Raw genomic sequence first — 288,358 nt, forward strand, 5'->3', positions numbered from 1 at the left:
CCATGGATGCCAGCCTAGACTAATATACCCAGCAAAACTTTCAATCATCATAGATGGAGTAAACAAGACATTCTAAGACAAAAACAGATTTAAACAATACTTATCCACAAATCCAGCCCTACAGAATGCACTAGAAAGAAAATTCCAACCTAAAGAAGTCAGATACACCCTTGAAAACACAGGCAAACAGATAACCTCACAGCCGTAAACCCCAAAGAAGATAAGTACACACACACTGCCACCAAAAGATAACAGGAATGAACAATCACTGGTCATTAATATCCCTTAATATCAATGGATTTAATTCACCAATAAAAAAACACAGGCTTACAGAATGGGTATGAAAGCAGGGCCCATCTTTCTTTTGCATACAAAAAACACACCTCAAATTCAAAGATAGACACTACCTAAGAATAAAAGGCTGGGAAAGTCTTTCCAATCAAATGGTCTTAAGAAGCAAGCTGGTGTAGCCATCCTATCCAGCAAAATAGACTTAAAACTACAATCAATCAAAAGAGATCAAGAAGGACATTATATACTCACCACAGGAAAGATCCACTAAGATGAAGTTTCAATTCTGAACTTTTATGCCCCAAACACAAGGGCACCCACATATGTAAAAGAAACATTACTAAAGCTTAAATCACACATAAAACCCAACACATTAACAGTGGGAGCCTTCAACACCCCACTTTCACCACTGGACAGATCTCCCAAATAAAAATTAACAGAGAAATAAAGGACTTAACTGATGTTATGACTCAAATGGACTTAATATCTACAGAACATTCCATCCTAACAAAAAAGAATATACCTTCTTCTCAGCAACCCATGGAACCTTCTCTAAAATCAACTGCATACTTGGCCTCAAAGTAAATCGCAATAGATACAAAAAAATTGGAATAACTTCCTGTGTTCTATCAGACCACCATGGTTTAAAGTTAGCCTTCAATAACAACAAAAATTACAGAAAACCTACAATCTCATGGAAACTGAATAATGCTCAACTGAAACACCAATGGGTCAAGGAAAAAATAAGAAATTAAAGACTTCCTAGAGATCAATGAAAATGAAGACACCACATACCCAAACTTATGGGACACTATGAAAGCAGTGTTAAGAGGGAAATTCATAGCACTAAATGCCCACATAAAGAAGTTGGAAAAATCCCACACTAGTGCCTTAACAGCACACCTGAATGATCTAGAACAAAAAGAAACAAAGTCACCCAGGAGGAATAGATGCCAGGAAATAATAAAATTGAGAACTGAAATCAATAAAATAGAAACAAAGAGAACAACGCAAAGAATCAATGAAACAAAGAGTTGGTTCTTTGAGAAAATAACCAAGATAGACAAGCCCTTAGCCAAACTAACCAAAAGACAGAGAGAGAGGGAGAGAGAGAGAGAGAGAGAGAGAGAGAGAGAGAGAGAGAGAGAGAGAGAGAGAGAGAGAGAATCCAAATTAGAAAAATCAGAAATGAAAAGGGAGACATAAAAATTAACATTGAGGAAATCCAGAGAATCATCAGGTCATACTTTGAAAACCTGTATTCCACAAAACTGGAAAATCTAAAAGAAATGGATAATTTTATGGATAGGTAACAAATACCTAAGTTAAATCAAGACCAGATAAACTATTTAAATAGACCAATAACCCCTAAGGAAATAGAAGCAGTCATTAAAAGTCTCCCAACCAAAAAAAGACCAGGACCAAATGGATCCAACACAGAATTCTACCAGATCTTCAAAGAAGAGATAATACCAATACTCTTTAAATTGTTCCACACAACAGAAACAGAAGGAATGTTACCAAACTCTTTTTATGAGGCTACAATTACCCTGATTCCCAAGACAAACAAAGATGCAACAAAGAAAGAGAACTACAGACCAATCTCCCTCATGAACACTGATGCAAAAATACTCAAATACTGGAAAACAGATTCCAAGAACATATCAAAACAATTGTCCACCATGATCAAGTAGGCTTCATCCCAGGGATGCAAGGGTGGTTCATCATACAAAAGTCTGTCAATGAAATACACCATATAACAAACTGAAAGAAAAAAAAAACATATGATCATCTCACTAGATGCTGAAAAGGCATTTGACAAAATCCAACACCCCTTCATGATAAAGGTCTTGGAGAGATCAGGAATACAGGGAACATACCTAAACATAATAAAGGCAATTTACAGAAAGCCAACAGCTAACGTCAAAATAAATGGAGAGAAACTCAAAGCAATTCCACTAAAATCAGGAACAAGACAAGGCTGTCCACTCTCCCCATACTTATTCAATATAGTACTTGAAGTTCTAGCCAGAGCAATAAGACAACATAAGGAGACCAAGGGGATACAAATTGGAAGGGAAGAAGTCAAGCTTTCACTATTTGCAGATGACATGATAGTATACTTGAGTGACCAAAAAAACTCGACCAAGGAACTCATACAGCTTATAAACACCTTCAGCAATGTAGCAGGATATAAGATTAACTAAAAAAAAATCAGTAGCCCTCTTGTATACAAATGACAAACAGGCTGAGAAGGAAATCAGAGATACATCACCCTTAACAATAGCTACCAACGATATAAAATACCTTGTGGTAACTCTAACTAAGCAAGCGAAGGACCTGTATGACAAGAACTTTAAGTCCCTGAAAAAAGAAATTGAAGATGTCAGAAAATGGAAAGATCTCCCATGCTCATGGATAGGTAGGATTAACATAGTAAAAATGGCAGTCTTACCAAAAGCAATCTACAAATTCAATGCAATCTCCATCAAAATCCCAAAACAATTCTTCACAGACCTGGAAAGAACAATTCTCAACTTCATATGGAAAAACAAAAAACCCAGATTAGCCAAAAGAATCCTGTACAATAAAACAACCTCTTTGGATTTTCTCTATTTTATTTTCATGTTGGTAAGCACTTACCACTGGTTCTACTCTCTTAATAGATTTTAAACGCACAGTATATCTTTTGTTTATTTAATTATTTATTTTTGTTTTTTTTTTTTTGTCATTTGAGATATGGTCTTAGATTGCACCTCAGGCTGGCCTTCAACTCACAACAATCTGCCTGTCTTAGCTTCCCAAACACTGGAATTAACAGGTATGAACAATTTTGTTGGGCTTATAATATGATGTTGATATCTATAGATAGAAGGCTGTATAGTAGATAGCTAGTCGTTATATATCATGAGTAATTCAGTGTTATGGTTTGGATAAGTGTCCCCCAAAGGCCCTTAGAAGGGAGGTCTGTCTTTGGCCACATGCCTTTGAAAGTGATATTGGGTCTCTAGACTTTTCATCTTTCTCTTTTGCATGCCTCTTACTCTAAAGTCAATGGCTTTTGCTCTCTTTCTCTGTAGTGCTTCTTCTGTGATATGCTCTCCACAGGACTAAAGCCACAGGGCCAACTGAGGACAGGTTGAAACCTCTCCAACTAGCTGCTCAAATAACTATTTTCTCTTCATACATAGATTATTTCAGGTACTTATTAATAAGAATGGAAAGCTAAAGAACATTAAGTTTGACTGTTTTAGATAATTAATCCAAGCAGATTCACACAGAGTTTCTCTATTTGTCACTGGCTCATGTAACTTAATATGATCCCCTTCAGAGGTCATCTATACTGTTACAGATTGCAGGATTTTGTTTTCTTCTAAGTCTGAATAGTATTTTATTATACATATGTGTAGCTGGAATTTTCTCTCCGGGTCCTGCCAAACCCCAGCAGTCCCTTAGCCCACTTATAAAATAAACATACAGACGCTTATATTATTTAAACTGTTTGGCCATTAGCTCAGGCCTATCATTGTCTAGCTCTTACTCTTATATTTAGCCCATTTTTATTAATCTATACTTTGCCACGTGGCTCGTGGCTTATTGGTACCTTACATCTTCCTTGATCTGGCAGAGGCTGCAGTTTCCCCTCTGCCTTCCTGTTCCCTCAGTTCTCCTCTCTGTTAGTCCCGCCTATACTTCCTGTCTGGCTACTGGCCAGTGTCTATTTATACAAAGCGATATCCACAGCACTTCCCCTTTTCTTCTTTTTCAAAAAGGAAGGTTTTAACTTTAACATAGTAAAATTACATATAACAAAACAATTATTGAGCAAGAATTACAGTTACAATATTAAAGAAGATGTCCTATCTATCTTATATTTGTGAGTTTAAGGTTTTAGATCTAACTTATCTTTTATAACCAAGGAAAATTGTAACATCTAGCTTCAACTACATCAAAGACCTCAGAAGGATATAATATTACCTGAGAAATTACTGTCCAGGCTGCCAGCTGTCTCTGTCTACTCTTGCAAGATTCCCAAAAGTTGTTTGCATCCACCTTCCATTTCTCAGGTACCAATATATTCCTTCTCAGGTCTTTGATGGGATTGAAGACTAACAGTTATAGTTACAACTTAGTGTATATATATATATATATATATGTGTGTGTGTGTGTGTGTGTGTGTGTGTGTGTGTGTATTATCTTAGATAGAACATATTAAGTATTAGATTCTGGATTTTAATATGTGTTTCTTGCTTGATATTGTTTGCATTAGTTGTACTTCCATCTTATCTAGGTCATTAACCCTCTTTACTCCTGGACAATATTTGATAACCTTTCCGTGTATATAGTCTTGTATTAGGTTAGGACCTTCTTATTTAGACAAAAGGAGGAGAGTTAGTGGGTAGCCATTCCAACCTTGATCTGGAAGTTCCAACACCCATCGAGTCTTCACTAACTGTCATGCCTACAAGGAAGGGACAAGAGAGGACCCTGAAGACCCGAGATCCAGATGCACCAGCTCTCTTGGTTCCGGGACCCTGGACGCTGGAGGTAGACTGAGCAGAGTTCTCCAGAGAACAATGCCGGACTGTCCTATGTCTTTCCCAGACCCTGCAGCCTACCTATCCCTTCATTTGTAAGTTATGCCACTAAATAAACCTCCCTTTTAACAACGTGGAGTGGCCTTAATAATTTCACCAATACATATGCACCACACTTTTTGAAATAGGATCTCCTTCCATAATCCAGTTTGGCCTTGAATTAAAGACCATGCCCTGCCTTAGTCTCCACAGGGCTAGGATTCCAAACATGTGCCACCATGCCTGGTCATGGACAACATTATCTTTATCCGTTTATCTGTTTGGTAGAAACAACCAAACATTATTTAGGTTGTTTCTACTCTTAAGCGTCATAAATAGCAATGTAACAAACATGGGAGTATTACTACCATATGAGTTCAGGTGTGTGTGTGTGTGTGTGTGTGTGTGTGTGTGTGTGTGTATGTATACACCAGAGCTTGACATCAGGTGTCTTCCTCTACTGCTCACCATCTTATTTTGAGACAAGGCTTCTCACTAAGCCTAAAGCTCACTGGTTGGGCAAAAGTTGCTGACCAATGAGCTCTGGAGATCCTCCAGTTTCCATCTGCCCAGCCTGAGATCACACACACACACACACACACACACACACACACACACAGCCATTCTTAGTTTTATATGTATGTTTGTTTGTTTGTTTGTTTGTTTGTTTTGAGATCAGGTCTCTCTACATAGCCCTGGAGGTCCTAGACCTCACCAAGTAGACCACTCTCTGCTCTTCAGCTCTCAGAGATCTGCCTGTTTCTGCCAGGATTAAAGGTATGCACCACCCCACTGTGCTTGGCCTTGAAGATTCCTGTTTTATTTTAATTTTTTTATTTTTATTATTTTTTTTAATGTGGATGTTGGGGTTTCAAATGAGCCATCCACTCAGCTCCTGTGGTTTGATCTCAGTTTTAATGCTCTGGGATTAATCACAAAAGTTGGATTGCTGAATGAGATGACTGATATTCCTGAATGACTCTTTAAAATGTTTGGCTGCAGAGAAGTAAATTATGTAAAGCATGTCATATCTAGAAGATGGATGATTAACAGAGGGAGGGACATGTATGAAGAATTCCTGAGCATGTTTTAATGTGCATGAGAAGTTTCTGGTTGAGTATTCCAGAGGGAAGAAAAGAATATTTAATGACACATAGTCCTAAGAGGATGAGCCAAGGCACAGGAAGAAGCACAAGCAGAGAAGAAGCTTTGCGTTTCTATTGTGGTGAGACTCTAGCTTGCCTATCTCCTCCAGGAACAGAGTGTGATGGCACATGCTGAGAAGCCCAGCACTTGAGAGGCTGACCCAGAAAACTGTAAATCTGGCACCAACCTGAACTTTACACTGATACCCTGTCTCAAAAGAAAAAACAAATTCCTTGGAAGTAGAGAAAGGAGATTCAGAAGTGCAAGGTCATCTATGGATACACTGTGTGAGGCAAGTCAGAGCTATGTGGGGACTTAATCTCAAAAATGAAACAACAAACAAATGGCTTTTTTTCAGGCCTGGCATGATAGCGCACATCTTTATTCCCAGCACTCAGGAGGAGTAGATGGTCAGATAGATATATGTGAGTTCAAGGCCAGATTGATCTACACAGTTTCATGAGGGATCCACCAGAGAAGGCCACTGGGACACTGATTCAATCCAACAGAAAGTTTTGAATAGCTGGCTGGCCACTACCCTGGGTGTTTGAAACCCAAGTGCTGTCCTGAGCCTTTCTCAGGGTGAGCTATTAAGCACAAAAACCACATTCTGGGTTGACATACCTCAGTTAGCAAGGGCAGTCAGCCTTAGAATTGGAACTACAGAAGCTAAAAAGCAAGGTTAGTACATTTAGGGACTTTCCCAGAACTCTGGAGTTTGATGGATTATGTCTTTGCTCCCATTTTAGCAGATGTTGAGATCTACATGCTCGACTCTTAGGTCAGAACGGTGCAGTGTCTCTACATGGTGTTAGACTTGCTAACGTTTGGGAGCCTGTCACAACACCAAGTTTAGGACTAGCCAGGGCTACAGAGTGAGACCCTATTAAAATAAATCTCCATCCCTGGAGGGGTGCTGAAATACAAAATGCTTCCCCTGGTTTTGGAGAGGTGGCTCAGAGGTTAAGAACCTTTGCTGCTCTTGTAGAAGACCTGAGTTTGATTCCAAGCAGCTACATAGAGGCTCACAACTGTCAGTAACTCCAGTTCAGAGGGGATCCAATGCTCTCTTCTGGCCTTTTTACAGGCAAACCACAAACATAAACAACATAAAATAATAAATCTTTAAAAATTGTTGACGGGCGGTGGTGGCACATGCCTTTAATCCCAGCACTCGGAAGGCAGAGCCAGGTGGATCTCTGTGAGTTCAAGGTCAGCCTGGGCTTCAGAGTGAGTTCCAGGACAAGCTCCAAAGCTACACAGAGAATCCCTGTCTCAAAAAAAAATGTTACATTTTTCCTCACCCTAACCCCAGGTTTGTGATTCTTTAGGTCTGGAGATGCACAGACAGAGGGTTTGTGCTGTTATGGAGCATTAATTACAGTCTGAGAACTACTATGTACTATTTTACAATAGGAGGAAGAAAAGAAAAAGGGTGGATACACAGTTGTATTGAAAGACCCTAGCTTATTCCCCCAAGTCTCAGGAAAAGAGAAACTTCAAGCACCAGGAAATGAGAAACTAAAAATCTAGTTCCAAGGGCAACCTGACTTAGCCATTGTTCAATCTCCCCTGCAACCATATAACAATATAAAGAGATTTCTGTTAAGAGATGTGCTCAACTGTGACTGGGATAGTTGCAGGTGTTCCAGGAAGGACCACTGCAACCTTTGTGTAAACTCCACTCCCGCCCTGATAGCCCCCCTTGAGGTTTCAGGAAAAATGTACCTGTTGACATAACTGTACCCCCTCTGTGATCACTCTGTACTCAGACCATGATCTTGTGAAATGAAATTGTATGGGAATTGTAATCTTGTGGGTTTTGTGGGTTTTTCCTTTATAAGCCCTTATGGGGCTGCAGTAAGATGCGGCTCTTGCTCTTAGGAGCAGGGTTTGCCCTTCTATATAGAAGCTTCAATAATAAAATCCTCATGCTATTGCATCAACTGGACTGGAGTCTGGGTTCTTGGGGCACCCACTTGAGACCCTAAATTTTGGGGTCCAACAGTATACATATGTATGTCTGTAGTCAGAAGCTAAAGAAATTCCCATATGCCAGGCAATGGTAGCACCTACCTTTAATCTCAGCACTTAGAAGGTAGAAGCAGGCAGATCTCTGTGAGTTCAAGGCTAGCCTGGTCTACAGAGTGAGTTCCAGGACAGCCAGATGCTGTTAGACAGAGAAATCTTTTCTTTAAAAAAAGTTCCCGCCGGGCGGTGGTGGCGCACGCCTTTAATCCCAGCACTCGGGAGGCAGAGCCAGGTGGATCTCTGTGAGTTCGAGGCCAGCCTGGACTACCAAGTGAGTCCCAGGAAAGGCGCAAAGCTACACAGAGAAACCTTGTCTCGAAAAACCAAAAAAAAAAAAAAAAGTTCCCATGTAGTAATGTTTTTTTTTAACAGAGAGTAAGTATATAAAACAGGTATATAAATAGAACATTCAGTGATAATAAATTATATGGTTTATGTAATCCCAGCTGAATATTTGATATTGGAGGACATAGAGCTTCTTCGATATTTTCAGAGCTGATCAATATTTTTACTTTGCGAAAGGCAGTGCTGAGAATGCTGCTTCATATAAATAGGTAATATAAAATGGCAGAAATATGGCTAGGGTGGTTTCAGAAATTGTTGGAAATTGCTTGTTTTGGTAGTAGGCATCATAGCTGAAAAGGACGGTTGGTTGCGTCCCTCCTTTAGAAACTTGCATGGTGCCTTCTGGTGCCAGGATAGCTGGTTCTCAGGGAGGAGAGATTCAGGTCAATTCCAGCTTGTGTCCTCCAGGTTCTGTGCCCAAAGTGTCTTCAGCATGGGGACTTACTTACCTTCTGAGTCAAGGGCAACAGCAATAATGTTTTGTTTGTTTGTTTTGTTTTTTTCAAGACAGAGTTTCTCTGTGTAGCTTTGCACCTTTCCTGGAACTCACTCTGTAGACCAGGCTGGCCTTGAACTCACAGAGATCTGCCTGCCTCTGCCTCCCGAGTGCTGGGATTAAAGGCGTGCACCACCACCGCCCGGCTCAGCAATAATGTTTTGTGAGTCCTTGGACAACCCTGACCAACTCAAATGAGAGCTCCAGGAGTTGGTCCTGGAGGGAGCATTGTCAGGCCAGATGAGAAAATTTCATTTGTATGCATACACCATTTTATTCGTATTATAGGTATTTTTTTTTTTTTTTGGTTTCTCGAGACAGGATTTCTCTGTGTAGCTTTGCGCCTTTCCTGGAACTCACTTGGTAGCCCAGGCTGGCCTCGAACTCACAGAGATCCACCTGGCTCTGCCTCCCGAGTGCTGGGATTAAAGGCGTGTGCCACCACCGCCCGGCGTATTATCGGTATTTTAGGTAAATAGTTAATATTATGATTCCTTATGACCTTTTCAGACATCCTTACTGTTCTTTTACCCTCCTCCTTCCTTCTTCCAAGGTTATTTCCCCTCCCTAATTAGAGAACCTTTCTCCCCATTTCTACTATCATATCACTTGTACCCTGCTATTCCCTTCTCTGCTCTCACCCTCCCTGCTCTGTGGTGATATTTTGAACAAATAAAATTTGCACACCTTTAATCCCTCCACTCAGGAGGCAGAGGCAGGCAGATCTCTGTGAGTTCAAGGCCAGCCTGGTCTACAGAGAGAGATCCAGGACAGGAACCAAAGCTACACAGAGAAACCCTGTCTTGAAAAAACAACAACAACAACAACAACAAAAATTGCCTGAAGATCAGAGGGCAGAGCCAGCCACTAGATAGACATAGAGGTCAGGCAGTTGTGGCACACACCTTTAATCCTAGCACTCAGGAGGCAGAGATTGTCTGGATTTCTGTGAGTTCAAAGCCACACTGGGCTATATGAGATTAATCCAGTCTAAAAGAGAAACGGAGCCAGGCAGTGGTGGCATACTCATTTAATTCCAGCACTTGGGATCACACACCTTTAATCCAGTACTAGGAAAGGTGGAAACAGGAAATGACATGGCTGGGGAGAAAAAGGTATATAAGGTGGGAGGAGACAGGAACTCAGCACTCCAGGCTGAGGAGTTGGTGAGGTAAGAGGTGGTGGCTTTGGCTTATTCTGTTTCTCTGATCTTTCACCCTGATATGGCTCTGGGTTTTGTTAAGACCATTTAGGATTCATGCAACCCTGCTCCTCCGAAATCATACCATTATTACTTACTTGATTTCTGCAGCTAACCCAGGTTATGTTCTCACATCTGAAGATTTGGAGTTAGGAACCTCAGATGAGAGAGAACATGAGACATTTGTCTTACCGGGTCTGGGTTCCCTCCCTCTGATCTTTCCTAGTTTCAATCCTAGAGAAGGAAGTCAAGACAATAGATTTAAAAACATGTTGTGCTTTGTAATATAGATATTGCTGGAATGACTGACAGGTGCCCTTCATGTAAAAATGTAAAAGCTCAAGAGAGCTTCAATTTACTCACTTCACAATTATTCCTATTTAATAAGAACTCTTAGCCAGGCGGTGTTGGCACTCGCCTTTAATCCCAGCACTTGGGAGGGAGAGGTAGGCAGATCTCTGAGATTAAGGCCAGCCTGGTCTACAGAGCCGGGACAGCCAGGGCTATAGAGAGAAACACTGTGTGTGGTGGGTGGAGAATTCCCCTGCCTCAAAAGGGTTTAAAAATGTAATTTTCCCTCCACAGGGCAGATAAAAATTTAGAATCAGAACCTGGTATGGTAGCTTATGCCTGTAATCCCAGTACTTGAGAATTTGAGGCAGGAGGACTGCTGTGAGTTCCAAGACCAGCCTCAAAACATGAAACAAAGTATGAATGCTCACTTGAACTTCAAACATAACTGGTAGCATTTTTTCCTGGTTTTGTTTTGCCTTTTCTTTTTGAGACAGCATCTAACAAATCCAGGCTGTTCTGGAACTCATAGCTTCATAGCTGCCCTACTTCAACGTTCCAAGTCCTGAGATTAAAGGCGTGGGCCAGCACCCTGGCTATCATCGTGTATTTTTATTTGGCAGTCTTAACTCTGCCCTAGCCTAGTCTTACTTGTTCATGGTTGTTACAGGAATCTAATAGGTAGTCAGTAATTATTTTGTATGGATGATTTTTCTGTGCTATTCAAGTTGTTTTCACCTAACAATTGCTTGCCAGATTCTTCCCATTTATTAGTTATTGCTCAAGAAAATTTAGGGAGTTATAGGTAGCAACTAAACTTGTTTGCTATTTCTACAACATTGGCATTGTACTTCTACCATTTTCACATTGCTTTTGGAATTAAGATTTTATGCAAAAGTAAAACTTTTGCACCATGCTTGGCCTACTAGGCTGCTCAGTAAGTTTACTTTTGTATTCAATAAATCAGGGTGCAGTTTTAGCACAAAGCTAAAAGGCGCCTTGGAGGAGAATGGGTGGGGGTAGGGCAAACAGTAAAAATTGTACACCGGCAAGAACTTTAAGAGACACGAAGAGGTGGAGCGAATAGTGAATGACATAGGAGATGGCCAATGAAGAGTCTGGGAACCACTGCCCTCCCTCCCTTCGTGCTTCAAATTCTAAGCTTAATTTCCATCCGGGTTCTTCAGCCTCGTTCCCGGGTAGTATAAAGATTGCTGTCTCCTTTGTTCGCCCTCGTTGCGCAGTATTCCTAGCGTCATTTCGTTCCGTTTCAAGAATCGGCAGCTGTCACTGAAGCGGCGAAGGTCCTGTCTACGAGCTCACAGGAGCTTGACACCGTCGCAGTCCCCTCGGGTAGGAGCCTCCTTTCCTTGACCTGTTTTCCGTACAGTCTTCTCATGTTAGGGCTGGAGATCATTTGTTTCCCTGGAGAGAGTGGTGGCGGGCGCCATTTTAAGACGCCCAAAGGTGTCAACCTATTTAAAGCAGAAGGGGTGGAAGCAGCACACTAGGGGGTCCATTATCTTGCGTGCGTCTCCGGGAGGTTTGGCTGTCGCCGGAGGGCGGAGGGCGCAGCGCACAGCTTTGTAGGTGGGGCGGGAGGGACGCAGAGCGACCACAGGACTAGCACCAGGACAGCGCCGATGCTAATGATGGGCTGCTTGACTTCTCTGCGGCTTCCTCTGGTCGTTGGCGGTAAAGAAAGGAAGCCTTGGGAGTTTTCGCTGCCAGTGTCAATGCAAAAGTTAGTTAGCCCAGCGGTTGTTGGTGGTTCTGGGTTGGATCCAAGTGTCGCCATTTTGTCTTTAACACGCGGTTTTTAATGAGTCTTAATTAGGTGCCGGCACAGGGAAGGAGTGTGAACAGTGTGTGATTCTGAGTTCCGCTATTTTCTGACTTTGGCACTTTTTATCTTTTCAACCAGATAACAATCTTTGTTGGGTTAGATGCGGCGATTTTGTTCTAACTTAAAGATTTGTGCCTAAACTTACTAGGAAATCTAAGCCAGAAAAGGGCTTGGTCTTTACTTGGTGCTTCTGACTGATGACCTTGAATGAATTGGAAGTCTTTTATACCCTTCGCTGCAGGGGAGCGGCGGAGCGAGAAGGTTGATAGCAACGGAATGTTTAAAAGATAACAGGTCAATACAATAGCCGGGTGTGGTGCCCCAGTCTGTTAACGCCTGCACTCTTAAGGCTGCAACCTTGAATAAAAAAAGTAAAATACGTTTAAAAGTGGTCAATATAGTAGTCGGGTGTGGTGGCCCAGTTCGTTAGTTTCGGAACTCTTAAGGCTGCAACTTTGTATCAAAAAAGTAAAATACATTTAAAAGTAAAAGTTGCCTTTTCAAACGTCGAATAGCTGTTCTTTGACTAAAAGCAGCCAGGGCAGAGGTTTGCTAAATTAGGCAGACTCTATTAACCCGGTTAATGAAAATTGCACTGCACTGTTAACCAAAAGTATTTCAGTTGGTTTTCTACTGTTCTTGAGGGTTATCAGAGTCTTTAGTTACTAAAGAATAAAGATTTTAATAAAACAGGAGCCACAGTTAAGCTGTTCAGTAAACTTAGGGGAACTTTCTCCAGAAAGATAATATTATTTTTCAGCAGACTCCCATCGGCTGGAAGAAAAAATGGTTGAAGCAGATCGCCCAGGAAAGCTCTTTATTGGTGGGCTCAATACAGAGACAAATGAGAAAGCCCTTGAAGCAGTATTTGGCAAATATGGACGAATAGTGGAAGGTGAGTTATCTAAAATTATATGCTGTGTTACTGTAATGAAAAGACAAGCTGTGATGAATTTGAATCCACTGATCATCTGACATGATAACGTATTTTGTCCTCTAAGAAGTTCTGAGCTTGCTTTCTGTAAATGTGCTCAGGTTATTTTTGTTTGAATAAAAGTAACCGCCCCCTCCCAAACTGTTTTAGTGCTTTTGATGAAGGACCGAGAAACCAACAAGTCAAGAGGATTTGCTTTTGTCACTTTCGAAAGCCCAGCAGATGCAAAGGATGCTGCCAGAGATATGAATGGAAAGGTATGATTTTCTGCTTAATATAAAGGGGTTTTCTGGTGACAAAAATAACTAAAGTGTTATCCAAGTCTGGGTCCAGAGCAGCTCTGGAATTTTTATTTTGTGTATGTATATCCAGAGACTTTTGATCATAGCCATTGGTAGTACTATCCTGAATTTTATTTTATTATATTTTCTATTTTATTTAGTAAGAAGGGGGTCTCCATGTGGTCTTGATTATAGATCAGGCTGACAAACTCCGAGATAGATCCTCCTGCTTATGCCCCCAGAGTGCCATAATAAAAGACCACACCAAGTCTCTATTCTGAATTTTATAGTGATTCCACAACCAAATTTTGTAGCTAATGTTAAAGGTTATATGCCTGACAAGAGTTTCTATGTTTCTTTTCAGTCTTGGTAAAATTTATTTTTTTTAAAGTCCTTAGATGGAAAAGCCATCAAGGTGGAGCAAGCCACCAAACCATCATTTGAAACTAGTAGACGTGGACTACCTCCACCTCCAAGAAGCAGAGGTCCTCCCAGAGGTCTTCGAGGAGGAAGAGGAGGAAGTGGAGGAACTAGAGGACCACCCTCACGCGGAGGACACATGGGTAATTTGATTGGAACTCAGGCTTGGTGTTTAAGTTAAAAGATGCAGACCCACACCAGTATATGCATTCTTTTTGAAAGGCTAAAGCAGTGGTTCTCAACCTTCCTAATACTGCGACCCTTTAATACAGTTCCTCATGCTGTGGTGACCCCCAACCATAAAATTACTTTCATTGCTACTTTATAACTATAATTTTGCTACTGTTATGGATTGTAATGTAAATCTCTGGTATACAGACTATCTGATAGGCTACCCCCATGAAAGGGTTGTTCCACCCCTGGGATCACAACCCACAGGTTGAGAACTGCTGCCTTTGACATGGAGATTACTCACCCAATTAATGTAGTGTTCATGACTTGAGAAGAAAATATGGGAGGCCTAAATTAAATTACAATGTTAAAACTATGGGCCAAATGGCTCAGGACTAGGACTATTGTTTTCCCAGTTTATAGGACTTGTGGATTTCAGAAACAAGGTCTCTGTTGTTAATTTGGGCTGGTCCTGAACTCTTGCCATGCTTACTCTTGCTCAATGGAAAACAAACCTAGCCTCCTCAGCTAAGCAGAAAAGATAATGGTCATGACGCACATAATTAATTCTTTGTGTTGTTTTCCTTGAGGCAAATATTTCTTAGTCTTTTTCTTGAGTGTTATAATTTTTTTCTTGATTATTGGGTTGATGCATCTTCTTTCTTTTCTAACATAGATGATGGTGGCTATTCCATGAATTTTACCATGAGTTCTTCGAGGGGACCTCTTCCAGTAAAAAGAGGACCACCACCACGAAGTGGGGGTCCTCCTCCTAAAAGATCAGCACCTTCAGGACCAGTTCGTAGCAGCAGTGGAATGGCGGGAAGAGGTAACTGTTGCATGCTTTACAATCTCTGCTGCTACCATAACACTAGGTTGAAGCTAGGCATGGTGGTTGGTTCATGTCCAGTCGTAGCACAGAGGAAAATAGGATTGACATGAGTTCAAGACCTACCTAGGGAGACTCTTTTTCTTTCTTTTTATTCTTTTTAAATGCTTGGCCAGCGAGATGGCTCAGTGGGTGAAGCATTTGCTTCTCAAGTGCAAGAATTTGAATCCAATCCCCCATTCACAAACAAAAGTGGAAAGAGAACTGAGATTATAGAGTTGTCCTCTGACCTTCATGTGCATCATAGCATGCACACACCCCCACCACTACACACACACACACACACACACACACACACACACACACACACACACACGGTGGTATTATGTTCCCCAAAATATTGTGCACCCTAATAAATTTATCTGGGGTCAGAGAATGGAATAGACACTAGATACAGAGGCTAGAAAATGGTGGCACTCACACCTTTAATCCTAGCCTTCTGGAGGCATGGATCTCTGAGTTCAAGGCTACACTGGAAATAGCCAAGCATGGTGACTCACGCCTTTAATCCCAGAAAGTGAGCCTTTAATCCCAGGGAGTAATGACAGAAAGCAGAAAGGTATATAAGGCGTGAAGTCCAGAAACTAGAAGCATTTGGCTGGTTAAGCTTTCAGGCTTTGGAGCAGCAGTTCAGTTGAGAGCCATTTGGATGAGGACACAGAAGCTTCCAGTATGTGGAAACAGGATCAGCTGAGGAATTGGCAAGGTGAGGTAGCTGCGGCTTGTTCTGCTTCTCTGATTTTCCAGCATTCACCCCAATAACTGGCCTCAGGTTTGATTTTATTAATAAGACCTGCTAAGATTCATGCCACACACACACACACATTAGTAAGTTCTTTTTAATGCTTATGCTTAAAATTGATTTAAAAAGCCGGGCATTGGTGGCGCACGCCTTTAATCCCAGCATTCGGGAGGCAGAGCCAGGCTGATCTTTGTGAGTTTGAGGCCAGCCCGGGCTACCAAGTGAGCTCCAGGAAAGGCACAAAGCTACACAGAGAAACCCTGTCTCGCAAAACCAAAAAAAAAAAAAAAAAAAAAAAAAAAAAAAAAAAAAAAAGACTGATTTAGGGATTCCAATTAATCTCATATTTATAATTAATGAGCAGTGAAATTATGTGACTAGGAAGCATTCTGTTTTAGCTCCATATGATATTTGATTAAATCAGTTTTTTGTTTGTTTTTTTTTTAGCCTGAGTGTAAGTTCACACTTTAGCTTTTCGATGACTAGATTTTGACGGTTATTTTTTTCCCTTAAGCCCCCGTGTCACGTGGAAGAGATAGCTATGGAGGCCCACCACGAAGGGAACCCCTTCCCTCTCGCAGAGATGTTTATTTGTCCCCAAGAGATGATGGATATTCCACTAAAGACAGGTAACAGAAAAGTGCAGTTTCTTTCATGAAGAATTATGTTGAAAGAGAGCACATCAGAAGCATAAAGCAAATTCTCTTCCTGTAGCTATTCAAGCAGGGACTACCCCAGTTCTCGAGATACCCGAGATTATGCACCACCACCAAGAGATTATACCTACCGTGATTATGGTCATTCCAGTTCACGTGACGACTACCCATCAAGAGGCTATGGGTAAGTAGCTACTTCTGTGCTTTCCTTTTAAGTATTTGCTGTAAAACTCCATGCCTCCAGGGCTTGGCGGATGGCTCCTCTGTTAAAAGCACCTCCCAAATAAGTTTGGCAACCCAAGTTCCATCCTTGAAACCCATGTAAAGGTGAAAGGGGAGAAGAGATTCCACAAAGTTGTCTTTTGACCTCTACAGGATGATGGCATGCCCATGTCTCCTCATCCTCACAAAATTTATTTTCCATTGGACAGCTTAAAAAAAAATGAAGAGATTTAAGACTTTTATTTTTAAAGGATTTGGGAATTTTTAGAGTGTATTACATTTATATTATGAAATAAACATGTAATTTGGGGGAAAATATATATTTTAATTAAAAAGTTGCTTTTTATTTAGTGATAGAGATGGATATGGTCGGGATCGTGACTATTCAGATCATCCAAGTGGAGGTTCCTACAGAGATTCATATGAGAGTTATGGTAAGATACCGGTTAAGGATCTTAAATATCACCAGCTTGAGGTTTTAGGTTCATGAGCTGGATTAATAGGCTGCGTGGTGCTTGCTTTTCAAGGGACCTTTGCTTGCTTTCAAGGGGTAACTTTATCAGCTGGGCTTTTCCTAGTTTTGTGAAGGGCTTTTTGGTTCTTTCCTTGTTTCGTTTTTTGTGTCTTTTCTTTTGAGGCTGTTCGCTTGCTTTGGAGGGGATTTTGCTTGCTTAAATTGGCAGCCTTATGTGTTTTCCCCCAACAGTGAAAATACAATTTAAAAATTTTATTAACAAGATCAAATATTTACCATTGCAATATGAAGGAAACTCAACAGTTCAAAATTGCAACTTATCACTGGAAAGTGGCTGAGTGTCTACTATAAAATAACAAGCTGTCTGGAATGTCCTCTTGAAATACACAACGTCTTCAGTCTTTTCAAACAAACATTAAAATCAATCCATTTCCGTATTTCAGCAGATGAGCAATTCCCTTTTATGGCCAGCAATGGTAGAGTTTAAAACTTCCCAGTTGAGAAAGTAAACTTATAATACAAGAATTCTGTAAATTCAGATTTAACTGTTGTATATATACAATTTATAGTGTTGCCATATTACCTGACCATTGACCCTGCAGGTAACTCACGTAGTGCTCCACCTACACGAGGGCCCCCGCCATCTTATGGTGGAAGCAGTCGCTATGATGATTACAGCAGCTCACGTGACGGATATGGTGGAAGTCGAGACAGTTACTCAAGCAGCCGAAGTGATCTCTACTCAAGTGGTCGTGATCGCGTTGGCAGACAAGAACGAGGGCTTCCCCCTTCTATGGAAAGGGGGTACCCTCCTCCACGTGATTCCTACAGCAGTTCAAGCCGCGGAGCACCAAGAGGTGGTGGCCGTGGAGGAAGCCGATCTGATAGAGGGGGAGGCAGAAGCAGATACTAGAAACAAACAAAACTTTTGGACCAAAAAATCCCCATTCAAAGAAACAAACAAAAATGGAAACTTTCTGTCATAAACTTCCCAAGGACTACTAAAAGGAAAAATTGTGTTACCTTTTTAAAATTTCCTGTTCCTCTTAATTTTTATGTTCTTGTGAGGGAAAAAGTAAGACATGTTTAATTTTATTTGATATTATGAGTTGCTTTCAACAAGCAAATGTTAAATGTGTAAGCCTTGACTTGTACTAGTGTTGTAATTTTCCAAGTAAAAATGTCCCTGAAGGCCACTTCCTGATTTTTCCCAGTAAATGAGGAAAGCAATCCTAAGATCTTCCACAAACATTAAGCCATCTATATGTCCTGTGGTCTCCACTGAGCGATGAATCGCCCTGCCTGTGCTATGAGAGAGGGTTGGTTGGGTGTGCTGCTCTTAGGATTTCATGATTTCAGGGTGTCTTCCAAGTGAAACCTCAATGCTCACAGTATAAAAAAAAACCTGAGATCAGATTCCTAGGAATGTGCTATTTACCCAGAAACCCCAAAAAGCAAATGGATGCAGGCCATATTTTGCTTTTCTGACATTTCCTTGGGAATCTACAAGGACCTCCCTTTTCCCCTCCCTTAGTAAGACCATTTAAGTGTGTGTTAAACAACTACAGAATACTAAATAAAAAGTTTGGCCAAAACCAACCATGAAGCTGCAAAACGATGCTTGCTCTTACTGTTTCAAATTTTTGCAACTCTGTAGTGTCTCACTTTTAAAGGAACAGCTTGATTGCAAAGGAGAAAATAGATAAGCAATGAAGTTATCTCCAACTTCCTAAAGGCTTATGACTTCTAAAAAGTGAATCTATCAGCATTCCACATCAGATTTAAAGCACCAAATGCCTGTGAAACAGCAAAGATGGTAAGCAAAGCAAACTAGTTTTTCCGTCTAAGTCGAAATTGAGCACTTACCTTCCTCCTAGTACAGTGAACCATACTGTACTTCATGGCAATGGAAATGCCTTCTAGATTTAAAAAAAAACTTTTGAAAAAAACCACAAATGTTCAATAGCATATTAGAAGTCCTCCAAATTCAACACTTGGATTTTTTTTTAAAGCATGTGTGGCACTTAAAGGCACTAATGCAGCTGTTGTTTATCAATAGCAATCTGGAAATTGGGAGGGGGTGTTTTTTTTTTTTAAATTTTTGATGAAGACCTTTAAACATGCTTCATGTTTTGACTTTTTTTTTCAAATTAGTCTTTTAGTCAATATAAAAAATGGCTTAGGATTGGGGTCTCCCGTCTGGCCCCTATAAGCCATTGCAAACTTGACATTTAGTTGGATGCCTGACTTGTTTCAGTTCTATGAAACTACACTGTATGGAGAAAAAAATCTATTGCAAGTTGTCTTTAAAAAAACAAAAACCTGAGGCAGCATGACCCAGGTCCAGCCATGAAGTTGAAAAAGATGCTCTTGAATATAGTAAACTTGAAGACCTCCAACTAAAAATCCTTAGACTGCACTTATTCCTTCAAATGTTTTGTCAGTTCAACTTATGGATTTAACGTGGCAGTGCACCATTGGAAAAGAATGAGAATCCATAAGCCATGCGACTTAACCATTTAAGCCATTCCAGTCCATCCCAAGCCAGTGAACCTTCCACCAATTAAGAGAAGTAGTAGAACATGAAATAATGCATTATGCTGCAAGTCTGAACTTGCCTGTTCTCTCTGGAAAAAAAAAGGACAGTTATAGGCAAGTATTAAAGAACTTCCTTTAGAGAAATAACTAGTTTTCATTTATGTAATTTTTGCAGGTTGAACCTAACAGTCATACTGTCATGGAGTGCTGATTGATTCACAGTAGAGAAAGCTGGCAGTATGAAAAAATCAAATGCTCAGGTAAGAGTTGAAAGTAGTGTCCATCAAAGATTTAAACACTGTAGCTTTGTCATTGTGTGGCTATGGTATTGGCAAGTATTTTCTGACCCTTAATTTGTCTATAACATGGGATAATGCTAAACTCTGGACATAAGAATGAATTTGTTTTGTCATAAAAAGAAACCTAGCACATCCATTTTAAGTGAAGGTATATAGTTATATTTTGATTAAATAGAGTACCAGTAAGCTGTTTCTGAAATAGTTACTAACAGCTCTTTGCCTGCAAGAGTTCTTGTGCAAAGAGCTGTTTAGTTAACGGTTTGCGATGTGAGCAACGTTGTATGAATTGCATGCATGCTGTCAGTGCTTGCTTATTTTCAATTGACTAGTTAGTGATACAGCTCCCACTGCAACTTCCGAATTTCATGAGCACAATATGGCAGGGTATGTGATTTTACTGTTACAAAGCTGATGCTTATAGTAATTGTAATGAATATGGCCGCATTTTGAAGCTGGCACTTTATTGCTAATACTTAAACTGAAAACCCAAGTTGTGTGCACTTAAGAGAGAGGATTGAAGTGCTTTGCAGTGTAAAATTCTCTGTAATTTGATCACATGCTTTTTTTACAGAGTTGTTGAAGCAGAGGAATGCTGACACTAAGCTGCAGCAGTTACATACCCAGTGCTCATCAGAATTGGTTTGGTACAGGCAATAGAGGGTTGTTTCTTTTTTGTCTTCAAGGGAGGGAGGCATCAGTGTTGGTTAAACATTAATTAGGGAGTGGTGATTCCTTAAAATTGACCAAATGAGGAGAGGGAGACAAAGAAATTGGTAAGTCGAGGTACCTACCCAAGAAGTTCTCGTGGCTCTTTGTATAGATTCAGTAGTTCGGGTGAAATAATGAGGCAACTCTGCAGTTTAGAGCTGACGATCACTTACTATAAGAAAATTGAATTAGCTGGGACTGTAACACCACGGTGAAGTGCTTGCCTAAATACGAGCGAAGCCTAGCGCTCAGTCCCTGGCACCACACACAGAAAAGAACCCTCAATCAGAAAACTGATGCTTCCGTGATAACTTTATCCACTGATGTCTCTGATTTTCAGCAAATAAACCATTTGGGGAATTACCGGATCAGGAAAAAACATTTACTTGTCCTATAAAACTTAGAAGAGGGGAGCAATGCTACAAAATGAAAGTAAAAACTGAAACATTGTTAAGATAGTGGAAACAAAGACAGTCACCAGGTCACTGTAGTTTTAGAAAGGTACTTTACCCTCAGGTCTCAATCTTGGAAATAAATCATGATACAACTCTAGTTTATTGCTTTGGAAGCTAAGAGCCAGTAATGTAAGTGTTGATGTTCTCAAAGGAAACAAGTTGAGTTGCAGGGCGAAAGGATTTAACTCAACTTCTGAGATTTTTCTTACAAAGCCATTTAGTCCTATTACATTTAATGTTTATGATTAGGGGAAAAATGATCCAGAACTTGTAAACCCCATTGGTCACAGATGACATCAGATGACAAGGGTCCTAACCAAATTTCAGTAGTTGTACTTGAATAGCTATCTTAACTCCAGCCTTCTATATTCTAATAATTCCTTGAGTAGGTGCTTCTGTCAAGACCTTTTGACTCTCAAGCATTTATTTAGATTTCTTAAAGACAGTTTAGCGTAGGGAATACTAGCTAAATTCAAAGTAAGGAGCAGGTCAAAATTACAAAAAAAACTTTTTGACAAATAGTAAAGTTTACAGACCCAACAGGCCTAAAATACACAATTAGAAAAAAACTGTCCTTGATTCTTCTGGCTATATACTGGTTGTAAACGAATTTGAGTAATAGAGGAGTGTGGTTTATTTTGGTAGTGGATGTAGTTTAGGTATTATGGCTTACTTTTTGGAATGTTTTGTATGGAAACCCAATAAAACTTGAACATGTATCTTTGTGGTGTTGGGTTCTTTTTTTTTTTTTAACCCTTTTGAAAGTAGAAATTAATTTTAGGCTTTCCAGTGGTTTTTTTTTTTTCTTTCTTAACTCTCTCTCTCTCTCAAACTTTCAGTTCGAGGGCACTGCTGATACTTAAATTAATAAGGGGCCATCCAGAGTCCCTGAGGTGGTCTGACCACTGTCTATTGTGATGAGTTAACCTTAGATAAACATGGTCATTCAGATGATTTTGTTTAATCCTTAACCTAAAAATGAAATGAGAGAGAGCTATCACACTTAAGTAAGGCTCATTTACCAAGAATTTCCCTTGTGGCTTCTACCTGGATTTCCTGCATATCTTGGATCGATAGGGGCAAGGGTGGGGGATAGGTCAGTAAGAAATTGTTTATGGCAGTGAGTTTCAGTACTTTTGGACCAGAGTCCTCCAATGATGTTAATAAAACAGGAGGTTTCTAGTTTCTAGTTTCTTAACTTTCTGTGAAGTATACATTTAAGGGTGGCAGAATGCTGACTTCACAAAACTTAACTGGCAGACTATGGAGACCAGAGCTCCATCCCCAGAAACCAAGTAAAAAGGCCCTGAATGGAGGTCCATTTGTAATGCCAGTGCTCAGGAGCTAGAAGGATCCCTTGGGCTTGCTGGCCAGCCAATCTAGTCTGTTCTGTGGGCCTCCATCCTGTGGTTTTAGGTTTTATGTTAGGGGGATAATACTTTCTGAATCAATTTTTGTGGCATGAGACTGGAATTTATTTTTTTTTAAATACAGATAACCATTTGTTCCAGTGTCTTGCCGAAAAGACTACCCTCTTTTTTTTACATTTTCTTCGAAGTTCTTTTCCTACTGTTTTAATTTGTACCCACAGAGGCCACAGGCATCAGACCCCCTGAACTGGAGTTAAATCTAAACTCAGGTCCTCTGCAAGAGTAGTACAAGCTCTTAACCACTGAGCCACCCCTCCAGCCCCTTCTTTGCTCTCCTGAAATGAGTGGGGCTTGTGTTTGTTAGACTACGGCATTTTGGCTGGGTATGTTGGCACAAGTCTTTAATCCCAGAACTCTGGAGTCAGAGGCAGGGAGAACTGAGGTCAAGGCCAGCCAGGGTTCAACAGTAAAACTCTTGTCTCAAAGAAAGGAAAACTGAGTAGGGGGTTAACATGTATGCTCTGAAGGCTTTTTGACACTGGGAATTTGTTGGAGAACTCCTGATACCCATTTCTTAGAATTCATGGTAACTGTCACAGGAAGTAATGGGGTTCTTTGTGGAATCTTTACAATCACTTTGTTTTGTTGTTTCTCTCTTCTATCCCTGCTGCAGCCCTCTTGTTATTCCCCTTTTATTAACCCCCACTTAAGATCTATCTCCCTCATAGCTCCCTTTCTAGTTCTGAGACCACATCCTCCTTTCCCACTCATGTGTATATACATCTATATTAAACAATCTATACTCAGCCTGCCTAACAAGTACAAAGTCCTGGCTTTAGTCCCTAGCACTGAATAAACTAGGCATGGTGATGTATGCAGGAAGTTTAAGGCCAACCTGGGCTACATGAGACTTGATCTCAAAAAAAAAAAAACAAAACTGTAGAGATGGCTTAGCAGGTAAAGAAGCCTTTGCCAGCAAGCCTGACACCCTGAGTTTGGTCCTCAGGATCCACATGGTAAGAGAGCATGGACTCCTCCTGTAAGTTCTCTGACTAGCACATGTGCATGTGGGACTTGCATATCCTAGGCTTCAAATGAAAATAATACATTCTAATGAACCATAGAAATGATTTCTGAAAGTATGTCTTAACATGTTTTACAAATCTGGGGTTTGTGCCTGAGAGAATTTTTTTTTCTCTCTTGAGTTTGTCAGATTCCCTAAGAAAGGCTCCAGCAGATCCTTGCCTTGAAGGATATACCCAATGCCTGAGGGTCTAAGATTGTGTGACCCATGTAACACGCTCCATGATTCGGTACTACTGTGACTTGACAGTTCTGTTTGCTGGCTTACAGTGATGATGGAGTAGGGAATGGTCTTCCCAACACTAAGTTGGGGACAGGACACGTATGCATAATTTCTTCCCTAGCCTCCTATATCCATGGTGGTAGTCATAGTAGGATACCCCTCTCCGTGCTGGAGTCTCTGTTGCCTATCTCTAGGCATTTCTCAGTGATTTTAAATTCCAGTTTCAGCATCACCACTTGTGGAACATGGGGAAAATTAACCTCTGTAGTTGATTTCTCACCTGTAAAGAGGGTTGGTAATATGTATCCCAGAGGTGGAAATGATTGAATTCCTGTGCTTGGCTCATAGTAAATGGTACATATTTTTTGTTTTGCTTTGCTTTTTGTTTTTTGGAGACAGTTTCCCCGTGTATCCCTGGCTGTCCTGGAACAAGCTCTGTATTCCAGACTGTTCTCGAACCCAGATCTGCCTGCCTCTGACTTCCCAGTGCTGGGATTAAAGGCAGTTGCCACAGCCACCCAGCATAATTATTAAATATTATTTTCCATCAATTTTCCTCTTGTATTATCTTCAGGACTGGGCTTTGGGGAAGTGATCCAGTACCTTATGTTAGATTTCCCTTTTGTCAGGGACTGAAAGTTCTTATAAGCTGAGTGTTTTTCTTCTGGGTTAGTCATCCTCTCATTTTTTTTAACTGTGTTATAATTATTTCACATAGCGTTCTCATTCTGGTTTTGCTTTCCTCCCTCCACAAGCCCCCATTAGGAACTGTTTTAATACAATGTATGTCCTTTTGTGTAAGATCTTATTAAATTTTTTTTGAGACAGGTTATGTAGACCAGGCTGGCCTCAAAGTCACAGAGATCCACCTCTGCCTGCTGGGGTTAGAGGTGTGTGCCACCATGCCTGGCCCAGCCCTCATATTGATATTTTTGAGACAAGGTCTCACATAACAGGCTGACCTTGAACTGCTGATCCCCCCATTCTTTCCTCCCTAATGTGCTAGGATTATACTACCACACCCAGTTTATAAAGTGACTAGAACTCAGGGCTTTGTTCATACTAGGTAAACACTCTACCAAGTTACATCCCTAGTCCTATATTGATGTTTTGCATGCATGTTTTAAATTACTTCAGTTTATAGTATTGTGTGTATCTCTTGTTCCTTATGCACTGTTTGTCAGCAATGCTTGAAAGATTTACCCCGAGGGCAAATATGAATCTAGTCTATTACTAGATATGGTTATAGCATAGCGTTTATTCCACACTGACACTCCACCGTATTTTGCCTACACATTTTTCCCAGCTTGATTCACAAGCCCTTAGGTTGTGTGTCTGTGCCTGCTCAGATCATGCTGACACTTGACCCTGGCTGTGAGCCTAGTGCTAGTTGAATATGGCTGTGGTGAATGTAGAGGAAGATAGTATATTTCAAACAATCATCCAGACAAGTTGTGATTTTTAAGCAGAGGGAAGCTTATTTCTATAGACTTTAGGGCAAGCTGCTTCTGCTTCAGCTGGGAGGGGTCCAAGTAGCCTATGAGAGACATAAGATTCAGTTATCATAGAATTCTTCACAGCTGATATTCAGCAGTATCTGTCATAAGATTATAAGAAATCAACTTTTGTAGAGCTATTGGGAAGCCCTCTGGTTCTCAGAGCAACTTGTGCTGAAACTTAATGCACCTGAGCTTGCAGTTTTCTTTGTAGGCACAAGTAAAAAGGCAAGAATTCACCCAGTCCCTGTTTTGCAGGTCATCTTTATTGCTAGCACAGTGCAGCAGTCACTTGAGACTTCAAACATTTGTGTCAGTTGGTACTTTATGAATCAGAGAACGTAGCTTGATTGTGATGTTCCTGCCTGCCAAACATTGCTAGCAGCTCATTTCCCATTTGTAAAGAGCACTGTGCTCAGTCTGAAGGCGTTTGGTTCACAGTTCCCATATGCTAGTGTGGGTTTCTCTTGAGTTGCCTCTCTAGGATCTTTTTGATAGCAATTCATTATTAGGCTAGGCTTAATTATTATTATTAGCAAGAACACAGATATTTTGTACAAGGAAAATTTAGTATGAAGAATTCCTTAATGGGTAGGAGTAATGGAAATAAGGGAAACTAAGGAATATATATAAATATATGAGGACTAGATAGAATAACAAGCATAGCATTACTATAATTACTAATGCTAGGGTTGAGATTAGAGTATCCTTGGGAGACCTCCTACCTTTATAGTTCTCCAAAACTGCTGCACGACTATTCTAGAAGATCAAGGAAGAGTCTCCCGACCTACTTCTGAGAAATCAAAACTTGGAGAGGTGTAGCTGGGACTTGTTAAATGTTTAAGGAGGCACTGGTAAGACTCTAGCAGAACTTACTAGAAGTCTGCCCTCTAGCTGTTGGAGAAATTACAGAGGGAAGTGTCTTGCCAGATGTACGTAACTGTGAAAACTGCCTAAGGGTGTTTCTGGGGAAGCTGTTACAGAGTCCAGACCACATGTGCCCTGTATGAGCACAGCCCAGACAGGCTCCTCAAGCTAGAGACATGCATGCTGTGGAATCAGGAAGCAAGCCCGAGTCCTGTGGTGCCTTACTAATACTTCACCGACAAGAACTCCAAGTATGCCAGCTGGCAGAGGGCCAGGATTCATTTTCATGAAACTAGAATAAAGTGAATTTGGAGTCAGGCAGTTAGGGGGAAAAAAAGAAAAAAAAGAAATGAGTGTAAAGCCTAAAGTGAATTAGGAAATGTTTCCTCCTATGTAACTATTTTTCCTGAAGATGCCATAGCCAGGTATCTTTAATTCCCAACACTTAATTCCAGATAGATTTCTGTAAGTTTGAGGCCAGTCTGGTCTACATAGTGTGTTCCAGGTTAGCCAGGGCTACATAAGTGAGACCATATTTTAAAAATAGCACACAGCCTAGGCTGACCTTAAACTCCTGCTCATACTTCCCAAGTTCTGGTATTGCAAGCAAGCATGTATCACCACTATGACTAGTTTATGTGGTGCTAGGGATAGAACCCAGGATGTTTCACATGTAATGTTAGTACTTTACCAACTGAACCATGCCCCTGCCACATTCTTTTCCTTTACATTCACCCAATACCTTAGCTGTGGAGTTATGTGCACTTTAGACAGGCACAGTGGTCCACACGTGTAATACTAGCATTTGTAACGTAGAGGCTAGAAGATCAGGCTGTGTCCACTTCATAGTTTCTTGTTTTTTAGTTAATGGTAGCATTTTATTTAGTATAATCTAAGACTTAATCACTTCATAGGCTGAGCCTTTTACATTCTACCTACGTGTTGTTTTATGGTGGAATTTACCTATGACCTTGTGATGCATTCTACAACTGAGTTATATCTTCAGTCTGTTGCTTGGTTTGGCTTGATCAAGGTATTTTGAGACAGAGTCTCACTAAGTAGCCCAGTCTGGCCTGGAATATATTATTGTAGACCAGGATGGCTTCTGGTGATCCTTCTCTGCTTTTGCCTCCCACGTGTTAAGATTATTGGCATGAGTCACCATACCTTGTTAACATTTTTTTTTTTGAGGCAGGATCTCATAAGGCTGGCCTTGAACTTGTTTTTCTTCTGTCTCTACCTCTCAAGTACCAGAATTTCAGGCATGTACCACCATGCCCAGTTTTATTTGGTGATAGGGATTGAACCCAGAGCTTCATGCCTGCTAGGCAAGCATTCTACCACTGCTGAGCTATATCCCAGCCCTGGCTTCGAGTTTTAAAATTATTTGTATTTCATGTGTATGAGTCTTTTGACTGCATGTGTGTCTGTGAACCACTTGCTTGCCTGGTGCCTGAGGAGTCCAGAAGAGGGTGTCAGATCACCTAGGGTTGTGAGCTGCCATGTGAATGCTGGATCTTCTTGAAGAGCAGCCAGTTCTCTTAACTGCTGAGTCATCTTTCCCATCCCCTTGACCAATAAACATGAGAAGATGTTGGACCTCATTAGCAAATGCAAATCAAAACTATGTTGAGATTCCATTTCCCCTATTCAGAGCAGCACTCATTAAGAAAAGAATAATAAGGAATGCTGGCAAGGATGTGGAGAAAAAGGAACCCTTGTATATTACTTGTGGGAATGTAAACTTTGATAGCCATTATAGAAGCCAGGATGGAGGTTTCTCGGGAAAAACTAAAAGTGGATATTGGATATACCCCAGCTATGCCATCCATACCTGGGTATTTGCCCAAAGGACTTTAAGTCAGCTGTCACAGAGATGTTTGCACATCAGTGTGTAATACAACATTGTTCAACACAGCTAAGTTATGGAATCAGCCTAGTTGTCCAATGAGAGGAATAATAGAAGAATTTGTGGTGTATATACATAGGGGTTTTTTTCAGCCATTTCATTTGTAGGAAGATAGATACAACTGGAAATAATCATTAAGGGAGCTAAGCCAGTCTCAGACAAATATGTTTTCCCTCGTTTGTAGTTCCTAAATTTTGTATAGATCACAGAAGCATGTGTTCCATGACTGTAGAAATGAAGCTGATTGGAGGGACTGAGGCAAGGGGGAAGAGGCAAGAAAAGGTTTTGAGGGTGGAGGTGAGAATCTACTCAACATACAGTATATACTTAAAACATAAAATTATAACACATTTTTTTAGATTTATTTATTTATTATGTATACACTATTCTGCCTGCATATGTCCCTGCAGGCCAGAAGAGGGCACCAGATCTCATTATAGATGGCTGTGAACCACCATGTGGTTGCTGGGAATTGAACTTAGGACCTCTGGAAGAGCAGTCGGTGCTCTTAACCGCTGAGCCATCTCTCCAGCCCCACACTTACATATTTTTTAAATTTGAATTATAGCTGGGCATGGTTGTGCACACATGTATTCCCAGTACATTCTGTGACAGGAGGAACCACATGAGAGGAGCCCCATGTTCACAGCTGCCTGGGGAAGAATTTTCTGACTGCAGCACACAGAAGTAGAGTCTGAGCACAGTACATTAGTGTCACTGGACATAGGGGGCAGAGATCAGAATCAAGGTTTCAGAGAGGAAGAAAAGTATAGGGTCCCCAGATGTCACTTTGTGCTTTCCTTGCGGGTCATTAGTTAACAGCTAGCCTGTACACTCGCAGCGTGACATTTTGCCAGGCCTGGAAAGAATTCTAGCTTCTCTGGAGTTGAAAGAAGAATAGAAATACTAGAGGTCACCCAGTGTCAAAGCTCTTGGGACGCTGACCCAGCCATTTTTTATGTTTTTAACACACAGCCATTCAGTTGAAAAGCCACACTTGAGAACCTCTCCCTGAGGAAGGACTCTCAGTTTGCCTTAACAAAGCCTAAATTGTGTTTCGCCAGGATCAAGGAACAAGGAAATTCACTGCCTCTCAAAACAATGTTCTCCTTTAAAACAGGTTTTCTTTTTTGAGACAGGGTCTCATGTAGTTCAGGCTAGCATTAAACTGACTTAGCCTGAACTCTCCATCTTTCCTTCCTTTTTTTTTTTTTTTTTGGTGGTGGTGGTTTTGTTTTTGTTTTTTGAGCCATGGTCTCACCTTAAAAGCATGGCTGGCCTAGAACTCACTATGTTGAGCAGGCTGGCCTCAAATTCAAGTGCTAGGATCAAAGGCCTGTGCCATCATGCCTTGATCAATATTTTATGTGGTCCACATAATATACATACAGGTAAAACATACATATAAAGTCTTTTTTCAAAAAACAGTGTAACAAATTTGAGCATATGTAGCTGTAAGTTTTCCTGTGTCCTTGGTCCCACAGCTGCTTGGACCCAATTAAACACAGAGAGGTTTATATTACTTACAAACTGTATGGTCTATGGCAGGTATCTTGCTAGCTAGCTCTTATATCTTAAATTAACCCATTTCTATTAATCTATGTATTACCATGTGTTTCGTGGCTCTAACGGTCTTGGCATGTTGCTTCTCCTTCGTTGGCGGGTAGCATCTCTCCCCTCTGCCTTTCTTCTCTCTGGATATCTGCCTGGATTTCCCACCTGCCTCTAAGCTGCCTTACCATAGGCAAAATAGCTTTATTTATCAACCAATCAGAGCAACACATATTCACAGCATATAGAAAGACATCCTGCAGCAGGTATAAGGCAGAAGGATCGGGAGTTCAAAGTCAGTTTTAGCTACACAGAGAATTTAAGGCCAGCCTGGGATATATGACACCCTATTCCAAAAGACAGCAATATTTTTGTTTTTGTTTTTGTTTTGTTTTGTTTTGCTTTTGGTTTTTCGAGACAGGGTTTCTCTGTGTAGCTTTGGAGCCTGTCCTGGAACTCACTCTGTAGCCCAGGCTGGCCTCAGAACTCACAGAGATCCACTCACAGAGATCTGCCTGCCTCTGCCTCCTGAGTGCTGGGAATAAAGGCATGTGCCACCACTGCCCGGCTAAGACAGCAAGTTTTAAACAAAATGTAGAGTAGTTGAAACCCTCATACATTACTGATGGAAATGTAAAAGGGTACAGCCTCTTTCAGAAAGCTTGAGACCTAGTACAACCATTCAAAGAAATCAAAACAAATGTCCCCAGGAACATTTAAGGCCAGCCTGGGATAGATGGGAAAATTTATAGAGACAGAAAACAGATCCATTGAGGAATCTCCTTAGATGGAAATTTCATATTGGATTTTAAAGATGATGCACACTGCTCTTGTTATAGTTTAAAGAGGGAATGTCCCCAAAGGTTCAAGTGTTAAAAGTTTTTGTCCCCAGCCTATGACATTATTGGTAGGTGATAGGAACTTTAAAAGATCAAACCTAAGAGCAGGCCATCTGGCCATAGGATGAAAGTTGTTGAAGGAGGATATTGGGACTCCAGCCTCTTCATCTTCCTATTGTCTTCTATATGAGGCATTAGGTGAACAGTTTTGTCATGTGTTGCAGCCATAATATGCAACTCATATGCAATTGCAGACTCATATGCAATATACTAATAGTCTCAGGTATTTATAGTTTAACAGAGAGCTAAAATACAGATATTCATACTGGCTTTATGTATAATTGTCAACAACTAGGGCCAGGCATGGTGGATCATGCCTGTAATCTTAGTACTGTGAGGCTGAGGCAGGAGTATCACCATGAGTTGAAGGCTAGTCCACATTAGAGAGCGAAGCCCTGTCTGAAAGCAAAACCAAATGAAAAATAGCCAATAATCAGAAATGACCCAAATGTCTATAGACTGGTGGATGAATAAACAAACAAAAGGTCATATAATCATTCAGTGTACTGTTCAGCAATAAAAGGAACATAGGAATATATAATATAGCATAGGAACTTCAGAAACTACAAAGGAGGGGCTGGAGAGATAGCTCAGTGGTTCCTAGCACCACATAGCACCTCATAAGGGTAATTCCAGTTCCAGGGGCTTTTGCACCCTCTCCTGTCCTCTGTGGGCACTGCATGCACGTCTTGCATACACATACATGCAGGCACTCAATAATAACTACAAACGACCATGTCCTCTTATTCCATTTACAGTAAGTGTTCAGAAATGATGAAATTTATAGAGACAGGAAATAGATGTGGTTTTTTTTAGGCTTGAGGAAGTAGAGATTAGCTGTGCATGAAATTTCATCTAAGGAAATTCCTCATATCTATGTACAATTTCATCTAATCAAAAAATCATACTGGATTTTGAAGATGGTCACATAGCTCTGTAAGTTTACCAAAAGAAAATCTATTGAACAATTATAGCTAAATTTTGTGGTTTTAAATGACACCTCAATAAAGCTATTTTTAAAAACATCTGGTAAACACAAAATTGTAATTGCCATCACTAGTAGTTATGGGAATACAGTCTAAGATCATGATAATTTCATTTTCCTTGGATACATAACCAGAAACTGGATTGCTGGATTTTTCCAGTTTTGTACGTGTTCCTGTGTTTTAGTGTTTGAGGGACCTCTACACTGTTTTGCACAGTGGCTTTTATTAACTTACATTCCCATCAATTATGTATAATGGTCCCCCTTTCTTCATAGCCTCACTCAAACTCCTTATTTTTTTTTGTTTGTTTTTTTGGGGGGGTTTTTTCCTTTTATTTTATTTTATAATACCATTCAGTTCTACATATCAGCCATGGGTTCCCCTGTTCTCCCCCCTCCCACCCCCTCCCCTTACCCCCAGCCCACCCCCCATTCCCACCTCCTCCAGGGCAAATCCTCCCCCGAGGACTGCCATCAACCTGGTAGACTCAGTCCAGGCAGGTCCAGTCCGCTCCTCCCAGATTGAGCCAAGTGTCCCTGCATAAGCCCCAGGTTTCAAACAGCCAACTCATGCAATGAGCACAGGACTCGGTCCCACTGCCTAGATGCCTCCCAAACAGGTCAAGCCAATCAACTGTCTCACCTATTCAGAGGGCCTGATCCAGCTGGGGGCCCCTCAGCCTTTGGTTCATAGTTCATGTGTTTCCATTCGTTTGGCTATTTTTTTTCAATAATTGAGTAAAACTGAAATTTATTATAAGCCACAGTCGTCTTAGGGACCTCCATGCTATATATATAGCCTCCATGGTTCTATGGGTTGTGGTCTGATTGTTCTTTATTTTATATCTAGAATCCACTTATGAGTGAGTACATACCATGACTGTCTTTCTGGCAAACTCCTTATTTTTGTGTTTTTCATGACAGCTATTCCTACTGGGTCTAGGCGACATTTCAACATGGTTTGATTTCCATCTGCCTGATAGCGATGTGGAACATTTTCGCCTATATCTGTGGGTCATCTTTTCATTTTATTTTTGTTTCTGTTTTGAAACAGGGCCTCAAATTGTAATTGAGGCTGGCCTGGAACTCACTCTGTAGTGTAGGATGGTCTTAAAGTCATGGCAGTCCTCTTGCCTTGGCTTCCTGAGTGCTGGGAATACAGGTATGTACCACTTCACCTGGTTCTGATGCTTTTTTTTTTTTTTTTTTTGAGCCGAGGATTGAACCCAGGGTCTTGCTCTACCACTGAGCTAAATCCCCAACCCTGGTTCTGATGTCTCTTAAGAAGTGTCTGTTTAGAGCTAAGTGTAGTGTCATGTACCTCTGAATCTAGTTGTTCACAAGGCAGAAGCAGGAGGATTGTGAGTTAAAGGTCATCTTGGCCTACATAAGAGTAAGACCCTGTCTAAAATAAACAACAGAAACAATGACAGTGTGGAGGGGGGTGAATAACAGAATTTATTAAGATATTTGGCTTGCTTTAAAAATTGGATTACTTTCAGGTGGTTTCCCCCTCCTTTTAGCCCGGACTAGCCTTAAACTCATGGGAATCCTTCTGCTTCAGTCTCCCAAGGGCTAGGATTACAGGGGTGGGCCCACAATATCTAGACTAGTTTTTGTTAGTTAGTTTGGGGAGTTGTTTTTTTGCTTTTTAGCTTTTAACATTTTTTTTATCAATTTTAGATATTAAAAAGAAAAAATGGGGGCTGGCAAGATGGCTCATTGGGTAAAAAAGCTCTTGCTTTGAAAATCTGATGAATTGAATCCCCTGAACTCATGAGAGAAGGAGAGAACTAACTCCTGAAAGTTGTCCTCTGACCTATGCATACACACAGAGTACAATTGAAAATTCTGGATCTTACCCTCTAGTCAGATTGTTTCCTTTGCTGTAGGAAAGCACTGTGCTTCTTCTGTAATCCTGCTTGTCTATTATCTGTTTGTTTCCAGTGCTATTGGTACCTTATCAATGCTGTGATGAGGTCTCCTTATGTTTTCTTTAAGTAATCTCTTAGCTTGTGGTCTTACACTAAATGCTTTATCTGTTTGGGCTTTTTTTTTTATAACTGGTGAAAAGTAGGAATCCTGTTTCATTTTTCTGCTGTGAATATCTAGTTTTCCTAGGACCATTTTTGAAGAGACTGACATTTGCCCACTCCTTTGTTAAAAGTCAGTTGGTGCTCATTGGTGGTCTATAATTCCAGCACTCAGGAGGTAGAGGTAGGTGAATCTCTGAGTTTGAGGCCAACTTGATCTACAGAACAAGTTCCAGGATAGCCAAAGCTGTACAGGGAAACCCTGTCGCCCAAAACAAAACCAAAAGTCAGTTGACTATAAATATATGGTTTGTTTCTGTGCTTTCCATTCTGTTCCTTGATGTTTGTGTGCATTATTGTATCAGTAGCATAGTATTTGGGATACTATAGCTTGATAATGTATTCTTTTTAAAAAGGAAGCTCCATTTTATTATTTATTTTTGTGTGTATGATCCTGTGTGTGCAGGTGCATGTGGGTGCCCTTGAAAGTCAGAAGAGAACACTGGCTCCCTTGGAGCTGGAGTTGGAGGTGTTTGTGGATACTGGGAATTGAACTTGCAAAAGTGCTCTTGCCCACGAAGGCCTCTCCAGCTCTGTGCTGTATTTTGAAGTCAGAGAGTATGATGCTTCCAGCTTTGTTCTTTTCACTAAGAATTGCTGGATATTTAGGGTCTTTTGTAGTTCCTTACCAATTTTAGAATACTTTTCTATTTTTGTAAAGAATGTAATTAGAATTTTGAAAGCAGTTGTTTTGAATTTGTTGATCACTTTGGATCCAAGGGCCATTTTAACAATATCAATTCTGCCAATCCATGACATGAGCTGCCCTTTCATTGCTGTGAATCACTTTCAATTTCTTTCATACATTTTTTTGTTGTTTTTTTAGACAGGGTTTCTCTGTGTAGTTTTGGTGTCTGTCCTGGATCTCACTTTGCTGGCCTCTAACTCACAGAGATCCGCCTGGCTCTGCCTCCTGAGTGCTGGGATTAAAGGCATGCGCCACCACCACCTACATAAATGTCATTGGAGAGATTGTACCTCTGCTATGGTTTGGATGTCATTTGTACTCTGTGAGTTTATGTGTCAAAAGATTAGTCCCGAAGAAGGCTGTGTTATGGAATCTTTAAGAGCTTAGTGGGAGGTCCTTAGGTCACTAGGATGTGTCAACAGAGGTAATCAGGTGGTTGTTCTGGGACTCTGAGTTAATTCTTTGTTTTTAATTTTCTTCTTTAGTTTTGAGAATTTCAAGCATATCTACAATGAAAATCTTCCCTCCCCATTTCCCTCCTCTGACCCTTCTTAGCCCCCAGCACGTCCACCTTCCAATTTTGTCTTTTGAACAGTAATCCCGGAAGTCTAGTCAGTGGTGCCAGTGTGTGCACGGGTTTGGAGGCATCCCCTGCCTGCGTCAACAACACACATTGCTTCAAGATTTCACTCCTTCAGGACTTTCTCCAGTCCTCCCAGGCGGGGATTGAGGCTGACTTAATTCTTGCCAAGACAACATATTATGAAAGCCTTTATATGAGACCTTTACCAGGGCTAAGTTTATGATGATGCTTTGCCTTTGCATATCCAGAACTTTGAGATAAATCTCTTTTCCTTTATAGTGACCTAACCTCAGAGTTTCATTACAGTAACAGAAAATGGACTAATACAATCTCCTTGGTTAAAACTAATTCTTAGATCTTTGTACATTATTTATTTGTGTATGTCAAAGTCAGAGGACAGCTTGAGGGAACTGGTGCCACTTCTTGGGTCACAGGGATCAAACTCAGGTCATCTGACTTAGTGGCAAGTGTTTCTACCCACTGAGCCATCTTGCCTGCTCTTTTCTGGTATTTTTATCAATTGGAAAAAGGAATTATTAGCTGAGCATGGTGACATGTACTTGTAGTACCAGCCCTTGGTAGGCTGAGGCAGGAGGGTCAACATGTGTTTGAAACCAGCCTGGGCTAGATAGCAAGGCCCTTCCTCAAAAAAAAAATATGTTCTCTATCTCTTCAGATTGTTTGATATTAATATACAGAAGTGCTATTGTTTTTTATGTACCAATTTTTTTTATCCTGCAACCTGAATGAATTTATTAGCTGTAACCATTCTTTGTCTTTAAATCAGTATGCGAAAGGCACATCTGTATTCACACTCCCCTATGTCACAATTCACAATAGCCAATTATAAGAAATCAACCTAATTGTCTATTAACAGATGAATGACTAAAAGAAAATTAGTTTTGTGTGTGTGTGTGTGTGTGTGTGTGTGTGTGTGTGAGAGAGAGAGAGAGAGAGAGAGAGAGAGAGAGAGAGAGAGAGATGTGATAGTATTCATCCATAAACTGGATAAAATTCTGTCCTTTTCAACACCATGGATGAAGCTGGTGGACATTTATATTAAATGACATGTCATACAGAGAAATAAAAATATTACCTGATGTCAGTCATGCATAGAATTTTTTTAAAGCAAAAGTACTTATTTATTTAGTATACTATAAGAGTGCAGTGGACATTGCACTAATGACGGAATGTTCTGTTTAAAAATTGACTTCTTGCATATCAAGAGCAGAACAGTCATGAGACCCTGAGGAGGGCAAAGAGATGTTGGGCAATAGGTATGCTGCTGTAGTTAAACAAGAGAAAGAAAGAAGTTCTGGTATGCTGTGTCTGCACAGCAGGGTGGCTAGTTAACCAGGATCCATGGTCCATTTCAAAATAGCTAGACTATTGTGAGTGCTCTTACTGTAAAGATATAACTATCTAAGGTTATGGATATGCTAATTATCCTTATTTAACCTCTCAAGATCTCATATTGCACTCCACAAGTATTTAGAAGTATCTGTGAATTACAAACCAAATTAAGAGCTGGCCTGTTGGTGCAATTCTATAATCCCAATCCCACTTACTAGAAAGGCTCGGGCAGAAGCAAAAATTCAAGGCCAGCCAGGACAAATTAGTGAGACCCTATCCTAGAATAAAAAGTAAAAGGAATTACAATTTGGTGTTTTTTTTTCCTGTTTGGATGTAGTTTTATGTGGTTGGATATTTCTGTCTTGCCACCCAGTTCTCAAATAACCACGGAGACTTCTATTAATTATGAAACTCAGCTGATAGCTTAGGCGTGTTTCTAACTAGCTCTTATAACTTAAATTAACCCATTTCTATTAATTTACTTTCTGACTTGTGGCTTTATTACCCTACTCTGCCCATGCTGCTTTCCTGCTTCCTCTGTATCTGGCTGGCGAGTCTGCCTCTCTTCTTCTCAGCATCCTCTGTTTGCCTGAAAAGCCTGACTAGTTATTGGCCATTCAGGTTTTTATTAAACCATTAAGAATGACATATTTTCACAGTGTACAAAAAGATTATTCCATAACCGTTTTGTTTTCTTGGTTTGAGGGGTTTTGTTTTAGTGGGGTTTTGTTTCATTTTTGAGAAAGTACTTAAAGTTGGGTGGGTCGGGAAGGAGAGGAAGCTGGAGGGACTGGGGGGAGGGGAAGAATATGATCAAAATATATTTAAATTTAAATGTTTTTAAATAATGAAAAATATAATAAAAAGTTTTTTAAAAAAGACTGCAATATAGCTCAGTGGCACAACACTCAAATGCTACATGTGAGGTCCTAGGTTCAGCACCACACACACACACACACACACACACACACACACACACACACACACACAGAGCAATAGGGAAAAGTGAAATAGGCCTGGAATATAGTGCCACTGGAGAGTGCTTGTCTAGTATATACAAGACTCTGGGTTTGATCCTTAGCACTTTCCAGAATCTCTGAAATAAGAATAAAATAAACCCACAATGGTAGAGCATTATATGTCCACTGGAAAGGATAAAGAGTTTAGAAAGTAAGAATTGCTGGAAGATGTGGAGAAATAAATTGCTGATCTGAAAGTCATGGTGTGCTCACTTTGGAAAATAGATTGGCAGTTTCTTAATAAGCAAGGTATAAGTTTACCATATACCCAGAGATTCCCCTCCAGGTTGTATGCACAAGGGAGAATGGATAAGTATGAATACACAAAGACTAGTACAAGAATTTTAATAGCTGGATTACTTATGATAGCCCAAATGGAAATAATCCAAATATCCATCCACTGGTTACTGGGTAAATAAATATAGAAGGTAGAATATCATTAAGCCATAAAAGAAATGTAGTACTGATACATACTACAACCTGGATGAAACATGAACACAGGATACTAAATGAAAGAAGTCAGACATAAAAGATGAAGTGTTGTACAAGTCTATTTATATGAAATGTTCCTAATAGACAAATTCATAGAGACAATGATTGCAGGAACCTTATGACAAGAAAAGGAATTTAAAATAACTGGGATCCAAATGAATTAAAACAGATTTATTATGATAGTTATATAATTTGGTACTATTTTTAAGAACATCTCACAGACCAAGAAGCAGAAAGAATGTAAGCTGGAGGAAGGGGTGGGAGCAGTACAGAACGCTGACCTCTAGGAATGCCATGGCTCTTGCACTCTTGACCCCCAAACAGCTGTGATTCCTGGCATAGCATCTCCACAAGATTGAGCCTGTCAAAACCCCATCATGGTCACGCATGGTGCCAGTCACCTTTAGTCTCAGTACTCAACAGGCAGATGCAGGTGCTTCTCTGAGTTTCAGGCCAGCCAGGGTTACATAAAGAGACCCTATCTCAAAACAACAGCAGCAGCAACAACAAAAGAAAAATGCTATGAGAACTTATTTGCAGTTAAAGGTTGGTGAGGCAATTAAAGACATTTTCTTTCAGTGGTTTAGCTACTAACAAGGTGCCAGTGCTCTTACAAAAAACTCTAATGAAACTCATTGGGTCACACTAAAAAAAATGTACAGGGGTGCTATCCCAGAAGAGGGGATTAGCAGGAGTTGGGGGGGGGACAAGAAAGAGTAATGGGGGGGATGAATATACTTACAATACATTATGTACATATGTGAAAATGTCATAATGAAATCCACTATTGTAGGCAGAGTTTTCTTTTTCATTCATCAGTTCCCAAATAACCACAAAGAGGCTTAATATTAATTATAAATGGTCAGCCAATAGCTCAGGTTTGTTACATTTTAAATTAACCCATTTATATTAATCTGCATTCTGCCATGTGGTGTTGCCTCTCTTTCATCTTGTACTTTCCTCTCTGTGTCTGGCTGGCAATTCCTCTCACTCTACCCTTCTACTTCCCAGTGTCCTTAGTCTGGTTCTCCCACCTAACCTTATCCTGTCCAACTATTGACCACTCATCTTCTTCATTAAACCAACCACAGCGACATATATTCACACACTGTAGTGTAAAGGTACATTTCACACACTATGTATGATTAATATATACTAATAAAAACATTTTAAGCCAATAAATTGGGTCAAGTATGGAGGCATATGCTTCTCATTCAGCACTTAGAAATAGGATGATGATGAATTCAACATCACCCTCAGCTACATAGTGAGTCCAAGGCCAACCTGCGCTGTATGGGACCCTGTCTCAACAAACAAATCGGTAAATTGTGTACTTGAAATGGATAAATTATGTATGTAAAATATGCATTAAGATTTAAAAGGCTAGTAGAGAATTTCAAAACTTTGTTAGTGTTGTTTCGTCCATATATCTTTTGAGTCTTAACTATTTCTTTTTTGTAGACATTCTACCCTGTCACCCAGGCTGGTCTCAAACTTGTGATCTCCTGTCTAAGCCTCTTGAATGCTGCTGAGATTGCAGGTGTAAGCCACTTTCCCAGGTACCTCTAACAATTTCTGAGCATTCTTTTGTGTATACTTTCCTGTATAGGCCTACACTTTGGTCTCTTGGGCTAACAACTTAAAGGAGGAAGGTTTAGTTTAACTTGTGGTCACTTGGCCCCATTGCTTCTTGACCCATATGTGACAAGGCAGAACTTCATAGCAGAAGCATGTGGTAGAACGGAGTGCAGATAGGGAGATAGACAAGGACCGGGGCAAGATGTTCCCAGCAGAGGCAGGCCCCCAGTGACCTACTTCTTCTATCCCAGTCTCTCCCATCTCCCAATGGCGTTGTCATATTGTGACTACATCAGTGAATCAATCCATTTATTGAGTCAGATGCTTCATGATCCAGATGCTTTACTAAAACCACAGCTCTGAACATTGCACTGGGGACAAATCTTTCAGTACATCAGTTTTGAGAAGTAGAGCTTCAGTCTGGAGTCTTAGACCACTTAGGCATCCTGACAACCAGCATGTGAGTTTTGGAAAGACCTTGTCATATCTGCTGTGGTTTGACCATCATGAGATGGTAGGATTGCTGTATAATATGGGCACAAAAAAGTATGTCTGACATTCAGGTGACCTATTAGGAAATTTCTTGGTATTCTTTATGTACCCTCGCTAGCCTTGAACTCATTGTGGATTCTAGTTTGGCCTCAAACTCAATGATGTTCTTGCATCGGTGTGAGTGGGTGAGCTGGGATTACTGGTATGCACCACTGTGCCCTGGAGGGACAGTTATTTTACTTTGGATAAATGACTACGTTGGTGGAGCTTCTTGGAAGTGTGTTGCTCCAAGTGAATGAGTTGCTAATACTTATGGGATGAATATTATTATTCTAAATGAAAGTTCCAAACGATTTAGATAGAGTGAGACAGAAAGAGATCCAAGGGGATCATGAGTTAAAAACCTTGTCTTTCATGGAAACCTCTTCCTTTCTCTATGTCCCTACCCTGAATGCCCTAATCTTTTCTGCCTGTAATTCTCCTTTCTTCCTTCCTCACCCTTTACCTTTCTCCATCCAGGACCTTTCTCTTCATTTCCTTCTAGTGAACAAGTCTAAATTCTTGTTTGTTTCTGTTTATACAAAACTCAAGTATTTAAGCAAAGGACTTCTCATGAGTTTTGTAACTCCCTCTGGCATGAATGCTTAGAGAATTCATTCCACCAGAGGCATCTCTAGTTTTTCCACATGCTCACAGCCTCAGAAATTAAAAGTGAATGGAAACTGATACTCTGACTTTATTCCAATTCTTTGCTTCATAAGGTCTGAAGGTCTCCTTCAATGAATAATATTTTTCTGAGGCAAAGTATTCATCGACTCTGTTGTTAGCCACAGAAAGTTGCAGTCTAGGAGTCATCCTGTTTTGCAGATCAAATGGCATGCTAAAAAAAAACATAGTGCTATGCTGTGTATGTTGGAGTTTATGGAATCCCCAGTGTGTTAGTAAAAGTCAAGGGCATGGGATAGTAATGTCACTCAGTGGTAGGGGACTTGCCTGAGGCCATGGATTTCATCCTCAGCGTGCAGAAACAAAACAAAACAAGGAAGAAGCTGGCCATGGTGGCACCTGTAATCCACGTCCTTGGGAAGTAGAAACAAGAGGGTTGCCTATGAGTTCTAAGTGTCAAGTCAGTTGGGGTTCCATAGTGAGACCCTGTCTCAAATAAACAAGCTAAGAAACACCAAACCAAACTGGCTAACCAAAATCAACACTTGAGCCAGATGTGGTAACAAATACCTATAGTCTTAGCACTTGGGGGATGGAGGCAGGAGGATGAATTCTATGTTCTTATGATTGTGAAGCAGGCACTTACTAAATAAGCCATATCCTCAGCCCCAGAATTCTTTTTAAATAGGTCTTTTTTTTTGAGACAGGGTTTCTCTGTGTAGCCCTAGCAGTCCAGGCTGGCCTCAAACTCACAGAGATCTGCCTACCTCTGCCTCCCTTCTACTTAATAAGTTCTAGACACCTATTGTATAATATTGTACTATATTCATTTTACTATCTTTCCATTACATGGATTTGCATGTTCTAGACATAAATATAGTCATATGTTATATGATTCCTTTACCCTCATGTAGTATTTCCAAAGTTCAATGATGACACACTATGTATCAGTATTTCAGACTTTTAAAAAGTTATTCATTTATGCCAGGTGGTGGTGCACAACTTTAATCCCAGCACTTGGGAGGCAGAGGCAGGTGGATCTCTGTGAGTTCAAGACCAACCTGATTCACAGAGCAAGTTCCAGGATGGCCAGGGCTGTTACACAGAGAAACCATGTCTCAAAAAAAATATTATTTATTTATTTATTTATTTACTTACTTACTTACTTACTTACTTATTTTGTTCTTTTCATTCATATCTCAATATATAGCCCTGGCTGGCCTTGAACTTAATAGTAATCTTCCTGCCTCTGCCTTCCAATGTCTAGGATTATAAGCTTGAGCCACCAAGACTGTCAATATTTCATACTTTTCATGACAAAAATTCTACCATAATTTACCTTTTTAAAGTTTGGGACAGGGTCTCACTATAAAGTCCTGGGTGGCCTAGAGTTTATTATGTAGACCAGGCTGGCCTTGAACATGCAGAGATCCTTTTGCCTCTGCCTGTAGAATAATGGGATTTAAGTGGCAGGCCACTAAGATCATTGAATTTATCCACTCATAAATGATGGACATTTGACTTGTTTGTGCTATTTTTATTTTTTTTTTGTTGTTGTTGTTCTGTTTTGGTTTTTGAGACAGGGTCTCTCTATGTAGCCCTGGCTGTGCTGAAACTGGTTATGTAGACCAGGCTGGCCTCAAACTCATGAGATTCTCCTGACTCTGCCTCCTAAATGCTGAAATTAAATGTGTGCACCAGCATGCCCATTTGTTTATGATCTTTAGCTGTTAGAAATCTCCATGTTTTACAAATCATGATAGTTAAGGAGGCAGGCAGATCTCTTTTTAAGTTCAAGACCAGCCAGGACTACATAGTAAGACCCTGTCTCAAAAGAAAAGTGAAAGTGTTGTCTTTATTTTATTTTAGAGCCAGAAAATCAAGGAGAGAAGTATCCTTGCTTGTTGAAACAGATGACATATTATTAACATATTAAAGAAAAAAAATTCAAACTTTGTTTTGCTTACAACATCTTAGACTTGAAACCAATTGTGTGGCTCATACAAAGAAAAACTGATAAATTAGAGCTAATCAAAATTAAAACTTTCAATCAGGCATGGTGGCACACCCTTGAATCCCAGGACATGGGAGATGGAAACAGGAAGTCAGCCTTGGCTACATAGCAAGTTTGAGACCAGTCTTGCCTACATTAAGATTCTGAAAAGCTAAGCTTTTATTCAGCCAAGGCCTTCATGAAGAAAAGGAAAAGGCAACCTACAAACCAGGAAAAGTATTTTTAACCAGTAGAATTGGAAAAAATTAGAGGCTAGATTGGTGGCTTAGTGGTTAAGAATCCTAGCTGTTTGTCCAGAGGACCAGGGTTTGATTCTCAACACCCACATAGCTATTCACCACTGTCGATAACTCCAGTTCCAGGGGATCCAATGCCCTCTTCTGGCTTCTGTGAGCACCAGGCATGGTACACAGACATACATGCAAGCAAGACACAAATACAGAAAATAAAATAAATTTTAAATTAAAAAAATTAATGATAAAGTAGCATTAAAAACAGGAAGATGAAAACAACCTATATATGCTTCTATAAGTGAATAGTTCAATATTCCATATCAAAGAATACTACTTAGTAATAAAAGGAATGAATTGTAATCTTAAGAGATAAAGGCAGGAAGATCAGGAATTTAAGTCCAGCCCTGGCACTAGAGGTTGAGACCAACCTGGGCTGCTTGAAATTCTGTCTTAAAACGGAGAGAGAGTCAAAATTTTCTCCTTTTAAATGATTTCTTTCAGCTAATTTGTCTCAGCAAGGAAAATCATGACTAACACTCCGAAATATATTGGGCAAAAGCTTTGTAACAAAATATGTACAATAACTTCTATAACTCACTAGCAAAATCTGAAACTCACCAAAAAAAAAAAAAACCTTGAAAAAAATTGTTCAACTTTGTTAATCATCAGAGTAAAATTGCTATGAGATATTGCAAAATTACATATTTGCAATAATAGCTAAATTGGTATGGAGAGGCGACTCAGTGATTAAGAAATTTTGTTCAGAACCATGAGGACTGGAGTTTGGATGGTAGAACTCAGGTAGCAATGTCCATAAAACTCTACCTCTGAGAGCTACTGCCCTCTTCTGGCATCCATGGGTACAGCCATGAACACACGTGTGCACACAGTCAAACAAACACACAAACACAAAATAAAATGTTTAAAAGTGCTCTGAGAGGAGAGAGAGAGCACGTGACTGCACATGTATGATATGTAGGGAGCATATTCGTACATGCCACAGCATGCTTGTGGCTATCAGGACAACAGAGCTGGTTCTCTCTTTCCACCATGTGGGTCCCCGGAATCAATCTTAAGTCCTCAAGCATGGTAGCAAGCTTCTTTACTGGCTCAACCATCTCACAAGACCATAAAATAAATCTTTAAAAAGTAGCGAACTAAGCCGGGCGTTGGTGGCACACGCCTTTAATCCCAGCACTCGGGAGGCAGAGCCAGGCAGATCTCTGTGAGTTCAAGGCCAGCCTGGGCTACCAAGTGAGTCCCAGGAAAGGCGCAAAAGCTACACAGAGAAACCCTGTCTCGAAAAAACCAAAAAAAAAAGTAGCGAACTAAACAGCAAATGATGAGAAAGACGTGCAGCATCTGGACACTCTTAGATGCTACTATGTGGGTAAACGGGTATAACAACTTTGGAAAACCATGTGAGAATTCTTTTATTGTTTTTTGATTAGTTTTTTTTTTTTTTTTTATTTTTGGTTTTTTCGAGACAGGGTTTCTCTGCGTAGTTTTGCGCCTTTCCTGGAGCTCACTTGGTAGCCCAGGCTGGCCTCGAACTCACAGCGATCCGCCTGCCTCTGCCTCCCAAGTGCTGGGATTAAAGGCGTGCGCCACCACCGCCCGGCTGTTTTTTTGATTAGTTTTACCTGATTAATTCTTTGGCAATTTCATACATTTAGATGATGAAATTTAGCCATTTCAATCTTCATTTGACTCCCATCCCCCTCCCTCTATTTCCTGATAAGTTGCCCTCCTAATTTTGAGTCTTCTTTTTGTGTGGGGCCCTCTGAGTTTAGTTAGAATTCTTCCCTGGATGTGGCTAGGAGATTTCCTGGAGCAAGGAGAATTTAGTAGCGGCCACATAAAGAAAAATAACACCCTTACCCCAACAACTGTTAACTGCTAATAGTCCTTGAGGACCAAGTTGGGTCTCCTGTACCTCTCCCTCCCTATGATGAAATGCGGAGGGCCCAGTCTCCTGCAGCTCTTGTGTAGCTAGCCACAGCTGCAGTGAGCTCATGAGGATGGTTGGTGTGTCTTGTCTGGAAGATGTACTTTGGCTGCACATCTCCCTATCTTTTGTCTCTTCCATGTTTTTTCCTGCTCCCGCTTCCAGTCCCCCAGCCTCGGAGCCTAGGATACAGCTGTTCCATTTAAGGCCAACCACTCCACCATCACATGTTCCCAGCACTTTGGATAGATACGGATTTCTGCATTAACTGTCACCCGTTGCAGTAGGAAGCCTCTCCGATGACAGCTGGTGCAGCACTAATCTATGGGTATAAATATGAGTACTTAGAATGGCGGTTCGACAAAGCCATTTAGTCAAAGTTTCTTAGAAAGCAAAACATGAATATGGCCCAGCAATACTACTAATGGGAACTTACTCAAATAGAAGTAAAGCTTAGATAGTCAAAGGCATATAAGAAGATCACGGGTGCTTTATTCATAATAGTCTCAAACTAGAAACAGGCCAGCAGTCCATCTTCAGTAGAATAGATAAACTGCAGTATAATTATACTATTAAATATTACTCAGTGGTCATTACTAATGCAAGGCTTGATGGAGGTACTTACCCATAATCACAGCAGTAAGGAGTGAGAAGCACGCAGTGAGTTCCAGGCCAGCCAGTGATACATAGAAAGGCCCTGTCCCCCAAATCCAAAGGGTTGGTGGGGTGCAGTTGGGAGTAACCTATACAGCATGGGTGAATCTCAAAAACAGCCTGATGAAAGAAGCTGAGATTTTAAAAACACAGTGTAAATTTACACTTAGTAGAAGTTTGGTTTTTGTTTTTTTGAGACAGGGTTTCTCTGTAGCCCTGGCTGTCCTGGAACTCACTCTATAAACCAGGCTGGCCACCAACTCATAGAGATCCGCCTGTCTTTGCCTCCCAAGTGCTGAGATTAAAGGCGTGCGCTGCCGCCGCCGCCGCCGCCGCCACCACCACCACCACCACCACCTGGATCACTTATCGGAAGTTGTAGAAGTATAAAAGGATCTATTGTTGACAGAAAGACAGATCATGGTTCCAGGAGGAGAAAGATGAGAGAGGAAAGGAGAGACTGGAGGTAAGGAGAACAGTACATACCATATGAATATGTTCTAGATTTTCTTTGGAGATAGGGTCTTGCTATGTAGACCAATCCGAACCTTGAATTCATGGCAGTCCTCCAGACTCAGCCTCATAAGCCCTAGAGTTAAAAGTAGGAGCCACTACACCTGGCTCTAGTATTCTTATCTTTCCTAAATTTTTTGCAATTATTATTTATTTTCATATGTGGATTCATGTGTGTGTGGATGTGCGTGGGGGGGGTGCACGTGCACGTGTGTGTGTGTGAGAGTCAGGGTGCATGCAGAGAACTCAGAGGACAATCTGTGAGTTGGTTCTCTACCATATAGGTTGCTATCCTCCCTGTGGGCTGTGGGGATACACTCAGGTTGTTAGCCTGGTGTGTCAGGCTCTCTACTTTCTAAGCCAGTGGTTCTCAACCTTCCTAATGCCCCAACCCAGTTCCTCATATTGTCACCCCAACCAGAACATTGTTTCGTTGCTACTTCATAACTGTAATTTTGCTACTGTTACAATTTGAAATGTAAATATCTGATATGCAAGCTATCTGATGCAATCCATGTGAAAAGGTCATTTGACCCCCAAGGGGTCGTGATCCACAGGTTGAGAACCATTTATCCACTTTCTGTTCCCATCAACAGCTATCTATTCACTGACAGAATCCAGTTTTCCTTCAGTCTCCTTGATCTCTCTGGGTTTATTTTCTTCATTTCTGTTCTACAGCTAGAATCTAAATCCTCATGGCCTCCCAGATGGCTTGCCAAAGCAACAAGTTCATTTCTCTCTACTCAGAATATCAACTGTCTCCAAATTTTTTTGGGGGGGAGTACAAATTAAAGCTACATATCTATGAATGTCAAGGGACTTCAGTATTTTACACACACTATAACATTCATTTTCCTTGTTATAAAAGTAATTTTATGTGTACTGTTTTGAAAGCCAGCTTCTTTTTCTCTCTATGTAGCAGAGGATGACCTTGAACTTCTTCCATCTCCCTGGTGATGGGATTACAGGCATGAGGCACCACATGGAGGTTCATCTGTTTTGTTTTTTTTTCTATAATTCTGGAGCTGGGAGGTAATACAGTGGCAGAGTGCTTCCCAGCACTTAGGAAGTCCTCAGTTCATACCCTAGTACCACCACCACAAGGAAGGAGGAGCAGGGGCAGGCATGGTGGCGCACGCCTTTAATCTCAGCACTCGGGAGGCAGAGGCAGGCGGATCTCTGTGAGTTCGAGGCCAGCCTGGGCTACAGAGCGAGATCCAGGACAGCCAGAGCTACATAGTAAGACCTTTGTCAAAACAAAACTTCAAAACACTGGCTGCTCCTTCAGAGGATCTGGGTTTGATTCCCAGCACCCCCAAGGTGGCTTACAACCATCTGTACCTTCAGTTCCAGGGCATTCAACATCCTCTCTTGGCCTCTATGAGCACCAGGTGAGACACCCATCCACATAAAATACAAAATTGGGGAGGGGGGTTGTGAGTTTACTTCCCAGCACCCACATGGCTAATTCACAATCAACTGTAACTCTAACCTTAGGGGTTCTGACATCTTCTGGCCTCTAAGAACACTGCACTTGTATGTACATACCAGCATATAGACACATATGTACACATTATTAAAAATAAAATCAAAATGTTAAAAGTCCTTCCTGTGAGATTAATATATGTATTTGTAATAACTCAACATTCTGACATCTTTTCTATGCAGTTTATGCATACTCAGATACAACTACAACAGTAACATCATACTAATTTGTAATATTTTTTTTCTTATTTTCATGACAGTATAGATCTCCACCATCTTCAAATTGTATTATTCTGGTTACAAAAGTAATGTATACTTATTGTATAAAATATGTATATACTGTACCCATCATTTATAGAGGAGTCTTTCCTAATTTTCCCATGCACTCAAGAGAGCCCTCACTTTGAGAAAATCATGGAACTTTTTTCTGTTTTTGTGATTCTGAACACAATTCAGGGCCTTGCTGGACAGCTTTTTTTTTTCTTTTGTTTTGTTTTGTTTTTTAACCACTGAGCCACATCCTCAGTTGGCTACAATTTCTTTTGTTTCTGTTTTCAGGCAGTCTGGAACTCTGTAGTTCAGACTGGTCTTGACTTTATATGATCCTCCTGTCTCAGTCTCGCAAGAGCTGGAATTAGAAATTTGTGTCCTCATGCCTGACTTCTTTTTAGGTATCCACTCATTCAGCAATCATTTGTTGTGTGTCTTCTATATGCTGAACATTTTTTTTCTTATGCCAAGTATACATGTAGCAGTAAACAAAAAGTTGCTGACATTGTCGTGGTATTGTGTTCCCCAAAATATTGTGTACCCTAATAAATTTATCTGGAGTCAGAGAACAGAACAGCCACTAGATACAAAGGCTAGAAAATGGTGGCACTCACACCTTTATTCCTAGCATTCCAGGGGGAGAAATCCATCTGGGATCTCTGTGAGTTCAAGGCCACATTGGAAAGAGCCAGGCATGGTGACTCATGCCTTTAATCCCAGAAAGTGAGCCTTTAATCCCAGGGAGTGGTGGTAGAAAGCAGAAAGATATATAAGGCGTAAGGACCAGAAACTAGAAGCATTTGTCTGCTTAAGAATGTGGCTGGTTAAGGTTTTAGGTTTTGAGCAGCACAGTTCAGCTGAGAGCCATTCGGATATGAGGACACAGAGACTTCCAGTCTGAGGAAACAAGATCAGCTGAGAAGTTGGCCAGGTGAGGTTAGTTCTGGCCTGTTCTGTCTCTCTGATCTTCCAGTATTCACCCCAAATACTTGGCTCAGGTTTGTTTTATTAATAAGAACTTTTAAGATTCATGCTACATGACATCATGAAATATAGTTTGTGGTAGGAGTTACTAATAAATATGTAATACGCTGAGTAAGTGATAAATGCTTTGATAAAATAGAAATGCAAAAAGAAAGTGAAACAGGGTTTTCAATAGTCTTTTTTTTAATCTTTTACTGGAAGGTTTTTTGTTTGTTTTGAGATAGGGGCTCACATAGCCTAGGCTGGACTAGAACTTAAAATGTAATTGATAATGACCTTAAACTTCTGATCCTCGTGCTTTAGCCTCCCAGGAGCTGGAGTCACACCATGCCCGGTCTCTGCAATACTGCGAACTGAGTCCAGGGCTTTGCACCTCTAAGCAAGTACTTCACCGATTGAGCTCTAGCTCTAGCCCTTGTAGTTTAAAAGGGGCTCTATTAATTGTTTGAGAATTTCGTACAATGAATTTTGATCATATGTACCTTTTCTCCCAACTCCCCCCAGGTCCACTCATACCTCCCTGCTCACTTCTGGTCCTTTGGTTTTGTAACAATTTGTGCAGCCTAAATAATCTTGGGTATGGAGCCACTCCTTGGAATGTGGTCAAAGTACCAGGGATCACACCCTGGAAAGAAACTGGTTGTCCCTCTCCCCGTGTGAAAAACAAAAGGTCAGTTGTACTTATGAACTCACAACAGTTGCGATGTCATGCACAAGACCTGCCTGTGTAAACTCAAGTCAGACAAAATCCCAGTATGGTGCGGGGAGGTGGTCATGGAGTCCTTGTTTTATCTTTTGACATACATGTAGCCCAGTGTAGCTTCAAATTTGAGATCTTTGTGCCTCAGCCTTCTAGTTACTGGGATTATAGTTGCACACTACTCCCCTTAGTAGCTGAGATAAAGGCAAATGCAAAGGCCCTGAGGTTTAGACTGATTTGTGAAAAGAATCCATGGGAGCAGGAGCAGGCCAAGCAAGATGTTTACTAGGAAATATAGAGTAGGCAGAGGCCAAATCATGCAGGCCTAGTCGTCCATGGTAAGCCCTTTGGATTTTATCCCAAATGTGATGAAAACCCCATTGAAAGAGTGAGAACACAAGAAAAAGATTAGTTCTTTTCTTTCTGTTTATTGAGATAAGGTCTCATGTATCCTAGGCTGGCCTCAGACTTGATATGTAATTGAGGATGATCTTGAACTCCTGACCCTTCTTCTGGGGTGACAGAAATGAGTTACCACATACAGTTCATTTGTGTTTTAAAAATTGGCAGAGACCTAGAGGATTTAGGGATTGGGGATTTAGCTCAGTGGTAGAGCACTTGCCTAGCAAGTGCAAGGCCCTGGGTTCGGTCCTCAGCTCTTGAAAAAAAAAAAGGCAAAATAACAAAAATGCCAGGCAGTGGTGGCGCACACCTTTAATCCCAGCACTTGGGAGACAGAGGCAGACGGATCTCTGTGAGTTCAAGGCCAGCCTGGACTACAGAGTGAGTTCCAGGAAAGGCACAAAGCTACAGAGAAACCCTGTCTCAAAAAAACAACAAAACTAAACAAAAGTATTGTGACAGTTGGGAATGTAGTACTGTTGGTAGAGTGCCTTCTTAGCATGTATCAAACATTATTTTGCATGGCCAGAATCAAATACAATGGGGCATTGTAGTCCTTACTTGTAACTGCACTTGGGAGATGGAGGCAGAAGGAACAGGAAGGAGTTCAAGAGCTGCCTGAGATCTTGTCTAAACAAATATTCTGGAGATGTAGAGATGGTTAAGGTTAAGACCACTTTCTGTTCTTGCAGAGGACCTGAATTGGTTCTCATCACCCACATCAGTTAGTTCACAACTACCTATAACTCTAGCTCCAGAGGGTCTGATACCTCTGGTCTCCCTGGATACCTGCACTCATGTGCACAAACCCACATGTGAGTACCCACACAAACTTAAAAATAATAAATAATAGATTTTAAATGTTATCCTGTCTCCCTATGTGTTTTTGTTGTTGTTTTTCTTTTCTTTTCTTTTCTTTTTTCCCAAGACAGGATTTCTCTGTGTAGTTTTGGTGCCTGTCCTGGATCTCACTCTGTAGACCAGGCTGGCCTTGAACTCACAGAGATCCTCCTGGCTCTGCCTCCCGAGTGCTGGGGTTAAAGGCATGTGCCACCACTGCTTAGCCTCCCTATGTGTTTATAAGAAGACATATAGGCAGAGAGTACTGTCTGACACTTGCATGCACAAAGAGATGATCATGTAAACACAATTTGTTGTTCTCTACAGTACAATAGGGCAAGAAGAGAGGTAACAGGACTTTGGGGGCATTTATGCTATTAGCTGTGATCCAGGTGAGAAGCAAACCAGCTCAGCAGCATGACAGCAGTAGAGAGTTGTAAAGGGATGGCTTCTGAACTTGTAGAAAGTGGACAGCATTGCTAATGCCTAAACTTGGGAGTATAAGAGGAAGTGAAGTCTGACTCCAAGACTTTCCGACCTTCCTTTCAGAACTGACGCAAATGGTCCATTTAATTCCCTCCCTCTTAGTTCCTTAGGAACTAAGGAAAACAGGCCTCATGCATTGAGGCACGGAGTCTGAGTCATGCTGACTTTGAGATTAGATCACTCAAGTGGGGATGGTGAGTAGGCAGTTTAAATATGAATCTCAAGTTCAAGGCACAGGTCAGGCCTAGCCATTACAGTGTGAGATCACCCCGGAAATGAATATAGCTAGAAGAAAGAAGATGCCCAAGGCTTGAGCCCCGGGCCACTCTGTTTGTCCCCAAATCAGGAAGAAGAGCAACCAGCAGCAGAGACTCATGGAAACTAATGAGGTCAGAAGGAACTGAAGTCACAGAAGCATAATGAAAGATGTTTCCAGAAGAGCCTCTATGAGGCTATATGATTCTTTTGTGAAAACCAAAGAAGCAAAAAGTCCTGTCTCTTTCCCAAGTAAAAATAATTACTTTACATGGTGCCAGGGATTGAACAGAGCTCAATTTTTGAAAGCTAAGCAAGTAATCAACTGCAACTGAACTGTATCCCTAGCCAGTAGGTGTCAATTTTCAGGCAATATAATTCGTTTAGCACCATTAATAAATTTTTCTTGAACACTATTGCTCAATTTTTGCTGATTAATTTCTAATGTTATTTAGTGCTTACAGGAGCACATGTGATTGGATGACTCGTATTTTCAGTGGTCATGACTTCGAAAACTGGGTGTTGAGACTCTCCAAATGCTTCTCAGGAAACTAAGGAAACAGGAATGGGGTGTGGGGGAGTGTCAGTTGACTGTAGCATGTTCAAATCACTAGTCTAAACTCAGCCCCACCTCCAGAATTGAAGATCTATATCCTCAAATATTTGACAGTTTCCATGGTAGAGATGTTAAACTTGTATTGTGTGAACCTGAAAGGAAGAACTTAGAACTTGCTCATATTTCATCCACAAAAGAAAATGTTGATATTTTCAGTTGTGCAAATATCATTATGACAATTTCAAAGCACTTCTGTGATCTAGTCTTCAGAGAAGTCTGAGTTGGCAATTATTTACCAATAAACATGAAATAAGATATTTCCCATTGCCGGTTTCCACTGTCTTATTTTTCATGTGGGGTGGGAGGAAGAGACTAGTATAACATATATCTTTAATTTTATTTTTTAAAGATCCCAGTTTAATAAATTTATAGCAATACTATTTTGATTACTTTTTAAAGACTGGATTTAAAATAATAAAATCCTCAGCTTTGAAACCAAGTCCTTGAACTATAAAAATATAAAAATTTGTGCGACACAATGGGCCACATTACAGCCTCCATGACAAGATTTTTCTTCTTTTTCTTTTTTTTGTGTGTTTTCTTTTAAATTTGGTTTTGATGGGGGGGGGCTTGCAAGAGTAAAGGGTGGATGCGAGGGGACAAGGAGATATGTGGGATCAGAATGCATGATGTGAACTCCACAAAGAATCAATAAATGTTTTTAAAAAATGGAATGATGAAGATGTCTCTGAATGGCTCAGTGGTTAGGAGCATGGTGCTCTTGAAGAGCATCAGAATTCATTCCTAGCACCCTTGTTGGTCAGTTCATAGCTACTATAACTTCAGCTTCAGGAGGATCTAATACCTCAGCCCTCTGAAGGCACTTGCACTCTTGTTCACACACACACACAGGCACACACTTAAAAATAATAAACTTTTTAAATAGTTGTATACAACTTACTCCCTTAGCTGTTAGGGTTTGTTTGAACAGTGGACATGCTTTTGTAGTGACATGGGTTCCCAAAGGGTAGTAATTGAACATTGTGCAAATTCTGAGAAGTCCGGTAAGGGAACCCATAACTGATCATTGGTTAACATGGAATTTGTTACATGAGGTTCAATTCTCTCACCTTAAAATTTATATGCTGGCCGTATATAGTGATTTGTGCTTATATTCTCAGAACCCAAGAGGCAAAGGCAGGAAGACTACCAAGAGTCCAAGCCTATCCTGAGCTCCATATGGATATCGAATCCCTAGAGCCTCATAATGTCATAATGTAATCATATTTGGAGATAGGGCTTGTTTTGTTCTATTTTGTGTCACAGTATATTGTGCTGTTTGGAGAAAGGATCTCACTGTGTAACCCTGGCTGGCCAGCCTTGAACTTGTGGGAATCCTTATATTTCTATCTCCCAAGTGCTGGGTTACAGACATACATTACTATGCCTGATTTTGCAATAGCATCTTTAAAGAGATGATTAACTTAAAATGAACTCTTCATAGTGGGCCCTAATCCAGCATGGCTGGTGTGTTTCTAAGAGGACATGTAGACGGACACTTGGATGCACAAAGTGATAATCAAGTGAACACACTTGGTTGTTTGAGGAAGGGTCTCATATAGTCCAGGCTGGCCACCAACTTCTTTATGTTTTTAGGGATGACCTTGAACTTCTGATCCTTCTGCTTCTACCCCAAATGCTGTAGCTACAAGTGTGTACCACCAGACCTGGCTTATGCAGTACTAGGGATTGAACCTAGTGCCTGCCAGGTAAGCATTCTGCCAACTGAGCCATATCCCCAGATCTCTAGTGACATGTTTTGTTGTTGTTTTTTCCATAGCAGCATAATTAATTTTGATTTTATTTTTCATAATTAGGTTAAGTTTTTTTTAATTTATTCTCCTCTCATATGTTACTTCTCATATATTACACCTCTCATGTATATACATTCTCCCTCCATCTCTCACACCTGATCCCTCCTGTTCCCATCCCCACCCACTCCCAGTCCACCAACAAAATCTATTCTATTTTGATGAGTCAATGAGTTTAATTATGATTGCTTACATGAGCATGGGTGGGGAATTATTGACTGGAGCACAGGAAACTTACCGGTAGCTATGCCACTAAAGAAAGTGTCTTTCCTTCCCCGGGCAACTATTAACTACCAGTAGCTCTTCATGGGGCCTATGAATCCCCTCCTCCACTCCCTGACTGACAGCCACATGATAGCTGTCTATCTAAAATTCAGCTGGGAGGAAATAAACTTTGCTATTTTAGGCCACCCAGTCCATGATATCTTGTCCTGACAGCCTCAGCAAGGTAGCATAGAGGTATGGAAGATGACATGGACATAACTGCTGGACAAAAGTATTCAAGTGTTTAAGACCCAGATCAGTGAGGGACACTAGGTAGCCTACTGGCGTGGGAGGGAGGCAGGGAGGGTAGAAAGAGCACATACAGCTGCAGATGCGTGCAGGCTGCTTGATTGGAGACATGAATTGCCACTTCATCAGTTAAATATGAAGCAAGACCTTCAACTAAGTGGGGAAAATAGGCAGGGAATTTCAGCTTTGATGAGAGAGAAATGTTTTAAATAGTCTGGTAGGTGAGTGCTGTGTCTTTTTCAAATACCATAAGATAAAATCATCCCTGAGCCAGGTGTGGTAGCACATACCTGCAATCCCAGGACTTGGGAGGCAGAGGCAGGACTGCTAAGTATGTGAAGCCAGCCTGGTCTGCAAAGTTAAGTTCCAGCCTTGAATACCAAGAATACCCTGTCTGAAAAGAAAGAAACAATGTAAAAATAAAGAAGATCTCTCCTAAAGTTTGAAGGTGGATCCCTCTTGAATGGGGTTAGTGCCCGGATGAAAGAGACTCCAGAGACCCCTGGCTCCTTCTACCATATAATGGCAGCAAAAGACACCACCCATGACCAGGGAGTGGGCTGCCGCTACACACCAAACATTGGCGACTTGGTATTGGAATGCCCAGCCTCTAGGGCTATGGGAAATTTCGGTTGTTTCTAAGCCATCAACTGAAGTGTATGAAGATTCTTGGGCAGTGCTAACAACCCAGTTAAAGCCAGGCCCGTGAAAAGTTGAGGTTATCCAGGTTTGGGTTCTTGCAAGATGTAAGAAATAAAACTTGATGGTTCATTTTCAAAAGTGCCCACAGCCAGTCTAGTTCCAAATATAAACAAAAAGCACTAGCTGACTCCTAGCTAGCCCCATCCTCAAGACCATGGTATACCACTCTCCCACCCAAGCGAGAAGTTTAGAGTAGAAAATTCCTAACAGCTAAGCTTGCCTGCAATGCCATGAGCCTGAAAAGTTTTAACATAAACACAGTGTAAAACATGCAGATGAATCCATGCACACAGAGATGAAACATGCCTGGTCTTATTGAGAAACAGATCGATGTGAGCAACAGAGAGAAGGATAACATCTAGATGGTGTTTTAAGTTTTTACCTTCCTGATTATTCAGTAAGAGGAAAGGGAAGAAGAGTGTAGCCTTAGCATTCATAAGCTGTTCTCTGCACTCAGTTACCATACCTGCCTATCATTCTAGGCTGATGGCTGGCTTACAAAGCCATAAACTCCCACTTTTGCTATTCTGAGTCTCTGGAACTCCTATTGTGAAATGAGGCTCACTGTTTCTCATAACAGATAAATGTGAAGGAATTTGTGAAGAAATAATTATAATAATGGGTGGTGGAGCCTTAGCTGGATAGGAATTAAAGTGGTTATCTATTGATATAAAAGTAATGATAAAGCCAGTTATGCAGGCTTATTCCTGTAATCCCAGAACTTGGTGGAGGCAGGAGGGTCTAGAGTTCTGGAATAGCCTATGCTATCCCATTTTTTTTCTTAAAAAAAAAAGCAAGAGAGATATTGGCTGGTACAATGCTCAGTGGATACAGGCATTTGCTACCAAGCCTGACTGACCTGAGTTCCATCCCTGGACTGAAGAGAACTCGGTTCTGTAAGTTGCCATCCGACCTCCACAGGTGTGTTTTGGCATGCATGCACTTGACATTACCACCACACACATTGTATATACACACTGCTAATTTTTTTAAAAATGTAAAAGAGATACATACAAAATCACCTGTGTCCTATAAAAGAGATGATGTGTACTTAATGACATTTGCTATTGTTTTAGAATGGCATCCGTGAAAGGACCAGTGCTTGTGAATGAAAAAAAAAAGAGTCATATGCATGAAACATTAATTCAATTTTGTACATTTGAAATTAAATAATGAGTGTTCAGTAATAATAGATACCTTTTTCACAAGCATATTTTAGTATGTGTTTGTGCATTGTTGAAAGGGGAACATGTCACATGCTATATATTTTTACAAGCATATTTCATATATATAATATTTATTGAATAGGGAGCACATAGTATATGCTATATCACAATTGTACTTTGGGGACACTTTTTGAGGCAAAATATTGCTATGTGAGCAAGGCTCTCTTGTGACTCACTGCGCAGCCAGTTCAAAACTTGTAGCAGTTCTTTTGCCTCTGTCTCCCAAGTGCTGCTGGGCATAGGTATTAAACACCATGCCTCTGCTGTTTTTGGAGACAAGGTCTATTGGCGAAATTATTAAGGCCACTCCACGTAGTTAAAAGGGAGGTTTATTTAGTGGAGTAACTTAACAAATGAAGGGATAGGTAGGTTGCAGGGTCTGGGAAAGACATAGCACAGTCTGACGGTGTTCTCTGGAGAACTCTGCTCAGTCTACCTCCAGCGTCCAGGGTCCAAGAACCAAGAGAGAAGGCGCATCCGGATTTTGAGTCTTCAGGGTCCTCTCTTCACCCCACCTTGTAGGCGTGAGAGTTACCGAAGCCTCAATGGGGGTTGGAACTTCCAGATCAAGGTTGGAATGGCTACCCACTAGAAAGGTCATCCTAGTAGCCCTGACTGGCCTAGAACTCATTATAGACTAGGCCAGCATTAAACTCACAACAATCTTCCTGTATTTGGCTCCCAAGTGCTGGGATTGCAGGAATGAGTCACCATGCTTGGCTTTGAAAATGCTTTTAAACTTTACTATTGTTTTTGATATTTTTCTATGTTAAGCTTTGTATTACTCTTTTTAGAAAGTAAAGATTTGATTTGATGATTATTTTACAATGCAAACAAACTTTACATAAATCAAAATCTATCTATCTATCTATCTATCTATCTATCTATCTATCTATCTATCTATCTACCTACCTTCCTATCTATCTACCTATCTATGTGGCTGAATAACCCAGGGATTTGTATATGCTAGCCAATCACTCTACCACAGGGCTACATGCCTACTCCTCAATAGATAATTTTTAAAAATAGTATTGTAAGGCCAGGTGAGATGGCAGATGCCCATAATCACAGCAGTTGAGACTGAAGTAGCAGGATCCTTGCAAGCCTGTAAGTACCCAGGCCAGCTAGGGCTACATAGAAACACCTTGTCTTGAAAAAATAGTGTTCTACATTATACTTTCAAATAGTTAGATGTGCAAAATAGTATATGATGCTTAAGTGCAAATGGGATCAATCAAAAATATTGAAAAAGTGAAATGTCAAGTAAATGGCTTCTACATCTGCCTAGCTTGAGCTTTCTCCTATGTGGACCTATAATGATGCCAAAGCCATCAGTAGTGCCAATGATCAAATGATCATGATGTTTCTCTTTCTTATAGCTTTCCACAGACATATCTGGCTTGGAGAAACTGGCTGAGATTTTTCCACTGATCAGCGGGTGATAATAATAAATGTGGTTTGCCAGGCATGATGGGGCAGGCCTTTAATCCCAGCACTCAGAGGCAGAGGCAGGCAGATATCTGTGAGTTCAAGGCCAGCCTGGTCTACAGAGTTAGTTCCAGGACTGCCAGAGATACACCAAGAAATCCTGTTTTGAAAAACCAAAAAAGCCAAAAAAGAAAAAAAAATGATAAATGTGGTTCATAGTCTCATGGTTCTCTTGGCTTCCACTTCTAGTAAGATTGCACTTAGGTGACCTTTTTCAATGTGTTGTACAAAGTCAATACTTTACCAATGCCTCTGAGGTCAATGAGCCATTTGGAATTTTTTCTTTGAGACAGGGTATCACACAGTAGCCTAAGATGACCTGGAGGCCACTATATAGCTGATGATGGCCTCATATTTGTGGAAATCCTCCTGCCTCAGCCTCCTGAGTGCTGGGATTACTGGCATTAGCCACCATGTTGAGCTCCACATGGACCCTTGATAAAAAGCTTTTCTCTATTCAGGGCTGGAGAGATGGCTCAGAAGTTAATGATGTTTGATGATCTTCCAGAGGTCCTGAGTTTGATTCTCAGGATCCATATTGGGCAGCTCACAACTTCCTGTAATTCCAGCTGCTCCGGATCTGATGGCCTCTAAGGACAAAACACATGTATACACACACACACACACACACACACACACACACACACACACACACACACACACAAACACACACACAAACACAATCATTTAATATTTGAGACAGAGACATAGCTCTGGCTGACCTGGAATTCACTGTGTAGACCAGGCTGGCCTCAAACTCACAGAGATTCACCTGCCTCTGACTCTCAAATGGTGAGATTAGAGGTGTGTGCCACCATACCTGCCCATAATAAACCTTTTTAAAAGGCTTTTCTGGATTCATTTCTAAAATTTTCAGCCCACTGTATATGAAATTTCCATCACATGCAATGTTAGCTCTTTGTGAGCAGACTGCATCGTCACCTGCTGTTTATAGTGTGTTACAGAAGGGTGGCCACGAAACTACCCAGTTTGGTGGTTTGCACAAGAGTGTTTTAAGCCCTCCATTCTTCTTTCATTTCCCAGTATTGGTTGCCATCTTGGTTCTGGCATAATCTACAGAATAGAAAGTTGAAAGGAGCAATTTCTGATATGAGAACACAAGCTATCTTGTTAGCAAACTATATGTGATATGCACTCACCACAAGACCCTGCTTAACCATAATGGTAAGATGAATGGTTTGATTGGAGATGGGTATGATGGTTTCTTCCAAGTTACCTTTTGACTATTAGCTTTAACTGTCAACACAACCCAAAATCTCCTGGGAAGAGAATCTTTGTGACATTGTTTACATTGGGGTGGCAGGTGGTCATATCTATGGGAGATTATTTTGATTATCTTAATTGGTGTGGGGATACCCACCATGAATGAGGGCAGCTAAAGTGAGAAATCCACAGAGTCTGCTTAAATGGCAAGGAATTTATTAGGGTATAAAAACTCACTACAGCCTGGGAGATTTATCATAGGATCCTGGAAAGCTGAGCTATGGTCCACGCTGTTCTTCTGCCTGGTCTGTCTCTGCATCTAAAAACCATGAGGCAGAGAGAACATATGGCGTATGTGCATCTCAGTTGTTAAGGGTTCCAAGATGCCATGCCCCAGTAGGATGTACTTCAAGGTCATAGGCAGGTAGAGCAGTTACCTGCTCCCTCTCTAGGGGCGATGCTTCAAGGTCATAGCCAGAACAGCTACCCACTACAGTCAGCACTTTCTGGAGCAGCCCACATAAAAGGACATGGAAGAAGGAAAGTGTCTTGCATTTTGCTTGCTGGTGTTCACTCTTGCTGATGAGTTCATCAGTCCTGTTACTGCTGCTGCTGATTCTTTAACTGACACAGAACCAGCTTCATTAGGCTGCCAGTGTGGACTGAAGACGCTTGGCTGGTTTTTGGAACCAGCTACTTCAAACTTTTGATGTGGACTGAAGATAAACACCTTTTCATGAGTCTTCTAGGCCTGTAGTGCCATATTGGGACAGTAGAGACATCCAGTCCCAGGGACTGAGAAACTCCTGGATTTGCTACCTCTCTAGTGTGCACAGTCACAGTTGGACTACAAAGATCATATTGTGTAAGCCACTCCAATAAATGCACATTTAAAATATTTATTTTATTTTCTTCAGATTATAATAAAGTTACATCATACCCCGCCCCCGAATCCTCCCATATACCCCTCCCTGCTTTCTTTCAAATTCATGACCTCTTTTTAACATTAATTGTTATTACATACATCCATGAGTATGTATATACATATATATTCCTAAATACATAAATACAACCTGCTCATTATGTGTGTTACTTGTATGTATGTTTCCATGGCTGACCATTTGGTATTGAATAACCAATTGGTGCGTTCTCCCCTGGGGAAGCCTTTCTCTCCCACTCTCAGCCTTCCTTAGCTGTCTGTACTTCTTTGTTTAGGGATGAGGCACTGTGGGCTTTCCCCCTGTTAATGTTAGCATGTCTATTGGTATTGTCCTTGTTTCAGATCATGTTTGGGCAGTCATGCTGGTGAGACTTTATAAGGGTGTAGCTTCTGCACTACTAGGAAACACAATCTCACAGCAAGCCCCTTGATCCTCTGGCTCTTAAAATTCTTCTGTCCTCTCTTCTGCAATTATCTCTGAGCCTTAGGTGCACAAATTGTATTGTAAATGTATCAATTGAGACTGGGATCCACATCTATACATTTCATTGGCTATGATTTTCTGTGATTTTCTCTGTTACAAAGAACAATTTCCTTGATGACAGGTGAGGACTACACTTACCTGTGGGTATGAGGAGAGGTGGAAGGTAAGTCCCTATTGCTGAAGACACCATGCACTTCAGACACGGGATCCAGAATCCCCTGAGCTGGAACAGATAGGAAGGCCTCTTCCCGCCGGTGGTGGTGGTGGTGGCGGCGGCGGCGGTGGCGGCGGCGGAGGCAGTGGTGGCAGTGGCGCACGCCTTTAATCCCAGCACTTGGGAGGCAGAGGCAGGCGGATCTCTGTGAGTTCAAGGCCAGCCTGGGCTACAGAGTGAGTTCCAGAAAAGGCGCAAAGCCATGATATCTATGAGCTACAACAATGATCAGCATGGTATGATAACCCTAAAGGTACAGTAGTGGCATGCATGACTTGTCAAGAACCAACAGCTCTCTACTTGGACTTAAGACCTGCTCAACAAGAGGGAAACCATGCCTGGTCCTGGAAACCTAGCCAACTACCCGGGGCTAGTGAAGTCATGGATCTTGGTGGAAAACCTAGAATTACCACTTTACTAAACCAGCAGAATCCCTAACTAACCCCGCTGTAACATATATATTCATTCTATAGGTTGTGTTCCTCTCGAGAACCCTCACTAATACACCATGGAGAAGAGAACTCACTTCTCCATGGGAAAGCAGAGGCACAATGTGTGTCTGTGTATGGTCTGTCAGCAACAAAATACTTAAACGTTTTTATTAGCATGTATTAATTACATACAATAATGGATTTTATTGTAACATTTACAAACCTACATTGTGATAGTTACTTTTTGTCAACTGGACACCAATTAGAGTCACCTGGAGGATGGTACCTCAGGTGAGGAAATGCATCCATCAGATTGGCCTGTAGTCATGCCCGGGCAGCATTTTCTTGATTGTTGATTGATGTGAGAGGGTCCATCTCACTTCAGGCACTGCTACTCCTTGGCAGGTGGGCCTGAGAGGTATTAAAAGGTAGCTCTGAACATAAGCTTGAGGATAAGACAATAAGCAGCGCTCCTCCATTGCCTCTGCTTCAGTTCCTGCCTCTAGGTTTCTGTCTTGAGGTCTTGTCCCAACTTCCCTTCAAGATGGACTACAGCTATAAGTTGAAATAAACAAATTCCTCCCCAGTTTAATTTTGGTTTTGGCCAGTGTTTTATCCCAGCAACAATAAAGCAAACTAGGACATGTGTGTAATGTATTTTCATCATACTCACTCCCTCAATACCTTTTCTTGTACTCCTCCCACTCCTACTAATTCTCCTCCCACTATCCCCTCTTCTACCTCCATGTCTGTGTGTGTGTGTGTGTGTGTGTGTGTGTGTGTGTGTGTGTGTGAGAGAGAGAGAGAGAGAGAGAGAGAGAGAGAGAGAGAGAGAGAGAGAGAGAGAGAGAGAGAGAGACCCGGTGAATTTTATTAGCATTGCTTATAGGAGCACGGATGAAGGAGCATTACTGGAGCAAAGGCACCTTCCCAGTGGCCATATCACTGAAGACAATGTCTCCCTCTCCCCTAGCAACCATGAAGCGCCTATGTATCCCGAGGGAGGGGTGGAGCCTCATGAGTCCCTCTCTCCTCTGTGATGGGCCCAATCTGATGCAGATAATGCTAGGTGCTGTGAGTTCAAGAATGCAGTAACCCTGCTGTGCCCAGTAGACAGGGTCCCACAATATTCTGTCCCTTCCTCTAGCTCTAACATTTTTACTGGCCCTCTTCTGGGGTGTTTCTTGAGCCTTGAAGGCAGTAATATTTTTTATTATTTTAAGTGTGTGTGTGTGTGTGTGTGTGTGTGTGTGTGTGTGTGTGTGTGTGTGATGTGAGTGCAGGTTCTCATGAAAGCCAGAGGTGTCAGAGCTGGAGTTTAGCCACCTGGCCACCTGACCATCTGACATGGGTGCTTAGAACTGAACTCAAGTCCTTTGCAAAAGGAGCAAACATCCTTAACTACCAACCCATCTCTCTAGTCATCATTTTTTCTTACATTTTTTTTTGAGACAGGATTTCTCTGTGTAGCTTTGGAGCCTGTCCTGGATCTCACTCTGTAGCCCAGGCTGGCCTTGAACTCACAGAGATCCGCCTGCCTCTGCCTCCCGAGTGCTGGGATTAAAGGTGTATGCCACCCCTGCTCAGCTAGTCACCAATATTTTTATAGATATGTTATAGCTCTGAGCATCTATTATTTCAAGAATATTAATTAACTGGATGATTACACACACCTACATTCTCAGCACTTAGGAGGTAGAGGCAAGAAGGCTAGGACTTCAAGGCCAACCTGGGCTACATATTTGAGGCAAGCCTTAGATACATGAGACTCTGTCTCAAAAACAATAGTATTAATAAATAAAGCCCTACAGTATGCAATTTTTTTTTGAAACTGACTTTTGTTCAGCATAATGCTTTTTGTTCCATCCAAGCAAGTTGTTGTATGTATCGATCATTAATTTACTTTTATGATTAAGTGGTATTCTATACTATGGCTATAGAGCAGTTTTAGGCCTTTGCCTACAGATGAACATTTGAATCAGATAGGAGTAGAATCTTCTGCTTGTAATTTCAGCACTCCAGAAGCATGGGCGGGAGGAATTCCAAGAGTCTAAGCCATCTGAGTCACAGAGTGAGTTCCAGACCAGCTTGGGCTACCCAGCAAACTCTTGTCTCAAAAAAATAAATAAATAAAAAAGTATTTTGAATAAAATTGCTTCTACTTTATGGCTGTGCAAAATAAAGATGCAAGAACATTCACATATAGGTTCCTGTATTTTTATTTCTGGGGGAGATGCTCACAAATGTAATTCCACGGCAAGTGCTTGTTTAGTTATTTTCCCCACGAAAGTGAAAACTGTTTTCAATGCAGCTGTAGCACTTGCGTGACTACCAGCGATATTCAAGTGCAGCTTTTCTGTATTCTCACCAGTGGTTTGTGGCATCCATCGCTGTTCCTTTATTTTAACCCTTATTCTATCTACTTGTGTATCATGTATCAGATAACCATTGAGTTGTCATTAACTAAGCTATGCATCTTCTCATGCATGTATTTTATATATAAATATCCCATTTCATTAAATGTCTATTCAGATATTTTGTCCATTTTCCATTGGCTTCAGGTTGGGGAGGGGCTGAGACAAGGACTACTGTAGCTCGGGCTAGCCTAGAACTTACTATGCAGTTCAGGTTGGTCTTGAACTCATGGCAATCTTCCTGCTTTGGTCTCCTTAGTGCTGAGATTATAAGAGTGAGCCACTATGAACCGGTGAATTATTTTCCCTCCCACTGTTGAAGGAGTTGTAAGAATTTACAAGTCCTTTTTAGTTATAAAGACACCATCAGATATGTGACTTGCGGTATTTTCTTCCTGGCTGTGACTTTTCATTCTCCTCAAATGGGATTTTATGGAGCAAGCTTTTTTAATTTACATGAGGCCTAAGCTTCTTTTGTAAACTATAATTTTATGGTAATAAATCCAACAATTTTTTGAGACAAAGGCTCATTTTTCAGTGCAGCCTAGAACTCGCAATGTAAAACAGGTTAGTCTCAATCTTGTGGTGTTCGGTCTGTGTGTGGGATGGAGGGGATTGGGGGTCAGGGGTGTTACTAGTGTCAGCTGCCGCACCTGGCTGTAGTTGGTTTTGTTTTTAGATAGTGTTTCCTTATGTAGCCCTGGCTAGTCTCTAGCCTACTTCTTATTTAGTCCAGGCTGAGATGAATTCAGTTGATACCCCCTAGTTCAACTCCTAGTGTAATCCTGTAATTACCTGGATGGTCTTTAAAAGTTCTTTTTCATACAATTTTATTCTCTCTCTCTCTCTCTCTCTCTCTCTCTCTCTCTCTCTCTCTCTCTCTCTCTCTCTCTCTCTCTCTCTCCCCCTCCCCCGTTTCAAAAATAAAACCACAAAAATGAAAATGAAAACAAAAAGAACATTAAGACAAAAAGTGTCGAAACAAAACAAAATGAACTAAAAGTAAAAAACAAAACAACAACAAAAACAAACAAAAAATCCCATGGAATCAATTTTGTGTTGGTTAACTACTCTTAGGCCTGGGGCCTGCCCTGGAGTGTGACTGATAAACCCAGGGACATTGCATTAGAAAAACGGATTTTCCATTTCCCAGCAGGTATCATTGTAAATAGCTTCTTAGTTAGGGAGTTGGACTTTGTGTCCACTTCCCCTTCTCAGTGCTAGGGTTTTGTCTGGTTTGAATTTGTGCAGGTCTTGTGCATGATGTCACCGTCTATGTGAGTCCTTGTTGTGTCCACAAGATGCTGTTTCCTTGGAGTCATTCACTACCTCTGGCTATTATACTCTTTATGGCTCCTCTTTCACATAGATCCTTGAGTCTTGAGGGGAGGGATTTGATAAAGGCTGAGTGCTCCAAAGTGTCTTACACATTGTCCAGCTGTGGGTTTTGGTGTTGATTGTCATCTACTACAAGAAGAAGCTTCTCTGATGGGGGTTGAGTGAGGCGCTGATCTATGAGTATAGCAGTATATCTTTAGGAGTCATTTCATTGCTATATTCCATTAGCAGAATAATAGTATTAGGTTTCCCCTAGGTCCCTGGCCTATCTAGTCTCAGGTTCTTGGTCACTTCAGCAATGTCAGGTATGGGTTCTATCTCATGGAGTGTGTCTTAAATCTAATTTTAAAAAGTGGTTGGTTATTCCCATATTGCAGGAGTAAGTTTTACAGGCAGGTTGTTGTTGTAGGTTATAGGGTTTGTAGCTGGGTGGTATAGATGATTACCTTTCTGTTCTGGTAGCATGCGGAGTATCTTCCAGTACTATTAATGCTAGTCAATAGGGGTGAAGCTTCTACTTAGGTTCCAGCTTGACTTCTTCATGTTCAGTGACATAAACAAATGTTGTCTTCAGTAATAGCACCTTACCATCAGATTGTGAGAGTAACCAGTACTGGCTGATATTTTTAATTGGCTACTTTCCTGGTTGCATTTCTTTCTCTTTGGGGAGGAGTAGACATCATCTTTCCTTCCCTCTCCCTCCTTCCTGCACTCTGTGGCAGTATCTCAAATTTGTGGCCATAAAAAGTTGTGTTCAGTCTTACATATTCCAAGATGTAGAAAAATGATCAAGGCTTGGATAGATGGTTCAGCTGGTAAGAACACTTACTGTACAAAGTCTGAGCCAATGGTAAAGGAAAGAATCAACTCTTAGAAGTTGTCCTCTGGATTATACACACACACACACACACACACACACACACACACACACACACACACACACGTATACACATGTACAAATACACCAATAGTTTTATGTATCCCAGGATGGCTTTGAACTCAATATGTAGCTGAGGCTGACCTTTAACTCCTGGTACTCCTGTTTCTCCTTCCATATTGCTGGGATTGAAGGCATATGCGACCATGCCCAGTTTGTCTGCCTTTTTTATTACAGCCATCCTAATGCTTGTGAAGTGGAATCCTGTTGTAGTTTTGATTTATAATTCTCTGGTTTCTGAAGACGTTGAACATCTTTTCATGTGCTTATTGGATCTGTGCATACTGGCTTTGGAGAAATGTCTATTTACTTACTTTTAGTTGTCACATTATTGAGTTGTGGGTTTTTTTTACAAGTCCTTTATCAGAGATACATGATTTGCAAATATGTAAATATTTTCATCTCGCTTTATGAGTTGTTTTTGTGTTGTTGTTGTTGGCTCAGTTTTATTTATTTTATTTTATTTTGAGATGAAATATTATTATGTTGCCCAGGTCTTGAACTCCTGACCTCAAATGATCCATTCACCTTGCCTCAACTCTCAAGGACTATGATTCTAGACATGTACCACCGTACCAAAGCTTTCATTTCTTTCTGTCTTCATCCTTTCCCTCCCCCATTCCCCTCCCTCGTCATGTGGATGGGCATAAGTAAAAATTTAGAAATCTGAGCTATCAAGTGGTCAATAGGCAATCACAACATCTTTGTGAGAATTCAAATGTATACAATCATTATGGGAAGTTATTTAGAGGTCTGTACAAGGTCAGGGAATTGTAGAGAGAGATAGAAAAAATATCTATTCATGATTCAGGAAGCAGAACATTTTATGTGATGACGAGGTACAAGGCATAACCTTGCAATTAGTTTGCTTAAGTGGAGAGTAGGTGTTCTTTGAAGATAATGAAGTAAATCTGTTTAGATGCAATCAGGTTGAAGACACCTTATAGTAATTTGAAAAGTAAAAGTTTAGCATAAAGAGCGAGCAGCCAGAGAGCTGGGGGAGATGGTTCAGTGGCTACAGTGCTTGCTCTGTAAGTATGATGGCCTTAGCTAGAGCCCCAGAACCCATATAAAAGCTGGGCCTGCTGCTGGGTCTTTTGTTGTTGTCATTTTTTTTCTTTCTTTCTTTGTTTTTGTCAACTTGGCCTAAACTAGAGTCACCTGGGAAGAGGGAACCTCAACTGAGAAATTGCCTCCATCACATTGGTCTGTGGGCATGTCTGTTGGGGGCACTTTCTGCATTAATGAGTGAATGTGGGAAGGTAGTCTTGGGTTGTATAAGAAAGCAAACTGAGCAATGCATTAGAAGCAAGCTAGTAAGCAGTGTTCCTCTATGGTCTTTGCTACAGTTCCTGCCTTGGGTTTCTGCCTTGGCTTGCCTTTATGATGGACTCAAGCCTGTACTATTTAATACACCTTTTCATCCCCACTTGTTTTTGATCATGGCTTTATCACAGCAGCAGAGAAGCAAACTAGGAGAGTCTGTAACCCTCGCTCCTGGAGATTGGAGACACATAGGTTCTGGGTTTCTAGCTAGCTCGTTTGGTCAAAACAAGGGGCTCTAGGTTCAGTAAGAGCCTTTGTCTCAAAAATTAATGTGGGGATCAATAGAGATCGCTATCTGAAGTCAAACTCTGGCCTCCACAAGTCATGTGTAACTCTGTGTACCTGCCCACATACCTGCACAGGTATGCATACCACACATACAAAGAATTAGCAGCCAGGTGTGGTGCATACCTACTGCAATCCCAGGACTTGGGAGGTAGAATTCAAGTCCAGCCTGACTACATGAGATTTTATCTCAAAGAGTAACAAATAATGGTAGGGATGGTGGCTAGCCCCTAGAATCCTAGTACTGAGAACTCTATCTCAAAGAGTAACAAATAATGGTAGGGATGGTGGCTAGCCCCTAGAATTCCAGTACTGAGAACTCAGGTCCTCATGGTTCTACAGCAGACACTTTGTCCACTGAGCCATCTCCTCAGCCCCTCTGGCTTCTCACTCTTTTTTTTTTTTTTTTTTTTGAGACAGGGTTTCTCTGTGTAGCTTTGCACCTTTCCTGGAATTCACTCTGTAGACCAGTCTGGCCTTGAACTCAGAGAGATCCACCTGGCTCTGCCTCCGGAGTGCTGGGATTAAAGGCAAGGGCCACCATGCCTGGTTTTGGCTACTAATTTGTATGTGAAACTTTTCCTTTTCAAATTACTGTAAGGTTTCTACATCCTTATTGAGATTAAGCTGATTCACTTGACAAGTTTGAGGCTAATGTAGGCTACAAATTTAAGAAGCCAACAGTAATAAATTAGAGAATGGGGGTGTTGAAGGATTCACTCGAAGTAAAATTCATATAGTGTACAAAAGAAGTAAAGGGAACTCTGAAAGAATGTAGAACCAACAGATAAATATAGAGTAGTAGGTATGATAAATATAATGTGCCACATCCAATGCCCCAGGACTGTGATAACCTCCTCTCAACCCATAGCTGAGCCCCAGGCCTTGTTAGAAATCTTGAACTACACTGAGTCAGTGGAATTTGGTGGACATACGTGGTCTGCAACCTCCTGAAAATATGCTCTTCTGTGGTGCTTCTTCACCATGGGAGGTGTCTCACCAGAGACACTTGGCTACGGAACTACTCAAGGGGAACGTCAAGGAAAACTGCTCCCCTCCAGCAGCAGAGAAGCCAGAGCTGCAGAAGGTGGGTGTGAAGGAAGCTGGGGGCCCAGCCGGTGGAGTGAGGAAACAGGAAGTAAAAACCTTTCTTTCTGCGCTATTTCTCCTCCGTCCCTCAGTGATAAACCTTACCACCGTGCCAGCTGGCAAAGCACAAAGTCTCTTAAACCCCCAGCTCCATTTGCAGAGAGAGCAGGCAGAGAGGCAATCTGAGAGGCACTACATCAATCACAGGCAGAGGCAGTCTGCGAACTGAGGAACTTGGCGGACATGGTGTTGGCTTGTTGCTGGGGATATTGAAACCAAGCAGCGATTGCCAGGGCCTGGCATGGAGTAGAAGCTCAGAAGTGTAACCCGGGTCTGCCCGCATCTGAGGCAAGTGGAGGACGCTACTGCAGGTCTTCTGAACTAGAATATCTGGACCTAGTTCCACCAGATCTTTGTTTTAACAAGTGCCCCCAACAGTTTGTGGTTAAAATGATAAATATTTCCAATGCATAAAAGTAAAGAAAATGGTCCCAGTTTTCCCATCAGCCAGCTTTAATGTATGCTCACATATGCCTCGTTTCCTTTAGGTCTTTTTATTTCTAACAAAATGCTACCTATTTCAGCTCAAATCCTACCCTCATTGCTTTTTCTCTGTTGCAACCAGGAGGTTATCATCATGCACATTCTTGTTTGTCAATCACTGCTTTAGGCCTTTGAAGGGATTTACCTTTTTTTTTTTCTTTTTTTCTTTTTTTTTTTTGTAAAGGGTTTCACATAACCCATGCTGGCCTCAAACTTGCCATGCAGGCAAGAATGACCTTGCATTCCTGATCTTCTTGCCTCTACCTCCCGAGTGTTGGGATCACAAGCATATACCATCATGTCCCGCTCCTTTGAAGATGTTTTTTTGTAAAGCAGGGTGTCACCAGAAGCATCAGAACAAAATTAGCTAACTGGGTCTTCTGGAGTATTCATTAGGATGGGAGGAGGTAGGCAAACCTTTCAGCAGGTAGATTCAGTGAGGCAGAGGGTGTGATGTTAGATTTTTGGTTTTTGTCCTCGTGCCCTTCTGGGAAGCCCATTCTGTTCTTGTGACCTTCAGTATCTGCCCTCACCTTATTTCCAAGCACATCAGCTCCTTTCTTGTCTTTACCTGCTTCCCAAGCCAGCCTGGGTTCTATGGTGAGTCACTTCAGGTAGAAGCTTGCCCACCCTGACACTATCCTGTAACAAATCTAACCTGGAAATCTCAATGTTAACAACTGTTTCTTTTACCTTGGTGGATGCTGGCTTGTGGCACTCTCAGCCTTTCCTTTGTTATTTACAGTAATTTGCTATAGCTAAATGTCTAAACTGAGGTAGGACCTGGGAGTGATGGGACACGTTTATCCTCCACTGAAGAGACTGGGACAGGAAGAGCACCATGAGTTTGAAGCCCACTTGGTCTTCATTATTGAGTTCCAGGCTAACAGGGCTATATAGTGAAACCATGTCTCAACAAAACAAAAATCAAAACAAGGCAGATCTCTGTCCAGGTGACACTGGACAAGAGCCTATTTTGGGCTAAACTATATTCCTGAAATGACTCAGGCTTTGCTTGTCATCCTCAAATGTAAGTAGTACCTCAGTAATACTGCCAGCTTATGTTTGCCTGTGGAGTACAATTCGCCTGAGCAATTGTGATGCTATCCAAACGACATACAAAACTGTGTTTAAATAGGTCAGTTGAGGAAATAAATTTGTCAACAAATGGCTTCTGTTTATTTCCATTACATAGATTTGGCCATGGGTCAAATCCAATTAAAATTTTCATTGACTATATTTATTTTACTTATAAGTACAACAAGCTAAAAACACAGAGGTAAAAATCTTCATTATAGAACTATGGATAGGCCCAACATCATCACTGAATCTCAAAATGTTGGTGTTAAGAAACTACACAGAGCCAAGTACTGAAGCAAGTAAGTGTAGGGAATGACTTAGAAATGTGACACTTGGCTTGGGCTGTGTGCACCTCCCTTTGCTAACAATGCATCTAGCAACTTGTTGGCAACCCGAGACCCCCCACCTGCTTTAGGCTTCACGTATTCCTGCTTGAAACAATGGAAATGTGTCAGTCTCTTTAGAAACAGACATGCTAATGTCTGACGATCAGAGGCCCTTGAGTACCTTCCATCCTTTGGCTGCTCTCAACCTCGATAGTGTGTTTCTTTGGATCTGTACTGTTGCTTCACTTTGAATAAAGTTTCCTTGCTACTTTCACAATATAAGTAAGCCTTTATTTCAGTTATTTGATTGAGAAACCAAGAACCTGGAAACACCTGGTCCAGATTATGACTACCAGTAACACTACCATATTATACAATTCCCTTTATACAAGATCCTGGAAAAATACAAGCTAATATAAAGGGACTGAAAGCAGATGAGCAGTTGCCTGTGATGTACAGAAAGGGGAGGAAAGAAGGAGTTGAAAGGGCGCATGCACACTTTTCAGACTGAGAGAAAAAGTTCATCTAGAGCAGTGGTTCTCAACCTCCCTAATGCTGTGACCCTTTAAAATAGTTCTTCATGTTGTGGTGACCTTCAACCATAAAATTATTTTCATTGCTACTCCATAACTGTAATGTTGCTACTGTTATGAATTGTAACATAAACATCTGTTATTCAGGATACATAATATTCAACCCCCGTGAAAGGGTCCATCAACCCCCAGAGGGGTTGTGACTCACAGGTTGAGAACCACTGATCTAGATTGTGTGAGATTGTAACCAAATAGGCTGAGAATGTCAAAATTCTTAAGTTGGCCTGGGGATATAGCTCAGTTGGTAGAGTGCTTGTCTAGCACGTACAAAGTCCTAGGATCAATCCCAAGCATATCATAAACTGGGTGTAGTGCTGCATGCTATAATCCCAGCACTTGGGAGATGGAGGCAGAAAGATCAGGAGTTCAAATCCACCCTCGGCTACGTGGAACTATCCCAATCACTATCACCATCAAAAAGCAGGAAGAGGGGGTGACAAGAAAAGGATTGTGAGACTTAGCAGCAAACAGCTATAATTAACTGGATGCCTCCCATATGTAAGGAGAGAGACTGATGACAAATGCCCTGCATTTGCCAACATGGAGCTACGCAATTTAATTCTGCCTTAAAGTTTCTCTATAGTATGACTATTTTACCTGGTGCGGAAATTGTTTGAGAATAAGAGACCCCTCTTGCTCATACTACAGAGAAATTTATGATAAGGCAAAGTTTAATAGTTTTTCTGGATTCATGACTGGGGCTTGTTTTCAGGTCACCATTTTAAATGCAGAGTGTTTGTTGATGGAGAAAAGTGAATTTTTCAGTCTGTAGTGTAGACAGAGAGGACAAGTGCTCTTTTGTTCTCAAGTGCTCTGTCTCCAAGCATATTTCCCTCATTTGCTCTGACTGTGTCTGAGTCTTTGCTAAGGGTACTGCAGCTGGACTGTGGAGTGGAACCAGGTCCAGAAAAAGAATTGCTAAAGAATGCAAGTAAACAGGATGGCAGATGTTATCCTTAGCCTATTTCCCTAAACATAGCTTTTTGGCTACAAAGTAAAATGCCATTCTTCCAGCTTCTGCTTATATGCGGTGATGGCTGACAGCAGGGACAATCTTCCTTTGCTTGGCAAGTTGTCACCGTGTGACTTCACGTGTTTTGTAAGGAAGGAATGATCGTGACACACAAAATCTCTGTGAGATTGTCTGAGGACATCCGGCCATTTCTGGGAGGAATTGTCTCAACCCACCTAAGTCTTTGAGCTCTGTTTGACCAGCACAGCTCCCCACGAGGCTCAGAGCTGTCTGACCTAAGAGGCAGTTGGCATCTTCCTCCTGACAGAAGCCCGATTTTTCACCGGGGCTAGACTGTATTGATGGTGTTTTCCCAGTCTGCCCCATGCATGTCTCATTTCCAAGGTTCTCTGAAGTGCTGGCGCACTCCCGGCTCCACGAGCCCTTGCTTACTTTCTGCCTCCCCAGCATCCTCTTCACTTCCTTTCCTACAGCTTCTTGCACTGCTGTGTGTGTTCCTCCCTTTAAAAAAAAAAAAACCTAATGAATGTGTTTTGCAGGTTTTGAAAAAAAAAAAAAAACCCGTGATGTTATCCCAGGAGTCTGTCCATTCCTTATCATCCCTTCCATATCTTTGAGTATGATCTCTGTGGTTTAGAAATCCCGCGTTCCACTGTTGTTAAAGAAAAGTTGCCTTAAACCTTTGCCCTGCAAGCACCAGAAGAGAGCTCATAAAAAGGAAGACAGCAGCAGATGCAATCACGGATGTGGCTTAGTCCTCGCAGCTGCCCCGGAGAGCTGTTCAGAGTGTACGAGCCTCAATCATGAATCCAGAAGAACGCGTTGTGACATGGCTTATATCTTTGGGAGTTTTAGAGTCTCCCAAAAAGACCATCTGTGATCCAGAGGAGTTCTTGAAGTCCTCGCTGAAAAATGGGGTAGTGTTATGCAAACTCATCAACAGACTTCTGCCTGGTTCGGTGGAGAAGGTAAGGTTGTTTGTGCAGTGTCTTTGGGATTGCTTTCACCACGAAGCAGCAATAATACCATTCTTGAGACTTTTTTTTTTTCTGTTGCCCGGTCATGGGAATCCCCTACTTCAATATCTTTCTAAGAGTTAGGCATTCTTTCTTACTGCCCTTGTACTTTGAAAAAGTCAGAAAATGAAATATCCTTCAGTTACTGGCCCCCAAATATTACCCTACTAAAAACCTGTTCCAGCACTGGCAGTCTGGGATGGGAGGACACGCTTATCATGCATGAGTTCGCTGTGTTGTGGAGATGCATCTTAAACTTCCCTGTGCACTTCGGACATGTTTTGAACTTTGGGTACATGAGTCTGTGAAATAATGAAATAATTTGTAGTAGATCTTTCTGGTGTTTGAGAAGTTGCCTAAAAGTTGATTCAGAGTTCCTTTCTTTAAAAAAAAAAATCAGTTGAAGAAAAGTCTATTCACAAAAGTCAGTGTTACATAAAACTCACAAAAACCAAAGAGAAACCAAGTGTGTGTATTGAATTCAGTGAGCATTCAAAGTGAAACTAAACCTTGCTCAAAAAATTCCAAGATATTTGAGGTTAGAAGGCCATGTTACAACAGTGGACGGCTTCTAAAGTAGCCAATTTTGTGGCATTAAAGGTAGAGTTCTTACCGTTCTTTTCTCAAAGTCATTGTGGAATGTGACTGCAAGGCAGGCTTCTTTTGCCTTTTGGAATCAGTTCTTTTTTACTGAACAAGTGTATTTACTTCTAATTTCTTAAACTTGAGGAACAGTGATTCAACTGGTGATAAGATGTGGAGCGACATGATAACATGTAGTGCCCAGCCAAAGTGAAATATAATACCAACAAATTATCATGGGGAGTAAAGGAAGGTAATCCTTGTGGCCTTCTCAAATGAAAGCAGGAACTAAACTAATATGTTATATGTGTATGTCTTATTCTCTCCAGTTTGCTATTCTCACAACTGACTTGAAGGTACAAGGAAACCTTTTTAAGTAGAAACGGCTCGCAGACATTTGAAACAAAAACCAACCGTTTAGACATTTGCATCACTTCCTTAAGTGGTTATTCTCTTCCTGGATGGAGAGCAGGGCTGCCCTCTGCCTTCAAAAGCTGACCGACCATATCTAGTTATCTGCAAATGGTGATGATCGTTTGTCATGGCTTAGCAATCCCTAAGTGACATTTGACTCTTTCTCTAGTATTGTCTGGAGCCCCAAACTGAGGCCGACTGCATCAACAACATCAATGACTTCCTGAAAGGATGTGCAACCCTTCAAGTGGAAGTAAGCTAACCTGCCTTGCCTTTCATTTTGCCACTATTTTCTGTTCTGTTAATTAAAAAAAAAAAAAAAATGTCCGTAAAGTATGGGATTAATTTTCACTGCCAGTAGCCACAAAGATAAACAGAGGTGGCCCTTTAGAGAAACCAGAGTTGAGACTAGTGATCCCCAATGGTGCATTGTTAGTGTGTGTCTTACAGAACCTAATTCTAAACAAAGCAAAATCATTAACCTCTAATCTGCACCACTAAGGTAGTAGAAGCAGGAAGATCAGAAGTTCAAGGCCACCCTTGGCTATACATTTAAGTTTGGGGCCAGACTAGGCTAAACGAAACTCTTTCTTAAAAAACAACAACAAAGAAAAGAAAGAAAGAAAACAGAACCAAAAGGAAAGAACTTTTAAAAAATGCAAAATGATGACTTTTAAACACAACTTCTTTTCAGATGACCAAGCTTTTTGTGGGTGTGCTTCGTTATTAATGGGTGGAAAAAGTGAGTCACCAGCTATTACAGAGGGTCTCAGCAAGCTGCGTTAAAATCAATTTAAAAAAAGAAATGGCCTGGTTCCTAAAGATTAGCCCTGAAAACATACATACAAGCAACATTATACCGACTGAGCAGGTTCTATTTAGGAACATATATGTATCTGCACATATATATATATATATATATATATATATATATATGTATGTATGTATATACATGCAGTAACAAATAATGGAAAAGAGGTCATGAATTTAAAGGAGAGTGGAGCAGGAGGATTTGGAGGGAGAAAAAGGAACAGAGAAATGTTGTAATAAAAAAAAGAAAATCTTGAGAAAGAAAACTGGCCTTTTTACTCTCAACAACACTTTGGAACAGAGGGAGGCTTTGGGAAACTACAAGAAGCTGGTCTTCAAGTCAAAACTGTATGTAAACAGAGCAGGAGATACAGATCAGTGGTAGAGGCTTGCTTGCAATGCAAAGGCCCTGGATTCAGTCCCCAGCACCAAAAGAAAAACAATGAAAAGCAAAATGAAAAACCCCAAGCCACATTAAACTGTGTTGCATGAAGAACCCCACTGCATGCATTCACTGTCTTACTGAAAAGGAGTTCAATATTTCTGTGTGTGCCGAGTTACGTTTTTGTGCTTCCGTGTTGTTTTTGTGGGGCAGGGGCTGGATCCTCCTCTTGCATGTGATCGGGGAGTGCTAGCATGGAGCTGCACCTTCCTGCTCTCTCACAACGCTTTTGTCTGTGAAATCGACATACTGGTAACTACCTCATGATGTTGTTTCAGGGTCAAAGGAGAGAATGCTTAAATATGTAGGCTTAAGAAAGTCAGTGTCCTAAAATCTGTGAGATAATTTGTGTATTATCTTCAGCTCAGAGCCAGGTAGAGGTGCTCTACATTAGTAAGCAAGTATTATCTGTGGACAAATGGTAGGGGTTTGAGCAGGGACTCTGATGTTAGACATAGGGGATTAAATCTCAGTTCATACTCACTAGTGCCATTATGACCTTTGAATCTGTTATTTAACTGTGCTTCTATGCCTTGGCCTCTCCACCTGTAAAATAGGAATAATAATGGCACCTGCCCGTCTATTGATATTGGTATGACATTTCAATGAATTAATACATGTAAAACCCTGGGAAGAGATACTGGGGCATATTATTTTTTAAGTAGCTATTTATTAGTGTTGCTACTATTATTATTATCTTTACTAGCTGTTGTCCCAAACATTTTCTTAAAGCCAGCTGGGTGTGGTGGTGTAAAACTTCCATCTCAACACTTGGGAGGCAGAGGCAAGTGGATTTCTGTGAGCTTGAGGCCATCTTGGTTTAAAAAGATAGTTCCAGGGATACGATATGAGACCTTGTCTCAAAACCAGGTTTTTGTTTTTGTTTTTTTTTTCTCTTTCTCTTGAAGCTAAGCCTAATCTAAAGCCACATCTGTGTCAGAATATCTTATTCCAATGTTCCCTGCTTTCCAGTTTGAGAGACCCCTCACCCATCTTGAGGTTCACAGTCCATGTGACTTCAGAGCATGTGATATCCATTATAGGATGCTGTCTACTGTGGAACAGACCATGACATTTCTTGTTTGATTTTTCAAATAAAAACATGGTGAAGTTGCCAGTGATTTCTGTGCTGAAGCTGCCAGAAGGTGTACTGTGCTTCTTTGCAGTTCTAAGAATACTGGATGATAGAGAAACACCTCCTGCTGCTCCTCTGTTGGGGGTTTTCTGATAACTAAAGATTATTCCTTTAAGCACAAATACTTAAAATAGTCATTTTTTTAAAATCAGAAAATGTTCTATCCACTTTGGGCAGAAATTTTACAGTGTATCAGACTGACATGATATGAACATTGTAATAAAAGAGTATCTGACATTGTGTTTATCATGTTCCTTCTATGGCTTCATAGATGTGTGTGTGTGATGTATGTATATTATGTGGGGTACATGTATAGGCTAGATGTCAAAGTTGGTGTCTTCTTCTGTTTCTCTCCAGGTTACCAAAACCATTTTGAAGCAGTCTAGATCCCTTATATGAACAGCTGAATTTTAGGAAGTTTTCTTTCTTTCTTTCTTTCTTTCTTTCTTTCTTTCTTTCTTTCTTTCTTTCTTTCTTTCTTTCTTTCTTTTTCTTTCTTTCCTTCCTTCTTTTTCTCTTTTTCTTTCTTTCTCTCTTTCTTTCTTTCTCTTTCTCTTTCTCTCTTTCTCTCTCTTTCTTTCTTTCTTTCTTTCTTTCTTTCTTTCTTTCTTTCTTTCTTTCTTTCTTTCTCTCTATCTTTCCCCCACCCCTCTTTCTTTCTTTTGGAGATAAAAATCTCTCACTGAACCTGCAGCTTGCTGTTGTGGACAAACTGGCTGGTCAACAAGCCCCTCACCCACCCAGCATCACATGGGGTGATAGGCAGTTGCTGACAATGCTTAGCTACAGGGGTGCTGGGGACCCAAACTTTGGTCCTCATGTTTGTGTAGCTAACATTTTACCCACTGCACCATCCCACTAACCCTGTATGCTAGAACCTTTTTTCATAAAGTTACTTGGCATCACTGTATGATAGGGACTAACAGTACAGAGGACTTTAGAATATATATATATATATATATATATATATATATATATATATATATATAGAGAGAGAGAGAGAGAGAGAGAGAGAGAGAGAGAGGGAGAGAGAGAGTCTGGATGTTTCATTTTCAATGTATATCTGTGCACCATATGTGTGCCTGGTGCCTGCAGAGGCTAGAAGAGGGCATCAGATCCCCTGGAACTGGAGTTGCAGATGATTTTGAGGTGCCATGTGGTTGCTGGAAATTGAACATGGGTCCTCTGTTAGAGCAGTCAGTGCTCTTAATGGCCGAGCCATCTCTCCAGCCTGGCTGCAGAAGATTTTAAAATTATTTTTTTAAAGTTTAGCATTCATTGTGGTGGGTTTCATTACAGAGAACTATTTTAAGGGTCGAATGAAAGAATGCATCTACAGCTCTCAATATATCATTGCGTCTAAACCTTAGTCCTACTGCTTACTGTTACCTTGTGACTAAGTGCTCTTTGTACTGTTATGCACAAAACTGAGCCACGTTGAGTCACTCACAGAGCCCTCAGGGAAGACACATAGAATCACCCTACAAGGCATGAGACTGAAAGCTGAGCTGGAAAGCACGGAGCAGCCACGTATGTGGCCAGTCCAGTCTCCAAGCTTCTAGGTAGCTGAAAAACAGATCTGTATTCACAGAGGTCATGAGGGGGGGGAGCGGTCTCAGGCACCAAGTCCTTCAAACAGTGTGGCATAGGGCATACCTGGTGGATCTGAGTTAACTTTGTAAAGCTCTAAATGTATGAAAAGCAAGAAGAGGGCTTGACTCTTTCCCAGAGCACACTATCATTTATCTGAAGAACAGCTGCTAGTTCGAATCAGTCAGTTTGGAAGACTGTAACACTGAATCAGACAGTGGTGACTGAGTATTGGGTTCAGAGGTGTGGGGACCACATTACAGGTTTGTGATCACTTGGCCTTTCCAGATGCCCTCTATCTGCTGTTGACAATGTATGTGTGTAGGTCAGAGGATAGGGTGTCTTTCAGCAATTATTTCTTCTCCCTTGTTGAGGCAGGGTTGGTCTCATTTCTGCTGTTGTGGTGTGTCCTCTAGGCTAACTGATCTGAGAGCTTCCCAGTGGATTCCTCTTCTTTGCTTCTCATCTCACTGTACTGGGATTACAGATGTGCACCTGTAAAAAGGCATCTGGCTTTTTCTTTACATTCAAATGTATTTTATCTGTACATGTGGTTTGCTTGCATGTGTGTTTGTGCACCACTTGTATGCCTGATGCTCATGGACTACAGAAGAAAATGTCAGATCCCCTGGAACTGTAGTTATGGCTGCTTGTGAACCACCATGTGGGTATTAGGAATTGAATCCAGGTCCTCTGCAAGAGCAGCCACTGGGTTCTGGACATCCAATTCAGGTCGTCAGGCTTGCCCAACAAGCATTTTTACCCACTGATCAATCTCCCCAATGCTCATCTTTTTTTTTTTTACATTGACTTTTTAGTGTCATCTGAGAAACACTTGCACAATCAAAGATCATGAATAGTTGTGTTTTTCCATAAGAATGTTACCACAAATGGAGGTTCTTTTCTTCTACTATGTGGGTTTAGGGACTTTACCCATGAGGCCATTTCACTGGCCCCAAGTTAATTCTTTTGGATGTGGAGATGTAGTTTTCTAATTACCAAGTTCTTGAAAAGACTACTTTTCTTTCCCTTACCTGATTAACATAGCTTTGTAGTAGCTTTTAAAGTGAGAAAATGTGAGTCCTCCGACTTGTTTTAGTTTCAAAACCAATTTGGAATACTCGAATGTATGGATGATTTGAACCCAGGTCCTCATTCTTGTATGGCATTTTACACACTGAGGCACCATCCCCAGCCCAGTTTCATTTGTGCATTTTATGCTTCTGTTGAGATGATCATTAATTTAGGCTCTTTATAATAATGATGTATTACATTGATTGATATTCATATGTTGCATCAATCTTTCATTCCTGTGATAAATCCCAGTGACTTATGTTGTTTATGTATAGAGAATTTTTTGTGCATTTGTGATTATTCTTGAACACTTTTTCATCATAGAAATGAATTACTGTGTCAGATTTTGATAGATAATGTCAAATTCTCCTACAAAAATGCTCTACTAACTTACATTTCCAACAAAATCATAGAAACTGTTTTCTTTCTCATGTCTCTGTCAACATTGCACATTATTTATCTTTAAAGTTTGCCAAAGTGATGGATGAAATAGTATTTTTTGCTATAATTTGTATTTCATGATTCCAAATGAATTTGGACATACTGTCACTCCTTTATAGTCCATTTGTATTTCTTCTTTGTAAACCAAATCCATCTTTTTTATTTTCTCAAAGAATGGAGGAGGTAGGGAGGATATTCAGTCAAGTCAAAGCTATAGAGAACATATGAAAATGATCCTTATTTTGAGGTAAAGTCACTAATGAGACTAGGAAGTCACCCAGCAACATGCACAGAGTCTGATCACTTGAGATTGTCCTGAGTGCTACTTCTCTGGCTACACTGTTCGACAATAGCCATGTGAATTCTGGTCTGTGGAAGCTCTAGCCTGGGGGGCTTTCCCTTTACCCCAGTAGAAACATTTCCTCTATCATCTTCTACTGTGGAGCCCTGTCCAGGACACCCTCCCATCTCCATTTTGCAGACTAGACATGTCTTCTGATTCTGTACCCAGTTTACTTTGTAAATGAAGTTTTGTTCATGAAGGGGTTATTGGATGAATATGTAATTCAAATAGTCTCTCCCTCCTTCCTTCCATCTTTCCAGTATCAGCTGGTAGCAGTATGGTTTTTCTCTGCCCCTCCCCCTTATTCTCTCCCGACTTCCTGAGTCACTCCATCTGTCACCATAACAGCACGGGTGTTCTCCCTCAAGTGAGGCCTGTGGGATGGACCGTTTGCCATTTCCCAAGGACTGTTCGAAGGGAAGCAGTCCTAGAAGTAAGGCAGCTTTACCAATGCTCATGAGTTCTTGTTAAATCTGCCACCTTCCTACTCTAGCTCTAAGAAAGTAGAAATAGGCCGGACCACTAACTCATGGCACCATAGACTTCTTCACGCCTTGGCAGGGGTACTTGCCTGAAGTCCGAGTCTCTCTCTCTAGGCCTTGCACGCTGGCCTCGAACTCAGAGATCCGCCTGCCTCTGTCTCCTGAGAGTGCTGGGATTAAAGGCGTGTGCCACCATTGCCCAGCTAAGAAGCCTGCACAGAAGTTGGAGATTGTCTCATGGTTTGGCCCTTTTCCATCTCTTCCCACTGGGCAGAGCTTCCACTCAATTTGACTAGTGGGAAGACGAAAAGGGGCCTGGGCACCTTTTTTTCTTTACTAGTTGAGCCACTGTGACACCCCTAATAGAATTCCAGAAGATTCAATGTTATCCATTACTCTAGCTGTCCTAATCTTTTACTGATTTTGCTGCATTTCTATAAAAATGGAGCTTCAAGATGTACACTACAGCACACATCTCAATTATTCCATAGGCCAAGGTAGGAGGATGTGAGTTCCAGGCCAATCTGGGTTACATATGAGATCATATAGCTAAACTTAAAAGGAGCTTGGGGTGCAGTTCAGTGGTAGAACACTTGCCTAGCATGAGTTTCTTGGAAAAGGCTGATTTGGGGTCTGTTCAGGGAGGAGATAGGTGTGAAGGGCCACTAAGCACTTCTCTGCTTGGGGGAAGAGGGTGGGAGGATGTCTCAGTGGGTCACCATGCAAATTGCAGGTCCCAAGTTGCATCCCTGGATGGGGAAGGAAAGCAGTCCACTAGCTAGTAATGGCTAGTCCTGGACTCCAGCATTCCCAACCAGGGAGTTTTGGAAATGGCCTTAGGCACTGATAGCCCTGATCTTGGAAACTGGGTGGCAGCAGCATGCGCAGTGTAGCTGCAGCCCTTACACCGCGGCTTTTGCTCTTTCCCTGACTACTGGGGTGCTGAGACTGCTGCCACCACTGCCACCACCACTGCCGCTGCTGTTGCTGCTGCTGCTGCTGCTCTGCCCTGTGCCGCTGTCACTTCCAGTTCCTACTTCTGCGATCCAGGTCCGGGTCATCGCTTCCCCGCTGCTGGCCGGGTCTCTCCAGGCTTCTCTCCCTCCCGGGTTCTGGCTCCAGGCAGCAGAACTGGGTCTGGAGGAACCCTGCGGCCAGGCTCCCACTGGCCACCCCGCTTCCCTCCTGTGGCCGCCCCACAGGGGCACGCCTCCCGCAGCCTGGGATCGGAGCTCTAGAGAGAGAACTTGAAGGCAAGAATCTGACTTCCCTCTTCATTAAATAAATAAATAAATACATAAAATCCTTTGCCTGGGAAGCTTGGAAGCTCAGCAAGGAGTTTGGAGACGGGCGCCCCCTCCTCGCGCGTCCAGGAGCAAAGTTGCAGCCGCCCCTCCCTGCCGGCCATACCAGCAGGCTCTCCAGTTTCGTCCTGGTGGCAGCCGCGCGGGGCAGGGTCCCAGCTCCATCTGGGGACAGTGCTTCCCGCAGCCTTGGCACAGGCTGGCGGCGCTCGGCGGCCCCGTGACTCGGAAGGGCGAGCCACTTCCAAGGAGGAGGCTAGAGGGATCTAGCAGCAGGAGGACAAGCGAGCCAAGCCAGGTGACCTGCCTGGGGGGCAAGGGGTCAGGGGGAGGGGAATGTTGAGGGCCTGGTGCTGGGGGGCTGGGGGAGGCAGGGGAGGAGCCGCCCTTCCTTCAGGATTGACCGCCTAGGTCTGCAGCCCCAGCCGCCAGTCTGTTCTCTGCCAGGGCCTCTCCTTGGTGCACTGAGTCCCTGGGTACCCAGAGCGGGGGCGGGGGCCAGGGCACAGGGTGAGGACGCGCCAAACTTAGGGGCATGTTGTCCAGCTTCGGCCAAGGTTTGTAGCAGGACTGGATTCTGTCTTCTGTCCTCCCTGGAACCAGAGCAAAGAGTCAACGGTACTGTTTTTGATATTAATTTGATGCTTTCCCAAGCTGGAGCAATCCATGCATTGGGGAATGTTTGACACAGGTCTGTCGCAGGAGTGGTTTTCGGATGGACTCTACCTGGTATTCCAAAGTAGCTGTAGTTGATTTAGAGTTTTCATTTTCCAGTCATTGAAGGACCCAACAGGTATTCCAGCCATTTCATTTCTTAGTTCTAGAGTAGAGAGCTCTCATGTTTATCTCTGTCTCAAATATCTTTCTTCTCAATACCTTATATTTTTAGTTTGGTTTTGTTATTGTTTTTGAATGTAGGAGTGACTCACATGGTTTTTTCCCTCTTTTCTTAATGTGTAGTGGGAGTAAAAATATACTCAAAGAATATATTTTGCTATGAAACTATATTTTTCAATAAGACCTCCCCATAAACCAAAATAGCCACACAGAACGGGGTTAAATCTCAGTTGTTCTTTAAGTTTTTAAGGTATTGATTTTAAAGGCAAGATTTTGAGTCTAGACTGCTTTCCTTACTTATATATTTGCCTGGAAAAATCCAGTTTGTCCTTGAACTTGCTATCTTAATTTTGACATTGACCACGGTAAGAGGATCTCTGATGACATCATTTGCTCCAGCCACAGTTCAGTGTTCCACCACTGAGAGCACCTCTGTCCAAAAATGTAAGGCCTGGGCCTGCCCTTGGACTTCAGCAAAATATGATGCTCCACGCCAGGCAATGCTGCAGTCCTTTCTTACATAAGCAAACTCCAGGCCCATGTGGCACAGGGTATGCTTGGAGCTCTTAAAACAAGAGAGGGGCTCTTTCCATGGGAGTTGCTGAAGGATGAGTGAAGTTTTGAATACAAGAAATGGCCAGCTAATAATCTCACCTTGCATTTCTTTGGTGCTTAATTTTCTTTTCTTTCTTTCTTTCTTTTTTTTTTTTTTTTTGGTTTTCTTTTTTGGAATGCTTTCCACTTATTCAAACTCCAACTCCTTATAAAGGGCATTTGAGAACAGGCATTTCTTTCTTCCGATTATCAAAGAAACAGAAAAGTTTGGCTAAGCAAAGTCATAGTGCTTCCAGTAGTAGAGTCAAAAGGGTAACTCTGCTCCTGCTTCCCGCCCAGATTTTGTTGTTTGTTTTCACTAAAAGGTGAGGCTTTGTAGCAAAGTCTTTCATTTGAAACATTGTATGAGTGGTCCATGTCCTCCGAACCAATTGTTGTTCATTTGCTAACTCGCACTTTGGCCTCTTTTGCTTGCATAGAGTCTGCTCTGTAGTTAAGGTGAGTGCAGGGTCTGGAGTTTGTAATTACCTCTCTGATCTACCACTTTTCTAGTCATACTCAGGGATAGCAAGGGATGGCTAGAGGGAGCAGCCAGGACCTAGAAATTTCCAATCCTCATTTGACAGCATGCATAGAGGATTATTTCAGTCTCTAGAAACTTCTTCATGAGGCAACAGAAAGGGCATGTGTTTGCTCCGCTTACAGCAATGTGTCTGTTCATCACTGTTGTCAGGAGCTTAGGTACAAAGGAGGAACAGTAGCTGAACACCATTTCTCCCACGCCTGTTATGTTCTAGACTTTGGGCTGCCTGCTCTAAGCATACGATCTAATTTAATCCTCACAATAGCCCCGAGAGGCCGGTGACATTGTACCCGCTACAACAGTGGTGGACACTGAGGTTTGGGGAAGATGCATACTTGTGCCTCATCCTGGCAGTGCAAAGCAAACACAGGAGAGTCAGCTAGACCTCATCTCCTCTGTCACAAGCCACACTGTGGCCGTCAAGGAGCCACTGTTAACATACAGAAACACGGAGAACCTTGGTTTTCAGACATGACCGTGCATCAGAAGCATCTGGGGAACTTTTAAAACCACAAGTATTAGAGTCTCATTGCCCAGAGATTCTGACTTGATTGTTCTACAATGAGGCCTTTGCATTGGTATTTTTAAATGTTTAAGTCAGTTTAGTAACATGAATTTTTTAAAAAATTGAAAATATTCTAACTGTTTGTGCTGATGAATCCCCATAAACTGATTCACCCATATAATTTTCACTTGGCTTAAGGAGCAGAACATTGTCACTAGCATCAAGTACTCTTGTATGCCTTCCCAGTCATGATTGCTCACCATCTGACTCCTACGAGAATAGGTTGGTGTAGTTTTTTCCTGTTTTGGTATATGAGTGGGATGGTAAAATGTGTAGTTGTTTTCATAAAATTTTCTTCCACTAAGCATTATATTTGAACTAGCCTGTTGTAGGTACTACTGTTTAATTATTTTTTTATTGCTGAGTAGTATTCCATTGTATGGATACACCAAACTTTATTTTTCCTATTTACTCACTGATGGACATTTAGAGTGTTTCCAGTTGGTCTGTGTGTGTGTGTGTGTGTGTGTGTGTGTTGTCATTGTTGTTCTTTCGATGAACAATGTCTCCGTGAATATCCTTGTGGGTATCCCCTGAAGAACATTTCTGTTGAATGTATGTATAGTTATAGAGTTGCCTGATCATACAGTATGTATATATTCTGCTTTAGGAAGTACCACCAGAAAGATTACTGAAGGGACTGAGCATTTAGAAGATGTGTTTTGAGAACTAGGCAAACAGTTCTGGTGTGCATCAAAGGATGAGAAGCATTTTTCTAGTTTATTCACATTGCAGCTATCTGGCCACTTCAAGCATTTGCCACATGGCTGAGACCATAAAGAAAAAAATACTAAACTGAGTGTAGTGGCACAAGTCTGTAATTCCAGCACTTGGGAGGCTGGAGCACAAGGATTGTTGAGTTGGAGGGAAGCCTCGGCTACATAGTGAGTTTTGGGCAAGCCTGAGCTACAGAGAGGGAGAGGCCGAGACAGAGAGAGGGAACTGCTGGGTTAGGTAATTTATCCTTATTTTCTCAAAATCCGTTATACATTATTTTACAATTGTTATTTGTTTATTACTGTTGTGATTATTAGTGTGTGTACGCACAACTGCCATTGCACATATGGAAGTTAGAGGACAATTGTCAGGACTCACTGTGCTTATGTTTGAATGTATCTGTTGGCTTGTCTGGAAATTTATTAGGCAGAGACCAAAGATTCTTAATCCTCATAACCCCAGTCCTCAAGATGGAGCAAGGTTCCTAGCAGGCCCTAGTCCTTGGGATGGAGCAAGGTTCCTAGCAGACCCCAGTCCTTGGGATGGAGCAAGGTTCCTAGCAGATCCCAGTCCTTGGGATGGAGCAAGGTTCCTAGCAGGCCCTAGTCCTTGGGATGGAGCAAGGCTCCTAGCAGGTGCTCATTAATATTCACTAAATAAATGACTGTCCCGTGGAATGGCTGAATAGTCAGGGGAGTTTTTAGTTAGAAAGGAAGCAGTCCATTTTTGCACTGAGACTTACATGCTTTGTTCCTATGAGATTGCCTCAGTCTCCCACTCAGGGACAAGTTACTTTTACTTAGCTGAGCATGTGAGCATTAAGGGTAACCTGGCTGCTCACCCCAAACTGATTAGAAGTGGTAGATGAGGTGAGATGAGGGAAGGTGTGTGGAAGGACTTGGCAAACTGGGACACAGGGCCTGGACAAAAATCTGGGATAAAGGAGGCCTAATGCAGATTAGACATGATAGAGATGCCAAAAAAGTGTGTGTGTGTGTGTGTGTGTGTGTGTGTGTGTGTGTGTGTGTGTGTGTGTACAAATCATGGAAGAATGAAATCAATGGTACACCGCCAAAAGGGAGAAAAACTATATAAATCAGACCCCCAAACACAGAACCATCCGAGGTCCTTTGAGTGGGAGGCTAGGTAAACTTTATGTGGGACTTGGTGACTAGAATTTTCTTCTTGCCCTGACTTGCTCTGCATTTGTTTCCTGCTTCAGACATTCTCATTCATCTCCCTGTCCCCTGCGTGAGCGTGTGTGTGTGTGTGTGTGTGTGTGTGTGTGTGTGTGTGTGTGTGTTATAGTAGCACAGTGGTTAAGAGCTTCAGCTTAGCTTTGCACTTGGTCTGCTGGGTTGGCTACTTATTATGGATATGCCAGTCTTGCAGGTGGTAGTGGTACATAGGACCACTGATGAGGTATATGTTACCCTTAGTGTTAGTGACAGATGGCAAGAAAAGCAGTTTGCATAGTGACTCGTACCAAGTATAGACTCAATGAATGCTAGCTCCTTTCCTCTTTCCCTTTCTTTCTCTTCTCTTCTCCTCTCCTCTCCCCCTCCCAACTCCTCCCCTCCTCTCTTCTCCTCCTCTCTCCTCTCCTTTCTCTTCTTTTCTTTCTTTCAAGTTAGTCTTATGTATCCCAGATTGCCCTCAAAGTCTCTACATAGCAGAGGATGACCTTGAACTTCCAATCCTTGTGCTGTTATTTCCTGAGTGTTGGGATTATGGGTGCATGCCACCAGGCCTGTTTTATGTGATGCTGAGAGTTGAGCTTTGTTCATCCAAGGAAAGCACTCTACAAAATGAGCTTTACTCCCAGCCCTGAAAGCTCATTTCTAATTGGAATTTTGATGTCTTCTAGTAGACTTATTCATAAGTTGTTCTGCATTATGAAAACTGCAGCTCTCTTGGTTATGTTGAAATAATCCCATTTGATAAATGAGCTAGAAGATCTCTTGAAATTGTAGCATTTAAACAGATTAAATGTAGAGCAAGGATTACCTGTGGGCTCTCCCAGGGTTCTGTGCTTTTATATTAGCCATGCTAGAAAGTTAGACATGGATGAACTTGAAATTGGGAAACAAAAACATCCAGCCATCTTGCATCTCACTACCATGTACTATTTGGCAGAGACTGCCTGGTTTTGGAAAACCATCTTAAACGGTAAAACCAAAGGTAAAACCAAAGCCTCACATAGTTTGGAATACTTATCACATGCCTTTTTCAGAAAGCAAAACAAAGCTGAATGTTTCTGGGCTTTTTAGATGAATTGTGGTGGTAGCATTGGCTCCGGTTCTCATGATTAACTACAAAGATGGACCCAGTCAGCATTGTTAGTGTCTTTTCTAATTGAAGGGCCTTTCCCCCTGAAATTGAAATTCTCATCAAGCACAATCACTGAAGTTTAGAGCAGGTTGCAATGTGTTTAAAATAATTTATCTAACGTATTTGCTTTGGGAGACTACAGGGAGACAGTTCATATTTCATTGCTACTGCAGCTCATTGTAACCCGTGGAACACAGCTTGGAATTCTTAACTGTAGTTTCAGACAATATACAAAACCATCTGAGTTTTAAGAACAGCTTGCAGCAGTCCTCCTTCTTTCTCTACCTCATGGTCTTACAGTTGTTCTGAATGCATACCCAGGCCATATATCTATTAAAGAGGGCTTCCCTCTGTCCTGGAACTCACTCCGTACAACAAGCTGGCCCCAAGCTCACAGAAATAAATCTACCTGGCCTGCCTCTGCCTTGCAAGTGCTTGGATTAAAGGTATGTGCCATCATACCTGGCCAAGGTTTTTTTTTTTTTTTTAACCGATAAGAACAATTTACATATTTTTTTTTTTTATATCAAGCCAAGACTAGAAATGCACTTAAGGATCCAGTTGTAAAGAGGAGACTGAATTATTTAGTTGTTAACTACAGTAACTTCTTTAGTTGCCATTTTGTACTCTAGTAATAGAAACAGCTTGGATAGATTCTTCTTAAAATTGAACACTCAGGCAAGCTGTCCATTATTTTCTAGTCTACACACCAATTAGACAAATATAAGAAAGGAATATTTTCAGTTTCTTATTTTTGCCTCTATGAAAGGAGCTTAGTTTATGTGTCTTTTCAAATGAACATGTTTATTGTGACATTAAAATAGCACAAAATGTAAAGTGTAATACCCAACCTAGAGAAAGATGCTTATTGTTTCATTTAAATTAAACAATTCAATGAATGATCTTTTATTTTTGGTGGTGACTGTAAAACATTCCTCTTGCACACAGGAAATAAGCAATAAACCTGTTGAACTGAGCATAGTTGGGGGGATCAGAATTAATGGCCTCTATTTTTTAAAACTAAAATAAGTAATTTCTAAAAAGGGAGCCATTGTTTCTGAGTTGAGTTGTATGGACCCACTATCTATGAAAAGGAATGCATTTTGTCAGTAAATTGGATCACTGCAATCTTCCTGACTGGAAATGTAAATTCTCTCTTTTTAAATCTCACTCACTCTAATTTGCTTTTAATGTTGACTCTAATCCAGGCTGTTTCTGAGGGCAACTGAGTACAATGTGCCTCTTTATTTAAACCATGCAGTCTTGCTCAGCTAACCTCAACTCCAGCTCATTCTAACTTGGTCACGCGCATTGGTTAGACACTCCTTCAGATCAGTGTAAAAGTTTGTGCAGGGTTGACCACACAGCAGAAGGTATGTGCTACCGTTGGTGATGCCATTGGATTTAGTACAAGTCAAAAATGCACACTGAACTTTTCTGTTGTTCTTGTTTTCTTGAGACACAGTATCACTACGAAGCTCTTGCTGGATTAGAACTTTACATTTAGCGATCGTCCTGCTTTTCCTTTCCAAGTGCAAGGATTACAAGTTTGATGCTTCTCTCGGGGTGTTTATCCCCCTCAGACAGAGTCTCACCATGTAGTCACGGCTGGCCTCAAATTTAGAATCCTCTTGCCTCTGACTCCCCAGTGCTAGGATTATGATGCCTGGCTGTCTCACAACGTGCTTTAAAAAAATATTCATTACTATCTCTGTCTCTCTGTGTCTGTCTGTCTGTGTGTGAATGTGGATACGTGTGTGTGTGTGTGTGTGTGTGTGTGTGTGTGTGAGAGAGAGAGAGAGGGGGGGGGATGTGGGTGCAAGTGTGCCAGTGGCATGCATGTGGAGGTCAGAGGACAACTTTTAAGAGTCAGCTCTTTCCTTCCACCACATGGGCTGAGGGATTGAGCTCGGGTGTAAGGCTTGCACAGCCACTTCTTTTACTGCCTGGGCTTTCCTGCTGTATAGGGTGTGCTTTGTGAATTGCAAATGAGAGATGTGTGAAGAAGGCACACACTGGTCCCTTAAGGCCCTTGCTTACCAGCATTTTAGAAAAGGTCATTGTCCCAGCTTGGCCAGAAGCTGTCTGGTTCAGAGAGTCGGAGATATGGGTCTTTTTGTATGTTTTATGACAGTTTTATGTAGCCCAGGCTGGCCTCAAACTTTCTATCACTCTGCAGCTGAAGATGACCTTGAGCTCTCAGGATCTGCCTGCCTTCCCCTCAGAAGTGCTGAGGTTACAGGCTCACAGCACCATGCCCAGTTTAGAGATGAGGACCTCTGATGATGGCCTTTGGAGTGTGCCGATGACTCCCAAGAGTACCTAGTCACACATCATTTCTGTTTGGCTTCTGGCAGAAGATTTACCTTCCTAATTAAGTTCCACTTAGACAAATAGAGTAAAATCCCAGTTTTATTCATTCTTAGGGACTTGAATATTATTACAGAGATCAGACATGTCAGTTGAGGGATTGAATAGGACAAGAGGGAAAAGAAGGAATTAAATCAAGGTGAGATAGCGTGCAGCAGCTTGCAAAGTGGCAAGCAAAAGCATTATTAAGGACTGCTTTCACCCTAGACACAATAACAAGACATTTTTCTACTTCTTGCAAGTGTTGACTTTATTTTAAGAGGCAGCTTAAGGTGTCAAGTTCCCAACATCTTTTATGAAGAGCCATGCCTGTGAAGCAGGCCTGAATACTAAGAAACATTTTTTATATAATTTATATATTCTTCAAGGCTAGATCTATAGTGAAGTGAGGTTATCTTCTCAATAATTATAGAGAAATATATGCAAATCAAAAGAATGATGTACTTGACTAACAAAATAAATTTAAAGCCAGCCGTGACAGCACATGCTTGTAAGCCTACCACTAAGGGAGCTGAGGTTGGACGGTCTCAAGTTTGAGATCATCTCGGGCTACATAATGCTTTCCAGGTTTACCTTAGCTATACAGCAAGACACTATCTCAAAAACAGGATTTGAGAAAGCTGGAGAGATGGCTCAGTGGTTAAGAGCACTGGCTGTTCTTTCAGAGGGCCCAAGTTTGATTCCCAGCACCACGTGGCAGCTCACCAACTGGCTGTAACTCCAGTCCAAGACATACACATGACACACAGATAAACATATAGGCAGAACACTCACACATATAAAATAAATTAATTAAAAATTAAAAAATGAAATCTAGTAACTTTTGGTGAAATATACTGTAAATAAGTATTTTGAGAATAAAATATAATTACATTTCCCCCTTCCTTTTCTTCCTTCCAACCCTTCCCATGCATTCCCCTTGCTCTCTCTCTCAAATTCAAGACCTCTTTCTTTGTTATTACACACACACACACACACATACACACACACACACACACACACACACACACACACACTCCTAAATTTAAATATAATCTCTGGGTCTGTATAATATTACTTGTATGTATATGATTTCAGGGCTGAGCACTTGATATTGGGTAACCAATTTGGGGGCTCTTCCCCAGGAAACCCTATTTCTTCCCTTTTCAATATTCTGTGTTGCTTATAGTTCTTTATCTAGGGTCTGGGCTCCATGAGACTTCCCTGTTTCATGTTAGCAGGTCTATTGGTGTCATCGTGCCCATGCCTTGTTTAGGCAGTCATGCTGATAAGATTTTGTGGATGTAGCATCTCTTACACTTCTAAGAGACATTGTAACCTGATATGTTTTTATTCTCTGAGGGCAGGGTGGCACCTGGCAATGTGTTATATATTGGGGTACATCTTGATGTGGGATTTAAATTTTTTCCTTCAAGGGAAGATAACAGAATGGAAAGCTTGATTAAACACACATAGAATCCCAGCATTTGGGAAGTATAAGAGGATCAGGAGTTCAAAGCCAGCCTCAGATACATGAGACACTGTCAGAGAGGGGGGAGAGAGGGGAGAGAGGAGAAATGGAAGTTAGTGTACATGGGGGTGACTTCTTTATTTCCTAATTTTTTTCAAGTGTATGTATGTAGTATGCTTTCTGTGTATGGGTGCACATGCATGAGGAGGTCAGAAGTCAATATTTGTATTGATTTATGTATGTATGTGTATATATATATATATATATATATGCATGTCTGTGAGTGTATGCCGTGTGTGTGTGTGTGTGTGTGGTGTGTGTGTGTGTGTGTGTGTGTGTGTGTGTGTGTGTGTGTGTAGATACTCAAGGAGTCAAGAAGGCATCAGAGCCTTTGGAGCTGGAGTTACAGGCAGCTCTGAGCTGGCTGATGTGGGCTCTGTGTACTGAATTCATGTCTGCTGGAAGAACAGCAAGTGCTCTTAAGCACTGAACCATCTCTCCAGCCTTCTACCTTTTTATTCAGACATGAGCTCTCACTGTACCTAGAACTCATCAATTCTGCTGGACTGGCTAGCAGGTACACCCCAAGGATCTGACTGTCTCTTACTGTCCAGCTCTGTGATTATAGAAATGTGCCTGGTTTTTATGTCAATGCTAGGAATCCAAACTCAATCGTCATGCTTGCATGTCAGGAACGTCCCATTTAGCGGATCTCATAGAGCATCCCTTTGCTTGTCTTACAAGAAAGGAATAAATTAGTGTATTCACTACGTTCTGTTGCTGTGATAAAACACCAAAACTAAGGCAACTTGTAGGAGAAAGAGTTTCTTTAGGCTCATGGTATAAGAACCTATCACGGCGGAAGGCATGGCAGCGGGCAGGTGTGCAGCTGGAGTAGAAAGCTGAGAACTCACATTGAACTGCAAGCATGAAACAGAATTAGGAAACTGGAAACGGTGCCAGTGGTGTAAACCCTGAAAGCTGGTCTCTGATAACACACTTGGTCCATCAAGGCCATGCATCCTAAACATCCCCAAACAGTGCTATCACCAGGGAACAAGTGTTCAAATGCCTGAGGTCACAGGGGGAGGGGCGATTTCTCACTCAAACCACCACAATGAATTCTTGGTATATACTAGCTACTCAGATGGTATTTATTCAATAGATAGTAGCTTGAACTTAATTTTCATTAGCTTTAAAATATTTTCTTCTAGATATCTTCGATGTCTAACATGTTCAGTGAGTGAAAACAGAAAAACAAGGCTACGTCCTCTCTAACTTTTTTTAAGCCAAGCTCTTTCAAAGTTATCTTGTTTTACTTTTGTTTTGTTTTGAGATAGAGTCTCATTACATAGCCCAGATTGTCCTCCATCTTGTGTCAATTTTCCTGCCTCAGTTTCCTCCCTCAATTTTTTTTTAAATTAGAAAAAGAAAGTTGTGAGAGCTTAGGTCCTATGATGTCATATGGAAACACTTGACTTTTCCCTATCTGCCTACTTCTTATTTCTTATCTTATCTTACCCCAAATCTCTTGGTTTCATTGGCCTTTCCTTTTTTAACCACATTTATTTATTTTTATTGTGTGCATATGTATGTACACATGAATGTTTATTTTTATTATGTGTCCGTCATATATATGTATACACAAATGTGTGTGCATGGCCATGCACATATGTGGAGGTGAGAGAAAAACTTCTGAGATTACGTGCTCTCCTTTCACCGTGCAGTTTCCAGACTGCTGACCCATCCTGCTAGCCCCTTCATTGACCTTTCAAGGTGAGACCTCTCCATTGGACATGTTCCTACGTGTCACTTCCAAAGTGACACAAATGGTGAAGTAAAGTCTCCCAATCACACTCTTGTAATAAAAGAATTCATTTTACAGAGTCACAGAAAATTTATGAGCTCTGATTATCAAGTTTTAGTAGAAAAATAAGTCTTTTGCCTTCTCTTCTTTCTTGGAAAGACATACCAAAAGGACAGGTATTTTTGATGTAAGAAGTATCTGTTTGAATTTTATTTTATTTTGAAATATTTACTTTATGTGTATAAATATTTCCCCTGTATGTATGTATGTATGTATGTATGTATGTATGTATGTATGTGCAACATGTGTCTGTTGTCCATGAAGGTGAGAAGAACTATCAGATTTTCTAGAACTGGAGGTATGGATAGTTGTAAGCTACAATATGGGTGCTAGGAATTGAACCAACATTCTTAACAGCATATAGAACCATTTCTCTACCCCCTGTTTGAATTTGAGATTAGGAAAGAGTCTGGTAACCAGTGGGAGCCTGCCAATGAGTAAGAAAAAAAAAGTGGAATTTAACAGGATGTGGCTAGGTGTCTAAGTTAGTGGTTCCAGAGTCTAGAGGTCAAATGCAAGACAAGTTCAGAAATAGAGAATTCCACTGGATAATGATGACTAGTGTTTGGGCTAAACCTTGTAACTGAACCATGATGGAGATCTAGGGTTCGGGTCCTAAGTAGCCTTTTATAAAGGAGAACTATAAATGCAAAAGAGAGGCACAACAAAGAAAGAAGAGCCCATAGGGTTCACATTGGTAGGACAAGGTAGTGAGAAATATTGAACTTGTTAAGGAGGAGTCAGTTTGAGAATATTCTTGCATGATACCCCCTCAGAATGGTGAACATGCTGTTTTGTTTTCTGTATTGTTATTAATATGTATTTATTTTGATTTTATGTGTATGAATATTTTGCCTGCATATATATGCATGTGCACTGTGTGCCCATGGAGACCAGAAGAGGGTATTGGATCAACTCAAACGGGAGTTAGGGACAGTTTCTAAACTGTCAGGAGAATTTTGGGAACTGAACCCAGGTCCTGTGCAAGAGCAGCAAGTGCTTTTTAACCACGGAACCATCATTTTAGCCCCTGATGTTTTTTTTGAGATGGGGCCTCACCCTGTAGCTCATGCTGTGAATGTCACTGTGCAGCCCAGTCGAATGGACCTTGAACCTGTGCTGCTCTTCCTGCCTTTGTCTTCTGAGTACTGGGCTTACTTACAAGCAGTATCTTCCAAGTCTGGCTTATGAACTTGATCTTTCAGACAGTTTTAGGTGGGCTTGTTTTTTTTTTTTTTTTTTTTTTTTTCGAGACAGGGTTTCTCTGTGTAGCTTTCTTTGCGCCTTTCCTGGAACTCGCCTTGGAGAGCAGGCTGGCCTTGAACTCACAGAGATCCACATGGCTCTGCCTCCCAAGTGCTGGGATTAAAGGCGTGCGCCACCACCGCCCAGCTTAGGTGGGCTTTTTTGTTGGATAGCTGTTCTTTGAGCTGTAGATGCTAACTGAAACACTAGAACTGAAGTCTCCGAAGTCTGAGTTCCTGAATGCTCACCTTACAGTGTTTGGATTGTTTCCAAGGTAAAAAAAAAAATTGTGGTTTTAATGAAATGGTGTAAAATTGATTAATTAATTAACCAACTAAAAAACTAATTAATTAATGTCTCTGAAAATGACATTTTTTAAATTTACACAGAGACAGAAACATGAAGAATTGCTAAATGTGATCTCTAAATAAAGAGGTCCTGGAGATGTAGCCCTAGTTTGGTTCCCAATACTGCATGTACCAGTGTGGTAACACATACCTGTAATTCCAGCATGTGTGTGAGATGAAGGAAGGAGGATCAGAAGTTCAAGCTCATCCTTAGCTACATAGTAAGGTCCAGGCCAGCCTGCGCTACAGGAGACCTTGTCTATAAAAGAGAGAAAATGACAGTTAATCTTGATGCAACATCCTTCCCACCCAGATAAACTAGAGTTGGAAGGACTTTGGAAGTGTAGTTTATAGTCTTTTAAATTGCAAGTTACTTCATGTTTATGGGGGGTTATTTTGCCACATCTCACTGCCCTCTGCCTATGAATCGGAGCTGGTTTTAGAACATGGGTATGAATAAGTGGGTACAGGTTGTATTTGTTGTCATTTTGCTGCTCTATAATACAACAATTAAAATATAGTCCATTTTAGCAAGGCAATGAAAACCCACAAATCATTCCTGCTTCCCTTCTCTGTGATACTTAGGTCATGGTGCTTATGGTGGGATTTAATGGAACATCTGTGACCTGGGACCATATTTAACACATGATTCAAAAGATCCATAACCAGGGAGTCTGAAATGCCCCTGGTCACCTCCCAGTCACAGGGATTAATTGCTTAATTTTGCAGATGAATATTGGTGTTTCTTGTTTTAGATAGCTGTTTATTGCAAAGCTGGAGGATAATTGATTTTGTTTTTGTTGTTTCTTAAGTGATACATCTTTCTGAATTTATTTTCTTTTGTGGTGTTAAGAGATAGAACCTGGGCCTTGCATATGTTGGGCAAGCACTTGGAACGCTGGGCTACATCTCTAGCTATCTTTCTGAATTTATTGTATTTTCAGCAATGCTTTTTCTTTGGCTGTGATTAATTATCTATTAACAAGAACATCTAATCATTCAGTATGTATTTAAATATCTATTGAGATCTTACAGCATGACAGGAACTCTCCTGGACATGGAAAGTTAGGGGTGACAAAAATTACACTTTTGTCACGTGTAGTCTGTACAAGTAGTCTGTCTGCATGTATGTCTGTCTAATAGAGAATCCTGTCAGTCAAGCAGTGAGGGATTATTCATCATGGATTTCACGTGTGTTGCCAGAGCAGCATGTTACTTTGCACTTCAAAGACTGCACCATCCAATTGGAAACCTGTGAGTAATTTTCATACCCACGGAGACAAAAAGACATGTAGATATTGAAGCGCTGGCTTGCTGGTAGATCACTGAGGGCTCTGCTTCTCAGCATCACATATCTCAGGACTTCTTTCAAAAGAAACATGAAGGCTGGTGTATGGAGGACTTCATGGAAACTACCAAAGGGACTGCTGCTTACAGTAGCCTGCAGCTGTTCCTTTGTTTGTGAACTTCATTTCTTAGCTTTGTGCAGACCTTCTTTACTACTTATCTCCTGTACTTTTCGCCATATCTCCTGTAATTTTAGTGGGATGATTGCTTTGGCTATCTTTTAAGGCTCCAAGCCAGTTATCCAAGGCCCCCACGAAAGCAGAGGCTTCATAGCCAACTCCGTAACTCTCCAGATTGTTACAAGATTAAGCACTGACACTCTGGAGGAGATTCTCACTCTTCATATATTTACGATAGTCCTTGAACTACAGAGTTCTAAAATATACAGTACTGGGAATGTCTAGGCCATTTATTCATCCTTTGAGAAGAAGAGGGAAAAGTATTGTAGATATTAAAGTTGATTTAGGAGTGCATGTTTAGTAACAGGGAAGTGCTGAAATACATTATTGGGGCAGGTAAGATGGCTCAATGGATAGACGTACTTGTATCAAATCCCGAAAACCCATGTTCAATCCTCACTTGGTGGGAGGAAAGAACTGACTCCTGCAGGCTGTCCTCTGATCTTCATATACCCTCAATGAATAAAAAATGTAAAATACACAAAGAAATATATGGTTAAATGGAATGTATTTATAAAATACAAAAATAGACTGTTTTCCAAATACTCACCTGTGAGTTATTGTTATTAACACAAACATTTCTCCATAGAAATAAGGCTTTACATGTTGATTATGTTTTCTGGCTGTCCCACAGAAGCTTGTTTAATACTTTCTGCGGCTAAACTATAAAAACACACAGAGACTAAGTAGCAGGTGCGATGCTAAGTCTCCAGGAAAATGTGTTCTTCATTCCAATTTAGAACACCCGGAAGTCAGTCCTTTTTCTTAAGCAGGTGATGGTAGGGGCTGGGGAGGCCACCTCAGGTACTGACATAAAAACATTTCAGTAGCTGAGGTGTCACCCACTTCCCTCCTGAAAACTGGCAGCCCATGTGGTTCTGAAAAGGCTCTGGTGACAGGAGGTGGGGTGGGGGGCTACAAGAGTGATTTGGTCCCCCATGTCCTTCACGGCCTTTCTCTTTCTCGGGGGTTTTCTCCATTGCAATGTCTTTTTTAAACCCCATGCCTTCCCACCCCAGATGCCTCTGTCAGTTCTTGTCTCCTCTCCTCTTTCCTAATCATTGAGCCCTCAGCTGAAGATCAATCTCTAGTGTGGAGAAGGTGGGGTTTTCCCTGAAGGCATAACAGGGAAGAGTGAAGTCCTAGGCTGTGATGCACTGGAGCTTGGCAGGTCAATTTGGTGAATCTAGATGTGAATAGTGAGGAGTTAAGCTTAGGCCTTAGTTCTTTCCTAGCAGCAGTATGGGGCTGAGCATCCTGCCTCTGAATTCTGGGAGGTTCAAGTCATCCAGGAGCCTATGTCAGTCATATAAAGTGACTATAGAGATCCACAGAGATGAGAACATACATGGTTAAACAAACTGCCTGTAGTCACAATCACAGTCTAAATGGCACCGTGCAGTGGCAGAATGCTAGAGACAGAATTTGAATTTGTAAGGAGGTCATTTTAAGTGACATTAAAAAAATCAACGTACAAAATCTATTATGTAGTTCCACTGATTCCCTTGCTTGATATATTTAACACACATGCTAGGCAAGCAGTCTATCACTGAACTATATCCCTAGCCCTTTTCACTTTTTATTTTGAGGCAGTATCTTATTAAGTTGCTTAGGCTGGCCTTGAAGTAATTCTGTAGACCAAGCAGGTCTTGAACTAGTGTTTTTCCTGCCTGAGGCTCCCAAGTATCTAGGATTTATAGGCCTGCTTCACGAGATCCAGTTCACTGTGCACATTTCTGTTTGAAGAGAATGTTCTTGCCATAATATAAGGATGTGATATCCTGTCCACTTAGCAATACATTTTAGCAAAAATTAAGACTTTAGCATTTGAGTTTATGCAGTGGCTTTTGGTGACGTTGGCTAGTGTGAATCCATTTTCTATAGCCTTGAGAACCGAATCCGATGTGAGGCCTCAGAGATCTAGCTAAGATGTTGACTTTGAGATTCTCTATTCAGAAAGTGGATCAATAGGCATCTTGTTGTCCTGTATTGGTCCAATTCATCTCGCTTTCCAGACGTAAAAGCCGCAGGAAAGTGGTGGTGTTTTCCTAAGGTCCTTAGAGCTGTTGAACAGTGACAAAGCTGGTGTTGGAGTCGAGGTCTCCAGGCTCCCACCCCTCTTTTCGACATACCTCATGCTGCTGTAAACGTAGGCACAAGCAGGGCCTTGTTTCCTAAACTGCTGCAATGCCGAGAAGTGGAGGGAATCAGAGTCCAGTGAATGCAGGGTCTGCTCTTTTAAGTCTGCTCCACATCAATAGAACCAGTTATTAGACCTGGTACAAATGCCATCCCTGTATTCTAGTAAGTGGAATGCCAGTGGCTAATGAGTCTAATTTGTGAGCTAAGAGCATTATTTGTTGCTGAGTGCTTTTAGCAGGAGCTGTGTGGAAGCGTCACAGGTTACAGAGCCAGGAGCAGTGGCACCAGTGGAATAGGACTAAGCAGCTCAGCTTTGCCTTCTCAGTCATTCCCTGTAATGACATTTCCTTCAAAGGTCAGGGGTTAGCAGAGGCTGTGAGACTTAGAGAATGTGATTCCAGATGAGCTCAGGTAATTTCAGACTCTGCTTCATAAGACCAAAACGAACAGGGAAGCACTGGGATGTCTTTAAACATTTGGCATCTTTTTCTTAAATAGGCTAGAACTAGAAGCTGTGCATCTTTGTGGTTCCATGGGATCACTTGTTTTCCAGTTGATGAGATTAAAAAAGCAAAGAGTGGTGGATCCACTTGTGCTCAATGTAAACCTGAATGTAACCTGAAATGGGAGTTCGCTGGGTGCTCTTGAAGGCACAGTGGCATTAAAGGTATTGCTGGTTCTGAAGTAGAATGGGTGTGTGTGTGTGGGGGGGATTCCTTCCTTAACTAGGATGTGGCTGGCTGCTGTGACTGCTTAACTCACGTGCTGAAGGCGTGGTCATGAGGAAATCAGGGGGGCCGGGTGGCTTAGCTCATTGCTGCAACCACAAACTGGACTCTCCATCTGACTGGTGCCTTACAAAATGTGAACTGCCCTTCCTGACTTCTGGCGAATGCAGCATGAGCTGTGTCAGGAAATGGGAAGGGCAGCCCAGGAATTAGGCAGGGCCCCTTGGGAGGCAGTCTAGTACGGGGGAGTTTCTCATTGCCGCAGTGAGTTGAATTTGTCATTTTGGGGATTCTAATGAACTGTCTGCAGATGGTACAGATGCTACTTGGACTGAAGTAGCAAGGGATTTCTTCCTGTGCCAACCCACGGATGCCTTTTCTGTGTTTTCCTATGTCTCAAGGAAACCTCAAGTGTATGTGCATGGCTACAATGCCCCTCAGAGCACCCACTTGTAAATGTTTTATTTTAGGGAAGGCTTCATCTATCTCAGGCTGGCCTCAAGCTCGATATGTAGTTGAAGATGAGTGTGGTCTTCTGATCCTCCTGCTTCAGCCACCTGACTATTGAGATTATAGTAATGTCTCAACACTCCTGATTTACAGAGCGCTAGCAGTCAAATCCAGGACTTTGTGCAAGCTAGGCAGGCACTCTATCAAGCGAGCAGACTCTGCCAAGTGAACCACACTCCCGATTCCTTTCTTGTGTATTTTTATTTTATTGGTTCCATCACTTTCTTTGCCTGTGACTTCTACTCTGGATCTTATTTAGTTTATTCATTTAAGGAAGTGAGGAAACAATTGTTCCCATATTGTAGGTTTGTTGGGAGAAACAAATACAATGAAAAATTTTAATCTTAATCTCAGGTAATATCAAAATATCATAATCTTATAACAATACAAATAGTTTCTGTTATTCATGGTTGTGGAGGTTGGGGAGTCCAGGATGAAGCTACTTGTAGAGCCAGTAGCTGGTGAGTACACGACCACTGTGTCCTCACATGGTGGAAAGGGCAAAGCAGCTGTTTGGGGTCCTTTATTTATTTGTTTGTTTATTTATTTAATTATTCATTTATATTTTTAAATTTATTTTTATTTTATGTGTGTGAGTTTTTGCCTGCATGTATGTCTTTGCAACACGTGTGTGCTTGATACCAGCAGAGGCTAGAAGGTGTTATATTTCCTGGTTACAGATGGTTGGGAGCTGCCATGTGGGTTCTACAAATTGAACTCTGGTCCTCTGGAAGAGCAGCCAGTGCTCTTAACCACTGAGCCACAGCCTCACTTTTATTTTCTAATCCATGCTTGCTCATGACCTAATAACTTTCCAGTGTCCCCACTTCCAAATAGTATCACCTCAAAGATTACATTTCAATGTATGAATTTGGGTGACATAAGCACTCAAATCATTGCACCATGTAGTTACTCTCTAAGCATCATGCCAGGCAGATGGCAGGAACCCAGCAAATCAGTTATCATATTTACGTGATTAGTGAGGGATGGAATGGAGATGTGCTCAGTGAGTAGAGAGTCTGCCTAGCATGCATGGAGCCCTGGGTTCCTTCTGCAGCACCGTATTGAACTTGCTGTGGTGGCCAATGCCTGTAATCCCGGTGTTCTGGCGGTGGAAGCAGAAACATCAATACTTGAAAGGTAATTCTTGACTATAGGGAGTTTGTGGTCTGGCCTAGACTCTATGAGACCTTGTCCAAAATGGGGAGAGGGTTAGTGAGGTAATACAGAATGCAACAGGGAATGTCTTCTAATGTGCCTCTTTGCCTTACACGTTGAAACTGAGAGTGACGCCAAAAGGATCTATTTGTAAAATCATAGAAATAGTAACTTCTGCACAATTTACACTGGCAGATCCCCAAGATTTCAGAATTCACAACTGGTTTTTAGAGGATGGGAAATAGGTTTTGATGTTATTGTGGATTTCCAGAATGGAAAAAAATGTTGGAAAACGTGTAACAACTAAGTGTCTTGTCTCGTTTCATCTGCTGATGTTGGAATGGAGTTTGGCCAGCTGTATGTGAATATTCAGAGAAGAATCCCTAATGAGCTTCAGTGCCTGTCTTCATTATTGCTTACCCACAGTGGAGTTTCTGCTGTTTATAAACTTGAGCCAAATTCACCCAATTGCTGGAGCGCTTGCTACCTTGGGACTCTCTAGCAATAATACAAATTCTTTTTTCCAGAAGTGGTAAAATGAACAGAGGGTGCAAGTCTTGCTGTTTATCTGACCTTCAAAGATCTAAATGAACTAACTGGCTTATTTCTGGACTGAAGCAGGAATAAAGAAAGTTCAGCTAATCAGAATCTTGATCATATACCAGACACTGAAGAGGCTAGTGAGTGTTTTCCAGAGTCCTACTTGATGACATCATCACAGCTTTGCCATGATTTGACTTGAACTTTGAAGAGCACTTTGGACAATTATACACTTTGCCTTTGCACAGGTCCCAGGGTTTGTAGATAGAAAGAGGGATTATTAATTCTCATTTTGTGACATTAGGGCAAGGTGTGGTAGCTCAATCCTGTAATACCAATACTTGGGGTGGGGCAGAGACAGAAGTTACTGCATACAGTGTTCCAGGCCAGCTCTACCTCAAAAGCAAACCAAAGAAAAAGTACAAAAACTGGTATTCTTTTTATTCCACTTCTTGTTTTTCTTTTCTTTTCTTTTCTTTTCTTTTCTTTTCTCTTCTCTTCTTTTCTTTTCTTTTCTTTTCATTCTTGTTTGTTTTGTGTTTGTTTGTTTGCTTGCTTGCTTGCTTTTTTTGAGACAGGTCTTTTGAGTGTAGCTTTTGGAACCTGTCCTGGATCTCGCTCTGTAGACCAGGCTGGCCTCGAACTCACAGAGATCCACCTGGCTCTGCCTCCTGAGGGCTGGGATTAAAGGTGTGCGCTGCCGCCGCCACCGCCGCTGCCGCCGCCGCTGCCGCCGCCGCTGCCGCCGCCGCTGCCGCCGCCGCCGCCGCTGCCGCCACCCGGCTCTCCTTGTTTTTCTTATCCCACTCCACCTTAAGGGACTCTCCCTACTTTCTTCCAGTTGGGCACCAGTGTCCTTCTGGACATCCTCATTTGTAAATATGATCCCACACTTCTCCTTTGCAGTATGGTCTAAATGGCTGACAGTGAATGGAAGTGATATGCTCTTCTCTCTAGTAGATCCAGGTCACGTTCATAGAAGAAAGATCTAGAGTAGAACTTCCAATACTCAATTTGGAGAGGCTGAGGATGTAGCTCAATTGGTCAAGTACTTGCCCATCATAAAACAGGGCATGGTGGTACACACCTCTCACCCCAACACCTGAGAGGTAGAAGCAGTAGGCTCAAAATTTCAAGGTCCTCCTTGACTGCAAAGCATGTTCAAGGCCAGTCTGTGCTACATGCAGCCCTGTCTTTTAAAAAAAAATCAGTTTAGAGCTTAGGAATGTATGGTGTAGTGAAGGCTGTCTGTATGGGTATCTGGTCCCCCAAATGCTCGGAAACAATAATCCCTGTGCTTTGTTTTCCTTCTAGTCCCCACAGGCCCCCTGTAATGTCTTCCTGTTTAGTTCCTACTGCTTCAGAACAGGCTAGCTGTGAGAAGAACAGCATCTGTGGATAATCTCAAGTATATTTGGGTTTTCTCAAAAGGGAACTGGGTGCAGTCCAGGCAACTTCCTCATTTAAACAGTGACTTTTGTTGATGCATGTTTTATTTTATGATCAGTTCATATGTTCTAAAACTCAGTCAAGTACCGGGCTATTTTAAGAATCCTAGTGTTGCCATTTGCAAGTAATCCCCCTGGGGAAGGAATACAAGGAAAACAAAGGGGATATTTTCATCACAGGTTTTACTCTCATGTGTCTATTCTCCTAGCATTTCATTTTGTTTATTGTTGTAGAGACCATCCACTTTTTCTGTATCTATCTAACAGACACACACACACACACACACACACACACACACACACGAAGTCCCACTGGGAATTACAGACTGAAAACAAATGAACTTCACAAACAGCCTTAGTTAGACTTGGTGGGTCACAAAGCAAAAAAAGACATAAATATAGGGAAGAGACTTGTGGGGGTGGATAATAGGAATGTGGGAGGGAGACGAGAGGGCGAGAGTGAGAGTGAGCAGAGTGTACTGTTGATGTCCGTGTGAAACTGTAAAGGGAACACATTAAACACAAAGGAAACAAGGGATTCTGCCTGGTGGCTGTTTGGGCATAGATGTCATGAACACTTTCCCACTGGGTCAGTTCTAGGGGAGATGGACTAATTCTGGCCTCCTCTGCAGTTAAGGATGCTCTTGTCATCATCTATTGCACTGTGTTTATTTTGGCTTTGGCAAACTAAAATGGAACTCCTGTCAGTTTATTCCTGGAAAAGTGCATTTTAAACATTTGGAATGTAGTACCATTTAACTCTTCACAAATATTAACGGCACCCTTTTATTACAAGTCTATCTATGTTTCTTATTTATTTCTGTGTGTGTGCACGTGCATGCTCCCATGCCCATTCCACAGTATGATTATAGAGGCCAGGGGACAACTTAAGGAATTGATGTTTTACTTCATGTAGATTCTGGGGCCTGAACTCAGGTTGTCATACTTACTATGTAGATTAGGCTGGCCTTGAACTTTTGGTGATCCTCCTGCTTCAATTTACTGAGTGCTGGGATTGCTAGTATGAGTCATCACGCCTGGCTTACATCTATGCTACTGACTGACTACTTTAGATTGTTCCTGTACTTGATGATACTAGCCTCAATATACCTGTCAGAGATTATAAGAAGCCTCAACCCATCTTAATACAGGGGATGTGTTTTAAAACCAAGATTTTACATTGCATTTAAAACAATGAGGCTGGTGAAATGGCTCAGTGGGTAAAGGTACTTGCCTGACAACCAGAGTTAACACACTAGGACGGACATGGTAGGAGAGAACTTCCCAAAAGTTGTCCTCCAGCACATACACATAAATAAATACACAAAAATACACCAATAGGTAACTGGTATTTTCAGTAGGAACAGTAGCCTATGAGAACGTTGGCAAAAACTGGCAATGTGGATTTTTCATTTTAGGCAGGTCTCACTCTGTCCCAGGTTGACCTAGAGCTCACTCTGTGGCCCAGGCTGGCCTCGAATTCATGGCAATCCTCCTGCCTCAGCCTGCCAACTGTGGTGACTACAGATGTGACCCATCATGCCTGGCCAAAGTGTCAGAAGGGCCTAACGTCGTAGCTAGAAAAGTCACCCAAAGCCAGGAAGAACTCACAAACTCAGGCAGACAGAGAGTCAGAACCTCTCGGTTCACACATGAGAAGGGCAAGATCAATCAGCAGGAAACAGGAAGTGAGGCTGCAGAGAAAAAGGCAGGTTGGGACAGAAGTTCTGCAATGTGGCATTGGGATCCTAAGCAGTTGGGCAGCGCCAGGGAGGAAGGGGAGGAGAGATGGGGACTTATGACGGTGCCACTAGTAAGGACAGTGAAAAAAAAGGTAAAGCAGAAAGCCTCACCTCCTTATTTGTAGACTTCTGGGGCCATCGCAGAGGGGTTGGCCAGTAACTGGAACCTGTGCACATGAGCTTCCTGTAACTGGCTGACGAGCTTCGTGTGTTCAGATCGGGAAAGTGGCTCTGAGTATGTGCTGTAGATTTCCTGCTGGGCGCTGCCTTTGTGGCTTGTCTTTCATATCCCAGTACTGTCTTGTTCTGACTCATTGATGGCTGCCACATGCCATTAGGCAGCTTAGCCACTGCTCTAGTTTCTCCAGAAGGTAGGCAGAGGTTTGCATTTTGTCTTGTACATATTTTTTCCCTCTTGAGTACTGGAGGAAGGGGCCTTTTCATAGTTTTGTTTGTTGAGTTGATTGCTTACAATGTCTTACAGTTTCAAATTTCCTTTCTAATAGGTATTTGAGCCTGATGACCTTTATTCAGGGATCAATTTCTCCAAGGTTCTGAGTACTCTTTTAGCTGTCAACAAAGCAACAGAAGGTAAGGCATGTCGGTGATTTATGATCCATGTTTCTAGAAGCCAACTATGGCTATAGTTGTTCAAATGGTGTAAATTTCTTCCCTTCCCCAAATAAATTCAAACCAATATAAAGTACTCCAATTTTTAATAACTTTAATGTACCTATTACAGAATAACAAGAACAAACATACCTATCAAGCTTACCTATCTCATTCTAATGTCCTTAATACAACAATAAGAACCAAAAAGTGATTTCTTGCAAAGTTTTTGGATTGCCAGTTGAGTATAACAAGACAGAAAACAAAAAGGGAAAGACCAGTTCCTCCTTTAAAAAAATAAGGTTTACAAAATACAGCCATCACTTCCCTTTCTCTGCCAGAGATATTTTTTCTTTAGGTTTTCCATTGGTCATGAAAAAGAGCTTTTCAGTAACTTTGCACTATGAATGAAACCTCAGATTCCCCATGAATGAAAAGAGTAGCTTATTTAAACATTTCCTATCCACTGTATTGGAGGTTATTAAGTATAATCAGAGTAAAGAGGAAATTGATAAAACTACACTAGAAACCCTTTTCTTCTGTGACATCATGTCTTAACTATATCAGTAGTAGTCATTGAGAGTTCAAATGCTTTGAGCCCTCTCTATGGGTCTAGGCTGTCTCAACAGCTCCAAGTGATCTCATTCAATCTTTGAAACACCTTTGGGGGATATGGTGATGACAAAGTCTACATTATAGATGAGGAATGCCAGGCCCACAGTTAGCCAACTAGAAAACAGATGACTAATCTACGATTCCATCTACCCACATATGACTGTCCAGAGCCCTTGTGTCAAACATGAATCCTGCTGCTGAATGGTTTAAGAGCCCAAAGACTGTGTGCTCAGCACTGCCAGGTGCCATAGAGGAAGTAGAAGATACGGCCCTGCCCTTGAGAAAATTACTATCTATTTATGGAGACTCAACTTACCCACGTGAAACAATTAGGGAACAAGAGCAGACAATGTAATCAAGTGCCAAGTAGGATGGAGCATCTAGGAAGCCATCAAGTAATTATAGTTTTACCCCAAAGAGCTGTAGATAATAGCAAGATGTGGAAAAATACTTCTCCAAAGTTGTTCTTTTGCTATTTGGGAAAAAAAATGTTTTTGAGCTATTGCGAGGCGTAGAGCAGAGTACAGCTAATTCAAGTAGCTATATTTAACGCACATGACAAGTATCCAGTTCTGGGAAGGGAGGATGGTATAATTCTAACATTATGCCACACAAATTATACGTTCCTTTGCCAAACTCTTCTAGCAAGTTTTACAGTCTCTTCGCTTACCACAGATATTTATAAAAATACAAGGAGGTGAAAGTTAAAACCCACAGCCTCAAGGAAATTACTTGGATACTGAGCCTGTCGCCTAGGGAATGTTTGGGCTTTAGACTTTTGCAGTTTATATCTTTTAAAAATAAGTGGAGAGGAAAAGGAGCCTCATTTGAATTTGTCAAGAAGCCAGCCTCTCCCTTTAATACATGCTCAGCATACTGAAAACACCCAGCTCAGTTCTGGCCCGATCAAATTTCACCAAGAATCAAGCAAGAGAAGGCTCCCGTGTTTGATTTTATAAAGCGATTCTAGTATCAAGATTGCATCTGTCTCAAATACACCCTCTCCCTCATTCTGATTCCGCACCCCACTCCAACACACCAGGGAGACTGTGTTATGTGTGCCGTGTGTATTTTTACATGTAAGCAAAGAACCCCTAAGTTATGGGCCAGCAAACAAAGAGAGAAATTTGAAATATTTCAAAAGTAATAAGAGCCACAAACAGCTGTTTGGTACCCGATATAGGTCTGCCTTGGATAACAGGGCATACTGTGGCAACTGGTTCAGGAGGGAAGAGTTGTGGGGAAATGGGTTAGGAGAAAATGTGGTTCTGTCGCTGTTTTTCATTATACTGGACAGCAGTGGCCAGTAAGGTTAAGAAGAAAAAAGTTGGCCATTGAAAAGATAAAAGGGAGGCGGGACCTGAAACACATAGCCTGTTCAGAATGACGGAAGCCCCAGGAGCTGCTCCGATGGCGTTGACAATGTCCTGGGAAGGAGCTTCTCGGGTTGTAGGTGGTTTGCTGCTGTGAGTGGTTCTTTTACCGTGTCTTGTCCTCCTCTTTTCACAGATCAGCTATCAGAAAGACCATGTGGACGGTCCTCTTCTCTTAGCGCTCCCAACGGCTCGCCGACAACCCCCCAGGCAGCAGTTCCCAGCACAGCTCCAGCGCAGCAGAGCCAGGCAAAGGCTGTGGTACGTAGAGTCCCTGGTTCCTACCCCCTCTGTTTTCAAACCTGTCACATCAGATCAGCAGCCCAGATGTATTTCCAGATGTGGTGAGGTAGATACCCTGCTTGTTTGTTGTGTCACTGCGCAAAGAGGTACAGAATGAATACCGGTTCAGGCTGGAATGCTGAGCTAAAGCAGGTAGGTGGGGCCCCTGCCTCAGGAACTCAGGGGCAAAGCCCCAGCTTTGTTGTTTACTAGAATTCAGCTAGTCACTTAATTGAGAATGCTATGCAAATGCCAGTCATTATGACTGCTCCTGATGGCACTTTGCTGTTACTTTCTCTAGCCCATGAGCTTATTAGAATAAGTTATTACCTGGCACTCACAAGCAATCAGTACTCTTGTTGTTCTGGTCTTGATTGCGATCTTTTTTTTTTTTTTGAATTCCTATTGAGCAAGACCCAAGCTGGATGTGATAGAACAAACCTGCATTCCCAGCACTGTGGAAGTTGAGGCAGAGGCATCACCAGTTTGAGGTTAACCTGGACTACATAGTACACTCAAGACCAGTGTCTCAAAAGAAGACCCACATTTAAATATCAGCCCATGATATACTGGGTCTCCTAGGTGCTTTTGCATTTGGTCTTAGAAGCTTTGATTTGGGAGGAAATGCCATTCTCTGTTCTTTCATCCTTGTCAAAAGCAACTGGCTTACTGTAGGGCACCACGACCTGTTTTGCCAGAGCATCTAAACAGGCGGTGCTTATCCCTTTGGAGCTCACTCCATCCTCCTCCTCCTTTTTGAGACAGGTTCTCACATAACCCAGCCTGGCATAGAACTTGCTATGTCTTGGAGGTAGAATGACCTTGAACTTCAGATCCTCCTACCTCAAACCCCCAAGTGCTAGGATTACAAGTTCATGCAAGCATACTTGGTTTATACAATGGTGAGGATTGAACTAGGGCTTCTAGATGAGCACTCTACCAACAGCACAGCTCTCCCAGCAGATCCCTTGCAGAAGCTGATGAATGCTATGGTTTCATACTCTTTGGCCTTTCTTAAATTGTATATAAAAGTGTGTGTGGATAAACTAATATGAGCAAGGAAAACTACATTGAGCTTATCAGATTCTCATAAGGATCTGTGACTTTAGGAAGTTAAACCCACAACTTCTTATTTATATAATCGTGAGTGTTTTGAGGCAGTTTCATGTAGCTCAGGCTGACCTTGAACTCAATGTGTAGCTGAGGATAACCTTGAACTCCTGACGTTCCTCCCTTCAAATCCGAAGTGCTAGGAGCACATATGTGTGCCTTCCCCTACCCAGGCTAACTGCTATATGTGATCTTTACTTGCTATTTAAGGCTAGCCTAGTTGAGATTTGTTAGTGACTGAGAGATGGGAGCGATTTTTATAAGGGTCTGTTACTAGCTAACATTTGGACCAAATTTTATGTTGGAGAGAAGCAGGATGGAATGGTATATTAGTTTGCTCAGCAACCACGTTAGAAAGCTGGTGAAAGAAAAGGGAACCGAAAGCTGTGACTCCCTGGAAAATGGGCATTCTGACAAATGCAGTTTGTATCGAAAATTTTTCTATGATTATTGCTGTTGCTGTGTGTGCGTGTGCTCTCTGTATATGAATGCAGATGCATGTGAAGATCAGGAAACCATGTTTAGGGGTCCGTTCCTTCTTTCCTTCCACCATGGACTCCCGGGCTAGAACTTGGCCCTGCAGACACTTGCATATGGATTTGAAGGGGCTGTTAACCTCAGGCTGTTAACCTGAGACCCATTCAGAGACTCCTAAATTCAAAACGGAGGCTAAGCTAGGCATGATATCATATGCCTGTAATGCCAGCACTTGGGAGGCTGAGAGGCAGGCCAATTGCTGTGAGTCCTGCCCAGACTGCATAGTGAATTCCAAGCCAGCCAGAGCTAATATGAGACATTGTTCTGGGGGAAAAAAAAACAAACAAAATAAATAACTGAGATGGACCTGGGGTTTTACTCTTTTTAAATTGAAATAAATTTTATGGGTATAGGTGTTTTGCCTGCGTGTATGTCTGTGTACCACTTACAAAAGTGCCCAAGATGGTTCAGTCAGTCCTCAGCTCTGGAAAAAAAAAAGTGCCCAAGAAGGACAGAAAAGGGCAACAAATTCTCTGGAACTGGAGTTGCAAATGGTTGTGCGCTGCCATGTGGGTGCTACAAACTGAACCCAGTTCCTCTGTAAGAGCAGCCAGCATTCTTCACTGCTGAGTCATTTCCCCAAATCCCTGGGGTCACAGCGGAGGCCGCTTCACTAGGCTTAAATCTACATAATTTCTAGCCGTGCCTCAGTTAGATGGTCACTTAATCTGGTGTGACTCTTGTTTCTCTAGGAGATGACGGAAAATGGAAGTCACCAGTTGATAGTAAAGGCAAGATTCAACTTCAAGCAGACTAATGAAGATGAATTGTCAGTCTGTAAAGGGGACATCATTTACGTCACTCGAGTTGAAGAAGGAGGCTGGTGGGAAGGCACACTGAATGGGAGAACAGGATGGTTCCCTAGTAATTATGTCCGCGAAATTAAACCAAGTGGTGAGTAAAACTTTTAAAAAGTCTTCTTACGTGTGACACTTGTTCTTTCCCGGTGTTCTCATTGAAAATGTTTTATTTGAAATTGCTTAACACAAACAGTTGATACATGGATGTGTATGTCCAAAATAAGACTAGGACAGAACTGGGAATAGTTCCATATGTTGAGACAAAGTTTTATTTAGATTCTGTGAAAACTAAATAAGCAAAGGAATCCAAAGTTCGAACAACTGCTGTACTTTAAGTACGTGCCTTTCTGTCCACTGACTAGCCCAGAGTACACAGTGCAGAGTCCTGCCCGCTCCTCTGAGAATCACCATGGCAGAATACAATAACAAGAGAAGCTGAGAGCTAACTTCCCTTTTTAACACTGCCTCAGAGATGTGGGAGAGAGATAACAGTCTCCTGCAGAAAGTGGCCTGGCCATTTTAGGAACAAGACTGTCCTTAGCTTATTGCACGCCATGAGCTGATTTCCCCTTTCCTGAATAATATACACACAACAGACTTTAATTGCTCTTTAGAAGTTTTTTTTTTTTAGAGGTTTTTGTGTGTGACTTATTTGTCCTTCTTAAATAAGAAGGCAGATTCTTTTTGTAATACTAAACAGAAATTAAAACAGTATCGTGGTGTACATCTGTAATCCTAGCCCTGGAGAAATGGAAGCAGTTAAGAGTTTAAGGTCATCTTTACCCATAAAAGAAGTTCTAGGCTAGCTTGGGCTACATCAGACCTTGTCTCAATGTCTCAAATAAACCAAACAGCAACAACAAAATCAATAAAACCCTCCCACATCCAGTTTATGAAAGAATATGATAATGCAGATAAAAGTGCTATTATTACATCTCTTCATTTTTCAAAAATATTTAGCCAAGGGCTCTTTTCAGTCGCCTGACCCTCAGTGTATTATCTCTTTTGTAGATGTCTTCTTTGCTTTTTATTTTAATGCTTCATAGTTGACGGGGCCAGTGGATGGCTCAGTGAGTAAAGGTGCTTCCTGCCAAGCCTGCCGACATTAGTTCGATCCCCAGTGCACATGGTCGAAGCAGAAAACCAACTCTCAAAAGTTGTTCTCTGACCCCCATATATGCACCATGATGCATGCCCCCCAAAATAAATAAAGGAATAAGCAAATAAATAAATTAAATAATTAAATAATAAAATAAAATAAATAATAAAAAAATAATTAAAAAATGATACTGTGAGCCAGTGAGATGCTCAGTGGGTGATGACCTGAGCCTGACCCCTAGAACCCACGGAAAAGCGGAAGGAGAGAACCAATTCCACAGAGCAGTTCTTTGATCTCAGCACATGTACCGTGGCTGGAGTGCCGCCTCCCACACACATATCATGCTCACACATACACAACATATTTTTTACATTGATACATTTAATTAATAAAATATAGTCTCACTCTAAATAAAATATTTCAGAAGTATAATATAGATAATAGAAGTGCCTTCTCCCTGAATAGCTGTCCCCAGATAACTATCATTCTTAGAAAGCTTTCCTTTAAAGTACTTAAGATGAAATTTAGTTGGTCTACTTTCTGGGTTGTGGGACTGGGAGAGGAACATCTCACTGAATGGAGTGTGTTTCCTGGAGGACTTAGAAATATTTGTTTGTTTAGACTTCTCATCAGTTTTTACCAGCTGGGCATGGAACCCAGGTCCTAATAAATACATGCTGGGCATGGAACCCAGGTCCTAATACATGCTGGGCATGGAACCCAGGTCCTAATACATGCTGGGCAAGCGGTTTACCTCTGATCCTGAGTCCCAGCCCTGAACATTTTTATTCCCTGGGAACTGGGGCTTTTTAAAGCCCTGGGAGTAGTTTCACAGGCCTGCCTGGAATTCCCTTGGCTTTGATTGTTTCCACAGCTGAGCCTCCACTCCCCTGAGTATCTCTCCTGTGACTTAATCCGGCTGTCAGGATCCCTACAGCACTCTCCAGACTTCCACTAAAGTTCCCCGGTACAGCGTCCTCATCTGCAAACCTAAAAGGAACAATTTTTGCTGCCTCACCTGGAAATCCCAAGCATTGCTTAAAGGGTAGAGGAGTGGATAGCACGTCACTCACTATGGTGTCTTATAGCAATGCGCCTAAGGACTGCCATAGGCCTTGCTCTCCCTTCCCTTCAGGCTTTTCTTGGAATATTCTGGTTTATGACTCAGATCAGCAAATTCTGGCCAGACTTGGGCACTTAGGGGATCCCTACAAACATCCTACTATTGAGGGTAGGTCTGGCTTCAGAGTCCAGGAAGCTTGAGAGGCAAGGAAGGTCTAGGATTTGATGTGTGTGGAACAGCATCTCTCCTGTAGCTCATCGTCATCACTGTCTTGTCTTCTCTGCTGCTGTTCCTGTCACTTCTGTAGTCTAGCCTAAACTACATTGTCAGAGCAGTTCATTAACAATGTAACCCAAATCATGGCTTCTCCCAGGAAGTGTAAAAGCCTAGGTCACCACAGCAGTGCCGGCCCAACCTTGTCCCTAGATGACCTCACTCATTCCACTTTATGCATGCTGCTCTCTTGACCTACCTGGCTGTCCAGATGTCAGCACTGCTTACCTCGTGACCTTCAGGCCTGCTCTCTTGTCACGTTCTAGCAGGGCCTTCCTGAGTCACCTGGGGCAGAGGTGAATTCGATCCGCACTTCCTCTACCCATCACTCCGTCCTGCTTCACTCTTTTTGCTATTATTTTTCTTCCCCAAACATCCTGTACATTTACTCCTTTATTTCATTTGCTGCCTACAGCTTACCTTTAAAATGTAGATGCCGCAAGAACAAAGGTGCTCTTCTGCTTTGTTTATGCTTGTTAAATATTTGTAAACCTCTGGGTGTGATGGCTCATGCCTGTAATTTACAGCACTTTGGGGAGTGAGATGGCAGGATTGCCCATGAGCTCAAGGCCAGCCTGGGCTACAGAGTGAGACCCTATCTCAAAAAATCAAAACTAAAACAAAATAAAAACATGTGTGGGGTAAATATGGTCAATATACATGATTTACTTGAAAGAAATTGTGTGTATGCCACCTAACACTGGACAGTGAATATAAATGAACAAAAATTTCAGACTTAGAAAAAGATCGTACTGTAAAATAAATGGATATTATGAAGTAGGTGATAACATTGTATTATCTTGTTCATGGAGTATCCGCTAATCACTTGGGGTGTCTGTAGCAATATTGGCCCCAGTACTCTGCCCCAGGACCCTCTTAGGCTTATATGCTTAACTTACAGTAACAGCATGAGAAAAGCAGGCAATACAGATAAATGTCTAAACAAGTGGCTGTTGGAGCAACCAAGAAACAATTTGATCAGTAATCGTCTAAGTTGAGGGCAAGTCCTTGAACGAACTGGATCGGGAAGATTTGAACATGGTTCTGACTGGTAGAAGGTTAGAGAGAGCGAGGGTTACATTGTTGTGTGATTTGTTTGTGTTCTGACAAATAAAGCTTGCTTGGCGTCAGAGGGCAGAACTAGTCACTAGTTAACCATAGAGGTCTGGAGGACTGTAGAAAGAGGAGCCAAGAAGTGGTAAGGCAGGGCTGAGACAGGATCTCGGCCTTTTTGGTCGAAAGAATGGAAGAGGTAGGAAGTCACTGGTGGCTGCTCCCCTGCTTTTCTGATCTTTCAGGTTTTTACCCCAATATCTGACTCCTGGATTTTATTGATAAGATTAATTAGATATATCCTTCAAGGTGTAGAGTAGCAGGCAGGATGATTTCCCATGAGAATGAAATACATGAAAAAGACCAGGCCCTTGAGCTAGATAGAGCTCTATGAAGAGGGGTGTGGCATTGTCAAGTTGCTTTTTATTTTCCACTGACATGTTTAAACATTAATTTTTAAAGGTAATATACAAGTGTGGTGGTTTGAAGTAAAATGGCTCCCAAAGGGAGTGGCACCATTAGGAGGTATGACCTTGTCAAAGCAAGTCTTGGAGGAAGTGTCACTGTGGCGGTGGGCTTTGAGGTCTCTTTTGCTCTTGCCCACATATCAACATGTAGCTCCAGTGCCGTGCCCCCCACCATGATGATCATGGACCCTCTTAGGGTCTATCAAAGAGTTACACTCCCTGCCAGGTGGTGGTGATACAAGCCTTTAATCCCAGCACTCAGGAGGCAGAGGTAGGCGGATCTCTGTGAGTTCGAGGCCAGCCTGGGCTACAAAGGGAGTTCCAGGAAAGGCGCAAAGCTACACAGAGAAACCCTGTCTCGGGGGAAAAAAAAGTGCCACTCCCTGTAGACTCAGCATTCAAATGTGAGCCTATGGGCAGACATTCTTATTCAAACCACCATATTCTCTTAAGACTTAATAACTGTTCCCTTTCCTCACAGTTATCTTTCTACTCTCATGGCCTACATATATCTAGGTTTTGTGTAGCCGGACTTTCTTGGCTCGCCAATCCCCAAGTAATGACAGAGACATTATTAATTATGAAAGCTAGGCTTTTCACTTAGGCTTGTTCCCAACTAGTTTTTATAACTCAATTAACCTGCTTCTATTAATCTACATTTTACCATGCATTTTTTAACCTCTCTTCTATTTTATATGTCCAACCTCCCTCGTGTCTCCATGGTGTCTCTCGCCTCTCTTCTTCCCGGAGTTCCTCTCTCTCCCCAGAAGTCCCACTTATTCTTTCCTGCCTAGCTATTGGCCATTCAACTACTTATTAAACCAATAAGAAGGCACCTTCAGCAGAGACATTTTTTTTTTTTTTTGGTTTTTCGAGAAAGGGTTTCTCTGTGTAGCTTTGTGCCTTTCCTGGAGCTCACTTGGTAGCCCAGGCTGGCCTCGAACTCACAGAGATCCGCCTGGCTCTGCCTCCCAAGTGCTGGGATTAAAGGTGTGCACCACCAACGCCTGGCCAGCAGAGACATATCTTTACAGTGCAAAAAAAGATTATCCCACAACAATTCTGTGTATGACAAGAAAACTTGTAATGTCTGTCTAAGTTTAGCCTATTTTGCTTAACTTTATGAGCTACAGTTCTATCCATTTTCCTGAAAATAACTATTTTATCATACTTGTCTTTTAAAGATAGAGTCTCACATAGCCCTAGCTAGCCTTGAATTCATTGTGTAGAATGCAATGATGACCCACAGCTTCTGATCTTTCTGCCTGCATCTTTTAAGTACTGGGGTTGCAGGCTTGTGCTACCATACCCTGTTTATGCAGTGCTGGGAATGGAACCCTGGGCCTCACATACACTATGCAAGCACTCTACCAACTAAGCTACATTCCAAATCCCAGTTGGATTCATCTTTGCATTAGAATAAAACTCTTCAATGTGAAGGTTTTTTTTTTTTTTGGTTTTTTCGAGACAGGGTTTCTCTGTGTAGTTTTGCGCCTTTCCTGGAGCTCACTTGGTAGCCCAGGCTGGCCTCGAACTCACAGCGATCCGCCTGGCTCTGCCTCCCAAGTGCTGGGATTAAAGGCGTGCGCCACCACCGCCCGGCTCAATGTGAAGTTTTAAGCAGAGGATAGTATGCACTCTGGGAAATAGTTGGATTTCAGGGAAGTGATGGTTCAGGCTTTTTCTGTGGCCCAGGCAATCTAGATAATGAGTGATAGTGGAGAGAAAGAAAAGCGGATGGATGCAGAAGATATTGCTGAAATAGAACCAATGAGTGTAGTTATGAGGACAAGGGAAGAGATGAGGAGAATGCCAAATCTAGAAGTTCACCTTGATGATGAGCTCTTTAAGGGTATGTGTTATCATTCATCTGACTGGCCAACAAAGATTTGTTTCCCATGATTAGCTTATTACCTCTTGTTCTGGCCCCTGGTGCAACAGAAATGCATAAGAATGCCTCTTACCACCTTGGCTTGCAGGTTAGTTGGAGAAGATACCATTACAACACAGAATATCCAGCTGTTTAGCTAAATGTAAGATGCTCTGGAGACTGCTGAGAAGAGGGGTACCTGAGCCAACCAGATGAGGGTAAAGGGGAAAACTGCTCATGCTTGTATATTTTTCTTCCCTTCTTTCTTTCCTTCTCCTCCCTTCCTTTCTTCCTCCTCCTCTCTCCTCTGTTTCTTTTTCTCTCCTCTCCCCTCTCCTCCCTATCCCTTCCTTTCACTCTCGCCCTCTTTCTCCTTGTTTTGAGACAGGGCCTCTTGTAGCCTATCCAGGCTTACCTCACACTCACTCCCTCATAAAGGAAGACGACCTTGAATTATTAATCTGCCTGCCTCCACCTCCTGTACTGGAGCTGCAGGTGGAGTTAAGTCTTTGGGGACAGCACCCTTGGAAGAGAGATTACAGTAGTTTTTTAGGCCTGTTGACTAGTTCCTGTAACAATGGTTGTTATAAAGAGAGTAAACCGGGCTCCTGAATCTCTGTGGTCTCCTGTCTTACTGTGCAATCTCTTCTTCTTCATGTGGCCAGTTCTCTTTTTGTTTTTCTTCCATATTGTGAACTAGCCAAAAAGGCTCTAACCAGAGGCCAAATAAATAAGACCACCCAATCTCAGACATTCAGCTTTCCAGAATTGTGAGGTAGGGAAACCTATGTTTTACAGGCACCTAGCTATAAATATTTTGTTATAGAAACAGAGGATGGAGTAATAAAAAGAGAAGGTAGGAGAAAGGTGTGTATGTATATGTGTGTGTTGGGGGTTGGATGGGTGTTAGTACAGAAAATGATGAAATGTTTGAGGGTTATTGAATATGGAGAAAGGGAAAATCTGAAGATGAAACATGCAAGTGGCAGTATAAGGCAGTGGATAATGAGGTATAAATTATATTGCAGATCAGCAATATTCAGAGTCAGAAAGTATATTAAGGATGAAGAGGCTATGGGAGACTTAATGAAGGAAGTAGTGTTCGAGCTGCATACTAAAGACAAGGAATCCGCAGATGGGCCCGTAAGGGAGGAAAGGATGAGGTAAATCCTAGTAATTGGTCAGAGAAAACCAGTGAACTTCTGTGGTCAGATGAGCAGAGTGAGCTTTGGACCAGTGTCAAAGGTTAGCTTGGTCTAAATGAAGGTATTAGGTATTTTGTTAGGAAAGTTAGGTGAGCAATAAAGTTTTGTTGATTTGAATTCTTTCCCACCCCAACTCTTGCTAGCTCTACCAAATCTACCTAGAATGTCACCAAAGGATGTGTTGTATTCAATGATTGTGAATGGCTGCCTTTTTATCAATTTCTTCCCATGAATGCTTTGCTTATATGTTAGCTTAGAAAACAAGACTAGTCTTTAGGGAGGTTGACAATTATTCAAAGATTGATTCATAGATGAAATGTGTATTCCATAGACACAAGCCTTCACTTCAGCATTTTAAACCCCACTGCTGTACAATCTCTTCAACTATTTCCTGAAGTTGAATCAGGAATGGAACTGAAGAACTTGGGTGATCTCTATCTGCTTCCTATTGGGTCAAAGGTGTAGCCCTATGGTCACTTGGGCGGTCAGTAATTCTGACAAACTCTCACACACACGGCCTGGAAGGTGAGATAGTCAAGCTAATACTAAGAGTATTTTTGTAATGTCACGTAATGACAAGGCAAGCTCAGAGCCATATAACCCTCCCACTGGAGAGTGTTGTGCCAGGGGACTGCCATGCAGTTTCCGTCTCTTGAGACTGTCATTTACAAGAACACTTAGTGCTGGGGTAAATTTGTCCTCAGGGAGTGGCATATGAAGTTCTAGATTCCACTGTAGGTCTTGGGTAGAAATGACTGTGATCAGAGGCACAGAGGCAGCTGCTTTCCCTGCTCTTCGAGAGGAGACAGATTTCAGAGAAGTGCAGCATAAAGAACAACCCAGAAGATATAAAGATGCAAGAAATAGAGTAGTCGAGTCTCTCTCTCTCACACACACACAGAGGCGGAGACAGAGAGACAGAGAGCTTTCAGCATGTGCTTGAGGTTAAAGATACAGTAGGTCTTTATGACCTTGATGATAAAAATGTCTCACTAAGAGGACAGAACTTCAACATCAGTGACATCAAGAAGCTATGGAGAGATAGATCCGTGGTTAAGAGTACTTACTGCTCTTTCTGAGGACCCAGGTTCAATTCCTAGCACCACATGGAGGCTCACAGTGGTCTGTAACTCCAGTTCCAGGGAATCCAGCACCTTGTACTGGTCTGTGCAGGGACCAGGCATGTATGTGGTTTGTGTACACATATGCAGGCAAAGCACTCCCTTATGTAAACTGAAAATAAATTAAAAATGTACAACTGTTCATCATGCCTCATTTTTTATTTCCTAGAACATGAGAAAAATAAACTCTATTTTGAGCAAAATTGCATTTTTTGATGATCTTACTGCATAAAAATACATAAATTATGAATTTTGTCATTTTATGAGCCACAGAAGGTATGGTAAGAACACTTACTCCTTTATTGCATTTGAACCAGGTATATTATAAATAAAAAATTAGTCATCTGTATAATTTAAGTTCTCTTTTTAAAATCAGTGGTAACCTATAAACTAACAAGTTGTTAATAAAGCATTGTGGTAATATATCAAGCTACACCACTCATTCATCTAAAAAAGGGACTTTTTTGAGATGGGGTCCTCACTATATAGTCCCAGCAATCTAAGTAGAACAAGCTGGTCTCAAACTTGCAGTAATTCATCTTCTTGCTTTTCCTTTCTTGCCTTTGTTATTTGAAAAGCCAAGGCTTCCAATTCTTTTATTTCATTTATTTATTCATTCACTTGTGTATGTATAAATGCTTGGGTGTGGAGGTCGGAGGACAACTTGCAGGCATTCCTTCTGCTGGTTCTGCTGGTATTGGTTCTTTCCTTCCACCGGGGGCTCAAACTACAGCCATCAGGCTTGGTGGCAAACAGCAAACATCTTTACTCTCTGAGCCATGTCACTAGCCCTAAAAACTCAAGTTTTTGTGAAGATGTTTCATTCACCTTTTCCCAAGACAGGCATTGTGGGTTACACCTGTAATCCTAACACTTAGGATACTGAAGATGGAGGATGATCTTGAGTTTTCAGTCAACCCATGATGCTGGCAAAATCTTACCTTAAAAAGAAACATGGAGCCAGTAGGTGGTGATGCACACCTTTAATCCCAACACTTGGGAGGCAGAAGCAGGACAATCTCTGGGTTCGAGGCCAGCCTGGTCTACAGAGTGAGTTTCAGGACAGCCAGGGCAATACAAAGAAACCCTGTCTCAAAAAAATCACCCCCTGCCCCCCAAAAAAAATTATGGAAAAAATAAAAAGAAAGAAAGAAGGCTTCTCATTTTCCATGCAAAATTTCCATGCCAGGAAAATGTTGAAACAAACATGATTAGAAAAAAAGATTTTGAGCAAATTTTATTTTCTCCAACTGATCCTGTTAAGGAGTCATTAAGCCAATTGAGGGGATGATTAGGTACATGGTTAATTAGGTTTGTATTAAGGCAGATTAGGAAAATACTCTTCCTTATATATGAGACCCTGTCTCAAAAATAAAAAAAAATATTCCCTATTTTCCAGATCTGGAGTAAAATCTTTTGTTTCATCCCTGTTACTGGTACTGGTAATTTTTTTTAAAATTAATCTCTCTCTCTCTCTCTCTCTCTCTCTCTCTCTCTCTCTCTCTCTCTCTCTCTCTCTCTCTCTGTTTGTGTGTATGTGCGTGTGCATGTGCATGCGTGCGTGCGTGCGTGCGTGCGTGCGTGCGTGCGTGCGTGCGTGTGTGTGTGTGTGTGTGTGTGTGTGTGTGTATGTGTATGCATGCATGCGTGCAGAGGCAAAAGGACAACTTTGGGAGTCAGTTTTCTTCTTCCACTGTGTGGGTCCAGGGCTCAATCTCAGTTTGTCAGCATTGGTGGCAAAGGCCTTTACCCACTGAGTCATCTTAGAGGCCCCTGGTATTGGTAATTAGTTCTCTCTGTCTTACTCTTTTCACAGTCTTATTAGAGCTTTGATTATTTTATTGATTTTTTTGAACAATAATGTAAGCCTTTCATTAAATTTTCTCTTTGACAATTTTATACATGTTTGTAATGCATTGTGGTTTCTCCCATCCTTACCTTCTCTTATGTTTTCAAAGAACTAACTCTTTTTCCGTTGCATTCAGTCACCCCAGTCATCAAGAAATCTCTAAAGCATCCACTTCTTTCGTATATGATTCTCCTTCATTGTACTTTGCATAGTTCACATTGTGTTTCAATGGCATTATGCATTCCTCCAGGCTTTCCTGCCCTTGGCTGTGTCTTAGCAGGCACTCCATTAGTGGAATGCACTTTTCTTAGCCTTGCTTCTGATTGGTGACCACATCTTGTTGATACCTTCCATCCACGTACTTACCAGACTTGACCTTGCTTGGTTTCTGAGATCAAAAGAGATGAGGCATGTTCCATGTGTTTTGTCTGTGGACCTTGCTTTTACACTTTAAAAGTGGTCTTCATTTCTTCATTTTTTTTGAGACAATCTTGTTGTGTAGCTCAGGTGACCATTAGCTCCCTAGGTACCCTTACCTAGTCTAAAAATTATTACCATCTTCCTGTCTCAGTCTCGTTAGGACTGGGATTATAAGTGTGACCCACCACAATAGGCTCAAAAATTTTATTTTTATCAAGATCAGTTTAAATAATAATTGAACAAAAATCTTAACTTCTAATCTTTACTGAAGTCCTGCATCAGCTTCTGCCCGGTGCTGTTCACCAAGCCCTTTAGTAGTTTTGTCTTAGGAATCCTATTGATTGGGAGCAGACCCTCCTTATCAAGTCATGCCTCAGCCTTGATCTTGGTTCTGCCGTTTCCTAGCTGCATGACCTTAGGAAAGGACATTGCATCCCTGGTTTCATGTTCTCTCTCTGTAAAAGAAGATGATCTCCATTTATCAGTGTGTTGTAAAGATAAACAGAATGTCTTTGATGCTACTTAGTTGCAAATAAATATTAGGAATATTTTAATGCAATTAGTTAAAATCAATATTATATGGGAAATATTTATGAAACTATATTGCAATAGAGTTACAAGACTACAGAAAAAGATGTGTGCGTATATGTATGTTCACACATACATATGCATAAAAAGAATGAAAGGACATAATTGTTACTCAGATTGATGCTTAACTTTGGATAATGGAAAATCATTGCGATATATTTATGTTTCCCCATTTTTAATTCTTAGGATTATCCTGTAAAAGATTCATAACTTGGAAAATACTATTTAAAAGAGAAGTATTAATGTGTGGTGACATACTCTTACTTGGTCATGTGTAGCTCACTATGCTTCAGAAAGGGTGTAAAGCAGTGTATAAATAGGAAGATAATGAAATGCAAAGCAAAATGAAGAAAAGGAGACAGTGCAGACTGGAAAGATACTATGCAGTGATACTGCTAAACATTTACAGCCAGGTGTGATGATGCACACCCGGAATTCAGGAATTTGGGAGGCTGAAGCAGAAGAATCAGGAGTTCAAGGCTAGCTTGGGTTACATGGCAAAACTCTATCTCATAAATAGAAATATGACTGTTTTGTGTTTTATTTTAAATAGAAGACTGTCCTAGGATATCTAATGGTTGTGAGTTAATGAATAAGATAAACTTTGTAAAAGGCGAAAGATTTATACGATCTGAAGAGAAATCAGAGGTGACAGCTGTGGGAGCTCATGGACTCTAGACCGGACAGCTAGGGAACCTACATGGGACTAACCTAGGCCCTCTGCATTATGGGTGACAGTTTTGTAACTTGATCTGTTTGTGGGGCCCCTAGCAGTGAGACCAGGGTCTGTCCCTGGTGAATGAGCGGGCTTTTGGAGCCCATTCCCTATGGCGGGATGCCTCACTCAGCCTTGATGCAGGGGGAGGAGCTTAGTCCTGCCTCAACTTGATATGCCATGTTTTGTTGACTCCCACGGGAGGCATTACCCTTTCTGAGGAGTGGGTATGGGGGGTAGAAAGGAGGTGGGGGGAGGGAATGGGATGGGAAGAAGGAGGGGAAACTGTGGTTGGTGTGTAAAATTAAAAAATTAGTAATTTTTTTAAAAAGCAGATAATTGTGGTAAAATAAAAATTCTTAAAAAATAAAACCAAGACCGGGCGTTGGTGGCGCACGCCTTTAATCCCAGCACTCGGGAGGCAGAGCCAGGCGGATCTCTGTGAGTTCGAGGCCAGCCTGGGCTACCAAGTGAGCTCCAGGAAAGGCGCAAAGCTACACAGAGAAACCCTGTCTCGAAAAACCAAAAAAAAAAAAAATAAAAAATAAAACCAAACATGTAATAAAAAAGATAACTTTGTAAAAGAAGGGCAGCATTTTTCTAATACAATATAATAATATTAAAATGATATAGAAAACAGAAGAGCAGTTTACAGAAGTTTTCAGTAAGTTGGAGATTCTGATTATTTTATTGTTGGCACAGTAGGCAATCCCAAGAAAGGCATGGTTGGTATTATGTTCTTTTCTCTTTGGGTGATAATTTGCCAGTGACAAATACACTTGGATAGCTTTGGTGTCACTTACCCATTTGGAATAAATTGAGTTAAGACCCTGACTTCCACAAATAAAGCCAAACTGAGAGTGCCACTCTTGCCCTGTCTCTGCCATTTCTTAGCTATGTAGTAACTCTTTGAACTGTTCCTCCCTTGGAACTCGAGAAACCTTAACGAGAAGATTGCACTTTGCCTTTCTGCAGTTCAGTGATACTTCCACTTACTTAGAAAGGTACCTTTCCTTGATCTTTCCACTTAGAAACTTTATAGTATGTCAGTTGTCCTATGCTATCAAATGTCCACCATGAAGCTGGTATTAACATTATCTAAATGTCTTTTTCACAGAGAGACCTCTGTCCCCTAAAGCTGTCAAAGGATTTGACACTGCTCCGCTTACCAAGAATTACTACACTGTGGTGAGTGTTCAGAGGGCAAACGTATTTTAATTCGACATGGGGATGTTTCACTTGTCACACCACTGATCATTTTGAGGTGGCACAGAAGAAAGAGGGGGTAAAGTTGCTTTGTAAGGGTCCAAGGCAGTTGGCATCATCACAATGGTGTTCCTGTACTTGTGAAAGTCTTCCAGCTAGCTGGAGGGTTCACATCCACTGCACTGACAAACTAAAGAGATGAGCAATGCTCCAGAGCAAGGCCTAACAGCGGTGAAAGAAAAGATGGTTAGTATCTAGGCACGCTGGAGTTCAGTGACATGGCCTAATCATGTATTTAAAAGCAGGCAAGTCCCCAGGTCCCTAAGATGGAACGAGGTTTAAGTGATTGTGTTCTATGATTTTACTGGAGAGTCAATCAACCCATAACACCCGCTGGAATATTATCAATTCTATTTTTGACGAAAGCCCAAAAGGAAGACTGCCTTTTGACATAGAAGGACGGATGAAATGGCTCTGACTTGAACACAGATATGTCAAAGTATATTGGCTATAAATAGGTTATGTGTAATACTTAAAATAAGCTCCTGTTTGAAAAAAGAAATTGCATCATTCTCCTTAATCTGTTCTCTGCTTTCCTTCATTTCCTTTCCAGACTTGGCCTAGTCACTAATGAAAAGGTCAAGTCCTCATTACCTCTAAGTTGCCTTGTCTGTTGCCTCATGATCTCCCCAACCTCTCCTGAAATCCAGCTTCAGTTTTTACCCAGTGTTCTACGTGCATTCACACTGCATGCTCATTTCATTTTGTGCATGGATAAGGAGTTTTTAATCATCTCTGTACAGGTATGTGAGTGTCATTTGGCTTCCAAATTTTAATTTCACTATGCAGTGAAATACAAATGTTCCTTACTGGTGATATAAACAGTAGGTGATATGAAAAATCAAGAAGAAACTCCATAGGTGCCATGGGCAACAATCAGAAAAGAACTTTTTTTTTTTCTCCATGGCTTTCCTCCCGCTTCCAGTTAGAAAGGCCTGATTCAGCCGAGCTAACCTGCCATCTCCCTTCAGGCCTCACCAGCTCTTCCAAATGACCTTCTCCTGATCTCAGCTTTCGGGGAAGGACTGAGTCCGATGGCAGGTGAAGCTGTGCCATAGCTTCTCCGTGTGCACCTGCAGCGTCCTGGCGCTCGGCTGTGCCTTTCACTATCATCTGACTGCGACAGTTCAAAAGGTTGAGGGGATAGGTGGAGGTAGCTCAGTGGCACAGTATTGTCTAGCATGTCCAAGACAGAACCCCTTGGGATTCTCACATGCTTATATTATATTATATTATATTATATTATATTATATTATATTATATTATATTATATTAATTATATTATATTATATGCAAACCCTGGATGGACTACAGTTTGCATAATCCATCCTCTAGTGAAAAGCATATCTATACATTGCCTCTAGCTTTAGCTGTTATAAACAATTCTGCAGGTGGCACCTCAGCCATAGAATTTGATAAGAATCTGCAGGGTAGATTCCTAGAAGTTCAATTTTGGGCTCAATATATATATATATATATATATATATATATATATATATATATATATATATATATATATATGTTTTTAATTTTTGATATATATCACATGTCAATTTTAATAAAGAAAAGAGGTCTTTAGCAATTCATACTGGTCCAAAGGGAAAACATGTAGAGCTTTTGTGTTAGTATTACTTAATAATTTTTACTATTTATTTATTTATTTATTTATTTATTTATTTATTTTATTGTTTGTTTTTTTACATTGCATCTCCTGCAGCTCAGACTAGCCATAAACTTGCTATATAGCTGAGGTTAGTCTTGAATGTCTAATCTTCCTGTTTCTGCTTTGCATGTGTTGGGACAACAAGCATGCCCAGTTTGTTTGTTTGTTTGTTTGTTTGTTTGTTTTTGAGATAGCCTTACCTTGTTGGCCAAGCTGTCCTGGAACTTAACACACTGCCCAGACTCCTTGAATGTGTAATCTAGCTTCTGCTTTCCAAGTGATAGGATTACAGAATCGTATCACCATGTCTGGCTTATTATTGTTTTATTATTGAGTACAGATAAATTGTGTGTATTTTTTTTTTTTGGTTTTGTTTTTGATTTTTTCAAGACAGGGTTTCTCTGTGTAGCTTTGCGCCTTCCCTGGAACTCACTCTGTAGTCCAGGCTGGCCTCGAACTCACAGAGATTCGCCTGCCTCTGCCTCCCGAGTGCTGGGATTAAAGGCGTGCGCCACCACCGCCCGGCATTATAACTAGATATGGTTGTTGTTTGATTATTTTTAATCCACACTACTTTGGAGTTGAGTATTTAGGAAAAAAATGTGATAATGAATTCAAAGTATGTCCCAAGTGATCTGATTATCCTTCTTATCTGTGGATATCTGAGACAAATAAAAAAAAATACTATCCCATTCAGAAAACTAGAAAACCATTATTCCACATGAAAGATGTCCCATCTAACCTAATATCAACTCTCCCCTCTAAGCATCATTAATACAATTAATACATATTCTTTACTAGATGTAGTGTCTGAATTTTACTCTATTAAAAACAAATCACATAAATAACAATGAAAAAATATAGAAAAAAGTATAAAGAAAATAAATACAACTAATTTGAAATGATCGCTACTAACACCTAACTTTTCTGAGAAATATATGTGTATATATGCACACATTTCAATATATTTACATATGTGTATATACATGTATATTTTAATATAAAAATAAGATCTATGTATTTTTCATTATTCTCCTTTACGGAAATTTTTCTATATACACACTCCAAGTGTATTTGTCTCTCACTAGAGCTTTTCTTAAGGCCTTTCATTCAGTGAGTCCTTGCTGTTACAAACTTCCTTTACTTTGGTATTGTGTATTAATTAAGTTTTCCAGGGAAACAGAGGAAGGAGAGAGGAGGAGAGGAAGGAAGGAGGGAAAGGTGTAAATAGAGAGATAGTCAACACATGAGAGAAGGAGTAAGCAAGGGATTTTAGTTTTACTTATTTTTACTTTTTGAGACAGGGTATGGCTGGTCTGGAACTTGATATGTAGCTCAGGCTGGCCTCCTGAGTGCTAGAATTACGAAAGTGCAGAACCACACTGGCTTATGTTTCTAACAAATGTTTGTTCATTGCCGCTGTGTGAGGCACGGATGTGTGGGTTCACGCAGGTCCACGGAATGAAGACTCAGAGGCATCTTAAGAATGAAAATAGCCTTTCATGGCTGCACGGGGGTCCAGCCTCGAAGGACTGAAGCTTTCCCTTCGCCTAGGGCATTTTTATTTACTCTCTATTTACAGATTAGCCAGTTAATTTCTGTACCTTCAAAGCAACCTAAAAGGAGCTCCCAGAGACCAAATGCCAAGTGCAAATTACCTGATTTCTCAGGTACCTCGGTTTTCCCGGTTTCCTGGACCAAGTTTTGCGTAGTCCTTTGGTCCTTGGGGAACTCTCTGATCCTTGACTCTCAGACAAGATTCACATAGGGCAATAAGAGAAGCAAAAGATAAGAGAAACAAAGGTGTGGTTAAACAAAGGAAGGATTAGGGCTAGGTGCTATTCTCTGGAACCAGGCCAGGAGCTCAGCAGGAATGCACTACATTGCCCCTTATAACTGTATGTTGTACATGAGGAGGGGATTAAAAAGGTAACGAACAGGGGTGGGGAAGGACTGTATGCATCTTAACTGTCAGGCTTGATGTTGTGTGGTCCCATTGGGAGTACAGGGCAGACATGATAGCATCAGCCACATAGTTGAGAACGATGCAGAACTGTAAACCATCAGAAGACAGTCAATTCAAAATGTGGCCAAGCAGCTTTTGCAGCAAAAGCACCAGGGAGTTTGTTAAAACTATAGGTATCTGGGGCCCCAAAGTGACGTGCTACAGAAATCTCTGCTCATGGAGATGGCGCTGTAGTGTTTCAATCAACGGGTCTGAGCCCATCTTCATTTTCCCCCTCAACACAAAGGTGGCTTGGGCGATCATTTAAACTACAATTTGAGGATCACTGAGGGAAAGGTTGAAGGGAGGAGGCAGGATTTAAGGCAGGTCTTAGAAGAGAGTTCGAATGGAGCTAGAAGCAGAGAGATGCTGAAAGGGAATCCAGGCGGGGCAACTGTTTGAGGAAATGTGTCCAAGCAAGAGGGACATGGGTGCAATTAGTCAAGGGGGCCTCCACGGTGGTTCTTCCCCATTGAAATGTCCCTCAGTAGCTCACTGAAAGAAAACGCCACTGGCAAAATACGTGCCAAGAGTGACTCAAGGAAGGCTTCTTAGGCTCATGGTTGGAGGGTGCAGTCCACCAGCTTACATTCCATCTACTCAGGAACTGGAGAGAGGTGGTGATGCTCTGCCCTTTCTCCCTTCTTATTCAGTCAGAGTCTCCACCTCCTGGAACAGTACCACTCACATTCAGAGCTTCCTTCCTCACTTAAGTCTCTTTGGAAACATGCTCACAGACAAGCCCAGAAGTGTCTATGAATTGTGACTCCCAGGTGTCTATAAATTCAGTCAAGTTAACACTATAGATGAATAATTAAAATGATATGGCTTGCACAACTGGCATGCACTAGACGGGTGAGGCAATGGCTGCAACATGGCAAACCAAAAATCCCATGGCAGCTCTTATGACCCATGCTAGGGCCTTCCACTGGCTCTCACCTCGTTTTTGCTGGTCTCTCTACTCCTTTACTCCCACCCTGAGTTTTCTCGGCCCTTTGGGAGCTTACCATCCCCTTTAAAATTTAACTCTCTCTCTCTCTCTCTCTCTCTCTCTCTCTCTCTCTCTCTCTCTCTCTCTCTCTCTCTCTCTCTCTGTGTGTGTGTGTGTGTATGTGTTTATGATGTCTGTGGGCATATGTGGAAGTCAGAGGGCAATTGTGTGGAGTCAGTTCTCTCTTTCCACTTTTTTTGTTTAAGAATGTCGAGCGAGCATATAATGTGTTCTGATCTATCTCCAATTCCTCCCTATCTGCCCCAGCACTTCTCCCTCCCAACTTTCATGTGATCTTTTATAAACCTAGCAAGTTCATTTACTGCTACTTGTATTCCTGTGGGTATAGGACAATCTCCTGAAGCAGGGGTAACCTCTCAGGACCCACTACCCTGAAAGAAATGGACTCTACTTTTCCTAACAGCTCTAAAGTCCTTAAGAGCTAGGGGTGGGACTTCATGATCCTCTTCTATATCATGCTGGGGTTTTATCTGGACTGATCTCGTGCTATCTCTCCTGTACTTTTACATGGCTTCTGGGAATGGAATTAAGGCTGTCTGGCTTGTTCAGCATGGATTTTACCTGCTGAGCTGTCTCAGTGATCCTTACTATTCCTCCCACCGCTTTTTGTGAGACAGGGTCTCACCATATATATAGCCTTGGCTGGCCTGGAGCTCACTATGTAGACTAGGCTAGCCTCAGACTCATAGAGATCCACCTGTTTTGAGTGCTGGAATTAAAGAGGACCACCACCATGCCCAGCCTCACCACTGTTCTTATCCCATAGTATAAGATCTTACACAGGTCTCCATGGAGTCGCTTCTCCATACTCCCCATTCTTTTGTTACCCTCCTTCTTCCTGTCTTACTCTTCCACCTATCTGTTCCATGTGAAGCCTGGAGGTTGAGGAAGTGATGGGATTATGTGGAGCTGGTAAGTCTATGGTGTTGTGAATGAGGTTGCTGGTATATTGAAAGCTAGTGATTTGGGGGTGTGAAATCAGCCAGTACCCTTGGAGGGAGGTAGACAGTTTTACTGGCATGAAGTCAGATATGACACAGATACAGAAATATAGTGTCCTTTTTGCTCTCAAAGGATGTTTACAACATGTTGTCATTTTTTACAGGCACCAGAATCATATCAGATTTCTACAATATAGTTTTGCTTTGCTTTAAGGTTTTCTGAGGTCACTATAGTCTTCCTTCATAGAGCATACTTCTATTTTTAGACATTGTTTATATATTTAGCCTCTCAAAACAATTTCTTCATGCATTTTGTTATTTTTGTTCTTGAGACAAGGTCTTGCTGTGTCTCAAGCTAACCTAAAATTCACCTCTAGGCTGGCCTTGAACTTGTGACCTTCACACTTCAGCCTCCTGATTACAGGAATTACAGGTGTATGCCACCACACCTGGCAATCTCCTCATACTTACATGGCTCCTTCCTCTTAGAAAACTTAGTTCCAAAGCTGTATTCACTCCAAAGCCTTTCCAGGAAATGTAGGACATTTACTTTATGGGAAAATAATAGTCCAGACTAGATACAAGATTGCCACCTCTTTTTCTGAGGCTTCATGCCATGTGTTCTATTCTGAAGTCAGGGAAAGGTTAGCTCAGCAAATGGATGTACAATGTCCTCATGGAGACAGAAGCAGGGAGGCACTGGCAGTGTCTGGACACAGCCTATCTTAGTAAGTTTGAAGGGATTTCATCCTCATCCAATTGTACTGCTCTCAAGTTGGTCGGGCTGCCAAGCTCCTTGCCTTCTGACTCACCACTGAGGCCTTCTGTTATGGAGCACACAGCCTTCTCTGTCTGCTTCCCTCCCTAGCCTTTTATATGAGGCACCCTGAGCCCTGAGAAAGAGCCAGTCCCCATTCATCAGCCGCTCTCTTGAGTTTGAAGAAAGTGAGAAAAGTCTGGGTGAATTTGGGAAAGAATCTCAAGCATCCCCTGATGAGTACCGCTGTCACTCAAACTGCCGCCAATCTCATGTGGTTTGAGAGGAAATAATGGGATGAGAAAGCTTTTTCCCCTTTGTGTGTGTGTGTTTGTGTGTGTGTGTGTTTGTGCTTGTACATGTGCAGGTGCAGGTGCACATGTATGTATGTGCATGTGTGTGCGTGCCAAGAGTCAACCTTGGGTGTTGCTCCCTAAGAGCCATGCACCTTGTTTTTTTGAGGCAGGATCTCTTACTATGACCTAGCGACTGGTAACTAGGGTAGGCTAGCTGGCCAGTGAGCCACGGGGCTACACCTGCCATCACTTCCCCAGCACTGGGATTAGAAGCATGTGCCACCACATATGACTTTGTATGTAGGTTCTGTGGATCAAACTTGGTTCCTCATGCTTGCATGACGGGCATTTTACTGACTCAGTTCTTTCCTGGCCCCGACAAAGCTTTGGTCACTTTAGTTCTGTGAGCTCAGCATCCTGCCACCTCTAGAACTTGCAGTTATGTGAGTTTCCTTTCAGGGGTGCAGAGGGACAGTTGCAGTGGAGGAGCATTTCCCTAGCTTTTGGGAGACTCTGAGCTCCATCTCCAGCATGGAGGAAGCGGGCAGGTCTTTCCTCCAGCAGACTCCTCTGCTCCCTTTTTCTTCATTTGAATAGGTATTGTGATTCAGGTCATGTGGCAGAGACAACAGTCCTTGAAGGGAGGATGAGGATGTGAGGTAGCTCACTATCAGAACATGCTCTTTTTAGAAAAAAAATGCACAAAAAGATGATTAGAAGATTCATTCCTTGTTAAATTTGAGAGGGAAGGCAGGATGCCACAGTTTGAGATTACATAGATTAAATCCCACACACAACCAAATAAATACTTTCAAAAGAACTGCTCTTTTATTTTTAAATATTTTTATTTTGTGTGTATGTGTTTTGCCTGTATGTATGTATGTGCACCACATGTGTGCCTCCTATATGCAGAGGCTAGAAGAGGCCATAAATCACACAATATTCCATGAAGACTCGAGCTCACAGGACTCAGAGCAGTTTTTTATTAATACTAGCCTGTGTTTTGACTATTTATCTTAGTGTGTGTGTGTGTGTGTGTGTGTGTGTGTGTGTGTGTGTGTGTGTGTGTGTATTTCCATCCAGGATGTATGGTGGACAGGAGCATACATGCCATGTTGTGCATGTGGAGGACAACCTTGTGGAAAATGGAGTTTATGTTTTCTCTTTCCACCTTCGCATGGATTCTAATTCTCCAGGATTACATGGCAAGTGCTATATCACATGCTGAACCATTTTGGTGACCTTTTAAAAAATTAGTTTGTTTTTGCTTTTTGTTTTGTTTTGAAACAATGTCTCATGTAGCCTGAGTCCTCCCCACCCCAAATTTGGTATATAGCTGAAGCTGGTCTAGAACTCCTGATCTTCCTGCTGACACCTTCTTCCCAATCTCTAGGATAAAGATGTGCATCACCATGCCTGACTTTATTATCAACTTTTTATTGAACCTATATAGTTTACAAAATGGCTGTATTCCTTTAGTAGTGTGCAAAGATTCCTTTTTATCTACATCAATACTGTTAGCATTTTGTGGATCTGGCCCTCAAATCCAGAGCCTCAAGTGTGCCAGGCAAGTGTGCTCTACCACTGACTTACATCCCCAGACCAATCAATAACCAAACTAACAGGTATGAGGTGAAAGCCATTTGATTTGTGGTTCCTTGGGATAGGTGAAATTGGGTATTATATACTTGCTGGTGACTTATATGTTTTATTTTGAAAACTGTATATTCCAATTTCTCTTTTGCTCATTTTAAAAGTATAGGGTAGGCTTGGTGGTGGTGATGGCACACTCCTTTAATTCCAGCACTCGAGAGGCAGAGCCAGGCTGATCTCTTTGAGTTCGAGGTCAGCCTGGTCTACAGAGCGAGTTCCAGGACAGGCTCCAGAGCTACACAGAGAAACCCTGTCTCCAAAAACCAAAACACTGAGAAAAGTATAGTGTGTGTGTGTGTGTGTGTGTGTTTTTATCTTGTGCTATTGAGTTCTTTACATTCCTTATACATTTTGGATATTGACCCCTTAGTAGGTAATAGTTTCAAAAGATTTTCTTTCATTTTGTAGGTTGTTTTCCGTCCGTTCTTTGTTTCTTGTGTGTGTGTTGAATGTGAGTGTATATGCTCATGTGTGTACATGTATGTGTGTGCATGTACACATAGAGGCAAAAAGTCAGTGTTGGGTGCTTTACTCTTTGGCTTTCTTTCTTTATTTGTCAAGACAGGGTCTCCTGTAGCTGGCTTTGGACTCAACACACAATATTCACAGAGATCTGCCTCCTGGGTGCTGGGATTAAAAGCAGGTGCTACTATGCCTGGCACTACTACTTTGTTTTGGACAAACATGAACATGGAGCTCAACCTTTTCAGTTAGACTGACTGGCCAGCAAGCCTCAGAGTCACCACTTCCTAGATTTTGTGTGGCAAACACTTTACCTACTAAAACCATGTCCCCACCTCTTGTTTCTTTTGCTGTATAGAAGCTTTTTAGTTTGATATAATCACATTGGTCTATTTTTGCTTTTGTTTCTTGTGAATTTAGTATCATGTCCAAAACAAGTTATCACCTGGAACAACACAGTGGAGTTTTTAATCTGGTTTTTTTTTCCCAGTAGGTTTATAGTTTTGCATTTTGCCTGTAGGTATTTAATCCAGTTTAAGTTGATTTTTTGTGTGTGTGCATGGTGTGAAATAAGGTCCATTTTGATTCTTCTGCATGTGTATATCCAATTTTTCTAACAGCATTATTGAGGAACCCGTCCTTCCTCAGTTATGTGTTTTTGGTAACTTTGACAATAATACATTGGCTATAAATGTGGATTAGGTTTTTTATTACACTTTATTTATTTATTGTGTGTGTGTATGTGTGTGGTATACATACCCACACATCACAATGCACATGTGAAGGTCAGAGGACGACTTAGAGGAGCCAGTTCTTTCTTCCACCATGTGGGTCCCAGGATCAAACTCAGGTCATCAGGTTTGGCAGCAAGCACCTTAACCAACTGAGCGTCTTGTTGGTCTCCTTTGTTACTGTTTACTATTTTTACCCTTGTTCTTTGTTCTATTTTCCCCTACATTTTCCTGCATTTTGTTGTTTTAATTGAGTATTTTATATGATCACATTTGTCTTCTTGACATATCAATTATATATATATATATATATATATATATATATATATATGTGTGTGTGTGTGTGTGTGTGTGTGTGTGTGTGTGTGTGTGTGTATTTTATTTGTTTGTTTTTATGACATATAGTTTTGCTATATAGTCCTGGCTGAACTCACTGCGTAGACCAAACTGGCCTTGAACTCCTGCCTCTACAACCAAAATGCTGAATTACAGGTGTGTGCCACTCCACCTGGCTTCTACTATATTAAAAAAAATCTTTTCATGGTTGCTTTAGAGTTTCCAATATAAATTCACATTGAATCCAAGTTTATTTTCTTTTTCATATTTTGTGTATGAAAGTGTATATGTGGTATATGTGCTTGTACAGGTATGCATGCGTGTGTGTGTGTGTGTGTGTGTGTGTGTGTGTGTGTGTGTGTGTACAGAGACCAGAAGAGATGTCATATGTTCTGTTCTATCTCTGTCTTATTCCTTTGAGACAGGGTTTCTTACTGAACCTGGAGGTAGGCTGCTGGCCAACAAACCTCAGTGACCCTCCTGTCTCTACCTCTACACAGTGTTGGCGTTAGCAAGCGGCCATGCCTGGCTTTTCGTGTGGGTGCCTGCATCTGATTAAGCCTTCATGCTTGTACAGTGACTGCTCTTACCCACCGACTCATTTCTTCAGTCTTCTCTCTTTTTTACCATCTTTATCCTCCTCTTCTTTTTTTCTGTTTTGCTTTGTTGTTGTTGTTGTTTTGTTTTTTGAGACAAAACATGATGGTTACTCTTCATCGTTAACATGATTGGGTTTAGACTCACCCAGGAGACAGATCTCTGGGAATGTCTGCATGGGTGTTTCCTAAGAGGATTAAATGAGGAGAGAAGGCCCACTCTGAGTGTTGGAGATATCATGTCATGAACTGGGGTACTGAACTGGATACGAAGGGGGAAAAGGAACTAACCAAAGTACCAGGATCACCTGTTCGCTGCTTCTTGTTCCATGGAGATGTGAGGAATGGAGTAGTCTCAGCTCTACATTCCTGCTGCTAAGGAGCTACCTACTGTCAATGATGGGCTCTAGCCCCTCAAATTATGAGCCAAAATAAGGCCTTTCCTAAGTTGCTTCATGCCAGATATCTGCTTACAGTTATGAGAAAAGTAACAAATACCCAGGGTCTCATGTAACCTAGGCTGCCCTTGAACTCCTGATCCTCTTGCCGTCTCTGAAGTGCTAGGATTACAGGCATGTATCACCACACTGAGCTTCCAAGTTCATCTTCAAACAACACTACCCAAAGATATACTCAATATTCAGTTAGTAAAAGTATCTTTTATTAATAAAGTACTCTTAATTCTTCCCTCCCATGCCTTGTATTATTAATACCACTCATTTCACTCACACATAAACATGCCTACATGTACACAGATACTTATGTAATCAAATGCTTTATTCCTGTTGGTACTAGGGATAGAACCCAGGACCCAATTTTGAATAATTTTTATTAGCTGTTGGTCTGTCGGTGAGAGAAAATGAAAATTATTCTTTGATCATCACTTGTTCCCTCATGAATATTCTTCTCTTCTTTACACAAATGCAACTTTCTCCCTTCTATCACTTTCCCTCCAGACACTCTCTTACAAGAAAGGAAGCATTTGTTTGAATCTTCAGAAGATTCAGTCCATGGTCCTTGTCTCTGTTGACTTGGGCCAAACATCATGGTGGCAGCTGTGTGTGGCAGACGAGGTAGTTCATCTTGTGGTGGGCAAGACACAGAGGTTCCAGAATTTCTAGGAACATCTCTTGAAAACCAGGCCTACATGGAGCTGATAATTTCCTTCAGGGTGTTGTTTCAGTTGTCTGAGAAAGTCTTGATGTCTGCTTTACTTTTGAATAACAAGTTCGCAGGCCGCAGAACTCAGTGTTGGTGGGTTCTTTTCAATGAATGCCCGCTATCTGACTTCGTCTCTGATGCTTTCACTGTCTCCTCGAATTCACTGGGTTATTGTTAGTCTTCGTTGGTTTTAGGTGGCGCTGGGGATGGAACCCAGGGCCTTGAGCATGCTAGCAAGCACTCGACCACTGTTACACCCGAGCTCCAGCTGCTGTTTCCTTTCAGTGTGGCTTTGCCATTTTGTGTTGGAAGCCTGACCTGATGTGCTGGGTCAAAGAGACTGGAGAGCAGGTGTCAGTACTGTGGTGGTGAGGTGTGGAGACACGGACACGTTCTAGTGTCCCACAATCATGTGTTAGACCCTTGGTGAGCCTGGACCCCCCGACTGTGCCTTTACTAATGCTTCTTTCTCACTGTCCGTTCTCAGGTGACACTAGATGACTAGAGGGGGCTGAGGTTGCTCAGTTCCCTTCTACATGAGTCTTTCCAGCTGGCTGGAGCTGAGATGTTCTCTTTCCGTGTCAGTTAGTCTCTCATGTCAGTTAGATTATGAGCTGGTCAAACTTTCTCCTGAGGGCTGACGTGGTTAGGAACTAAATGTTCCCATGTTGTTTAGCCACCAGAATATGCTGGTGTCGTACTGGTTGCTTTCTTCTTCTGCCTGAAAAGTAAGGGCATTTCCTCTATTTTCACTGGAACAAAAATCACAAAAGGGTAAGTGTGCTTTCACGACACTGAGCCCCCTGAGTGCTCAGCTTTCAGATTCATCCGCTCTGAGTGCTCACCAGCTTGTCGGTCACAGCAAAGGTTTTGCTACCCTGGTCTTGCTCCTTGTGGAGGCTTTCTGTGGGTCTCGCTCCGGTCCATTGTAAGTCTCAGTAGCCACTCTTCAGAATAGATGTTTTCTATAACCTCATTCCTTACAGATTTCGTTCGTTTATTTTTCATTTCGTCCAGCTAAGTGTGTTAGAAGGGAGTAATGACTCCCCAGCCCCTTGAATGCCAAATGAAACATTAGAAATCATCCCTCCTTGAAAGATATATTTATTCTTTGAGAATTTCCTTCATGCATACAACAAATTTTGACCGCATTCACCACTACCATGTCTCCATCTGAACTTTATGATCTCTGTTTTTTTAACCCATTGAGTCCAATTTACCCAGGAAGCACATCTGTTTTAAAATTGAAGTGCCTTGTTTTTTCTTAATATGGGTATTTGCACCTATAATTAGTTTCTTTTTTTTTTTTTTTTTTTTTTTTTTTTTTTTTGGTTTTTCGAGACAGGGTTTCTCTGTGTAGCTTTGCGCCTTTCCTGGAGCTCACTTGGTAGCCCAGGCTGGCCTCGAACTCACAAAGATCCGCCTGCCTCTGCCTCCCAAGTGCTGGGATTAAAGGCGTGCGCCACCAACGCCCGGCTTTATAATTAGTTTCTTGAAGCATCATTTTAATTGAAACCAGTAAGTTGCCACTTTTTTTTAAGAGAAGGTCTCATGTATTCCAGGTGGGCCTTGGACTTCCTGTGTAGATGAGAGTGACCTTAAAGTCCTCATCCTCCTGCCTCCACTTCCCAAGAACAGTGGGATTCTAAGTGGGAACTACCACACCCAGTTTGTGTGGTGCTGGGGATGGAACCCAGGGCTTTGTGCATGCTGGATAAGTACCCTGCCATCTGAGCTCCAGACCCAGTTTGTGCATGCTGAATTTGCTTTTCAGTCAGCCCAAAGCAGTTTCTAGTGGCCTTTATTGTAACTGGATTTTTTTGTAGGCGGTAACATTACTGTTCCATCCTTGGACTAATTTCAGAGAGCACCAGTCCTTTCACACCTCTGAATTTACATTTGTAAAGAATAGTTTCTGAGCAATAGGGGAACTGAAAGTAGACAAAAGTGGCTGTCAGTAGGGCCTACAATTTAACCCTTCACTGGTCTCCTTTTTTGTTGTAGGCTCAGGTCTTGCTCAGGCTAGCCTTAAACACACTGTGTATATAAGCTGGCCTCAACCCATCTTTCTGCCTCAGCTTCCTGAGTGTTGGGATAATAGGCATGTGCCTTTATGCTTAGCAAACCCTTAGCTTTGGAAACCACCTTATGGCCTTCTAAGTCACTGGTTCCCAACTAAGGTGACATTACCCTTCTGAGCACATTTTTGACGGTAGTAACTGCAGCATGGGATGGCATACAACTGGCATCTAATGGGTAGAGGTCAGGGATGCTGCTTAACTTCCCTCAAGATTTTAGGGCATTCCTCTCCCAACAGAAACTTCTTGTCTGAAATTCTAATAGTGCTATTATTGTCAGAAATGCATTTAGCCTCTAAATTGGTCAAAGTGCTTGCCACTTGCCCAGTACCTACCTGTGCAGCATCTCACTGCTACTTCACAATGGTCCCTGAAATGTCACAATCTGAGATGAGGTAGGCTATGCCTTAAAACTGAAGCAGCCTGTAAGCCAATAGCACAATTGGGACTACCATCCCCAAGTTCAATTGTTCACCAGAAAGCCAGCGGTTCCTTGGTCCCCTACTTACTTCAGCTACTCCACTTTTCAGAAGTTGGTCATCATGCTTTGTCTTGTGAGTACTGCCACTCTTTGGTATCCACAAGGATTGGCTCCAGGGCCTCCTCGGATACAGATGTTCAAGTCTTTTATATAAAATAGTCTAGAATTTATACATGCTCTTTTTGCATCCTCTCCTACACTTGAGATAATCTCTATGCTGCCTGCCCGTGTATGTGTGCCATGCTAATAATTGTTACACTATTAAGTATTACTTGTGATTCTGGAAACTGAACCTAAGACTCCACACATGCCAGGGCAAGTGCTCTACCTCTGAGCTACACCTTCAGCTTTTATTTTCCCATTTTTTATTTTGAGACTGGATCTGACTAAGTTACCCTGGCTGGCCTCAAACTTGAAGTCCTCTTACATCAGGCCCAAGGGTAGCTGGGATTAGAGTCTTGTGTTAAATATACTATATAATTTAAGAAATAATGACAAAGGGAAAGTCCATATGGATTCTATTCAGGTGACCTTTTAACCCTATTTTCAATCTGAAATTAGCTGAATCCTGTGGAAGCTGAAGCCCTATGGAATCCAGCTAATGTGGAAGCCATAGGCATGCTGTCAGCTGTGCGTTTTCACCTTTTTGCTAGACTAATGTGCTTCTCCTAGCCATACATGTTTCTCTCTGTCTTGTAGGTTCCTATTTAATATCTTCATCTTCAGATATGGTAGAAGTTCCCTATCTGTAAGCAGCATAGCCATTAGCATAGGAAAGATCTTTCAATGAATTAGAAGACGTGAAAAAAATATAAATATAACATATAGCAAAATAGTAACTTGGTCATGTATAATTGCTTGAAATGAAGGTTTTATATGCTTCCAGAACAGGCTGAGAAATGGGGGATGACTTAGAACTGGTAGGAGAAGAGAACTGGTGGGGTCCTACATTGATTGTTGTGCCTATAGATCTTATTAGCTAGGTGTGGTAGCATACACTGATAAAAAAGTTCAGCACTGTAGAGGCTTAAGCATGTGGATTATGGTGAGTTTGAGGCTAGTTTGAACTACATAGTAAGTTCCAAGCCATTCTGGACTAGAGTAAGACTTTGTCTCAAACCAAGAGCAAAAAAGAATTTTGTGTTATTAATAACATAATTATTGAATTGTTCTCCTCATTAAATTCTTCACAGTACTGTCTCCTTTTCTATATGAATTGTTCATGTGGGCACTCTTTGTTTTTATTGAAAGACCAGTTTCAATCCTGCTTAAGAATGTACTATATACTATGATTTTGTTCCACAAATGTCTTATCAGAAACAATACAGAAACCAAGTCCTTAATGTTTAGTGTCATAATTATCTTTGAATTCTCCTAGTCTTGAGTCTCTATGTCTTATACTTTTATTATTCATAAAATGGGAATAGTTAGCCTTTATTAGCTAACCTAGCCCCTTCCTTGATGAACTTATTTAAAGCATAAATAATTGTGACCAGTACCATGTAAGTGGTAAGGTTCCTCCAGTTGTGGAGAATTCACAATAATTGTGTTCATATGAGTTACTTCATCCAACTAGTTGTCAAACAATTATTAAAATATTTTTCCAGTGTGAACTAAAATACATATGCATTTTTGTATTCCTGACATCTAACATCAGCCTAAGTAAACTGGGATGCTTTTCTCTAGGAGTTTGATTAGAAGATCTAAAGCTCTGACCTTGGACTTGCTTGACAGTTATGAGACTTTAATTCTCGTTTCTCTACAGGTGTTACAGAACATCTTGGACACTGAAAAAGAATATGCCAAAGAACTTCAGTCTCTTCTCGTTACTTATCTAAGACCCTTGCAGTCTAATAACAAGTAAGACTCTTTAAACCCTGAGTAAAACACAGCAAGATAATGTCAGCACTTGGAGGCATTACTCCTATGTCACTGAATAATTGATTTTGCTCTTTAAAAGAATTCCCACAGATCACAGGTTGCCAAGAACATGGTCAGGACAACGGCAGTTATGCAAGATGTTGCTTTTGGAGAGCTTGGCTAGCTGTCTGTGGAAAAAATGAGCTGATCTGAGATTCTGCCTATGACAATTTTTGTATTGGGTATTTTTTTTTTGCCTCATATTTTTTTAAACTTCAACACTTGGCACTAAACAATTGTACATGCTTATAGGATGGAGTGTGGTATTTCAGTACACCTCTACAAAGTGTAAAACCAGATCAGGGTAACTGGCATATCCAGCAACTACTTTGAAATACACAATTGCTTTTTGGCTTCCCTAGAAACCCTACTGTGCTACAGAACATTCAGAATTTATACCTCCTATCTAGCTGTACCCTGTACCCCTTAACTGTCCTTTCTCCATCCTACCATCCTCCTTATCCTCTCATAGTTTGGAAACTACTCTTCTACTCTGTGTTTCTGTAAGATTTACTTGAAAATACTTTTGTTAAAAAATTTCCATATAAGTACATATTTTATATATTAATCATATTCCCTACCCTCTTACCCTCCTGTTTCTTGTCCTTTTCCCTCTTATACTCTTCTTTATTCCCCCACACAGTTTTCCTTCTACCTTCTTTTTTTTAAAAGATTTATTTATTTACTATGTATACAGTGTTCTGTCTGCATGTGTCCCTGCAGGCCAGAAGAGGGCACCAGATCTCATTACAGGTGGTTGTGAGCCACCATGTGGTTGCTGGGAAGTGAACTCAGAACCTCTGGAAGAGCAGTCAGTGCTCTTAACCACTGAGCCATCTCTCCAGCCCTCCTTCTACTTTCATCACACACACACACACACACACATGCACACACACACACACACACACACACACACACACACGCACGTGCATGCACACGCACATGCACACACAAAATTCTATGTATCTATATAAAACAAATGAGAGGCAACACCTGATATTTGCCTTTCTGAGACTGGCTTATTTTGTTTAATATGATTTTTTTCTGATTGCATCCATTTTCTTGCAAATGACATAACTTCATTCTTTATAGTTAAACAAAAATTTTCTTGTACATAGAAGGCACATTTCCCCTGTGCATTCCTCTAGTGTTGGACATCTGGGTTGATTTTGTTGCTTAGCTGTCATGAACAGGGCTGCAATATTAAACAAAAGATCCATTCACGAGCACTGCAACATGCACCAATGTGCAGGTAGAGGGGTCTTCTTTTTAGCTTCCACATTTCCTGTGCATATTAAAGTGAAGTACTTTTATTCAGAAATCACATAAATTGGAAATTCTCATTCTTGCTCTGACTTTCAATTGCCAGGCCAGACCTCTTCTTTCCCATGCTCCCAAAGTGGAAAGAGAGTGGCATTTTGCAAATGTTTAGAAGAGCACAATTCAAGCCAGTATTTTATTCAGGCACATGTGAATGATAATGAGATGGAAAGCATTCTGAAAGCAAAATGTGCAAAACTTACTAAACCTGAAATGATTTTCTAAAGTATGAGCGAAAGACTAAGTTTTCATGAAAGAAAAATACATGTTAACACTAAAAATCAAAGAGACTATCAGTTTGAGAGGGAGTGGGGGAGCAAGCTAGAGGGAGAAAAGGGAAGGGGGAAATAATGTAATTAGATTTCAGTTAAAATATTTTATTTCATTGTTTATGATTTATTGTTTATGATTATAGGGCTAACATATTTAACAAATAATGACTGTCCTTATTTGTTACTTTAACTGATTAAATTTTGCTGGCTATCATAATCTGTAAGTGAAATAGAAACTTTAGCTCACACAGTGGAAGACAAAATCTGAACTACCAACTCCAGGCTTAAATGAGTTTAATATAGTTAACTATTTTTCTCCTTTTTCCTCCCCAAATTATGTTGTTTAAGCAAACTGTCATGCTGAACTTTGATTTAACTATTCTCATGACGCCAAGGGAAGCGTTTTTCATATGGAAGCACTGTATATTCCTGTGTTTGGTTTTTAGGATGTGCAATGTGAAATGTTATGTGAATCATAGTTTATCGAGTGATATAGGAATACAGCACACCGCCCTTTCTACTTTCCTGGGAGAACTGACCATCTCCATTGAGGAGATAAGAAACTGAAGTCTGGACAGGCTCACTGCTTTGCCTGTCACACAGCCCCCAAGTGACCAGACTGGCTCTACCATGTCTCTTGGTACACGCTATCTGAAATATGCCTTCTGTTTTCTGGCTGGAACCCGCAGAAGAGGGGGTCACTGAAGTAGTCATCCTGAATGGGGGATGGTCAGATTTCAAATGAGGAAGAAGCAGACTTGTAATCCCGGAACAGGGAGAGGAGCATGTGAGACGGGTCAGACCTGCGCTCACCCTCACTTTGATGCTCACACTGGTGTCAGGGTGTTTCCACCAGTTCTGACTGTCTTCTCACCCCGCAAAGATTTGAGCAAGCCAGACTGTTTGCTGTCTGCTGGTGAAGAGGCTAGCTACATTCTCCAACAGGTTGCAGAAAGTTCAGGGGCCCTGCTTGCTGCAGCTATGATAGAGAAGCAGCCAGAGAAACTGGCTGGCTGCCAGAGTCCTCCTCGGCCAACGGGAGGCGGGGTTTCCAGTTTGCAGTTCAAGAGGGCAGAACAGTGGAGGAACTGGGAGCTTTTCATGTTCTGAGGGTTACTGGGAATGTTTACTGGGATCTTCCCTTTTTGATTAATGAGCAAAACTCCTTTGCAAATATTCCCCTAGGAATTAACTATGTCATGCACATGCTTTCAAAAATTTGTTTTGGGACAGTGTCTCTCATGTAGCTTACGACTAGTTTCAGGCTTGAACTCCTGACCCTCTTAAATCGACCTTTCAAGTGCTGAGATTACAGGTGTGCCTTACCGCATCTCTTTAGGATTGTATATAATTTTTAATTTAATTTTAATATTTGTGAGGGTTTCTTACATGAGTACTGTACTGTCACCGTTTCCACTCCCCCCCCCCCTTCCAGTGCCTCCCTGTCTCCCTGAGCCCATTTAGTGTTGCTCATATGTATGCGTGCTTAGAGCTGGTAATTTGTTTCTTTAAAACATTTTTTTTTATTTTTAATTCTGTATATGTCTCTGTGAGTGTGTGCCATGTGTGCTCAGGTGCTGCAGGAAGCCTGATCCTGGAGGGCATCAGCGCCCTGGAGCTGGAATTCTATGCAGTTGTGAGCAGCTCCAATGTGTGTGCTGGGAGCTGAATTTGGGTCCTGTTCAAGAACAGCAAGTGCTCTGCGCCCTCTCTGCAGCCCCCAGGACGATATATTCTGAAGGAGAGGCAATGTGTGGTACATCCACATCTCAAGTGAATCTCTAGACAAGTGCTTTAGAGCGTGCTCTCCAGAGTTAGAATGCTTGGGATAACCTTTTCTTTGCTATTTGTTGCTCTTTGATCTTCAGTGGGTTTGCTTACTCCCTGCCCTGTGCCTATGTCTTCTCGCCTGTAAAATGGCACTTAGCCTGTAAATGGCCGTGCAGCTTAGCTCACAGAGCAACTGAAGCTCCTGTTTGGAAAGTGATTGCATGACTGTTCCGTGCCTTGTGAGGGTTGGCTCCTGTTCTTAGTATCGCTTACTGCTTGGTAAGGGGAAAATGAACGGGAATAATCCTCATGTAGATGCCCCGAATAAAACCATTCAGTTTGCCACCATTTAACTCCATTCCATGCTACAAATAACAGTAACAAAATTCAATTTTATTTTCTCCCTTCTATTCTCCTTCATGAAGAATGTTTTTAGTTGTTATTTGAATATTTTCATTTTAGAGAAAGCTAATTTTGCTACATTTTCCTCTCTGTGCTTGTTGAACATAAATATTTTAATTATTTCCCTATTTTCTTTAGAAGAGATATACCATAGATTTTTAACTTATTCCACATAGTATTATGCTTTTACCTACTGTTATACGTTAATATTAAGCACATGTTGTTTTCCTCATGGTTAATAAAATATGTAAGTGCCCCTAATGACCACCAACTTTCTTTACAATCATTATTCTTATCATATAAAAGATAAACCAAGGGAAGAAGCTAAACAAGGGTGACAGAGGCCATAGAGATGTTGTAAGTTAACAAAGAAGAAATTCAAACACAGGCACTTTGACTTCCATACTTGCCAGCTAGCAGCCAGCTAGCAGCTAACTGAGCTCCAACTAGATATCTGGCACATCTTTCCGTTCTATTAACTGGAACATCATGTCCCTTTTTTTATTCAGCCTTAGTACTGTGGAGTTTACATGTTTATTGGGAAACTTTGAAGAAGTATGCACATTTCAACAGACACTCTGCCAAGCCTTGGAAGAATGTTCAAAGTAAGTGACTTTGCCCTTTCCTTCTATACTTAAAAATGCCTTTTGAGACTGTATCACATAGACCAGACTGGCTTTGAACTCCCTATGTAGTGGAGGCTGAGTTTGACTTTCTGACGCTCCTGCCTTTACCTCCCAAGTATTGGGATTATAAGATTAGGTAAGGCTCTTTATGTTTATATATTTGCTGCAATTTCAACCCATTGTCTCAGAACACAGGGACACATAAAGATGCCCCACCCTGCCAAGACACTGATGGGGTTTAGTGTCAAACCACTAGAGGTATGCAAAGGTTCCATCTAGGTAGACTCTTTCTGGCTTTAATTTTAAATAGCACCATTTGTTTTGTTGTTTGTGTTTGCCTGTTTGCCTTCGTGTATGCGTGTGCACCAGGTCAGAAGAGGGTGTTGGATCCCCTGGAGCTGGAGTTATTGGTGGTTATGATGTGTGCTGGCAACTGAACTCTGGTCCTCTACAAGAGCTGCAAGAGTGCTCAACCACTAAGCTCTCTCTGCCGGGCCGATGATAACAGCTTTGACGTTAAGACATTTTTATTTGATGTGCTGAAAAGTACTTGGAAAAGTCATTTAAATCATTCATTTCCAATCTCCCCCTTTCTGACCCCTTAGAATGGGGCCTTGTGTGCTCTAGGCAGGCTCTCTACTACTGTACTCCACCCCTGGCCCTCACTTTGCCCACTCCAACCCCATCTCTTCTGTCCCAGCAGGCCCCAAGCTCACAGTGTAGCCTAGGTGGCTCTAGAAGTTCAGATCTTTCTACCTCTGTCTCTGGCATTACAATACTTACCACCATGTCCAACTTGGTTCTTTGTAGCACTACTGGTATTGTGTCTGTTATAGTCTGACTTGAAACACATACAAAGTCGGAGAAGAAAAAAGTATAGGTCTTGTGTGAACCATGGCATGATTTTTAAAAAAGATTTATTTATATTTTGTGTGTATGGGTGTTTTCCCTGCAATCTATATATGAGTGTGCACCATGTGCATGAAGTACCCTCAGAAACCAGAGAAAAGGCTGGATCCCCTGAGACTGGAGCTATAGACAGTTGTGAGCCACCAGTGTGGGAGGATGTGGAGAACTGAATCCAGGTTCTCTGCAAGAGAAGCCAGTGATCTTTACCACTGAGCAATCTCTCCAACCCCCACAGCATGGTTTTGATGGCTACTTGATTTCTGAATTAGTACACATCATATTACAAAGTTCACTGGAATGGCAGTATATTTCTGGTGTAAAATTAATTTTCCAGTGAATCTTGGAAAAACTAGTGACTTTCATCAGTCTATGGAAATTGGGAGATTGCCTGTTTTCTGAGCATCATGGGATGAAATTTTTGTCCAAGATGTGTTATGCTGTTAAATTCAATCAGTTTTGTCTGTGTTTGAACTTGGTGTGAATTTGAATATTCTTAATGTGTCAAGAGAAATTTGAATATAACCATCCTAGAAACAAACAGCCCTACCTGCTAATTCCAAGTAAGAATTTTATCCTATACATCAAAGTTTTACATGGTAGCTAGAATTTATTTTTTTAATTTTATTTATTTAATGTGTATTGGTGTTTTGCCTGTATATGTCTGTGTACCACATGCATGAGTTATAGATGGTTGCAAGCCACCAGGTAGGTGCTGGGAATTGAACCTGGGTACTCTGGAAGGGTAACCAGTGCTCTCAACAATCAGGCCACCTCTCCAGCAAGGTGGCTAGAATTTTAATCAGTGATCAAAAACTGCATTCCATGGATAAAGTGCTTCCAGTGTACCTAAAGACAAACAAACAAACAAATAAAAAAATAAATAACCCTCATGGCAATGCGTCAAATGGTTTACCTGCTTCTGGGCTCAATTATGAGTATCTTTACCTTCTGTTTCCTAGTTTACATTCTATGCTTCACATGTTTTACTTACAGGTTTCCAGAAAACCAGCACAAAGTAGGAGGCTGTCTACTGAACCTCATGCCTCATTTTAAATCAATGTACCTGGCTTACTGTGCAAATCATCCTTCAGCTGTCAACGTGCTCACCCAGCACAGGTAAAGTCCTGGCTTTCCCCCAGCACAGCTGTTCTGCAGAGAGCCTTGCTCAGGAGGACTTCTTCTTGGAATTCAAGGTCTCCATTTCAACTCTTGGTTATCTCTGTTCTACAGACCAAGACTGAATTCATTGTCTCATGGCTTGGTCATCCACTAATGCAACAAATAATTTACTGAGCACTCACTCTAGGCAAGCTTGTAAATACACTGATGAGCATAGTAGTAGTGATCAGGAAAGACAGGGTCCCACCTCTTGTGGGAGAGAAATGCAGTTGTCAAGTGAAACACTGTGGACATGTATTGCAAGAGGTTTGTCAAAAGGATATTGGGAACTTTGCAATATAATAAGTAAGTGGGATTAAGGCTAGGGTTAGGGTTAAGGTGGAGGAAAAATCAGGGAAGACTTTGCTTAAGTAAAATTCCATTTAACATTATGAGTTAACCCTATATATACCAAGTATTACTGTTTACATTGTGATCAACATATGTTAATTGCACATATTATTGACATTTCCACATGTGCACATGTCTTGGTTTGGTCATATCTGCTGTTAAATTCTCTCACTTCTTCCCCCTTGAGTCACAAGTAGTCACTTTACTATATACAGATTGATATTTGTTTTGTTTTGATTTAGGATCAGATCAGTCCATAGCCCAGGCTGGCACCAAATTCTTGGTAATCCTCCTGCCTCACCCTCTCAAATACACATGCCACCTGGTATGTCTTTAATTCTAGCTCCTGAATATGAGAAAAAATAAGCAATTTTTGTGTTTCTGTACTAAACTGATTTTGTTTAACATGATGACCTTTATTCCCATTCCCTTTCTGTAAAGAGCATTCACTTCTTTATGAATAAATAATAGTCAATATAGACAGATAAAAAGATATATAGATGTAACTAGATATATAAGTATAAAGGTACACAAACACACACACCCCAATAGGCTGATTCAGCGCTTAGCTGTCACAATTAAGAGCCTCAATAAACATGGGTGTGCAGATAACTCTGTTATATGCTTCCTTCCTTTCTTCAGTTATATACAAAGGGGTTCTATAGCTGATAGTTTTGTATTTAGTGTTTTGAGAAACTTCCACTCTGTATAGTGGCTAGACTAAGATATATTCCCACAAGCCATGGACAACACAGTTTCTTTTCCCTGTATCTGCCAGCATTGGTTGTTGCTTTCTTGATGAGAACCATATGACTTAGGATGAGATGGGAATCCCAATACACTTTTGATTTCTATCTCCCTGATGGCTGAATATTGAATTTTTCCCCCATAAATTTGCCATTTGTGCCTTTTGCGAAGTGTTTACTCAGATGATTTGTCCGTTATTTATTGTGTTATTTCTTCTTTGGCTAAATTTGATGAGTTTTTCTTTTTGGAGAAAAAAGAAAAATCCCAGGGCCGGCAAGCTGTAAATCTCACCAGCTGCAGAGAGGAGGGAGTTGGAGAGAGGAGAGAGGAAAGGAGAGAGAGATTGCCATTTGAGCCAAGCCAGCATGGAGGTCAGCCATATGGCAAACAAGCAGACACATGGCAGGAAGGGGAACATCGCAGAAAGAGTGAAAATACCTCAAGTACCAGAGCAAGTGTGCTCAGTAGCAGAAAGAAGACGACGAAAGGAAAGGGCAGGAGTGTTAGTTAGGGTGGCTCCCCAGCAACGGCACTTTTGAGTTTTGAGAAACATTTCCTTGACTTTCTGGAGAAGATTTCTCTCACACCGTGTGGGCTCTCTCTTTGTTCAGTTGTTTCTTTTGCAGTGTGGAAGGTTTTCTTTTTTCTTTTTTTAAATAACATCTCTGGAGTGGCATATGCCGATTCTTGCTTGATTTCCTGGCATATGGAGTTCTCAGAAAGTGCTTGCCTATACTGTATTTCAGGGTTTCCTCCTAGCATTTCAAAGTTTCTTGTCTTACACTGAGTCTTTGATCAATTTTTGCATGTATGTTTGTGCAGGGTGAGAGAGATGGAAGTAGTCCCATTCTTTGACATGTTGTATCCAGTTTTCCCCAGGCTTTGTGTGCCACTGATCCTTTATATTTTATATTTACACTCTCTTCTACACTCTAATGAATGTTTCCCCCAAACTCTGCTGCTTCTGGGGTGCTGATTGATACAAGTTTCAAGAAGTCAAGCGGGTAAACAATAGGCAGTGGTAAGGAACCTAACACTGACTGTGAGCTCCATGTCACTTCCTCTAATAATTTGTGTGAATACGATTGGCTTTGAGTTTTCAAAAAAAATAATTGAATGCTATCTCCCATCAGAATAAATCTTTACAGTGCTGGGAAGGTGGCTTAGTGGGTGAAATGTTTCCCACACAAATATAAATACCTGAGTTGGGATCTCTAGCACCCATCCATGTAAAGAAAACCAGGGTAGGTATAGAGGTGCCTGTCTGTAAGCCTAGAGGCAGGAGAGTAGAGGCAGGCAGATCCCTGGCCCTCAATGGCTAGCTAGTTTAGCTGAACCATGAATTTCAAATTGAATGATAAGGTAGAAGGTATCTGACATTGATTTCTTGTTTTTAAATGTACACAGGCATGCACACCCAAGCACACATGTGCACACAGGTGTGCATACACACATGCATGCAAATGAACAAGTACACACACATGAAATGGAACATGTGCACACATACATGCAAATGTACAAGTGCATGCAAATGAACAAGTACACACAATGAAATGGAACATGTGCACACATACATGCAAATGTACAAGTACATACACATCAAATGGAACATGTACACACACGCACACGCACACACACACACACATACACACACACACACACACGCACGCACGCACGCGCGCGCACACACACACACCCCAAATGAAAAAATAAGTCTTTACAAGGCTAGATGAGTGACACATCTCTTCAACAATTCCTTAAATTCTAAATACCCATCTTTGACACATTCACCAAAAATATTTATCTGGATCAGAAATAGATTAAAGGCTGAAGATGCAGTTTAACCACTGGAATCATATGTAAGAAACCCAGGTAGGATGATAATAGTGCCAACACACACGGGCTCTTTTTTTCACAGACTAGATTCAGAGTAGTCATGGGTTCTGGACACAGCTCAAGACAGAAAAGAATAGGCTTTGACTTGAACTTCCCTAGCAGGCTAGAAAATTAGTTGATATCAACCCTCAGAAGTAGTAGACATTTCAGTTATGGAAATCAGTATGCAAGTTCCTTTAAAAACTAAATTTAAAACAGTTGTCTCCCCTTTGCCTATGTATTCAAAGGAATCAAGGTCAGTATACAATAAAGACACCTGCACCTGCTTATCATAGTAATACTCACAAGAATCAAGATGTGAAGTCAAGCCAGGTGCCCATCAGTGGATGAATGAGTAATCAAAATGTGGCATTCATAAACAAAGGGATATTTCCCAGCTACAAAGAATAAAATCATGAGGTTCTAACTTCCTTTTTTAGTACTTCCTCAAAACCCACAACCAGAACAAACAAACAAAAAGCAAGGACACCATAGACATGAGATTGCACTGGCAATACTCTGTTGGCTGGTGAGATGGCTCAGAGGGTAATGAATGGTGCTTGCACACAGACCTACCAATCTGAATTCAGTCCCTGAATCCCAATCCCACAGTGGAAGGAGAGAACTGACTCCTAAAACTTGTCCTCTGACCTTATACCCACATTCGCTCATGCATACACATCACACACACACACACACACACACACACACACACACCACCACCACCACCACCACCACCACCACCACCACCATCATCATCATAAGTAAATTGAAAAGAGAAAAATATATTTTTAAAAAGAGCGGATATTAGCATAGACATTTTACCACAAGTGGTTCAACTGCTTAAAGGGAACGTTAGCTAATAATAGCATTGAAAACGTACCAGGCATGCAGTTGTAAGAAGCCACAAGGAAGTTACTATTATTACCATCTCTGCTTACAGATAAGTCACTGGCAGGCTTAGGTTGAGTAATGTGCCAAAGAACTCATAATTGGTAAGTGGTAGAGTCAGAAGTCAGGTCAATCAGGTTTCTAAAAATGTTTTTCGTAAGATAGATATTTTACCCACAAAGAATAACGTAAATGCAATTTTGAAGAATTATAATAAAATATGCACCCAAGAGCCCACCACCTAACTCAGTGACATAATGTTATCATTTCATTTTTGTACCACAGATTGAGATGTAATGCATAAATCATAGAATTCACTTGCTTAACGTATGAGTAGTAACATAATAATGTACACTTGGATCTCAGCACCTGGGAGATGAAGGCAAGATGATCAAGAGTTCAAGGTCATCCTTGGCTGTGTAGTGAAATCAAGGCCCCTATCTTAGGCTACATGAGACCTGATTTCAACAAAACAAACCATAAAATGTCAGAGACCATATCACAGTCTGTTGAGAGTCTTCCAATTCTTCTCATCCCAGAGTAAAGGATATAATGAATTGATCTTTCCTGTATTCACAAAATCGCACAATTGTCATCATAAATTTTGGAATATTTTTAGTACCCCTAAGCAACCATATCCTTTAACAGTCACCCCACATAGTCTAAAACCAATTAACCAAAGGTAACCATACCAAACTCGCTCAATCACTAGGCAGTTGTTTATATTGGACTTGGTAGAGGTAAGACACATACAATATGTGGCTTTTTGTATCTGGCTTCTTTCATTTAGCGTTTTTGCCTTTTCAGTTATATTTTTATGTACCAAATACAATAATGAGTTTCATTTTGATAATATATGTATATGCATATAAAATTACACTTTGTTCATATCCTTCCCTATGTGTTCTGTGTATGAGCACAAACATGCAATATTTATCTCCCTCCATTACCCTCTTGTTTCCTCCTTTGCTATCCCTTTTGACCCCTTTCTCTCCCTGCAATCAAATCTACCTTTGAGTCACATACATATATTTGTATTTGTGTGTGTGTGTGTGTGTGTGTGTGTGTGTGTGTGTGTGTGTGTGTGTATTCTGCATATGAAATGAAATGTAATACCTGTTTTTGCTGGTTCATTTCAACTGTTAACTTGACACAACCTAGGTTTACCTAGAAAGATTTATCCAGCTTAGGTTGATTTTTGGTCACTGTTTTCATTGTTAATCAATATAGAAAGACCCAGGCCATTGAGGGTGGCACCAGTCGCTAGGCAGAGGTTTCTGAACAGTGTAAGAGAAGAAAAATGAGCGGAGAGCAAGAAAGGATCCATGGTTTATTCTTTCTGTTCTTGTCTGTGGAGGTTATGCTTTAAGCTCTTGCCTTGACTTCCCCATGATAATGAACTGTAACCTGGAATTATAAGCTAAATGAATCCTTTCTCCTCTGAATTGCTTTTATTCAGGGTATTTTATTATAGCAACGGAAATGAAACTAAGGACACTTTGATTTCTGCATCTGGCTTATTTCACTAAACACAATTTTCTTCAGTTCAGTCCACATTCATCATGGCTGAACAAAAGCCCAGTGTGTACATATTCCATATTTTCTTTATCCATTCATTTGTTAATGGACCTCTAGGCTCACTCTGTTTCCTGGCTATGTGAAGAAGCACGGCTGTGCAAGTGTCTCTGTGGTCTATCGATGTAGATTGCTTTGGGCATCTACCCAAGAGCAGTATAGCTGACTCATATTCTATTTGTAGTTCTGTTGGTTTTTGTGAGAAGCCGCCATACTGGTTTTCATAGTAGCTGCACTAGGTAATGTTATCACAAGCAGTATATAAAGGTTTCTCTTTCTCCCCATTCTAGCCAGCATTTTTTCAGATTAAATTTACTTGTTTTTTTTAAGTTTTTATAAAGTATGTGTTGAATGTTAGGCATGTCTCTGCGTACCTGCTAACCTCCTGTTTGTCAGCCCTTCCCTCCTGTTAGCCCCCTTTACTTCCTTAGATGGTTTCACCTGTTTTCATGTATATATATATATATATATATAATTTTATGTATCTATGTAAAATCTGAAAAACACAAGTAGGAAAAAAAGGATCTTTGTCTTTCTTGATTCGCTTAATATGATTATTTCCAGTTGCATCCGTTTTCCTGCAAACAACATTTGTTGTTGTTTTCTTAGTGGAATGGGATAGAATCTCAATGCAGTTTTAATTTTCATTTCCCTGATGTTGACATGTTTTAAAGCTTTCCATGCACTATAAGATTATGAGCATATCATTTAAAAATATATACACAGGGCGCTGGAGAGACAGCATAGTGATTAGGAGTATGTACTGCTCTTTCAGAGGACCTGACTTCTCTTTCCAGCATCCACATCAGAAAGCTCACAAATACCTGTAACTCTAGCTCCAGGGGATGCAATGCCCTCTTCTGGTCTTACAGCCACTAGCATAGGCTCATATAGACACATAAACATACATATAAATACAAAATTAATATTTTTAAAAAGAATTCTGTTATATAGATGCCACATACTGTTTCTTCCATTCACCACTTGATGGATCATGAATAGTTCTGTGTTGAAAAATCAAATTTGTATAGACATGTTTGCATTTCTTGAACTCCTGGATTCTCCAGTCTTCACCTCCCAAGTCCTGGGATTATTGGTATGCACCACCATGTTTCCTTGGCTTTCATCTTGTTTCTCCTTGTGGTGCTGAGACCTCACAGACACTGTAATACCAGCCAAATCACATCTCTCTGTTTAACCTTACAAGAACTATAAGACTATTTTCCAAACTGACTGCATCAATGTATTCTCCTACCAGCAGTGAAGGAGAGTTCCTTTTTCCACAATGTGATATTTGCTGTTCTCTCTCTCTCTCTCTCTCTCTCTCTCTCTCTCTCTCTCTCTCTCTCTCTCTCTCTCTCTCTCTCTCTCTCTCTCCTCCGTGTGTGTTCCATGAATATATGTATGCATTTTTGCATGTAGGGGCACATGTGTATGGAGGCTCAAGGTTGATATCGTGATTCTTTTTATTGATTATTCATTTGCTTCATATACAGAGGCAAAATTTCTCAATCAAACCCAGAGCTCACCAGCCTGGCTAGTCTCATTAGCCAATTTGGTCTAGAGATCAATTATCTATCTCTACCTTCTGAGGCTAGAATTACAGAAGGGCCACCATACCTACCCAGCATTTACATGGGTTCAGGGGATCCAAACTCTGGACATCTTGCTTATACAGTAAATGCTTTAATTACCAATCCATCTTCCCAACCCAGTCTCCTTTTTTATTATAGCCAAATTAATTGGATATAAAGTAGTTTTTCATTGTGATATTGGTTTCATTTTCTTAATGAGTAATCATATTCGTCATCCTTCATTTGTTCATTGGCAATTTATATCTTCATTTTTATATATTTTATCTGTTTATGAACTTTATTTTTATCTGATAAACACATAAAAGTGATACATGTTTACAGGGTGCCATGGGATGTTTTGATACATGCATACACTGTCTAATATTTAAATAATATTAAACACACCTATGCATTCAGACATTTAGCATTTCTTTGTGGTGAAAACTTGTGAAATAATTTTCTCTATCTTTTTTGGATGCACTATATATTATTGTTACTATAGTCTCTTCTCTGTATACTAGAGCAGTTTGCTTCTCTCTGGTGTAACTTAGTACCCATGGGTCAAGCTTCCCCCCACCCTGACTCCATCACTCCCTCCAGTCAAATGCAATCATCATTCTACTGCCAACTTTCATGAAACCAGCTGTCTCAAATTCCATGTACAGGGGAGATCATGACACTTATTTTTCTGTGCCTGGTTTATTTTACTTAGCATAATTATCTCCAGTTCCATCTATGTTGTCATAAATGATGGTATTTTTGACAGCCTGAATAGTGTTCCTTTGTACACATGTACTGCACTGTCTTTATCTATTAATTGAATTATGGACACTTAGGTTGGTTCCATTTATGGGCTATTGTGGATAGTGTTGTGGTAAGCATGGGAGTCAAATATTTCTACAACATATTGATCTCATTTCCCTTGGGCAGATACTCAATAGTGTGTTTGATAGATCTTATTTATGACAGTTCCTATTTTTAATTTTTTGAGGAATCTCCATACTGCATAATACTATACATTTTACATAATATCTGGGCTAATTTATAGCCCATCAACAGTGTGCATGGACTCCTGTCTTTCCATATCCTTACAATCACTTTACATTTATTTATTTAGCCTTTTGGCAATAGGCATTCTGACTAGAGTGAACCTCACTGTGGTTTTGATTTGTCTTTCCCTGGTGATTGGTGATGTTTAGCATATTTTCTTATATTTGTTGGCCATTTGTGTGATCTTTTGAGAAATGTGTATTTCAATTTTTTAATCAAGTAATTTTTTGCTACTGACTTCTTGAGTTTTTTATTCTGGATATTAATCATTTGTCAGATGTATATTTTGGAAATATCTTCTCCCATTCTATAGATTATTCCCTATTCATGCTGTTGATTTTTTATTGTGTGCAAACTTTTCACTTTGAGATAAGCCTATTTCTCCCTTTGATACTTGTAAAAATTGCATTCATATATTTCATGCATGTGCACATGGGTATTACAACACATGTGTGAAGGCCAGAGGACTCTTCTTGTACCATCAAACTCAGGTTATTAGGATTGGTCACAAGTGTCACTACTAGTTGAGTAATCTCACCTGCCCCCACTTCTTTTGGCTATTTTTGCACTTTATTCCACCCCTCCGTGTTTTTCTAGTAGACTCAGAGCTCCAGATCTTACATTTATGTCTGGGATCAACTGTGAGTTGATCTTTGTAGCTGGGAAAAGACGAAGGGTCTAGTTTCACTCTACTACACATGGATGCCCATCTCTTCCAGCATCATTTATTAAGACTGGCTTTTCACTGTGATTTGTTCTCAGTACTCTTGTCAAAAGGCAGTTGGCTGTAGATACATTGTTTTGCTCTAGGTTCTCTATGCATTTCCATTGGTATATGTTTCTGGGTTTTTATTAATGAAGATTCTACACTGTTTGCTCATGGCAACATTGTAGTGTGTTTTGAAATAAAACAGTATAATGCCATGTTTTTTTTTTCTCAAGACTGCTGTGGCATTTCCTTTTTGTTGTTGTTCTATCCAGATTGTAGATTATTTTTCTAATTCTATGAAAAATATCACTGGGATTTTGATAAAGATTATAATGAATCTGGATTTCTTTGGGTGGTATAGGCACTTTATTAAATAAGTAATTAGTATTAATTAAATAAAACTATTATTATTGTATATATATATATATGTTATATAAATGTGAGTAAAGATATACCCATACCATGATGCATGTGTGGGAGTTAGAGGACAACTTTTGGAAGCTAATTCTTTCTTTCTACCCTGGAGTCCTGGGATCAAACTCAGGCTGTCAAGTTTGCACAGCAAAAGCCTTTACCCACTGGGACAGCTCATCAGCCCTTTGCATTTTAATCATAAATAACGACTTCCTGTTCCTTGTGTTGTCATTTTCTTTCAGCAGTGTTTCATGACACTCGCTGTAGGCATCTTTGACCTTGGAATTTATTCCTAGATATTTCATTTTTTGATAGCTGATGTAATTGAGATTCCTTTCTTGGTTTCTATTTCAAATCATTCAGTATCAGTGCCCAGCAATGCCATTTGGTTTTCTTTCTGTCTTGCAACTTCACTAAATTTGTTTATTAGTTCTAGTATATCTTGTTTGAGTCTTGAGATTTTCTGTGCCCAATCATGCCACTTACAAACACTAACAATCTACTTCCCTCTTTTCTTGTTTAGGCAAGCTTCCTTTCTATCTTCTTCCTGATTGCTTTGGCTAGGATTTCTTGTACTAAAGTCAAATAAAAGTGGTGAAAGTGAGCATCCTTGTTTTGTTTCAGATCCTAGAGAAATAAGAATCCAGCTTTTCCCTATTCAGTATAATGTTAGCTTTTTGGACAGATATATAGCCTTTATTATGTTGAGGTACTTTCCCTCTGTAGCTACTTTGTTCCAGTAGTTTTATTATGAAGGCATGTTGAATTTTATTCAACGTTTTCTTCTTCATCTAATGAAGCAATCATTTGGTTTTTGCCCTTCATTATGCTGATATGCTGATACTATGTCTATTAATTGGTGACAAATTTCACTTGATCATGGTGAACAATCTTTTGAATGTGCTGTTGGATCAAGTTTCTATATTTTGTTGAGGCTTTTTACATCTGTGATAATCATGGATACTGGTCTGTAGTTTTACAAGCATGATGCTGGCCTTGTAAAATCTACTTTGAATAATTTCCACCTCTTTTATGTTTTGGAACAATTTAAGAAGGACTGATATTTGTTCTCCTTGCAAAAGTAGAATTTAACAGTGAATCCAACTAATCCTGGGCTTTCCTTAGATGGAAGACTTATTCCTTATTCAATGTCATTACTTTATTGGTCTGTTCAGGTTTTCTATTTCTTCGTGTTTTAATCTTGGTAAGGTATATGCCTGAGAATTTGTCCATTTCTTCTGTATAGCTTGATACTGTATAATAATCATCTCCAAAGACCTTTGTGTATTCTTATGATGTCAGCTGTCTTAACAAAGAAATGAAAATTGCTTTTTAGTGTGTTTTTTTTCTGTGTACAAGAATTTTCAGCATGTTGTGTCTTCATTTTTATTTGTTTCAAAAAAGTTTTAATGTCTGTTTTTTAATCTTTCCTTGATCCACTGGTTATTCAAGACTAAGTTGCTTAATTTACATGTATTTGTGTAGTTTCCAAAGTTTTTCTTGTTACAGGTATATTTTTTTAATGCATCATGTTGAGTTTGTTTTGTAGCCTGCTGCTTGATGTATCCTGGAGAATGTTTTGTATGGTGCTGAGAAGAATACGTATTCTGCAGCTGATGCTTGGAATGTTTTGTAGATGCCTCGAGGTCCGTTTGGTCTAGCATGCAATTTAATTCTAATGTTCCTTTGTTGCATTTGTCTACTGTTTCTGAAGGAGGGGTGTCAGAGTCTCCAGCTATTACTGTGTTGGAGTTTGTCTCTTCAGGTTTATTGATATTTGTTTTACATACTTACTTGTTTTATGTATTGAGTACATAGAATTGTTTTTCTGAATTGACCCCTTTATCATTATTTTGTGTCTTCTTACTGATTCAGATTTAGAGTCTATTGTATGTAGTGTAAGTGTGAATGTTCCTGCTTTCTTTTGGACTCCATTTGTATGGAACATCTTTGTGACAGAATTGTACTCTATAACCCAGGCTAACTTCAAACTCATGACAATCTTCCTGCCTCCTTTTCCTAAGTGTTGGGATTATAGATACAAGTCACCTTCTAGCCCCCTTCACTTTTAGGTTTATGTCATGGAGTTTCTTCTATATAACTTACTTGGGCCCCCCTTTTGTTAATCCATTCAGTTCTATTTACTTTCAGGTAATTGTCAATAGCAGGGTTGGACTGCAACCATTTGTGACTTGTTTTCAAGTTCAATTGGAGCTTCCTCTTGCCTTACTGTTTTGTAATCTTCCTTTGCAGTTAAGTATGCAATTTATTGGTATGTTTTCATTCCCTTCTTAGTTTTTCTTTGTCTACTATAAAGAAGTTTTTGTGGTTACCTTGAATGTTACAAAAACCTATTTTGATAAGAAGTTATTTTAAAATGATAGCAATCAAAATGACCATAAAAATGAAAATAGAAACACCAAAGAATCAGAAAATATACTGATAAAAAGTGCATACCTGTGTTCCATTCTTCCACATAATTTGAATTTTAATGTCTTATTTTATAGTTTTTCTATTTTATATCTCATAATTCATTAATGTATTAATTTTTAAATTTTGTTTTAGTCTACAATGGTTATGATATTAGAGAATTTTGAATTTATATAGTTATTGTTTTTTTCTCTTTTTTGTTGGTAATGAAGATTGAATCTTGGACCTTATGCATGATACACAAACACTGGACCACTAACCTATATTCTTATTTTGAGACAAGATCTCACTGAGTTGCTCAGGCTGGCTCACCATGTAGCCCAGACAGGTCCTGGATTTTGTGATCCTTTTGCACAACTGGCTTGGTCCACAATTAATATTTTATTTATTTATATATTTATATTTTCTTAGCATGTGCATTTTTATACTTTTTATGTGTCACTTAAAATAAATTTAATAAATAATTATAAAACACCATCCAAACAACAACAAAGTGACATGGGAAGGAGGAAATGGGAATTGTACAGCCGCCATTTATCTGTAGTGATACCTCTCCATAGAGCTGCTAGCTGTCTCCAGTAGTCATTTTATTCAGTCTTAGTGCTACTTTCTGGTGTCAGTTCTCAATAGCTCTGGGCTTTATCCTTGGTCTTTGAATTTTACCCATTGAATCACTTTTTCTGTGAAATTTATTCTATGTTTGCAGCTGAGTCATTTTTTTAGTCTGATTTCTGCCATAATTATTTGGGAGCACAAACATCTTCATTTTGTGAGAGCTTTGGTACACTTAGTTTAAGCCAGAGGTGCTTAGACCAGTATAGACCTCTTACAAATTTTGTGGATTATATACACCTTAATGGGAATTTACTCCATAAAATAAAAACTCCAACCATAAACTTTTTTTTTTAATACCAAGCCCTTTCTATTTGGGGATCCCTGTGAAACTGTTAAATAACATGTTAAGAGTAGCCAAGGGAGGAGGAGTCCTTTTCTTCACTGGTATAGCCACTGGTGAGTTGCTTATACTCCAGTAAATGACCCCTAGCCATGCAAGTGATTCTAAAGAAACTCAGTGGATCACACACACACAGAAAACATGAAAGTAGGAGAAAAACTAGTTGGGAAGAAGGAGAGGGTCAATGGAAGCAGGAAGAGGGTAAGAGAAGGTAAAGGGATTGGATATGATCGCTATATACATGTAGAAAATTATCAAAAACAATAATAAACAAAATCCAGTGTGCATACCCACATTTAAATATACACTAGTTTTATTAATTCTTTAAGGATTTCATATAGGCATGCAATGTGTTTTGGTCACATTCACCCTACATTCCTTTCATAAACTCCTCCCAGATCCACCCTTGACCACCACCCCCAACTTCATCTCCCCCTTTATTTAAATGGCCCATCTGTGCTGCCCATTCCCTCTACTTCCATTAGAGCATGGTCAACCAACCGGAGGCCACACTCTTAAAGAAGTGTGACTATCTCTTCCCCAGAGCGATGAGCTGTGCATAGCTCCTCAGCTAGGGGCGGGGGCTTAATACTGAGCTTACCGCCCACTCTTGAACTGTTTTTTGCTTGCTGTTTGTTTGTGCACTGACGCCATTTCCTAATGTAAGAATCTTTTCATTTCGGGGCTGGAGGGATGGCCCAGGATGTAAGAGTACTGCTGGCTGCTCTTGCAGAGGACCCAGGCTTGTTTTCTAGCACCTACATGGTGGCTCACAACCATCTGTAACTCCAGTCCCGAGCAGATCCTATACCTCCCCTGGCCTCCATGGGTGCCAGGCATGTGTGTGCTACACAGATGTACCTGCAGGCAAGACACCAATAGACCTAAAATCAATGGTTGTTTAAAATTGTAAATAGTCATTTAACTTCTAGAGAGACAAAGAATGTTCATTCCAGGAAATCGTGCCTCCTTTAGAACACCTCAAAATTCTTCTTTAAAATGGAAAAAAATCCTCTTTAGCACCCTCTCTTTGTTTGCAGGTTATGTAGTTATGAGAAACCAGTTGACAGTTTATGTGGTTTGCCTGGAAATCTTTGATTCATCAACTCATTCAACATTTTCTGTATTACTATAGGTGACAGTTTTGTGAAACTTTCTACCATTGTGTAAAAAAGGGCCCCCCTTTCTCTATCTTCCAAAAATACATCCAAAAACTTAGTTTCTGCTAAGGTCCTTTGGATAGTCTCCTTGAGGAGGGCAGGAATAATTTTAGAGACTTCTGTGGTCACGTGTTTTGGCATTTGGAATGGGATGACTCACATGTTGGGCTCAGCTGGGTCCATGAACTGGATCCTAAATACCAGCACTTCATGTGGCTTGGGATTTTAATAGTGTGATGGCTGTGTTGAGAGAGGAACTAAGGATAGATTGACAAGAGAGATAATGTTACAGAAGAAACTGGGTGGATGGAATCCCAGGTGATTTTTTGATACAGCCTCAAAAGTCCAAAAGAATTGCTTCTATTGCGTTTCATTTGTTAAATAGAGAGTCAGCAAAGCCAGTCCAGATTCAAAGAAAAAGGAAACTGGCTTTATCTTCTGATGGTTCTAATTGCATTGCAGAAGAACATGTAAGACAGGATATATTGTTGGGATGATTTTATTTAGAAAAATACAATATTGCATACTATTATTAGATGATGTGGGGAATTTTCTGAAAATTTTTATCAATAGTTTCTGGACAATAAGTGCCTCAGAGGTAGTGATTTGAGTTATTGCAGTTCAAGTTGTTAGTTGTTTAAGGAATCCTATCAAGCAAAAATCACCAGGGACTTAGCTGTGATCAAATGAAAATGAGGTTTGTTTAGCTATGTGCAGCAAGAAAGTTGTATCTGAAAAACTGTTGGGTACTTTAGTAAATAGGAATTGGGAGATATATTTGCATGTTTTCATTTCCATAGTAAAATACTTGAATCTGGGCAACTTTATCAGGCTCATAGTTCTGGATGGCCCATGGCCATGGCAATGACATTATCCTGGCTTTGGTGAGGAAGTCAGGGAAGCTCACATAACCATGGCAGGAGCATGGCAAGGAGAAATCATGCCACCAGATAAGGAGCTAAAAAGGCTGGGACATGACCTTGCCTTGTTCTCTCTCTCCCTCCCTCTCCCTCTCCGTCTCTCTCCATCTCTCTGTCTCTGTCTTTGTCTCTCTCTGTGTATGATGTGTATGTACATACATGTTCACGTGTATGCACACATGCATATTCACAGAGAGCTCAAAAGTCAATGTTCAATGTATTCTTTAATTACTTTCCACCTTATTTTGTTGAGACAAGCTCTAAACATGGAGCTCACCCATTTACTGAGGCCAGTGTGGCTTCAGGGATTGACCTGACTCAGGCCACAAGGGAATGAGGAAAGGACAGACACATGTACAGAAAAACTGAGGTCAGGTGGGCCGTGTGTGTCCTGATATAGTGGCACCAACTATACAACACCCCAGAACCTCAGCATGTTTACTAAGGAAAGCACAGGGGGAGGAGTCAGCTAGTCTCAGTAAGAGATCTCTACAGGGGAGCAGTCTCTGCTTGCAGTCATCAGAAGAAGGAAGCTAGAGTTGCTAGTGTTTACACACACTGACCAGTCATTCATAAACAGTCACACTTGCACACACTATCAACCTTCCCATGAACACCGGATAAAAACGTTACCATTCCTCTGAGCCTCACTCCAGGGGAAAGTTTTGCCACTCCCATGGGTCTGAGGCATTGGGGTACTTGACATGGTATGTTCACTTGGTTTTCTCGGCACCCCACACTCACACCTATTCAGTTAGCCTAGCTGGTCAGCAGCTCCCAGTGTCCTCTTTTCTCTGCCTTCCAAGCACTGGGATGGCAGATGTCTGTAGCCCATGGGTGCTAGGGATCCCAATTCAGGTCCTCACGCTTGAACAGCAGACACTTTGCTGACTGAACCATCTTTCCAGCACCCTTGCCTTGCTCTTTTTATTCAAATTTACATCTTATTTAACTTTTAAACTTTAATAGTATTTTTATTCATTATTTGATGATTTCATACACATATGCAAGGTTTTTTTTGAGACAAGGTCTCATTGTGTAGCTCCAGCTGGCCTAGAATTTACTATGTAGAGCAGGCTGGCCTTGAACTCTCAAAGATCTGCGGGCCTCTGCCTCCCTAGTGCTGGTATTAAAGGTGTGCACTACAATGCCCAGCTCTACAGTGTATTTTGGTCATATTATACCCCGTTCCTCTTTCTTGGTCCTCTCTCATTCCCTCTGGGACACCTCTTCCCCCCACTTCTATGTCTTTGGTTTTTCATAATCCATTGAGTTTAATTAGGATCTTGTGCATGCACAAGGACATAGAGCTGTTTACTGCATCGCATCGTGATCAACATCCCAGTGACTACTTACATGAAGAAATATGCCTGTCCCTCCTCCAGAAGCCATTAATTGTCAATAGCCTCTCAGCTAGGGGTGGGACCTTATGAGCTCCTCCCCAATCCATACTGGAGTATTGACTGGCTTGATCCTGAGCAGGATTTGTACAGGCAACCACAACTGCTGTTAGCTCATGAATGCAATGGCCCTGTCATGTCCAAATTTTTTAAAATCACATTTATTTATTTATTTGTGTGGCAGTGGGTGGAGGGGGAGGCAGGGGACACACATGCCACAGAGTGTACGGAGGTCAGAGGACAACTTGCTGGAGTAGAGTCTCTCCTTCATGATGTAGGTTCCAGGGATCACATTTGGATTGTCATGCCTTGTGCAAGTGCCTTTACTCACTGAGTCACCTTACTGGTCCAGGGGTTCTTGTGTTGTTTCAAGACAAGGTCTCACAGGCTCAGACCAGCCCGGAACTCAGTATGCAGGAAGGAATACCCTTGAGTTCCTGATCCTCTGCTTTTATGCTTTCTGAGTGATGAGGCACCTCACTATTACTAGTGAGTATTTTTTTTTGCTTCCCTGTACTTATTACTAAAGCTTTTTTTCAGTTTGAAGAGTGTACTTTAGCGTTTCTTGCAGGTCTAGTGAAGATGTGTTTCTTGTATGGTTTTGCTATGTGCGATTGACTTTATTTCTTGATATATATGTTTATAACATCTTCCATAAGTGATGGAGGGGTACTGCTGCTCTTTGTTTTTATATGTGGATATAAATTTATGTCTGGATTTACTTGCTTTAAGCCTGAAGGTCATTGCTTAGTATTTCCTAAGGTGGGTTTCCTAGAGAGGGATTCTTTAAGTTTGTGTGTGGAAATGCTTCAATTTTCAATGGTAATTTGGGTGGCTGTGGAAGTCTGGCTTGGTGATTTTGTTTCTTTTAGTGCTTTGAGAATGTCAGGCCACTGTCCTCTGGCCCCTATCATTCTGCTGTGAAATCAGCTTTTAATATTATCCAGGTTCCCAAGTCCACAGTGAGTTGTCTGTCTCTTGTTGCTTTCAAGATTTGTAGCTGTGTTTCTCAGTATTTCCTCTGTAATTTGTCTGAGTGTTGATCTTTTTGCTTTTATACTGCTTGGAATTCAATGAGCTTCTTAGATGTGGAGATTAATAGTTTCCTAAATGTTGAGGCGCTATCAGTCATTATTTCTTTTTGTTACTTCCATACTTTAAAAAGATGTCAAATATTTTCCCCAAGTTATGTTTGTTTATCTTTATTCTCTTTTCCTGGTTGTAGGTACTGTCTCTGTGTCTTGGCAGCTGCTCCCAAATAGCTGACACAGAGACTTAATATTAATTGTAAGTGCTTGGCCAATAGCTCAGGCTGGTTACTAGCTAACTCTTACATTTTTCTTATCTACACTGTGCCATGTGGCTGTACCTTCTTTCAATATGATCCGTTCATCTTGCTTTCCTCTGTGAGTCTCCTCCCTTCTTCTTCCCAGCATCCTCTGTGTCTGGCTGTCCTGCCTATACCTCCTGCCCAGTTCTTTTATTAAACCAATCAGAAGGCACTTTGGGAAAGACACATCTTCACAGTGTACAAAAAGATTATTCCATAACACCTGGTTACATAATTTCTCTTACTCTGTCTTTGAGCTCTCTTTTGTCTGTTTAGATCTGTTGAGCCTTTCTAATGACTTATTAAATCAGTTATTAGCCGGGCGTTGGTGGCGCACGCCTTTAATCCCAGCACTCGGGAGGCAGAGCCAGGCGGATCACTGTGAGTTTGAGGCCAGCCTGGGCTACCAAGTGAGTCCCAGGAAAGGCACAAAGCTACACAGAGAAACCCTGTCTCGAAAAACAAAACAAAACAAAACAAAACAAAACAAAACAAAACAAAAAAACAGCAACAAAAAAAAATCAGTTATTTTACTTCATAGTTCCAAAACTTTGATTTGGCTCTTTTCCACTGTTTTAAGTGTATTTCTTTTGTTCTTTGAACACAATTATGGCAGAGACTCTGAAGATTGAGTTAAACCTAACATTTTGTTGCTTCCATGAATAATCTGTATCGTGTGTTATCACCCCAGGTCTTAACTTATTTTTTTTATTATTATATTTTTGCATGTACACATTTTTGGTTGAAAGGTACAAGTTCTAGCTTTTACCACCATTGATTCTCACCACACTGTCTTTTCTATGAAGCTTGTTTGGCCATTCTTTGCTTATTTGTTTGTTTTGTAACTTGATCACACTGTTTTATTGAAATCCGTATACACATAGCATACAACTTCTGATGTTACTTTTTAAAGGACCTGAGTACATTTTTATCCTGGATTTACTAACATTAGTGGAACTCTTTTTTTTAACACCTCCCCCACACACCTATCTCACTGTTAAGACCAGTTTAACACTATACCCAGATGTTAGGTTCCATTTATTTCTACCTAACTGTCTCTATTTTTTTTGGATGATTTCTTGGGGCATAAACCATTCTACTATCTAAACCATCAGTTCTCAACCTGTGGGTTGCAACCACCACAGGGGTCACATATCAGATATCCTGTATATCAGATATTTACATTAGGATTCAAAACAGTAGCAAAATTAGTTATGAAGTAGATTTATGGTTGGGGGTCACCACAACATGAGAACTGTATTAAAGGGTTGCAGCATTAGGAAGACTGAGAACCACTGATCTAAGCTAATACAGTTCAAGCAGAGGCCATTTTTGATACCAGATTTAGAGGCTTGCCCTGGCTCCCCTTAGCACTTTGTAGTGGCTTCTTTCCCTGTTTTCTCTGATGACTTAGCTGGCCTATGGATCCAAGGATGCTACCCTTTTTTAAGAGAGACCACCAGCCTCCTTTTATTGGCTTGCTATCAAAATCTCTGCTGTTTTGGGGAGAGAACTTAAACTTGAGATTATCCATAGTTGTCTTCAAATAATAAGTTCCTTTGGGGAGAGCTTCTTCTGAGCTCTCTATTCCTTGAAAAAAATCTGGGCATTATTGCTATGACCAATTGCTATGGAGGGGTGGTGGTCTCTGTTCTTTTCAACTTGTCATTTCTAGCATGGTACCCTGGTCCGTCAAGTGATCCTGGGTAAAGGTGATGGGGCTCCAATATTATCAGCCTTCTAATCTTTTTTTATTTTATTTTTTCATTTTTTATTAAGAGATTTTCTATTCAGTTTACATACCAACCACAGATTCCCCCTCCTCCCTCCTCCTGCCCCCCAGCCTTCCCCCCAACCCACCCTCCATTCCTACTTCCTCCAAGGCAAGGTCCCCCTGGGGAGTCAGCAGAACCTGGTACATTCATCTGAGGCAGGTCCAAGCCCCTCCCCCTGCATCAAGGCTGTGCAAGGTGTCCCACCATAGGTAGTGGACTCCAAAAAGCCTGCTCATGCACTAGGGATGGGTCCCGATCCCACTGCTTAGGGGCTCCCTAAACAGTTCAAGCTAAACAACTGTCTTACTTATCCAGAGGGTCTAGTTCAGTACCATGGGGGCTCCTCAGCTATTGGTCCACAGTTCATGGGTTTCCACTAGTTTCAGCCTTCTAATCTTAGGATATAACCTCCACTTTAGGTGTGAGGGCTAGAGGAAGGGAGTGTCCTACTTCTCAGCCTCACTTACTTGGAATTTAGTCCTTCTTGCTCAGGGCTAAAGAGGATGTGATATGCTGGTGGCGTGCCCATTTTGGTAAATGTATCTCTTGACCAGGTACTGAGGGATTTGGACATTTTTTGTTTGGAGGCATTTTCATGGACTGAGTTGTGAAGAAAAGAGAGGAGTACAGCAGACTGGCTCAGAAGCCACTGACCCTCCCTTCTCTTCATAATTTTGCTACATCTTCATGAACAAATGTTTCTCTGTTCCATGCCATTATAACAATTTCTAGAGACTCTGAATGGTTCTTGCATTAGTTATGATTTACTGGAGAGAGAGGACAATGAACACCTCTTTCCTCCATCCTGAAAGTAGAACTTGCTACCACCACTTTCTTGTCTTATGTATGTATGTATGTATGTATGTATGTATGTATGTATGTAGTATGTATTTGTGTGTATCAAAAAGAAGGGGGAGGAGAAGGGAGAGCACCTGTACCAGCCAAGGGTGTTGGATGGCTCAGAGCTCAGTTACAGGCATTTTCTGGACACTCAGCTTATTAGCTGGGTGCTGGGATCTGAACAATGGGACTCATGATTCCATAGCAAGCAATGTCAACCACTGAGCTCTCTCTTCAGCCCCACCATTCACTCTTTCAGTCTGTATGTGCCCTTGCCTGATCTGATCCTAATTGTTTTTCTTACCACTTTTTTGTTGTCCCAACTAGAAGCTGCATTGCAGGATAAGATTCACTTAATTGTAAATGTCAGTTGCCTTTCTTGAGGATTAAATGAAACAGTGTACACAAAGTAGACAGCATATAGCATGAGGGACCTGATAAGTGTATAAGCTTTATACATCTTCTACCTTTTTAATGAAGGGAATCTTATAAGAGCCCTTTAATCATTATGATTTCAAATGTGTTACATGGTTATTTTAAAGGTTCTTTGTGATTTTAAGAACTGGAAGACCATATTGGTCTTGATTAATGGTGCTTTTGTAGGAGGAACTTTATGATAGAAGACTCACTGGAGTCTTCAAAGAACTAAATTCCTGTCTTCTGACTTATTTACATGACCAGGGTGAGATTCCATTAACATGCTTGAGGTTTCCCTGAGTTGTGCTTTGCATATAATCTCTGCTACGTTGTGTGCATCTCTTGATTACTCAGGACATATGAGATGCAAAGCACAGTTGAATGAAATTCACAGAAAATGCAGATGAAAGCCTTGCTTTCGTGAGGGCTTCTGCTGAAATATGGACATTAGTGGATTTCTCTTTGCCTTCTCAAGTTGTCATGCTCAGGTGAACTTCTCCCTTTGGGTCTGTAGGTGGCAATATCAAACCAGAAATGCTCACATGCAACTGTTGGCCGCAAGAATGCATTCAGCTTTCAAATTGGATGATTACATACAGATGCCTGTTTAAAAGTGTTGTGAAGTGTTGCCTGAATTTGAATATGTAATCAGACACCAGCTTTGCTCGGTCCCCATATTTACATATATTTGAATGGCTGCCTCTGTCTTCTGTGATCCACTGGGTGAGGTCTTCTGGGAGTTCCCCTCTCTCTCCCCTGCTGACTTGCTAAGATACCTTTCTGGCCCTTCTTGGGAATAACTGCTCCTTACAGAAATACCCACTTCTTCCCCATGCTTTAGTATAGCACCTGTCTGTCCTTTTTACGAGGGAGAGGGTTAAAAGAAAGAGCCAAGCGAGGAGAAAGGACGCACTAACCCAGATCTGGAGCTCCTTTCCACTGCCGCTATGTGACCGCCACAGACACTCCGTATACTTTTCTCCTTGGTAACTTTCCTCTCCCTTTGTTTACCAGGTTGCTAGCAATGATGCCTTTGAGAAAACCCCCGAAGAGCTAGCCATTTGCTCTGTGGACAAGGGAGACAGGAAACATTCTAAGCCTCAGTCGTGTTTTGTTTGTGTCTCTTAGGTGCTGAGACAACCTAGTCACACACAAAAAAGTAGTGGAGACAAAAGAGCAGACAAATCAGGTGTGGTGGTGGTATGTGCTTGTAATCCCAACATTTGGGAGGTAAAGGCAGGAGAATCCGGAACTGAAGCATGGCCTATGGGAGACTATATTTCCAAACAAACAGAAGCAGATAGTCCAATGCTAGGGACTAGAAAAAGGAGAAAGGGAAATAGGGATCGTTCAACCCAGAGGAAGCAGTGCCCCTGTGATTTTTCTACTGGCTAGAAGTCAAAATTTCCCATTCCTCATGCCAGGGCACCACAATTCCAAAGAAAGGCTGTTGGGGAGGAGATAGGATGGGGAGGAGGAATCTTTGAGCTTCCGCTAGGTTAGAGTTGTGTTTATTCAAGTTAAAAGTCTGAACAGGGATTCCATAGAAACAGTTTTTGACATTTCAATTGTGTGTGCGTGTATACATGTGTGTGTTTGTGTATGTGTGTGTACTTAGTATATAACAGCCCAAGTGTAGAGGTCAGAAAACAACTTTCAAGAGTTAGCTCTTCTTTCCTTTGTGGGCTTTAGGGATTGATCTCAGGTTAGTTGTAAGACTCTCACCCCAAGTACTTTTACCAACTGAGCTGCCTTGGTGGCCCTAAAAACATGGTATATGAATTAGTTAGGCTCTCTAGTGTTATTATGACACAGAATAATTCTCTCCATCCTTCCAGCCCAACCCAGAATATAACAAAGCCCCATCCACCATATTTTCTATGAAATAAATGTATATTGAATGTTAAACAGCATTTATAAACTCATTGAAAGCTGCTTCTGATGAATAATATTAGGCTTCAAAACCAAGCCTTGAGCTAGGTGTGGCAGTACACACTTGTCTTGTAATACCATCTGAGGCAACAAGATCAGGAGTTCAAAGCTACCCTTGGCTATATAGCCAAGGTCAGCCTGAGATACATGAGAGCTGTCTTAAATAGTCAAAAGGGGGCACTGGAGTGACAGCTCAGCACTTAAAAGCACTGACCGCTCTTGCTAAGGACCTGGGTTCAATTCCCAACACCCACATGTTGGTCCACAACCTTTTGTAACTTCAGTTCCATGGGATCCTGCACCATCTTCTGACCTCTGAATGCGCCAAGCATTCATATGGTACCCAAACATACATTCAAGCAAAACACCCATACACATAAAATAAAATAAGATTTTTTAAAAGCAAACAAGTCTTAAGACACTGCTATTTAAAAGTAAAAACCATTTCAAGCCAGATTCATCTTCAGTATAATGATTATACATTTGTGAATGCTATTTACATATAATATTAATTTACATATTAAACTTATTTGGCTAAGTAAAGCGTGTCTTTTAGAATCAATTCATCATGACAGGTGGTGTTTCTATAAAAACAATTTGGTTCATTTCATTAACAACATTTTCTTTTCTCTCCAATAATCTGTTTTAATCCAAGACAGGTGTGTCATGTTATTTTGAAAAAACAGTTAAATTGCTTTATAATATTTCCCAAGCCTAGGAATTAGAATACTTCATGGAAAATAATAGCACAGTGTCCATACGCCCATGCTATGAATTGCTGCAACTCTCCCAGCAATGAGAGCAGAATATGGAAGATTGGCAGTCATTTACTCATAGAAAGAAAACACAAAGCTTATTTACCAAACTGAAAAGAAATTAGGAAAGCTATTTTCTTCAGATTGCATGTCTGCTCAAATGCACTTTCTTAATTATATTTTGTAAGTGATGAATTTTTATGTCTCGTTAATCTTTTGGTTGGAAATTAAACATCAGTTGATTATCCATTAAGCTGCAAATCATGGGTACTAGGAAATTTTAAAGATAAGATTCTAGCCAGCCATGTGTCTTGAAAAGGTAGTAATAATGCATCTGCTGGCTAAAGTTGACAAAACCCCTTTCTGTAGAGAGGCAGGGTAGTGTTGTGGATAGACCCAAGGTTTGGCTTCAGACCTCCATATTAAGCCTGCCATGACCACTTACCAGCTGAAAACATTTCTAGGCCTCAGGTTTCTCAACTGTAAAATGGGACAAACACCTATACTGAAATGCTTAACATAAAATGGTAGCTTTACAAATCCCGTTAGTTTTGTTTAATCTGAGTAGTTTCATTAGGAAATAGGTTTTACCTGTTTTTTTTTAAGATTTATCTTACTTTTAATCATGTATATATGTGTGGGAATGTGCACATGTAAGTGAAGGTGCACATGGGATCCAGAAGAGAATGTCTGATCCCCTGGAGCTGAAATTATAGGCAGTCAAGTCTGATGTAGTCTGATGTAGGTGCTGGGACAGAACTCTGCTCTTTCTCCAGTTCCTGCTTTTATGTTTTATGGATGAGTTATTCAAGACTCAAGCTGTGTCCAGCACTTTCCCTCGGCTGCTTGTGGAAAATGGCTGTGAAATGGATATAATGGATAACACTGAGGATGTGATGTGAGTGTCCAGTCACAACTAGCCGCCCCTGAGGCAGCCACTGTCAGACCATTCCCCCTGACACACATACGACACTGCATGGCCAGAGCTGCTCTTGTGGTTGCTGAAATTGCATCCTTGACTGAACCCAGAAACTGGAGGAGAGAGGATTCATTTTTAATAGGGATCACCTGCAAGTTACTCCATTTCCAACCCACTTGTACTCGATCGCTGATAGTAAGTTTCTTTGGACACATTTCACAAGCTGTGGTAACACGGCAATTGGAGACCACTACACAAACTGTGTTCAAGAAAACAAATTTGGCCACTTTTTAGTCGAGAATCCTTATTTGGGGTGACAAGGAAGGTTGGTGAGGCCAGCAGGAGTCTCAAAAGTTAAGACTGCCTTGTCGGTACTTGGACATTCTTGAGCAGGAAGGCTGTGGGGCTAAAGCACTGGTTTTCAGGATGGTGAGTAGGGAGAGAAAGGGAGCCAGGGGAAACACTCAGCCCACTGAAGTGTGCTAGACGGGATATGGGACATGACGGAGGCTTCAACTTAGGTGGTTGTAGCAGGAATCTTAGGTCTTACTAATAAAATCAAACCTGAAGCCAGTTATTGGGGTGAATGCTGGAAGATCACAGAAGCAGAACAAGCCACAGCTACCTCACCTTGCCAATTCCTCAGCTGATCCTGTTTCCTCAGACTGGAAGCTTGTGAGTCCTTATCCAGAGTGAATCTCAGATGAACTGCTGTTAAAAGCCTAAAAGCTTAACCAGCCAAATGCTTCTAGTTTCTGATCTTCACGCCTTATATACCTTTCTGCTTTCTGCCATCACTCCCTGGGATTAAAGGCTCACTTCTTGGGATTAAAGGCATGAGTCACCATGCCTGGCTGTTTCCAATGTGGCCTTGAACTCACAGAGATCCAGAGGGGTTTCTGCCTCTGGAATGCTAGGATTAAAGGTGTGAGTGCCACCATTTTCTAGCCTCTGTATCTAGTGGCTGTCTGTTCTCTGACCCCAGATAAGTTTGTTAGGGTGTACAATATTTTGGGGGAACACAATACCACCATAGGTGGTAGCTGTAGGAGTGTACAAGAATAAAACCCCCAAGGAGATCTGGAACTGGCCAAATATGTATAGGTCACCAAGGGGGTTAAGTGGTCATGGGAGAAAGCAAAAGTTTCAAAATCAATTCTCAGGAAGTAAGTCCCTTTCTCTAATCTCCCTTTCCTTTTCTTTCCTCCCACCCTCTCTCCCTCTTCCTTCCTTCCATCTCTTTCTTTTCATCCCTCCCTCTCTCTTCCTCTCTTCTTTTTCTTTCTCTTTTCCTCCTTCCATCTTCCTTGTCCCTTTTCTTCCTTTTATTTCATTCTTTTTTTTAATTTCAAAGAAAGCTATTTTTAATAGCAGAGTATCAACAAATACTAAAATCAAATAACAATGGTTTGGATATAATATAAATATTTATAATATGTGTATAACATAAATGTAAATTATTTATTTTATAAAGTAATTTATTTACTTATCCATAAACTTGAATGTTATGTCATTCTTTTATACAGCATCTCATTCTTTATCCCACTCTGTCCTAGAAGTGACTATGTAGCTCAGACTGACTTCAATTCATGGAGATTCTCCTGTGTCCTGAGTGCTAGGACTCTAAGTGCTGCCACATCTAGTTCTCTATATTTTTAAGTGTATATTGAATGACCTTGAAGTCACAGCACTCATTGATAGAAACAATCTGGAAAGGTACTGAAAGACAGAGAAAGCAGTATCTGAGATACACATGTTTTTAGGGCTAGGCTCATGAAACATGCTTTTATTCCCACCAATATGCTGCCTATGGGGGTGTTGAGGTAGCCTGCAGAACTGCATTAAAATCCTAGCCAAAATGACTCTAGTTAGTCACACCAACACCCTGCTGCCTGCATACAGCTTTTGGTTCAGTGGAGTGAGAGGGAGGGTTTACTGGATGGTTAATCTTGGCATCAAACCAGCAAATAAGTAGAATGTTTGAAGTGACCAAGAAAACATACTCTTTTAACTTGAGGTTGAGGTCACTGATAGACTCTTCACCCTTTCACCTGGGTACAGCCTCCTTATAAGGGGGGCATTTTTGTTTTGTTCATTACTGCAGCACTCTCCCAGGACAGAGCCTGCTCCCCAGTAGATGCTCAATCAGGAAGTGTTGACTGAGTAAATAGCACCAGGAATTCCAAGTGTGGGCCACCACCATCTCCTCTGTGCTGGGCACAGAACTAATGGCGCTGGAGAGATGAATAATGGCTGATTTCATTGTGTAAAATATACTAACACATTAAGTCGATATTTGACATCAGATATTCAGCAGTATTGAAAGTATATCCATTTTTTTTAACTCTAGTGATGATCTAGAACGATTCATGGAAAACCAAGGTGCATCCAGCCCGGGTATCCTCATTTTAACAACAAGCCTCAGCAAACCATTCATGCGACTGGAAAAGTATGTTACTCTTTTGCAAGAGCTGGAGCGACATATGGAGGTAAGGGAAGAAAAGCTTCAGCAAGGTCCTTTGCCTACTGGTGTCCTCTGTGCTGCACAAAGCAGATGGTCTGCCTCCAAACTAGCTTTGCTAAGAATCTAGAAAATAGCTTGGTTTCAAATTCTACTTGATCTGATCTTCCCTCTTCCCCAAAGACCTCCTAGCATTCCTCTTTATGCAGTGAAAGAAGATCCCCATTCTTTCCTGCTCAACAGTTATCATTCTTCCTCCTATTCCCTCTCTCTTCCAGGCCTCAGCTCTGTTGCTTCCCTCAAGACAATGCACATTCATTGACTTAGGTTTTCTTTTGCCTTCTTGTCTATAGAGCGGTGATTCTCAACCTTCCTAAGGCTGCAGCCCTTTCATACAGTTCTTCATATTGTGCTGACCTCCAACCATAAAATTATTTCCTTACTACATCATAACTGTAATTTTGCCACTGTTACAAATTGTAATGTAAATATCTGATATTCTGGATAGCTGGTATGTGATCCTAAGGGAGTCTCAACCCACAGGTTGAAAACTGCTGCTGTATTTGATGGTTCAATGGCAATCAGACCTACAAATCTCTGTTGTTCTTGTGTTTTAACTAACATTACTATGATAGAAAAAGCAAACCAACATCAGGAAACATGGAGACCAACCAAAAAAGAAAAGAAATATAAAAAATGTTTGTTGCAGATAGGAACACTGTAGAAATTTGATTTTCTGACTCTGGCATTCCCTAAAGATTATAAATGGGTCCAATACTGCTGTATCACTGTGCATTAGTATATCTACATCAAAGTCCACTCACATTTTTGTTTATAAACTGAATTTTATGTGTAATGATTGTAGTGCAGCTACAGTCTTTTTTAAATACTAGGAATTGCAAAGAGGTCTGATAATTGAACATGGAGCACCCAGATCCCGTTGTGATTTTCAGAAGCAGTCACATTGCCTTGAGCTGTTCTTTCATGATCTTGCATGGGGTGTGGAGGCGTGGGTGGGAAAGACTGTGTTTACCCTAGTTGCTCTTCCTGTGTCTGGGGAAAGGTTTTGAGGTTTGAAAGGGGTTGATTATCTTTAAAGCAAAAGGTTCCATGCTGCGGTGCTTGTCAGCGTTTGTAAGGACCGAAAGCACCCTCTCTGAGTGAAAGCACATTCTCAGGGTATTTGAGCTGCCTCAAAGTTGGAGGCAATGGGGAGCTGGTGAGTAAAGGCTGCCAGAATGAAATTTCACTTGGGGCTCTGGAAGGTGTTGACCTCTGGATGCCTTTCCATATGCTAAGCCAGTTCACCAGATTGTTTCTTCCTTATCACAAAAACCCAGAAACTGTTCCTTCTCCGAGCTGCAGCACACTGCTGCAGTCGGAACTCAGTGAAGCTGGCAAGAAACCCCCAGGCCTAGGTGCTGCTCCTGCTGCCTCCCTCACCCGTTTCTAGCCCAGCCTCCACGTGATCACATTTGCTTTGACTTCCTTCTGATGCCGCCATCAGATGATACACTCCAGGATGCCAGCACCATCCAGATTTCTAATCACCTGTTAGGATAAGTTTTACCACGAAAGAATACACACTGACTCTATGTGAACAATCCTGCCTGTGGCATGAGTCAGACCTCTAATTGTTGTACCCTGTTTTCTACCCAACTGGATGAGCAGAACCAACTTTCTCATTTCTCCAGCTGAAATACCCCTAGGCAAGGTATGCCTGACAGGTCCATGTTCCTCACCATTAGGTGCACTACAGGATCAGTGATATCCCTCCAAGGAATTATTTAATGACTATATTTATTATTAAATATTATTTTAAAAACAGTTTTTAAATGTAAATATATTTTGATTATATTCTCTCCTTCCCCCAAGTTCTCTCCCCCTCCCTACCCATCCGACTTTAAGTTCTTTCTCAAAAAAGAACCCCCTAAACCTAGAAAACAAAATACAGCAACACCCAAAAAGAACAAAACGAACCCATCAAACTATGACCAAATAAAAGCGCACATACACACATAAAAGCCTGTGGAGTCCATTATCTGTTGGTCAGGGAAATGGGAAATTTTACCTCAATAACAATACCTATTATGTTGTTACTTAATATATAATGTGTTATAAACTATCTTAAAAATCTATGGTGTTTGTCTAAATACTGCTGTTTACAATGCCTATGTATATATGTGTATGCATACATTAAAACATCATATTGCCTACCATAAATATGTATAATTTTGCTTGTCAATTAAAATGAAAAGATAATAGTAAACTCAAATGTTATGTGCAAAATAGTCAGTCGTGTAATATGATAAGTTAAGAATTAAGAAAATATACCAGAATTTAGGATATCAGTACTTCCAGTAATTAGGTGATTAAGAAATTTTCTGGGGCTGGAGAAATAGCTCAGCAGTTGAGTGAACACTACTTTTGCAGAGGACCCTAGTTCAGATGCCAGCATCCACGTCGGCCAGCTCACAACTGACTGCCTGTAGCTCCAGTCAGCTCCAGAGGAATCCAAAGCCTCTGGCCTCCTCCAACACCAACATACTCATGTGTGCATACTCTCTCACACACTCTATCTCATATAGGCACATCACTAAAAAGAAAATCATCTCAAAAGATAAGAATAAATAAATAAAATTTCTTTTGATCAATAGTTCCATGAATTTTAACACAGGTGTGAATTCATATAATTACCACCATAGTGAAGATATAAGACAAGTCCATCACACACACACACACACACACACACACACACACACACACACACACACACACACACATACACACACATACACAGACACACACACTTCTACCTTGTTGTCCTTTTGTGGTCATATGTTCATCTCACCTCATCCATGGCAGCATCCATTCTCCTCTCATACTGTTTTTATTATTTATTTTTAATTATTTTATTTTTTGAGATTATAATATAATTACATCATTTTTGTCCTTCCCTCTTCCCTCCAAACCCTCCCATATACCCCTTCTAGATCTCTTTCACTCATGGCCTCTTTTTTCATTAATGTTGTTACATACATATATGCATATGCTGATACTGTTTTTAAATGTATTCCTTTGATAGGACACTCATCCGGATCATCAGGACATTCTGAAAGCAATCATAGCATTCAAAACCCTCATGGTAGGTGACACTCTCAGATTGTCATACTCCATTTTGTATACTTTGTTGCTGAAAGAATGATTTGTGTGTAGCATTTCTTTCCTTAAGCAAAGGTCCTCAGGATGGAAACAATAAGCTCCGTGATTGTTACATTTGCTTTTGTTCTCTGCAAATCATGCTCACCTATGAAAGGTTGCCAGACTGAGGGTATAAAGCAATCACATTTGAAAGTCTTGGCCACATTAAGCATTGATGTGTAGGTGGGGGGTTTCCTTTTTTTCTTTGTCTTTACCCCCACTGCTCACCCTATGTCTATATAACTTGTCATTCACTGATTGTCATCAAGACTGGATTTCACTATTTATGCCAAAATAGGTGAATTTGTTCTTTGCATATGAAAAAGTAATCCTTCATAAAAGGGAAAACATAGTGTACTAAAATGAAATTGCTTACTATAGATAGGTAGCAGAGGTAGCTATAATCTTATATCTTTGAGCATCAACATTAGCCTGTCTCCTTGAACCCACTGATGAAAAACCTTTTCATGCCATTTCAGAAGGGAAAAAAACCTTTATTTTGAGTAATGAGTTAAATTTAGATATATTTGACATTTCTAAAGTATTCTGTGGGATTTGGACCAATGTTTAGCTTTTGATCCTTGCTAGAAGGTTACTGGATAGCATTCACCATTACTTCACTTTTATTGCTTTTGAAAGATAAGTAACTGATATGTCAGTGCTTAAAGGGAAAGCTGATAAATTTGCACCCGTCGTCAGGCAAAAGTAGTCAAAATACCCGCAGTTTTACATGGCTCCACTTCATAGAACAGCTCACTCAAACCCATGGATGGCATTGGCATTTGTTGTAATTTGTGTCTCTTTTCTTCATTCTTATGTGAATGAACATAAAAGGCCTTTGAAGAAACAGGTTAGCAAACAGCACAACAAATTCAAGAGTCAGCCAGGCATGGTAGGGGGTGCTTATACACCACACTTGGGAGACAGAGACAGAGGGCCCAGTTCAAAGTCAGAGCCTCAGTTACCTCCTGAGTTTGAGGCCAGCCTGGGCTGCACAAGACTGTCTGAACAAACAAAAACTAAAGTATGCCCCCCACAAGAAAAAGCAGGTGCGACTCTTTTTTGTCATATTATAAAACTTACTTTGATGGTGGTAATATATTTACTACAAATACATATGCTTTCAAAGTCTGTATAATGTATTTATTTCTAAAAGTCTTAGTTAAATGATGCAACAGATTTTTATAGAAAAAAAATTACTTCCAAAAAGTATCATACATTTATGTGGACAAAGTAGCATAAGGAAACATTTGCTTAGACTTGTATTCATTTTGGAATGAGTACTGTTAAATTACTCTAAGATAACTTTCCTCTTCTGAAACAGGTTTTATATCTCTCTATATTTCATACCCCACATAGTATTGGCAGACTGTTTCTTGATTTGAATTTCCAATTTAATCATCATGAAATACACTTGTATCTGTTTTCCCCAATCCCTTCAGGACTAAGAATAAGCTAAGTATTTTACAAGGTACTGTTGCTCCCTAAACAAAGTGAGGACAGTGCATGTGTTCATGATAAACTCAAATTTTCTATGGCATAAAATCATAGATTCTTTTGCCGTTCTCTGTTTTCAAAACTCTAAGAGTAATTTTTGTTTTTCTTATCATCAAGTTGGTACCTTGTTGGAGAGTGAGCATACAATTATTTTGTAATTAAAGCCCATGGTAGCTAAGGTCTGTTTGCTATCGTGACTCTACTTGATGGGATTCTGCTTCTGGTATCTCCAAACTCTTCATGGGGAGGGAGCAATAAGCCCCTTCTTGCCACTTTATCTTGATTCCTTGGCAAAATGGAAGCTGTCACCCCTTCTTGTAACATTGAGGGGCTCAAAGCTAGGTAGTGTATTTGTTTGTCTGGCAGGAGCGTGGATGGCCATAGAATTCAGTAAGCAATGAAGAGATCCAGTGAGAAGCAAGGAGTCAAAAGCCGTACCTTATTTTGAACTTGTTTTGGGGCTGAGAACTTTCCCTATCTGTCTCACCTGAATCCCTATTTCATCATGTTCTGTTTCGCATCTGTAGGGGCAGTGCCAAGATCTGAGAAAGAGAAAACAACTGGAATTGCAGATCCTTTCAGAACCTATTCAGGCATGGGAAGGAGATGATATTAAGACCCTGGGAAATGTCATCTTTATGTCACAAGTAATGGTGCAGTATGGAACCTGTGAGGTAAGTTCTCAGCATTGCTTCTTTCAGTTTTCATACTTCCCTTCCTTTATTGGTCCTTCTGTCAAGGTGAACTGGGGTAGAGGCAGAGGGAATGGAAAATAATGGGTAACTTTGAGACACATTTAGATGGTAATATCAACAGAATGGGGTGGCTTACGGGATACAGAAAATGACAGATACAGTTTAGACTTGCTAACTAGGTATCTGCATGTAGATGTCCTGTTAATGTACTATGGAAATGAGGATGAGAGGTCAGCATTAAAGAGAGATTTATCTGTCTCTAAAAAATGTACCTTTCTAAGAAGTACATATCCAAAGAGAAGCACAGAGGTGGAAGATGGATTATTTCTTTTAGGAAGAGGCCAGGGTAGGAGAGAAAGGTTGATCATGTCACCTAATATGATTTATTGAGTGTTAGCATTGTGTTAGCCCTCTCAATAAACACCTTCCTATACTCTCTGATGTGCTTGTGGCAGAGATTCATTACTTCGAGTTAATAAGCAATCTTATTGAAAATGCAGATACCCTGGGGAAGGTTAATGCAGTGAGGGTAACTATTAGTCATTCATATCTTTGGGATAAAATCCTTGGGTGAAAGGAGGAAGAACCATCATGGGACTCAATGGGGGACACAAATAGGAAAATAGAATAGAATTGAGGATTGTGGTGTCATTGAAATCCCTGGAGGAATACTAGAAAGTGACCGGCAAGCTGAGTGCTATGGAAGGTTCAGAGGTCGAGGAGTGTGAGGACAAAAAAGAAGCCATTGGCTTTTGCTAGAAGGCAGTTATTGATGACTTTGAGAAAGAGGTGGGGATGCAGTTAGGGAGCAATCAATGGAGAGAAAATGAAGGCAGCGTGTAATTTGGCAATAAAATGTCAAGAAATGAGATATTATGAATGAGTAGTCACACGGGGTGAGAAAGGTTCTGAAGATAGCAATGAGCAGGAGAGGCTGCTGAAGAAGGGCAATGTCTGTGGAAGGAAAACTAGGCAAGAGAAAGATTGGAGAGAATAATGGTTGTTCCAACAGTTAGTTCTGATGGTTTACTCTATTCAAGTGGGAAGAAGAGTGAGGAGATAGCCATGAGGATTATTGTGTCAAATGATTTTTTTTTTGGTTTTTTAAGACAGGGTTTCTCTGTGTAGCCGTGCTGGCTGTCCTGTAACTCGCTCTGTAGAGCAGGTTGGCCTCGAACTCCCAGAGATCCACTTGCCTCTGTCTCAAGATGGATTTTTTTTTTGTATCTACTAATTGTGACTCTGTTAAGGGGATCAGAGCAGCCCTCACATATCAAGTTACTTTAGTGCAATCAAAAACTGTAGTTGACAAAAATGCATTATAATAATCTTAAAAGAGCTGAAAGAGAAAATTTCTTTTCATTTATAAGCAGTTTATACATTTGTTTGTTTGTTTGTGCATGCACATCTGTGTGCCAAAGCACACATGTGGAGGTCAGAAGATACCTGGTAGAGGTTGGTTCTCTCCTTCTACCACATAGGTCCTGGGGATCAAACTCAGGTCTTCAAATCATCTATCAGACTTGCTGTCAGACAAATTTTATCCAGTGAGTCATCTCAGTGGTCCCATAAAGGAATTTTAGTTTGTTTGTCATGAAGAAATGATAAAAGTTTAAGATAGTAGATATGCTAATAACTTGGATTTGGTCATTACACAAAGTATACATGAATTGAAATTCCACATTGTTTCTTATCAATGTGTACAAATATGTTATGTGCCAATCAAAAAATAACCCTATGAAATTGGGCTGAAGATGAAGAGGACAGTGGATTTAGTATACACAAGGCTCTCTGTTGTGTTTCCAATATCATACACAGAGCCCAAATAACCCACACCAATTTTTAAATGTATTGATGTCTTTGTCTTACATGCCATACAGTAACTACCTCTCTCTGTGTAGATGTGTGTGTTGACTTGTCTATATATGTGTATTTTGGGGGAGGCCAGAGGTGACAATAAATGTCGTCCTCTGTTACATTCCAATTTTGTTTCTTATTGATCCTGGAGCTTACCGATTTTTGTCTAGACTGGATCACCGATAAACCCCCTCGATCCACTTGACTATGACCCTGCAGCATTCAGTACTTTAGATGCTTGCTGCTATGCTCTGCAAATATACAATTGCTGGGAATCCTAACCCAGGCCGTCATACTTGAGCAGCAGGTACTTTAGCCACTGGGCCCATAATCCTCCTAGTATTAATGATTAGAAATAATTTAATGACTGGGAATATTAGCAGATGATAAATTTCTTTTTTATTGATAAAAGTTTTCATTTATTTTTCATCCTGATCGCAGTTTCCCCTCCCTCCTCTCCTCCCAGTCCCTCTCCCCAGCCCCCTTTATCCTCCCCCCACTCCTCCTCTGTTCAGAAAGGAGCAGACCTCCCATGGGTGTCAATAAACCATGGCACATCAAATTGAGGCAGGGCCTAGCTCCTCCCCCTGCATCAAGGCTAGACAAGACAACCCAGCATGGGGAATAGGTTCCCAAAAGCCAGCTCAAGTGCCAGGGACAGGTCCTGATCCCACTGCTAGGAGCCTACAAACAGACCAAGCTACACAACTGTCACCCACATGCAGAGGGCCTAGGTTGGCCCGCCGCAGGCTCTTTTGCTGTCAGTCCAGAGTCTGTGAGCTCCCATAAGCTCAGGCCAACTGTAGCAGACCATAAATTTCTTTCTTTTTTTTTTTTTTTTTTGGTTTTTTTTTTTTGGTTTTTCGAGACAGGGTTTCTCTGCGTAGCTTTGCGCCTTTCCTGGAGCTCACTTGGTAGCCCAGGCTGGCCTCGAACTCACAGAGATCCGCCTGGCTCTGCCTCCCGAGTGCTGGGATTAAAGGCGTGCGCCACCACCGCCCGGCCATAAATTTCTTATCTGCTAAAAGTTGATTCATTTTGCTACTATTCAAAATAAAGTTATATTTTAGTTTGGGGAACTTTGAGAGACTTACTTTGTGTCTGGAACTAGCATGTCACATTGGTCCAAAATCTGTGTGGGTTCTTACTTTCACAGACTCGGAAATAATGTACATACGTGTTGGCACTTTTGAGTTGGCTATCATTTTACAACTCACTGCCAATGCTAGATCGATGACTATGTAAGGCTTGTATTTTGAAGCAGTGCTTTCAGAAGGTCTTAACAAAAGCAGTTCAATTTCTGTTCTCCCTTTCATGATTTTTATTCTACTTCAGGAAAAAGAAGAACGATATTTCATGCTGTTTTCAAATGTCTTGATAATGTTGTCTGCAAGTCCTCGGATGAGTGGCTTTATCTATCAGGCGAGTAGTTCCATATAACACAAATTAGCAAAGGCCAGATGAAAACAGGCTTCTGCTCACATAGATGCATGATGGCATTGGAAGTCCAAGTCAGCAGAGGCACAATGTTCTAACCCTTCACTATAATGAAACTGCTTGTAAGAACAGATGTTCTTGAGATCAAAGACCTTTGTAGTCATATAATCCTGCCCTGGCTATCTGCTGTTCTGTTTATGAGCTAGGTTTCCAGTTGCATAAATAGAGATCTAAATCTATAATTGGATAAATTAGTAATAACAGTTTACAGACCCATATCGTTACTGCTGAAAACCGCAAAGCTGGGACTTGATCCTGGGATTATCATATTATAGCCATGTTATACTATTTGGGCAGTAAGATGCCAGCCCTTAAATGCCATATGCAATGAAACCTCTCTCAGGCTGTTCCTCAAATGTAGATTATTATGCTATGATTCTCTATGGTCCTGGCCATTACTCCTTTTCATAAAATGTGAGCCTTTGCTTTTCAATTCATATGAAAATACATCAGAAACGCAACTGTTTTGTAAATCATGAGCTTAGGGTTTGAGATGTATTAGCCAAATACACATTTCTCCCTTGCTTTCTTGTCTAATTAAAATCTAGACTAGGGAAGCATTATATATTTTTAGACTAGTTAAATATGTGACTTCAGTGAGGATCAAAAGTAGGAGAGAAATATGTGCAATCATAGAATTAATAAGAATGTTCTTTTCTCTGCTAGGGAAAAATACCACTAGCGGGGATGGTGGTGGCTAGATTAGATGAAATTGAAGGGAATGAGCACGCATTTGAAATCACAGGTAGGTCATTTTCTCCTTTTCATGGGGCTGCTTCAAATCCTTTTTGGAATAAAGTGGCATTTAAATAAGTAAATGCTATTACTTCCTCCTGTATAGTCAGGCCATAAGCAGGTTTTCCAGGGATATGGCACAGCCCATTCCATCTCCAGGACAACTAGAGTAGACTGCTAAAGCAGTGAAGCTCGCTTGTCAGTTAATAGCCTCGGCTTCGCCATTACTTTCCATCTTCTCCTGTAAGAGCCAGAGAATAACAAAATGGACTGACCTTCTCTGTCATGTGGTCTGTGGTGGCCAAGAAGCCAAAGGTGTGGACTTTTGTCACCTATCTTATCAGCCTATAAACTAGCAAGGCATGGTTTTGTTCTAAGAAGCCAGAAAGCTTTCTATACAAATTGAGCCCAATCTTCATAATTCTCCCTGACAGTTTAGGCTGCTGTCCCCTTTGCTGGGGCCTCTGTGAGTGACTTGTAATGGCTGTACTGCTACATGGAAGACACAGTGGTGAAGACAGTGTTAATGTCCCTAGACCTTATCAAACCCCGTACTCACCAATAAGGAGCCCAAGATTTGGTATTTGCCTAAAGATTTTTCATCTGGTTTTAATTACGTGTTGTTCCACCTTGGACACTGGGCAAACCAATATTCTTACAATATTCTTAGATTGTGCTATGGACTAGATGGCCAGTTAGTACAGGTAAGGTTTTAGATTACAAGTGTGTTTATTGTGAGGTTTTACTCTATGTCTAAGATTCTGCAAAGTGGTGCAAATCAAGGGCATTATTAGAAATAAAAAAGACTAATCATTTTATCACAACTTCTCTGTTCCTAATGTTAAAGTTTGAAAGGGTTATTTCATGGAGAGGAAGATGCCTGAAAATAGATGCCCAACTGGAGAGTGTTTGTGAGTAAGACAGATCCTTGCATTTTCTTCCTAAATGTTCCTAATTGCGTTATACAGGTAATGTGGTAGAGAGAACTGTGGTCTATTGCAACAATAGCCAGGACTTCCAGGAATGGCTGGAGCAGCTGAACAGATTGACCAGAGGACCAGCCTCTTGCAGTTCATTATCTAAGACCTCATCATCATCATGTAGTGCTCATTCTGTAAGTATTTCATTGGGATTACTGAAGCATTGGGATTATTGAAGTATTGGGATTACTGAAGTATTAGGATTGTTGAAGTATTGGGATTACTGAAGTATTGGGATTGTTGAAGTTTTTGTCAGACTCTGCCTGCTAAAGACTTCTGAAAATCAGCAGCAAGCATGCCCTTTGACTTTGGGTGGTCTCTGTAGATTTTGAAGTACAGTTAAACCTCACTAATTCTGATTTCTCATCATTGTGAAGCCCATTGAAATTAGTAAAACATTTCAGTTAAATATGTGTGATTTTGGTCAGCAGTCTTAATGTACTCCCGCTAACTGCTAATCAAGTGTTTCCCACCAGAGGACCTTCTAAGAGATTTTAATGATCAACAAGACTTATTTGTTTCATAACTGTTATTCTCACCTTAATCATATGCTAAGTCAAAGCAAGTAGTTCACTTCTCTGAATGCTTAAACATCTTCATGTAATCTCATTCATGCTTTCACATCTGCTCAGTAACATTCATGAAAGGTAAATGTTTAGCATCGTCATCTGAGTTCTCAGAAATCTAGAATTTGTGGAGTTGGAATCAATGAGATTTTACTGTACTTGCTGGGTGAAATGGAAGCTTTCCTCTGTTGTCTGTTAACGCTCAAACCTGCAATGCCAGTAGCCCTATTTTGAGTGCTGTGTTGTGGTGGTGGAACACAGGCTTTGGCATCCAATCTGGGTTTAAATCTTGTCTTTGCCAGTTTCTAGCCAGTCACTTCACTTCTCTGAGTCTGTTGTTGTTTACTCTGATGAAGGAGCCCACTTAAGAATCTAATTGAGTACGAAACACATTACTGAAACTCCAATGGTTTCTGCTGTTCCACTTTCCTCCCTTACAGAGGAAACATTTCTGCCTTAAATGGAATTGCAAAAAAGAGGACAGGATCATGGAACACTGAGTCCATTTTGTGCTGTTACCTAGAGACCCCATAACCTTGTTTAGAAACTGTTAGTTTTCCCACTGGACACTCACGATTCCATCTTCCCCCTTTCTTGTCGGGCTTTGCTGATCCAATGAAGCTATTGTCATTCTCTCACTGTGTGGTACCAGGTCGGGTTCAGATGGCAGATTGCCAGCATCTCATGAGACATTTTCCCAGTCTTTTAGCTCTACTGGACAGCCCCGAGGACCCTTGGAGCCTCCTCAAATTATAAAACCGTGGAGTTTAAGTTGCCTACGACCTGCACCTCCACTTAGACCATCAGCAGCACTAGGTTATAAAGAGGTAATTTTGCTACATATGGTATAAAATGCTTCTGACAGCTAATTTTGGAGCTTATTGCACATAGTACAGTGAGAATATGCTAGAATTTGTGATAGGATACATATATGTATATATGTATGTATATGTATATATACATATATATATATATATATCAGTTCTGAATTGCTAGATTCAGAGATTGTTTCTTAAGTTTCCATTTCCCTGTTCTCCATCTACAGACATTGATGGAACTGAACAGTTCAAGTGCACTGCCTGTTTCCCTAGTCTATTCCTTAAGTGCCTCTGTTGTCTCTCTACACGGTGACACTAATTCTTTACATTAGTTAACTATGTACACACATCTCAAACAAGAAACACTTCATTGAAAGCTGCATTTCCAATCAAACTCTGCATTGTGTAGCATGTTGATCAATGAAACCCAATGAGATTGAGTCATGTGTCTCAACTATGAAATCACTGTTTGCCATAGTGAGGAGAGAAGAATATAATGAAAGAAATGTCTTTTTACAGACAGACTTCTCAGTAGCAGCACAGGGTATTTGATATTTGCCTAGTGTGCTGCCAAGATGTACCGTGACCAGAGTGTCTGGTCCTTTGCTTTAGAAGTGCACTCAAGGCACATCAGTCACTACCCCCATAACTACATAAGTGTTACCTTTCTACCCAGTGAGGTTTTCCCCCTCTTACTTATTTCTAATTATTTCATATTTCAGGAAAGATGCTCATTTATTAATAACTGCTCTTAAGGTCTTGTTGTATGAAGAGTAAGTTGCTGACAGTTATGAAATGAACCTTACAGTTTTGATGTAAAGGCCACATAGAATTCTGTCCCATGTGTTTTGATCCTGGAGACTTTGCTCGGATTGGAGTGTATTTTGATTTGAGCAACCATGCTTCTGCTCCAATTAATTGTTGTCTCCATCGCTCAGTGCAATGAAATAGTACAATATATAGATACTGCAGGATTTTTTTTAACCCTTTCAACTGACATGATAGGAGACATGACTCGAGCATTTTTTTTTCAAGTTAACTCTATTCAGAATTTAGGCAGGAAGTGGTCCCACAGATTTGCTTTGAAACTGACCTGCGACCATTCACCTTTCTTTGATTACTTAAACCAGGAGTGCCACTTCATAGTAACCTAGTCCCCTTTTTAATAGTGGACATTTTGCAACTGTCAGTTACTAAATTCATACTAAGGTGAGCTCTGAAGGGTAAAGTTGACTTAATCCTTCACATAACTAATCTATTAAAAACTAAGGCATGATCTCTTTGTTTCTGCTGGGGGAAGAGAGTTATTAATATATTCTTGCTATGTGCTGTGCATTTCGGTGATTTCTCAGCATTTGTAATTCTGCACAGAACTGGTTTCTTTGGACTTTTGCATGAAGATATTGCATCTGAAACTAATGTGGGAAATGTGATGATATTCTCTCCATGTAATTTATGATAACACTAACATTTCGAATGTTGTTTTAGAATTATTGATAAATGGATTTGGTCATTATAACCATCGACCTCTCACGCTCATCTTCTCTTTCTTTACATATTCATTTTAGAGGATGTCTTATATCTTAAAGGTAAGGGTAGAACAGTGACATCTTAATGTTGTTGTGCTGTAACCTTTGATGAATGAAGCTTTCCTTTATGCTTGTTTTGTCCCTTGCTATAATTGGTGGCTAAAATGTGAAGATGCAATTCTGACATGTAAGTACTTTCTTCAAAAGCAGGCTTGTGTTTGATACATGTAAAATGTCACTTTATATATCACGCCTTTAAAATGCTCATTTTTCTATGTTTTTAATGCTAGCTTTTCCTCTTTTTTTTAAAGCACGTGTGGTTTTTCATGTTTGTCTCTTTTCAAGTCTAAGTGGACCATTGTGGCTAAGTGAATGCAATTCAATTATTGGTTTCATATATATTAAAGTACTAATTATTATTCATGTATTAGATAGGTAGATAGGTAGGTACATACATACATTCATATATATGTACATAGATGATGGACAATATGTAATATCAAGATAATATCTTGGGATTGTAAGTATAAGATTATGAGTCCAATCTGTTTACTTTCATATTAACATTGATCTGTTTTTTTTAATTATTAGTTATACATATGGCAAAACCCAAATTCACTAGTTTTCATCTCCATTGTTACTAATTAAAAGTGTGGCTTTGGCTGTATATAACCCAAAGTTATTTATCAGGAAACCCTTCACAAAATTCTCCTCTCTGAGAAAATAACTCAGTCTGGCCACCTTAATTTTCCCATTTAACTGCTAGGAGTTATAGTTTTCTTTGTGGGACTGCTTTTAAACAAAATTTACTCAAATAGTTTTAAACTCTGATACAAGGTATAACTGTTCTAGCAGCAGTTACATTGTTTACTTAATTCCCTTCAAACTCTCCGTGGGGAACATCAGCCAAGTTAGGAATGCTGGTACCCTTCTGAGGTTGAAATCTCATCACTCTTGCTGCAGATGGTACCCTAAAGGCACTGGCCCTCCTGCACACTCTGCATCTTTCTTCATTCTTCTTCTCGTTCCTGTGGCAACTGAGAGTGGACTGTCATTGCCTATGCTTTGTTGAACCTTTCCAAGTTAATTGAAGCCATTTTATTATGTGTAATCGAAAATTCTGACACTTTCCTAACGGATGCTATCACGATGAGAGATGCATTCGGATTCATTTTATTGGCTCTATTTTCACTTGTATTTGGGAGAGAACGTTAATTCATGGAGAAACCGTTATCCTTACAGGAATCTAGTAAGAGCCCCAAAACAATGAAGAAGTTTCTTCACAAAAGAAAGACGGAGAGAAAAGCATCTGAGGAAGAATACGTGATTAGGAAAAGTATGTTTTGTACTTTTGCCAACTTATTTACGGGTGAACTAACAGGAGACTTTTTTTAAAGCAGATACTTAGAGCAGTTTGTTCTTGGCATCATCTGTTGTAAAAATACATGGAAAATTTGGTCACTTGTAAGACTTCTGAATAAGCTGTCCCCTGCTGCACTTCCTGCCGACTCTGACAAACGTCAGTCTGTGTCATTTTCATGCTGCAGAACACTGTACCCCACCTGGTTTCCATTCCCCAGTGGGGCCCATTTGCTATGGACACATTTTTCCCCTCTAGGTTTCTGATGCCTGGGATATTCTTCTGAACAAGTAGACTAAATGGACTTGAGGACAGAAATCCTTCTGGCTCTCTAATGCTCAAAGATGCTCTCAGTTGGCGAAGGAGTCAGTCTGCTGACATCTGGAAAGAGCGCTTTATCTAGAGGACTGATAAAGTCAGTTAGTCAACTGATATGCTTGTATTTGGCTCTAAAATTGTGAACAAGGAGTCAGTGTTGCAGCAGCACTGCCTGTACCAGTTGCAAGTCTAGCTTAGATGAATCTCTGCTGTGGCTAGGGACATAGTTCAGTTCATTGAGTACTTGCCTAGCAAGCACAGAGCCCAAAATTTGATCCCTAGCACTACATAAACCAGGCATGGGTAGTATGTGCCTGTAAACCCTTGGAAGGTGGAGGTTCGGAGAATCCCAACTTCAAGTTTATCCTCAGCTATATAACAAGTTAGAGGTCAGCCTGGGTTACACAAGACCCTGTCATATTATAATAATATAATATTATAATAAAAATAATATAATGTTATATACAAAGTAAATCTTTGCTGAAATCCAGCTCCTGCAAACCCATCCCCACCCACAACTAAAGTTATTAGTGCAACATTGTCATCTGAGCATTTAAAGACTGAGTTGGGTGGGAGAGACTCAATGATATACTGGCTGGTTGAGAAGATGGGTGGGGTTAATAGGGAAAAGCTCTTAAAGAAGGTAAGCCTTGACATTTAATTACCAGGAAGACTTTGGTGTTCTGGGTGAGTGCTGAAGCCAACACCAAAGCCATGATTTTAGCCTTCAAGAGATGACTAACAGAACCCCCACTAATTTAGAGTTCTGAACTTCAGGAGCAGCCTCCTCCCCTGAGTACTGACCCAGAGCTCTCCCAGTGACACTGTTGGTGTCACTCTTTTGTCTCATGAGGCTTGAACAAATTTCTGCCTGCCTTTCAGAAACACTGCGAATCCTTGGCAGTGATGGGCACAGCATCATGTTGAGTGTCCAGGGTCATATATCTATGAGAAGTCATTACTGATTAAATTCGGCAGGTACAGCTGCTCTGGAAGAGGATGCTCAGATTCTTAAGGTGATCGAAGCCTACTGCACCAGCGCCAGTTTTCAACAAGGTAATGGCTCCAGTAGAATTCCCCATATTGCATGCACTAATGAATGGGGTTTGTTCTTTGCTGCTCACCGTCTCTTAGGGGGAATAAAAGAGCATCAGTGCAGATCAGTTGCAGGCTGTGGAAAGCATGAGACTCAGTGCAGAGCAGAGGCGCAGGACTGAACCTTTCAGATAAGGCTCTTTCAGCTACTAGGTGCTTTGTTTACGCACCGTTTCTTTTGACCCAGAGAGACAATGATATGCAAGAGGGAAGAAGTTGGAGGCGATAGAAACGAAAAGGATTTTTAAAAAGTCACTTTCTTTTGATCTACTCAGATACCTTCACCAGCACTAGTTAGGAATTAAAGAGCCCAGAGAGTTCCTGTGTCTGCAAACTGATGCTAATCTCATCTTATAGGCAGAATTGGAAAGGAAGTCAAAATACTATCTTTCATCAGCTATGTATTGAAGTGAACAATGCTTCACCAGGCTTAGGTTTCAAAGGTGCTCTAAAAAATCTAGAAATGTAGTTGCACAGCTAAGGCTCTTCAAAATGAACAAAATGTCTCAAGGAGCTGTTAGGTGGTGGCATTTCCCTAAACAGCTTTTCACTCTGAAAGCTGGGTGATGCCTTCTAGTGAGTGAGTCCTTGTGCTTTTTCCAGTCCAAGTCACATAGATTATATATTTTGTTTCCTATCATCATATACATATAGGACACCCTTTAGAAAGTTTCCCATATCTGCATCAGGACCAAATGTCCTAGCGTGCTATATTTTTCACAGCTATTGACCAGCTGCTTACTTGGTATGAGAGGCGTTTCTTAGGAGACTACCTTGACACACTCTTTGAAGGTAGCACATCTCACAGGCTGTCACAAGAGGAGAGCATTTGACATGGAAATCAATACATTTCACCATGAACAGGGACACTGCACCACAGACGTAGTCTGGCTATAGCTTCTGGCATGCTTGGTCCTAATAGAAAGATTTTATGAGCTGGGAGAGGAAAGAGAGAAGTTTTTATTGTGAAAGCTAGGATGGAAGTGGGAATGAGGAGACACTGTAAGAGCATCCCTCATACAAAATCCAGCCATACCTTACCTCTGTACCATTTGTTTTCCTAGATGTAGAGCCCATTCAAGTAATTAGAGGTGAAAGCTCAGGCATGTAACTGGCCTAAAGAGGCACAGTTTTGTTCCTACCCTCCCTTGTACATGTGGGAAGTATTGAATGCCAACATTTCAGCATCACAGTGGCCCTCTATTTCATCCCAGTCAAATATCCTGTTTCCCTAGAACTGACTGCTCTTGGCTTTCTGTATTCATTCATTCATCCATCCATTTCTCTTCTGCATACTAATTCAATACTTATGAAGAGCTAGTCACTGAACATTGAAGCATCTCACCTCTGGGAGAGATCAAATAAAAGCAGTGAATGCATACACCTCTGAAGGATGTTGTTCTAAAACAGAACAGGCCCAGTGACCCAGGCAGACCGAAGACGAATTCCTTGAGCCCAGAGAGGAAGGCTCTAGACTGAGCTGTGGAGAAGTTGAAACTACCTGTCACCTCCTCTGCCCCAGGCTGTCGAGACAGTGTGGGCAGAGAGCAATGAAGATACTTGCGTTTTGTTGCTGAGATGATAATCTCCCATCTCCACTGTACCCATGGCCAAAAATAGCTTGAAGTCACTCCATATTTCCCTAGAGGACTTCAAAAAGAATGAATGGTGCTTCTGAAGCCCTTTTAGCATGTTGTAGCCCAGGGTAGTGCTACTCTCAGCCCAATCTTTACTGAAATAAAGAATACCGATCATGGGATGTGGTGTGTGAGTCCTGGAGGAAGGCAGAGACAGGGTGACCACTGGTCAGTTCTTTTGCTCTAGGGGGGTCTTAGCACATCATTTCCCCCACCTTGAAGATCAAATGACATCATTTGGCCATTTAGAGTTCTCTCTGTCAGGAAAATTGAAGAGTGGCATAATTTTCCTCTGAGTGCGGGGGTGTGAAGAAAGCTGCTGCTCTAACCTCAGTGGAACGCACTAGGACCCGACAGCCTCTCTGGCCGTTTTCACTTACAGGTACTCGGAAGGATTCTGTACCGCAAGTTCTACTCCCTGAGGAAGAGAAACTCATTATTGAAGAAACCAGAAGTAACGGGCAGACCATCATTGAAGAAAAGTGAGTAGAGAAAGTGACCCCTTTCTTTCTTCCTTCCTTCCTTCCTTCCTTCCTTCCTTCCTTCCTTCCTTCCTTCCTTCCTTTCTTTCTTTCTTTCTTTCTTTCTTTCTTTCTTTCTTTCAAACCTACGTGTGTTTATTAGTGTTGGAGAGGTTTTGCTTATTGTTTTTTAGTAACCCTTTCTTAACATGTCTGGGGCCTGAAAGGAGGTATGGCAGTTTGTCTTAGAGCGTCTGTTGCTGTGATCAAACACCAGAACCAGAACAACTTGGACAAGAGAAGTGGTTCTTTCAGCTTACAAGTCTCAGGTCACACTCCATCAGTGAGGGAAGTCAGGGCAGGAACTCACACAGAGCAGAATTCTGGAGGCAGGAGCTGGTGAGGAGGCCATGGAGGAACGCTGCTTATTGGCTTGCTCCTCAAAGCTTGCTCAGACTGATTTCTTATAGAACCTAGGACCACCAGCCCACAGATAGCCACACCCACCATGGGCTAGGCCTTTCCACATTGCACAATAATTAAGAAAAATGCCCTACAGACTTGTCCACAGGCCAGTCTGGTGGGGACATCTCCTCAGTTGAAGCTTCCTCTTCCAAAACGCCTACAGCTATGCCAAGCTGACATAAAACTAGCCAGCACACAAGTCCTTCCTTGAAGGGCCCCTCCTTCTCTTCCCTCTCCATTCTCCTTCTTCCTTCTCATCCTCATCCTTCTCTTCCCCTTTCTCCACAAAAAGGGCCTTCTCTCTTGAGCATATAGTTGGGAGCCCCAAGAGGGCAGGAAGAAGGGTGACAGAAGCCGAGGGCTAGAAGCCTTCTGCTCCCCTGTGGAGGAAGCAGCTTCCCAGCACCAGAGATCTCCACATAGTGTGTCCGGAGTTATCCGGGAAGACCTTAACACGCATCTACCTGCCCACAGCATTGCTACTCACATCTTTTCAGTCAGGAGCCGCTTTTCTCATAGTTGACCTCTTGTAAAGTTCTAAAGTAATCTGGTGGGAAAAGCATCACTTTCAAAGATGAAGAAAATAAGTTTCTGGGAAACCATGCCTATGGCCTACCTTTCACAGTTGTGAGTATGACTTACATGGGGTGGGGTCAGGTTAAATACCTTCAAGCTCATAAAGAAGCATGGAGTAGCCAAGAAACTCACTCCTTTATACTTGAGTCATTTTGGAAGTCAGGCCTGAATTTGCATAGGTCAGCACCTCTCACAGTGCTTGGCACTGTGGATGTGTTTTCACACCTGCTGTATAGTAAAGCACTTAGGCTCAAGAGAACAGACCAAAGTCCCAGTTCTGCTCTCAATTTGCTATGTATTGCCAGTGTCATCCTGGGCTAGTTCTTCCATCTCTCCAGATTTGCTTTCATCATCTGCAAAATGGGAATGATAGAAATATTTTCTGAGCTGTTATGTGATCAAATATAGTAATTATAAAGGTTAGCACTCAAAAATTACTAGCAGGTATACTAATTTTTGTTATTAAGAACATTATTATTGGTATAGTAATCACAATAGCCATGGGAAGGCTTCAAGGAATGTAGTATTATCTCTATTTTACATGTAAAGAAAGCAGTGGCCAAGACGAGAAGGAAACTGAAGAAGGGCAGAGTAATAGTAAGTGGAAGGATCAAAAGTAAAACCTAGGGCCTGAAGAGATGGCTCAGCAGTTATGAGCACCAGCTGATCTTTCAGAGGACCCAGTTTAGTTCACAAGACTTATGTTGAGCAGCTCACAACTGCTTGTAACTCCAGCTCCAGGAAATCTGGCACCCTCTTCTGTCCTCCTTGAGTACCTGCACTCATGTGCACATAAACATGCACATCAATAATAAAAATTAAACTTAAAATATCCCCAACTAAAACCTAGATTTGTAAATTCCTTGACTAGAAATAGTTGGGGGACAAAGAATTCCATAACTATCCAGGGAACTTTGCCATTTAAAAAATTTATTATTTTTAACGTCTTGATTCTCTGTCGTGTGAGGTTAGCTAAATGGGAAGGGTAACACCATGACATGGCTATTGTAGTATACACAAGCTCTTGTGATACCTCTCATTATATAGTAAGTAATATTTACTCCTACTCTAAAGCTACAGCAGTCAAACCTGAAGATGGGAATCTTAAAAAAATTGAACTCACAGGAGCAGAGGATAGAACAATGGCTTCCAGAGGCTTGGAGGGGGGTAGAAAAAATAGGTGATGTTGGTTAAAAAAAAAAAAACTCCACAAAGTTCAATTCTATAAGATGATAAATAGGTTTTAGTCTATCTAATAAGCAGTGGAATGACTAAAGTTAATAATAATGTCTTTTATTCTTGACATTTACTAAGAGCATAGACCTTCTCAAAAGACACAGACACTCACAAATAGATACAACTACATCTTATGATGGCTGTGTTAATAGTTTCATTTGGGGGCGTCATTTCATAAGACAAACACACCAAAGCATCATGTTGTATACTCTAAATATATACAGTTTTTATTTGTCAGGTATATCCTCAAAGACAAATTTTATGGCCACTATCTGTTGTTTTCTGGTTACTCAAGCTGGAATTGATTGGAGAAGGAAATGGATAGTGTAGAAATGGTGGTCTAACATGGTTTTGAAGTGGGCATGTGTGGTGAGTTTTTCTCCTATGAAGAGAGAGAATGTGGACCACTCAGAGCAGGGATATTCTCCATCAGCTAGAAACCCCACTGATTTCCATATCTGTATTTATAGAGAGAGTTATGTGTTGCTTATTTATCAGCACTTCAGTGCCAGCAATTCATTTCTGAATTTTCTCTGTATGTTTCAGGAGCCTTGTTGATACTGTTTATGCCTTGAAGGATGAGGTCAAAGAACTGAAGCAGGTAACGCATTGTCAAAGTTATCTTCTCAGGTAACAGAATTGCTCTGTCTTCTTGGCCACCAGCTGGAAGCTGGTGTCAGGTCGAGTCCAGGAGCAAGGTACTGGGGGAGAATTTGCGTTTTCTTTGTGTTACCAGGTGGTAACATTTCTTTAATCATGTGGCCTTGAATTTCTGAGGCTTACTATTTAGATGTATGCAGCAGAGTCCCAAGCATAGATACTACCTTCTCATTCCCTCACATCTTAAAAAATGTAAGCAAGCCCAGGTGTGGGAGTGCCTGCCTGTAATCCTAGCCACTAGGAAGGTTGAGGCAAGGAGATCATGGACTTGCTAGTCTGGGCTGTATAGCAAGGTCTTGTCATGGAAACAAAGAAAGGAAGGGAATAATGAAGGTGAGATGGAAGGAGAGAAAAGAGAACTGTCTTTGGTGGTTTGTGAATTTATTGGTGATGTGATCGATCCTTCGCTCTGTGATATGCACTCTACCTATGTGATGACTCTGATTGTACCTTGTGACAAGGAGGAGGATAAGGAAGAGGAGAGTCAAGAGCTTGGAGGAGCACTTGTGTAATTCTTAGCAAATTCTGGATGGGGCATGGTGAAGTCCTGAACTGAGCCATTAGGAGTAGAGCAAGTGTAAAGAGACATGATACAGTTGGGATTTACAGCATATGATGGCACCATGCTGGGATTAAGAGACAACAGACAGTAGAGAAGCTTCTCCCCTGGAGATCTAATTTGATACAGATTCAGAAGCCCTGGAAGAGGTTTGGGGTGATGGGGGAGGTGATACTAAGTTCCCTTTAGAACATAGTAAGTTTAAAGTGCTTATCATCTTTCTAAATTGACCTGCCTCACTGGCATTGTCCTGTGAGTTTGGTACTCAGAAGGTGAAGCTGGCACCAGAGATATTTGGGAAGCCTTTTAATGCACACTTGCATTGATAGAGAAGTGACCTTAAACAAAAGGGTTTGGAACCAGGGCAGATTCCGTCTTAGGGAGAACTTGCATCTAAGTGAAGGGTGTAGGAGGCTGCTCACACACAGGCAGAAAATCAAGACACAGCCTAGGCTCAGAATATGTAGTCAGAGTCAAGGATGCCGTGAGGAGGAGGAGGAGGAGGAGGAGGAGGAGGAGGAGGAGGAGGAGGAGGAGGAGGAACCTGGGAAAGTCTGCCTTGGCTCAGTGATCAACATTTCTTTTCCCTTCTAGGAGAATAAGAGAATGAAGCAATGCCTGGAAGAAGAATTGAAGTCGAGGAAGGACCTAGAAAAACTGGTCCGGAAGCTGTTGAAGCAAACAGATGAGTGCATTCGAGCTGAATCCAGCAGCAAGAGCCCCATCCTCCCATAACCATCACTGTGCCGTTGAGCACTGAGCACAGGGCCTTCAGCACTTGCTGAGTTGGCCAGCTGAATGATTTGACTGTGCACTTCAGCTTTTGCTGTGTTGGGATCTTTCTTTCTTTTCTCTCTCTCTCTCTCTCTCTCTCTCTCTCTCTCTCTCTCTCTCTCTCTCTCTCTCTCTCTCTCTCTCTCTCCTGCCCACCTCTGTTTGCTTGAGTGTTTGTTACTTGGTTATCAATTGATTGATATTTGTCTTAACAGGGGAAACAGCCTGGGGTGGTGATAAAATGGCCCCAATATTTTGCTATGCCCAACAGCCCTTCACTACCTAATTTGCTGAAGACAAAGCTTCTCAGGCTATGTCTAGAGTAGGTGAAAATGGACACCTTTGCCCTTTCCTGGACTCTCACATGGCCCCCTCAATCCTTTACAAATGATTTCCCTGTGTTGTCTGTAAAGACCAAGAGCAGTGTCGTGCCCTGCTTCCTTTTGTGCTGGTGTCCATTTCAAGTCAGCGGAGTTGGAACTCCAACTGTCCATACCAGCACCAAGTCCATCAGCAAACTGCTTCAGGCAATCCCCCTCAGCAGCAGGGCAAAGCAGCTATTCCTAGTGCACTGTAGCTTGACAGCCCAGCCTTCTGCCTCTGTGTGAGTTTTCTACCTCCCCCTCCCCCACGCTTTTAACCAGCCATAGCAAGGGGTGTGTGAACTAGTGTGGATGTGCTTCGCTTATTTTGTCAGTTACTACGAGCAGTGACTTTCCCTTGAATATTCAAACTACAGCCTTTTCATCTGTCTAAACAACCTGGGGGACAAGATCCCGTGCCCTAGTATACGCTTTCCATCCCATCTCATCAAGCTCTGGTTTGTGCAGTGAGCAATTGGAATCATCATTGGTCTCTTTGGAGTAGGCCTTGAATATGATGAACCAGTTTGTATATCCTGAGTGAAAGGGCCCCTCTACTAGCTGTTCTGCTTTCTAGTGATGCTGATTGTCTGAAACTAGATTGCACAAGTTGTTTATAATGTCAAACTATTGACCCTGTAAGGAGTTGAGAAATCTGAACTGTGAGAAAGCAGATTTAGAAGAGAGCCCCAGGAGAACACTGTACGCCTAAATTCAACACAAGTCAAAATGGACCAAGGCTGCAGGATGGAGCAGCGCAGCTCCTGCCTACCTCCTCAGATGACAGGGCAATTGGGCCAGATGGCAAAGTCGCTTTAAAGAGAGACAGAAAACGAATGAAGTCTATATGTATATTTGATGGGTGCCCTGTAAGTGCTGGTTCAAAACCAAACCTGAGTCCTGAAATCTTGTTGAGGAGCCCTTTTGCTTTCTGGTATGGAAGCTCTCACAGTTTCCATAATTTCATGGTACAGGGCTATTGTCTCCTGCTACATGGATGACATTATAGCACCCACAGAAAATGGAGAATTCCTGAAGTCCAACCCCAGACAATTGCACAAAGCCATCCTGGCAGCTTTAGTGATGGTTTCTGAGAATGGCTGTCCCGTTTCTATGAGACATCTTTCATGTAAAAATTTAAAATAAGAAACAACAATAGCAACCCAGATGTTCACATGTGTCCTGCCTGTGCTTAGTCAATAGTTTGCAATAAATGCAAATTTTACACTTTAGTGATTACCAAATAATTTAGTTGATTACTTAGGACATTGAAAGGTCTCTAAAAGGATGTGTACATATGCATGTTTGGGGACTTTGCCCTTCTGAGGAGAGGCCCTTGGTACTTGGGATAATGAAACTCGTGCAGTGGGCTGCCCTCGCTTACACACTAAATAGTATAAAGGAAATGAAGCCATGTTAACCCGACAGCCGTGTCTCCATAGTTATGTTGTTTACAGTGCTCTACAAATGGGTTCCTGTTCCTCTGTAATTAAACTGCTGCCCTTAGAGGCCTTTCAGTTTCTTCTCTGTCTTGTCCCTTCTTACAGGAACTCAAATTTTCTAAACTTGTTTTTATTTTAAAGACTTTTAAAATGGACATTTTCAATAAACAAGAATAAACAGTGCTTTATAAATAAGATCATTTGTTTATTTTTTCTACTGATTGATGTTCAGGAAGTTATCTTTTTAAGTGTCATTTTATTTCAGCTGACAAATACGAATTGCATGTTGGTGACAACAGTGTGAGCTTTCAATCCATACATATATCATGCTATCTATGGTCATAGGCTAATATAACATATCATTTATTACCTCAAATATTACCATATCTATAGTGAGAACATTTAAAAATCCTTGCTTTTAACTCTTTTGAAATATACAAATAGTATTAACTATAGTCACTGTATTGTGCACAGATGAATTCTTCATATTCCACTGAAACTTTGTCTTCCTTGATCAAAATAATGCCCTCTCTCTTTCCACACCCAGGCCCTAGTTAAACCCTATTTTACCCCTACTTCTATGTGTTTATGTTTTTATATTCCACATATGAAAACTGAGATGTGCAGTATTAACCTTTATAAATATAAAGCCTGGCTTATTTCATCTGGCACAATGCCCTCCAGGTTCATTAATACTGTTACAGATTAGTTTCTTCTTTTTTGAAGGCAAAGTAGTATTCCATTGTGTGTATATCTACCACATTTTTATCCATCTACCCATTCACAAATTCTTACCTTAATTATATATATATATATGTATATATATATATGTGTGTGTGTATATATACATATATATATGTATATATACACACACACACACACACACATATATATATATCGATCTATCTAACATCTATCTATCTATTTTGAGGCAAGATCTCATGGTGTAGCCATGGGTAGGTAGCCTGAAACTCACTATACCAGGCTGGCCTTCAGCTCACAGAGATCTATTTGCCTCTGGCTCCCAAGTGCTGGGATTAAAGGGTGCACAGCACCATGCCCAGCTGTAGGTTATTCTAGATCTGGACTAAGTGAATAGTATTGCAATGGACATGGGAATGCAGATATATGTCTTCAACATACTGATTTTGTTTCTTTCAGAAATGGTGCAGAGTAGGTTGAGGTTGGAAACTTTAGCTAGTCCGTTTGCATCAGCCTTCCCCCACCCCACCTTTTCTACTTAAGGTTCTATTTCATAGTGTGGTCATCCCTGTAAAGTAGGGAGCAAATATCATCTGCTGGTGACATAGAACTGCCCTTCACTTCTCTTTCATCTTCTGGGTCTCAACTTACAAACCACTTGAAGTGCATCTCACAGTTTCCCTTCCAACATTAAGAAAGATACATTCATTTTCCTAAACAGGTACTCATTCCTCTTTGTATTTTACAACAGTTTGTCGATCTGGGATGTTTTCAATTGCGATGTCTGGTGTCAGCAGTCAGGATGAGAAGTATTTGAGCTGTGGGCCAGGGGTAGAACTCAGTTGATGAAGTGCTTGTCACAAAAGCAGGAGACTCTGAGCTAGATCACCAGAACGCATGTAAAAGTGGGGGTGTGGTGGCACGCACCCATAACCCCAGAACTAAAATGGCAAAGACAGGTAGATTCTTGGGGTTCACTGGCCAGCCAGTCTAGCCTGGTCACTGAGTTCCAGGTCAGTGAGAGACTATCTCCAAAACTAAGGTGGGGCTGGCGAGATGGCTAAGCGAGTGCCTGCTGTGAAAGCTTAGTGACGTGACCTCAATCCCTGGAACACGCGTAAAGCTGAAGCAACTGCACAAAGTTGTCCTCTGACCGCTCCATACATGGGATGCTGCATGTGCATGCCCTACCCATCATAAATATGCACACATCATCATAATAAAATAAAGTTAAAACAATCCAAAAGGCGGATGAGTCCTGTGCAACGATACCTGATGTTGACCTATGCCCTCTACACACAGAGGGAGGGAGGAGAGGAGATAGATTGAACTGGATATTGTTTGCTGCTCCACACTGTCTGTTCTTATCCTCATGCTTCCCCTGAAACACAAAGGCAAACATTTTTTCCAAAATCTTGCAGCAAGGGTTTCGGATACAATGAGGGTTCACATACATTTCCAGTTATGCTAAGAAGATGGGGGTGTATAATTTAGACGAAGTCTGTCTTCTGGTTTTCTGCAGGAAGTTCCCAACATACTGTGGTGTCTGTAGTCCCCACTGTAGTGTCTCTGCTCAATCTTTGTGGGGGACACTGTAGCAGTAACAGTGCCAGACCATGGTTGTAGCAGCAGCTTCCTAACATTTGGGTCACAACTGCCATGGAATGACTTTGAAGCCATTAGTTCACCAGATTGGAACTGCCTCTCACTTCTATGACCCCACATTTCTACAGATACCAAATTCACTTTCTGCTTCAGCTGCCTGACTGGTTCTTTCTTGCTTTGGACAGTTACATTTAACCTTGTGCCTCCCACATACTAAGTACTGTATTAAATGGTTCACATATTTAGGTTCATGCAAACCTCAAATGACCCTATCAGGGCTTTCTTGCTGTTATCTCCATCTTACAGATGAATAAAAGTACAGAGATGTTGAATTACATGGTGGTACGTGGTGGAGGTGATTTGAGTCTACCTCTTGGATTTGTGCTCTATATACCACATCTCCTTTTGTATCCATTTAAATGCTGCTTCTACATTAGCTGTCAAACCCTGTGAAGTCCTTAATGAGCTCCATTTCATTAGTTGTTTTCAGACAGGGTCTTTTGTATCTCAAGCTGGCCTCAAATGTACTGTGTAGCTCGGGATGACCTTGAAGTTCTAATTCTCCTGCCTTTACCTCTGATTTCTTGGATTACAGGCATGTGTTACCATGCCAGGTTGTGGGCCTCATGCATGATATCCAAACATTTTGTGAATGAGCCATATCTCCAGTAAAGCAGTGAATTTTTAATTGTCAAATCTAAGAAATTGCTTTTCAAAACCCAAAAGTGTTAAGTTTTTTAAAGATGATATTACATAGTTTAAACTGGTCTCAGATAACTCAAATGCAGCCTACAGCTGGTCTTGAACTTGCTACTTTTCTGTCTCAGCCACTGAGTACAGATTCACAGATGTGCAATTGCTGCACATGGCCCTTGTGTTTTCTCTCTCTTCCTCTTTCTCCCCCTTTCCCTTCATCTCTTCTCCCTTCCTTCTTCTCTCCCTCCCAGAAGTCTGTCTTTCTCCCACTATCTTTCTTTCCTTTTTGTATTTTTTCTGTCACTTCACTCCATACTCAGTGTCTTCATTCTTCCCCTTCACGGGCAAGGCTTCTCAGTATGGCAGAGCTGCCAAGTAAGATCCTTGAGTGTAGACGCGTCAACTATTTTCAGATATGCTGCCATGCCCTTGCAATGCTGGATGCAGACCACTAATGTGGCTTTCACAGTGTGTTTCATTTGATGATCAGTCTGAGGGAGCAGAGTCTGCTGGGGCTCTCTGCTGCCTCTCTTCTCGAGTCGTCATCAACCTCAAAAAAACAATGCTCTCACTGTCCCTATTTTCCAGATGTGGAGACTGCGACCCAGAGGTTAAATGATTTGTCCACAGTTAGAAAGTCGATAAATTGTGGAGCCTGGGTTAAAATTCTGTCTAGCTCCAGAGTTAACCACAGTACTACAGCAAGAACGGAGTAAGAGTCATCATATTAGTTCCAGGTGCCTTCCCACTTTGAAGTCCTAAGCTCTCAACATAGTGGATCTGGTCCTGTGGTGATAGTTGAATACACTGCAAAATATTCCCACTGGAAGCCCAGGAGTGGTGTAGAATATTACTTTAACTATGTAAAGATGAGTTACTTCTGCTTATGCTGTGGAATCTTACCTTAACTGTGTCAAAGTGTGTTACTTTTGTTTATGCTGCATTTGTTTAATGATGTAAAGATGTGTGTTCAATTATGTAAAGATAAGTCCCATCTGTTTCATCTTCCCTGCCTAAGGCACCTGATTGGTCTAATAAAGAGCTTAACGATCAATAGCTGGACAGAGAAAGGCTCGGTGGGGCTGGCAGAAAGAGAATAAGTAAATAAATAAACAAAACAAGTAAAAGGTAAACAAAGAGAAACAGGTTAAGTTAAAAATGCTAGCCAGAAACGAGCCTAATCTAGGCCAAGCATTTATAACTAACGATGAGTCTGTGTGTCATAATTTGGGAGCTGGCTGGTGGCCTAAAAGAAAAAGCCTGGTACACAAGAGTCTACAGCTGCTTCCCTCTAAGTAGGGTGCTTCTGTGCTGAAAGCATGTCACAGCACACATTTGCATTTTGTGGTTACTTGCTTCCTATCTAATAGCCAAGACAGCAGTATTTTATACTTTGTTCATTTTCTGTTTATTTAGAAAAACTTATTCCTGCCCCACCATTCCACAGAATGTAGAAGTGACATGTTTATAAAGCCGGCACTTTGGGCTAGGACTTGGCTCAGTGGGAGACTGCTTGCTTGCCTGGCATGCATGAAGCCTTGGGTTTAACCCTTAGTACTGAACAAACAAGGCATGGTGGCACAGGCTTATAATCTCAACACCTGGGGGCGGGGGTGGAGGCAGGAGGATCCTTGGTAAAGTCAGGGTTCTGGTTTGTTAAACAGGGTGAGGAAGATGGCGTTCAGTGGAATGAGAAACCCTGAGAGAAAAGCCCATCACACGGGCGACAAAATCGGAAGTTCCAGCTGTATGCATTGGATCTCGGGGCCCGAGCCCACTGCTGAGGTGTAGGGAAATTACTCAAGCTACGGCCTGAGTACAGTGGCTCACTCCTGCCGTCCCAGGAGAATGAGAGTTGGAGGCAGGAAGTTCTTCAGAGATTTGAGCCCAGCAAGGAACACATAGTGAGGTTTAGGCCAGCCTGGGCTACAGAGTGAGGCCCTGTTTCAAAAAGCATAGCCAAAACAAACAAAAAACCCAAACATCCCCATCCCAAAGGTATTCCACTAGTGACAATGTGAAGGTGGTTTTAAAACCATGAAACTAGCAGAGCTCCTATGGCATATAGGAGAGGGTGAAGGGCAGCACTTAAGAGTCTTTCGAAAGAGAGAGGGGACCTTGAAGAAACGAGAGGCTGAGGGCCTTTGGCTACTTAGGGTGAAAGCTTAGAGAAAAAGGACCAGGATGGAGTTGTGGGAAGCGGCTTCTAGAGGGCAGTAGAGAGTACAGGAAAACAGGAGGCAGCCTAGAAAAATGCAGGGGTTATTATTTTTATTTTTATTTTAGTAACATTTTTTTCATTTATTTTACATACCCACCACAGTTTCCCCTCCTTCCTCTCCTCCCGTTCCCCCCCTCCCCCACCCCCACCCGACTCCCATCTACCCCCTCCCCATCCACTCCTCCGTCTCCATTCAGAAAGCGGCAGGCCTCCCCTGGGCTTGAACAAAAAAAATGCAGGGTTTTATATCAATGATATTACTTCTTGTTACAAACATTTAATTAATTTAAAGAAAGAGTCTCCGTGTGCAGCCCTGGCTAGCCTGGATCTCCTTATGTAAACCATGTTGGCCTTGAACTTGATTCAATCCTCCTTCCTCTCCCCAAAACCAGGCTTATATCTCAGTTGAGCACAGCCATCTCATCCTACTTTCTTGAAAAACATTCCTTTCCAGAAGTAGAAATAGCTAGGAAGACAATGGCTCCCACAGAACAAGAGTGTAGGCTAAAAATTCAGAGGTCATGAGTCTATGAAGGTTATTTTTTTAAAAATCTGCCTGGCTATTCTGGTCTTGTTTGTACAGACATTTCTAGAAGATACTGTTTGCAAAGTGGTCAGCCCTGAAATCATCTACACAGAAACAACAAAAATGAACTCCATGGGTTATAGTTATGTACTTGTGCATACTTATAAATTCCTATATATGTAACCCTAATAATCAAAGAAAAAGAGGCTATCATCTCTTTGAGAGTGGGGGGGACATGGCAGGAGTTGGAAGAAGGGGACTTGGGCAGGGAAGGGAGAAAGTGATGTAATTATATTTTCATTAAAATGTATAAAAGTAAAATAAAAATAAATCTATCCCAGTGGCAAACTCTCCTAAACCATGCTATCCCCACTGTCGAAATCAGACAAAACCCGAGAGGAAGATTGTTCCACAACATGGGCATCCAGCTCCTGTAAGGAAGAGAGAATTAGGATGATGTTTGGTTGCTCTTTCTTTTAACTGAGGCAATGCCTTCCTTAAAGCAGGCAGAGGATTCTGGCCTTCCTAATGAAGGCCCACAGTGTAAGAGCATCATGGCCACTGTCTACGAGGCTGCCATTGCTGCTGCCTCGCTTCCTTCACGCCTCTTATGCAGAGGTTTGTCAGTTGATGCTTTTTTCCCTTTTGCAGTGCTTTACATGGCCTCCAGGGCCTTTCACTTGCCAGAGAAGCACTCTACCACTGAGCCACCCTGACCCCCATCAGCAGTTAATACAGTAGAAGAATCTTTGCTCCTTCCTGGAAGGCACAAACATATGGTGCACATAGTTTCAAGTGAGTTCCTAAATCCACCAAGATCACTCTTGTTCATTCCAAAGGTCTTTTGTTGTATGCTGACACACAAGTTTGTCCAGCATGGTTAAAGCTTTACAGTGGGTTTTCATAATGCAAGAGCTCCATCAAGATGCAGCTGTGCCAGACACACTATTGAAGAGCAAGGACGTGAGGAAAGACACTTTCTCCTTCCCCCTTTTTATTTCTACAGTAGTAGTTTTTTGATGAATGTGTTTCTCTTAAGCAAAACATCCCACCAGTTAAACTGAGTTTCTTACATACTCATTTCTTCCACCACAGTTGGAGGTGGCAAGAAATGATTCTGTTGATTTCAGTGGGAAGGCTCGAGGGCCAATAATCGCCCTCACGATGCTCCAGCTCCATTTCCTCTGCTTAGGGCAGAGCCACCTAAACAGGTGCTAAAAAGATTTGCTACTGCTTCTCCTTTAAGGCTCTCTCTCTCCAGTCTCTCTTGGCTGGGATCAGTTTTTAAAATGTCAGTCTCTAGCAACCTTCACAGAGCGAGTTGGAAGTAGAGGCCCAGATTGTTTTTCACCGACCAGGCTTCCGTGTCATCTATCAAAGGCTATGGTGGCAGACTTCCAGAGACTATGCTGTCACTGAGATAGCTTGCTATGTGCTCAGGCTGAGACCTAAGTTTATGGTACAGCAAAAAGAGTTGGCAAAACTCCCTCCAAATGCTTCCTCCCCGCCCCCAACTTGGCTGAGAGCTATAAGTACTAACCAACAAAAACAATGGTAAAGGCTCTTTATTATTTAAAAATAAATAATAACATAATCATTAAGTTCACTACAGAAACAATGAAGACTGCAGGGAGCTACAACAGATTCCATTAAATACAGTCATTCCAAGAGGAGGAATGGGCAGGCCAGGAGCTGTTGTCTACCCTGCCCTGACAGTCCTGGAGACAGGGACAGGGGAACTAATAAGAGAACCAGTCAGTAACAGCATGACTCTGTATGTGTGTGGTGTGTGTGTGTGTGTGTGTGTGTGTGTGAGAGAGAGAGAGAGAGAGAGAGAGAGAGAGAGAGAGAGAGAGAGAGAGAGAGAGGGAGAGAGAGAGAGAGAGAGGGAGGGAGGGAGGGAGGGAGGGAGGGAGGGGAGGAGAGAGAGAGAGAGAGAGAGAGAGAGAGAGAGAGAGAGAGAGAGAGAGAGAGAGATTGGAGAGAGATTGGAGAGATTGAAAGACTGAGTGTTGGGTGTTGGGGGAAGATGGAGGCAGAGTTTTTCAGTTCTCCTTGGGAGAGTTTAGAAACTGGCCTATTGGGGCCACAGGGACCCCAAGTCAACCATAACAGACTGTGAGCTAAGGCTCACACTTGCCCTTCTGCATCTTTCCTGGTAAGTCAAGTGCACTGTCCACTGAAAGACACACTCATAATCAACACAACTGAGCTTGGTCAATTATCTACTGTTTCACCTGAGCTCTGTCATCTGTGCAGTATGGCTTTGTCTTTTCCTAAGGCTCTCTGGTTGTATACATCAGTAGAGTTGCTGTTTCAGAATACAAGCTCTTAGGGAGCAGGGTCCGTTAGGATTTTGCCTGCCCTGTCATTCTCTTATTTCAGCTCTATGTGCCTTGGGGTACATAATAAATAGTTCTCCATGAGGAGGGTCCAAGGGTTATAAATAGGCAGTTCAACAGGGGGCGGGTCCTAACTGATGGGCTCTATAGGGAAGACGGCCAGCAGCAGCCTTGCTGCAGCCTAGGGCGGCACACTGTTCAGAGTCTGAGCAAGCCGAAAGATGTGAAGCCGATTCCGTGGATCACTTGGCTTGCATCAGTCACGTTGACAAACAAAGAAGAATCTTCTTGTAATTCAAATACTCCTCCCAAGTGAACGGACTGTTGGCCGCAGGGCTTGGAGGAACTGTGGGTATTTGCCGCCCTGAGTAAGATTCTCTCCGATCCACTGGTGGACTTCAGACAGAGGCTGACTAAAAATGGATCTTTACTCGATGGTTCCTGATTAGAGCAGAAGGTGACTTGGGTGTAGACATAATAGAGTCCTTGTCTTTTAATGGTCAGCTGTTTCCCATTTTCGAGCGTTACCAAGTTGTTTTTCATGGTATAATATCCTTTCTTGGCCCAATGTAGAACTGTAACAAAGAGAGAGAAATCCCTGGTGAGCATAAGCATAGCATGTCATATATTTTTCCAACAGGAAATAAAGTTTAAGGTTGGATGCTGACTATAGTGAGAATGAATTCTCCAGGCACCTTATGGCCATCAGAGGCATGGTGAGTATAGATACCAAGTTTACACGGGCTTCAGAGTTAGTGTCAGCTTCCAACCTGGGTTTTCGTCAAGCTTGAGAAAGTCACTTGATCTCCCCAAGTCTAAGCTCCTGGACAACGGAGCAGAGACAGTATGAAAGCATATTTCAGAGACTTGAAAGTTCAAGAAAACAGCAGGTTTTCTCTCTTTGGAGTTCTCTGAGCCAATTGCCCTTGAATTTAAGGAAGTGCAAATGATCAGCCAGGCATGGTGATGTGTACCTAGAATTCCCAGACACTGTCATCTTTGGCCACATAATGACTTTGAGACCCACGTGGGCTAAGCGAGACCCTGTCTCAAAACAACACAAAAGGAACTGGAGAGGTGGGGTGTAGAGAAGATCACAGGGACATGCTGGTATCCACCCTACATGAGAAAACGTGAGTCTCAAGTTCAAGGAAAGCCCCTGGTTCAGGAGAATAGGTGGAGAGTGATGAGACAAGGGTGCCCTCTTCTGACCTTTGTGTACTCCCACTACCCTTCACTTCTGTATACATTCACACAGGCATACATATGCAAACATAAATGAGTGAATAAATGCTTTTAAAATGAAGTGCAAATGATTTCAGAATTATGCAATGCATAAAACTCTTGTTAATGTGTGAATATTTAGCTTATCGTGAATTCTACAAAGAGTTGTCAGTCTACCTAGATTAGTGACAGCTCAGAGACAAGACCCTATTTCTTCCTCCTACTTTATGCTGTCGCAAACCTGACCTGCCTCCCACGACCAAGCCTAAAATAGGTAAGGAAGTATGAAAATAAACCATGTGCTCATTTAACTGTGTTTTGATCTCTCATTGTAGTGGGTGCCACCAACTTGAAAGTACCCATATTCTTGTGGCTACGGCAGAGTCCCCACCAACAGTGTGCCATTTTCTCTGCTGAGATGTTGAGTGGGTTCAAAGTCATGTGTGCACACGATTTCAAATCTCAGCTTCCACAGAAAGCTAGATTTGATGGAGGTGAGGGGCGGGAGGTGGGGAGAGGTAAAAGTATTGTTATATTGGCTTTCTTGATATTTTCCAAATATTTAATTTGGTGTTCTTACACCAACTAGGGCATAAGATGATTCTTGTTCAGACTTCTCTTTTTGTATAGGAAGGCATCTTATCATGCCTGATATTTCTGGGTACCCCAAATTCTCCATCAAAGATGTTTGTTTCATGGTGTTTTCACTTTTAGACTGTTTGAGTCTGAAAAAATGAGCAGATTTGCTTCTGTTCAATGAATTAGGTTCCCCCCTTACATTTTTTTTCTTTGCTAAGACAGGGTCTCACTACCTATCCTTTGTTGGCCTGCAACTTGCTATGCAGACCAGGCTAACATAGAACTCAGAGATTCTCCTACCTCTGTCTCCTGAGTGTCTTCCCCTTTTGGGGGACAGGATTTCATGTAGCCCAGGCTGGCCTGGAATTTGCTTTGTAGGCTAGGATGACCTTAAACATCTGATCTTTTTGCTTCCATCCCTAGCACTGAGATTACAGATGTGTGCCACTAGGCACTGCTTTTCCCCTTTGTCTATTCTTTACTTCATTGCAGTTTTTACTAGGGCATGCAGGTCAAGTTTGTAGCACCATGTCCAGGAAAGAATGAGCATGGAGCTGCAGTGCTCTGCACTATCTGCCCTACTCTGGGCTATGCAGACCTACTGTGATCTAGACTGTGAGATATTTCACAAGCAGTGCCAATCCCGAGCCTTTTGAAAAATTCAAAATTCCACTGAATATATCCCAGTACCAAAAGATTTAGCTACAACTTGACAAAGACCAGTAGGAAGTGATTCTAAGAGGTTTCTCTGTTGCTGTAATCTAATGCAAAAGTGAATACATCATGTGAATAGCTTCCCTGGCCATGGCAATAATTGTGGTGTTTTCCTATAAGCATACTTTTTAGAGAATGTTCTATGACAAAATGAATAAATATTATAGGAACAACTGGTCTCCATGAAGGACTTTATGCCACTCTCTGGATATCACAGTGAAGTGAGCTAAATACTGGCACCTTATGCTGGTACAGCACAGCTTGACAATGTAACTCTTCTCCCACATTAGTTGACTGGATATTCAAAACTACCCTGCGAAGTATGTGAGAAAGAAAACTGCCACAGGATGAATGGGATCTGTCTAAACTCAATTAGTAAGTTGTTCATGGCTCTTGAACCCCAATGTTCACAAACTGCCAACCAGGATTCTTACTTCTATGCTCTGAGCCACAAGATCATGCGTGTGCTTGTGTGTTATACCCACTGAGGAGCTTAAGTCACCTCAGAGACAAAATAGAGTCTTCCTCTGTTTCTCTGTGTTTTTATCTTTCTCTCTCTCTCTCTCTCTCTCTCTCTCTCTCTCTCTCTCTCTCTCTCTCTCTCTCTCTCACACACACACACACACACACACACGGGTACAAATGCACACATGTGATTTAAAACTCCATTGTAGAGCACTCTGATGAAGCTTTCAAATGCTGCTCTGATGCTCTTGCCTTTATATACATGGGGAAATTCATGCTAGCATACGTTTCCACCCATCGACAGATGTGACACATTTTACAGCATCAGCCCTCACAAGGTAGAGATTTGGGGAAAATCTACAGGCTAGAATAATGGTAGAATCTATATGGAAATAAAAGCATTCAGTGTTGAAAAGATCAGAGTATGCCATCTGTTGTTACTTCATTGAAAAATCTAACATCTTGGCGCCTATTGATCATTACAAAATGATTTTACCTTTAATTTCCCTGAGGTCAGCCCCACTGAGACTGGGGTTAATCACACAGGGATTGACAGATGACAAAAAAGACCTCCTGAGACCCATTTATACACAGTGAAGAGGTCTTAGGAAGAGAGATGTTCCCAGTGAAGAGGTCACTACCTGCCATCTCTTTTTATGCTTGCAAAATAATGGTTCCTCCACCCAGTCATTCATCATTTAGAATCAGCCACTGAGCAAAAACATAATGAGAACATCGGGACTCCTTCCCATCTCCTTTTGTCGCTCTAAGTCCCATCTGTGCATTTGAGCTGACTTTGATAACAAAGGACAGTGTTGGAGAGTTATAGGGTAGGTTTGTAAATTGGTCCCTGGAGAAAGAGAAGTGTCTCATGATTAAGCTGCATAGCTTTGGAGTACCCCACCACCACCACCACCACACACACACATATACACACATACTCCCACACTTGGGTGGCTTTCACTCAGATGCTGTGGGACTTACCAGATGCTGTTTTACTGTTGGCCTCACTTACAACATGTACTGCAATTTGAGGATCCTCATCACCTGAAATAAAACCAAAAGCACACTGTCAGGCCAAAGAAATAGACAACTGCTCATGGAGTTAATGGGTCCAGTTCTTCAACTGCATGGCAGTGACTGTGCTACGGTAGTTTACCTTAAAGGAAGGAAAACTGGGCCAGAAAGTAATCCTTCCCATTGAAGGAAAAGGTGATTTCTAATCCTTGAAAAGCTGTGTTGGCTATTTCTATTGATCCTTTCTCCTGATATTAAATACTCACTTCCTCTCAACACAGATAGATATGAGCTAAAACATGTTACATTAAATCTGCCCTGAATCTTGTTTTTAAGAACAACTGCCATATACTGGAGTGGTTGTGAGCACCAAAGCTGTGCCTGGACACTGAGCTGGTAATATGATTATCGTGTCTGATTTGGTCAAATGACTGTCCAGACTATCAAACTGAGCTCTCTTTCTCTTGTAAGAGCCTTGCTTCCCAAATAAAAGTGCTCATCTCCTAAGTACAGAAACTGTGGGTGCTTTCTTCCCAGGTATGAGCCCAGTGCTGAGAATTTTGTAGGTATATTATGAAGGATGTTTTGATGATAAAACCATGTATTATCTAAAAGACCAATTTGGTCAAATTTATGATTTGTCTGAAGACAAACATCCACAGGGGCTTTTCCTTAAAATCGCACTGCAGTTAGCAAATAACACAGCATCACTGAACGTGTCTTGCAGTCACTGTGAGGATGAAAGCTTCAGGGGAATCAGATGAGCCTTTGGCATCAGACCACTCATTGAGACAGGTTCTGAGCACTCTCTTCGCCTAAGAAAATTGGATCTATACCTTTATATGTATACATTTCTTCATGTGCATTAGATTTGTGTAGGCATAGCATTGTGTTTGGTAACTTTGCGATGTAATAGTTTCTGCAACAGCATGCCCTTTCCCTTTTCTGCTACTCAAGTCACTCCACATATCACTGGTTTGGGGGATGCTATATTCTAACAGAAACTGGAGAGAGTTGTGTTCAAAAAGGAAATAACTGCGAGAGGAAAGAACCTGGAAAGGATCATAAAGGGAACAGTGGAAGGTGCTGGGCATGTTTAGCCTAGATAAGAAAAAGTTCAATGGAAACTCAGGGTCACAGTTGCTGTCTTTAGTAACCAGACAGCTGCTATATAGGGAAAGAACTGTTCTTTGCTTAGTATAGCCTCAAAGAACAGAAATGTGTTCAATAAGTAGACATTCCAGGAACACAATTTGAGATAAGACTTTTTTGAGTAGATATTGACCTTAATATTATTATTAGAGCTATTCAAAGATAGACCAGGTTGTCTTATTAAGTATAAGGTATTCTATCTCTAGACATGTCTGAGCAGAGGTCATATGCTCAGTGATGCTTTAAAAGGGGATTCATATTCTCAGAAGTGTACTGGATTTGAGAGCCATCAAGGTCCCTTTCTGACCCCTAGATGTCCAGGACACTCTCACTTCAAGAACAGGGCAAAGATTAGAATGTAGTATTGTATTTATTGATCCCAGAGACCCACTGGGTACTGTCCTCCCACAAAATAGTTATCATTGAATGATGAATGCCACTTTTTACCAAATGATGAATTCCTTGTCATCTGGTCCTCTGAAAGTGGAGCCAGACTGTGTGATTGCTTGGATAAATGTATTGGATGTGGGGTTCCTTTATATTTGATATTGTCAACATTACAGGAACATAGCCTCATCAATGTAGACATAAAAAGCTTTTCTGTATCACTGAGACCCAAGAAGGTACCAATTTGACAAACAGTACCTTCTTTTATTTCCAGGGCTAAATGTTCCCTGTTTCATATGGACAAACTAAAGCTTCTTTTTACCCTTTAAGCATTTATGGAAATTGGTAAATAGCAACATACCTTTTTGCATTTCATAGACGTTTTCTTTTTTCTCTTCTTTGTTTAACATTATATCCTAAAAGAAGAATCATTGCAAAAAATCAGTCGAGAGAAGCTCTGCTTTAGGGTTTTCAAGGTCTCATTCATTTGGTAACTGTCAGTCCTGTGTTGTCTGTGCCTAGGGAGGATTATAATATAGACTAAGATGCTGTCGTTAATTCCATCATAGCGATTGGGAGTCCCTGGCTCTGACAGATGAGCTGACAGCCCAGAAAACTCAGGGGAGACTCTGGAAGCAAATTCCCAGGCCTTATTATCTCCATTACCATACTCTCCCTAGACCAGAGGTTGTGATTCTGACCCTTCCTATGACCTTGGCCTCCCTGCCTTTGACAGATATTGATAAATAATGCTGAATGGGGTAATAATTCAGAACTGGGAACTGGCATACAGAATACTATTAAACACAATGCAGGTGTGGGTCTGTTTGAATAAAATTGCTTTGAAACCTCATAGGAAAAGATTTGAATATGATCATGGGAGAGAAATCCAGATTTTCACTTTGAATGTGCCTTTGTGGCTAGCTATCCTGTATGGCCTGTACTTATTTAGAGTAATCAACATTCAGGAACTATAGGCCATCTCTTAATGCTGGCAATCTCTTCAAAATATGTAGTTTCTTGTTTTTCTTTTAACATTTTAATTTTTTTTTTATTTCCATGTACATTGTTTTGTGTTTTTAAGACAGGTTCTCATCCAGCCTAGGCTAACCTTGGACTTGTTATGAAGCTGGGAGTGACCTTGAATTCCTGATCCTCTTGTATCTACCTCCCAATTGGTGGTTACAGGCATGTACCACAGTGACTAACTAAATGCAACACTTAAAGATTTCTTTTACTTATAAGGTGAAAAAATGTCAGACATACTTAAGGAAGCCAATACAGACTTCCTTCTATGTAGATTGAGAGATGATAAAAGCTATTGCCGCCATTTTAAGGAGATTGAATAAAAGATCTGGCAAATGCGAGGTTACCCAGAGGGTCTGTCTGAGGATTAAACGAAGTACAGAACGTAGGATCACATTCATTGACCTGGCTCAGTCTGTTTCACCACTCTATTCTGAACAAGAGGGGAAGGAAAAGTGTAGCGTTTCCACTTCTGATAGCCCTGTACTCCTTGACGTTCCTGGAACCTAATGTCTGCAGGGCCCTTCCTTCACGTTCCTCACCCCAAGAAGGCATTTGGATTGCTACTCTCCACTACGTTAGCTATACGCTCAGCTTGGCCGCCAGATGTGAGGGCATAAGGCACGGGTCCCGAAGGGGAATCTGAGCCTTGAAATGTTCACATGGGCTACATAGATGTTCACATGGTCTACACAGATCAACTTTCCACTTGAGCTGCAGTGGGGCACTACGGCAATGTGGCAACAGGAAAATGTTTGTGAGCCAACAAGTAAACAAATGACTCTTTGGTGTCTTTTCAAACACTGAAGTGTGATGATGGAAGTTAAGATACTACTTTTAGGCTAAGTCATTGCAGGGCTGGGGCCTGGCCCAGACGAAAATGTGAGGTCAGCAGAGTTTGCCTTTGGTTCACCCAGTTCTACCTTTTTGTGAACTTTCTCCCAGCCACACTCCCCAGAGCTTTTATTTATTTGTTTGTTTGTTTATTCATTTATTGGCTTCACTCTTCACTTAAACTGAAAGGCTTTTTAAAGTCAAATTTCAGAAAAATCGTGGGTTAATGATTTGGCTCTCAGTGGAAGCTCTACGATGGCAGATATGGATACAGTACCTTTAACCTAAAATGGAAATGATTCGATGCCCTCAAAGGCACCTCAGACATTGGTAGACAGATGACCATGGGACTGGTCATTCTGGACAGGGAGCAAAGGAGATTTTAATATGCAATTACTCTGTTCAAAGTGGTGCCTCCGCTTGCCCTGACATGAGCCCTGACTGGCAGCTCCCTCCACAGTGAGAGCTCTGTGATACTTGTCTCCGAAGTTAGTGAGCTCTTTATCATGAGAGGGATTTAAATGAAAATTGGGTGAGCACTTTGCAGAGATGGGAGAGAGAAGACTGATATTCTAATACCTGAGAATTGCATCTGACTATTTCTAGGATCCCATCAGGCCCTGTGATTTCGGGGTTACGTTGGGCTAGCTGAATCATGGTCCAAAACCCGCTAATATTAGCTAAGAAAACACAGATCTAATCTAGATTTAGTCTATAGTTGACTTGCTAGGCTAAACAGTTCCAGATACTGTTTCTGAGTGAAACCGCTAGTGAAATGGCGGTCTAAAGGAGGCCAGAAAACTTTGCATCTCAGCTTTTTTATATCCAAAGCAAAGAAAGCACTGCCCAGGGCCCTGTAGCTGCTGCAGTAGATGCAAGGAGCATTCCCGACAGGGAATTTAGTATATTACTGGGGCCTTGGCCGGTATGCTTAAAAAAGTTCTACTTTTTTTTTCCCCGTACAAACAGAACTGGCTCTTTTCCTTACTCCTATCCTGGGTAGATGGTTCTGGAAGCTTTCCACATCAGACCTGAATGAGGACAAAGGGAATTGGCAGGTCACCTGTGAAAGCTCTCTGTAAGAAGGAAAAATGGGAAAAGCCACTTTCACTGACTGCCATTCAAGAAAATGGAAGATTGGTCACACAGTGAGAGAAGGCCAGAGCGGGGAGTGTCCTTAGAGAGAGTCTCGTCCTCCTTCTGTCACACAGCAGAAATGAGCTCAGAGAGATGGAAAGCTCTTCAGCAAAATATAATCATTATGCCATTTGGGATTATCAACCATCATCTCTAACACAACTTTATACACATTAAAATTAGTACCTTGCATTACACCCAGCACCCTGTAAGCACCGGGGAAACCTAAGACATTTCTTGAACTCACCAATATTGCAAATTAAATGTTAGGGGTTTTATCTAAATCCCAGATTCTGGAATACAGGTGTTAATACAAGGTACATTACAACCTTGCATAATAAAAAATTAACTTGAAAAGCAATTAGGCATTATAGAGAATAGAAACAATAAAACCTAGATTAAACTGGACACAGTGGTACAGGCCTGTGGTTAGAAACAGGAGGATCAGGAGTGCAAGTGTTCAGCTACATAGCAAGTTCAAGACAAGCCTAGGCTATACAAATCTAAATAAATAAATTCTAATTTAATATAAAGAGCTTAATTTAATATAAAGAACTTAGAAGCCAGTGGCATATTTGAACTATATTCTGATCCCAGTAAGTGGCCAAGGAATAAACTTTTAGAATCTTCTCCACTGGATTAAATTCCACCTTGTTGACAGTACAGGAGGATATATATTAAGTTCATAACCAAGATCTGAAGAGGACAGCGGGGTGGCTCGGTGGTTAAAGGCCCCAGCTGCCAAGCGTGAAAAAGGGTCTGAGTTGGATCCGCAGGACTCATGCAGTGGAAGGAAAGAATCAAGTCTCGCAAATTGTTCTGTGACTTCCGTGTGTTCAATTTACAACTGAAGTAAGATCGTATGCTCTTTACTCCGTTATTGAATTATACATGATCTTCACATCAGAATTAATTTCTGTTGGTTTGTTCAGATGACCACCCACCTGGCACAGAGCTGCCCTCAATGTGCAGTGAGCACTGTCTCCTAGAACAACCCCTAAATTAGCCAATGGATGGCCACAGGTGCTAGGATCAGTTCTGAAGGGAAATGGGCAGGGAGAGTTTTCAATGTTCTGTTTCAGGAAAAAAGAGCACCTTAAACTCATGTCTGTGATGCACAAATAAATGGAAAAATTCTGGAAAGTTGAGTTTTAGATACTCAGTTACTAGGAAGCTGGATGACAGCCGGAATGTTTAGAAAGCTTTAAATCTTTAGAGTGAAATGGCTTCCTGATCAAGTAATGCTACAAGGGCTCTACTGTGAGCGGCAGTAGAAGGGAAGACCACACTATCACAGTACCTAACATCCCTCTCATCACTGGATAAGCACTGAAGACTGAGGGGTTCCTAGTACTATCAGGACAGGCAATCTCTTCCCTTATGGCCTGCCAAGTTGGCACCAGATAACCATTACTACTTTAGCTAAGAAACGGAGATCAGACTCTGGTTTCACAGTGGAAGGATATTAAAGGATGAATGGAGAAATACAGAAATACAAAATTCCAACTGTATGTCCTGCACAACTACTGTGTGGCAAATAGCATGTGTGTGCTGATGAGTCATGTGTCGCTGTGCATGAGAGTATGTATGTTCTTTAGAGAAACCCTTTTCTATTGCAGTAATGTGCACATGTCCAACTTTTATTTTCATTTTATCCTAAAGCTTTGTCTTCATTTGTGCTTTTTGTATGTATCCATTTCCACACCCACCTATATGTGTGTGTATACATATATATGTACATGTGTGGGTTTATATACAACACATTTTGATGTCTCACTCTGTAGAACAAACTGGCCTGGAATTCACGGCAGTCTGTCATTCTGCTTTGGCCTCTAGAGCACTAACTAGGATTGAAGGTGTGACCACCACCCCTGCTTACAGTTTGAAACCTTTCCAGGGTCAGAATTCAGTTTGCACACCTAGGAAATGTACTAAAACTTCTCAGTGAAATCTGTCAGGAACTGAGCACCTTACCTTGACAGGGTTTTCATATCGCCTTCTCACCTCCTCACAGTTCAGCAAGGATAAGGATTCTTCTCCTTTCATGCATCTCTGTAGCTTTTTTATAAATACAAAATCTTCACGAAGGCTTGCTTCCTCTTCTACCTGTTTTGAAAGAACAGGCTTGTGAGAAGTGTCATAGTGAAGAAGAATGCAGCTAACGATGTCTGCACCCACATTCACTTCCATAGCACTGAAGAGAGGAGGACTTTGAGAGCATAAATGGAGAATATTATAAGTTATTATGTTGAATTATTGCTGTCTGATGCTTGTCATTTAACAACCTAAAAAGCCATGATTCCGATGTCATGTTGTCTATGGCTCTGGATAGAAATCACAGCTATTCTGGCGACCTTTCATCACAAAGTGTATGTTTTTCAGTGTACCACCACAGCAATATCCTATAATTGCCATAGTTCTCATCAGCAATAAAGTAGTTTGATGCTGAGCTAGTTTGCCTACTTCATGGCAGTGTTCACAACATGGGGCTTTATAAAGGAGTTCATTCGTAATGTGGATTTATAATTACATCTCTCCTTTCTTTAATACTTGTAGAAAGCATTATGCAGTTTTAAAGAAATTATCTCTCAGCCCCAAAGTGAATGAGATATTTACTTTTCCAATATTGGAGTAATTAAATGTATGCTATTAACTTGTACTGTCAACTAATCCCACACCACGTTTTTGTCTTCAGTGTAGATTCCTCACTTTAAAAATGAGAACCAATACAGGCATAGTGGAAGATGTTTGCAATCCCTGCGCTTGCTAAGCTGAGGCAGGAGTGTTGCTGTGAGTTAAAGGTCAGTCTGGCCTATCTATGGTCAGTTCCTTATTATTCTGGGATAAATTACGAGACTCTGTCTCAAAAAAAAAAATCCCAAATCAACCAAACAAAAACAAAACAGAAAAATAAGGTGTAGTTTGCCAATGGCTTTGCCTGTCATCAAGGGCTTACTTAAAGGTTATATAGCGTGTTTGGGTCTACATGAGTTATAATTTCTCCATTACCCTCAATGTCTGTATACAGGCATTTGACAGAGCCCACCAAATAAGCAAACCATCAGACCCAGACCCTGTCTCTTCGCTCAGCAGTGAAATCCAGTTTGAGTGGGCAAGCAGATAGTCTCCACTCTCGTTATCTGTCTCCACCTCTCCTTATATTGATAGGAACTTCATGGCCTTCATTTAGGTCTTGTTTCAAGAAAGGCTAGCCAATGATCCCAGAGAAAATACAGCCATCCAGTTGTTGCCTCATCATTGTCCTCACTTCCAAGCGTTAGGAACAACTAGCTACTCGATGACTTTTCTCCTAGTCTCTTGTGATCGGCATTTTGAAACACAGCCCATCAGTGGAAGTGAACCAATACATGGATACAAGATCAATCCTGAAGTTGCCTTTTTCTAGTCTGCTCCCTCCCTGTCCTCTCTTGCTCCTATATACCAGATCATTTAAGCGTGTAAAACACCTCAGAGGAGCACAGAGCAGCTTATAATGGCAGTTGACATTGAAGAATTGTACCGAGAGCACCATTCTAATTTTTTTTTAAAATCTGCAAATTGAGGGCATTGTACATATCTGTACTAATCCAAAACACAATGGAATTTCAGACCAAATCAATGCTCTTTTTGTCTGGGCCAAATTTTTAAAGAAAAATGTTGTCTTTGTGGGGAAAAACAGTTTACTTAATGAAGCAAATTTTAGGCAATAGCCATAGCTGCTGCTGGTCCAGCACTTCCTATGTGTTAGGTACTAGTCTAAGTGCTTTCCCGGGCTAGACTCAGTTGACCCGTGGCATGGGTCCCACTTTCACCTCTATTTCCTTGCTGTAGAAAGAGAAATAAAAGCATAAAGTGACATGCCTAGAATCTCAGAGCAGTGAAGAGCCAAGCTAGGATTTGAAACGAGGCTGCCTGCTTCAGATCCCAAGATCTTTGTCAGAGGCAAAAATGTGAGACCGCCACTGTCTAGTCAATAAGCATTATGCAACAAGACTATTAATCCACTTAAGGATTGAGTCTACTGTCCTCCATCATTTGGGTAGAACTTAAATCAACCAGTCCCCAAATCAATAAGACCCCCAATTCAGTTCATGAAGGCTTGTAGATCACCTTACCTTATCCAATCTTCTATGAAGATACACAGCATAAAGCACCGACCCAATCATCTGGGTGATGAGAAAAACAGTAAGTAAATACATAAAAATTTTCATGCTCATGGGCAGCCCAGTAGTCACGGATCGGGGAGAAGGCTGGCTGTATGTTTCTATCATGCTGGGTTAAAGTTGAAATGGTGTCTTCTGACCAAGAAAGTGGCAGAGGCAGCATGAGAAGACTGTCAAAGTGGCCACCTTACTCAGGATTAGTTAAGAGCGCACAATCGTCGCAGCCCACACTTCCTGGAAAATGTGCTTCGTAGTCTTCTGTCCCAGTCAAAAAAAAAAAGTTACGTAAAGGTTTTTTCTCTTCTTTTCTTTCCTTTTTTTTTTTAAACTGCACACATATCATTCACTTCCAGGCTTTCCCTTTTGTTAGTAAAGAAGAAACGAGTTTCTTCTTCCATACATTCATTCTTGCCTTGAAATGTCACAGACTTCTTAAGAGACAATGGCAGTATTTTCCTATCGCTGTCTAAATTTTGGGGTTCACCAGTTTCAAGGAAAGTGACAAATGAGTCCACTAGTAATAAACTTATTTCAATTTCAGTCTTACTCAGATAACCTGGAACCTGGTATAAGGGGAACAGAACAGATGTTTGCAAAAATATGGATTGATTTCATGCCCAGGGTGCCACTAGATAATCGCTTCTCGAGACTTTGTTTCTTTAATGTCTAAGCTCAATGAAATCTTGCTAGCTTTGCTACTCAAAAGTGCATGACATAAAGCAGAAGGGGCTCCCTATTTGCTAAATAAGTTGTAGCTGGAAAGAGAATCCGAGAAAAGGCCAAACTACCTACAGTGTTTGGAGAGTTCAGAGCAAACCTTGGGAATGAAGCTAAAGGAGAATGTTCAGCCTGATTGGGCCACATTGCCTGGCTCCATGGTTACAGTCCATTATGCTGATGCGTGTCTAAGGATAAGAACAAACTTCGGCTAAGAAACCTAGGTTCTAGTCCTCACTGCACCAATACATCCTTAGAGACCTCAGGAAATCACTTTGCTCCTCTAGAGCTCCGATTCTCCTCCATAAAAGGCAGCCTGTCTTCCTTAGCCCGTAAGTTTGGGTGAAGATGAAGATAGGAATGAAAGACTTTTGAGACATCTTATGCAATATGTAGTTATCCATATTGTTTTTGTTTGCTTGCTTGGTCGGTTGGTTTTGGTTTTTAGAGACAAGGTTTCTCTGTGTAACAGCCCTGACTGTCCTGGATCTTGCTTTGTAGACCAGGCTGGCCTCAAACTCACAGAGATCCGCCTGCCTCTGCCTCCTGAGTGCTAGGATTAAAAGTGTGCACTGCCACCACTTCCTGGCTCAGTTACTCCTATTTTTAATGGTTTTCTTAGCCTAAGCAATGAGGTTTTCAAATGATTTCTAACTCTTTATATAATAGAGAAAAAACAATAGCAATGGCCAAGTGACTTCAGGCTGTGACACTTTGTGCAGGATTCAATGTGTATGAGTGGCTACTGTGATGTCATATCAGATAGCCTTCAAACTGAGCACAGCTGTGGAAATCCCTCTCCCACATCCCGACCTCACGTAGAAACCATGATAAAACTGCTTTGGTGATTCCTACCAAACTGTTTTAAGAGACAAATAGGAAATAGTAGCAGTGCTCTGCTAGGCATGCCGTCTGTGGAGCTAGCGCCTGCCGTCTTCCCCTCCCACGCCTCTGCATCCTGTCCTGGGCCCAGACCTGAGCACTTTGTCACTACATCTGCTGAGGAGGTGGCTTCAAAGCAAGTGATCAACTTTGATCAGTCAAGTCAGAGGCTTTGCTTCTTAAGACAAGTGAGCATGCTTGGGCTCTCAGGGCTGTGTCCCAGGTCAACTTCACGTAATTATAGAAAGTTCTAGTTACACAGGCCCTGTGAAGATTAGTTTGGCCCAGCCAAGCTTAAGGGAGAGATTGCTCCAGGGACCTCGGACAGGCAGTCAGGGGTTTTTTGTGTGATCAACTTCAAGAAAGAGTCGGTCAGCCTTCCTGCTCCCCCTTCTTCATCGCCAGCCTCCTGAAGCCTGACTTTTGCCCACAACCCAACACTGAAACTGCTGCTTCTGCTATTAGCTAGCTCAGTTATAGTTTTGTTCTGGATGCTTTTCAGCATTCCTTTTTAGTGCCTTCTCTGCCGTTCTCCTGACTTATTTTTCTACCATTCTTCTGGTACCTTGAATTCTGTACCACTATGACCACTATTCCATTTTATTTGACAGATTTACCAAGTGTGATTGGCTGATAAAAATTGTATAGATTTCTGGTATGCATGATGCTATATGCATTGTGAAAATGATTGATCTTGTTTTTCACCAGGCGTTTTTATAGGCTATCTATGACATGTCCTGCTCACATTCCTAGTTTGAGGTTATCCGCTTGTGTCTACCAAAGACAACTGTATTCCACTATTGGGGATGTATATGGCTCAGTTATTATTACATATTTGCTTGCTCAAGTCACAGGCCACTCATAGATCTAAAGAGTTGCTTCCTCTTAGAATGCTGTCTACTCTTCATTTGATCTTCTTTTTTGTACCCATTACATGTCTTTAATCCCAGCACTTGGGAGGCAGAGGCAGGTGGATGTCTGTGAGTGCGAGGCCAGCCTGGTCTACAGACTGGGTTTCAGAATAGCCAGGACTGTTACACTGAGGAACTCTGTCTCACAAAACAAACAAACAAACAAACAAACAAACTTTGGTCTTCTTTTTGGTTATCTGTCTTTCCTTTCCCTCTGCTTTCTTCCTCTTCTTCTCCCAGTCACTGGCCTCACCGTGCACCTAACTAGAGAGGCTAGAGACCTGAGAGTCATTGGCGCGTCTGTTCTCTGTCTTACCTTAGATGGCTGTCCAGTTCCAGTGCTCTTCTTTCTCCCCACAGCTTCTCGGTTACTACTGCTTTGCATCATACCTCCTGTCAGCAACCAAACCCAGGCCTTGACTCCTTCCTTTTCTTGGCTTACTAAACTGTAGCACCCCAAATTGTCTCCTGGCTTCCTTTCCTGCCCCCCTCATCTACCTTCTACACTGTTAGATTAAATTGAAATCTTTTATGTGACCGTATTAGACAATCCAATTGGACCTAAGACTCGGTTCCAGACTCAAGGCAGTGCCATGACATGTGCCCTGGCATATTTGAATGTTTGAATGGTTCTGGTGTACTGGACTCATATTTCTATTCATTCCTTGAATCAATCTCTCTCTCTCTCTCTCTCTCTCTCTCTCTCTCTCTCTCTCTCTCTCTCTCCCTCCCTCCCTCCCTCTCCCTCCATCCCTCCCTTCTTTTCCTCTGTCTCTCCCTTCCTCTCCCTTTCTTCCTCTTTCCCTCCCCTATTTTCCTTTCTTCTTTCTTCCCTCCTTCTCCCCTCTCTAGCCCTGGGGCCTCTTTTTTGCTCTGCAAGTGCATGACACTGAGGTGTCCTGTCAGAAGCTTCTCTCTTCCTGTCCTTTTCACAATAGTCCTTTTGCATGATGCAACAATGGCTAGTTTTCCAGTTTCCAGGCTTCAGCTCTGTTATGATGTCTCATTCCGAGGCAGAGGTCCTTCCTGTTGGAACTTCCTGTACTTGTTTCTCTCTAACACTGGAAGGGCTGGCCATTGTGGTGGGCCCCACAGAGAGCTCTTCAGCGAAGCCTGGGCTGGTGAAGCACTGTCACAATGCTAGCACTTGGGAGCCTGTGGCATGAGCATAGTGAGGAAGACACCGTCCTGGTCTGCACAGACCCTTTCTAAGAACAAACAAAAATGAAAAGAAAACCTTCAGCTTTCTACATCTAGAAATGACTGTCAAACTTTCTTCCCAGCAAATATGGAGATTTATGGCATGCAGGAAAGTACCTGGAGCTCGAATCAGATGTTGACAACTGTTGATTTAGTTTATAGAAAGAATTAAATCAATGATGTGAACTGTCTCATTTTTCAGTTGTTCTGATACAGATTTTTAAGTTCCCATCTTTTTATGCTACTCCTTTTTTTGCAGCCTAGTCTCCAATCTGTAAGCAACAAGTATAAAGGGGAAAATTCTTTCAGTGTATTGTACTTCAACAACTTGTTTTGTGTGTGAATACACTTGTGGTTGTGATTTTCTATTGATAATCTAGAACAGAGTCATAATTTCTGCAAGGAAAATTATTTCCAGTGTATATGAAAGAGTTTAACTATATCAGTATTTTGTTTGTTCTATGAAGGGCATCACAGAGACTGTTTTTTTTCCTAACTATATCTGGAAGATTATCCATTAGAGGACATGGTTTTTATTTTCAGCACAAGAAATGAGCAAATCCCTGCCCACATTTCTTTCCTCATCTTTCACAACCCATTTATGCTCATCCTGCATGTTAAGCTATTTTCCTTTCCTTTGATATATTGTGCTTATTTATACTATTCCACGTGTACAGGCTGATTCCCATGTCCCTTACCATTAACGTTCAAAGTGAAATACCCCTCCCACAAGGTAGCCTCATCTGTGTTTAATCTATCATAATATTGTCACGTCACATCATAATTGATTTATCTGACAGCTCTGCCATTAGCCACTAGAACAGAGTGTTTGTTTTTGTAATTTCAGAGTATTTGACATCAGAAAAACTGTGGTGAATTAGTAAATATAACTACACTGTTTATAATGGGATAGAAAGGGAACGTGTAAAACATTTTAAGCTGGAAGAACAGTGCTGGGGTGGACTGGGGCTGGAGAGATGGCTCAGCAATTAAGAACACTGGCTGCTCTTGCAGTGGGTCTGGGTTTGATTCTCAGCACCCACATGGTGGCTCACAAGCACCTGTAACTCGAGCTTCGAGGAATCCAGTTCTCTTTCCTGACCTTCTTGGGCATACACACATATGTATACATATACATACAGGCAGGTGGAAGAAGAGACAATCAAATATATTTTTTTTAAAAAAAAAAAAAAGAAAGAATAGGAGGAGAAGAGGGGGAGGAGGGGGAGGAAGAGGAGGAAGACAAGGACTGGCCAGTCTTGCTGGTGACACAAGTCAGAATGTATTTGTTTTGAAACTTATTCTACTTCTCTAATAATCTCTCTTTCCTCTGGAGTCAGTTTCACTTGTTTATTTTATCCCCTCTTTGTCACAATGTCAGCTTCCCTGAAATAGCTAGTGATCTTTAGCTATCTATCCACAACCTGTGTTTTAAAGCCAGGTTTCATCATGGAGCCATGGCTGGCCTGAAACTATGCTATGTAGACCTACCTCATGAGTGCTGGGACTTGTAGCTGTATACTAGCATGCCCTCCTTGTGTTCTGGCCATATTTAGGAGTGGAGAACTGCTGATTTTTGTGGGTAGATGGCATGGGATTCCTCCGTGACTGTGTTGATCTGTTTCTCCTACAAAAGTCTCTCTGCAATGGGAGGGCTGGCTGAGGCATCTGTTTAAGTGTGTAGGGCCTGTCAATAAGCAGCCTTCCCTTTAGGTTATGTGGGTAGAGAGACAGGAAAACCAGAGACCTTCTCTAACTGATAAGGGAAGGAGGGCTTTTTCTGGAGGTGGAGTTTAGATGCTTGCAGTCTTGACTGATGGATGCTGTTTTTCCATTTAGTTTTTCTTCCCATCTTCAAAACCCTACGTGTAGCCCCTTTTCAGACAACTTTAGCCTGAGGGCAAAGGCTGAAAGCTGCTGCTGACAGAAATGTTCCTAGGGGACTTACAGTTATGTTCTGGAGGGTAATCAAGAGCAGTGGCTACAGCCCGTAATACTGGGCAGGGGGAGGGGTACAGTGGGATCTCACTGCCCTACAATTCCAAAGGGGTAACCCATTTCTGACATGGGGATTTTTGTTAGTTCTGTGGTGTTAGTAGAGGGGACATTATTGCTCCCTTACAGGATAACCCCATTTTAAAACTTTTTTCTATAAATCTATGTTTATATTGTGGGAAGCTTCTACAGTAGTGGCTTTTTGTTGGTTTTTCTCTCTTTTTATTATTAAGAAATTTTGTTTTTATTTTACATACCAACCACAGGTCCCCCTCTCCTCCCTCTTCCCGCACCCCCCAGCCTTCCCCCCACCCCACCCCCCATTCCTATCTCCTCCAAGGTAAGGCCTCCCGTGGGGAGTCAGCAGAGCCTGGTACATTTAGCTGAGGCAGGTCCAAGCCCCTCCCCCTACACCAAGGCTGTGTAAGGTGTCCCACCATAGGCACTGGGCTCATGCACCAGCGAAGGATCCTGATCCCACTGCCAGGGGGCCCCTTAAGCAGGTCAAGCTACACAACTGTCTCATCTGTGCAGAGGTCCTAGTCCAGCCCATGGAAGCTCCACAGCTATTGGTCCACAGTTCATGAGTTTCCACTAGTTTGGTTCGGTTGTCTCTGTAGATTTCCCCATCATGATCTTGATGCCCCTTGTTCATAGAATCCCTCTTCTCTCTCTTCGACTGGACTTCTGAAGCCACCATGATAGAGGGAGACATCATGGGGATAGGGAGAAACAGGGTACTAGGGAAGTTCCCAGGAATCCACAAGGATGACCCCACCATAGACTACTAGCAATAGTCGAGAGGGTGCCTGAACTGGCCTAATCCGGTAATCAAATTGGTGACTACCCTAACTGTCATCATAGAGCCTTCATCCAGTAACTATGGAAGCAGATGCAGAGATCCACAGCCAAGCACCAGGCTGAGCTCCAGTAGTGGCTTTTAATGTGATTTTTTTCAGATCTTAGTTTTAATTATCCCCATACTCCCCCCTCTACCCCTACTTCCCATTCCCCCACACTATCTAACCCCTCCTCTTCTAGTATTCTCCCCCCCCTGTCACTTTATTCTATATTCACTCCATCCTACATGGCCTCTTATTAATTTCCTGACCTCTGTGAGTATTCTGAATGAAACACACACATTTAAAGATTCAAAACTAATTCCGCAAATGAGAAAAAAGCATGGGACATTTGTCTTCCTGGGTCTGGGTTACCATGACTAGAATAATTGTCTCTGGCTCCATTCATTTACCTGTGAATTTCATAATTTTGTTTTTATTAACAGCTGAATAACATTCCACTGAGAAATGTAACACATTTTCTTTATCCACTAATCAGTTGATGTTTCAACTGCTTCCATTTCCTGGCTATTGTGAATAGGCCAGCAATAAACATGGGTGAACAACTGTCTCTATAGTAAGACATAGAAACCTTTGGGAATATCCTTGAGATTGGTGTAGCCAGGTTACATGGTGGATCTATTTCTAGTTTTTTTGATGAACATCTACACTGATTTCCATGGTGGCTACAACACCTTGCACTCCCACCAGCAGTGAATAGGTATTCTCCTTTACTCACATCCATGCCAGCATTTGCTGTTGGTATGCCCAAGAACTGTGCAAGCTCAAGCCAGATCAAATCCCAGCCTGGAGAGAGGGGTGGGCACCAAGTCCCTCCTCTAGCTGAGGAACTACTGGAAACCGATAGTCACTGGGAGATAGACAGTTTTCATGGTAGGTCGATGACCCTTTAGAGGAAGGTCGCACATCTAAGAAGATATGAACAAAACAAACTGGATTTGGTGGGTTAAAAAAGGACACAACACCGGTTGGGTAGTGAAGAGAGGACATCTAGGAGGAAATGAGGTAGGAAGGGTGAATAGGATTAAGATGAACTTTGTGAAATTCTCGAAGAACTAATTAAAAAGTATAAAACAAAATTCTGTACATTTTTTTGTGGATCATGGCAATATAATACTATGAAAATATCTCTCACATTCTAAGAGACTGGAACTTTACTAGACCTCACAGTTAATGTTAATAAAACTTCTTTAGTCACTTAAGACTGCTATCCTACTGTGTGTTTAATCTGCTTTTAAGAGAACAATGTAACAGTCAGCTTTATTTGCCTTGAATTTCCCATGTAATCAACTTTCACAACCTAAGCTAATGCATACCTGCAATCCAGTTCCTCTGTGTAGCTTTTGTGGTTGTTCTGGAAGTCACTCTGTAGACCAGATCCGCCCGCCTCTGCCTCCTGAGTGCTGGGATTAAAGGCGTGCGCCACCACTGCCTGTAATCTGTATTATGTACATGGGTTCTAGGCTCTAACTCAGATGTTAGGTTCATGAGACAAATGCCTTGAACTGCTAAGGCATCTTACTGGGCCCTGACATCACCTTTTCTTGTTTTGCATGGCTGCTGTGCTTACTTTTAATAGTTATTTTTGACCAATGATTATGATAGGCTTATGGGCTTAAAATGTAAAGGATGCACGATAATATAATGTAATATACAGTGCAGAGTCTTTCATTGTTAGCCAGTTTCTTGTGTGTATTACAATTATTTCATGAACATTTATGCAAATACATAGGCTCATCCTTTTATATATAGCAATGTGTACAGCATTCTGCTTCCTTGGTGTTTTGTCTTGTCTTTTTTTTAAACACTGCTAGGGTTCAAACCCAGGACCTTATGCCCGGTAGGCAAGCACTATACCAACAAGCCACCAAGCAACATCTCTAGCCTTCCTTGTTTTTTTTTTGTTTTTTGTTTTTTTTTTTTAATTTACACTGTATCTTGGAGCTTGCTGTATGGTTTTTGCAGCTGCATAGCACAGTAGTCTCACACACCATCTATCATTGCTTTTTTTGGAGACAGGATCTCACTGTGTAGCCTGAGCTGATCTCAAGCTGGCATTGCTCTCCCTGTCTCTGCCTCCCAAGTGCTAAGATTAGAGGCACAAGCCACAATACTGGCATGATTTCTACATTTTAAATGAGTTTTATTTTAGTGTGTATGGTGTAGTACATTATAGTGCTGTATAGTTATTCTATGATTATCCATGTTATAGTTCTGGTTATTAACCTTTTACTGTGCCTTTTAAATGTTATCCTAACTATGTATAGTAACATATGTGTGTATGTGCGCACGTGAACACACACATGTGCGCATGCTTCTGTATTGCTATGATATAAATGTGTCTCTACACATTCAGGTGTTAAAACTTTCGTTCTTCAATTTGGCAGTGTTAGGAGGTGAGACCTAGTGGAAAGTGCTTTGGTTCCAGAGTCCTCATGAGGGATTAATGTGTTTCTCATATCAACCCTTGTCACAAGACTGTATCAGTTACTCCAAGATTGGGTTCAAAAAGTAAGACCACTCTCCATTCTCTCTCTCTCTCTCTCTCTCTCTCTCTCTCTCTCTCTCTCTCTCTCTCTCTCTCTCTCTCTCTCTCTCTCTCTCTCTCTCTCCTTGCCCCTCTCTCCATCGTGAGTTAAGCAGCACAGGGACTGTCTATAGTCTGGATCTTTTTAAATGGTTTTAGTTAGAACACAGAGTTAAAGGTTTCTTCATGGCATTTTCTTACATATTTTCTTACACACTTTGTGTTGATTGATCCTGCGTCTCACTCTGCTCCCCATAGCCCTGCCACACTTGTATCTCTCCACCAACAGTAGTCCCCAGTCCACTTCATGTTACATGTCCCTCAAAGGCTGTCTTCTTAAGGCTTCTTCCCCAGCGGATGGTGCTGTTAAAATGCGGCAGAAACATGAAGTGGCAGGCCTCCTTGGAGGAAGTAATGCACTGGAGGAACGCCTTGGAAAATGATTGTTGTGTCTTCAGTCCCTTCCTAGACCTCCTTTGGCTCCCTATCATGAGCATCTTTGTTGAAGCACATGCTTCCTGATGGGGTGTTTTCCTTCAGCATAGAGCCATAGCAATGGGGCCAATCAACCAGGAGCTAAAACCTCTGAAACCCTTCTTTCTTGAAGGTGTTTGTCTCAGGTGCTTTTTCAGGGCCTTGCCTGCTGTGACCACTTCATCTTGTGTTTCCCAGCTTTCAGAATTAGGAGCCAAAACGTCCCTCTCCCCTTTTCTGATAAATTACTCAGTCTCAGGGATTCCATTGTAGCATCAGACAAAATTGTTGGAAGCATGAGCTGGGAATGCTGAAACTGTCCCCTTTGTATAAATGATGGACCACAATGTATTTATCTGCTACTCTATTGATGAGTGCATATATATATATATATATATATATATATATATATGGAAAAGGTATTTAATTAAAAATATATTTTTACTCACTTCATCCCTATGCACCAACCACATGTACCAACCAAACATAAGAAAGCCAAATTTCAGAGGCCCCTTAACAGAAACTGTATTATCTTTTTCTAATAATATATTTTTGCCATAACAAATAACCTTGTACTTAAGTACTCATTTAAGTACTTTTCAGTCATTTTTCATAGGCTCCAGAAGGTCAAAATTCATATGTATCTTAACTTTGGGCAATCAACCTGTAACCTTGAAAACACATCATACTCAAAGTGATTATTTTCCATTAGTTAGATGAAGTCATAACAAATAATTTGTGTTATATATACACTTTATTCAAAGCCCTAAATCACGTTTTTAAACCTCCCATGTGAAGTCCCTTATGACCTTAAAAATTTGGGTGGTGCCATGCAAGGTTCTCCATGCAGTTCTGAAGCACAAAGCTAAGACAATGCCATCTTCGATATCTCCAGTCAAGATCCTGTATTTGCTGGCTATCTTAGCAAGAAGCAATTTCACAAGTCACTCCCTCGAATCAGTTCATTCGGTCAAATCAATTTGCACTGTGTTCACACTGTTGGCCAAGTACTGAGCTGGACCTGGGGATACAAAAACCAAGATGAACTTGAAAGTTGAACTATATGTGAGCAGACAACTAATGGCAATGTGACAGACACGTACCACAGCAATGTCCAATATAGAGGTTCCAGGAAAGTTCAAGATGAGAACCTACTCAGGAGGATGGAATTGAAGGAATACATTAGGGCAGAAGAAGACCTTGAAGAAGGAACACCTGGCCTGAGTTTGCAACCTGACTGACAGCATTCCTTGACAAATCTTAGAACTTAGTGTTTCCCTTGGCTTTTATAACCTGAAACATGTCCCCATTTCTCTTCAGAATAGTCTAGTTGGTTCTGTTTACTCTGACATTCCAAAGGTCCAGGAGGAGTAAGCTAGGAAAGGACTGGGGATAATCACCTTGAGCATAGTTAAAGGCAGTTGGGAATGCAAGTATTTGGAGTGTTAGCCTGGTTTTAGTTTCCATAATGAGACCAATATCCTCAATACCCATATCTACCACCAATATTGATATCCATATCCTCCATCCAAGGCCTCCAAGGTGAACTTTCATTTATTTGGGGGGTTGGTTTAGACAGGGGCTCAACTATGCAGTCCAGGCTGGCCTTTATCTCACAATTGCCTTGTCTCAGCCTAAATGCTGAAATTATAGTCATATGACATGATACCTGGCTAAGAAGAACTTATTCTCTTCTTGGTTCTACTGTAAGTTTTAAAATATTGACCTCTGTGTGTGTGTTTGTGTGTGTGCACATGCCTTACCAGGGTGTGAATGTCAAAGGACAATTTTGGGGACTTGGTTATGTCCTTCTACCCTGTAGATTCTGGTGAATAGCACTCAGGTCTTCAGGCTTGGTGGCAAGCACCATTGCCTACTGAGCTCACTTGTCAGATCTCTACAGTATGTAAATTTTTGTAAGAAAATAGGCCATATGTATGGTTATGCTTAGACAAGAAACAATGGTTGCTTCTGGGAAGTAGAGTTGAAGCATGAAGGGAAACAAATTTTATTTTTTTTTTAAGATTTATTTATTGTCTGTAGTATTCTGTCTATATCTGGTGCCATATCTCATTACAGATGGTTGTGAGCCACCATGTGGTTGCTGGGAATTGAACTCAGGACCTCTGGAAGAGCAGCCAGTGCTCTTAACCTCTGAGCCATCTCTCCAGCCCCCAAATTTTAATTTTTGTTCTAGATCCACTGTGACCTTTCAACTATTTTTATAGCAAGTAATTTTATCTTTATGATAAGTTATTTCTGACAAACTCTACATTGAAGTGAACCTTCATGTACAGAAAGAGACGCAAATCATAAGCCAAATGAATTTTCATAAAGTAGACCCACTCTTTGTAGCCATCACCCAGATTTTAGTCCTATTACTATCTTTTAGCCATATTTGTGTCTCACAGTGATAACCGCTTTTATGTCTTCTACAACCAAAGACCACTTTTGACTGACAGGGTTTACCAGCTTCTTATCCTACCAGCATTTGGTATCATTCACATTATCTTAGTCATTCTCATAGGTCTGTAGTATTATCTCATTTCTGTTTTCATTTGTATTTTCTGTTTCATGACTTCATGGGGTTTTATGAGTGTTTTATCTAAATCTTTTAAAACAGATTTATAATTTTAATTTTAAAAATTATATGTGTATCTATATGTAGGTATGTGCATATGCGGGTGCAGTACCCACAGAGACCAGAAGAGAGAGTTGGAGTTATAGGTGTCTGTGAGCCACCCAACATAGTTACTGGAGTATGAACTCAGGTCTTTTGGAAGAGTAACAGAGCTCCCAACTGCTGAGCCATCTCTCCAGCCTTGTCTTAGTACTAAATGAGAGATTATATAAGGCCATGTTGTATGCAAGGCATAGTGTATGTTCATCCGTGTTCTCTCTCTGCCCTTTTTGGAAATCCTGAAAACAATGTCAGTGAGAGAGGGGGTCTCTAGAATAGTCGGTGGCTTATATCTGAAGGAGAATGTGCCTTCTCTTTCTCTGTCTTTATGGGAGAAAACGTTCAGAAGTGTGTATATTATTGGTAAAATTCTATCTCCTGAACAACTGCAACATACACACTTCTCCCCTTAAATACAAGAAATCCCCCTCCAAGGGATATTTGGAAGAAAGACACTGCCCCTATGACATCTTATTATATGAGTCCAAAAGGTTCTCCATTGATGTTGTCCATGGAAAGACTACCCAGGGAACCTAGTGATAATGGACATTCTGTCATTGAATCATTGTCCAGCATTCAGCAAGTACAGGGCTCTCTGATAGGTCTGGAGATCCCACGTGAAGGAAGAAAGGGCTGCTAGCTCTAAAGATAGAAAAGCAAAGGGGAAATTAGCCCCAGTGTACTGGGTAAGCAGCACATTAGAGAACTACTGGTGAGGGGGTGTGGGCTCAGCAGCATGAGAGGGAGAGTGGGGGAAGAAGCGAGAGTTTCCTGGAAGAATTAACACCAGGGCTACTGGGGGAGTTGTCTGGGCTAGGGAAGAATGCAGTGGGAGCATGGGGTATGGGAATGGGGAGCATGAGGAGGACCCAAGGCTGAAAGTCAGGAGATATATCTATCTCCACTTGGTCCAGTATTCTTGGGACCAAAGCTTTGCTCTGGGATCTTCATAGCAAGAGCACGGATAATCAGACCTAACGGTTGTTTTTATTATTATCATTTTTAGTAATCTTTTTGTTCCATGGTTAAGTGTATCAGAGATTGAGTATCCTGCAGAGTGGGGTACATTATTGGTACCTATTATCTTGAAAAGTAAGCCTGACATATTTGAACATTTCAGACTTGCCTGGATGTTTTAGCCTACCTTTAAGGTTTTAAACCACTCCCCCCCCCATTCGATCAGGCTCAGACAGCCTTATGCACTTTCCTCTGGGGCTGCAAAATGCCCTTAGGCTATCCTGTAACTTTTATATCCAGACATCTTTCTTTCCATATAGCTTTTCCCTGCCCACCCTCAGATTCCATTGCACTAGTCTTACTTCTTGATCTAACTTGCGAAAGAAAACGCCTCTCCTTCTCACTCTTCTCCTTCACTCTCAATTTCTGCTATCACGCATGAGGTTGCCCTCTTCAGCTCTGACCTTTCTGATTTCTTTCTGATTTCTCCTGTGGTCCCTTCTTGACAACTTCTGGTGGGGGCATTGCTTCTGAAATGTATTCTCTGCTCCCAACTCAACCTCAAGTTGTCCTCAGAGGAGCCCATCTTCCCAGGAAGATCCTGACTTAGGAGACCTCTAGCTCCACCACCTGTGTCTCCCATGGCCAGCCCTGTGCTTTCCTTATAAATGGGGAAACTGAGGCTCAGAGAAGGGGAATGACTTACCAAGCCAGGCAGCAAAGGAGTCACATGGCTGAGACGAGCCCGAGCCTCTTGGCTTCCAGCCTCATACGCTTTTCCAGAAAGCAGACTGCCTTTCTCAAGGCTCAGGGCTTCAGGGCGGCAGCAGCTCCCACCCACTGCTTGCACTGTGCACCCATCTCTCTCAGCACTTCCTGCCTGAGCTACTTCATTACTACCGACCAGAGCTGCCCATCTGTGTTTCTGACTCAGCAGTCTAAGCAAAGGACATCTAGTCGTATCTTTAGATGATTAAGGAAACATTGGGGGCAGGAAACATTTTTTTTCTAGTTGGGTAGGAGGTGATGGTGCAAAAGGAGGTGGAGACATTCAACTAAATAGTAAGATTTTAATGGCAAGTAATCAATCTCTCCGCATAAGATATACCAGGGAGGGGAATGTCATATTAAAAGATGTAGGGCTATCCATTGGATGTATAATATCAATGAAGTACTAGAGGGAGTCATGACAGTGAAAATATCATGGCAAAAATAGGGTGCTCCCATAAATCCCCTTTTGTAAAAACACGGGAAGTAGCTATAAGTAGTAGTTAGAAATTATCTAAGTTTCCCCTCTGTCTTTGCATCCATGCCAATTTTTGTCCACAAGCCAATAGTTGGCAAGTGCTACTTACCCTGAGCTTTCAGAGCCGAGTGTGACAGGTGTTCCTTTGTGAATGACTGGAGTTGAGAACTTCTCTCCACTGCACTGTCCCACAATGAACAATGCCATATGGGCAAGTGTCAGCTTTTGAGGTTTCCCACCTGAGTACATTCACATCCAACCTAATGACCCTGGTTTTGGATATCAAGATATTTTTTGATTGAGGAGAGCAGGAAATCAATTACCCTTATAGTTACCAGGTTGCTAATGCGTGCAGAGCTAACTCTTGAGGTGGGGTAACCAACCACATAGAAGCATGATTCAATAAGTGTGGGGGGGTGACAATTCTATGGAGTTGAAGAGTGTCCTCCAACATTCACATCTATGTAGGACCTGTCTGTTTAATGTGATCTTATTGGGAAATAGTCTTGGCAAATGTTGCTAGTTAAATTGAGATGATGTCATACTGGGGAGGGGGGCTCTAATTCAGTGGCTGTTATCCTGATTAAAGAGGCAAAATTGTACTTGCTTATAGCTAAAAAAAAAACCAAGAAGCAATAGAGGGGCAATTTAGATCTCTCTTGTTGTCCCCTCCTATACACACACACACACACACACACACACACACACACACACACACACACACACCACTCACGACATGTGAGGAGGTGGATGAAGTTTAAAGACAAGTTGCTACAAGTCAGAGATCTTCAGGAAACCAAAAGGAGGAGGCCAGGAAGGACCCTTCCCTAGAGTCTTCAGAGGCAGGGTAACCTTGCTGATACCCTGGCTTTAGACTTTTGGTCCCCTAGGCTAAACAACACTTCTGTTGTTTTAGGTCCCCCAGTTAATGGTAACTTGTTCTGCCAGCCCTTGAAAACAGACACAGCACTTCCACAGAACAAACTGGTCTCATCTTCTGAAATACGCTTCTGGAACGGCAGAGGGGGCAGACGCTTAATGGGGGCCCACTCTCAAGCAGAGAGTGTGTGCCTGCGCAGAGGAATAAGCTGAAAAGGCCCAAAACACTTCATAGTAATACGTTCTAAGACATCTTTGTCCTTTGCTTTAGCTCATTCAATTTTCCCTGGATGAGTACACATTATTTGCACAAAACTACATATCTGTATCTGTAATATAGATCTGTATCTCTATCAACCCATCTATGTTATCTTTAAGGACACCTATTGTCATGCATTTGGAGAGCACTTCCGAGTGAAACAGTCTGAGAGCAACTTCACTTCTTGTAGATAAGGCTAGAAGCTATTTTCCAAAAGGTGAGTGAGTAATCAAACCGTATTTGTATGTAGTATGTGCTATTCCTCAAAGAGCTCCCCTCTGTATGTTTTGGTCAATTTCAGCTGAAAGCCCTCTGACAGATAAGGAATCTGGGGTCCTAACAGCTGTTAAGCAATGCTTCCAAGGTCTCATAGGTGTTAATGCTTGCCCCAGGACTAGCTTCTAGATCAGCAGTTCTCAACCTGTGGGTCGCATATCAGATAACCTGCATATCAGATATTCATACTATGATTCATAACAGTAGCGAAGTTACAGTTATGAAGTAGCAATGAAAATAATTTTGTGGTTGGGGGTCACCACAGCATGAGGAACTGTGCTAAAGGGTCGCAGCATTAGGAGGGTTGAAAACCACTGCTTTAGAATGTAAGCTATGTAAAAGCAGGACATGTAGTCTGTCTTGTTCATAGATTTGTCTTCATTACTTGGAATAGTTCCTGGGGTATAGTAAGAGCAGCCCATTTGAGTAAGTCTGTAATTATAGTGCAATGAAAACATGCTTCTCCTGCTTTTGTTTAAACCAGGCTGTGGTATTCTGCTAAGATGAGCAGGGCTGCTGAGGGAGTCCTGCTAGTACTCTTTCCAGTGCCTGTCCTTCCATGTCCTCACCTTTGCTCCAGACCAGAGATTGTCAGTTCGTTCTTCAGTCTACCCTTCCATCGAACGTGCAAGGAGGCGGCTTCGATGTGTTTGGCAATGCATGATGGAGAGGAGCGCTGGAAAAGGCTCCCAACACAGCACCTCCCAGGAAGAAGATCCAGGTCTGGGGGGGGGGCGGGGCTCCGTGTGCACGTGTGAGCTTTGTCACCCACCCACCCATACAGCTATTTGCTTCTGGGTCAAAGGACAGGAACTCTTCAAAGAAACAGAAAGATGGATGAAGAGACAGGGTGGAGGGGCGGGGCTGGTTGGAATAGTTAGGAAGAAAGGGAGTGAAAACATATCTGGGGGGAAAACAAGTCAGAAAGGAAGACTTTGGTGAAATAAATGGGAACCTTTACATTGGAAACAAACGGAAAGGAGAAAAGGAGAGGGCTGCGGCCTGAAGAGCCTCATCTCCTGGGGTCCCTCACGGCTAAGCTGCCCTTCCCTAGTTCTCACCGAAGCCAATCTTTTACTTTGCACAAGGCGACCTTCCAAAGGATTGCCGTTCCGGCCAAGGCCTGGCCTCTAGGTCTCTTTCAAGTGTAAATTCTCCTGGGACACTACACCGTGAGAAAAGTCCAGGAAGCTGATAGCTCCGCCCCCTCCCCTGGAGGAGGCTTCTGTGCACAGCAGGGAATTCTGGGGACCCCTTAGCACTTCACAATTGTCCTTTCCCTGCCCTTTTCTACAGATGGGGTAGGGAGGAGAAGTTTAAAGAGGATCAAGGGCCAACCCATTTTCAACCAGTGTCTTGATTAGGGACTGTTTGTGGGTGATAGCCAAAGATTTTGAGAGATCACACATTTCTGAATCCAGGTAAGGCCATATCCATTTTATAAAGGACATCTTCTAGGACCTTTGAGATACCCTGTGATGGGAGGAAGCTCCAGGGCGTTTTTCTGCTTTGCCAGCATTGCTTATTTTTGCTCCCTGTCTTCTAGGTTCACTGTGCTAGTTAATATGTGTCACAGAAATGAAAGGTTCATGCGGCTTGCTGCTCCCCCGAAGTCTCAGACTAAGGAGACAGGAGTTGGTGAACAGAATGGGCTTTTCTTCCCTGTGAGCAGTGGGGAAGACAGAGGGACTTTGTCTGTTTGTTTGTTTGTTTGTTTGTTTGTTTGTTTGTTTGTTTTACCACAAATCTCATCTTAGGGGCTAGGGATCCTGAAGGGCTTTTATGAGAGAAAAAGAAAGGAATGAAGTCAGGCATCAGGCAGGAAATCCCTCACCTCAGAGCCTTTCTCTCCAGAGTTAGGAAGGGTCCTACCAAAAATCTGGACCTTATTCCTGGGACCAGCATCTACATTTCTTTCGAGATACTTAACTATGTAAGCTGAGGCAAAGAGACCTTCTTGTGGGGGTCTCTCTCCAGGTTTTAGAGTACTGGATGAAAGGAGCGGTTTCTTTTTTTTCTTTTTGTTTTTTGTTTTTGAATTGAAACAAGGTCTCACTCTGTAGCCTAGCATGGCTGTGTAGACCAGGCTGGCCCTGAACTTGTGATTTTTTTTTCTGCCCATGCCCCCACTGGCCCAGTGCTTGGATTACAGCCATTTACCATCACATATGGCAAGGAATGAGCTCTTAAAAATGAGGAACATATTCGGGAGGGAAAGATGAAAGGAATTAATTCTGTTAAAGACCCTTTACCTAGAAATTTGGTGCTCTGTTATATAACCAGTGAGTACAAAATATGAGTCCCAGCCAAATGTGGTGGTACATACCTGAAATTCCAACACTCAAGAGGCTGAGGCAGGAGGACCACAAATTCAACATCATTCCAAGGTCCCCAGAGAGAATTTGACTCAATAGAATGAAACACAAACAAACCGATATGCCAATCTAGACTGTCACTCATGTGCCTATACCTAAGAATGAATGCCCATTGTCTCTTAGTGTGCCTGTCATCGGCTCCTCAGCGTCCGCCTGCTTTCACTTCTTGGTTTTTCTGAGATAGCTGTTTGCTATGTAGTCTAAGCTAGCCTGGGATTGACAGAAATTCTTCCCCCACAGCCTCCAAAGAGTTGGGATTACAAGCTCGGGCCACTAGCTTCTTAAGCAAAACACCTATCTCACAATCTGCTCTCCAATGGCTATGTTCGTTCAGCTTGGGATACGTAAGAATTTTTCCAGTGGTGTGGAATTTGGGCATGTCCCTCACAGAGCTGAGCAACAATGGTACTTTCTGCATTTACAGAGCTAGCGCCTCTGAAACCGGAAATGTGAACAAAGCTGACTTAGTGCTAATACTTTCTCTTACTACTGTAAGAAAGAGGAAAGACTGCACTCGTTAGCAGTGATGTGCAAAAACCACAGTAGAGGTTTTGTAAAGAGGAGCATTTGTGGCTTTTGCACAAGTTATTCCTAAACGAAGGCTGAGGACAGCATATGACACTTTTCAAAGTAGCTTCTGGATTGGTATTTCACCGAAATGGAGATCTTTGAGCAAGACCGGAAAGACGAAATCTATGTTTCATGACCTCTGCAGGAAAGAAATAGTTGCACTGTGGAACATTCTAGAGTGGCAGGCTCAAACCATGGCCCGGAAGAACTGTTAGGTAGGAGGGGGCCAGACAGGGAAAATCTAATGCCCAATAAGGTTTCTGATAGTTTTCCACCCCCATCCTCTGTCTGCTCACCCAGTTCTGCAGACCTCAGATACCACCTCTAGCCTAGCATGAGGGCTCTGATTAAACATCCAGGAAAGGAGAAAGCAGAGGAAAGAAAGAAGAAACAAATGAATGCCAATTTCAGGCAGTCCAGGACTCTTTGAGGCTTGAAGTTGCCTGCAAAAGCACCGACTCTGTCTGGAACCCAGCTGTCCTGATAGTGCACCTAGGCATGCCGGGCATGGAGACGTGATCCTAAAAGAAGCCAGTGCTGATTCAGAAACTATCCAGACCGAACGAAGTAAGAAAGAAATGAGAGCCTTGCTGCTGACACATACGAATGTCTGTCTCTTTGACAGACTAAGCTGCGCCCTTTGTAGTAAGGAAGCTGCCTCACAACCAAGATCCTCCTGACTGTCCCTTTCCCCACCTTCCCTCACATGCACGGGAAGGGGATTTTGCCTGAAATCTTCTTACCCCCTCAAAGAAGGCCTCCCATGGAAGGGAATGCAATCGCCTTGAATTCGGTGCAGGAATGCCTGGAGAAAGTGTCACTATGTCTAGACAGACTTCGTATTGTCTGGTCTTTGGTTCAAATCATTTCCAAAGAGGATTGTTTTCAAACTATAGTCTGCACATTGGACACATCCATTCCCTTTAAAAGCTACCCATTGTCTATGGTCCTCCTATTTCCTTCTCCTCCTATGAAGTCATTTGAGCCTCAACTGTCCTACCTGCTCCTGTCGGATCCTTTTGAGTTTGAAATTTTGTGTGGCTCCTGACGATATGTACAGATGAGTACATCTTTACGCCCATTTTTCTGTGTCGTCAGTCTGTTGCAGCAAGCCTTCAGTGAGGAAGGGAAAAGTCCCTTTCCAACTGCAGCTGTTACTAGTGAATAAGTGAGCGAGAAGAACAATGAAGGAAGTTATGCCATTTGCAGAAAAGTGGATGCAAGTCAAAGTACTCATATCAAGCCAATTAAGCACATCCAAGGAAGAGAACGATGTGTTTCCCTCATTTGTGGTTTCTGAATAAAATTTTATATAGATACACACCATTGTATACATATGGTATGAAAGCAGAAGTAAAGCTGTTTAGGGGACAGAAAGGCCCATCAGAAGGGTGCGGGATGAAAAATGTGAGGATGGGGGATTAGGGGGAAATATATACTAAATATACAACCTGTGCATGGATGAAAGCTTGAGAACTACTTTAGCAAAAGAGAAAAGAAGCAGCAGATGGAGGTGAATGCAATGCGCTTGACTGCATTTCTTGAGCTGCTTTAGGCCGTGAACTGCATTAGGAATGTTCTGAAGGAGCCAGGTCTCCTAAACAGCATCAGACTCAACAAACTTCATGAATACGTTTTTTGTTTTTGTTTTTTTTTTTTCATTTTGGCCACAAAGAAGCAGTATATAGAAATTCTCAATTGTATCTGTGTAACTTCACTCTAAAATAACTTAGCTTTTAAGAATAAACTCTAATGAACAAGCAAATGTTGTCATACCAGGATACCTCTGTGCAAAACAAAAGCCTCACTCACATAAAATGTCTCATACAGAATGCTATCATTTGCATACAGCATACTAAAATAGCTGGGCCTGCTCGTACATTCTTTCACAATGTCATATAAACATGGACATAGACATATGGTGTTTTTTGATCAAAATCAGCTCCTCTGTTAATCCATCCCATGAATTCTTTCATACTCTCAAGGAACAGGTAATGTTGATACTTTTCCAAATGTTCCAGAACAGACAAAAATAAGAAACTGCCCTAGTTTTTCTTTCTCAGAGTCTCTCTGTCTTTTTATTTCTCTTTTCTTTCTCTCTCCTTTTCATTCTTTTCTCTTTACCTCTCCCTTCCCCCTCCTCTCCCACAGCCAGGATAACATATCAAAAATTTAACCATCTAATGAAGGGCACAAAAATGAAGATTCCAATCCATTGCACATATAAATATATATTGAAAATCGCCGTGAAAAATATTCGTGCTTTGAATCTGGCAGTAGAGAATGCTCCTATACCTGCAGGAAGACAAAACCATTTGCATCAAGACAGAATGGTTTAATATTTAAAAATCAATTAATCTAATTCATTTAACTAACAGAGTAAAGAGAAGGCATTATTGTGATAAATGGTGGTAAAGCTGAAAACACTCAGCAGCAATTTCTGATGACGTTTTTAGAACACATGCAAGACCACTGTTCATCATTCTGAAGCTCTATTAATTAGCCCTATTACCATTTTACACTTTGGAACATCTCACTGTCCCCTTATTTCATTCATACTGTCCTTTCCCCTTTTATCTATTTGAGACAGGGCCTCATGTAGCTCATACTGGCTTCAAACTCATTGTGTAGCCAATAATAACCTTGAATTTCCGACCCTCTTGTGTCTGCCTTCCAAGTGCTTGAATGATAGTGTTCTGGAGGATGGACCCAGGACTTCATGCACGCTGAGCAGGTAGTCTACCAACTGAGCTAAAACATGCTTAGTCTCTTTTTTCATATTTTCAATAGGGATAATAATTTGTACTCAGTATTGTAAGGTGTGCTGGTTGGTTGATTTTTATTCTTTGTTTATTTGTTTGTTTTTTGTTTTTTATCACTAGGGTCATTTGGGAAGAAGGAACCTCAATTGGGAAAATACCAAGTCTGTGGGGCATTTTTTGAAATGAGTCATTTATGTGGGTGGATCCAGCCCACTGCAGATGATGCCACACTTAGGCAGGCTATCCTGGGCAGAAGAAAGCAGGCTGAGAAAGCCATGGGGAGCAAGGCAGAAAGCAACATTTCGGCTTCAGGTCCTGCCTCCAGGTTGCTGACTTGACTTAACGTTCTGACTTCCCGCAGTGATGGAGTGTGACTTGAGAGTTGGAAGATGAAATAGACCCTTTCCTCCCTCTGTTGCTTTTAGTCAGTGTTTAATCATAGCAATAAACATAAAGTCATGCAGATTCAAAAATAATCTATGGAAAGTGCTGCCTCACAATATTTAACTCCCCTTCTTCTACCTTATTTTTTTCACCCATGCAACATTCATTAATACTGCTAAGCACACTAAGAGGGGTGATAAACTATGGTTTCATCGATTTCCTATTTTCTTTCTGTTTCACCAGTGGATATAGAGTGATTTAACTGCTTCTCTGGCTTGTTTATTCATATATGGTCTTACCAACTAAGTAACACTCTTCCTGATGACTAAAACATCGGGCCCCTTCCATGCTAACTCCTGGATCCCTTTAAAGTGTGATTATACTAATTGGCTTCCTTGGCTGTAGTCACTTAGTGGTTACTGGACCTATTTTCACACCAGAATCACTTTAGAAGTTTCCTCAGATTTTCTAAATGGGCAAATAGAATTGTGAGCTCATGTAGTAGTAATTTGACCCCAGTTAGACTTCTATTAGCTGCTACAGTTTGAATGGCATACCCTAACTTTTGTTGACACTATCCTCATTGTTTGGTATCAAGAGGGTAGAACTTTCATCTCACTATGGTATTTGGAGGTGGCACATTTAAGAGGTCACTAAAGTTCAATGAAGCCATAAAGGTAGAGGCCCAATTTAATGGGACCGTGGCAGTATAAGAAATGGAGACTCTGATGGGGTTCTCTGTTCGCCTATATGATGCCCTTATGTACCTCAGCAGTCAGCAGAGTTCAGCAAGAAGGCTCTTTCCAGGAGCTATAGTTATTGTGAGGCCTAACCAAGACACTGAGAATAATATTGGGAAACAAAATGATGTTTCACCCATTCACAGTGCTAGCTATTATTATCTCAAATGCCCTTCCTGTGCACCTCCCTGCCACCATGCTTTCTCCTTTAGCATTTGTTTCAGTTTTTACCTTTTGTGATTGCATTTGACCCAACCAGGTTGACTGTCCTTTGGAATAATTTAAAGCTATTTGCAGCCTTAATTACATCTGCAACACTTCTTCATATTTGCCTCATAATATAACTGATTCCTAAGAGTGTTATCCTATCTCTAGTTACTTCCCATAGGCAGGCAACTAGAGGGAATTATGTAATCCATGAACATGGATGTGACTGTGCAGGAATTTTATGGGCCATCATAGAACTGTACTTATTACAATGGCTATGTGAATAATCTCTTACTCCCTTGATAGATCATAGACTTTCCAAGGACAAGGGCATGCCTGCTTTGTAAAATGAGTAAATAAAGAACTGGATAAAAATAAGACATTGAGTATGTGTATATACATACACATTGTCTGTAATTCTTGGTAAAGATAAAACAACATGATTCCATATGTTTTTTTTTCAAACATCCCTGGTGGTATTTATTCCCTTTCCTCCTTCTCTCTCTCTCCTTCTCCCCTCCACATTTAAAGCCTCCCAATTTTTCCATTCCCCCCCCCCCGTAGTACCTGTGTGCTGCCATTACCCACTTTAGAAATACACCCACGAACTCTCAACAATATGGTTGCCTGAACAAAGCCAATATAATGACAACACCAGTTGTCATGCCAGTGTGGACAAGGGAAATTTCACATGGTCCCACCCCTAAATGAAGAGCTACAGGTGGTCAGTGGCTGCTGAGAGAGGGAGAAGCAGTTCTTCCAGGGACGAGCTCCAGCATAGATTGTCCAGTCCTAAGTGGCCAGCACTGTACATGTGCACATATGAGCAAACCTAAATGGACTCAGTAGGTTATATATGCATGTGTGCACATGCACACACACATATACATGTATGTATATTCATGAATTTTGGAGGAGAACCTGGGAGGAGTTGGAGATGGAGGGGAGGATTTGGAGCTCATGTATGGGTCTTTAAAAACTATTATTTTACTATTAATTTTAAAGAGAGAGACTAAGGAAGAAATCACTTTGCATATGTCTGTTTTGATTACCATTATGTAAAAAAAAAAAAAAAAAAAAAAAAAACAACGAGGAAGCCTTTAGAATTTCCCAAGAAGCCATAAAGTTTATATTTGGGTGAGAAGCCAGGCCAAAAACCCTCTGTGGTGTGTGTCACATTACCAGAGGCAGCTGAGGAGCTACCTGGCACCTCTGTTGACTTGGGCAGTCTCACCACAGCGTCTCCACACACCCATCTCCAGCTCCTTGCAAACCCTCAGAACCTAACACCTGGGCACCATGTGATCTCAACTGTTTATGAAGAGATCAAGGGCATCCTGGGTGAGATAAGTAGAGCGGTGTGTGTGTGTGTGTGTGTGTGTGTGTGTGTGTGTGTGTGTGTGTGTGAAGAAATAGCATCTAAAGACAAATGTAAGGACTTAAAACGATGAATATAATACCTCATCTCAAAGGTGTTGTTGCTAGTTTTCTGGGTTTTTTTTCTTTTGCTTTGATGTATGAAATACCACAGTTGCTATATATTCTTTAACAAATATCACTCTATCGTTTTACCATTCACTAGCCTCACTCCCCTTCCAATGACCATGGCCCTCTTCTGAGACAGGGCTCAGAATGGGTTCAGTCAGTAATTTTGTGGCACCTATATTGACATATAATTCCCATACCAGAAGATTCACCCATTTAAGGTAGAGAGCTCAACAATCCTTGGCATATGCATAATTGTGCAGCCATGGTTATCTCCTAATTCCAGACCATTTTCATCCCTCCTGCAAAGAAACCAGGTCTCCTTTTATGAGACCCATCTCATTTCCTCCCCATCCACCATTCAGTTTTGGATTGCAGCAAGATCACTGTCGCCCAGTTTTCCCCCAGCCTAGTGGCGCACTAGGGGAGGAGATCTAAAGACTAATGTAAAGGCCAGTGTGCGTTCTTGGCCAGCTGTTCGATGCTACAGACCTCTCTTTCTGTGGCTCCATTTGTTAGACATGAAGGCTTTTGGATCACTAGAAGAGACTTTGTTCTTCTTGTACTCCACCCACAAACCACTCTGTAAACAGGGTATAAGTTTAGTTCAACAGCCCAGCAGTGTGAGTGTGTGTGTGTATGTGTGTGTGTGTGTGTGTGTGTGTGTGTGTGTGTGTGTGAGAGAGAGAGAGAGAGAGAGAGAGAGAGAGAGAGAGAGAGAGAGAGAGAGAGAGAGAGAGAGAGAGAGAGAGAGAATGCGTGTGGAGGCCGGAAGTTGATGTTGGGTGTTTTCCTCAATCACTTTTCAAGTATGGAGCTTACTGTTTCAGCTAGATTAGTTGTCCAACAAGCTCCACAGACCTGCCTGACTACCTCTACCCCTTCCTCAGCTGCCTGTTCCTCAGCATAGGCTTACAGATGCATGGCTTACAGATGCATGGCTTACAGATGCATGGCTTACAGATGCATGGCTTACAGATGCATGCCACCATGTGAGACTTTTATGTGAGTACCTAGGATCTGAACTCTGGTCCTTAGGCTTGTGCAACAAGTACTTTACCTACTTAGTCACCCTCCAGTTCTCAGCTCCCGTAACCCCGCATTATTATCACTCCCATTATGCCTTGACTTGTTCACCTCCACTGCAATGCCCCCCACCTCTTTAGAACCAACCTCAGCTAGACCTCCTCAGGAAGCCCCATGGCTCCCTAGTTTATCTAAACCCTTCTGGAAACTCAGTGGCCTGTCTACCACACAACCTTCCTTTTATAAAGGAAACCTGTCAATTCTTGTGCATGGTTTCAGAGGCACACCCTGCAGTGCTATTCTCTTTCTCCACCCAATGCCTCCTCTTACTGTTCCCGTACTCTTTCCTGTTTGACCTCTGGTGAAATACCACACGACTTCCCAATGTGGATTGGAGGTGCTGAGGAAACAGTATGGAGCTCACATGGTCCTGGTACTTGCATTGTCCCCAGGCCAGGCTTAGGACCTAAGATGCTTCATCTCCACGCAGCTCCAAGCAACAACTTTGAAGCTGGGAAGAGTCAAGTTATTTGGTCAAGCTCGGATGTAACACAAAGAAAAACTCCATGTGTGTCTGATTCCTGTGTTTGGGCCTTTAACCCCCACTCTATGAAGGAACTTTCTATAGGAGGAGGTTACAGAGCTGTAATGAGTCCAGATTTCTCCTGTAACAGATGGGTGTGGGGCCCAAGACAAAGCTCCACACTATAATCTTATCACACTCCATATCATGAAGAACATCCCAAAGGCACCAAGCTCTTGATTGTTCTAGCTTTGGGTGATATGTCAAGATAATGATAGGTGAGAGCAAATTGGGGGAAAGTGAGACCGCCTCCCTGAGTCTCAGTAGAGAAACATTGACTTCAAAGAGGCCAAACTTTAATCAAGAACTGATTTTAAATTAGCCAGTGATTTTTCTCACAAATTGTTCTTAAAGCTATCCAATTATTTCAGAAAGAGCTCTACATTCGAGCATGTGCCACCAACCCATGCTTGATGGAGCTCTGCTTTTCTGATGTGAAAAATGATAAGCGTTCATTGTGGGAAGCTTTAAAATGAAGAGAAATAGAGAGAAGGAAGCAAAAGCACCACAACCCAGAGATAAACGCTGATAACATTTTGGAGTATTTCCTCCGAGACTCACCAGCTTGCACGCTCCTGTTCTCTCAATAAAGAAATAAATATATTCATCAGGCATCATTGAAATCAAAGCCAGAATAGAACTGTGTAGTCCCCTTATCCTGTCTAACATTAATATTTTAGATTGGCTTACAAAATAATGGGTTTTCCTGTGGCATCTTTATACATATATATCAGTACATATTCCTCCTGTATCCTTGAACATGGCTTATCTTTAAATGGTCCTCTATTTGCTTCTGAATTTGTCCCTATCAGGACCTGATTCTTGCAAATAACTAAGTCAATTTTAACACTGGTTTTTCAGAAGCGCTTTCTAGAACCCTCAAATAAAAAGGCTAATAAATAAAAGGGATCCAAAAGTCCAGAGCAGCAAAGAGTTATGCAGAAATTGTTCTGGTAGCCAAGGAATTCTCTTGCATTTGTGTAGCACTTAATTATGTAGCACCAGGCACTGACACTTAACTGTCTCTTATATCCATAAATAGTTTATGAATTGCAAAAGCAGCAGGAGGTAGTAAGCTTCTGTGGTACTGTGTCCATGTATTTCTCCCTTTTCAATGACTATTACCTTTGAGAGTTTTGTTGTTGTTGTTGTTGTTGTCAATGAACTGAGGACACCCCTCCCCTGCAAAAACATCTTAGTGAATCTGGCAATGCAGTTGGTGGTCTCTGGGGATCTGGAGACATTCTAGCAGAAGATTTTAGCTGTGAATGGTATTCTTTGCCCAGGAAGTGCAGGTATCATCATGTACCTAACACATTCTTTGCTTCTTCTCCTCTGAGCTGAAGGCAGGTCTTGGTCCTTGTCCCTGGTGCTCAGCTCTCAGAGAGCTCTCACACAAAACTGGGCTGCACTGGATTCTCCACTGCAAGGAAGAGAAGAATGAGACATAGAGCTCTTGTGGTGGGGGTGACTCAGAGTTTCTCTGGGCATAGTCACTAAGAGGCCAGGGCCCAGGTAAGCCCTTCCCCTAGGCAACCGTTTTAAGGTGAAAAATTGCTCACCACACTGAGAATCTCAGTTTCTGGAAGATTGGGTTAAGCTAGAGGAAAAATCAACTTATGCTTTCAACCTTAATTTTACAATAAATGCACACAGAAACCCCTCTTTTACATAAAATTATAAAAAAGACCAGGAAGAAATTAATGCTATTGCCAAACAAAGAAAGAGAAAGGGAATATAATAACTCAGAAAAATTTTAAACACGATGATTGTTACATTTCCTTTTTTGCTTCATGTAAGCTTTTCATGATTATAATTAGGGTTTAATATAATGTTTGTATTCTGGTTTATTCATGTAGACTTTCCTAGTAAGAATCTTATTAGGAATGAAAAATATTGCTCCATGTTTTATTTTTAAATTTTAAGTTATTATTATTTTGTGTGTATGATGTGTGTGCATGTATGTGTGTATGTATGTGGGTGAGTATGTATGATTGTATGTGTATACATGTGTATGCAAGCATGCACACACCGTGGCACAAATGTGGAGGTCAGAGGACAACTTTTGGGGGTCAATTTCCTCTTACCACCATGAGTTTTGGGGGTTAAACGGAAGTTGCCAGGATGTTGTGGCAAGTACTTGTATCTACTAAACCATCTCCCTGGCACAAGGAATGTTTCCTTTTTAGTGATATTGCATCATATCATTGTGAACATGTGATTGTTTTCCTATTTCTTTGCATTAAGTGCAGAGTTCAGACATTTAAGACATGGCTGTTCTCTCAAAGAGGATTCACTACTTCTGGAAAAACCTGTCTTTTCTTGTGCATGGTTTCAGAGGCACACCCTGCAGTGCTCTTCTCTTTCTCCACCCAATGCCTCCTCTTACTGTTCCCGTACTCTTTCCTGTTTGACCTCTGGTGAAATACCACACGACTTCCCAATGTGGATTGGAGGTGCTGAGGAAACAGTATGGAGCTCTCATGGTCCTGGTACTTGCATTGTCCCCAGGCCAGGCTTAGGACCTAAGATGCTTCATCTCCACGCAGCTCCAAGCAACAACTTTGAAGCTGGGAAGAGTCAGGTTATTTGGTCAAGCTCGGATGTAACACAAAGAAAATCTCCATGTGTGTCTGATTCCTGTGTTTGGGCCTTTAACCTCCACTCTATGAAGAAACTTTCTATAGGAGGAGGTTACAGAGCTGTAATGAGTCCAGATTTCTCCTGTAACAGATGGGTGTGGGACCCAAGACAGAGCTCCACAATGACTCCTGTAATTCCTAATTAGGTCTAAATCCATGAGCACCATCAACTTGAGGTCTTTCTGAACAGTCCAGAAGCAATGAAGTACACATGCGTGTAATGAGTGAGCTTTCGGTGATTTGAGTCTATCACCTTCAAAGTCAGATTTTTGTATTGGAACCTACAAACTTCTCCTAACAAGAGTGCTATCTCAGTGGCCTTGATGTGTGGAACCCTCTCTCACACCCCTTTAATCTAGTTGCTTGGTTTACTGGAGAGTGTGCTCTGGTGGGTTAACACCTCACCCCCATGGTAACCAAATGAGAAGATTCTAGCATCTTGGAGGGCACCAAATATTAAGGTGAGAAACAGTCTTCCAATATGAGAGATTCTCAACTAGTGGACTGGGGATAGGATCTCAGAATGGGATACAACTCATAGAGACCAATAAATAAATGCTTAAGGCATCCGGAAACCTAGAATTCCCATTGGATAAAAATCACTGCTCCTAATCATTTGTATCATGAGCTCCTTTTATTTCTCATTGTCCTCTTTAGTATCCTACACTCCAGGAGGACAGTGTGTTCTTATACAAGGAAATGTTCAGAACTGGTGAAGCTCATGAAAGAAACCAGCACCAATATATTCTCAAGTGCAAAGATCCATTTGAACATCATCTGGTATCTTTAGGTCTGCCAATTTCTGTCCTGAGTTCCAAGCAGGGTATCAACTCTTATATCAACACTCACCTTTGGAGGTTTTTTTGTTTGTTTGTTTCAAAATGTGCTTTACATGTGCACATGTTTATGGTGTATGTGTTTATGGTGTATGTGAATGAACACATATGTATGTGTGTGTTCATGTGTGTATGTTCAGATGTTTGGGAGTGCACGAGTGTGTCAGCATGTGGAGGCTCAAGGTTGACCTTGGAAGTCATTCTCCCATCCAAGTACTATATTTTTGGTTGTGAGCCTAGCCTTTAATGGCTGAGCCATCACTCCAGCCCGGAAGTCATTCTCAATAGCTCTGTACCTTATCCATTGAGGCAGGGTCTCTCAGTTGAACTCCAAACATGCTAATTGGGTAGTCTAGCTCGCTAGTTTGTTTCAGGGACCTCCTGCTTCTGTCTCCTGAGTCCCAGGGTTATAAATGGTCACCACATCCACCCAGTGTTTATGTGTATTCCACGAATCTGAACTCTGATTCTTAGACTTGCAAGGTCTCATAAGAACTACTAAAGATGATCCGTAGAAAAAAAGAAAGTCATGATGCAAATAAATTGGAATGGTTATTCTTGATATCATGAAGTCATCTCCAAGCCCCTCAAAAATGATCTTTTATTTCTTGGCTTTTCTAACACTGCAGTATATTTTTATACTGACTCCAAGAACATGTTTGTGAATGTATTTTTGGCTTTGTTCAATGGTGTCTTTGGTTGGTTGAAGTGAGCACTTTCCACTGAGGTTGCAACTCAGATACTAGAAGGTGAGCACTAGTGTAGCCTATGAAAATCAAAATTTGTACTTTGGTTTCATTTTGTTTTGTTTTTTATTAATTTGTTTTTATTTCATGTGCATTGGTGTTGGGTCCCCTGGAACTGGAGTTACAGACAGTTGTGAGCTGCCATGTGGGTGCTGGGAATTGAACTTGGGTCCTCTGAAAGAACAGTCAGTGCTATTAACCTCTGAGTCATCCATCTCTCCGAAATTTATACTTTGAACTGTAGGATTGTGAAAAACATGATAAAGAATAGATCAGGGAAGTCTCCTTCAGTGCATTTCCTACCATTTGTGAGAGGGAATCTTGCATACTCTTATAGTCTCCTGTCCTGTAGGAATGGTTGCTGGGCATTTCCCTACAAAATGATGCAAGTTTCAAAAAGACATGCTCCCATGTTATGGACCTCCCTTGCATCCTCAGTAAGGTATCTCAGTACCTTTGTCCACTAGACTTCCTCTCATTGATCTGACTCAAATGGAGACTAAGTTTGTGGTTGGAAATGTGACATTACCAAGAAAGTTCAGTTAGTACAAGGACTATTCTCAGACTCCTGTTTGCAAACCCAAGGAAAGAACTTTAGCAGGAAAGGCCATATACTGATATGCAAAGTTATCTTTTATATGCAATTTTTGAGAGGACTCGACGACTCAAAAGCTTACCCTCATTCCTGCTTTGTTAAATGAACCAGTTCAAGGAAATTTTTAGTGAAGCTGCCTACTGGTCATTTATGTTCAGGAAGGACAAACAAATTCTGGAAAATCAAAAGTCAGAAAACATAAAGAATTTGTTAAGCTAGCAGTTTCAAAATTATACCCCACCTAACCTTTGTTGTTGTTTTTTTTTCTTTTTATTTTATTTTCTCTTTGCTCTGGATCATCTTTTGCTGGAAGTAGAAATGTGGCTTTATATAACTAGAAACTACTGAGGACATTACCAATTAGAAGCTAAGAGAGGCAAGAAGTCAGTTTATGGTTACATTATGTGTAAACAGATGATAAGAATATGGTAAACAGGACAGAAGAACATAGATTCATGAAATGTTAACTTGACCATGGAGCATATTAAAATGCAGATTCCAAGAATATAGCAGCAGAGATTCTGACCCAGTGAATATGGGACTGAATCCTAGACATGGACAAAATTCATTAACTTTACACATTTTTAAAAAGGCATCTTAGGAGATTATATCATTTGCTTAATGACTGTAATGATAACTCTCTGAAGCCTTGGCTCCTCAACTCTGAGGCTTTTCCTCTCCGTGTGGATTCTAGAATGAGTTCTTTTCTTTGGAGCTCTCATCTGAGTCTAAGCCAATGGTCAAGTCCTGTTTTTGTCAAATGGCACCAGAGCCAGAGCTCTCAGACCGAATCAACTATGCTGGTAGGGGTGAGGCATCCTACAATGCATATATGGTCCTCTTAACCTCATTATTACTGACAAACTGGCTGAACTGCAACACCGACTTTCCCAGATCAGAGTGATAAGCTGTGACGATAAATCATCATTATTTTTGGCTAAACCAGCTAGCCATTTCACATATGGTTACTAGCCCCCCCTCCCAGGGCCTTGAAATTGAGGGGTCTTGTTAAGGACGTTCTCTAGGAGTCTTAGTTCCTTGACCTACACAGGACATTAAACATTTGGATATGTAACTGACCATATGCATAGTTTATTAGTTTGTTAACCACAAACTTAAGGCTCAAACAATAGAAATGTATTGTCACATGACTGGAGGAGGCTAGAAGTCAAAGCTTAAGGTGCCAGCATAATTGATTCTCTTTAGAGATGCCAGTGAGAGGTCTGTTCCTTGTCTCTGTCTTAGGTTCTGCTGATTTGTTGGCAATCATTGGTGCTCCTTGTTTGTTGATATATAATCACAATTTCCAGCCGCTATGTTAACATCACATTCTATATGTGTGTGTTCTGCCAATTTCCCCATTTTGGTACAAATAATAGACATATTGTATTAAGGACCTATCTTCAGTACAATCTCCTCTTAACTAATTGCCTGTACAAACAGTACCTGTCAAACAGTATCATATTCTGAAGCATTGGGAGTTAGGAATTCAACACATGCATGTTTGGAAGACACAATGCAACCCATCACACAATCTTTATTTCTGTAGTGCATAGGGATGAGTGCTTGAAGGTAGAGGCAGTGGAGAGAGGGGCAGAAGACTAGGAACAAACTGAAGCATAACATTGCCCTAGTGAAGAGAGAAAAGTGTAAACGAGAATTCAGATGCTAGGGAGAAAAACCCATGAATTCTGTAGTAAAATCTCGGATCATATATTTTTATTTGGATTATATCCAACATTTCATAAGAATAGATGGTATAAAAATCGTCCACAAGCATGAATTAGTATTACAGTTTACTTATAAATATGCTCTTCTGAATCAAGAAGAAAAGACAAATTATGACTTTTTTATTCTATGGAACTTTCTAATATAAAGTTTCCCAAAGTTCTTAACTCTGAGGGGAAAACAGCAATAGATTACCTTAGAGAAACTAAAAAGGTATTCATCATCAAATCTTTCCCCAATGAGAATAGAAGGCAGAGATGTTACAGGCTTCTTATTCAGGTTCCCCTTAAGTGAAATGTAGCTGTGGCTTACTTGAAAAAAAAAATGGAGGACATAGCTACAAGGTAGTCTGCTGCAAAGAGGAAAGACTGCAGAGCGGAATGGAAAAAGCCAAATGTGGCGGTGACATTTGCTTGAATGGGCTCGACATTTCACTAACAGAGATTAGGAAGCTATTTTAAGTCAGGGGTTATTTGGTTTCGAATGTGAGCTTTGGTTGTTTAAACAGCCTTCGCTCAATCAGAACCTCACCGGCCACATGCTAACAATCTGTGGGATGCCTCTTGGCAAGATAGGCTACACATTCAGGGGCACTTGAGGAAACAAAGAGGGGCACACAGAGGGAAGAAGTGGGAGGGTCCATGTAATAGGCTCTGGCACCTGTTGTGATGCAGGCTAATCTCAGCTTCAGAGTACTTTGGGGGAATTAGAAAGTGAATGCTGAGTCACTTACCCAGACTTTCTAGAAGGCAAAGGTGGGCAATACTAGGTTTTGGTGGTCACAGAATGTGGCTTCTGGTGGGCGACAGTCTAGCTACTCTGGAGCTCAAAAAAAGAGTAGAAAGAGGGAGGAGAAATGCTGCACTGGAGTTTTCATCTGCAAGGTTCTCCTTCAACATGCTGCTTTTACTTAGTCCCCCTTATGGCCTACCCATGGGACAGGCTTGTGAGGCAGGACCATTTCTTACTCAAAGCAGCATAATGCCTTATGTAGTGTTTATTGTATGACAAGCTCTGTTATAAGTGCCGTGCATCTTATTCAATCGACACCCTAGATGGAGAAATGGAGTTACCCATATGTGAAACAGCTTGCCCAAGTTCATACTGCGAGCAGGTTGCAGAGCTGTGATTAGAGCTCCAGCCTAACATATGTGCACCATCACTGTAACTGAATGCTTCCCAGTCGGGGCACATGAATGAAGGATGGTGGCGGTGAGCAAAGCCACTGTCTGGAGTCATAGGGCAATGGCCTTTCTAGAGATGCTTATTTCCAAAGGCTAGCCTGTACATGTGAGACTGTCCGAAAAGCAGCTATTGTTGGATAGAAATCCTCCTGCAATGTCACTTCACAACAGAAGACTCCAAGGGTATGGTCACATCTTCTTGAAGATTCCATGGCTTCCGTACGTGCATCACTCATGTACTCACCCACATTTATTGCAAAGAGCTACTGTTACAGTTCTTGTTGACACCAATGAGTCTCGAGATAAATAGACTTCACATTCTGGGTAGCATAGCTGCATCCCAATGCTCCACTGCATGCAGCAGCATCCCTGGTGGCCTGGTTGCACCTGGAAACAGAGAATCAGACAGACCTAGGTATGTTCTGTCATGTTCAAGTGGCTTCATGGGCATGGAGAAGCCAGTGAACTTTCGTTTCCTCATACATCGATGGGGTTTTAAGATTATTTGCTACCTCAAGGATAATGGAGACCCAGTAAGAAGATGCAGGCAAAGTACAGTGCTTGTCTCCCAAGGAATGTCGTGATCATAGAGCATCAGGAGATTCCTTTTATACAGGGAACCCACCACTCTTAAGCACTGGAGCGACCCAGGGACTCTGGTCTTCTCAACTCTGCTCATTTGCAGTTGCATGAACAAGTGACGCCACTCTTGTGCAAAGTAGGCACTGAATGAGCGGCGACCGACTACAGTTTATAGTAAGGCCGATTGTTGATTCCCTTCACGCCTCCTCGGCCGTGCCTCACTTTCTCCGCCCGCTCACAGGCCTAATAATACTTGCCACCTACATGTCTTACTGCTGTAGAGAGGCTTCTTGTAGGCAAGGGGAGCGGGGGATCATTAGAAGATGTACATCTAACAAAGTGGAAACCTTTGAACTTTCAGAGCTGTGGGGTTGTCATGTTATCTTTATCTTTTAAACTCCATTTCGGCATTTCAATTACGTTAGAAGTGAATTGTTCTCTCCCGCTATCAAGCCAGTGTGTTCAGATGCAGGAGTGTACTCTGACCTCTTAGTGTCTTGCAGTCCAGCTTATCTCTCACTGGAAGTCCCCTGAGTGACTGGGACCAGATAACTCCCAGTCCCTGTCACTTCTGCGGCTTCTTCGTCGTATTTTGCACACAGGGAGAATGAAGGGTAGCTGTGCAACAGGAGTGAAATCTGGACCATCAAAGGCAATGGCAAGGGATGATTGCTTTAATTTCAGGAGAACTTGCTTACAAGTGTCTTTTCTTTCATTCCACACACACCCAATGAGCACCACTGGATGCCAGACACTGTTCTAGTAAACAAACCAAAGTCTCCGGCCTTGAACACATTATACTTCTGAGAGACTAGACAACTGGTGATCAAGTGGATGAATTCAAAAGATAACTTCAAGTAATAATAAAGGTTCAGCAGATAATGAAATGGGGAAATTAGTTCAAAAGATGGCCAGGATCGGAAGCTGGTTTAGTTGAGACAATTAAGAAAGGTCTCATTTAAAATAACTCATCTCACCCTGGGACTTGGGGACTAGAGGTGACCATGCTTGGACTTCACCTCTGGAAATGTCTTAACCTATCGGAGATTCCCTTTAAACTTAAAATCTGACCTAAAGGGGTCACTCTCACACTGTTCATGCCCGAGGGTGGATTCTGTGCCAAATCCTCCTCACCCCATCCAAAAGGAAGAAGCACAATGTAGGCCAAAGGTCTTAGTGGGTAGATGGTGATGTGAAATAGATGTGGATCACTTGGCCACCTCCGTCATCATTTCCGCCTTCTCCTCAAGGTGCTTTACCCTCTCAGGGGCAATCTTGAGATGATGACTGACTAGAAATCGGTTTCCAAAGCCATAGATCTTGCAATCACAGTTGCCATACCTGCATTCTTCCCTTCCTCTCAACAAACACTGGAAAAGCTCTGATTCATGGTCTCAGAGCTCTTCCACGCTGTGCGCGCCTCTTGTTCTGAGTCAGAGTGGAAGAGCTCGGAGCCTTTGGTTGGCAGGGCTTAGTAATGCGGAAGGAAACGGTTACTAGGAAATGAAGAGTTACACGCATCAAAGTGATCAGCAACCAAAGGACGGTGACTTGGTTCTTTCTTACATGGTGGAATAGAAAGGAGTAGGTGTGTGACAGACTGGGACCCAGATGACCCCCACACTACTCAAAGGGCCAAGGCCAGCTTCCTATGAAGCTGCCTAGGAAGTAGGCGGGGACGGCCCCTCTTGGGCCTCCATGTTGTTTATTTGTGCTTTCCTGAAATAAGCAATCTCAATCTTTAATTTCCATGTGGAAACATGGCCCACTCTCCCCTGCCCTCAGAATGTGGGTGTGCAGATGAACAAGAACACAAAATCATTCAACGGTAGAGTTTGTAGATAGTAGTCAAAGGCCTGAACTGGGAAATTTTACTCACAGAAGCTCTCCTCTTATCTCCCTTTCCTTTGTTTTGTCACTAAGCTGTGATCACAGTCAAGGTCAATTGAACACTCTGGAAACATTTAGAATCCAACAACAACAGTGCATAGCACTTTGCATGTGCTTTACCTCTGTTTTAGTCACTTTCTAAGAACACATTCAATCTTACAAGAGCTCTTGAAGGTAAAGATCAGATTATTATTATTATTCCCATTTTATAGATTAGGAAACTGAGGCCCAAGAACATTTGTGTTACTTGCCTTGCTTTAGAAGGTGAGGACAGGACCTAGGCAGACTGTTTTCCAAGCCTGCACACACACACACACACACACACACACACACACACACACACACACACACACACTATTCTAAATTAATTCATTGAGAATTGTGTACATGTATACACTGTATTTTAATCATACTCAACCTTACCCTCTCCTCCATATTCTCCTGGATCCCCATGTGCTTACATCCTCCTCCCAAATTAATATCCTCTTTTTAAAAATTGAGTCTATTTAGTGTTCTTCATGTAACCTCTGGAGTTTGGTCAACCTACCTGGAGCCAAACACTTAAAGAAAACTGAGAGTCCTCTTCCCAGAGGCCATCAACTGTCAATAGCTCATCAGGGAAGTTGTGGGCCCCTCCCCCTCCATGTTAGATTGTTGACTGGCTTGGTCTTGTGCAGGCAACCATAGTTGCTGTGTGCTTGTAAGTGCAAAGGTCCTGTGGTATCAAGGAGACACTATTTTGCGGTTACTCTTAATGTCTGTCACTTGTTCTCTGCCCTTCGACTGGTTGTGAGTCTACTAACCACCACCATTCATTACATAAAGATGCTTCTCTGATGAGGATTGAGACCTGCATTAATCTCTGTGTCTAGAGTCCAAGCCTGTCTCTTAATCATCATACTAGCCTGCTATTCCTGGCTACCTACAGCAGGTGCTGTTGAAGCTCCCAAAACTTCCTTCTGGTCATGTATGTTTGTTTAAACTCCGCCTCTGCAGCTTACTTCATATATGATTTAATGTACTATTTATCGTCTTCCCAACCACTTCCAGAAAAGATTGGAGGTGATGATTTATTCACTAAACACCTACCATCTGGCTTATAATTATTTTTTACAAACCCACACATTTCCCCCAAGTGTTTTTTCATATCTGCTCTTTCCTCAGAGAATCAGGACTGTGAACATCTAAAGCCCAAATGAGCACCATAGTATTTTCTGGAAAGTATGAGTCGGGTAGGCACAATGCCCAGAGATAGCCCTGACAGGCACCTTTGATTTTATTTTTAGAAACTTGGAGCCAAAGAAAAAATAAGACTAAACAGTTAAGACAAGAAACCAGAGTTTGGTTATTACATAGAACAAGACCTCCTGCCTGAGACTCATAGAAGAGAACTGAACTGGCTGGCTTATCTGTAATGCTAGCCATACAGAGTAGTATACTTCCAATAACAGAGTCATGGGCTTTATTCGAGGGGCAATAGGAGATGACTATGTATGGGCTTTGTGTTTTGCCCCAGAGGCTTATGATTGGGAAGAAAAGGGTCTGAAAGCTTCTGGGCAAGTAATCTATCCACATTCCTGGAGGAATAGGTCAAACTGGGAACAAGAGCTAAGGTTTGTAGCACAATGGAATGAAAAAAAAAATCCCAAGAAGCTAGTTGGTAAACTTGTTTTTCAACCATAATCTGCACATAAGTTTTAAGATGGCGGACAGTAGAACTGTGGTTCTCAACCTGTGGGTTGCGACCCCTCTGGGGTCAAACAGACCTTTCACAGGGGTCACATATCTGAAATCTTGAGTATCAGACATTTACATTATGATTCACAACAGTATCAAAATTACAGCAATGAAAGTAATTTTATGGTTGGGGTCACCACAGCATGAGGAACTGTATTAAAGGGTCACAGCATTAGGGAGGTTGAGAACCTGTGACTTAGAAGAAAAGTCACTAACGGTGCAGCTTCAATTCTGTTTCAGGCTCTTCCATGGATACCTTCTGTCATTTAGGTCATCTGGAAGTATTTTCTCTCCCTTTATGGCAACCCTTCTCTGTTAAAACTCTCTTTTAATACATTTCTATGACAGTAATAGATCAAAAGGATTTTTGTTTTAGATTAGGGCCTCATCGACACCAGGCTGGCCTCTAACTCTGCATAGCTGAGGATGGCTTTTAACTTCGGATCCTCCTGCCTCCACATCCTGAGTGCTGGCATGACAGATGTGTACCACCATACCTGTTTGAATTCGGTGCTTCACAGGGCTTCCCGCTTGCTAGGCAAGTGCTCTGCCAACTGAGCTGCATTCCCAGCCTTCATCAAAATGAAGCCCCAAAGGACTGCCTTTGTTTCTGTAGAGGGACACAGAGAAGGGAACAATCTTACATTTGAGACAAACAGATTTGCCTTGTGTCTAGAGTCCTATACCCCAAATCTCTTGCCCGCTTTAACCAGGGGTCACTTCATCACTTTCCCACTTTACTAGTGTTTTTTTTTTCTTTGCTTGAGTAAATGGCGCTTTTTACAAACCCAGCCTAGGCTTGCACTGCTCAGACCTAGAGGGCTTCTTTCCTGAGTTTAGGTGAGGCAATGTCTCCTGTTCCCAATGAGGGACAGTAGCACTTTTCAGGACAGTGACAGTCACTCACTGACCATCTTGTGCTCCTGTGTACCTGCTAAAGCACACAGAAGTCTGTAATGTCTGTGATGACTCTTGGCTGCCACGTTAACACTAAGCTTTAAGTCAGACTACCTCTTTGGCTGAACACTAAGGGAAAGGCCTTTCATTTGAGCACCCCAGGAAGTTGAATGGATGAAAGTTGAAAACAGTCTCTTTTTTCTGAGCATGTCACCATGTTCAAGGCACTTTACAAGGATTAGCTCTTCTTATCTTCCCAGCAGCTCTGGGAGGCAGGGAAGACCAGGCTCACCCCTACATTAGGCAACTGACAATGAGAAGGATTGGGGAACTCCCCAGTATCCCTCAGCTTCAAGAGGCATAGCTATGACTCAGATAACGGTAGTGAGAGGCCCCTGCCTGTGCATTTTCTCACCACACCATACTGTTTCTCGGAGTACCCTAATGAATGGAGGTGGAGCTGGGATTTAACTATAGACATCCTTTAGTTAGTCCTTAGATTCTCTTGATTCAGTATCTTAATTAGGGACCATTGGTTTAGAAACACCTTGTGGGATGGTCTGGTGAAATTGTATGGCCACACAATGGTTAGAGTCATAGACTTTAACAGAGAGCTGGAGTGTGGATGTGGATGTGTGTCTATGGTGTGTATGGGGGAAACACAAAGAACTTACTAACTTGCCTGTGCCTTGGTTTCTTCAAAAGTAAAATAAAAGGACTTTATGTAACATGTAGGTCTATAGATTAGTTAATTGAGATAAACGACTTAAAATAGCCCGGGACTGGGGAGAGGACTTAGTTGGTAAAGTGCTTACCATGCCAGCAGGAGAACTTCGGTTGGTATCCCCAGTACTCACATAAAATCCAGATGCAGTGGCATGCCTCTAATTCCAGCACTGGGGAGGTGGAAACAGAAGGATGCTGCGAGTTTGCTAGCGATCCACAGTAGCTAAATTAATGACCTCCAAGTTCAACTGAAGAGTCTTCATCAAAACATAAGAAGACTGGAGAAATGCTTCCATGGGGAAGAGCATTTTCCATGTAAGCATGAGGACCTGGGTTCAAATGCCATGCACTCACATAAAAATAAGGTAGGAGTGGTAATGTGTTCTTTCCCACTCCAGTAAACATGTCCATGTGCATAACCACATACACATAATTACAATTAGCACATAGTTTTTATGTTGTATATTTAAGTATGTGTTGTTGGTACTTTACTCTTTTATGGGGAGGGGGGCCACCACCCAGTTCCCAAATAAACCACACACAGAGGCTTATTCTCACTTATGAATGCCCAGCCTTAGCTTGGCTTAGTTTCTTGCCAGCTTTACTTAACTTTCCCTTTGCCTCTTGGCTTTTTCCGTTCTCTTTCTTTTGTAAATCTTGCTCTTACTCTGTGGCTTGCTATGTAGCTGAGTGCCTGGCCCCTGATGTCCTCCTTCTCCTTCTTCCTTCTCCCAGATATCTACTTCTATTTAGTCTTGCTGCCTGGCAGCCCCACCTATCCTTTATTCTGCTTCACTATTAGACCATCAGGTGTTTTAGACAGGCACAGTAACACAGCTTCACAGAGTTAAACAAATGCAACATAAACAAAAGTAACACACCTTAAAATAATATTCTGCAAGCTTACTTTCTGGAAGAGGGTGAATAAGATATTGATCTAATTCATTGACTGCTGCTCTATATTATACATGTTGTCTTATGATTTCATAATTTATGGTGTGACCTATGATTTCCCACATCTGCCAAACCAAGGATCTTTCTTTCTAATACCAAAGAAAGATGTTTTGCTCTATCATACTCCTTGGTATTTTAGAAAGAAAGATCCTTTTGGCTTTGGATTTTTGAGACAAGTTTTTGCTTTGTGGACAAGCTGGCCTTGAATTCATGATCTCCCGCCTGAGCTTCCTGAATGTTAGGCTTATAGGTATGCACAACATATGCGCCTGATTTTTTTCTAATATAAAGCTAGGAATGGTGTCTCGTGGCTATAATTCTAGGATTCAGGAAGCTGAGGTGGGAAGATGGATGTGAGTTAGAAGCCAGCATGGGCTACAGAGTAAGATCCTATATCAAATCAAAAAAGCAAAACCAAAAACTTGAAACAAAAACACAGGGCTTTCCCCTTGAAAGCTGAGATATTCATCATAGCCATGATGTGAAATCAGTGGATGTGTCCATCAATGCAAGAACAGATAAAGAAAATGTGGGACATATATGCAATGAAATATTATTCAGCCTTAGAAAAGAAGGATACCTTGCTATATGCGGCAACACAGATGGGGTCAACGGAAATTTAAGGTGAAATAAGCCAGACAGACACAGAAAAATAAATAAATGCTGTGAATATTTTTTCCTTTTCATGCATATTTTTGAGATTATAATTACAACATTTCCCACTTCCCTTTACTCTCTCCAAACTCTCCCACATATCCCTTCCATCTCTCCTTCAAATTCATGGCCTCTTTTTACTTATAGGTGGAGACTTAAAAAGTTGATTTCCTAGAAGTAGAGAATAAAAGAATGACCACTGGAGACTAGGAAGGGGAGACGTGGGGTACAGAGGGATAGTGCATAGTGATTACTAAAATGCAGCTAGACATGAAGAGTATGCTCTAGTGACTTAAATACAATGGAGTGACTAGAGGTCACAACAAAACATATTTTATAAATAACTAGAGGACTGGGATTAGAAAGATAGCTCAAGGACATTCTTCAAGTACATTCTTCTTCTTCAGAGGACCTGATTTCTGTTCCCAGGAAATAATCCCACATTATGTGATTTGTAATTGCCTATAAGTCCAGCCCCAGGAGATCTAATGCTATCTTCTGGCCTATGTGGGTACTACATGCACATGGTGCATGCACTCACACAGACATACACATATACATACAAATAAAAACAAATCTTTTAGAAAAGTTGTAAAGGGAAAGAGTTTGGAGAGCCCAAACACAAAGAAATGACAAACAATTAGGAAAATAAAGATACTAATCACCCCAATTTATCATAACACCTTATAATATATACACTTTATAATATATATGATGACTATGTCAATTAAAGTATTTTTAATTTAAAAACCTAAAAATAAAAATCCAAAACACTAAGAGCTGAGTAATGTAAAACCAACCTCTGGGAAAGTGGGGAATTCAGACTTCAAAAGAAAATTCCCTTCATTTTTTTCCCCTTACATGGAGCTGAGTAATATAAAACCAACCTCTGGGAAAGTCAGATTTCAAAAAAAATTCCTCCGTGTTTTCCCCCTTGTATGGCATTATCTCTGTATGCAGGATTTTTGTTCACATTTCTACCATGCTATCAGTTTTTGAAACATAGCACTGCATTGATTTCTTTGAGATAGTATCCTGTAGCTGGAGAGCTTTTCTCTCCGGGTACCACCAAGTCCTGCCAGTCCCAGAGCCCACTTATAAAATAAACACACAGACGCTTACATTATTTAAACTGCTTGGCCATTAGCTCAGGCCTATCATTGTCTAGCTCTTACTCTTATATTTAGCCCATTTTTATTAATCTATACTTTGCCACGTGGCTCGTGGCTTATTGGTACCTTACATCTTGCTTGTCCTGGCACCGGCTCCAGGCAATCTCCCCTTCCCTTCCTGTTCCCTCAATTCTCCTCTCTGTTAGTCCTGCCTATACTTCCTGTCTGGCTACCGGCCAATCAGTGTTTATTTATACAGAGTGATATCCACAGCAGTATCCTATCTTGGAATTCTGCAAATGTGACTGTGACATGGAAAATCACCTATTGGTTAGCAAAAGAAGTTGAGCCATGGTCTATTTTCCAGAATAATAAATCACATCATCCTTGATATCCTATGCCCATACCTTGTGATCTGACCTCAGTGTAATACTTCCTGCAGGCAAAAACATTTTCTAGGTTAAGTTCTAACAAGTCCTGGAACATTTAATGCTATTATGCACACATGTATCCACTTACACTTTCATCCCTAAAACTAGGGAGGAAGAACCCTGAGCCATGGCATAGGATTTCACTAGCTTGCCCATCTTCTGCTAGACTTTGGACCTTCGTGTAATTCATGACTCATCCCATGAGGAGGCAGAGTACACTGCAACCTAACGTGTGTGATACTTTTCTTACACTTGAGTAATTTTTACTAGTCCAAGAAAAAGCCAGTTGCTAATTTCCATGCTCTCTTTCAAAAAATGTAAAGACATGAATCTTAGTGTAGTTGCAGATGTGTGCAACCATCACCCTCATTAATTTAACAAATCACTAATCTTATGTCTCCATATATTTCTCTAACCTTGATTTTTTTTTTTTTTTTTGGTTTTTTGAGACAGGGTTTCTCTGTGTAGTTTTGTGCCTTTCCTAGAACTCACTTTGTAGACCAGGCTGGCTTCAAACTCACAGAGATCCACCTGACTCTGCCTCCCGAGTGCTGGGATTAAAGGTGTACGCCACCACCGCCCAGCTCTAACCTTGACTTTTATATAAAAAGTATCATATAGCATATAGGATGGTGTGTCTCGCTGTTTTGCTTTCTAACGTAATGCTACAAGGCCCATCCATACCACAATATATATCAGCATTTCATTCCTTTTTATGGGTGAATAGTATTCCATTGTATGGACATACCATATGTCATTTCAATAAAGGGACTTGATTAGAGCATGTGGGGAATAGTGATCAGGGAATAAGACAGGTCTCAGGGAGTGGTGATTAAATTTAGTACCTGCATGTCAATTCTGGAAGTCCTGAAGACAGGTTACAGAAACATCATGTAGGGCTACTATGGCTTTGTAGGTAAGACAGAGAGGCCTTTGGCATGAGGTTTCTGCTGTTATCTTCCTCAAATTTAATTTCTTTCTGTGGTAATTTCATAATATATTAAATGTACTTAAATCCACCTCCTTCAAGAACATCCTCCACATCCTCCTCCCAACTTCTTTTCCCTTTAAAAGAAAATGAGTACAATTAGTGCTACCCATACACTCATGGTGCTTGGCCAACCTACCTGGGGACACCTCCCCCGCCAGAAAAACCCTCACTATCCCTCCCCCAGCATCCACCAACTGCCAGCAGCTACTTAGCTAGAGGTGGAGCTTCCTGAGCCCCTCCCCAATTTGTGCCGGAATATCAACTGGCTTAATCTTGTCCCTGTCTTGTGTAGGCAACCACAGCTAATGTGAGTTCATGTGTACAAGGATCCTGTCGTGTCCAGAAGACACTCTTATGCAGTAGTCCTCTTCAACTTCTGTGCCCTCGTCTGTGATGTTTCCTGAGCTTGGCAGGGAGGAACTGTGACACAGTTGTCCCGTTTAGAGCTGAGCACTCTAGTCACTTCTTATCTGTGCTTTGATCAGTTATGGGTCTCTGAACCACTGTTCAATGCAAAAAGAAGCTTCCCTAATGAGGATAGAGAGTCTTTACCAGACCAGTTTTCAGGCTCAGTGTACTGGAGATGCCCATCATTTGGCTGCCTATTGCCCTTAGGTCTCTAAATATCTCCAAGATATCAACTCCTCAGTTCTTTCTGACAGCTGCAGAATTAGCAGGCATTGGATAAAATCGTGCTCCCTTAGTGCCCTATGTAGAATTCTTGGAGCCTGGTTTTAAAACAAATTGTGATTTTAAATGATCAGATTCGTCTCCTGAGAGTGTGGTATTGGAAATCTCAGAGTCTGAACTCCCAGATTCAGCAAATCTGGCTGAAATGTTATAAGGCATACTTGCAGCAGGTTGTATAAAAGACCACATAAGTAAGGGCAAACGTTCTGAGGCATCTAGTAACTAGAAAAGGAAGAATAAATATGCAGAAAGAAGATGAGATGGAGGGCAAGATCTGGGCATCTGGAGGGAGAGCCAGGAATGGTAACCATCTCCTTCTGGAGGCTGTCTATCTTAGAAATGCCACAGGATGAGATCTTCATCTCCTTGCAATTATCTCTGTCTCCCTAATGCCCCGACACATTTTATCAACAAGTTTTAATGGGTCTCTGTTGCTTGCATCCTAAGAGACCCTGATAGAACAAAGTGCATAATGGACACCTAGTTAGTGTTTGCAGTGGAATAGAGGAGGCAAACTGGGGTAGCAGATGTTTGGTTGGATGCTGAGCATTGGCTTTTCAGCACTGGCGCAATCTTTCAGCATGGGGTGGTGGAAGAAAATTGTGCCTTGTATCTGGCAGGGTAAAGTACAGAGGGACAGAGACTTTATGTGAGCCTCCTGCCCTGAGACAAATGTTGTGTGCACACTGTTGTACATCTCTATATGGTGCATGTTCATGGCAGGGATGGAGTGGCAAGGGAGAGAATCTTGAAGTAAAAGCTCAATCTTAGGCAGGATATGCAGTAGATTCTGAAGCCAGAAGGGAGAGTGAGGCCTCACCATCAATGAGTTCACCCCAGCCACTTAGAGCTACATCTTTCAAAACCATCATGGGACAGAATTACTCTGCTTTAACATGTCTTTCATGACAACAGATGAAATGAAGCTACAATAGGGTATCATATCATGAGAATCTAGTTCTAGATTTTTTCCCCTTCTGTAGAGATTTACAGACTGGAGTCATAAAACTAGCGAGGCATCAAACCCATTACTCCCAAACTTCTCAGTGAATACCTGGAAAATGGTTAGTGTCCTGAAGTAAAGCATCCCCAGCAGACCACAGACCACATTAGGGAATGTGAATATATACCATTGTTATCCCAAAATTGGCATTCTCTTGAGCAAGCAATGTGATATAAACTCGATAATCTAGTTTATGGGTGGGATCCTACCTGGGGGATCTATACTTGACATCCTGTAAAATGTGGTGGTGATATCATGAGTGTGTACATCTGTTCAAACTTACATGTGAAATTGATACAAATGTTTGTGAATCAGCTATTAAAAAGCTTTATGAAACTATAATTTTTTGGTTTGGTTTGGGTCTTACTAAATAGTCCATGTAAACTATTTACTTGTAGCCCAGGCTGACATTGAATACTTGATCCTCCTACTTCCGAATCCCCAGTTTGAGGATTACAGTTGTACATTTTTCTTTCTCTTGTATCTCACCAGTTCTATGTGCTCACTATGGGGAAAATTAAAGTGCACTTGTGTACATGCGCATGGACACACACACACACCACAATACCTTAAAAAATCCATGGTAACCCTATACCCAGAGACCCATAGATAGCCACTGGTCACATAGCACTGTTAATTGGAGTTTTTCTATTTAATCAGTTCATGTCAATCTTCCTGGCCTTTTATCCATGCCAGGCTAGCATGCCTGTGGGCTCTGGTACACCAATCTGGCAGAGAGAAGTCAACACTGAAACAGTCCTGCCACCTGCTGCCCAACATGCTGTCCTAAGCATCTTTTGGTCTTTTTAAGCTCTTTTGTTTTAAAATGCTTCTGTTGGTCTTTTTCATAATTAAAAAGCTAATGTGTCTTGCTATAAAAGCATGAACAAGGAACCAAAACATCATGGTGCATGCCTGTAATTCCAGCACTTGGAAGGTGGAGGCATAAGGGTTAGGAGCTCAAAGCCAGTGTCAGCTACACAGAGAGTTTGGGGTCAACCTGAGTTACATGAGATTCTGTCTCAGAAAAAAATACAACAGCAACAAAAATTGAAAGAAAAATAAATAAAATAAATAATGCATGAGCAGAACAGATAGCTCAAGCATGAGGACCTGAGCTCAATCCCTGGCACCCACATAACCAAGTCAGAGGTGCTGGTGCATGCCTGTTGTCCAAGTGCCAGGGAATCAGAGACAGGGATTAACAGGCATGCTGGCCAGTCAACCTTAATTGGTGAGCCAATGAGAGGTTCTATCTCAAAGGACACAGCATTCTTGAGGATGACCCCTGCGGTTGTCCTCTGCCTTTCATATATCTGTTCATTGGCACCCATGCATAGAATTTTTTAATGAAAGCAATAGAAAAGCCTATGAATTCAAACATCAAATTGCCCTTCCTGAAATCTTAATCTCCCATGGTACCCACTGTGACAAGTTTAGTGTATATGCTTAGAGAGCTACTTGTTTTCCTAAGTGCATAGGATTCCCTTCTTCATTCATTCCAAAATGTTTGTTGGGGGAGATCTCTAGGTGCTAGGCTAGCTATTGGGATTACAGCTATGAACAAAATACCATTCCTCCTCTTTCCAAGTTTATATCATAGTGAAAGGAGATGGGCCCCTTAAGAAACCATGAACATCAGGAAAAGACAAAGAATATAGAAGGATGGGGAAGAACAGCAAGAAATCCTGCCATAGAACAGTTCTTTCAAAAATACTGTCCTTCAATGTCCAGGGCTGTGGCAGGGTGGAGAGTCATCATTTTATAAGAGAAAAAAAAGAGAGAGAGAGATGACAGCTAACTGCAATGTGTGTGTGGAAATGCCATAATTAAACCCATTATTTTGTATGCTAACTAAAAATTGATTTTTAAAAAGTATTATGAGATATATTGGCAAACGTGAACTTTGGAGTGATAATGACTATGCTTTTGCCAGAAAATTCCCTTGTTAAGAAATACAGAATGAAGTATTAAGAGGGTGAGTGATGCTAAGATTTCTGCAACTTACCCTCAAACTCCCAAATTTACTGCCAGGGAGAAGAAGGTATATAGAGAGATAGAAGACATGTGTCAAAATGTTACTTTTCTTGGAGAAAGGGTATCACTATGTAGCTCTGACGGCCCTGGAACTCACTATGTAGACCAGGCTTGCCTCAAAGTCTCAGAGATCAGCCTGCCTTTGTCTCCCAAGTGCTGAAATTAAAGACAAGTATTATCATGCCTGGAAAAATGTTACAAATTTTTAAATGAAATGTAAATAAAAAAAATAACTATTTTTTCATCGCCAGCATCAAGATTATCTGGGATATTTCTTTAAAATACAGATTTCTATACCACTTACATTTTTTTTTTCATTTTTTCCTATGTAGCAGGAACCTTAAAAGTTCTTATTAATAAAATCAAGAGGCCAGTTATTGGAGTGAACACTGGAAGACCAGAGAAGCAGAACAAGCCACAGCTACCTTACCTTGCCAGATACTCAGCTGGTCTTGTTTCCTCAGACTGGAGGCCTCTGAGTCCTCATCCAGAAAGGGTCTCAGCTGAACTGCTGCTCAAAAGCCTGAATGCTTAACCAGCCAAATGCTTCTAGTTTCTGGTCCTCACGCCTTATATATCTTTCTGCCTTCTACCCCCACTCCCTGGGATTAAAGGCTCACTTTCTGGGACTAAAGAGTGAGTCACCATGCTTGGCTATATCCTTGAACAGATGGATTTCTGCCTCTGGGATGCTAGGATTAAAGGCATGTGCTACCACTGCCTATCATCATGTTTAATATTGTGGCTGTTCTGTCTCTGACCCCAGATAAGTTTATTAGGGTACACAATATTTTGGGGAACACAATACCACCACATTCCTACTTTCATATTCTTACAAGCATGTACTTGAAATATCTTTTGGAGTATTTTTACAGGGTCTCACTATGTAATTTAGGGTAACTTTTAACTCATAGACCTGCCGTAACCTTCCAAGTATTGGTATTCCAGATGTGTGTCACCACACCTAGATTTTTAAAATGTCTTTAAACTTAGAAAAATAAAACCAGGTCACTGAAGAAAGTTCAAACAGAAGATAAACAAAAACACAATCTCAAACATGCAGAAATAAAAATGAAAATCTGTGTCTTGCCAGGGATGAGAGTGCACACCTTTAATCCCAGCATTTGAGAGGAAGAGGGACACAAATCTCTATGAATTCTAGCATAACCTAGTCTATATAGTGAGATCCGGGCTGGCCAGGGCTACAGAGTGACACTCTGTCTCAAAAAACCAAAGCCAGACCAACAAAACAAAGTAACTCAGAGGTTGTTTCACATGAACTGGTCTATATCTAATTCATGTTTTTATTGCTATACAGGAATACAGGGAAGGACACTATAGCTTACTTCTCCAGTTCTTTATCGATAGACATTTGCATTGTCACAACATGCTGTATGAAAAGGGATTCAAGCTATGTAGCCTGAATACAGAAAATGAGAGAAAAATATTGCCCAAGATTACTAGGGCAATAAATGCTCATGTTTTGTGTCCAGTGAAAATGAATGAATGAGCCACACCACCCTTGCTGACTAGCATCATTATGCCCATAAGGATTCTTGCATTTGGGAGGTAGGCTACTGGAGGTCGATGTGAGGGAGGCTTGGAAGTCATCTTTGATTTTCACTAGATGCTTGGGCCACTTATGGTTTTTCACTTTTTTCCACTTGCATATCATTACAAATGCAGGCTGAGTCGGGTGTACAGAATAGGGACAGTATACTCTTGATAGGTGTTACAGCAAAACTTTGTCTCCTCATTCAGTTACATAACAATCTCAAGCCATTAACATGCAACAGATCTTCTTAAAGCTTTGTCTCTGCCCAGTTTTTGTCATACCCCTACTGAGAACACTTGCTGCGCACAGGCATGACATAGTTTCAAAGTATCTATCACCACAAAAGTGACTTCCCAGAATAGCTAGTAATCTCCCTTCATCTTTGGTCCCATGCGAAGTGAGGCAATTTATGTGATTGGAAACTGGAAAAAACTAACTGCATAGGTCTGGTTAAAAATAAAGAGTAAGCAACAGGATTCTCTCTCTACATCAGTACTTAGGAGAAAGATTTCAATGGTTATTTCCAAGGCCTTTACTTTTCTCTCCAGGATTCCCAAAGTGAAAAGATTGGGGAGGGGTGTAAACAACATCTTGAATATAAAAAAAAATGTTAAGAAAGTTCTCTAGCCCACTGAGGAGCTCAAGTACTTAGGAGAAGAATTTCAATGGTCATTTCCATGGCCTTTACTTTTCTCTCCAGGATTCCCAAAGTGAAAAGACTGGGGAGGGGAGTAGACAACAACATGTTGAATAGGAAAAAAATGTTAAGAAAGTTCTCTAACCCACTGAAGAGCTCAAGCTTTCATCATGATGGAACTTTGATTTCTCTCTGCCATACTGCACCTTATACACGGACCCGAGCGGTATCAATAATCAGTAAAGAACTTCTTCATATTTGCTTTGCCTTTTCCTAAATCAGTGAGATCTGCTCTAGTTTACTTGGCACTACAGTGATTACTTGGTGGATGCTTCTGGGAGTTGTTTTGCATGGTGCCTTGACAAAGAGACAAGGAGGGGGGACAACAAGAAGACATCTTAAGACTAGCTGACTTCAGAAAGAATCTGGGGCCAGTCTTTCAAAGTACCAATAGAAAGCAGTCAGCAATCTCACACTTGGGTATCTCCAAGAAACGGAATGCTTAGAAATGTCAACGAGAAACATGATATTTTAATTCTGATATGGCACACACTCCCCTCAGGCTAAGAATTTTGTTTTTCATGAAGAAACAGTAAAGGAGAGTATAAGTATCATATCAAGCATCTGCTTCGTATGGTGCTATAATTATTCTCAAACTTAATTTAAGGTACTTTTACTCCTAGGGTCCCAAAGCACGATTATATTTGGGAATGGAGTATTTGCAGATAATAATCAGTTAAACTGAGATAAAATCATATTGGGTTGGAGTACATTGGACTGGTTAAATCCAATCCAATGACAGCCTTGTAAAAACTGCTCATGCGCAGGCATACACACACACACACACACACACACACACACACACACACACACACACACACACACACACTCGCTGTCAATGCCTCCAAAAAAATCAACTCTACTGATACCTTGAGTTCATACTTCAAATCTCCAAATCCATAAGACAATCAGTCTCTACTGTTTCAAGTGGTGCAGTTTGTGGTAATTTACAAAGGCAAACTTCATTGAAGCCAACACATAAGATGAAACATTCTGGTTGGATATTAATGCCAGAGGAATAAGGCACTTCAAAACCATCTTCATGCCATTCTTGCATCTACCCTTTTAGCCATTTCATGATACTCTTATACTCCACGAAACTTCTATACTCAGACTTCATTGTCCAATAAGTACCTCCATTAAGCCATTTTCTTTTGGAATCTGTGCTGATACTAATACTGTTGACAATTCTATGGAAACTCTGTTTTCTAGGCATTCAAGTAGAGGATGATAGTGGCATGATATCCTGATCATAACATCTACACAAGACAAACAAGTAGAGCAATGTCAAGAAACCCAACATTTTTCTAGCTTATGTCAGGATAAACAATGTTCCATCTACCTGGAAGCTCACTGTCCTCCTCCAGTCATTTCGTTGGGGTTGACCCAGCCCTCACTCAATTTACAATGTGCCTCTTCCAAAAGTAAAGTGCAATTGCAAGCTTCCAGAGAAGAGCTACTTAATTACTATTGCATTTGTCTTCCACTTTATTACATTTTAGAAAAGGCATAGGAGAACTAGCACCCAAACCTGCCTCAAAAAAAAAAATGATGAAAACCAAACTTTAAAAGTGGATTGCATTTAGGAGATGAACGTGAGGGCAACACTGCCAGGATTTGTTGGTTAGTGGGTGTCTGAGTTTGAGTTTCTATTGATGTCAAGAGACATCATGACCACGACAACTCTTGTAAAGGAAAAACATTTAATTGGGGTGGCTTCCGTTTTCAGAGGTTGTGGGAGTCTGTCAGAGTCCAGCTCCAACCTGTCGAAGGGTTCTTGGGGGAAGGAGAGAGGAATGAGGAAGTATTAGAAAGAAATATAGACGGAGACAGAGACACAGGCTAGCTTTGGGAGGGCCCTGGGTCAGTATCCAGCCACCTCCAGGTTTATTCCAAAGGGCTTCGCGTTTCAAGATCAAAGCACAACATACAGCCAAGTGTAGGCCCTTCAAAACACCTGGTAACCACGTGGGTGGCCAAATCATCCCATTATGCAGCCCTGCTGGGTAAAGCAAGCTCAGATTCTCTGACCATGAGTAAGGTCTTACTAGGAAGCCTCTGTGGGCCTCCACAAGAGGTTTAGTCCATTATCACCATCATGGTACGACATGGAGGTGTACATGGTACTGGAGAAGTAGCTGAAAGTCTTACATCTTGACTTGCAGGCAACAGGAAGTGGTCTGTCTCATTGGGTCTAGCTTGAGCATATATGAAACCTCAAAGCCTGCCTCTGGTGACACACTTCCAATGGCCACACACCTAAAGAAAACTGACTGTCCTTCCCCCAACAGCCTACACCTGCCAATAGCTCTTTAGCTAGGGATGGGGCATGAGCCATGCTGGAATGTTGACTTACTTGGTGGTGTACAGATGGCCACAACTGCGGTGAGTTCATGAGTACATCTAAGTCATATCCAGAAGAAACCATTTCATAGCACTTTTTTTCCATCCTTCATGTTTTCCATTCTTTCTGGATCCCCACTTCCCAAATGTTCCATGAGCTGTGTGTGAGTGATGATGCTATTGATAAATATGTCTCATTTTGAGCTGAGTACTCACAGTCACTTATTGTTATAACTTTGACCAGTTATGATTCACTGCTCATTGCAAAAAGAACAAAGTGCTAGAGAGGTCCCCAGAAATCCACAAAGATACCTCCACAATAGACTACTGGCAATGGTCTAGAGAAAGCCTGAACTGACCTACTCTGGTGATCAGATGGCCAAACACCCTAACTGTTGTGCTAGAAATCTCATCCAATGACTGATGGAAGCAGATGCAGAGATCCACAGCCATGCCCCAGGTGGAGCTCCAGGAATCCAATTGGTGAGAAAGAGGAGGGATTGTATGAGCGAGAATCGTTGAGACCAAGATTGGAAAAAGCACAGGGACAAATAGCCAAACTAGTAGAAACACATGAATTATGAACCAATAGCTGAGGAGCCCCCAAGTGGATCAGGCCCTCTGGATAAGTGAGACAGTTGATTAGCTTGAACTGTTTGGGAGGCCCCCGGGCAGTGGGACCAGGACCTGTCCTTGGTGCATGAGCTGGCTGTTTGGAACCTGGGGCCTATGCAGGAACACTTTACTCAGCCTGGGAGGAGGGGACTGGACCTGCCTGGACTGAATCTACCATGTTGAGCTGAATCCCCTGGGGAGTCCTTGCCCTAGAGGAGATGGGAATGGGGGGTGGGCTGGGGGGAGGGGAGGGGGTGGGTGGGAGGAGGAAGGACAGGGGAATCCATGGCTGATATGTAAAATTAAATCAAATTATAAAATTTTTTAAAAATCCTCTAACTAAAATTAAGAGCAGCCCTCATCTATGGGTATAAATGTGAATGTTTCGAAGGCCGTTTTTGACAATATGACTATTTAACAAAACAATAGCAGACTCCCATTAGGGCCTAAGTCATCGCTGATTTTCTAATAAGTGTCGAAGTCAGTACCTGTCACAAGGAAAGGATAAAATTAGTTTCTGAGAATGTAAACTTTTTTTTTTTTTTGAGTAAAACTGAAATTTATTATATGCCACAGTCGTCCTAGGGACCTCCATGCTATATATATAGCCTCTATGGTTCTATGGGTTGTGGTCTGATTGTTCATTTTATATCTAGAATCCACCAATGAGTGAGTACATACCATAACTGTCTTTCTGGGTTTGGGTTACCTCACTCAGGATGATTTTTTCTAGTTCCATCCATTTGCCTGCAAATTTCATGCTTTCATTGTTTTTCTCTGCTGAGTAGTACTCCATTGTGTATATGTACCACATTTTTTTCATCCATTCTTCCGTTGATGGGCATCTAGTTAGTTTCTGAGAATGTAAACTTAATGAAGACAAAATCAAGGCCAGAGAGGAAGCAATTAGTCCTAATAATTTGGCTACCTTTGCCTTTCCTCTCCACGACTCTGTGGAGATCAAATTAAGAAGTGTTCTAGAATGGCTGCCAATAATATTGATTGGCTTCACAAGATAATTACTCTCTCTTTGCCTCATGTTTCTTGAGTGAGCTAACTGGAGTTGCTATTTTCATAGAAGGGTCAGATGCTCAAGATTTTCCTTCCTAATTGAGAAACTATTTAAAGGGAAAGAGGACAAGTTTGAAATAACCAAATCACCAATTGACAGTAAAGATGGTCTGTGCCTTTTGGAAAAAAATAATATTTCTTGTAAATACGGGGAAAATCTTCTTTGTTGTCTTAGTTTCTTTTTCCATTGTTGATAAAATAGCCCAACAGAAGCAACTGAAGAGGGGTAAAGGATTTCTTTTGGCTTCCAGTCCCAGAGGGACATAGTCCATCATGGTGGGGAAGATAAGGTGTCAGGAACAGGAGGCTGGATGTTCACATTCCGTTCACACCCAGGTGGCTGAGGTCAACAGGGAGTGGGCCCAGGCTATAAAAACCTCAAGGCCTACCCCAAACCCCCAAATGACCCACTTCTGTCAGTGAAGCTTCACTTCCTAAAGATTCCACAGCCTTCCCAAACAGTGCCACCAGCTGTGGATAAGGTGTTGAAATGTGTGAGCCTTTGTGGGACCTTTTACAGTCAAACCTCAATGATTGTGTGCAGGGGGTGGGGGTCGGGAGGAAAGGTGGCACTACTAAGACTTCAAGTTACATTTTAAAAACACTCAAATTCCAGTTTAATAATGCTCCATTTTTAGGAAAGTTATGAAATATTTTGACAAGAATTCAGGTTTTATAGTTTCTTAGGAGTAAGAGACTGATGGCAAAATGTTAGATCCAAAATATCAAATGAGAATTCTTGCTACAGCACAGATCCTTAAAGCATTATTTGATGTTTTAAGTCACTGAACTATTCAAGATGTGATATGACAACTTCATAAGACACACACACAGATGAATTTTTACCACAATAAAAATGTGGTAGGAAACTTTCTGATGGTTATAGATTTAAGAGCAAATATAATTCCCTTAGAAATCAAACAGGAAAATCCCTTCTGGGTGTATTATCCTGTAACAGTTGATTATTCTTTCCATTGTACCTCATTTCTTTCTATGAGTAGCATGGGACAAGGCCACTTCAGAGGTCCATATTAATTCAGGTCAAGCAGTATAACTGTGTTTGGGGGTGGGGAAGGTGGTAAGAAAGTTTACTGTGAAAGGCTCAGTACTTATTTATTCTCTACCATCTGTAATATGTAAGTTCTAAAGGATGAGGACTGATAGCCACTCTTATCTAGGAAAGTTAGCTCATGGAAAAGATTATTAGTTATTTTTAGATTCATTTTAAATTGATATACCGCATGTAATTATTTGTAAGGCATGGTATTTAATTCTATGAATATATACAATGTGTAATAATCAAATCAGGGTAATTAGCAGTCTTCACTCCTCAAATATTTTCATTTCTATATGTCAGAAAGTCTCAAAGAATTTTCACCTAGTTATTTTGATATGTGCAATTAATTTATTTAGGTTTGAATTACCCTATTATGCTATAGCATGTTAGAACTACTTTCTGGTACTCTATACCTATCCTCTAGGTAACCCCTTCCTCTAGGCATCTAGTGGCCTCTGTTGGATAAGATGTTCAAATAACTATCTGGATGAAAAGGAAATTAAAAGGCAATCCCACTTACAATATCTGCAAAAAGTGCCTAGGAATAAATTTAATACAATAGGTGAAAGATACATGCATTGAAAATTATAAAACACTGATAGGAGCATCACAACCCCAAATTGGAAAGGCATCTCATGTTTATGAATTGGCATAAATATTACTTAAATGTCCATTGCTGTGGGATGTTCTGTATGGCAAATGTGTTGCTCTGATTGGTCAATAAATAAAACACTGATTGGCCCGTGGCTAGGCAGGAAGTATAGGCGGGACTAACAGAGAGGAGAAAAGAAAGAATAGGAAGGCAGAAGGAGTCACTGACAGCCGCCGCCAGGACAAGGAGCATGTGAAGATGCTGGTAAGCCACGAGCCACATGGCAAGGTATAGCTTTATGGAAATGGATTAATTTAAGATGTAAGAACAGTTAGCGAGAAGCCTCCCACAGCCATACAGTTTGTAAGCAATATAAGTCTCTGTGTTTACTTGGTTGGGTCTGAGCAGCTGTGGGACTGGCAGGTGACAAAGAATTGTCCTGACTGTGGGCAAGGCAGGAAAACTCTAGCTACAAATGGTGCCCAAGGAGTTGGCAAGAGTTTCCACCTAAAACCTGAGAAAAGATTCTAAAACAGAGCTAAAAACAGCTTCCTAATTGTCTCTCTCAAATGAGCGGCAGCTGCCAGTTTGAGCTACTTGTGGGTTCCTGGTGTGTGCACTTGACCTACAGTATGGCAGGAATGAGGCCTCTGCAAGTGGCCCATTAAGCTGCGTGGTGGATTTAGCCTTTGCTAGTATAAAACAAAAAAAAAAAAAAAAAGAGGTTTCTGGGCTACATACTGCTTGGATAAAAGCATAGACCCAGAATAGCTCCCAGAGCTGGCAGTAAATGTACCACTGCCATGTTGGGAAGCTGAGGTGGGCAGAGCCAGCAGCCATAGTGCCGTTTCAGTCTTACAAATGCTGCAATTTAAAGCAATAGATTCACAATAAGACAGATTTAGATGTAATAGTTTACAATGTGTGTAAAATATACGTAGGCTTGAAAGAGACAAAAAAGGTGATATATACAGTTATATAAACAAATACATAGTTTTAAAAAATAAAGTCTTTAAAGAGACAGTAAAATTAATATAAAAAATAAGCCACATAAAGATGAATATTACACAGAGAATCTGGATTGTGTTGTCTTTGGGATTTTTAACTGCAGAAAAACATTTGATTGTAAAAGTTGTTGAGTTAAACCAATATGTATATATTAAAGATTCCTTGACTTTAAAATTTGGATATAAGGATGTGTTGCTTTGGAAAGGAGGCTCTGCTTTTGTTTCCACAGAAAGCAAGAGGCTATGGATTTGTTCCAGATTAAGATACATCAGGTTGGACCAGCCAAGACCCCCTGAAAGGGCTCCGATGACACCATGGCCCAGATAATCCAACGTCCAGATCGGATTCAAGGCACCTGGCTCAGACAATACAGCCTCATGGACTATTCCATAATCCTAAAATTTTCTTTGTGTCCCCATAAGATACAGCACCCCCCTCCAGTAGGAAGTAGTAAGAGAAGCTATACCCAAATTCCCAAATTATATGTAATTTTACTTTGTTTTTGAAAAAAAGGAGGGTGGAGTGCTGTGGGATGTTCTGTATGGCAAATGTGTTGCTCTGATTGGTCAATAAATAAAACATTGATTGGTCCGTGGCTAGGCAGGAAGTATAGGCAGGACTAACAGAGAGGAGAAAAGAAAGAACAGGAAGGCAGAAGGAGTCACTGACAGCCGCCGCCAGGACAAGGAGCATGTAAGCCACGAGCCACATGGCAAGGTATAGCTTTATGGAAATGGATTAATTTAAGATGTAAGAACAGTTAGCGAGAAGCCTGCCACAGCCATACAGTTTGTAAGCAATATAAGTCTCTGTGTTTACTTGGTTGGGTCTGAGCAGCTGACTGTGGGCAAGGCAGGAAAACTCTAGCTACAGTCCATATTACTCCAAGTGGTATGCAGATTCAAGAAGTACTAATTAAAATACAAATGAAAATCTTTTAGTAACTAGAATAAATCATTACCCTTCCTTAAGACCTATTACCCATCCTTTATAGTGATATGTTTTGTAGTCATAAACTTAACTTTAAAACTAGTTTTAGCCAGGCGGTGGTGGCGCACACCTTTAATCCCAGCACTCGGGAGGCAGAGCCAGGCGGATCTCTGTGAGTTCGAGGCCAGCCTGGACTACCAAGTGAGTCCCAGGAGAGGCGCAAAGCTACACAGAGAAACCCTGTCTCGAAAAAACAACAAAAAAAAAACAAAAAACAACTAGTTTTAAAGTATATTAACAGTACAATGTTCTGTCTGCTGAGAGAAACACTCTTCTGGGAAATGATCTTTTCTCTGCTCCAAGCATGACTTGACTTTAATTTTTAAGTAAATCATATGAATCATTATAACATTTTTTGGCCTTGCCTTTTCTTTCACTGAGAAATATATGAGCACTTAGCTTTCGGTGATAAAAAATATTAGTTGTATTCAATCTCAAGGTAACTGGACTTAATGATTTTATAAGAAACTTTTTTTTTTACATATTTACAAACTAGCTTTTCTCTGAAAGTCTCTCCTAACAATGGACTATCGAGCATGTTAGGAAGTGGAGAGTAACTCCTGAAGATCATCCATCCTTTCTCTCAAAACCAATAAATAGCTGGTATTGGTAGTGCACGTCTTCAATCTCAGCACTCAGGTTATAGAAGCAAGAGGATCAGGGATTCTAGGCTAGCCTCAGCTACAGTGAGCTAAAGCCCAGCCTGGATCTCATGGCATCATGTCTCTAAAACAGAACAAAACAAAACAAACACCCAAGTAATAAGTAGGCTTCCTGAATTGCAATGAAGATTTTGAAGTGCTTTTTAAAAGTAATTCTCAAATTTGTTTTTAGTGCTGTTTTTAGACACTAGGAACAAAGAAGGTAAATTAAGTAGCTAAGTGCTTCCTATCTATGAATGTATAAGCCAGCCATGGGAAGGGTGAGGACAACTGGAATAAAATAATAAAAGCAGTGGCAGAATTTTCTTTCATATTCCTTCTCATATCATTCCCTCCCCTCAGTCTCCTCTTCTCCACCCTCCTCTCTCTTGCCCTTGCTTCATTCTCTTGGATGTCTTCCACATGACTGGATTCCTAGCAGCTGGCCAGTTTTGTTCTGTTGCTAAGAGTTATTTCAACACAGAACTTTCTATTTCTTTCTAATACAAAGTATTAAGTATTCCTGGAAGGATTTTGATTGACTCAGCTTGGATCAGGTGCCCAAGTATCTACCAATCATGGTATCCAAGGAAACAGAGATCTATAAAAACATAGCAATCACTCTTTAAAGACATGCTTGGAGCAGAGAAAAGATCATTTCCCAGGAGAGTGTTTCTCTCAGTAGACAGAACTTTAGATGAAAGCCACTGCAATGAGGTTTCATCATCTTTGATGGAAGACAGCCGAGCACAGCCCCCAGCGACAACAAAAAAAAAAGTCTGGAAAAAGCATATATATTTTTATGTTGACTCCAAAGGACCAAGAAACTGAATGTACTTTACCAGTCTCTTCTTGAATGCAGATATGCCTGTGGTTTGGCAAGAAACATCCATTTTCTGTAAGGTTACTCAAGGACTAAGTAACAAAAAACTCATCCCGTTTTAATTATTCATACCAATACTTGATACTTACATGCTATCGCATTTTCATCAAAGGATCTTAGAGTATACAATCAGCAAGTATTAGTCAGTTTTCAGAGGGAAGGCCAGAGGTGCTGAGAAGATGAAGCTGGGCTCTGTGAGTCTGCCTGGGATGGTAAACTTCTGGAAAGTACCTTTTCTAACCCTGGCCTAGTCAGAATGTGGTTCAAGGGTAGAACACCCTCCAGCCAGGATGCCTAAATCCAGTAAGAAGCAAAGAGGAAGGTTAGGTTGCTATGGAATCAGAGATGCTGAAATTTGGAAAAAGACTTGGTGGCTGGGTGCAGCTGATCCTCCTTCCAATCTGTATCTTCTTTGTAGATTATCAGCCATCATATGTGGCCACATACTGTTTTGAGACTGGTCATGATTCAGCTCACTAAGAAATGTTTTCATTGTTGGAATCAGAAGATTATTCTTGAACTTGAGGCTTTTGTTCTGTTTTGATTCAGGGTCCCAATATCTCATTCCTCCTGTCTCTGTCTCCCAAGAGCCAATAAAAGACTTTGTTTCAATAGACGTAGATGGCCAGTGTTCCTGAGGTAGTCCTCTGGTCTCCACATGCATGCATAAACACACATACACTCATATACATACATATGCATAAAATAATATGATAATTTTAAGAAAGGAATTTAGGTGAAAAGAGCACATATGCAAAGAGTATCTCCTGTAAACTTGAAGGTATGGATCAAGGTTATGCATCTCCAAACCAACAACCCCCCCCAAAGACAGCAACGAAACTGCTGGAAGTGAGGAAAAAATGATGTAACTGATTTACTACTGTCACTTTGAACAAGAAACAGTTGGACTTCTGGACTCCAGAGCTGTGAGGCAATATATTATTGTTATCTTAACCATCCAATGTGTGGTGCATAGTTATGGCAGCCATAGCCAATGACGACAAGCAATGAAGGAAGAAACTTGGAATTTGTCCACATGGCACATACACTTCGGTGAAGGGGAGGGGTGATTGAACAGGCATAAAAATATATGCCCATGTCTGTGAAAACAAAACCCCAGGGTTTTGCAGAAATTCTGGAGGTGACCTAATTTAGCATAAGTAATTCACAAAACACACCCAGGAAAGCATCTCTAAATGATGAGTATAAGTAAGGTATACTGTAGCCTTACTGAAAACTGGAGTTTTCCTGTGTCCACCCAGCTCCTGTAGCTGCTCAGACCCAAGTAAACACACAGAGACTTATATTACTTATAAACTGTATGGCCGTGGCAGGCTTCTTGCTATCTAGTTCTTATATCTTAAATTAACCCATTTCTATAAATCTATACCTTGCCACGCGGCTCATGGCTTACTGGTATCTTTACACCTTGCTTCTCATGGTGGCAGTGGCTGGCAGCATCCCCTGACTCAGCCTTCCTCCTCCAAGAATTCTCCTCTCTGCTTATCCCACCTATACTATACTTCCTGCCTGGCTACTGGCCAATCAGCGTTTTATTTATCAATCAACCAGAGCAACACATTCACAGCATACAAAAAGACATCCCCAGCAGCATACCTCAGGGGTGATGGAGTAGGAAATGGGTTGTGAGAGGACAGACTATCCACATTCAAAGGCTCAGAAGTGGGAAAAGGCATGATGCATCTATGGAGTAGAAAGAAGTCTGCTATGACTGAGCCTGATGTGTCAAGAGGAGAAAGGTCAGTGATGGGGATTCAGTCTTGCTGTCAAATGTTGGAGAGTCTCAACAAATGAAAGACTTTGAACTCTATTGTAAGAGCAGCTGGGGTAGTCAATACTTTTCTTGCTGCTGTGACCAAATGCCTGACAAAAGCAGCAGAAAGAAGGAAAGCTTTATTAAATGGCTCATAAACAATTTGAGGGTACAGTAGATCATGGTGGAAAAGTAATGGGAGTGTGAGGCAGTGAGTAATATTTCATATACAACCAGGAAGCAGAGAGATGAATGCTGGTGCTTTGCTCATTTTCTCCTTTCTTCCTTTTTTATTCAGTTGAGGTTCTACCCCATGGGATGGTATCACCCACATTCAGGGGAGGTCTGCCCTTCTCAGTTAAATCACTCTGGAAACACCCTTACAGATTCCATAAGGCTGTGCCTCCAAATGATTCTAAAGCCTGTCAAGTTGATGATGAAAATTAATTATGAAGACAATCAAGATGATATTCATAGTTTTGAAAGATAACTGTGGTTGTAGAGTAGGGAATGGATTTGAAAATAGGAAGAAGAGATACAGAAAGACAAGTTTAGGAGACTGCCATGGTAGTCTATTAAGAAGTAATAATAGCTTATGCCAAAGTAGGAATAATGGAGGTGGAGATAAATAAGTGGGTTTAGCATGTAGGTTTGAATTATAACCTATAGGACTTACTGGGATTATAGGGATATAAGAATGAAGATGATTTTTAGTGATAGGGGTTGAACAAGTGGATGGTAAATGGTGAAATGATTAATAATGGAACAGACTCTGAGGGAGTCCTCTTTAGGATGTGTGCATTGGAGGCCCATAAATATCAAATTTAGGCAATCGAGGAAGGAAGAACATTGAGAAATTGAGCAGATGGGGTCAGACGAATTATTCATTTTTGAAAGATTACTCAAGAGGCAAAATAAAAGGTGGATTAGAAGTAGGAATTTTGAAATCATTAGCCCAGTTAAGGAAGCAGTTACAATACTCCATAATGACTTCTGTAGGACCTAGTGCCACATTTCCAGTACTTGGGGAGTGAAGGCATGAGAATTGGGAGTTTGAAGCCAGCCTGTGCTACATGGTGAGTTGAGGCCAGCTTGAGCTTGATTCAAAAAACCAAACAACAACCAAAGGAACCACCACCAAACCTGGCTTCTGAAATATTGACATGCATGGAGAGGCAGAGATAGTACTTAAAAGCTCTTGAGGAAGTAAAAATGGCATAGTTCAGTGATAGTTTGCAAGGGAGATGAGTGGGAAGAGAAGTGCAGGATGACTCCCAAATTTGTGAATCTATTAAACATAAAATTCAGAAATAGAAGCAGACATTCATCATGGGGAGATGAGACATGCTGTTTGGGATATGATATGAAATGAGCAGGGCAACCAAGTGGAGCAACCCTCTCCAGGACCATCAGTTTCTCCCTTCCCATCTCATTGAGGCCATCAATACATACTCTAATGAACCTTGCATTAAAACATACTCTCCTTGATCTCATGTACTTCCTCAGCTACTCCCTCTCAAAGCAGACTGTACAAAGAATGATGTGTACATGCTTCACTTCCTCATGTCTCGCTCGTGGTTTTTTAATTAATGGCTTGTTTGGATATAATTCACACATTATGCAATTCATCCATCTAAAACATACAACTCAACCAGTTGTTTACTTGAGTTTTCTTGCCCATTTCTCCTCTTTTATCCCACTTTTAAATGATGGAGTGATCTAGAGTTTGGCTTTGAGTCCTCTCTCAGCTACCCAATCTAAGCTAAATGATTTCTCTTAATTTCACAGCTTTAAATATTATCTATGGAAATTCATGGCTTCAAAGTTGATATGCTCACTCTAGACCTTTTCTCTGATCTTCACATTTATGTCCTGTATCTCCCTTATATGTGTTTTTATTAGTCTTTTTTTTCTTTTCTTTTTTCTTTTTTTTTTTTCCGAGACAGGGTTTCTCTGTGTAGCTTTGCGCCTTTCCTGGGACTCACTTGGTAGTCCAGGCTGGCCTCGAACTCACAGAAATCCACCTGGCTCTGCCTCCCGAGTGCTGGGATTAAAGGCGTGCGCCACCACCGCCTGGCTATATTAGTCTTTTTACATTAACATATAAAGCAGTGGGTTTCATTACAGCATTTTCATACATACTTTTTTCTTATTTGCTTTCCCCCACCCCACCCTTTCTTTCTGGTCTCCCTCATCATCAATAGCCTCATGCACATGCACTTCATGTGTCTAATACACATCTCAAATGTGATATGACCAAAACAAAACATTTGATTTCCTAACCATCCCTACAAGCCTGAACCTTATCATCTTTGTATCAGTAAATGGCATCATAGTCGTAGCACAAATAGAAATTTGAGAGATAGTCTTGAGACTATAATTTTGCTTTATCATATCCAAACTTGAAACATTTAAATGGTTATATCTAAAAAGAATATCAAGATTTGGCCACCTCCACCAGCTCCACTATTACCCCTCTAGTTTAGTCCTGGTACAGAGAGGGGGAGAGGGAAAGAAGCAAGGAGGGAGAAGAGACAGAGAGGAATCATCCCTGTCTAGACTACAGAAGTAGCATTCACTACTCTTTTGATCTTCCCTTGGCCACATTCCAGTCCATATTCTCTATATCACAGGCAGAGTGATTGTGCTAAAATGTAAATAAGGTTATGTCTTACAAAATCCTTTTAAAACATCCTACCATCTTGTATTTCTAGTTGTCTCTAGGATTCCTTAGAATAAAATTCAACTGAGTGTATCCTACAAAGTTGCATAGGATTACCTCCCATGAATGGCCTTTTGTCTCATCTCCTACTACTTGCATATTTGATCATGGTATTAGAGCCACATTAATATGTTATGCCTCAGGCACACTTTGCATGGTCCTGTATCATAGTTTTTGCATGTCTATTTTCTTTGCAATGAAAGCTATTCTCTCATATTTAAAAAAAAGTGTGTGTGTGTGTGTGTGTGTGTGTGTGTGTGTGTGTGTGTGTATATGCATGCATGAGCATGTGCATGCATGTGTACCATGGCATGCATATGGAAACCTGAGAACAACTTTTGGGAGTTGGTTATCTCCTTCACCTTGTTGAAGCAGTGTGTCTCTTGTTTCTACTGCTGGGTAGCATAGTCCAGGCTAGCTGACATGCAAGCTTCTGGGTAACTGCACCTAGTTTTCTATATGGGTTTCAGGGATTGAACTAGGGCCCTCAGACTTCTGCAGCAAGTACTTTTTCCTGCTGACCAATATCCACAGCCCTCTCTCAAATTTTGGTATAACAGATTCTCATTGCATAGCTACATACTCATTTTACCTCTATATTATCTGCATTTTTTACTTCAATTCAAGTGTCACATTCTTTTGAGATGGCATTCTCCAACTATTTTACCTAAAAATGTGCTCATCATGTTGTTCATACTGCTGAGAATAATTTTATTAAAATGAGAAATACATGGAAATCCAGATAGCATTATTCATTAGTACATAAAAAAGATTGCTCTTGCCAGGTAGTTGTGACACACACCTTAAATCCCAGCACCCAGGAGGCAGAGGCAGCCAGATCTCTGTGAGTTTGAGGCCAGCATGGTCTAGTCTACAGAGCAAGTTCCAGGATACCCAGAGCTGTTACACAGAGAAACCCTGTCTCAGAAAGAGAGAGAGAGAGAGAGAGAGAGAGAGAGAGAGAGAGAGAGAGAGAGAGAGAGAGAGAGAGAGAGAGATTACCCTCTAAAAGTTTGTCTTATTTGGAGTTTCTGTTGCTGTCATGAACATGGCAATTTTAAAAGAAAGAGTTTAACTGAGCATATGGTTCCAAAGGGTTAGAGTGTATGATGGTTGAGAGAAAGCATGTCAGCAGGTAGCTGGAGCAGCAGGTGAGAGCTCACATTTCAATCCACAAGCAGTCAACAAACAGAAAGGGCTAAACAGAAATTGCATGAGTCTTCTGAAGCTTCAAAACCCACCCCAGTGACATACTCTCTCCAGCAAGGCCACACCTCCTAATTCTCCCCCAAACTTCCACCAACTGGAGACCAAGTATTCAAATGCCCAAGACTTATGGGGAACATCTCGTTCAAGCCACCATTAGAGTTAAATGTATCTACTTAAATGAATATTCCAAATGAGCTAGCATTATACCATGATATTGATAGATTTTTTTAAAGATTTGTTTTAAGACCAAACTCTGCAAGAAAAATCTTTAAGTAAAGAATGATGTATGCATGCCATTTGATAATGGATAATTTGCATCATAGACCAATTTTAAGTAGAAAAAATTTTTAATGTCACCATTAATCACTAGAAGGATAACTTCTAACCAAAATACTAGATGATATTGTACTAGAATAATGATTTTCAGCTACATTTACACTGCTTTGGAAATTTTGGATTCAATAGAAACCTCCACATCAGCTTGGAAACCTTCAATAAATTTCCTCCAGGAGTTGCTAAATTCTTCAGAAATGATGTAAATCTAGAGCAGATGCCAATAGGATGTTTACTTCCAAAGGTTAAGAAAACTAACTTTCTGGTTGGACTATACTTCCCTCAAAAGACATAGATGATTAAATAAAAACTTCAGTGCCAGGTGTGTGGGATGCTCCTTTGAAAGTCATTGGTCAGGTAGGCCCCAGTTCTCCCCCAAACAGCACAAATTATTGCCATTACTCTTGGTTGTCCATCATAGCTTGATGATGAGACTGGTTGCTAAAGACACAATACACTTTGGCTGTAAGATACAGAGAAATCAAGCTGGAACTGAGATAGAAATTTCCTACCTAATGGCTAACTCTCATACGGCCTAAAGGTGCTGTGCAGATTGCTGGGCAAGAAAAGTCATCAATCCACTTCACATGCACTGAGCCCTGAATGCTTCAGTACCAACCTGACATGCAAGCTATAGTGACTGGTGTGATAGTAGCATAATGGTTTATGGGGATAACCCATTGCCTTCTGGTTACATTTTAGGCTTGCTCCTCAGGAGGGAAATCATACTTTGTACTGTAAACTTGGTCATATATTGAGATTAACCACAGTGGTAAAAATTATCTTACCAGGATTTCAAAGAAGACTCCATAATAAAAGTGTCTTAATAATCTATTATAATTTTTTTTTCGAGGCAGGGTTTCTCTGTGTAGCTTTGCACCTTTCCTGGGACTCACTTGGTAGTCCAGGCTGGCCTCGAACTCACAGAGATCCGCCTGGCTCTGCCTCCCGAGTGCTGGGATTAAAGGCGTGCGCTTCTATTATAATTTTTAAGTTATAACTGCTTTTAAAAACAAATGAAGCATTCATTTATTAAGAGTACAGAAGAAATATGTCCATTTAGCGAAATAATATCAGGTTCCCTCCCCCCAGGGGCAGTGACATTGACTTTTTAAAAATGTACAAGGCAAGCAGGGTGTCTTGTAGAGGGGACCTTAAATCCAAAGAAAGTAAGTGGTTAACACAATACTCATGCTGCACCAGTGGGCATATATTGCCTAGCCAGTCATTGTTGTAACTTCAGGGTTCAGAGATGGGTAAGACTGCTATTTACTTTTCTCCCCCAGTAGCATGCATAGAACTTTCCAACAACAAAAAAAATGCTAGCCAGTAAGGATGAAATATCCAGGTTGGTACCAGCTTAGTTTCTCTGCATCCTATGAATAAAATATGTGGTGCTTTCATTAATAAAGTCATACCATAAAGTTCTGGATGGTGACCAAGAACAATGGCAAGATCCTGTAATGTTCCACAAAGGAATATGGGACCCCATTGACTAATAACTCAAAAAGAGATAATCCATACCTATGTTGGGATTTTTGTTTGTTACCCTATGGTGTCCGAGAGAGGCATTGTTCTTATTTTGTAAGATAACTCTATTTAAATTGCTCTTTAACCATAAATTAGTGCAACCCACATTGGAGCAGCTTCTTTTTGTAGTAAGTGACCATACAGACAGCCACAATTGATCTACTGCAGAAAATAAGACACTGTGGAGTGATCAGCCCTAAATGGGACATCTATACCATACCTCTCCCTCTAAAGTTCAAGGATTATTGTGGAAGAGGGAGCAGGAAGCTTGTAGAAACCAGTGGTAGTGGACCTCTGCAGTGAAACAATATTTGCTAGGCAGGAGAGAGCCATTGCATACATGCACTCAGCATCTATGACTACATGTACAAGACCTGCACAAGATCAAGCCAGAAAAAAAGTCTCAGGATGGAGCAGCTCTTGAAGCCTTACCTCTAGTTGAGAAGCTATTGGTAAATGTTGGAGGGGGGTGGTATTCAATTTTATTCAGGGGTACAACCCCTGAGAAGCTACCTATATTTCACTAGATGATCCTACACCCATGCATATACAACAGTACTAAGTAGATTTAGTAGGTTTTGAAAAGAGAACATAAAGTTGGTGAAAATGGGGGGTGGGGAGGTAAAGAATGCAGGCATTCCTTCCTCCACGCTTTTTTGACTGTGGATACAATGTGACCAGCTATCTCATGCCTCCATCACCACTGCTAAGTCGCATTCATTGCCGTGTCTTCTATCCTTGAAGAATTGCATCTCTTCCAACTGTGACCAACACAAATCCTTCCTTCCATACGTTGCTTTTGTAAGGTGTTTTGTCACAGCAACAAAAGTAGCTAATGAAATCTGCCAATCACAATTTCCTTATCCATCAAAAGTATCCTTTAGGAATGAAGAGGTAAATCAAGACATTCCCAGAAGGACAATTACTAATACTTGTCACTAGCAAACCAACCTGATATGAAGGAAATTCTCTGAAGAAAAAAGCAATTTTTACAAAAGAAAACATGGACCTTCAGGAAGTAAAAACAGTGGGATGGGTAAAGACAGAAGCAAATATAGTAGACTATAACTTTGTGAGTTTCTGTAATTATATACTGCAGCTGAAGCAAATATCTTAACACTAAGCTGATATGGAGCACACTGATTATAAAATACTCATGAAAATTCTAAATATGTGGATGATAAAGTGACCAAAAAATTAAGAACCATCCTTCACTCAAAGTGATAAAATGTCAATACATTCTGTGATGATTTATGTGTATGTATTAATACAACACCCTAGGATACATGAGCTCCTGTTTCAAAAAATAAAATAAGGAAAAGCAGAAGCAAGGTGATAATAAAGGAACATAAATTAATGACATTGAAAATGGGGAACCAATAGAAAAATATAAAATATAAAATAAAAAGCTGGCCCTGAAAAATATTGATACAATTAATAAGCCTCTAGCAAACATTACAAAGGTAGAAAAAAGAAGACACAAATGACTAATATCAGCAATGAAATAAAGATGATACAGCAGATCCTGTAGGCATTAAAACAATAGTAAAGGTACATTCCAAAAAATATGTTGATAATTTTACATGTAGAAATGTCTTCACAGATGGTCAAAACATTTTCATTTTTAACAGCCCTAAGAGGATGGATGGTTAAACAGAGTTACAGCCATACCATGGGCTAATACTCAGCAAATACAACAAAATGAACTACTGACATTTGCAGCAGCGGGGTATATCTCAAGGGAATTATGTCGAGAAGAAAAAGGCAATCTCAAGAGGATGTGTTCTATATGAGTATATTGACATAAGATTCTCAAAATGGCAAGCCTATTGATGACAGGGAGTGGAATGGTGGTTGCCATGGAGAGGGGAGAGGGGAGAGGGACTGAGTGTTACTATAAAAGGGACACAACACAAGAGAGTTTTGTAGTGATGGTACAGCTGACCTTCTTGGCTGTGGAAGTGGTCAGTGACACAAATATTCACATGTGAGAAGATTGCATGGAGCTAACCATAGACATTTCATCTGCATGGCATATTCAGTACTGACAGATTTAAATATACCTCAATTTCTCATGTGTGAAGTGGGTTTGTATCACACCTACACCCCCGAGCTACTAGTATGAGCTAATAAGATAAAACAAATCCTTAGCAGGCTGCCTCCTGGCACGTACTAATTCTGCTTAATATAAGTGTCAACAGTTGTTAGTATTAAGGATATCATTCCCACCCACTTCTACTGGTAAGCAACATCTAGAGAACTGTAGGTGACACTCATTATGAATGCTGCACCATTTCAAAACCTTTTGAGAGAATCCTCAAGTGTCAAGTAAATCTTTCCTTATTTGGGGTCCCCACTGTGGTTTTGACTGACTTCCGTGCCGATGCCTGGGTTCAGCCAAAGGTAGAGTTCAAAGTGAAATTTAAAGGGAGGGGAGGGTTGTGTTCTGCAACTACAACAGAAGGTTTGCGAAGTGGAAACTGCTGAGTTCTGCACAAATCTTTGGTCAGTTTGCTTTCTGAGGTCAGGCAACTGTGCTCGCAATGCTGGAGCCCTAAGCTCAGAGGAGAGAAGTGGGTGTGGGAAGGGAAGAGGTACCTCCCTGTATCCAGCAGCGACCTGTGAGTGAAGGGGAGCTGGAGGTAAGCAAAATCCTTCCAAGCTACTGTGTCTACTGGTTGTAAGAAGTCATCTTCAGGAACTTTCTCCCTTCTCAGCTCAGTTAGAACAAGGCCTGGAGGATTTCTAGTATTCAGGCACAAATCTCACAGAATTAAGCAAATTGTGTACTTCTTAGTTCAGTGCTTTGATTTTTTTTCCTGCTAGATGGTGCACACTGTAAGAACAGAACAGGGACTGTCCTTTTATATATATATATATATATAATTTTTATTTTTAAGATCATTGGTGTTTTGCCTGCACATATGTCTGTTTGAGGGTGTCAGAAGCCCCTGAACCCGGGTCCTCTAAGCCAGTGCTCTTAACCGCTGAGCCATCTCTACACACACACACACACACACACACACACACACACACACACACACACATTTGTTTTTCAAAATAGGGTTTCTCTGTGTAATAGCCCTGGCTGTTCTGGAACTTGCTGTGTAGATCAGGTTGGCCTCGAACTCATAGATCTGACTGCCTCTGCTGGGATTAAAGGCATGTGCCACCACCGCCTGGTTAACAGGGGCTGTTCTTAGCCACTGCCTACCAGACTCGTAGTTCAGAACTGATGAGCAGTGGATATTAAGTGAATATTTCTGAAGTTGGCTTCCCCATCAAAACTTTATCTGAACTCACTCAATGGGTTGATGTTGTTTGCAAACATGAATATAAAGAAATCAATCAATGAAAAGCCAGTCTCAGAAAAGCTCAGTCCAGATTTCTCTCTTTCTTTCCCCATCCCTTGTTTTTTCTTTCCCATTTATTTCTTGCATGTACACATGCATTATTGTCACATTACCTTCTCTTACTCTGCTCCAACACCTCCTGACTTTCTCTTGCTGATGAGCTGCCCTCCCACCCTCAAGTATTCTCCTTTTCATGCGAAAGTCTTTGCAGGTACTCACAACTGCTTCATACTCCCAATTGCAGCATCCATGTCATATCCCAGAAAGCATCATTTGATAGTATTCTTCCCTATCGGTCTTTGCACTCCCTCTTACATGATGCCTCCTGGACCTTAGAAGTGGATGAAATAGATGTCCTACTTGGGCTGAGCACTCAGCAATCCATTATTCTCAGCACTTTGATGAGTTAGGCAACTCTGCTTTGACTATAATCCATGATAAAGGGGGCTTCTCTGACTAAGGCTGAAGAGTTGCATCAGTCTTTTGTATAAGTCTAATTATTTAGGATGCAATTTAACATGTCCATTTAGTAAAACATAGGTAGTAGATTTTCCCGTAGAGACTGTGACCTCCTTAGCCATGGAGTTGTGACCAAGTTCACAGTACCAGCCATTAATTTCCTCTCATGGAGCAGAACTGAGAGTCAATCAGGAAGCAGGAAGAAATTAGTTGCCTCCAAAACAGCTGTTGTACTCACATTTCTATCTAGGCTGACAAGTTGACACTGTGGCCCAAATGGCCCAAAGCTTTTCTCCCCTACGAGCTTGCATAGAACCTTCTGGCACTATGAATGCTAGTGAACAGGAAAGATGCTTCCAGTTCAGTCACAGCTTGATTTCTCTGTTTCCCGTATCCAGAGTGTGGATGTTGTCTTCAGCAAAGAGTCTTGCAAGCTAGTTCTGATGGGCAGTCAGTCCAGGATTCCCACCCACCCACCCACCCCCCGCAGGAGTTTACTTGCAAATGGATTAATTTCTGCGTGTAACACTAAAGGCCTAGACTTCTGCCCTGGGAACTTAGAAGACTAACTGCTGGGTCTTCTCAGGCTTGGGGTGAAACAAAAATGGCATACTACTCCTTCTTCCCTTACCTCCATTCTAGTTTCATTTTTAGGTTGCTAATCTGACCTTTAAGTTGTTTCTTTTTTCCAAAAAGGTGTTAAATGCAAAGAGAAAGTAGGTATTTTCCCCAACTGTTATTACCAAAGTTATTGGCACATGGGGCTTATGAGCTGTTGAAGGTTCCTGCTCTTCACCCATACACCAGAATGTATTCCACCCTTATTTCAGGGCCAACTTTTCTTGGAAAAGTCAGGTGGTTTTTTGGGTTGGTTTTGTTTGTTTGTTTGTTTGTTTTTTATGAGAGGAGAACAATGTGCTTTATGCCTTGTCTCTTAAACCCAATGGTTTAGCAAATGCCAGACTTTTGAACAGAAGATTTTTTTAGACCTTAATAAATTCTTTGTCTCATTTAGTACAAAATTGAATAAATGCAGTCAGTATTGTTCAAGGATTATATAAGCTCACAAAATGAGGCACATCTTGACAATACCATTTCATTTATTTATTTACTTGCTTACTGATTTTTTTTATTTTTAAGACAAGAGTCTCACCCTGTAGCCCAGGCTGTCCTGGACCTCACTACGTAACTCCAGCTTGCTCCAAACTCTTGGCAATATTGCTTCAGCTTTCTAAGTGCTGAATTACAGGCATGAGCTACCACATGGACAAAAATAACTTTGAAAGTACCAATTACTCTTTTATGATAAATCTGTGGGTGATGTGCTTTAATATGTAAGAATATATTGCTTTTCCACCTGTTTCCATGAAGGATTCTTGTTTTCTCTTCCTCCTCCTCTTCCCAACCCCTCACTCAGACATGGTTTCATATATTTTCACATATTACAAACAGGTCTTAAGCTCACTATGTAGTTGAGGATGACTTCTGGTCCTCCTGCCTCCACATGCCAAATGTGTGGCATTAAAGGTGTGTGCCACCAGACCTGGAGTATGTACTGCTAGGGATTTACCTCAAGGCTTTGTATATGCTAGACAAACACCATAAAAACTAATCTATACCCTGCTCCTCCAGTTCTTTTTAAACCAGACT

General features: G+C 41.2%; 3 protein-coding genes, 1 long non-coding RNA gene and 1 other non-coding gene across 14 annotated transcripts; 4 read left to right on the forward strand and 1 right to left on the reverse strand.

Annotated features, from left to right (window-relative positions):
* Positions 1–11,569: 11,569 nt before the first annotated feature.
* Rbmx (RNA binding motif protein X-linked) lies at positions 11,570–21,733 on the forward strand. 3 transcript variants are annotated; one of them, XM_042268844.2, is made up of 12 exons: positions 11,592–11,731; positions 12,985–13,119; positions 13,309–13,415; positions 13,831–14,002; positions 14,707–14,859; positions 15,527–15,625; positions 16,176–16,290; positions 16,376–16,501; positions 16,891–16,973; positions 17,617–18,830; positions 19,728–19,812; positions 20,423–21,733. In XM_042268844.2, the coding sequence occupies exons 2-10, from the start codon at positions 13,011–13,013 to the stop codon at positions 17,925–17,927; spliced, it is 1,275 nt and encodes a 424-aa protein (XP_042124778.1). In that variant the 5' UTR covers positions 11,592–11,731; positions 12,985–13,010; the 3' UTR covers positions 17,928–18,830; positions 19,728–19,812; positions 20,423–21,733. The 3 variants fall into 3 exon arrangements, with proteins under 3 accessions (XP_006992030.1, XP_042124778.1, XP_042124784.1); XM_006991968.4 differs by lacking the exon at positions 15,527–15,625 and having other exon boundaries at positions 11,570–11,731; XM_042268850.2 differs by lacking the exon at positions 17,617–18,830.
* Positions 13,167–13,238, forward strand: LOC121825933 (small nucleolar RNA SNORD61). Its single transcript, XR_006068294.1, has one exon. It is a non-coding gene; the product is annotated as a small nucleolar RNA SNORD61 (small nucleolar RNA).
* Positions 21,734–44,093: 22,360 nt separating the features above from the next.
* On the forward strand, positions 44,094–58,182 carry LOC121825742 (uncharacterized). Its single transcript, XR_006068110.2, has 2 exons — positions 44,094–49,132; positions 51,237–58,182. It is a non-coding gene; the product is annotated as an uncharacterized LOC121825742 (long non-coding RNA).
* Positions 58,183–72,390: 14,208 nt separating this feature from the next.
* Arhgef6 (Rac/Cdc42 guanine nucleotide exchange factor 6) lies at positions 72,391–195,851 on the forward strand. Of its 8 annotated transcripts, XM_006991970.4 has the most exons (22): positions 72,391–72,666; positions 73,880–73,963; positions 104,499–104,583; positions 106,726–106,850; positions 109,211–109,412; positions 122,159–122,229; positions 138,245–138,339; positions 142,673–142,768; positions 144,692–144,814; positions 171,226–171,364; positions 174,422–174,481; positions 176,562–176,708; positions 179,922–180,008; positions 180,750–180,828; positions 181,787–181,932; positions 183,066–183,191; positions 184,751–184,771; positions 185,954–186,047; positions 187,368–187,445; positions 189,504–189,603; positions 192,406–192,460; positions 193,673–195,851. In XM_006991970.4, the coding sequence occupies exons 1-22, from the start codon at positions 72,502–72,504 to the stop codon at positions 193,811–193,813; spliced, it is 2,319 nt and encodes a 772-aa protein (XP_006992032.2). In that variant the 5' UTR covers positions 72,391–72,501; the 3' UTR covers positions 193,814–195,851. The 8 variants fall into 8 exon arrangements, with proteins under 8 accessions (XP_006992032.2, XP_076418330.1, XP_076418331.1 ...); XM_076562215.1 differs by lacking the exon at positions 184,751–184,771; XM_076562216.1 differs by lacking the exon at positions 183,066–183,191.
* Positions 195,852–203,375: 7,524 nt separating this feature from the next.
* On the reverse strand, positions 203,376–216,665 carry Cd40lg (CD40 ligand). The gene is made up of 5 exons (XM_006991971.4): positions 216,399–216,665; positions 214,258–214,389; positions 209,648–209,702; positions 207,715–207,777; positions 203,376–204,323 (listed from the first exon to the last, which is right to left on the reverse strand). Exons 1-5 carry the CDS (start codon positions 216,552–216,554, stop codon positions 203,947–203,949), a joined length of 783 nt encoding a protein of 260 aa, XP_006992033.1. The 5' UTR covers positions 216,555–216,665; the 3' UTR covers positions 203,376–203,946.
* Positions 216,666–288,358: the final 71,693 nt, after the last annotated feature.

Source organism: Peromyscus maniculatus, chromosome X (assembly GCF_049852395.1).
Source record: "Peromyscus maniculatus bairdii isolate BWxNUB_F1_BW_parent chromosome X, HU_Pman_BW_mat_3.1, whole genome shotgun sequence".
In the NCBI taxonomy this organism is placed as follows: domain Eukaryota; kingdom Metazoa; phylum Chordata; class Mammalia; order Rodentia; family Cricetidae; genus Peromyscus; species Peromyscus maniculatus.

Coding starts and splice junctions, on each gene's coding strand:
- Arhgef6 (XM_006991970.4), top strand. CDS start 72,502: ATGAATCCAGAAGAACGCGTTGTGACATGGCTTATATCTTTGGGAGTT. Junction 138,340..142,672: donor CCCTTGCAGTCTAATAACAA/GTAAGACTCTTT, acceptor TTTTTTATTCAG/CCTTAGTACTGTGGAGTTTA. Junction 183,192..184,750: donor CAGCACTAGGTTATAAAGAG/GTAATTTTGCTA, acceptor TATTCATTTTAG/AGGATGTCTTATATCTTAAA.
- Rbmx (XM_042268844.2), top strand. CDS start 13,011: ATGGTTGAAGCAGATCGCCCAGGAAAGCTCTTTATTGGTGGGCTCAAT. Junction 13,416..13,830: donor CCAGAGATATGAATGGAAAG/GTATGATTTTCT, acceptor TTTTTTTTAAAG/TCCTTAGATGGAAAAGCCAT. Junction 16,974..17,616: donor AGATTCATATGAGAGTTATG/GTAAGATACCGG, acceptor TTGACCCTGCAG/GTAACTCACGTAGTGCTCCA.
- Cd40lg (XM_006991971.4), bottom strand. CDS start 216,554: ATGATAGAAACATACAGCCAGCCTTCTCCCCGATCCGTGACTACTGGG. Junction 214,390..216,398: donor TTCATAGAAGATTGGATAAG/GTAAGGTGATCT, acceptor CTTTCAAAACAG/GTAGAAGAGGAAGCAAGCCT. Junction 204,324..207,714: donor CAACAGTAAAACAGCATCTG/GTAAGTCCCACA, acceptor TCTTTGTTACAG/TTCTACATTGGGCCAAGAAA.